The sequence below is a fragment of the Felis catus genome, chromosome D1 (genome assembly GCF_018350175.1).
Source record: "Felis catus isolate Fca126 chromosome D1, F.catus_Fca126_mat1.0, whole genome shotgun sequence".
In the NCBI taxonomy this organism is placed as follows: Eukaryota; Metazoa; Chordata; class Mammalia; order Carnivora; family Felidae; genus Felis; species Felis catus.
The window spans coordinates 39,496,038-39,784,395 of record NC_058377.1 but is presented as its reverse complement, the minus strand read 5'-3'; the positions used below and the strand labels follow the sequence as shown (position 1 = coordinate 39,784,395).

At 43.6% G+C, this 288,358-nt stretch overlaps 4 protein-coding genes, 1 long non-coding RNA gene and 1 pseudogene across 16 annotated transcripts; 3 read left to right on the top strand and 3 right to left on the bottom strand.

Annotated features, from left to right (window-relative positions):
• Nucleotides 1-43,129: 43,129 nt before the first annotated feature.
• On the bottom strand, nt 43,130-43,708 carry LOC101087682 (annotated as a pseudogene).
• Nucleotides 43,709-72,015: 28,307 nt separating this feature from the next.
• On the top strand, nt 72,016-155,208 carry HEPHL1 (hephaestin like 1). 3 transcript variants are annotated; one of them, XR_006586199.1, is made up of 21 exons: nt 72,016-72,224; nt 86,799-87,043; nt 94,122-94,334; nt 95,012-95,191; nt 97,968-98,222; nt 101,745-101,913; nt 104,510-104,649; nt 104,803-104,934; nt 107,027-107,238; nt 113,402-113,552; nt 116,645-116,857; nt 121,473-121,686; nt 126,688-126,827; nt 130,245-130,385; nt 133,998-134,104; nt 145,481-145,703; nt 147,272-147,411; nt 152,178-152,340; nt 153,029-153,091; nt 153,188-154,198; nt 154,288-155,208. XR_006586199.1 is itself a non-coding variant. In XM_003992613.6 (20 exons), the coding sequence occupies exons 1-20, from the start codon at nt 72,055-72,057 to the stop codon at nt 153,388-153,390; spliced, it is 3,474 nt and encodes a 1,157-aa protein (XP_003992662.1). In that variant the 5' UTR covers nt 72,016-72,054; the 3' UTR covers nt 153,391-155,208. The 3 variants fall into 3 exon arrangements, 2 of the variants coding, with proteins under 2 accessions (XP_003992662.1, XP_044894532.1); XM_003992613.6 differs by having other exon boundaries at nt 153,188-155,208; XM_045038597.1 differs by lacking the exon at nt 72,016-72,224 and adding an exon at nt 81,702-81,903 and having other exon boundaries at nt 153,188-155,208.
• Nucleotides 155,209-158,353: 3,145 nt separating this feature from the next.
• Nucleotides 158,354-160,046, bottom strand: LOC123380442 (translation initiation factor IF-2-like). The gene is made up of 2 exons (XM_045038596.1): nt 159,276-160,046; nt 158,354-158,914 (listed from the first exon to the last, which is right to left on the bottom strand). The coding sequence occupies exons 1-2, from the start codon at nt 159,749-159,751 to the stop codon at nt 158,446-158,448; spliced, it is 945 nt and encodes a 314-aa protein (XP_044894531.1). The 5' UTR covers nt 159,752-160,046; the 3' UTR covers nt 158,354-158,445.
• PANX1 (pannexin 1) lies at nt 159,827-207,306 on the top strand. Its single transcript, XM_003992612.5, has 5 exons — nt 159,827-160,241; nt 188,467-188,606; nt 203,533-203,756; nt 204,830-205,488; nt 206,038-207,306. Exons 1-5 carry the CDS (start codon nt 160,061-160,063, stop codon nt 206,115-206,117), a joined length of 1,284 nt encoding a protein of 427 aa, XP_003992661.1. The 5' UTR covers nt 159,827-160,060; the 3' UTR covers nt 206,118-207,306.
• A 1,318-nt stretch (nt 207,307-208,624) lies between these two features.
• On the bottom strand, nt 208,625-272,839 carry LOC109491918. Of its 3 annotated transcripts, none has more exons than XR_006586196.1 (6): nt 272,709-272,839; nt 248,720-248,868; nt 224,697-224,843; nt 220,222-220,516; nt 215,723-215,964; nt 208,625-210,834 (listed from the first exon to the last, which is right to left on the bottom strand). It is a non-coding gene; the product is annotated as an uncharacterized LOC109491918 (long non-coding RNA). The 3 variants fall into 3 exon arrangements; XR_006586197.1 differs by lacking the exon at nt 272,709-272,839 and adding an exon at nt 270,828-271,175; XR_006586198.1 differs by lacking the exon at nt 272,709-272,839 and adding an exon at nt 266,311-266,507.
• Nucleotides 271,237-277,739, top strand: IZUMO1R (IZUMO1 receptor, JUNO). Of its 8 annotated transcripts, none has more exons than XM_045038589.1 (7): nt 271,237-271,414; nt 272,838-272,931; nt 274,206-274,349; nt 275,111-275,299; nt 276,185-276,320; nt 276,462-276,708; nt 277,251-277,681. In XM_045038589.1, exons 3-7 carry the CDS (start codon nt 274,212-274,214, stop codon nt 277,525-277,527), a joined length of 987 nt encoding a protein of 328 aa, XP_044894524.1. In that variant the 5' UTR covers nt 271,237-271,414; nt 272,838-272,931; nt 274,206-274,211; the 3' UTR covers nt 277,528-277,681. The 8 variants fall into 8 exon arrangements, with proteins under 8 accessions (XP_044894524.1, XP_044894529.1, XP_044894528.1 ...); XM_045038592.1 differs by lacking the exon at nt 271,237-271,414 and having other exon boundaries at nt 272,841-272,931; nt 277,251-277,363; nt 277,538-277,697; XM_045038594.1 differs by lacking the exon at nt 274,206-274,349 and having other exon boundaries at nt 271,241-271,414.
• The last annotated feature ends 10,619 nt before the right edge of the window (nt 277,740-288,358 follow it).

Below are 288,358 nucleotides of genomic sequence, written 5' to 3'. Positions count from 1 at the left end.
TAACATACAGTGCAACATTGATTTCAAGAGTAGAATTCAGTGATTCATCACTGACATACAACACCCAGTGCTCATCACAATGAGTGCCCTCCTTAATACCCATCACTCATCTAATTCAAGCATGAACGTCTCATCTTCTCAGCCTCTCTGCTGAAGTTACTAAATAGCTTTCATGTGTGTTTCAAAACTTTATTTTGGTTCCTTTTCTAGCGATCAGTTGAGAGAAATTTGTATTGATCTCTACCATTTGGGGCTTTAATACTTGCAAATATCAGAAAGCACCACAGGGTCTGAGAGGTCAAGTCCTATTCTGGGTACTGTATATCCAGAGAGGGGACCCAGTCCATCAGGTTTCTGGGGGAACTTGAGGGACTCCTTTGTAACTACATATGACCATTAGAGGGCGCCTTGACCTTGTGAGAGTATAAACCACCCGGGAGTAAAGAGGACTGTGTACAAAGAGCTGCAGAGCACAGAATCTCTTATGCACTTTTAAATTTCCCTAATTAAGAAAATATTATGCCTGGAAAGCTGCATGCTTATTTCCTGAGGGCTCGTGGACAAGTTCATTAACCCTACAGGGGTTTTTGTGAATCCAATAAACTTACTACTAGTAGTAATGATTATAAAAGTATTTATGCCGTTTTTGGAAACATTAGTTACAATTAATAAAATATTTGCTAATAATAAGCTCATTATTAGTGGTAACAATACCAGTCATCATTTTCTAGGGGAGCAGAGAAGCCCGTGTAACAGGCTATGTCTGGGGACTCCCAGAGAGGTGGGAAGTACCTTGCAGTGGAGACAAGAGGTGGTCCCACCCAGGAGCTGAGTTCACCCAGGGCTCCATGGGTCTGAGGGAGGGTGGCGACTGGGCTCCAGCCCTCAGCAAAGGCTCTGTACAGACTGCAGATTTGCTTATTTCCACTTTATTCCCTTGAATAAAAAAACCCCACAGGTTTAAAAAAAAATAACCATCCAAGCACCTGCTCCTCTTACTTTCCCCTAAAATCTTATTTCACGCACTCTCCCATTTCTACCTCACAGTGCAACGTTGTTTCTATCTGTTCTAACGCACATATTTCTTATGGACCCAAGTAAGTGATGAAGTACTGATCAATGGGCACCGGTTCTGTCCTTCCTTGAATTCTCCCTGGCATCAAGCATAGGACTGAACACCTAATAGGGGGGCATTAGAAATACTTGCTGATCTGTTTAGTGAATGGTAAGACTCTGCCCACAATAAACTAGGGCTGTCTTTCTCATTTCTGCCCCTCTTCCTCTGCTCTCTGTGACCTACTCCCTTCCTCCTATGGCTCCACTCTTCCTTGGCCCCAGATCACTTAGCCAAAAGACGGAAAAATGAAGCTCATAATTAGGCCCAGTCACAAGTGTCTTCAGAAAGAATCGTCTTCAGGACTTCAAAAAAAGAGGTTAAGGGGCGCCTGGGTGGCGCAGTCGGTTAAGCGTCCGACTTCAGCCAGGTCATGATCTCGCGGTCCATGAGTTCGAGCCCCGCGTGGGCTCTGGGCTGATGGCTCAGAGCCTGGAGCCTGTTTCCGATTCTGTGTCTCCCTCTCTCTCTGCCCCTCCCCCGTTCATGTTCTGTCTCTCTGTCTCAAAAAAATAAATAAACGTTAAAAAAAAAATAAAAAAAAAAGAGGTTAAATCTCCCAGAATCCCTTATAAGGGTCCTGAGGCTCAGTGATCCTCCCCTTAATCCTAAGTGACAGATCCAACCTAGCAGGTTGATCATGAGAGCCCTTGGCCTCAGTTTTCCCATATGTATAATGGGGTTAATAGCACCCGTCTCCTACTTTCACAGGAACACGGCGAGATAATGTTGTAACATGCACTACAGTCCACAGATGAAAGCTACCATATAAATATCAAATGCTATTAAAAGTCCTTGACTTGTGGAAGACCATGGAAGCTTCACTGCTTATGGGGTTCACAGCAAGATGGATGAAAAGACGGGGGGATGTACCCAAGGACTTCTTGACGCTGGGACCTGGCAGCTGTCCATGAGAATTTGAATCTGTACACGAAGCAAGGGCTTACGAGCAATTTGGCAGTGATCCCAAAGGAAGCTTTAGAGTGCTTTAAAATTAAAACAAAAACAAAACAAAAACAAAAACAACCAACCATGAATTTATAAAATAACTGAGCTTGGTTAATAAATAAAATAGTGTAGACCTCTGGCCACTAAAAGGCACAGGTCCTTGCCTCTTCCTTTCCTAACTCCTGTCCTCTTCCCTAGGACGGCCTCTTGTAATCCTTTAACTGGTTCTTTTGGTATTGCTCTTCATATCTCTAAATAAAATGTTTAAATTGTTCAGTTCGGAAATTAGTTACTGAGTTTCCGCCGTTGATCTGCAGTGATTTCACCGTCCTCCACCCCCCTTTTCGCAACCTTTGAATTTAGCTCACTCCCTGTTGCGCTTCTTTCATCAGTTTCCTTGGAAGCGTTGTCACAAACTTACTATCCCAGGTCTCGCTCGGCTCTAGACGCTTGTTGACTCTCGCCTTGCAACACGGGGCTCTTTGCATTTCTGCCCTGCCCTCCGGCTCCCCTTCCTGCCTTCCACCTCCCGGCTTCTCTCAATTGAACATCCTGGTTATCATGATTGATGGTGTATACATTCTGTCCTGACACCGTAACTTACACTGTGATTTGTCTGTGGGCTTAGTTTAAGGCGGAAGATCATTTTAGCTGTTCAGGGCAGTCTGATTTTGTGTGGCGATTATATTTTTTTCTCTTGTAGAGAGTTGGGTGTTTCCTGGAAGTCCTTTCTTTTTCTGGCACTGTTTGCTTTTGCGGCATCCTTAATTTATTTTTTAATGCTCAATCCGAATAGGCATTCTGGGAGATAGCCTGGTCTGTTTCCCCCAGATCCCGCCTCCTGGGCCTCGATCCTCCGACTGACTGCTGTCTACCTGCTGCACTGTCACTCTACTCTGGGACTTCCTCTCTGCTTCCCAGTTTTGGAGCCCATGTCTTCCTTGTTCTTGGTGTACTCTTTTGTTTTGCTAGGGAATATCCTCAGTAGTTTCCCCCCAAAAGCCTATTAAAAGTAAATTTTGAGGGGCGCCTGGGCGGCTCAGACGGTTAAGCATGGGACTCTTGATTTCGGCTTAGGTGGCAATCTCACCGTTTCATGAGTTCAAGCCCCTCATCCGGCTCTGCACTCACAGCGCAGAGCCTGTTTGGGATCCTCTGTCTCCCTCTCTCTCTGCCCCCTCCCCGCTCACGCTCTCTCTGTCTCTCAAAATAAATTATAAAAATAAATAAGTAAATTCTGAGGTTTGAATGCCTAGACATGTTTTTATTCTGCCCTCAACTTAAGTGATAGTTTGTCTGGGTAGAGAATTCAAGGTTGAAAATATCTTTTTCCCAGAACTTTGAAGGCATTGTTCCATTGTCTTATCGTTCCGTTAAAACTGGTGTCCTCATAAGAAGAGGACATTTGGACACACAAAAAGAGACACCGGGGATGCGCACACAGAGGCAAGACCACGTGAGGACACAGCAAGAGGGCCACCATCTGCAAGCCAAGGAGAGAGGCCTCAACAGAAAGAAAATCTGCTGACCCTGTGATCTTGGACTTCTGGCCTCCAGGACCGGAGAAAACACAATTTGGTTGTTTAAGCCACTAGTCTGTGGTGCTTTGCTGTGACAGCCCTACAAGACTAACACACTGGCCGAGTTCAAGCAACAACTATAGGAGAAAACAAACTTTTAATTGGCTCTTTTTAGTAAGGAGGATTTATTGGCCCACACAACTAATAGGTGGGAGGCTGGCTTTGACCACTGCTGATTTCTGGGGGCCAAGCAACATCACTGGATGTGGATTCTTTCATCTCTCGGCTCTGGGTCCGACCCTTCTGCTGAGTCTCACGTTCTGAGCCAGTTACTGAGACCAGGAAGATGAGGTGCTCTGATATCTAGTCCTGTGTCACAGACACACCTCTTGAGCTGGGGGTGTGGGGTCATCTCTGTGCAAACTTCACGAGTGAGAATGGGAACACGTTGATTTTCTCCGCAAAAGTTTCTACGCTGTAGGTTAAGTTCTGATTTTAAGTGTGTCAACAGAAGCATAGACATTCAAATGACATAAATCTAGGGATTTAACAACGGAATAATGGTGAGAAACAGTGAGAATTCGATCAAATTAGGATTCAATGAGCATTTACTGTGTATCTTGAAGGTAAGTGAAGAGGAGGACAAAGCACTTTTTTTTTTTTTTTAACTCCAGTGAGTGTGTGTGGTCAGCGGTTGTTGTAGAGTTTCCGTGGGTGGCCAGACGGGTCATACTAGAGCACTTGTCCATGACCTCTGTCTTTGTGGCAGGTTGGGGAGTTACAGCTCTTCTTATGCCTCAGCACTCTGAAGCTCCACGAGACAGCTCTGGGAAGAGAAATTTATTTCACAGAGCTTATCATCACGAGTCCTCAGATCCTTAAAATTTTGCTTCATCCCTCTTCACCCTCTATACTCAGGGCATGTGCTGCTGTGCCTCTGTCTGACTGATGGCCTCCAGGCTGATGTTAGGGTAGTGAAAATGGAACACTTTCTTGTGAGGAAATCTCCCAAGACTTGAGATCTGAACACCTTTTACCACTATCCTCAGAAAACCCATTTCTGGCTTGGTTCGAGGTTCTATTCTTGACTCACTGGATAGCCTCTGGTCTGTACTTCCATAGTTCGTTGCCTCAGTGTCCCCATTTAAGAACAGGTCTGACCAGACCTGTTTCTTACTCTAAGATGTTGAAATATATAATTGGAGTTTTACTTTTTCTTCTTTCCCAAATTTATGTCTTCCTACAAGCTGTTCTCATTGCCAACTGATCTCAGTTAGAAGGAAGGTGGTAATAATAATAATAATGATAATAGTAATAGTAAACAACAACAACAGTAATAATAGCTTATATCTATTTTGTGGTTTTTATTTTTATTTTTTTTTATATATAATTTATTGCCAAATTGGTTTCCATACAACACCCAGTGTTCATCCCAACAGGTGCCCTCCTCAATGCCTATCACCCACTTACCCCTCTGCCCCACCCCCCATCAACCTTCAGTTTGTTCTCAGTATTTAAGAGTCTCTTATGGTTTAGCTCCTTCCCTCTCTATAATTTTTTTCTCCTCCTCTCCTCCTCTTCTCTTAAGTTTCTCAAGATCCACATATGAGTGAAAACATATGGTATCTGTCTTTCTCTGCCTGACTTATTTCACTTAGCATAACACTCTCCAGTTCCATCCACTATTGTGTGCTTTTTACATATTAAGTCTCTGCTAAGTGATAGCTCTTAATACCCACAACAACACTTTGTGGTCAGTGTTCTCATCATGTTACTGCTACTTAACATGTACAGAAACTGAGGCATAGAGAGGCTAATCTGGAGGCATTGTTCTGAACTGTTATACATCACTACCTTCCTGAACAACATGAAGGCAAAAGGCTTAGGGACCAACAGCCAGCTTCTCTCCTAGGGCTGCCCAAGTTCAGTGGCCAGAGAACCAGAAACACTTGGGGGACCTAGAAAGAAACTTGGTGGTCATAGAGCCTGACAGCCACAGGGTAGGAAATCAAAGTAAATAGATGGAGTGACTTGCTCAAGTCACCTAACAGTACCTCTTTGTCAACAATGATTTCAGAATACCTTTTCAGACCCTAGCAGAACTCACATGGGGAGAATATTTAAGATGGTGGAGGAGTAGGGTGACCTTAAACTTGCCTCATCCCTTGAACACAGCTAATAAATATAAAATCATTTTGAACACCCAATAAATTGATCTGAGAATGGAGAGAACAAAACTGCACGTCTTTATGTAGAAAACAACCACCTCGTGGAAGGTAGGAGCTGTGGAGAGTTGATTTTGGGGAGAAAAGAGCCACAGGTGCTGCAGAGCGAAGGGAACCCTGATCACAGAGAGAAAAGCAAGAGGTAAAGAGAGAAAGAGTGAAAACATGCACAAGGGATTGCACTAGAAAACTCTTGAGTGGGAAAAGCAGAGGGGTTAAATACCACGAGTTTTTTTTTTTTTTATAAGCAGTAGAACGCAAAGTCTGGGGTTTTAGAGGTCTGTGTCATCGACAGCCTCACATCTGGTGCACTTGGCAGTGCTCTGGTGGGGAAGGAAGGCAGAGACCCGGAAGCAGGCATCATGGTCTTAGGATACCCTGGGTTGCTCGGGGAGAAACTCTTCCCCTTCTTGAGTGCATTTGGGAGAGGGGGCACTGCCTCTCAGGAGACAAAAGACCCTGTGGGCACTACTGGCCCATCCAGTTCACCAGTAGAGGAATGGGGATATGGCCTGAACAATGAGTCTTGGTATCAGCTTTCTGCTGTGCTTTACCATAAACTCCAAGCTGCTGTGTGGTCACATGGCCATTTTCTGGGACAAGACTGGCACTGGCCATAGTGCAACAAGACCCTTCCCTAGAGGATCAGTGTGGGTGTGTGTTTCGGGGGTCTCTGAAGTTTGGAGTTTTGAAACCCACAGCTACGCCTGCTATAAAACATAGGAGTGCTGTGCTGGCTGGCAGGTGGGCAGCTTGGACATAGACGGGGTGATGGCAGGGATCTGACAGAAGATGGGGACACAGGAGAAGTGATTGCTCTTCTGTGAGGGCTTCCTGAGGAGTGGCAAGCATAAGCTCACTGTTCCAAAGATGAAAAAGCAGGTGATGCCATCACACGCCCCCATCCTCCCATCTACACTGACCGACTTCAGTGAGCAAAACAGTGCCACCAAGTGGAAGCGGGAGTAGCTTACACCAAACTCCGCCCCCTGTACTTTGCAGGTGCATCTCCAGTAGGGCAAGTCAACCTGAAAATCAGACAGCAGGCCCTATCCCCTGAAGATCAGGACAAACCCCTGCAACACACCAACTCTACTGATCATAGAGTGCTGCAATGCTTAAGGTCTAGGGGAAACAGGATCTAGCTTCCTTTTTTTTTATACACAGAAGAATCAAGTTTTTTATTTTTTATTTTATTATTTTTAAATTTTTTTATTTTTAATCTTTTTAACGTTTTGGATAAAGCTTTTCTTAACAAGCAGACCAAAAACACACTTAGGATCTAGCTTCCTTTTTTCCCCCTCCAAAATGCAAGAGGGAGGAATTCACCCCAAAAGAAAGAACAGGAAGAAGTCTCAGCCAGGGATTTAATCAATACAGATATAAGTAAGATGTTTGAACTAAAATTTAAAACAACAATTATAAGGATACTAACTGGGCTTGAAAAAAAACATAAAAGACACTAGAGAATCCCTTATTGCAGAGATAGAAGAAATAAAACCTAGTCAGGCAAAAATTTAAAATGCGATCACTGAGATGCAAACCCAAATGGATGCCATGAGAGTGAGGATGGACGAAGCATAGAAACGAATCAGTGATATAAAAGATCAAATTATGGAAAATAATGAAGCTGAAAGGAAGAGGGAAAGAAAGGTATTGGATTATGAAGGTAGACTCAGGGAACTCAGTAACTCCTTAAAGTGTAATAACATTCATATTGTATGAGTCCCAGAAGATGAAGAGAGAGAAAGGGGAAGGTTTATTTCAGCAAATTATAGCTGAAAAATTCCCTAATCTGGGAAAGAAAACAGACATTGAAATCCAAGAGGCAAAGAGAACTCCCATTAAATCAACAAAAGCTGGCCATTATGAGACATAGATCATTGTCAAATTCACAAAATACACAGTCAAGGAAAGAATCCTAAAAGCAGCAAGGGGAAAAAAGTCCTAAGACAGATCAGGTTTACAGCAGATCTGTCCATAGAACCTTGGAAGGACAGAAGGGAGAGGCATGATATTCAACATGCTGAATGGAAAAAAATATGCAGCCAAGAATACTTTATCCTACTGTCATTCAGAATAGAAGAAGAGATAAAGAGTTTCCCAGGCAAGCAAAAGCTAAAGGAGTTTATGACCACTAAACCAGCCCTGCAAGACATATTAAAGAGGGGGGCCTGGGTGGCTCAGTCAATTCAGCATCCAACTCTTGATTTTGGCACAGATCATGATCTCACAGTTTGTGAGGTTGAGCCCCAGATCAGGCTCTGCACTGACAGCACCAGAGCCTGCTTGGGATTCTCTCTCATCTCTCTCTCTGCCCGTCCCCTGCTCACACTTGCTGTCTCTCTCTCTGTCTCTCAATAAATAAATAAACCTTTAAAAAAAAGAAATATTAAAGGGGGGGAAAGACCAAAAGAAACAGACCAGAAAGGAATAGAAAACATCACCAGAAACAGCAACTTTACAGGTAGCACAATGGCACTAAATTCATACCTATCAGTAATCATTCTGAACGTAAGTGGACTAAATGCTCCAATCAAAAGACATAGGGTATCAGAATGGGTTAAAAAAATAAGATCCATCTATGCTGCCTACGAGAGACTCATTTTAGACCTAAAGACACCTGCAGATGGAAAGTGAGGGGATGGAAAGCCATCTATCATGCTAATGGATATCAAAAGAAAGCTGGAATAGCCATACTTATCACAAAAAAAAACAGATTTTAAACTAAAGATTGCAAGAAGAGATGAGGAAGGGCATTACATCATAACTAAGGGGTCTATGTATCAAGCAGATATAACAGTTATAAATATTTATGCCCCCAACTTGAGAGAACTCAAATATATAAATCAATTAATAACAAAGAAACTCATTGATAATAATACAATAATAGTAGGAGACTTTAACACCCCACTTACAACAATGATAAGATCATCTAAGCAGAAAATCAACAAGGAAACAGTGGCTTTGAATGACACACTGAACTGGATGGACTTAGATATATTCAGAACATTTCAACTTAAAGTAGCAGAATACACATTCTTTTCTTTTCTTTTTTTTTTAATATGAAGTTTATTGTCAAATTAGTTTCCATACAACATCCAGTGCTCATCCCAACAGGTGCCCTCCTCAATGCCTATCACCCACCCTCCCCCCCTCCCACCCCCCATCAACCCTCAGTTTGTTCTCAGTTTTTAGGGGTCTCTTATGTTTTGGCTCCCTCCCTCACTAACCCTTTTTTTTTCTTTCCTTCCCCTCCCCTATGGTCTTCTGTTAAGTTTCTCAGGATCCACATATGAGTGAAAACATATGGTATCTGTCTTTCTTTGCCTGACTTATTTCACTTAGCATAACACTTTCCAGTTCCATCCATGTTGCTTCAAAAGGACATATTTCATTCTTTCTCATTGCCACGTACTATTCCATTGAGTATATAAACCACAATTTCTTTATCCATTCATCAGTTGATGGACATTTAAGCTCTTTCCATAATTTGACTATTGTTGAAAGTGCTGCTATAAACATTGGTATAAAAGTACCCCTATGTATCAGCACTCCTGTATCCCTTGGGTAAATTCCTAGCAGTGATATTGCTGGGTCTTAGGGTAGATCTAGTTTGTTGTTGTTTTTTTAATTTTTTTTTTTACATTTATTCATTTTTTTAAGAGACAAAGACAGTACACAAGCGGGGGAGGGGCAGAGAGAGAGGGAGACACAGAATCTGAAGCAGGCTCCAGACTCTGAGCCATCAGCACAGAGTCCAAGGCGGGGCTCAAACTCACAAACTGGGGGATCATGACCTGAGCTGAAGTCGGACGCCCAACCGACTAAGCCACCCAGGCGCCTCCTATTTTTAATTTTTTGAGGAACCTCCACACTGTTTTCCAGAGCTGCTGCACCAGTTTGCATTCCCACCATCAGTGCAAGAGGGTTCCCATTTCTCCACATCCTCGCCAACATCTATAGTCTCCTGATTTGTTCATTTTAGCCACTCTGACTGGCATGAGATGATATCTCAGTGTGGTTTTGATTTGTATTTCCCTGATAAGGAGCGACGTTGAGCATCTTTTCATGTGCCTGTTGGCCATCTGGATGTCTTCTTTAGAGAAGTGTCTATTCATGTCTTCTACCCATTTCTTCACTGGATTATTTGTTTTTTGGGTGTGGAGTTTGCTGAGTTCTTTATAGATTTTGGATACAAGTCCTTTATCTGATATGTCATTTGCAAATTATCTTTTCCCATTCCATTGGTTGCTTTTAGTTTTGTTGATTGTCCTTTGCAGTGCAGAAGTTTTTATCTTCATGAGGTCCTAATATTCATTTTTGCTTTTAATTCCCTTGCCTCTGGAGATGTATCAAGTAAGAAATTGCTGCAGCTGAGGTCAGAGAAACTTTTTTCCTGCTTTCTCCTCTAGGGTTTTGATGGTTTCCTGTCTCACATTCAGGTCCTTTACCCATTTTGAGTTTATTTTTGTGTATGGTGTAAGAAAGTGGTCTAGTTTCAATCTTCTGCATGTTGCTGTCCAGTTCTCCCAGCACCATTTGTTAAAGAGACTGTTTTTATTCCATTGGATAGTCTTTCCTGCTTTGTCAAAGATCAGTTGGCCATACATTTGTGGGTCCAATTCTGGGGTCTCTATTCTATTCCATTGGTCTGTGTCTGTTTTTGTGCCCACACCATACTGTCTTGATGATTACAGCTTTGTAGTAGAGGCTAAAGTCTGGGATAGTGATGCCTCCTGCTTTGGTTTTCTTCAATATTGTTTTGGCTATTCGGGGTCTTTTGTGGTTCCATACAAATTTTAGGATTGTTCTGAGAAGAATGCTGGTGCAATTTTGACTGATATTTCACTGAATGTGTGGATAGCTTTGGGTAGTATTGACATTTAACAGTATTTATTCTTCCAATCCATGAGCATGGAATGTTTTTCCATTTCTTGGTATCTTCTTCAATTTCCTTCATAAGCTTTCTATAGTTTTCAGCATACAGATCTTTTACATCTTTGGTTAGGTTTATTCCTAGGTATTTTATGATTCTTGGTGCCATTGTGAACGGGATCAGTTTCTTTATTTGTCTTTCTGTTGCTTCATTATTAGTATATAAGAATGGAACTGATTTCTGTACATTGATTCTGTATCCTGCGACTTTGCTGAATTCATGTATCAGTTCTAGCAGACTTTTGGTGGAATCTATCAGGTTTTCCATGTATAATATCACGTCATCTGCAAAAAGTGAAAGCTTGACTTCATCTTTGCCAATTTTGATGCCTTTGATTTCCTTTTGTTGTCTGATTGCTGATGCTAGAACCTCCAACACTATGTTAAACAACAGTGGTGAGAGTGGGCATCCTTGTTGTGTTACTGATCTCAAGGGGAAAACTCTCAGTTTTTCCCCATTGAGGATGATATTAGTTGTGGGATTTTCATAAATGGCTTTGATGATGTTTAAGTATGTTCCTTCTATCCTGAGTTTCTCGAGGGTTTTTATTAAGAAATGGTGCTGAATTTTGTCAAATGCCTTTTCTGCATCAATTGACAGCATCATATGGTTCTTATCTTTTCTTTTATTAATGTGATGCATTGCATTGATTGATCTGCGAGTGTTGAACCATCCCTGAAGCCCGAGAATGAATCCCACTTGATCATGGTGAATAATTCTTTTTATATGCTGTTGAGTTGAATTCAATTTGCTAGTATCTTATTGAGAATTTTTGCATCTGTATTCATCAGGGATATTGGCCTGTAGTTCTCTTTTTTTGCTGGGTCTCTGTCTGGTTTAGGAAACAAAGTAATGCGGGCTTCATAGAATGAGTCTGGAAGTTTTCCTTACCTTTCCATTTTTTGGAACAGCTTGAGAAATATAAGTATTATCTCTGCTTTAAATGTCTGGTAGAATTCCCCTGGGAAGCCATCTCGTCCTGGACTCTTATTTGTTGGGAGATTTTTGATAACTGATTCAATTTTTTCACTGGTTATGGTCTGTTCAAGTTTTCTATTTCTTCCTGTTTGAGTTTTGGAAGTGTGTGGGTGCTTAGGAATTTTTCCATTTCTTCCAGGTTGTCCAGTTTTTGGCATATAATTTTTCATAGTATTCCCTGATAATTGCTTGTATTTCTGAGGGATTGATTATATTCCATTTTCATTCATGATTTTATCTATTTGGGTCATCTCCCTTTTCTTTTTGAGAAGCATGGCTAGAGGTTTATCAATTTTGTTTATTTTTTCAAAAACCAACTCTTGGTTTCATTGATCTGCTCTACCATTTTTTTAGACTCTATATTGTTTATTTCTGCTCTGATCTTTATTATTTCTCTTCTTCTGGGGTTGGGGTGTCTTTGTGGTTCTGTTTCTATTTCCTTTAGGTGTGCTGTTAGATTTTGTATTTGGGATTTTTCTTGTGTCTTGAGATAGGCCTGGATTGCAATGTATTTTCCTCTCAGCACTGCCTTCGCTGCATCTCAAAGTGTTTGGATTGTTGTATTTTCATTTTCATTTGTTTCCATATATTTTTAAATTTCTTCTCTAATTGCCTGGTTGACCCATTCATTCCTAGTAGGGTGTTCTTTAACCTCCGTGTTTTTGGAGGTTTTCCAGTCTTTTTCCTGTGGTTGATGTCACGTTACATAGCATTGTGGTCTGAAAGTGTGCATGGTATGATCTCAATTCTTTTATAGTTATGAAGGTCTGTTTTGTGACCCACTATGTGATCTATCTTGGAGAATGTTCCATGAGCACTCGAGAAGAAAGTGTATTCTGTTGCTTTGGGATGAAGAGCTCTAAATATATCTGTCAAGTCCATCTGATCCAATGTATGATTCAGGGCCCTTGTTTCTTTATTGATCCTGTGTCTAGATGATTTATCCATTACTGTAAGTGGGGGCTCCTGTATTTAGCACGTAGACATTTATAATTGTTAGCTCTTCCTGGTGGATAGACCCTTAATTATTATATAATGCCCTTCTTCATCTCCTGTTACAGCCTTTAATTTAAAGTCTAGTTTGTCTGATATAAGTATGGCTACTCCAGCTTTCTTTTGACTTCCAGTAGCATGATGGATAGTTCTCCATCCCCTCACTTTCAGTCTGAAGGTGTCCTCAGCTCTAAAATGAGTATTTTGTAGACAGAAAATAGATGGGTCTTGTTTTTTTTATCCATTCTGATACCCTATGTCTTTTGGCTGGGGCATTTAGTCCATTTACATTCAATGTTATTATTGAAAGATATGGGTTTAGAGTCATTTTGATGTCCGTAGGTTTCATGCTTGTAGTGATGTCTCTGGTACTTTGTGGTCCTTGCAACATTTCACTCACAGAGTCCCCCTTAGGATCTCCTATAGGGTTGGTTTAGTGGTGATTAATTTCTTCAGTTTTTGTTTGTTTGGGAAGGCCTTTATCTCTCCTTCTATTCTGAATGACAGACTCGCTGGATAAAGGATTCTCGGCTGCATATTTTTTCTGTTCATCCCATTGAAGATCTCCTGCCATTCCTTTCTGGCCTGCCAAGTTTCAGTAGATAGGTCTGCCACTAGTCTTATGGATCTCCCTTTATAAGTTAGAGCCTGTTCATCTCTAGCTGCTTTCAGAATTTTCTCTTTATCCTTGTATTTTGCCAGTTTCACTAAAATATGTCATGCAGAAGATAGATTCAAGTTACGTCTGAAGGGAGTTCTCTGTGCCTCTTGGATTTCAATGCCTTTTTCCCTCCCCAGATCAGGGAGGTTCTCAGCTATGATTTGTTCAAGTACACCTTCAGCCCCTTTCTCTCTCTCTTCCTCTTCTGGAATTCCTATGATACGGATATTGTTCCATTTGATTGCATCACTTAGTTCTCTAATTCTCCCCTCATACTCCTGAATTTTTTTATCTCTCTTTTTCTTAGCTTCTTCTTTTTCCATAATTTTATCTTCTAATTCACCTATTCTGTCCTCTGCCTCTTCAATCCGAGCTGTGGTCACCTCCATTTTATTCTGCACCTCATTTATAGCATTTTTTAACTCCTCTTGACTGTTTCTTAGTCCCTTGATCTCTGTAGCAATAGAGTCTCTGCTGTCCTCTATACTTTTTTCAAACCCAGCAATTAATTTTATGACTGTTATTTTAAATTCATGTTCTGTTATATTGCTTAAATCGTTTTTGATCAATTCGTTAGCTGTCACTACTCCGGGAGTTTCTTTTGAGGAGAATTCTTCTGTTTCGTCATTTTGGACAGTCCCTGGAGTGGTGAGGAACTGCAGGGCACTTCCCCTGTGCTGTCTGGAGTAACTTGTGTTGGTGGGCGGGCCGCAGTCAGACCTGATGTCTGTCCCCAGCCCACCGCTGGGGCCACAGTCAGACTGGTGTGTACCTTACCTTCCCCTCTCCCAGGGGCAGGACTCACTGTGGAGTGGTGTGGCCTCTGTCTGAGCTAGTTGCACACTGCCAGGCTTGTGGTGCTGCTCTGATGGGATCTGTCATATTAGCCGGGGTGGATCCACAAGGTGCACAGGGGTGGGAGGAGCAGGCTTAGCTCACTTTGCCTTCGGTGGTCCCCTGAGGAAGGGGCCCTGCAGCACCAGGAGGGAGGCAGACCCGTCAGAGGGATGGATCCGCAGAAGCACAGCATTGGGTGTTTGCACGGCACAAGCAAGTTTGGTGCCAGGAACTGGTTCCCTTTGGGATTTCTTCTGGGGGATGGGTGAGGGAGATGGTGCTGGCCAGTCCCTTTGTTCCCCGCCGAGCTGAGCTCTGTCTTCCAGGGCTCAACACCTCTCCCTCCCGGTGTCCTCTTGCCCTCCTGCTCTCTGAGAGCAGAGCTGTTCACTTTTAACATTCCAGATGTTAAGTCCCGCTGGCTGTCAGAACTAACAGAGTCCCGCCCCTCTGCTTTTGCAAGCCAGACTCGGGGGCTCTGCCTTGCTGGGTGGGCTGCCCCTCCACTGCCCCGGCTCCCTCCTGCCAGTCTGTGTAGCACGCATCACCTCTTTGCCCTTCCTACCCTCTTCTGTGGGCCTCTTGTCTACCCTTGGCTCTGGAGAATCCGTTCTGTTAGTCTTCTGGTGGTTTTCTGGGTTATTTAGGCAGATGTGGGTGGAATCTAAGGGGTCAGCAGGATGATGTGAGCTCAGCATCCTCCTACACCGCCATCTGCCCCGCTTCTTCCCACATTCTTTTCAAGTGCACATGGAATATTCTCCAGAATAGATCATGTATGTCACAAATCAGCCCCCAACAAGTACAAAAAGAGTGAAATCATACCATTCATAATTTCAGACCAGAATACCAGGAAACTTGAAGTCAGCCACAAGAAAAAATTTGGAAAGACCACAAATACATGGAGGTTAAAGGATATCCTACTAAAGAATGAATGGTTTAAGACGGAAATTAAAGAATAAATTAAGAAACATATGGACGCAAATGGAAATGAAAACATAATGGTCCAAAACCTGTGGGATGCAGCAAAGTCAGTTCTAAGAAGAAGGAAGTACAGAAAAGTCTCAAATACACAACCTACCCTTGCACCTAAAGAAGCTAGACAAGGAACAGCAAATAAAGCCTAAAGCTATCAGAAGATGGGAAGTAATAATGATTAGAGCAGACATAAACAATATAGAAACAAACAAAAAACAGTAGAACAGATCAACAAAACGAATAGGGAGTTTTTTGAAAGAATTAATAAAACTGACAAATCCTTAGCCAGACTTATCAAAAAGAAAAGAGAAAGGACCCAATAAATAAAATCACAAATGAAAGAAGAGAGATCACAACCAACACCACAGAAATACAAACAGTTATAAGAGAATATTATGAAAAATTGTATGCCAACAAACTGGGAAATTGGGAAGAAATGGACAAATTCCTAGAAACTTACAAACTACAAAAACTGAAACAGAAAGAAATAGAAAATTTGAACAGACCCATAACCAGCAAGGAAATTGAATCAGTAATCAAAAATCTCTGACCAAACCAAAGTCCATGGCCAGGTGGCTTCCCAGGGGAATTCCACCAGACATATAAAGAAGAGTTAATATCTATTCTTCTCAAATTGCTCCAACAAATAGAAATAGAAGGAAAACCTCCAGACTCATTCTGCAAGGCCAGCATTACCTTAATTCCCAAACCAGACAAAGATCCCACTAAAAAGGAGAATTATAGGCCAATATCCCTGAATAACATGGATGCAAAAATTGTCAACAAGATACTAGCAAATCAAAGCCAAGAATACATTAAAAGAATTATTCACCACCATCAAGTGGGATTTATTCCGGGCCTCAGGGCTGGCTTAATATTTGCAAATCAATCAATGTGATAGACCACGTTAATAAAAGAAAGAATAAGAACTATATGATCTTCTCAATAGATGCAGAAAAAGCATTTGACAAAATACAGCATCCATTTTTGATAAAAACCCTCAACAAAGTAGGTGTAGATGGAACATACGTCAACATCATAAAGGCCACATATGAAAGGCCCACAGCTAATATCATCTTCAATGGGCATTGCCATTACATTACATTACATTACATTACATTAATAATACTGGAAGTATTACCATTACATTACCATTACATTAATTACATTACCATTACATTAATAATACTGGAAGTCTTCGCCTCAGCAATCAGACAACAAAAAGAAATAAAAGGCATCCAATTTGGCAAGGAAGAAGTCAAACTTTCACTATTTGCAGATGACATGATACTCTATGTAGAAAACCCTAAAGACTCCACTGAAAAATTGCTAGAATTACTACATGAATTCAGCAAAGTCACAGGATATAAAAGCAACGTGCAGAAATTGGTTGCATTTCTATATACCAATAATGAAGCAGCAGAAAGAGAAATCAAGGAAGTGATCTCATTTACAATTGCACCGAAAACCATAAGATACTTAAGAATAAACCTAACCAAAGAGGTGAAAGATCTGTACTATGAAAAGTATAAAACATTTATAAAAGAAATTGAAGAGGACATAAAAAATGTGGAAAAACATTCCATGCTCATGGATTGGAAGAACAGTGTTAAAATTTCTATACCACCCGAAGTAGTATACACATTTAATGCAATCCCTATCAAAATATCACCAGCATTTTTCACAGAGCTAGAACAAACAATCCTAAAATTTGTATGGAACCACAAAAGATAGCAACAGGCAGAAGAATGAAACGGAACCACTTTCTTACACCATACACAAAAATAAATTCAAAATGGATGAAAGACCTACATGTGAGACAGAAAACCATCAAACTCTTAGAGAAAAACACAGGCAGCCACCTCTTTGACTTTGGCTGTAGCAACTTCTTACTAGACATATCTCGGGCGGCAAGAGAAACAAAAGCAAAAATGAACTATTGGGACTTTATCAAGATAAAATTTCTGCAGAGTGAAGGAAATAATCAACCGAACTAAAAGGCAACTTATGAAATAAGAGAAGGTATTTGCAAATGACATATCAGATAAAGGGTTAGTATCCAAAATCTATAAAGAACTTATCAAACTCAACACCCAAAAAAACAAATAACCCAGTTACGAAATGGGCAGAAGACATGAATAGACACTTTTCCAAAGAAGATATCCGGATGGCTAACAGACACAAGAAAAGATGCTCAACATCACGCATCATCAGGGAAATACAAATCAAAACTACAATGAGATATCACTTCACACCTGTGAGAATGGCTAAAATTAACAACATAAGAAACAACAGGTGTTGGTGAGGATGTGGAGAAAGGGAAACATTCATGCACTGTTGGTGGGGATGCAAACTGGTGCAGCCACTCTGGAAACAAGTATGGAGGTTCCTCAAAAAGTTAAAAATAGAACTACCTTATGACCCATCAATTGTATTACTAGGTATTTACCCCAAGGATACAAAAAGATTAAATTATTATCAACTATTAATATCAACAATAGCCAAACTATGGACAGAGTCCAAGTGTCCATCGAATGATGAATGGATAAAGAAGATGTGGTATATATATATAATGGAATTTTACTCGGTATTCAAAAAGTATGAAATCTTGCCATTTGCAACGATGTGGGTATAGCTAGAGTGTATTATGTTAAGCGAAATAAGTCACTCAGAGAAAGACAAGTACATTATTTCATTCATATGTGGAATTTAAGACACAAAACAGATGAACATAGGGGAAGGGAAGGATAAATAAGATAAAAGCAGAGAGAGAGAAACAAACCATAAGAGACTCTTAAAGATAGAGAACAAACTGAGGGTTGATGGAGGGAGGTGGGTGGGAGGTGGGCTAGATGGGTGATGGGTATTAAGGAGGGCACTTGTTAGGGTGAGCACTGGGTGTTGTATGAAAGTGATGAATCACTGAATTCTCCTCAAACCAATATTGCACTGTATGTTACCTAATTAGAATTTAAATGAAATTAAAAGAACTCACATGTTAACTGTGAATTAACAAAATGTTCCGCTCCTGTAACATTGGTTTTCAGTGATAAATAGAAAAGTTGCAAGCTCGTCCTTCTGATATGGATACTTTCCAATTCAAGAACCGAATCATATTCTTCACATCAGTATATTCATCCAACTCTTAAGCAAAATGTTTGTGAGTATGCATGTGGGCTTGTCACTGTTGTCCCACAGGGGATGCTGTCGATGTCACCTGGTACAGGAATTTTATCATGAGCTCCTGTTTCCTCTTTAAGTATCACATTGTTTCTCCGAACTTTGGGGCTGGTTTTGGAAAAATTTTGGAAATATACGATTTACTCCTGTCGTGAGGAGCACAAATTTGAGCCAGGCTTCTGTAGGTTTTGTCTCTTCCCCAATGACTCAAATGACCAATTTATTTAAAAATAAGCCCACCGGGTTTTGTTTAAACATGAAACAAGAGCATCTAATGGCTTTGTATTTGAGAAGTTCCATAACAGACAGGACACTGGGCACCAGAGATGAGTGGATTTCCCCATCATTAGATCAACTTTTCTGAAAGTAATGGTGGTATTTCAACATAGGTAACTTCCTTGTTCAGCTGCTGTGGAAAATTGTCACATTCAGAGAGTCACTTATCCCAGTACAGAATCACAATTTGTATGTATACTAGCATCGTTTTCACTCTTTATATTTACGATTTTATTCTGAAATGCATTGTTGCTGTTCTTATTTTAATCCTGACTTTTGATACCGCAGGGAATCATATTTGAGGACGTGATCCAATTTCCAAATTGGAAGCATAATATAATACCGTAGTTAGAGTAAAAACGCGAATTTAGCAAACAGGAACAATAATCTGTGAATGATGTAAAGTGTGTAAAACTTAGCTTTGCGAGCATAATTCATTCCGGAAACACGCTTGTAATCCAAAGCACTTGTATATCAAGGTGAATTTCAAGAATCATCGGCTCAGTTGTGATCATGTGACGTTTGCGGTCAGGTATTACTCGTATTGCAAGATATTGCTCATTTATCAAGTTAAAATTTATCAGACATGTTTGCTTGTCTTACGGAACACTCGCAGAGCAAGTTACTCGCAGTCCAAGGTTGTACTGTACTTTAGCTGAGACAAGCCACCTTTTGTGGTGGCTCTAGTCATAGCAATACGGGGTCCTTAACTTATCGAAGGCTGTTCAAGTCCCCATTGCACCCCTGCACTCTTTCTGTTTCCTCTCTTTATGCCTTACCCTTCACGTTCCAGTTTTCCATTTCATACCCGACACTTTCTACTTCACAAGTATAATAATTAAAAAAAAATTTTTTTTACACTTATTTATTTTTGATAGAGAGAGACAGAGCACAAGTGGGGGAGGGGCAGAGAGAGAAGAAGACACAGAATCCGAAGCAGGCTCCAGGCTCCGAGCTGTCAGCCCAGAGCCGACGCAGGGTTCGAACTCACAGACCGCCAGATCATGACCGGAGCCGAAGTTGGACGCTCAACGGACTGAGCCACCCAGGTGCCCCACAAGTAGAATAATTTTTATGACTACATTGCTTTTACCTACTCTCCCTACCCTCCATTTTATTGTTGTCGTGACTTTTGGTTGTATATATTATAAATCTCTCCTTACAATGTTATTAATTGTCACTTTCAAATAGTTTTTAAGGAACGTTCAAGACGAGGAAAAAACCACAGTATTTTACATTTTACCCACAGTTTCTGGCATTCTTCTTTTCTTTCTGTAGCATCGAGTTTTTATCTGGTGGTATTTCCCCCAATCTGAGCAACAAGCTTTAGCATTCGTCAGACAGTCACATTGAAAGGGTAAACTGGGGGCGCCTGGGTGGCGCAGTCGGTTAAGCGTCCGACTTCAGCCAGGTCACGATCTCGCGGTCTGTGAGTTCGAGCCCCGCATCGGGCTCTGGGCTAATGGCTCAGAGCCTGGAGCCTGTTTCCAATTCTGAGTCTCCCTCTCTCTCTGCCCCTCCCCCGTTCATGCTCTGTCTCTCTCTGTCCCAAAAATAAATAAACGTTGAAAGGGTAAACTGTGGTATGGGAAATTCCCTCAGCTAGCTTTCATCTCAAAATGTCTTTATTTTAGCCTCATTTGTGAAGGTGATTTTCACCGTGTGTGCTTCAGAGGTTGGGAAGAATGTTTCTGGACCGGAATTTATGAGCGGCTTTTCTTCTGAGGCTGTATTAGCTCCCCGGTGTACTTCCAATAAAAAGCAAATTACAAAAAGTCCCAACAATGAGAACCGATGAGTTTGTGAGAGCACTTGTAAAGACTGCTTTTGACACGGAGAAATGCTAAGTAATCTTTTAGATAGACTGCTAACAGCTCTGCCTGGACAGATGTCTGCTTTAAAACCAAGGGGCCTTTATTGTAAAATGCTTTGGGCAAAGGAAGGCTTTGATGAAGGTGTGTTCCTTCTACAAATGACATGAAAGATGGCATGCCAGATGTGGTCTCACACCACATCACACGTGAAACAAGTCTGTAGGAAGAAGTATCAATACATGAAAACCCTATTCTCTGTCTATACACCTCTTTCATTAGGGCTCATTAGAAGCCCGGGCTGTTCAGTCCTAAGCATCTACCAGCCGCAGCGGAAAGTGGTGCTGGGCGCAGGCACACAGCTCTTCTGTGGCACGTACTAGCAGCTGGGGACACAAGGCCCGGGCCTGGGGCTGCTTGCACAAGAACTACGGTGCAGAAGTCGGTGGCATCGACGAGAGCGGCAGCTAGACAGGACTTAAGCGTCCAAGGAATTAGGCAAGTGAGGGAAAGTGGGCAGGACTGACATTGCTATGGGAAATCTTTCTGGGAGAGCTGGATTTTGAGACCCATCTCCAAGGGGTAGACGCTGTAGGCCGGAGGAGTGAGGAGATTTAAGGAAGGAGTGCTCGAAAAGGAACAAAAGCATAACAACCCTGATATGAACTTGGAGAGACATTTGTTTGGCTCAAGCGCAGATGGCACAGCAGGAAATGGGTACGAGATTGCAGAGGTACAGGCTGTCGGGAGGCGTGGGCTGCATGGGACTGACCTGTGGCTGGGAGCCGCGGCTACAAACCGAGAGGTTACAATCTGATGTGACAGGTAACCGGGAGGCCCTCAGTGGAAAACTGCCATGTGAAAGACAGAGTTTGAGAAGGGGCTTCCCAGCGCAGAGAGATGATGGAGCAAAACTCGGAACCACGGGGGCGTTGGAGACTGACTAGGACACTGGAATCATTTTAGAGCTGTGCCATCCAGTAGAAATAGAATGCAGGCCACATACGGAATTGTAAATTTCCGACAGTCACGTCGGAAGAGCGGAAGAGAAAAAGTCAAGTTAGTGCAAATAATATGCTTTATCCTGATGGATTGAAAATGTGACGCTTCAACACGTAACCAATATACAGATTATCAATAAACTACGGGACAGCTTTTGCATCCCCAGCCTCTGAATTCCGGCGTGCATCTAGGTTTATGGCACATCTCAATTTAGATCTTAAATTTTCATGGGAAGTGTTTGATCCGTATTTAGATTTTATAAAAGTTACAGCTGAAAAGTTGATGGGCATACTCAAGCTGTTGCAAACACATTTAAGCGTTTCCCAGTAACTGAATTGAGTATCAGTTATGAAATTAAAATGAGTTAAAAGTAAATAAAAGTAAAAAAAAGTTCAGTTCTGCACCAGCCATATTTTTTTCAAGATTTATTTTGAGAGAGAAAGAAAGCATGAGTGGGGGAGGGGCAGAGACAGAGAGAGAGAGAGAGAGAGAGGGAGGGAGGGAGAATCCCAAGCAGGCTCTGCACTGCCAGCATGGAGACTGAGACCGGCTCGAACCCATGAACCATGAGACTATGACCTGAGCAGAAATCAAGAGTCAGACGCTTAACTGACTGACCCACCCAGGCACCCCTGTACCAGCCTTATTTTAAGTGCTCAATAGCCTTATGTGGCTTGTGGCTACCCTACTGGACAGCCGAGGTGGACAGATCAGAGGCCTGATCACTGAGAGAGGACACAGAAGCACATTCCTGCCTGCCTCTCAGGGGCTCTGAGATAGAGAACGTTGAACAGAGATTCAGAAAAGTGAGCTCAACAGAACTTGATCTGAGAACTCTCTCCCTTTTCTTCTTTTCTAGTTCTTCTTCCTTTCCGGCCCCTGTTTTTTTCTTCCCTTATATAAGGATTAATCTCTGAAGTAGGCACAGAAAGTTGTCCCACAGTATTATGAAAGTCGAGATTTCTGACCTTGTGCTATGATTTCTGCAGAGAGCCTTGGTCACTGCTCTGTGAGAGGGCAACGGTCAGATCAAGACCCCACAGAAGGTGCCCCTGACTCTCATCTCGGTGAAGACAGGAGTGAGGGGTGGCCTTGACACCGCTTGCAAGGCCATTCCCATCACTGGTGGGCCCAATTAAATCACTGTGCCACCTGGAGCTTCCCTAACTGGTTTCCAAACAGGCTTCATGTGTGAGATACATTTTTTACACCTCTTTAAAGATCTTTTTTAAAGTACAGTTTCGGGGGATCCCGGGTGGCTCAGTTGGTTAAGCAACTGACTTTGGCTCAGGTCACGTTCTCACAGTTTGTGAGTTCGAGCCCCACACTGGGCTCTGTGCTGACAGCTCAGAGCCTGGAGCCTGCTTCCAGGCCTTTGTCTCTCTCTCTCTCTCTCTCTCTCTCTCTCTCTCTGCCCCTACTCCACTCACACTCTTTCTCTCTCCAAAATAAATAAACACACATACTAAAGTACAGTTTTGGATTTACAAAGAATAATTGAATAGGTAGTACATAGAGTTCCACGCATCCACCTCCCTCACCCTGCCACGCCCCAGCGTAGTTTCCCCTGTTCACATCTTGCGTCAGTGTGGCAAGTTTGTTAAAATTAATAAACCAATATTAATACATTTTTCTTCACGGAAGTCCATAGTTCACATTAGGGTCCTCATGGTGTTGGACACACTATGAGCTTTGACAAATACGTAATGACGCGTAGCCACCATTACGATATCGTACAGAATAGTTTCCCTGCCCTAAAAGTTCCCTGTGCTTCACTTATTTAAGAAATCAAAGGGGCGCCTGGGTGGCTCAGTCGGTTGGGCGTCCGACTTCGGCTCAGGTCACGATCTCGCGGTCCGTGAGTTCGAGCCCCGCGTCGGGCTCTGTGCTGACAACTCAGAGCCTGGAGCCTGTTTCAGATTCTGTGTCTCCCTCTCTCCGACCCTCCCCTGTTCATGCTCTGTCTCTCCCTGTCTCAAAAATAAATAAATGTTAAAAAAAAATAAAAAAAAAAGAAATAAAGAAGACAATAATATTTCACTACATATGAAAACTGTGTGAAACTCAAATAGCAATGCTCATGAGCAAAGTTTTATTGGGAAGCAGGCACACCCATTTGCTTACATATGATCTATGGCTGCATTGGCTCTACAGCAGAGTGGAGTAGTTATGGGGGGGGGGCGCGTGGCCTGCAAAGCTGAAAATATTTACTATCTGGCCCTTTACAAAAAAAGTCTGCTGACCACTAATCTAGACGATAAGTTCTGGAAAGTTTGAATCGTCACCTCTCAGCACTTAGCAAGTGGATGTGAACCTAGTAGCTTTCTGCTCTAACCTGACTTTTTTTAAGACAAAAATGTCCCGTCTGGAATGTTAGCAATTCTTACCACAGTCCATTTTCTCCCTAGAATCCCTTCTGCCATTTTGTTATGGGTCTTTATCACTTACGTCTAGATTTTTTTTTTTTTTAAAGGTGAATCTCTGACAAGAGGTGTGCAGTTGATATGTTCATAAGTCATAAAATTGTGGATCAAAGAATTTATTCATTTGCTCCTGTGGTGTCCTCCGTCCTCCCAACAAACATTCACTTAGTATTTGCTTTCTGTTGTGTGCAGTCCTGCTTCGTCAAGGTTAAAAAAAGGAGCCCCAGTCCTTAGGGAGGTCAGAAATGACTCCGGATAACAGATAAAATAACTCCAACATAGTGTGGTAAGTGCTGTAATAAGCTTCAGACACCAATAACAGAATCATAGGCCCAAGAATCAAAGAACCACCAATCATTTATTTAACAAATGTTTACCAGGTACCTGTTAAATACCAAGTACTGTGCTAGGTGTTGGGAATATTATGGGGGCAAGACATCTTAAAGAGCTCTTAGTCTACCTTATATTTATCATAAATATAGGAGGGATTTTTGAGGCCATGTGATGCAACCCTCTTATCTGATGAAAGAACCCTCGCCATAGCTATCTTGGCAAGTGTCACGGACATTAATGTGGTCTATTCCAGTGATAGGAAACTCATGGACTAATTTATGTCTGATGTTAGACAATTATAAATGTTGGTCATTATGCTTTATTTGAGTGAAACTGTGCCTCGGTAGAAATTGTATGTTTCAGGGCTCAAAAGCACCTGCTGAAAACATCTGTTCTTTTTAAAATATTATTTTATTTTTTCATCATGATAAGTGTACCCTTTAATCCCTTCACCTGTTTCGCCCATCCCCCACTCCCCTCCCCTCTGGTAACCACCAGCTTGTTCTCTATAGCTAAGAGTATTTCAGAGCACCTGGGTGGCTCAGTCGGTTAAGAGTCTGGCTATCGATTTTGGCTCAGATCATGATCTCACGGCTCATGAGTTTGAGCTCCAGGGAGGGCTCTGCGCTGACAGTAGGGAGACAGCTTGGAATTCTCTCTCTCTCTCTGCCCCTTCCCCACTTGTGCACGCCCCCCCCCCCCCCATCTCTCTCAAAATAAAATAAACATTAAAAAAAGGACTGGGTGGCTCAGTTGGTTAAGCTTCCGACTTCGGCTCAGGTCATGATCTCACGGTTTGTGGGTTCAAGCCCTGCATAGGGCTCTGTGCTGACAGTTCATAGCTCGGAACTTGCTTCAGATTCTGTGTCTTTCTCTCTCTCTGCACCTCCCCCACTTGTGCTCTGTCTCTGTCTCTCTCTTTCAAAAACAAATAAACATTAAAAATTTTAGAAAAAGACTGTTTCTTGGTATGCATATGTGTGTCTCTCCTTTTTTTCCTTTGTTTGTTTTGTTTCTTCAAATCCACATATGAGTGAAATCATGGTATTTGTCTTTCTCTGACTGACTTATTTCACTTAGCATTGGACTCTCTAGCTCCATCCATGTCGTTGCAAATAGCAAGATTTCATTCTTTTCATAGAGAGTAATATTCCATTGTGTGTGTGTGTGTGTGTGTGTGTGTATTACATTTTCTTCATCCATTCTTCTGTCGATGGACACTTACACTGCTTCCATACCTTGGCTATTGTAAATAATTCTGTTGTAAACATTGGGGTGCATATATCCCTTTGGATTAGTGTTTTGTACTCTTTGGGTAAATAGTAGTGCAACTGCTGGGTCAAAAAGTAGTTCTATTTTTAACTTTTTGAGAACACTCCATGCTGTTTTCCAGAGTGGCTGCACCAATTTATGTTCTCACCAACAGTGCAGGAGTGTTCTTTTTTCTTCATATACTTGCTAACACCTGTTGTTTCTTATGTTGATTTTCACCATTCTGACAAGTGTGAGGTGGTATCTCATTATGGTCTTGATTTGTATTTCCCCGATAATGAGTGATGTCGAGCATCTTTTTGTGTGTCTGTTAGCTGTCTGATTGTCTTCTTTGGAGAGATGTCTGTTCATGTCTTCTGTCCATTTTTAATTGGATTATTTGGATATGCTCTATCCAACAGATAGAGCATCCGACAGATATGTCTTTCAACAGACGGAATTTAATATAAGGAATTGGTTATGGAAAAGACGAAAGAGCTTAGAAGCCAAACATGAGATGAGACAATCCCATGATTAGTAACAGTAGGATGTTTAGCTCCATCCCTAGGCCGAGCTTGACAACAGAACAAGGTAGCCTTGTCAGAGTGCGATGCTGGAACTGTGTGGCCGGAGTCAGAAGCCAGCCAGAGGTGGGACCACAAGAAGTCACAGAAGCTGGGGCTCAGAGGGGACGACCACTGCCAGAAATGCCACCCAATGCAGACTGGAAAAAGACACCATTATCTTGGTTTCTGCTCTCCTCTGCCAGGGAATCCAACTGGCCTCACCACCCAGAAGCCAGGAGACAGGGGAGTTTGTGAAATGCAGAGAACGGGTCTGAGCAAATCGGGAACTGGCCAGCTCCCTTAGCATTCCTCCTGCATGTTGCATGCTTACAAATGGTGCCGAGGGAGTGCCCCTGGGCTCAGTGGTGCCACACAGCTTGTTCCACATTTGCTTGCGTATTTCCTCAAGGTACCTTTGCCCCTCCTTATCCAGTCACCCTCCTGTGCCAAGAGAGACAAGCCTGTGGAATGCCCGCACACTCTAAAGTCTCCAGAGTACAGGCTGGAATGACAACTGGCCACAGAAGGTGTGAAGAAAGCTTTAGCCCAAGTTTTACCCCTAAGTCTATTAGCTCACCAAGTTATTTAAGCAGCTGATCTACCAGGAGGATAAAAATGAATAAACACTCCCGTCTGCTTGCAGGAAAGCAATGAGATAATCTGTGTAGAGTCTGATACGTGCTCTATGTGCAGGGTATGGTAACTATTATCATTCATTTATTTACACACACACGTAGTGCCTATCATGTGCCAAAGTCTGTTCTAGGGTAGATGCTGCGAATAACATGATAACCAAGAGACAAGATTCGTGCCCTCTTGGAGCTTACGTTTTAGTGAATGTCAATACCTTTTTCTTTCACTCGAAAAAGAAAATGAATTTAGATTCGCTCTTCTCATCTCGCCTTGTTCACACATCGTTCAGTTGAAAGACTTATTGACACCCAGCACAAGGTGATGCCTACTCTCTGGGCGTAGGGAGGAGGGCATATGAATACGTTCTGAACCAACCAGTCAGACCACAAAATGGCCCTCACGTCCCAGAAATTGGTGCCTGGAAGTAGCCACGGGCAGACAGGTAGTAACTGAACATTCTTTCATGGACTCCACAGATGAGGCTGAGAATTTGCCCCCCTACACGTTGGTGTGGTGTACCCTTCGCTGCTCAACGATCCCACCAATCAGAACCATCAGCAAGCTCTGGGAGTTGGTTAGAAATGCAGAATTTCAGGCTCCAGCCTGGCTTTACTGAATCAGAACCTGCAATTTAACAAGATCCCCGGGTGATTTGTATGCACATTAAAGTTTGGGAAGCACTAGTGTAATTCATGAAGTTAAGACTTTGCTCAGCTGGTATCACAGGCTTCTATGTGGGATTTCTGATCGTGAGGCACAATGTGCTGTTTTCTGGCGTCGAGAAATCTTTCTGAGTTCCCATGGAGTGAGCTCATCCTGCTTTACCTCTCAGACAAGCTAAGAAATTGGACAGCTGGCACATGTTCCTGGTACTTCTAACAACAATGGAAGGAGAAAGAAAGAAAAAGAAAGAGAATGAAAGGAAGAAAGAGAGAAAGAAAGAAAGAAAGAGGGAAAGGGAAGAAGAAAGAAAAGAAAGAAAGGGAGAGAGAGAAGCAGGAGGAGGAAGAGGAAGGAGAGGAAGAAGAGGAGGAGGAAGGGTGGAGGTAGGGAGGGAGAAAGAAGGGCCACGTTTACGTAGGAAGAGAGGGCTCTAAGCCAGAAATGCCCACACTGTCCAGGGGTGAATCTTACTGGGTAGCTGCACAGTTCTGACACCAGCCTTTCCTCTAAAGCTAATGCGGGCCCAGGATCCTATGTATAAGCAACTTAAAACTGCCTCTCTCTTGCTGTCAGATTTGGGCAGTGGGCAATGGGTCAACTCTTAACAATCTTTGAAACAGTCAAACTCTGGTTTTAATTCCTTCTTGCCTTCTCTGACGGCATGGAAATTACTATTTATTCCTAAAACTGAGCTTCAGTGCCAACTCTTCTGTGATTCCCTGAATATAAAGCTTACCCGAGGCCTTCAGTACCCTTCTAGACTGACCTTCCAGGGCACGAAGCTATGGTAACTCTTCCCTTGCCAGCCTCCTCTGCTCCCTCTTAAAACTCAGGCTAGCCTCTTATCCCCGCTGCTCTTCCCAAGAAGTAAGGTGCCAACTAGATCATCAGATAAATGGGTCATGCTTCGATGCTGTGGGAGAGAATTAAGGGTGGTTCAGGTGTTTACACAGAGGCCTCCTCGAGTCCTTAATGAAGTCTACTAACTACTTGGAGGAAGGCTTCTGTCCAGGTAGAGAGAAGCAGTAAAAAGAGAAGTAGAGAACTTCCTGTGTATGCTTCTGGACAGCCATGTTGCCTGCACGCAGGGCTTTGTTACAGGCAAAATTAATTTGGCAAAGATGGGTTGTTTCTTAGCCTGGATCTCTGCCAGGCAACACGGGGCAATAATTCATTTAGCCCATAGCTATGTGCATGAAGGGTGAAGAGATCCCTAAAAACTATAGCTTTCAAGCCAGGGATGGGTTGGGTGTTGCAGAGGGGGGCTGTGCACACATGTGGGTGTGTATTTCAAACCTTACGGGATGCACGGAAGGACAAATGGGCTTGTATATTTGGGGAAAGTTTCCTGGGTGTTTCCCAATCATTTGCCCAATGATAACCACCTAAACCAATCAGTTTCTCTCATTCATTGCGTGATTCGTTCATTCATACAGCAAACATATTATGATGCACACATACAGAGGTTAATAAAACAGTCCCTGTCTTCTGAGTGCTTACAGTCCTGCTTGCTTGGACCTCACCCATTTATGAATGAATTCAATTCTTGTCTGTCCTGCCTCCACCGCAGTCCTGCCCTGGGAAGACTCCGCGGTCCCCTTCTCTTGTTTTTAAATTCGTAGACTTTATCTTATTTTTTTTTTTAGCAGTTTTAAGTTTGCAAACAGTTGAGCACAAAGTATAGAGAGGCTCCCTCACGCCCCACCCAGCCGTTCCTATCATTAACATCTTGTGTGCATTTGTTGCAAGGGATGAGCCAACATTGAAACATTATTACCTAAAATCCAGTTTGCATTAGGGTTCATTCCTGGCGCGCATCCTATGGGTTTGGACGAATGTATAATGACATATGTTCCCCATTACAGTATCATATAGAATAGATTCACTACTCTAAAAATCCCATCTGCAGCCCCTTTGCTCACCCATCCTGTTTTCCAGTCTGCCTCCATGCCTCCCCTGCCCACGCAATGATAAGGTAAGATTACACTCACTTGGATTGTAATCAAGGTGCAGAATATATTCAGGTTACCTTGTCCCACCCCTGATTTACCAGCCAGACACCACTGAATCTTCCCCAAACTTGACAGGAAAGATGTGTCCTACCCAGATCTCTGCCTTTCCACCCTGCCTACCCAGTGGAAAGATCCTAAAGGAGATAGGAGGAGGCCGTGTCTCTAGGCACAGAAAGTTACAAAGAATCCAGTCAGCTAACAAGACAATTTAATTTCCTGCTGAGCAGCCTCAGGGAATTTCCCAAGAAATGCCAGGATTTTAGAAATGGCTTTTCTTTAATCTGGATGACTCATTCCTCCGGAGCCAGCCCCAGTCCTTTAATGGTGCATTTTGCAGATGTAATTTTAGTGGCGCTACAACGTGTCTAATGAAGTGATAATTTATGGATGCGCAGAGTATACGAGGCAGCAGTGGGGGGGGGGGGCAGTTTAGCCAGTGCAGAAGGGAAGCCAAGGAATCAGCCCCGCTGAGAAGCTGCCCATGTCCCAGGTCCCACTGGCTTTGCCGCATATTGGGTGCTGGGAAACCTGTGGCTGGGAACGACCCTGACAATGTATTCTATCCTTTATTTTTAGAATCATTGCTCCAGGAAGGCTGCAGGGCAGACCGTGGTCATTCCAGTTTGCAAGATTCTATCTGAATCTGGGGGCAACAGGTTCAGTAGGGTTGGGAACTGTGAAGTTCCTCCTTAGGACACTGATCTTTGGAAAACAATGATAAAGTGACATGCCTCATGGAGGAATGATAAATGATAAGTGGGGTTTCCAGGAGGCCAGGACTGTCCCCAGTTCTCTCCCAAGGGCTCCTATTCCAGATTGCAGTGAACTGCCATCTGATCCTGTCTGGCAACCTGTCACTCCTTACAGCCGGTGGTCCCGCCATCATGGAACTCTTCATAACCCCTTGTCCCTGTCTCCTTACTTGTCCATTAGACCGTATGCTCCCTTTTTACCCACCGAGGTCCGGACAGGCCGCACAACAATGTCAGCAAAGTATACAGGTTACTGGTACCAATGAATGAACGGAATGGTCGTGGTGGCTCTCCATTAATGGCACCTCTGTGCTGTAAAACAGAAGCCCCAGTGCTGTTTGAACTTCTTCCCTTTCCATCATGTGCTCATTCCATTTGGTCACCAAGTCCTCTCAGTGTCAATCCTGAAACATCTCTGGAATCCTCTTTCTTTGTTTCTACTGAAATTAAGACTCAGCATCTCTTGTCAAGGTTGCCAGATTAAATGCAGAATGCCCAGCTACATTTGAATGTTAAAGAAACCATAATTTTTTTTTTTTTAGTGTAAGTATGTCCTAAAAATTGCATATGACATACTTACGTTAACAAATTCATTGTTCATATACATCTCAAATGTAATTGGGTAGTCCTGTATTAAACTCTTTTTTGTTGTGATGAAATACCCATCAAATTTAGCCTTTTTAGCAATTTTCAAGTATACAATTCAGTGACATGAAGTGTATCCACAATGTCGTGCAGCCATCACCACTATGCGTTTCCAGAACTTTTGCATCATCCCGAACAGAAACTGTACCCACTGTAAAAGAACTCCTCACCCCTTTCCATATGCTCTAGTAACATCTACCATATTTTCTGTCTCTTATGAATCTGCCTATTCTAGGTGCCTTATATCAGTGGAGCCATACGATATTTGTCCTTTTGTGTCTGTCTTACTTCACTTAGCATAATGTGTTTCAGGATCAGCCATGTTGTGGCATGTGTCAGAATGTCATTCCTTTTCAAGGCTGAGTAATTCGATTTTATGTACCACATTTTGTTTATCCACTCACCTACTGATGGACATCTGGGGTGTTTCACCTTCTTGTCTATTGTGAACAATGCTGCTGCGAACGTTGGAGTTCATAACTACCTGGAGTAGTCTCAGCTGTAATTGTTTTTGGAATTCACTAGAAGTGGAATTACCCAGTAATTCTATGTTTAACTTTTTGGTGAGCCATCAAACTGTTTCCACAGCAGCCACATTATTTTATATTTCCACCAGCAATACACAAGGATTCCAATTTCTCCACATGCTTGCCAACACTTGTTATTTTCTGTGCTTGAAAAAATTTATTTTTAGAATAGCCATCCTAATGAGCGTGAAGAAATACCCTGTTGTGTTTTTTTTCCATTTTATTTTATTATTATTGTTTAAATTGTAGTAAGAATATTTAACAGGACATCCATTCTCAACATTCTGTAAGTGCATAGGTCAGTATTATTAACAATAGGCACAACGGAGGCGCCTGGGTGGCTCAGTCGGTTAAGTGTCCGACTCTTGATTTTGGCTCAGGTCATGATGTCACATTTCATGAAATCGAGCCCCGCAACAGGCTCTGTGCTGACAGCATGGAGCCTGCTTGGGATTTTCTCTCTACCTCTTCCTCACTTGTACTCTCTTTCTCTCTCTCAAAAATAAACAAATAGGGGCGCCTGGGTGGCGCAGTCGGTTAAGCGTCCGACTTCAGCCAGGTCACAATCTCGCGGTCCGTGAGTTCGAGCCCCGCGTCAGGCTCTGGGCTGATGGCTCAGAGCCTGGAGCCTGTTTCCGAGTCTGTGTCTCCCTCTCTCTCTGCCCCTCCCCCGTTCATGCTCTGTCTCTCTCTGTCCCAAAAATAAATAAACGTTGAAAAAAAAATTAAAAAAAAATAAACAAATAAACTTAAAAAAAAAACCAATAGACACAATGTTGTACAGTGGATCTCTAGAACATATTCATCTTGCATAACTGAAACTTGATATCTGTTGAATACCAACTCCCCATTTCCCCCTCCCACCCCTGGCAACAACCATTCTACTCTCTGCTTCTGTGAGTTTGTTAATTTTAGATAACTCATCTAAGTGGAATCATGAGGTATTAGTCCTTCTGTGACTTATTTCACCTTACATGGTGTCCTCAAGGTTCATCCATATTGTCACATTTCACAGAATTTCCTTCTTTTCAAAAGACTGAATAACATTCCATTGTATGTACATTGCCATATTTTCTTTATCCATCATGGACTTTTAGGTTGTCTTGTCTATTGTGAATAATGCTGCAATGAACATGGGAGTGCCAATATCTCCTCAAGATTCTAATTTCAATTCTTCTGGATAAATATCTAGAAATGGGATTGCTGGATCATATGGTAGTCCTTCCTTCCTTCCATCCCTCCCTCCTTCCTTTCTTCCTTCACTCCCTCCCTCCTTTCCTCCCTCCTTTCCTCCTTCCTTTCTTCTTTCTTTCTTTCTTTCTTTCTTTCTTTCTTTCTTTCTTTCTTTCTTTCTTCTTTCGGAATCCCCATGCTGTTTCTCATAGCAGTGGCACCATTTTATTTTCCCACTAACAGTGTGCAAGGGTTCCATTCTTATATCTTTGCCAATACGCATCTTTTTCTTTTCTTTTTTCTTTTCTTTTCTTTTCTTTTCTTTTCTTTTCTTTTCTTTAATAATGGCCATCCTAACAGATGTGGGGTGATATCTCATTGTAGTTCTTATTTGTATTTCCCTGATGATGAATGGTTTTGAGTATCTTTTCCTGTGTCTGTTGGCTCTTTGTGTGTCTTCCTTGGAGAAATGTCTGTTCAAGTTCTTTGTCCATTTAAAAAATTTTTTTTAATGTTTTTTATTTATTTTTGAGACAGAGAGAGACAGAGCATGAGCAGGGGAGGGGCAGAGAGAGAGGGAGACACAGAATCTGAAGCAGGCTCCAGGCTCTGAGCTGTCAGCACAGAGCCAGATGTGGGGCTCGAACTCACAGACTGTGAGATCATGACCTGAGCTGAAGTCAGACACTTAACTGACTGAGCCACCCAGGCGCCCCTCTTTGTCCATTTTTTCTATTCTGTTATTTCTTTGCTCTTGAATTTTAGGGTTGCCTTATGTACTTTGGATATTAATCCCTTATCAGATATGTGGCTTGTAAATATTTTCTTCCATCATTTCCCCCCATGCTTCATTGTCATTTTGATTTGCATTTTCCAAATAGCTAGTGATGTTGAGCAGCTTTTCATGTGCTTTGAATGTTAGAAAAACAATAAATAAATTTATGGCCATCTATATGCCTTTTGTGGGGAACTTTAAGTCCTTTGCCCATTTTTGAATTTGTTGTTGTTGTTGAGTTGTAGGAATTCTCTGTATACTTTGGAAATTAATCCTTGGTACCGTATATCAGATATATGATCTGCAAATACTTTCTCCCACTTTATGGGTTGCCTTTTCAGGGCTCCTGTATTTTTATTTGCTAAATCTGGCAACTCTGTGTGTGTGAGTCCATCTACCCCAGCGTTTCTCTCCTGGGGGTGATTTTAGCCTCAGGGACAATTGGAAGTGTCTGGAGATATTTTTGAGTGTTGCAGTGGGGGAAGAAGTGCCTCTGGCTGCTAGTGGACAGGGGCCAGGGACGCTGCTGAACATCTCACCATGCGCAGACGGTCCCCAGTAACAAAAAAACTATCCAATCCACAATGTCATGGTGCCGAAGCTGAGAAACTCTGTACGCTTCTGCTTATCAGCTCATCACCGTCCGGGATACTTGGAGTGGCAGCGTCAGTGATGATACTGCTCTCACTGCTTTCCTCAGGGTCCTTTGAGACTTAGTTCTGCTGCTGTGGGTAGGGAAGGAGAAATTGGGACAGCAGAAGGAACCAGATCACCATGAGGAGTGTTTAGAAAAATACCCTGCTCACTTGTTCCGTGGAGATATGATGGCTGTGAAACTTACTTCCTTGACTCTCAAGGACCAGATCAAGTTTTATTTCTGATAGAAAGCATCCCAGACAAAAGAAGTACAGTGCTTTCCCCTAAACACATGGGGGATATGTTCCAAGACCCCCAGTGAATGCCTGAAATCACAAATAGTACTGAACGCTACCTATTCTGTTTTTATATAGATAGATATAGATATGATAAAGTTTAATTTATAAATTAGGCACAGTAAGAGGTTAACAATAGCTAATAATAAAATAGAACAATTATAATAACACGCTGGAATAAAAGTTATGTGAATGTGGTCTCTCGCTCTCTCTCGAAATATCTTATTGTCCCATACTCACCCTTCTTGTGATGATGTGAGGTGATCACATGCCTATGTGATGAGACAGAGCAAGGTGAATGTAGCGTTAGGTGACCTAACACCTGGTGACCTAGCGTTAGGCTACTATGGGCCTTCTGACAATAGTCAGAAGACGGATGGATCATCTCCTTCCAGACCGCGAATGACTGCGGGTAAGTAAAACTGTGGATTACTACTACTGTATTTATTGAGCACCTATTCTCTGCACCAGGTACTGTCCTGGTCACTTTCATAAACAATTATCCAATTTAATTCTCACAATGATCTTGGGAAGTAGATATCTCTTCCCTTTTACATGTGAATAAATTTTTAGGAAGGTTATAACTTTATGTACTTAGATTGGAGTGCATTTTTTCCCACCTTTGTACCCCCCGTGCATAGCTTCTAGATTGGAGAATAGTAGAAACATAATGAACATTTGTGGAATAGGTGAAAGTTACATGGAGGAACAAGGCTTTGCCTTCCCAGTTCAAGTGTAGGCTCTTTGCGAGCTGGGATCATTTGCTGTAATTTTAAAACTAGTTCCTTGACTGTTTCATGTGCTAGTAAGAATATCATGGGTGTATAAATACTTGGTTCTTTGAACTAAAATGAACTGAGTTCATTAGGGGCGCAAGTTCATCTCTTTGGAACCTGAATGTTTGTCTTGTCCTACGGGCTTTCCATGGATTCATAGAATCCCAGAGCTGGAGGATACCTTGGAAGTCATTACAGCAGCCAGCCCGATGGTAGGAGATCCTCTTTAGCAGTGGTTCTCAAAGTGTGGCCCCTGGATTAGCAACACCAGCAGCACCTGGGAGTTTGTTAGAAAAGCCAATTATCTGGCTCTGCCCTGAGCCTGATGAATCAGAAGCTCTGGGATGGAGCTGAGCAATCTTGTGGCTTAAGAAGCTTTCCAGGTGTTTCCGAGGCAGAGGAGCTTTGAGAACTGCTCCATTGCGATCTTGGTGGAGTGGTCTCTTTTTTGGACACGCCCACTAATGAGTTTCACTGTATTATCAGATTGTCATTCCATTTTCGTGTCATTTTATTTATTTATTTATTAAAAAAATTTTTTTTTTCAACGTTTATTTATTTTGGGGACAGAGAGAGACAGAGCATGAACGGGGGAGGGGCAGAGAGAGAGAGAGGGAGACACAGACTCGGAAACAGGCTCCAGGCTCTGAGCCATCAGCCCAGAGCCTGACGCGGGGCTCGAACTCACGGACCGCGAGATCGTGACCTGGCTGAAGTCGGACGCTTAACCGACTGCGCCACCCAGGCGCCCCTCATGTCATTTTAATTGCTAGAAAATTTCTTTTTATTTTGAGCCCAAGTCTGCAGCGGTTCCTACACATTGCCTGCTTCTGTATCCGGGAGCTAAACAGAATGAGGATTAATACACTAAAATTTTCTCTATCCAGATGAAGATAGGTATCATTTATGAAATACAAATCTGGCATTAGAACAATGGGGGTAGGGTGGAAAGCGACAGCCTCAGTTGCAACTCATCATGAGCGATTTGGAAAATGGCCCAATCCCCTAAGGACTGCCTAGGCTCAGATCAAGGCTCCAACAGCTCGGCCAGGATTAAATTACTGGCTTCAAAGCCTTTTCTGTCTTCTCTTCCATTTGATTCAGGTGTCTCTCTCTAACAAAGCAGTTCACGGGGATCTCTCAAGGGGATTTCCCCACCACCTGCCACAAACATGAAGCAACCAACCCTCGACTTTTCATAAACCTGAGCTTCACCTTCAAGCAGCCCAGAGAAACCTGTGTTGATGCGCTTCAACTCTGTCTTGTGTGGAATCTTGTATTCTTGCTGATGGAAAGAATCCTACGGGTCATCTAGTGCATCTTATAAACACAAAAACAGAGGCTCAGATGACCAAACTGACACTTGGTCCTGGGATATCTGGCTCGAATCAGTTTTATTTTCAGGCTACCACTTATGATCATGATTTCCCAAAACAGCCTTACGCAGGAAATAATTCACACACCGGGAGATTCACTCAAAGTGTACTGCTGGGGTTGGATCCACAGCGCGAGCAGAGAGCGGACCCTGGAGAGTCCTGGGCAGACACACAACCAGTGCCGGCCTAGTTCCACTCACGCCCCCGCCCGGGGTGAGCCACAGGGGCCAAAGGCAGCCAGTCAGCTCACAGCCACCTGCCTGCGGTCCCCGCCCCAACCGCCTGTCGCCGCCCAGGGAGCAGCGGCCCAGAAGGGCTCACCCCGAGGCCCCTACCGGGACAAGAAGGTCATTGCAAGGAAGGTTTTGGAAACAGTAAAATGGTTCCATGTAAGAAACAGACAAGGTTTCATCGACAGGAACGACACCAAGGAAGATGGATTGTACCCCAGACGGCCACAAAGAAGAATGACTCCAGGAAGGAACTTCGCAGTGCAGCAATTGCACGGACTGTGGAGTTCGATGTTGTTGAAGAAGGGTGCAGAGGGAGTAAACGCTCCAGGTCCTGGCGGAGCCCCAGGGCCAGGGAGGAAATATGCCAGGGGCGGGCCGCTCGCCACCGCGCGGGGTCCTCCCTACAATTGCCTGCGTAAGTGCCAGAACAGAGAGACAGGGAAAGAAGGCGAGATGGGAGAGTGCTCCCGAAGGCCAGATCCCTCAGCACCCGCCCTTACCTGGGCCACGGTGCCCGCCTGACCTCAAGGAGACCCTATGGGCGGGCGTCAACCGCTGTCCTCACTCCTCCCGTGCAGGGAGAAGGGATGGGGGATGCTGACCTGGGGGGTGCAGGAGAACAAAGTAGAGGGTAAGACAGAGTGTGGACAGGGGTACAGACTGTGATTCCGTAGAAGTCCCCCGCGGCAAGGCCGGCCTAGAGAGGAGGGCAATGAAGAAGGTTATGGAAAATCAAGGACCTGAGACCCAAGCTCAACAGACACCCAACGCTGATAGTACTGCGCCTTCGAATACCAACACAGACACCGAGGACACCCGAAACCACAAGATGGCAAAGAGACCACAAGATGGCAAAGAGACCAAAGCCGTCCATCCACCAGCTGAGAATGCGGCCTGTCCAGAGGGCGAGACTGAATAAATGCCAGCTTACCCTTTCTACTGTCAAGTTTAACCACCCAGCAAGAAGAAATGAATATGAAATCCCAGCAATAATAAATGAAGGAGGGGTGCCTGGGTGGCTCAGTCGGTTGAGTGTCTGACTTTGGCTCGGTCGTGATCTGGCTACTCGTGGGTTCAGCCCCAAGTTGGGCTCTGTGCTGACCAGCTCAGAGCCTGGAGCCTGCTTGGATTCTGTCTCCCTCTCTCTCTGCCCCTCCCCTGCTCATGCTCTGCCTCTCTCTCTCTCTCAAGAATAAATAAACATTTAAAAATTAAAAGAAAAAGAAAGAAATGAACGAAAGATTGAAGTAGAAGACCTTAAATGCTTGCTTTTTACCTGTTGACCAGGTAGCTAGAACAGTCTGCATTATTTATGCAACATGGTTTTTTTTTTTTTTTTTTTTTTTACCTCAAGATGTATCTTTTTGCTAATGATAAATGTGTGGGGTTTTTTTGTATTTGTTTCATTTTAATTTTAATTTAATTTTATTTATTTAAAAAAATTTTTTAATGTTTATTTATTTTTGAGAGAGACAGAAACAGAATGCGAGTAGGTTGGGGGAGAGAGAGAGGGAGACACAGAATCTGAAGCAGGCTCCAGGCTCCCAGCTGTCAGCACAGAGCCTGACGCAGGGCTCGAACTCATGAGCTGTGAGATCATGACCTGAGCTGAAGTCGGATGCTCAACCGACTGAGGCACCCAGGTGCCCCTTAATTTTATTTTTTGTAATGTTTATTTTTGAGAGACAGAGACAGAGTGTGAATGGGGGAGGGGCAGAGAGAGAGAGGGAGACACAGAATCCGAAGCAGGCTCCAGGCTCTGAGCTGTCAGCACAGAGCCCGAAGCGGGCCTGGAACTCACAAACTGTCAGATCATGACCTGAGCCACAAACCTTAAGGTCATGACCTGAGCCTGAGCCGAAGTGGGAGCCACCCAGGCGCCCCAGTTTTGGACTTTAAGCCAGTTTAAAGTCTGGTTTTTCTCAACACACCTTTAAAGGTTTTAGTATTGTTTCATGTCTGGTCGAGTTGAGATTTTAAGAACCCTCATTTTTAAATTTTGTAATAAAAGCTTACAACTTGATTTTTTTTTTCAAAAAAGTCAGCAAACAGCAAGCACCTGTTAATACAGGCCTTAACTAATAAACAAAAAGCCCAAAACTATTCAATGGTTTTTGACATATTACTTTATTATTTTTTAAAAAGTGGTAGTAAATAGACGTAACAAAATTTGCTATTTTAACCATTCAAAAAACATTTTTTTGAGAAAGAGTGAGAGTGTGAGTGGTGGAGGGGCAGAGGAAGAGGGAGAGAGAGAATCCCAAGCAGGCTCCATCCCTGTGTGGAGCCGGGAGCTTGACCCCCAGCTCTTGATCTCACCAGCTGATCATGACCCGAGCTGAAATCAAGAGTCCCACGCTTAACTGACCGAGCCAGGCAGATACCCGTATTTTAACCATTTTAAAGTGTAGAGTTCAGTGGCATTAATTGTATTTACAACGTATGCAACCATAGCCACTCTTTCCAAAGCATTTGCATTACCCCAAACAGAAACTTGTAACCATTAAACGATAACTTCCCGTTCCCCCTCCCTCAAGCTTTGATAACCTTTAGTCTAATTTTTGTTTCTATGAGTTTTCCTATTCTAGATATTTCATATAAATGGATCATACAGTATTTGTCCTTTTGTAACTGGCTTATTTCACTTCGCGTGATAGTTTCAAGGTTTATCCGTGTTACCGTATGTATCAAGACTTCATTTCTTTTAAATATTTCGTTGTCCACACTACCTTTTGTTTATTCATTTATTTGTTGGTGGACACTTGGGTTGTTTATACCTCTTGGCTATTGTGAGTAAAGCTGCAATGAACATTGGTGTACAAGTATCTGTTGGAGTCTGCTTTCAATTCCTTTGGATACAAACCCAGGAATGGAGACTAAAACAAGATTTTAGTGAAACACTTTTATTTTAAATTGGGAAACATTGCAAACATTGAGAAAAGTAGAGAAATGATAGGGATTACCAACACCCTATGAAGATAAAATAGATATTAATAGTCTATCATGTTTGGTTTAAATATTTTTTAAAAGAATCAAAACGTTATAGAAATAGCAAAAGCCCTACCCCCTCATTCATTCCTTTTCCCTAGCATTACCACTTCTCTAACCACTGTCTCAAATTTTCTGTGTATTCTTCCCATGCACTTTTGAAATAATTTGACTATATAAATTTTTGTGTGTAGGTATATAAATATAGAAAACAATATATGTTATAATTTGAGGTATTTAAAAATATGCATAAATGTTATAATGTTGCAATATTGTTTTACGTCTTTTCCCCCCCACTCAACATTGTGTTTGGGGCTTTATCCTTGTTGACACATTTGGTGCATTAATTTTAACTGCTGTATGATATTAAACAATATTTAATTACATTTTAAAATATCCTGGGATTTCCTTGTAACTGCTAAGTTTAACCTTCTCGTGTGTTTATTTTTATTATTGATATATGTAGATTTCTACTATCCTGTTTTGTTCTTTCTAATTTCTGTTTATTTTGAGTTTCTTTTCTGCCCCTTTCTTGTCTCCTATTAGATAAAATTTTCTTTATTTCCACTCCCTCCTCTACTGCTCCTTCTATTTCTTTTATTTTAGCAATTACCCTTAAATTTTTAATATGAATGCTAAACATAAATTCTACAATTGTTCAGTATCTCTTCTTTTGTCTCGAATAACACAAGGACAGTAAGTGGCTTTAACTGATTCCTCCCTCCCATTTTGTTTTATTGTTTGCTACTATTTTAGTGCTATATAAAAAAAAATTACCTCCAAATTACTTTAATTAGTATTATTGTTGTTTTATTATTATTTCATTCAAACAATGCATGTTCAAATTGATCCTTTTTCCTCTTAATTTTGCTTCTTAGATCTCATTCTTTCTACCTGGATTCAGTTTTTCTATTGCTGAAGTGCATATGTTAGTAGTTCTTATTTGCCTGAAAATGTCTTTTTTTAATGTTTTTTTATTTATTTGAGAAAGAGAAAGAGAGAGCATGGAGAAAGGGAGAGAGAGAGAGAGAGGGAGAATCCCAAACAGACTCCACACTACCAGCACAGAGCCTGATGCAGGGCTTGATCTCACGACCTGCTCACATCATTACCTGAGCAGAAATCAAGAGTTGGATACTTAACCAACTGAGCCACCCAGGTAGGTGCCCCTTGTTTAAAAATGTCTTTATCCTTATGTGATAGTTTAGCTGGGGCTAATAGTCTAGGTTAACAGGTATTTTTGTCTCAGTATTTTGGAGACATTTTTCTAGCCTCTGTTGATGTTATTAGGAAGTATGTTGTTAGTCTAATTACCATTTGTGGTGACCTGTCTGTTCTCCCAGGCTACTTTTAGAATCTCCTTTATGTCTTTGATGTTTTATGATTTTGTTACCAGTGGGAGATTCTGTATTGTGTGAATAGAGGTCTTGGTTCTTGGATGCCCTATGCTAGAATAAAGGCATCCAGAAGGAAAGCAGCAAGCCCAAAGCAGTTTCTTTGGGACAGTATATTCTCAAGATGGGAGAGTGGGCAGGAAAAGAGGTGGCAACTTCCCTGAGGCTACAGGGGTCGTGGACAGGGTGGTAGAGGCTAGTGGAGGCTGCCTCCAATCATTTGGAGGGGGGGGGGTGCTCCTCCCACTGACTGGGGAGGAGTTTTTGACCCTACAAGGTTTGTACCAGAACATTATGGCAGCTTTTCCCCCGTGCAGAGAGGGAACTATAATTCAAAAGCATTCTAATGAGCCTAGGGGTTACCCTGGGGCAGAGGTATAAGAGGAGGGTGCTTGTTCTGCACCTGTGGTTCTTGATCTGTCAGCCCCGGGATACTGGAAGCCACAAGGCCAGGATGATGAGAGCCACAAAATCAGGATGTGCCCTGGGGGTTCTAATGTATAACCCATTTATCCCCACCCTTGCCCCCAGCTCTTGTCTGACTGCCTACTCTATTAGTTTCAATACAATTGGCCAGGATATGGACTTCTAAAATTCTGTTTGGAAATGTAATGCTCTTTTTCTGGATTTATGTCTTTCATTAATTGAGGAAAACTTCAGCTATTATAAGTCAAAAGTTTTTATTTCTTTCCTTCTAGAACATCTACTAGATGTATATTAGACCCTATCTTTCTATCCCAACCACTCTTTCATGTTGTTCATTTCGTTATCATTTTGTCCTGAATCTTGTAAAAAATTTTTACTTCCAACTCTCTTATTCCTGTAAAATATTGACAAAAAGACTCTCCGAAGTTTAAAACCTTTTAAAAACATATAACTTCATATTGTTTTTATATCACTTGAGTGGAAGCTCCAGTGTAATGTCAACTGACTCTGCAAGAGACACAGTATAAAGGCGTGGTGTACATCATTGTCTCCCAAACAGCAAAGGGTAATGGACATGCTCTCAAATTCCAATACCTGTGCTAATTGTTATCCCAGTACATACACTGGTAGGCACCCTAGAGTTGGAGGACTTTTCTGAGTGTAAACTTCAAAAGCTTCTATTTTATGTTTCATCTTATTTATTGTTTTCAAAACTTCCTGCATTTTAAATCTCTTTACAACTTTTCTTTATCCATAGCTAAACTTCCTTTTTTCTCTCCTTATCCTAAGCAATTAGATCATTGAACTATCGATGTCCACAAATCTAAAAATCAAACACAGAACTCTTCAGCCAGGTTGCATGAGATATATATTTAAACACACAAAATTCCCTAGTGCTTTGCAACTAATTTAATTTAGTTTAATTTAATTTTTATTTTAGAAAGAGGGAGAGTGCAAGTGAGGGGGAAAATAAACTTTATCATGAGGATATGCAGAACTTCCAGTGTATTTTTAAATACAAGTAGAACTTAGCATAGTATTTTTTTTTATTTTGGGGTTCTTGTTTAATTTACAAAACAACAAGTATTCTAATTATTTTCAATCATTTCAAAATACATTAAAAAGAACACAGAAACTGAAATCATCACCTGTTTTAAGATAGAATTTAGAGGGGCGTCTGGGTGGTTCAGGCGGTTGAGCATACAACTCAAGATTTTGGCTTAGGTCATGATCCCAGGATCGTGGGATTGAGCCCCGTGTCAGGTTCCACGCTGAGCGTGTCAGGCTCTGTGCTGACAGTGTGGAGTCTGTTTGGGATTCTCTCTCTCTCCCTTTCCCCATTGACACAGGGCTCAGTCCCACGATCCTGGGATCATGACTTAAGCCAAAATCAAGAGTTGTATGCTCAACCGCCTGAACCACCCAGGCGCCCCTCTAAATTCTATCTTAAAACAGGTGATGATTTCAGTTTCTGTGTTCTTTTTAATGTATTTTGAAATGATTGATAATAATTAGAATACTTGTTGTTTTGTAAATTAAACAAGAACCCCAAAATAAAAAAATGCTATGCTAAGTTCTACTTGTATTTAAAAATACACCGGAAATTCTGCATATCCTCATGATAAAGCTTATTTTCAATGCACAGTACTTCAATTTTGATGACATGGTTTTTTATGACACGTCTTTTTTCAGGCTGAGCACTCAAATGGGAAATTCCTGTAGATTTCCAAGTGGCCTTGGTGCCAGTGATGCATATTGCTTCCCTCCTAATGTTGATGGATAACTTTCATCGACATTTTTTCACCTGATCAGCATTCGGAGCATAATGCTAGTAACTAAGCTGAGGCAGCTGTGCTGCAAAATATCAAACACCACGTCTGAAGATGAATCCTGTCAGCATAACTGAACAGCAGCGGAGCCAAAGAAACTGCCCAAATCAACCGGGCTGCGATGTTTACTTTGCTGACGAACGTTGGCTTTAATTTAGCAGTGACACAGCAAGGATTGAAAAACTTAGCAACTGTTCTCAGCACTGGAAGAATTCAATAACGGACATAAAAATATTGGTAGCCACCAATATTACATCTGTGACGTTATCATGCAAGCAAGTGAAACTGGAGTAAGACTTGCATAGATCAAGCTAATATATAGGGTGCCATTGGCATTTTACCAGCAAGTGGACCAAGAACGTTTCCCAAATTGACTCACAGTTGTCTCAATTTCAAGCAATAAATCCACCCAACAGATCAGTGAACCCAACAAACGCAAAAACTCCTTGGGCAACACCAAAATCTTCTCCAGTAATCCAAGAGCCCCAAACTGGGGCCAAGTTGATTCTCGTCATTGACAACATACATGGAATTGTCCGTGGGTTTCCTTACAGGCTTGGTGGTGCTTGCCAGGCCCCATCGTCTGCCTGGAGCCTCAGTGGCGGTTATGAGGACCACCTTTCTTGTGCCCAAGCAAAGGCCCCTCCCAGGGGATTAATAACTCTCATCTAATTGACTTGTTTTCTCTGTTTCTCTTGTTTCTCTTCATTAATTAATTTAAATATACTTATGTCCTATCTCTGAGATTTCAATCCCATTATCTCACGTTTTTAGGGCTCAAATCCTGCTATTTACTGTCTGCTGACTTGTGCACGTGGTGATGTTTTCCTCATGTGTTTTGAAAATGTTGATTCTGAGCTCATCACTGATGAGCCTTGCTTGTTTTTCCTAAGAGAAATTCTTGTGGCCTGGCTTGGCCTCCCTCCAGAATTTTCCTCTTAATTTTCTCAGAATTCAGTGAGCTATCACTGGCTTGGGATCAATTATTAGAATTCCTTGGCCTGGAGTTTCTGGGACCATGAGAATAACCAAAAAGAAATACCCAAGAGAAAATCAAGTACAAATCCTCATGAAATAAAGCTCCAGGTTTGCATATTCTTGACTGAAACTATTTTATTTTTTTTCCCTCACTTTGATTCTAGGTGAAAACAGAGATATTCTTTGCTATCATTCAGTGCTGGTGGATGGATTTTGTTTTTCTAGTTCACCTTTTTACTGAGCCTTTTACTTGTAGACGATTCTGGCTGTGTGTACAGGCCTCAGTGCTAACTTCTATTCTTTGCAGGACCAATAGCTCATTTTCAGGGCTCACCAGGTGGCAAAATCTAAGTGACCAAGTTACTGAGTTCTAGCATCTTCCTCAGGAAGCCACAGGCTTTGTTCTCACTACTTACTATTCTCACTACTCTCCTTTATGCCTTTCTCTTGTTACTGACATCTATATATTTCTTCCTTTTTCTTGTGAATTCATCTATGCATTTAAAATGTTATATTTTTGGTCATAAATACATTCACAGTTTCCAGGGTAGAAGAGTGGAGGGTTTTCAGGTAGCTTACCTCTTTCTTCATATTGCCAGACTTGTAAGCCACTAGCAAGCTCTTTAATCCTTTGAACCTCAAGTCCCTCGCCTTTGAAATAGAGATAAAGATACCTATCTCAGCACCTTGCCCTGAGAGGGAGCTAAAACACTCACCTGAATGCCTCATCTAGATTCTGGCACGTGAGAAGTACAAAATGGTCAAGTAAGGTTACTTTGGTTCCTTTAACTCTAACACACTATGGCTACTCTGCACAAGTAACCCAAGGAAAGATCTAGGGTCCTAAATACCAAGACCTCTGGAGGATTTATATTGATTCTGCTGCTGATACAGGAAGTATTTTGAAAAGATGTATTTTTAGTCCATTCTGGCAAGTAACAAATCAGAAGAGTTCTAGAAAGCCATTCTATTAGGCAGAGCTCAATGGTGAGAATAGACCAGGGACTACATCCAAGGGAGAATTTTTTTCTGTTCCTCTTCAAGCATTTCCAGGCTGATTTGTTTCTTGAGCCCTCAAGGCAGAAAGAGGTGTTTCTGGGTACTCTTGATCTTATCTATATACATTCCTTTATTCAAATTCAGCATTTAGGGGAGGGGAGGAAGAGGGTAGGCAATTATTGCCTAATTATGTTAATTGACATCAAAAACATTGTGCCAACATTATTAAAATTATAAATAAAAGAAAGAAGATATTCATACATAATCCCATGGTCCTAAAATATACTTTTAATTTTCCATGATCCTTTCTAATCCTTTTTCATTTGTGTAGATTTTAGATTCTTTTAATTATAGTTTAGATATAATTTTTTTTTTTTTTTTTTTAAATTTTTTTTTCAACGTTTATTTATTTTTGGGACAGAGAGAGACAGAGCATGAACGGGGGAGGGGCAGAGAGAGAGGGAGACACAGAATCGGAAACAGGCTCCAGGCTCTGAGCCATCAGCCCAGAGCCCGACGCGGGGCTCGAACTCGCGGGGCTCGAACTCACGGACCGCGACATCGTGACCTGGCTGAAGTCGGACGCTTAACCGACTGCGCCACCCAGGCGCCCCATAGTTTAGATATAATTTTACATTATGCTTTTTCTATCAGAAATATTTTTTATGTCATTTCTTGCTCCTTATGTTTGCAATTCCTTAAATAATTCTTTTTGTTGTGATAAAATATACATAACATAAAACTTTCCATTTTAACATTTTAAAAAAAATTTTTTTTTCAATGTTTATTTATTTTTGGGACAGAGAGAGACAGAGCATGAACGGGGGAGGGGCAGAGAGAGAGGGAGACACAGAATCGGAAACAGGCTCCAGGCTCCGAGACATCAGCCCAGAGCCTGACGCGGGGCTCGAACTCCGGGACCGCGAGATCGTGACCTGGCTGAAGTCGGACGCTTAACCGACTGCGCCACCCAGGCGCCCCTCCATTTTAACATTTTTAAGTGTACAATTAAGTAGCATTAGGTGTACCCATATTGTTGTACAAACATCACCACTGTCCATTTCCAGAACCTTTTCATCATCCCAAACGGAAACTCTGTAACACCCTGAAATGCATTCCCTTGTCCTCCATTCAAAGTAAAACTGTAGGTCAGGTGGGGTAGCTGGTTTCTGAGGTCTGCTCTCTACCATTACGGCCATCCAAAGTTTGCAGATAGGAAAGAAAGTTAAGGTTCCCTGACCATCCTAGCTCTCATTGTTCTTACTTCTCCACTCCCGAAGGAAGAAATGAGGGCAAAACCATTTTAGATTGATAATAAGTTTCCTATTGTCCTGATAGACTGTACAGCATGTTACAAAAGTAACAGTGATTGGAAATAAACACAATAGAAACTAAAACAACAAAAAAACACATCAATGAAACCAAGATCTGGTCCTTTGAAACCATCAACCAAATAATTAAACCTTAGTCAGACTTCTAAAAAAAAAAAAAAAAAAAAAGGAGACAGAGAGAGAGAGAGAGAGAGAGAGAGGACCCAAATAATAAAATCAGAAATGAAAGAGGAGAAATAGGGGCACCCTGTGGCTCGGTCGGTTAAGCATCTGATGCGGCTCAGGTGATGATCTCCCAGTTTGTGAGTTGAGCCTTGTGTCGGGCTCTGTGCTGACAGCTCAGATCCTGGAGCCTGGTTGGGATTCTGTAACTCCTTCTCTCTCTATCCCTCCCCTATTCACACTCTGTTTCTCTCTCTCTCTCTCAAGAAAATAAATAAAACTTTTTTAAAAAAAGAAAGAGGAGAAATAACAACCAACATCACAGAAATATAAAACATTCTAAGAGAATATTATGAAAAATGATATGCCAACAAATTGGACAACCTAGAAGAAACAGATAAAGTCCTAGAAACATATAACCTCTCAAAACTGAATCGGGAAGAAATAGAAATTTGAACAGACCAATTTTCAGCAGTGAAATTGAATCAGTAGTCAAAAAAACTCCAAGCAAATAAAAGTCCAGGACCGGATGGCTTCACAAGTGAATTCTACCAAACGTTTAAAGAAGAGTTAATACCTATTCTTCTCAAACTGTTCCACAAAGTAGAAAAGGAAGGAAAACTTCCTAATTCATTCTGTGAAGCTAGCATTCTCCCAACACTAAAACCAGGTAAAAGAGAACTACAAAAAAGGAGAACTACAGGTCAATATCTCTGATGAACATATGCAAAAATCCTCAACAAAATATTAGCAAAGCAAATCCAATGATACATTAGAAAAAATCATTCACTATAGTCAACTGGGATTTATCCCTGGGATGCAAGGGTCGTTCCATATTTGCAAGTCAATTAATATGATATATCACATCGACAAAAGAAGGGATAAAAACCATATGATCATTTCAATAGATGCAGACAAAGCATTTGACAAAGTACAACATCTATTCATGATGAAAACCCTCAAAAGAGTAGGTTTAGAGGGAACATACCTCAACATAATAAAGGTCTTATATGGGAAAACCACAGCTAGCATCATACTGAATGGGGGAAACCTGAGGGCATTTACCCAGGGTCAGGAACAAGATATGGATGTCCACTCTCACTACTATTATTTAATGTAACACTGGAAGTCCTAGCCACAGCAATCAAACAAAAGGAAGGAATAAAAGGCATCCAAATCAGTAAAGAAGAAGTAAAACATTCACTATTTGCAGATGGCATGATACACTCTATGGAAAACCCTAAAGACCACCAAAAAACTACTAGAACTGATAAATGAATTCAGTAAGTTGCAGGAAACAAAATCAATGTACAGAAATCCATGGAATCTTTTAAAATATAATTTATTGTCAAATTGGTTTCCATACAACACTCAGTGGTCATCCAAACAAGTGCCCTCCTCAATGCCCATCGCCCACTTTCTCCTACCCCCCATCAACCCTCAATTTGTTCTCAGTATCCAAGAATCTCTTATGGTTTGCCTTCTTCCTTCTCTGTAAATTTTTCCCCCTTCCCCTCCCCCATGGTCTTCTGTTAAGTTTCTCAAGATCCACATATGAGTGAAAACATATGGTATCTGTCTTTCTCTGCCTGACTTATTTCACTTAGCATAACAGTCTCCACTTCCATCCACGTTGCTTCAAATGGCCAGATTTCATTCTTTCTCATTGCCAAGTAGTTGTCCATCGTATATATAAACCACATCTCTTTATACATTCATCAGTTGATGGACATTTAGGCTCTTTCCATAATTTGGCTATTGTTGAAAGTGCTGCTATAAACATTGGGGTACAAGTGCCCCTATGCACCAGTACTCCTGTATCCCTTGGGTAGATTCCTAGCAGTGCTATTTCTGGGTCATAAGGTAATTCTAAGTTTTAATTTTTTGAGGAACCTCCACACTGTTTTCCAGAGCGGCTGCACGAGTTTGCATTCCCACCAACAGTATAAGAGAGTTCCCGTTTCTCCACATCCTCTCCAGCATCTATAGTCTCCTGATCTGCTCATTTTAGCCACTCTGACTGGCGTGAGGTGGTATCTCAGTGTGGTTTTGATTTGTATGTCTCTGATGAGGAGCGACATTGAGCATCTTTTCATATGCCTGTTGGTCATCTGGATGTCTTCTTTAGAAAAGGGTCTATTCATGTCTTCTGCCCATTTCTTCACTGGATTATTTGTTTTTCAGGTGTGGAGTTTGCTGAGTTCTTTATAGATTTTGGATACAAGCCCTTTATCTGATATGTCATTTGCAAATATCTTTTCCCATTCCGTCGGTTGCCTTTTAGTCTTGTTGATTGTTTCCTTTGCAGTGCAAAAGCTTTTTATCTTCATAAGGTCCCAATGGTTCATTTTTGCTTTTAATTTCCTTGCCTCTGGAGATGTGTCAAGTAAGAAATTGTTGCGGCTGAGGTCAAAGAGGTTTTTTCCTGCTTTCTCCCCTAGGGTTTGGATGGTTTCCTGTCTCACATTCAGGTCCTTTATCCATTTTGAGTTTATTTTTGTGTATGGTGTAAGAAAGTGGTGTAGTTTCATTCTTCTGCACGTTGCTGTCCGGTTCTCCCAGCACCATTTGTTTTTTTTTTTTTTCAACGTTTATTTATTTTTGGGACAGAGAGAGACAGAGCATGAACAGGGGGAGGGGCAGAGAGAGAGGGAGACACAGAATCGGAAACAGGCTCCAGGCTCTGAGCCATCAGCCCAGAGCCTGACGCGGGGCTCGAACTCACGGAGCGCGAGATCGTGACCTGGCTGAAGTCAGACGCTCAACCGACTGCGCCACCCAGGTGCCCCAACCAGCACCATTTGTTAAAGAGACTGTCTTTTTTCCATTGGATGTTCTTTCCTGCTCTGTCAAAGATTAGTTGGCCATACATTTGTGGGTCCAATTCTGGGGTCTCTATTCTATTCCATTGGTCTGTGTCTGTTTTTGTGCCCATACCATACTGTCTTGATGATTACAGCTTTGTAGTAGAGGCTAAAGTCTGGGATAGTGATGCCTCCTGCTTTGGTTTTCTTCAATATTGCTTTGGCTATTCGGGGTCTTTTGTGGTTCCATACAAATTTTAGGATTGTTCTAGCTTTGAGAAGAATGCTGGTGCAATTTTGATTGATATTTCACTGAATGTGTGGATAGCTTTGGGTAGTATTGACATTTAACAGTATTTATTCCTCCAATCCATGAGCATGGAATGTTTTTCCATTTCTTTGTATCTTCTTCAATTTCCTTCATAAGCTTTCTATAGTTTTCAGCATACAGATCTTTTACATCTTTGGTTAGGTTTATTCCTAGGTATTTTATGATTCTTGGTGCCATTGTGAATGGCATCAGTTTCTTTATTTCTCTTTCTGTTGCTTTATTATTGGTGTATAAAAATACAACCTATTTCTGTACATTGATTTTGTACCCTGCGACTTTGCTGAATTCATGTGTCAGTTCTAGCAGGCTTCTGGTGGAGTCTGTCGGGTTTTCCATGTAGAGTATCATGTCATCTGCGAAAAGTGAAAGTTTGACTTGATCTTTGATAATTCTGATGCCTTTTATTTCATTTTGTTGTCTGATTGCTGATGCTAGGACTTCCAACACTATGTTAAACAACAGCGGTGAGAGTGGACATCCCTGTCATGTTCCTGATCTCAGGGGGAAACTCTCACTTTTTCCCCATTGAGGATGATATTAGCCGTGGGCCTTTCATAAATGACTTTTATGATGTTTAAGTATGTACCTTCTATCCCGACTTTCTTGAGGGTTTTTATTAAGAAAGGATGCTGAATTTTGTCAAATGCTTTTTCTGCATCGATTGACAGGATCATATGGTTCTTATCTTTTCTTTTATTAATGTGATGTATCACATTGATTGATTTGCGAATATTGAACCTGCCTATAGCCCAGGAATGAATCCCACTTGATCATGGTGAATAATTCTTTTTATATGTTTTGGAATTCGATTTGCTAGTATCTTGTTGAGAATTTTCGCATCCATATGCATAGGGATATTGGCCTGTAGTTCTCTTTTTTTGCTGGGTCTCTGTCTGGTTTGGGAATCAAAGTAATTTGGGCTTCATAGAATTAGTCTGGAAGTTTTCCTTTCATTTCTATTTTTTGGAACAACTTGCAAGGATAGGTATTATCTCTGCTTTAAATATCTGGTAGAATTCCCCAGAGAAGCCATCTGGTCCAGGACTCTTATTTGTTGGGAGATTTTTGATAATGGATTGAATTTCTTCACTAGTTATGGGTCTGTTCAAATTTTCTATTTCTTCTCGTTTGAGTTTTGGTAGTGTATGGGTATTTAGGAATTTGTCCATTTCTTCCAGGTTGTCCAGTTTGTTGGCATATAATTTTTCATAGTATTCCCAGATAATTCTGGGGAACATAATTCCCTTGTATTTCTGAGGGGTTTGTCATAATAAATCAATTCTCATTCATTATTTTATCTATTTGGATCCTCTCTCTTCTTTTTGAGGGGCTTGGCTAGAGGTTTATTAATTTTGTTTATTTTGTCAGAGAACCAACTCTTGATTTCATTGATCTGTTCTACTGTTGTTTTTGGATTCTATATTTTTTATTTCTGCTCTGATCCTTATTGTTTATCTCCTTTGGCTAGGTTTGGGGTGTGTTTGCTGTTCTGCTTTTAGTTCCTTTAGGTGTGCTGTTAGATTTCGTACTTGGGATTTTTCTTGTTTCTTGAAATAGGCCTGAATTACAATGTATTTTCCTCTTAAGACTGCCTTTGCTGCATCCCAAAGGTTTTGGATTGTTGTATTTTCATTTTCATTTGTTTCCATATATTTTTAAATTTCTTCTCTAATTGCCTGGTTGACCCATTCATTCTTTAGTAAGATGTTCTTTAACCTCCATGCTTTTGGAGACTTTCCAGACTTTTTATTGTGGTTTATTTCAAGTTTCATAGCATTGTGATCTGAAAGTGTACATGGTCTGATATCAATTCTTTTATACTTATTGAGGGATGTTTTGTGACCCAGTATGTGATCTGTCTTGGAGAGTATTCCATGTGTACTCGAGAAGAAAGTATATTCTGCTGCTTTGGGATGTAGAGTTCTAAATGTATCTGTCAAGTCCATCTGGTCCAATGTATCATTCAGGGCCATTGTTTCTTTACTGATTCTCTGTCTAGATGATCTGTCCATTGTTGTAAGTGGAGTATTAAAGTCCCCTGCAATTACCACATTCTTATCAATAAGGTTGCTTATGTTTGTCATTCATTGTCTTATATATTTGGAGGCTCTCGTATTCGGCGCATAGACATTTATAATTGTTAGCTCTTCCTGATGGATAGACCCTGAAATTATTATATAATGCCCTTCTTCATCTCCTGTTACAGCCTTTAATTTAAAGTCTAGTTTGTCTGATATAAGTATGGCTACTCCAGCTTTCTTTTGACTTCCAGTAGCATGATGGATATTTCCTCATCCCACTTTCAATCTGAAGGTGTCCTCAGGTCTAAAGTGGGTCTTTTGTAGAGAGCAAATAGATGGGTCTTGTTTTTTTATCCATTCTGATACACTATGTCTTTTGGTTGGAGCATTTAGTCCATTTATATTCAGTGTTATTATTGAAAGATGTGGGTTTACAGTCACTGTGACATCTGTAGTTTTCATGCTTGTAGTGATGTCTCTGGTACTTTGTGGTCCTTGCAACATTTCACTCACAGAGTTCCCTTTAGGATCTCTTCTAGGACTGGTTTAGTTGTGATGAATTCCTTTCAGGTTTTGTTTGGGATAACCTCTATCTCTCCTTCTTTTCTGAATGATAGGCTTGCTGGATAAAGGATTCTTGGCTGCATATTTTTCCCGTTCATCACATTGAAGATTTCCTGCCATTCCTTTCTGACCTGCCAAGTTTCAGTAGATAGGTCTGCTACTATTCTTATGTGTCTACCTTTGTAAGTTAGAGACTGTTTATCCCTAGCTGCTTTCAGAATTTTCTCTTTATCTTTGTATTTTGCCAGTTTATGATATATCATGCAGAAGATCAATTCAAGTTACGTTTGAACGGAGTTCTCTGTGCCTCTTGAATTTCAATGCCTGTTTCCTTCCCCAGGTTGGGGAAGTTCTCAGCTACGATTTGTTCAAGTATACCTTCAGCCCCTTTCTCTCTCTCTTCTTCTTCTGCAATTCCTATGATATGGATATTGTTCTGTTTGATGGAATCACTTAGTTCTCTAATTCTCCCCTCATGATCCTGGATTTTTTTTTCCTCTCTTTTTTCCAGCTTCCTCTTTTTCCATAATTTTAGCTTCTAATTCACCTATTCTCCCTGTGCCTCTTCAATCTGCACTGTGGTCACCTCCATTTTATTTTGCACCTCATTTATAAAATTTTTTAATTCATCATGACTATTTTTTACTCCCTTGATCTCTGCAGCAGTAGATTCTCTCCTGTCTTCTATGCTTTTTTCAAGCCCAGTGATTAATCTTATGACCATTATTCTAAATTCTTGTTTAGTTATGTTGCTTATATCTGGTTTGATCAATTCTTTAGCTGTCACTTCTTTCTGGAATTTCTTTTGAGGAGAATTCTTCCATTTCATTATTTTGGCTAGTTTTCTGTCCCTTATGAGTTCTAAAAGCTTGTTATGTGCTCTGCGTCTATATTAAAAGGGGGGTCATACACTGTCCAGGGCCTGGCCCTTCAGGAGGTGTTTTTTTTTGGAGAATGTTACTTGTTGTCTGTTGTTTTGACTTCAGTTACTGTATCTCCCTACTCATAGTGATGTTTTGGACCCTCCACCAGATGTGCTTTGATTTGTTCCTTGAAGTAGCCCTGGAAAGGAAAACAGACAGACAAACAGGAAACCGAAACATGCAAACACACAAACAAGAAAACAAACAAACAAAGAAAAACAAAAAAACCAAAAAAACTAAAAACAATCCAAAAGCAAAAACCAGAAACACCAGCTACAAGCAAAGAACAAGGTAGAGGCGGTGCTGATGGAAGAGTGGATACAAAGAGAGAAATGACAGGGGTGGGGAAAAGTAAAAAATAAACATTGACCAGGAAGAGAGACTAAAGGCCTAACCCAGAGAGAGGGAAAGGAAAATAAGGAAGGGGGCAGGAAAAAGAAATGAAGATAAAGTTACCCAGACAGAGAAATTATATGGCTTGGTTATTCCAGAGAGAGAAGGGAATGTAAAGAAGGAGGTGTAGAACACGTATCAAGAGAATGGATTAAATATGTCTGTTTAAACAAACCAATAACCAGAGTAAATAGCCTAGAGGAGGGAAGAGATAAGAAGGAGAAATGGAAGGGAGAATATATCCAAATAAGAATTGTCCTACAGTTAATCCAGGCAATGCAACAGTGCTGGAATGGAGAAGGGGTCCATCTGGTTCCACAATGTCTATCCCACTCCAGTAGATATGCAGTTACCCATGGGGAGGGGGGTGGTTTGGTGTAGGCTGGTCCCGCCTCCACTGACCAATCCCTGAGGCCCTGCCTTGGTGGTGGTGGGGAGAAAAATGGCAACCCCCCAGTCTCTTCTCCATGACCCAGTGTCCCAAATCACTCCTTTGGAGCTGTCCTCACTGTGCTGCAGGCACAGATGAGGCTGTGTGTCTCACTCCACTGACTCCCTTGCCCCAGTGCTTGGCTGGGAATTAAACTCCCACTCCATATGCCCCGGTACTGGGGAAGCGCCTCCCAATATGTGGTCCCAGCTGGTTTTGTCCTGTGTTGCAGCACTTCAGGGGAGGGGAACGGTTTCTCCTGCTGTGGACTGTGCCCCTGATCTGCCACTGAACCTGGAGGTGGCTCCCCTCCTCCCCAGGTGCGCGAACAGAGCAGCCGGCCCCAGTCAGAAGATGGGATCTGCAGTTAGAGACCCTCCAACCTGCAGTTAGAGATGAGATCCCTCTCTGTCCTGGTCCAAGGTTTTTTTTCTTGTCCAGATACAGTCCAACACTTCCCCAGCCACTCTGTCTTCCCTTTGTCTCTCTGCGGAAGGGGATCTCTCCCCTTTGTGCCTATGAGGCCTGTTTTATCTCCCCCAGTTTGCAATCACCCACCTATGGCCCCTCAGATTGTCCCAGTTTCTCCCCGGTAGACTAGTCTCTTTTCCTCCCAGACTCTTGGGGTTCAAAGTCCTTTAGCTTCAGTCCTTCTTTGTTTGAGAGACGCGAGAAGTACAGATTCCCCTACTTCTCCCCCATGTTGACTCCAGTCCAATTACATACCAGAAATCTGTGGAATTTTTATGTACTAATAATGAAGCAAGAGAAAGAGAAATTAAGGAAGCAGTCTTGTTTACAATTGCACCAAAGATACTAAACTACCTAGGAATAAACATAACCAAGGAAGTGAAAGACCTGTACCTGAAAATTGTAAAACATTGATGAAAGATATTGACAATGATGCAAACAAGTGGAAAGATATTCCATGATCATGGATGAGAAGAATAAATATTGTTAAAATATCTGTACTAGCCAAAGCAATCTACAGATTCAATGCAATCTCTCTCAAATTGCCAGAACATTTTTCACAGAACTAGAACAAACGATTCTAAAATTTGTAGGGAACCACAGAAGACCCCAAATAGCCAAAAAACAATCTTGAAAAAGAAAAATAAAGCTGGAGGTATCACAATTCCAGATTTCAAGTTATACTACAAAGAGGTAGTAATCAAAACTAACATGGTCCTGACACAAAAATAGGCACATAGATCAATGGGACAGAATAGAAAACCCAGAAATGAACCCACAACTATATGGTCAAGTAATCTTCAACAAAGCAGGAAAGAGTATGCAATGGGAAAAAGACAGTCTCTTCAATAAATGGTGTTGGGAGAACTGGACAGCAACATGCAAAAGAATAAAACTGGACCAATTTCTTACACCATACACAATAAGAAACTCAAAATGGTTAAAGACCTAAATGTGAGTCCTGAAACCATAAAAACCTAGAAGGGAGCATAGGCAGTAATTTCTTTGCCATTGGCTGTAGCAATATTTTTCTAGATATATGTCCTGAGGCAAAGGAAATAAAAGCAAAAATAAGCTATTGGGACTATATCAAAATAAAAAACTTCTTCACAGTGAAGCAAACAACCAAGAAAACCAAAAGATAGCCCACTGAATGGGAGAAGATATTTGCAAATGACATCTCTGATAAAGGATTAGCATCCGAAATATATAAAGAACTGATACAACTCAACACCAAAAAAAACAAATAACCTAATTAACATATGGGCAGAAGACGTGAACAGACATTTCTCCAAAGAAGACATACAGATGGCCAACAGACTCTTGAAAAGATACTTAACATCACTCATCATCAGGGAAATGCAAATCAAAACCACAATGAGATATCACTTCACACCTGTCAGAATGACTAACATCAACAACACAAGAAACCACAGCGGTTAGAGAGGATGTGGAGAAATAGGAACCCTCATACACTGTTGATGAGAATGTAAACTTGTGCAGCTCCTGTGGAAAACAGTATGGAACTTCCTCAAAAATTTAAAAATGAGGACTATCCTATGATCCAGTAATCACACTACTGGGTATTTACCTGAAGAATAAAACAAAACAAAACGAAACACTAATTCAAAGGGATTCATGCACCCTTATGTTTACTGCAATATTATTTACAACTGTCAAGATATGGAAGCAGCCAGTGTTCATCAATTGATGAATGGATAAAGAGGATGTGGTATATATATATATATATATATATATATATATATATATATATATATTCAATGGAATATTATTCAGCCATAAAAAGACTGAAATCTTGTTATTTGCAATGACAGGGTTGGAGGTAAAGAGTATGATGCTAAGTGAAATAAGTCAGTCAGAGATGGACTCATATGTGGAGTTTAAGAAACAACAAATGAGCAAAGGAAAAAAAAAGAGACAAACCAAGAAACAGACTCTTAACTATGGAGAACAAACTGGTGGTTACCAGAGGGTAGGTGGTGGGGGGGATAGGCAAAATAGGTGATGGGGATTAAGGAGTGCACTCTCCATGATGGGCACTAAGCAATGTCTAGAATTGTTGAATCACTATATTATACACCTGCAACTAACATAACACTGTATGTTAATATACTGGAATTAAAATTAAAAACAATAAAAAAGTAACAGTGATTGAGACCATATAGCTTGCAGTTTAAGAGATTCATCAGTGCAATAGAGTAATGGAAAATTCAGAAATTCAAAATTGTATAGAACTTTATAACATAGTAGAAACAGTATGACAGCAGGGAAAAGGATCATTATTCAATATGCTTTGTAGAAACTGGATCTCAGTAAGGAAGAGAATAAACCCAGAGCTATACCATAGAATAGACACTCAATAAGTCAAAGAACAAACTATTTAAAAACAACCTGTCAAAAAAGGAGCTTGAAGTAAAAAATTCACGTAACTGAGTACTATGGAAGACTGTCATGGGACAGCTTGAAGGTCCGTATCACTATGTTGCCTGACTACAGGGGCACCATTCATGTACAAATTTCTGTGATAGCAGAAGATGTTGTAAGTACCCATTGAAAAGAAAAGACACAGGTTGGGGAAATTTTATATCTGAATAAGTGTAAAAATTTTATAGAAATGTATAATGTTCCCATTTGGATACTACTTTGAGTGTAGTAAAAAATGAATAGATGTTTTGTTGCTGATGGAAAAGATGTTGTATCTTATCATGTGATAAAATGTCTATCCATGCTAGTGATTAAAAACAGACAAATAAAAACAACTCAGAGATACTATTATATCCCCATTAAAGTAACAAAACTAGTGATAAAATCCAATGATGACAAGGTTGGAAAGAAATAGTTTCATGAGAAATTGTATATTAGCCCGGTCTCTTTGGAGATCAGTGTGGTGATGCCCCTAAAAGGTTGTAAAGATGTTTATAAGTTTTGACCAGATAATTGCTTGCTGCCACAGGGAAGCACTTATTGTTTAAGGCCAAAGATGCTCATAAGAAAATCGATTATAAAAACATAAAGGATAATGAATAAGCATGTCTATAGCTGTTAAAAATGGCAAAAGCCTAGATGATGTAAAGTGAAAGATGAGAACGTGGACGATTGTTTTCTGCTGGCTACTATCATATAAAGCTATATATGGACATTGATAGATATCAAGAGTTAGTTCAGTTTACAGAGTACTTGCTAGGAGGTTTGCTAGGCTCTCAGAGACAGAGGAAAAAGACAGGCATAGATACCTAGGTAAGTGTGCAGATATTTTCATTGTAGTAAGCGATACCAAAATAAATGTAACAACTAGCATTTAGGGCATAGTTAATACGTCCCAGGTATAATTCTAAGCACTTTACATAAACCTCAAGTAATTATCCTGATAACCCTTGAGGTGGAAACCATTCTTCTTCTTCTTTTACAGAGGAGGAAGCAAAGATAAGAGAGGTCAGGTCCTGTGCCCAAGGTCGTATAGCTCTGAGAGAGGTCAGCCTAAGGTTTTGCCAGAGCTTCAAGGTGGAACGGCTAATCCAAGCTGGGGAAGACCATAAGTGTTTCCAGAGAAGGTGATACGTGCTCTGAGTCCGGCAGGACAGGAAGACAGATGGGGCAAGGGCATTGCCAGCAGAGAAACTGAGTGAATCAAGGCAGAGAGGAGAGGCGGTGTGGCATGGTGCATCCATGGACTGCTGGCAAGGCGTATTGCTGGAACACAAGGTTTCATGGGGAGAGGGGCAGGTATCAGATGTGGGCATGCATCAAATCAGTAGGGCTTTATATGTTGTGATGAAAACTTTGGACTTAATTTTGTCGAATTTGACTTCAATGATGGAAGAGAGAAGTACTAGCATTTATTGCTTACTACCATGTGACAAACCCTCTTTTATGTGTTTGACAAGGGTTATTTCAACACATCACATTCTTTCTACAAAACTTTCTGTATTAATAAGAAACAGAGAGCACAGGTTATTTTCATCAGCCCAAAGGCTCTGTGACAACCTATCCCATTTCATGTTGGCACCATAAGAAAGATACTGCCAGAATTAATGTTACAAAGTACTGTTTTAAATGGGAAAGTGATAAGAATAATGTCCATGTGTTATTTATACTAGATAAAAGCTTCATAAATATTATATTATTAACCTTAAAGTGACAGGAACAATTAACGAGAAACCAACATATCAGAACTACAAATCATCTTTTTTTTTAAAAAAAAAGTTAATTTGTTTTGAGAGAGAGAGAGAGAGAGAGAGAGAGAGAGAGCAAGCAGGGGAGAGGCAGAGAGAGAGGGAGGGAGAGAATACCAAGCAGGTTCCATGCTGTCAGCCTCACTGAGAGACTGGAACCCATGACTGTGAGATCATGACCTGAGCCAAAATCAAGAGTTGGGTGCTCAACCAACTGAGCCACCCAGAAGCCCCACAACTCATCTTTTTTAAAAGTACCTTTTCTATTTTTTAATTAAGTTTTTAATTCTAGCATAGTTAACAAATAGTGTTATATTAGTTTCAGGTATAGATTATATGATGATTCAATAATCTATACATTACTCAGTGCTCATCATGATAAGTGTACTCTTGAATCCCCATCACGTCTTTAGAAACATAAATCATCTTGATCTCACCCTGTGATTCCAGTTTGGACCTTCCACCAGGTGTGTTTTAATTTGTTCATTGAAGTAACCCTGGAAAAAATGAAAAAGGGGGAGGGTGGAAGAAGGCTTACCCCATAGAAAGACAGAAATGACAGGGGCAGAGAAAAAAGACCAGGCAGAGAATCAAGGAAGCCATAGGTCCCACCAAGCTGTCTCCGTACACTCGTGGAGATGTTTCTGTCACTCTGTAGCCTGGATTCTTGGAGTTCCAAGGGTTCTGATCTCAATACTGCTGTGTTCCAGGGACCATGTTAATTCTGGTTCCCCTACTTCTCCGCCATCTTGGTTCTCCCCTCTGTGATTCCACTTTAAGGAGAAATAAGCAAAAGACAAAAAAAAAAGTTGCTTTAGACATATTAAGAGAAAAACCAACTTCTGAGTCAAGTCCTAAGGTCAACGAACATTCATTCTGACTCACTGTCTCTACCCTGCAGTGTGTACAACGAGGCCTGGTGTCCAGAGCAAAGACCACTGACCCTGCAGGATGGCAATTATCAATTCAGTTCATTGTGCTATACTTAATAAAGCAGGGGAATTTAACAGACAGTATAGAATAATTTTTGTATGGGGCCTTTCCAGGAGCTGGAGTTTTCTCCAGAACAAGGGAGTTCTTGAGCTGAGACATGAGATATGGAGTTTGTCAGGTAGACAAACAGGAAGGAAGTGTATTCCAGTTTGGGGGCCCTGAAGCCCCACTGCACATGGTGGGTTTGCAGACATATAAAGAGTTCTCCACAGTGGAGGGTAAAGTTAGCAGGAGGTGTATGAGGTGGTGAGGCTGGTTTGTCCTCAGGGACCAGATTACCAAGGGCCTTGAAGAAGGTTGAACAGGATGGATCAGGATCAGGTTCATGTAATCGAAAGACAACTGCAGAGGCAGAGTGGAGCCACCATGGAGGGGACAAGAAAAGCTCCGAGACCAGTGAAGACATGAGCCATCTCCAAGTATGAGATCACAGCTGTCTCAACTGTGGCTATTGAAGTGAAGAGGAAAGGTAACAGTTGTTTAGGGAGACGGTAGTGGTGAGTGTGGCAGAAAGTGAAAGAAGGGTGTAAGAGGAATCCAGGCTTCTGGCCTAGGTCCCTAAGTGATGGCGGGACTTGTAGCTAATATGGAAGCAGGAGGAGCAGGATTGGGGGTTGACATGTAAATCCTGGTAACACTAGTCCTAATTTCATACTTTAATAACTACAGGGACAGGTTATTCCTCCCAGTCCCTGGTGATGGAACAGCTCAAGTCAGACCAGTCCTTGACAGAACTGAAGGAGTCGTGGGCCTACCACATGGCAAGACACCATTTTCCATTTCTAAGAAGCAAAAATGGATCCCACTCACTTTTTTTCCTTTTTAAAAAATAATTATACAACTTCTATGTGACCATAGGCCTGTTGGAAAAATTCAAGTTTTGTAATTTTCCTTTGCTAGGTTTATCAGAATAAGTCAGCAGTCCTCAAACTTTTGAATTCAGGACTTCTTTATACTCTCAAAAATTATTAAAGACCCAAAAAAGCTACCATTATGTGGATTATATCTATTGATCTTTACACATTAGAAATTAAAACAGAAATTTAAAAACGGTTAATTTATTTTAAATGAATAATAATAAATGTTAACATAATACCTATTAAATGTTAACATAAATAACATATTTTTTAAATGTTTATTTATTTTGAGAGCGAAAGAGCACATGCACATAAGCAGGGTCAGGGCAGGGAGACGGGGAGAGAGAATCTCAAGCAGGCTTTGTGCTAAGAGCACAGAGTCTGATGCAGGGCTCAATCTCATGAATCATGAGATCATGACCAGAGCTGAAATCAAGAGTTGGAGGCTTAACTGACTGAGCCAGCCAGGTGCTCCTAAATAACATATTTTTAAATAAAAATATATTTCACCCCAAAATACTTAGCGAGAACAGAAGCATAGCAATACAGTTAGGCTAACTTGTTCAGAGACAGATTGATATTCTCATATATGCTTCTGCCTTCAATCTGTTGCTGTATCACACATCATGCACCTCCGTAGAACTTCCATACATACCTGATAGGATGAGAGCGACAAAAACATAGTCTCGACCTCACAGATGCCCTGAATGGATCTCAGGGACCCCAGAGGACCCTGGACTACACTTTGAGAATCACTGAACTAAGCACATTAAGGGAGGCATCACAGCTGAAGTGTAGTTAGGTTTCAGCTAAGTGCCTGGCGGTCTCAAGAGAGACATCTACCTTCTGACCACTCAGCTTCTCACTAAATTTAGCTCTGCCTTGGAGCAGCTTTGGGGCATTACATGAGTCATGCAGCTCTCTGTGCCTGGCTTGCACCACCTGTGAGATGAAGTGGTAAGACTAGAACATCTCCAAGGACTCTTCATGCTCAATACGTTTATAGGGATGCCAGTAGCAGGTGTTCAGTACACATATTTTGAATAAATACGTGAAAAGTTGAATAAAGAAAGACTGCATGATGTTGTTGAAAGGACTTTGCATTGGGTGGAAACTTGTACCAGAATTCAAGGGTCACAAACACACACATATTTTCCGGCCAAGTGTCCTGAACAGATGAAGTAAACAGATGCAAGACGGTGAGGAATGGTTAGATCTATGATTAACTGGAGGGCTTGTATCCTACTTAGATGAAATAAAGTTCAGAATTTGTAATAGGCACTATTCTAGACCAGCTACACAGGCTGGGTGTGGCCTGTGGGCTGTGGGTTACAACTTCTGAACCAGATGGTCACTTGGATTCCTTCTGATTTACTGGACCTCTTCCTGGAAGACTAGGTGCCTTGTGCCCCCTCCCTTTTTCCTCCCAATCTAAACCTATTCATGGGAAAGGATCTAATAAACTCATTCATCGAAGGCAACCTCAACCAGTGAGACCAATACCATGAGATATATTTACATGTTTACAGTGTTAGTCTTAAGCCAAAATCTGGAAGCTCTGATGGTGGAGTTGGAGCATCAATGATGAGACCAGAGCAGGGAGTCTTGGCCATGGTCCAGAATCCATGCTGCATGTGCCTACATGCCCCAACTTGGGAGCTGAAGCATTACCTATAAAGATCTTCTCTACAGAATCACTAGGTGCTTTGATCGTCAGAGACATTTCTCCTGGGAATCTATGTCCCAGGGAGGTCTCAGGTGAGGTATGCCCCACCTGGAGCCAGGGCCCTCCTTTCTAGTAGGAATTCACTTCCTGAAGCCACCCACACCCAGACATTTGCTACAGTTAACCAGCATCTTTGATGCCATATACTGGGGCTTCCTGAAGAGGAATCTTCAGGTGGGGTTTTTCAGAAGTGTTGAGATGAGAAGTCTGCTACCTTCTCAGAAAACATGTTGGAAAGTCGATAAACCCCTTTCTGAGTGCCCTTCCCTGCTCCTCTGCATTCCATAGAGCCAGGTCACCAGGGGTATACTAAGGACAGCCCTACTGAACCATTACTGGAAGAACAATAGAAGGGTAGGTGAAGGTAAAGGGGCTTTTCCATCTCCTAAAAATGGGGGAATCTAGAGTCTGGATTGACTTTCAACTGATCAATCCTATATAGCATCTTGATTTGCCAAATGCCTTCACACAGATATCACTCTGAAACCCTCAGGCCTCAGACAAGAGAATGCTAAGTCTCTAAGACTTCTTTGGTCGCTAATGATTAAGGGAGTTGGTGTTTTCTCCACTGGTAAAAATCAAGACCATCACAACCAAGATTATTATAAAACGAGCTTCAAGGCTCAGGGAGGACCCACCTATTTTAAGAGAGTATTGGACACACACAAAAATTCTAGGTCCCTCAAAAGAATCCTGAGACTTTTGTTGCAATGGAATCTGTTACTGACCACTCAGCTAATTGTCAGACCATTGTCTTCTTAGTTTATGAATTGTGCACACACAGGCAGTCTCAAGAACATTTAGAGATTAACTTACAACAGAGCTGGCCATGAGATCTGAGCATGGAGGACAGCAAGGCACAGTCATGATGTCACAGAGATGGTGAAGGATAATCCCTGACATGGAAAGAGACAGGGAGTGGGTCTCTACCAGCTCTTTGCCCTCGGTTTTCTCTTTGAATGAATTACCTTAAAGGGCCTAAAAGTGTCACTGAGATGTTATGAAAAAACCCTAAGTCTAGACCACAACGGCCAGATTGTTCCACTCCACTCCCCGACACACACACACACACACACACACACACACACACACACCTGGAGCTGAGGGAGAACTGAACCCAGTATTTCCTTAGACCTGGCAACAGAATCCCTGCTCTGAGCCCTGGCCCTTAGGAAGTTCCTTGTTTTAGAGAGACTTCCTCCAAGGTGGTTTCCCTCTGGTGTCTGAGACTGTCTGGGCCTAGCAGTGCCACCTGGACAGGGTACCTTGAGCCCAGACAGGAACCTACATAGACTTCGGTCTGTGGTCCCATATCACCCCTTTGGGTGCTCTCCAACCCTCTAGCTTGTGCATGGGGTTGACCAGATGCCACCACGGGCTCTAGGATTTGCTTTTACACAGTTATCCCATGTGGCCTGGTGGGCAGATTGCTCCTGTTGGCAGATGTGACATTTCTTTTGTGGGATTGTGTAAGATTGGCTTCCAGAAGGGTGCTAACACTCCAGGTCTTCATATTGACTTCCTCCCTACCCTGCCACACACACCCGAGGGGCAGCCCTGTGTGAACCCATCCATACATCAAAGAAACATTGGGGGATTGAATCATCTCCTCCATCTGTGTTGGTTTGTGTGAAAAAAGGGGAAGACAGTGGAGTCTGAGGAGAGAGCAAAGGGAAGTCCATTTCCTCTGCTCTTCCTTTGACTGTGTCTGTGATTGAAGGCTGGCTCTCTTGACTCTCTGACAGCAGGGGTTTGCCTCAGGCCTGTGGGAAGTGAGGTATCATCTGGTACTTCCCTAGTGGAGGAACAAATGAGGCCCTGAAAGTGGAAGTTCCCACTGGGCAGGTATGTGGCCCATTAACTTTCCTCCCAGAACTCAACCAAAGTGTCTCTTAGATCTGACGTTGGGTTTTTTATTGTTGTTGTTGTTTTGTTTTTTATGATGGCAGTGGGTGCAGCTTCTAGGGATGGGAGGGACTTCGATATGCTCTGTTCCACCCTATAAAATATAAGCATGCTCCAAGAACAAGCTACTAGGCCACCTCCCCAAGCACCTCACACACCTCCTGGGTGCGGTCCTGATATGCTCCCCACACTATTTGTACTGAATTGAACTTGAACCTCACTGCACTGAACACAATATTTAGTTAATATTTTGAACTAGTATTTTAAAACTTACTTCTTTTTTATATTCTGTCTCCCTCACTAGAGTATAAACTGGTTGAGGGCAACAACCTTGCATGTCTCATTTCTAGTTGACTAGAACAGTTAACAAGGTAGATGCTCAGTAAATAGTTTCAAATGGTTGAATGAATGATGTTATCACTGGACTTTTGTGGGCTAATTGTCCACGTACATTCTATACCCTATTCTGTTTAAATTCTTAGGTGGTGTCTATATATGAAGGAACTTCTCACATATCGCTAATGTTTCTTTCCTTGAAATGGTCTGCTGACCTTGCCTTAACTTTCAGCCCAGTGCAGTCCCACTAACATCTATTGAGTTTGGCTGTCTGGAATGGAAGCTTCTGAAACAGGCAGACTGAGGAGGGTTTGAATCCTGGCTCTGCTATTTTCTCCTTATGTGACCTCGGCCAAGTTATTTGCCTTACCGAACCTTGGTTTCTTCATCTGAAATACAAGGACAAAAATATCTACCTCAGGGAGTATCATGGTATGATACATCTTACTGCTCAGTAAGTGAGCACACTGCCTACCATATTGGAAATACAACAGCTGTTAATACTGTTTTCTCCTCAGTGCCTACTGCTAACCACTGGCCTGTGCTAACCACTGAGGATGCAGAGATGAACAAGATGCCTTTTAAAGCTCCCAACCAGACAAGAAGAGGCCTGAGCAGCAGACCAGGGCATGAGGGTGAGGTAGGACTGGCTTTCAGGCCTCAGAGCTTGGAGCAGAGGCATGAGTGAAAGATAGCACTGTGGGAGGGAGGCAGCAAAGAGAGGGGGAAGGCCAAAACCCCAGCCTAGGTGAGTCAATGGTCCAGAAAGGATGGGCGGGGTGAGACTGTTGGAAGAGTGGATGCAGAGGCTGGGCACCCTGGGCAGGGGGGAGGGGGGCAGGTGGAGGCTGGAGCTAGTCCCTGAGCTGCAGGTTCTTTCCTTGATACCTCATGTGTAGTGTGAGAGAGGTATTAAGGGCTGGTTGGACATTGCTGTCTAGGAGTTTAGAGACTAGTAAGGAAGACCGACACGTAAGCAAACAATATTATAAACAGTGTTATTAAAATATTGTATGCGCGCCGTGTCCAGAGGAAGCACATCGGAGGGAGCGGCTTATGCTGTGGCCTGGGAGGGAAGGCGTGGTGCTTGTGGCAGCAACCAAGGAAGGCTTCAGAGACAAAGAGCTTAGGAGGGTTTGGAGGATGAGAAAGAATTCAGTGGGGGTGAGAAATGGAGTTGCTGGAGGGTCGGGATCTAAGACGGGGGAATGAAGCAGGATGCTGTATGTCTGGGTGTTTTCGATGTTCTGTAACAAATTAGGACTTTACCTGGGCTGTCGGGGGTGCATGGATGGGGCTGGAGGCGCATCTTGGGATCCTTTTCCAATGGACAGGTCGGGCTCGTGTTTCCTGACAGAGAACGGGTCCCACTCGGTATGAAGCAGGCCACCATGATCGCTGGGGCACCCCCCTCCTGTTCTCAGTCTGAGTGAACTGGGTAGGAATACCGGCTTCGGAGTCTCACAGAACTCTGCTGTTCACCAGCTGTGGGGCACTGAGCAAATCACCTCACCTTTCTAACCTTAGAGTTTCCTCATTTGGAAAACAGGGATGAAAATGGTGCACCCTTAATAGGGTTGTTTTAATAATTAGATGAGATGGTGTATGGAGAAGGCTTTGTATGGAAACCACTGCACAATACACCTGGGGTGCATATCGGTAAGCATCCAATCATTCATTCACCCATGCATTGGTTCACCATTTAACAGCAGACACAGGGAACACAAATACGAGCAAGGCCCAGTCCCTGCCCATAAGGAGCCCGTGCTGAGTGTTTGTGTGGGAAGGCAGACGAACAAACAGGTGATTACCATGTGTGTGATAAATGCAATGGCAGAGGCACCCACGGAGTCTTGACAGAAGCACAAATGAAGGGCGCACTCGTTGCCATGATCACGATCATCATCAGAGCATGGATGAAGTGTTGAGGAGAGGTCCCAGTCCCCAGGAGTCAGATCAGGACCAGCCTTGAAAGTCAAGTCAAAGCTGTCAGCCTTATCCTGAAGGCCACAGGAGCAACTGAAAACTCTGAAGCCGTGGGGGGATGTGCTGCTATCTGCATTCAGGAAGGTCACTCTGGCCTCAGACAGAAGGGTTAGGAAGCTATAGAATTCCAGGTGAGAAATAATGAGGTGCCGTCCAGGAACTGAGGGTCCTGGTGAGGCCCGAGAGCCACAACCTGGCAGGGGAGTAAGACTGATGGGAATTTTCAATCTGAGTTTAGGATATCAAGAATCACTTAAGGAATATTTAATGTAGTTCCCAAAACACACACAAAGCCGGAGAAGGACAGATATCATATGTTTTCACTCATATGTGGATCTTGAGAAACTTAACAGAAGACCATGGGGGAAGGGGAGGGGGAAAACTAGTTACAAACAGAGAGGGAGGGAGGGAGGCAAACCATGAGACTCTTAAATACAGAAAACAAACTGAGGGTGGATGGGAGGGTGGGGGAGAGGGGAAATGGGCATTGAGGAGAGCACTTGTTGGGTTGGAATGAGCACTGGGTGTTGTCTGTAAGCCAATTTGACAATAAATTATATTAATAAAAAATACATTTTCCATTGTCATATTGTAACTGGTTTATTTATAGAAATTTATAGAAAAAATATTTATAGGGGCGCCTGGGTGGTGCAGTCGGTTAAGCGTCCGACTTCAGCCAGGTCACGATCTCGCGGTCTGTGAGTTCGAGCCCCGCGTTGGGCTCTGGGCTGATGGCTCAGAGCCTGGAGCCTGTTTCCGATTCTGTGTCTCCCTCTCTCTCTGCCCCTCCCCCGTTCATGCTCTGTCTCTCTCTGTCCCAAAAATAAATAAACGTTGAAAAAATATTTATAGAAAAAAATAAAGAGTGGGATAGCCAACTTCGCCTTTGACCCTTTATTATTTAAAATGACACCTCAGCTAAGGCTAGCTAGAATACTATTTCTCTGAATTGGTTTCTCCCATGAACAGTTTTGTTGTTGGAATATCCTGTACTCTGTTTCAGAGAAATCTGATTTGATGCAAGACTATCTTTCTCTTCTATCAATGCATGCCATCAAATTGGCCGTATCTCAACCTGGTGAGTGTATTGAGGAAATAATGGACTGTCATCTCACACAGTCAATGCTCTATAGACACTGGGTTTCTCTGCTTTATTTATGTATGATTTGTGTCCAAGGGAGTTGAAAATACATGTCAGTGTTATCACTCACAGATTTCCTAATCAAACGCCAGCCACTGCCCACCACGTCTTGTATTTAACTTTGGGTTCTCAGAAATGAGTGTCATAGGGACACTGCATTCACTTACACCAGTTACTTCCCTTTCTTCTAGCTCTTATGCAATTTAGTTCCTTGCTGAGCATCTTCGTTGTCCCAGGGTAAAGAAGAATTTCAGAGTGTTTTCCAGATGCGATTTCACTGCTTTCAGTAAACTGTTTCCCTGTCTCTTTTGCCCCTCAGGAACCACACTCTTAGCTCCAGACAGATTGAACGCCCCAGTCCGCTGCCAGAACTCTGGGGCTTCGGGTCTCTTGTATCCTCTGTCAAGTCTTGGTGTGAATCAGAAGTTAGGTGATGCCTTCCTCAGGGACTCAATCGCATGCATTCAGGGTCCCAGGTAGGAAAGTTAACTCTTTTGTGTCTTCGATCTGTGCCACTTATACCTCTGTTTCTTCTGCCCACCCCCCGACTCCCCCAATTGCAGTGGACTATATCCTAATGAATTTTTTGATGCCACATCAAGCCTGTTTGACCTAAAATAATCTGCTTCTGGGGTGTCTGAGTGGCTCGGTTGGTTGAGCATCTGACTCTTGATTTTGGCTTGGGTTATGATCTCAGGGTTGTGAGAGCGAGTCCTGCATTGGGCTCCGTGCTGGGCATGGAGCCTGCTTGGGGTTCTCTCTCTCCCTCTACCACTTATGTGAAAGAAAGAAGAAAGAAAGAAAGAAAGAAAGAAAGAAAGAAAGAAAGAAAGAAAGAAAGAAAGAAAGAAGAAAAAGGAAGAAAGAAAGAAAGAAAGAAAGAAAGAAAGAAAGAAAGAAAGAAAGAAAGAAAGAAAAATAATCTGCTTCTCTAGGGTATAAACACAAAGCTATTCGGCCCAAGACATATCCAGATTCCAAAAACTCCTGAAGCCCTATTTCTCTTGAGGCCATGCTCCGATTCACCCTGTGAGTCCTTCCTCTGTAGTAGCTATTAGTGACAAACTCACGCAAAGCTTCCAAATGCATATTGAAGAGTAGATTTCAGTTAAAGGGAAATGTGCTATGGCAATTACTCTGTAAGTGTCTTGACGTAAAAACAAATCAATATGGCCAAGATGTTAAGAGCCTGGTTATGAAACAGAATACTCAGCATGTATTTTATCACCTAATATGGATGTTAATTCAAAACTCATGCTGCAGCACATCTCTGAGGTATCTATAATTTAAAGAAAAGGGACTCTCTTACTTGAGGCTTGTGGGAGATATGGTGGATGGGACTCCTGGGAAGAAAGCAGAAGACTGGAGATGGCATTCTGTCATCACAGAGGCTGAGGGAGTCTCTCTTAAGGGGGTGTGGATGGGGAAGAACGAATTGAACATTTATTGCACACCTACTCTATGCTGGAGCCATGATAGGAACTTTGCAGACATCTTTTTTTTTTTTTCAACGTTTATTTATTTTTGGGACAAAGAGAGACAGAGCATGAATGGGGGAGGGGCAGAGAGAGAGGGAGACACAGAATCGGAAACAGGCTCCAGGCTCCGAGCCATCAGCCTGGAGCCTGACGCGGGGCTCGAACTCACGGACCGCGAGATCGTGACCTGGCTGAAGTCGGACGCTTAACCGACTGCGCCACCCAGGCGCCCCTGCAGACATCTTTTTAAATATATATACTTTTTAACATAGATTGTCTTTTTTTAGAGTGGTTGTAGGTTCACAGAAATGTTGAGCAGAAGGTACAGAGCTTTCCCACACATGCTTAGCTTTCCCTAGTATCCACATCCCCCACCATCATGGTTCAGTTGTTATAACTGATGAATCACATTGAGACATCACCCAAAGTCCATAGTTTACATTAGGGTTCACGCTGGGTGTTGTGCTTTCTATGGGTTTAGACAAATGTATAATGACATGGATGTATCATTATAATATCTTATAGAATATTTTCTTATATTCCATAATATTATATATAATATAGTATATAATATAATAATTCTTATATTTTATAATATTCTTATAGAATATTAGCTTGTTTCCTTTTAATGCTGCATAATATTCCAGTGTTGGGATGTGCCATAGTTTATTTACTTACTAACCTACTGAAGGACATCTTGGTTGCTTCCAAGGTTGGACGATTATGAATAAAGCTGTTGTAACCATTCATGTGAAGGTTTTTGTATGGAATAAGTTTTCAAGTCCTTTGGGTAAATACCCAAGAGCATAACTGCTGTGTCATATGGGAAGAGGTTTTGTTTGTTTGTTTGTTTGTTTGTTTTAAATTTTTTTTCAACGTTTATTTATTTTGGGACAGAGAGAGACAAAGCATGAACAGGGGAGGGGCAGAGAGAGAGGGAGACACAGAATCGGAAACAGGTTCCAGGCTCTGAGCCATCAGCCCAGAGCCCGACGCGGGGCTCAAACTCACGGACCGCGAGATCGTGACCTGGCTGAAGTCGGACGCTTAACCGACTGCGCCACCCAGGCGCCCCTTGTTTGTTTGTTTTATTGAGGTATAATTGACAAATAAACCTGTAAGATATTTAATGTGTGCTGTATATTTAGGTTTTTTAAAAAAATCTTTTTGAGTTTCTTGAGATTCGTTTTGTGGCCTATTCACGTACTCAATTCTGGAGAATGTTCCATTCGTATGTTTAGTTCCGTAAGAAAGGGCCAAAATGTCTTCCCAAGTGGCCGTATCATTCTGCATTCCCATCAGCAATGAATGAGTGTTCCTGTTGCTTCACACGCAGCATTTGGTGTAGTCAGTGTTCCAGATTTTGGCCATTCTAATAGTTGCGTAGTGGTATCTCATTGTTGCTTTAATTTGCCTTTCCCCGATAGCATGTGATGTGGAGCATCTTTTCCTATGCTTATTTTCCATCTGTATATCTTCTCTGATGGGGTGTCTCTTGAGACCTTTTACCCATTTTTTAAATCAGCTTGTTTGTTTTCTTGTTGCTGAGTTTTTAAAAGTTTTTGTATATGCTGGATAACAGTCCTTTATCAGATGTCTTTTGGCAAAATATTTCCTAGTCTGGAGTTTCTGTACTCATTCACTTGGCAGCAACTTTCACGGAGCAGGAATTTTTACTTTTTGAGTCTAGCTCAGCAGTTGTTTCTTTCATGCACTATGCCTCTGGTGTTGTATTGAAAAGCTCATCATCAAACCCAAGATCATCTAGATTTGCTGCTCTGTCATCCTTTAAACCTCCTTAACAGTCCCTCCATCCCTGTGTTACAGATCCAGGCTTAGAGAGGGCGAGTGACTCTTCAATGCCACTATGTGGTGGGACTGGATTCAAACACAGGTCTGCCGATCTCAAAGCCAAGCCAGAAGGCTGTCTTCTTATTCCATGGCTGCTGCCTCCAGAGCAACTCTTCATGGCGATCAGATTGGCGCTCCTCCAGGGTTGGACAAGGTCTCTGTCAAGATTCTAGGCCACAGATTAGAGCACACAGAAGAGTAAGTACTCCCTTCGCCTTTTTGACTCAAACACCTGCTACAGAATTTTATCTTCATGTGCCTGAAGGGTCCTCCTCCTGCAGCATTTTCATTCATCCTTACAAAGGCAGCTCACTGAGGGTGATGACCTCTAAAATTTTGGCTGAACTGAGTAATTGAGCTCCTCGTTTTTGCTGGTAAGATTTGAGAGAATTTGGGGGAGATGGTGCATGACCAAATGGAGAATTAGTGAGGTTTTACAATGTTGTTATAAACTTTATGATGTGAGTTGATTGTTTCATGTAGCCTCATAAAACAAGTTGGAGATGGCGGAGGGGGATTACATCACTCCCTCTGCCCTCCCATCAGAGATGAAGCTTTCTTTGGTGCTCAGGAACTTTCCTGATGGTCCACTCAGGCCAGCCCAGTTTCCAGATTTTAATATGTTCCTATAATAGGTGTGGAGAAAAAAACGAGGAAGAAGGGAGGAAACCCATTAGCCCAACTTGTTGCACTCCCATTCCTGGCAAAAATGAATGACTAATGTCACAGCCGTGCACCAAAACTTACAGAAACAGGCCTGTTTGGCTTGGGTGCTAAATAAATAAGCCAGCTACACATTTCTTGGATGGCAGGCAAACGTTTTGTCATCATCGAACTCCCCTCATTGTTCGCGCTACTTACACAAGTTGTCAGTCTCTGTCCCAACCCCAAGCCACCTAAGGGGGAGGAGCTGGGCCTCGCTCATTCCTTATTTATAATTAGCTTCAAGTGAGGGGGAGGGACAGGCCGGGCTGCCTCCTGTGCAGGCTGCCTGCCTGAGTTACATCCACAAATGCCTCGGAAGCAGCAGGCTGACTGCGTCTTTCTCTTCACATTCCTGGGTCTGTCTGGGCTGGTTGGTGCAGTTACCAGAACATACCACATTGGGATTGTGGAAGAATACTGGAACTATGTGCCCCAAGGAAAGAACGTTATTACTGGGGAAAGTTTTTCAGAAGACAAGTGAGTAAAGTTGGGGTTCCCGTAGACTCCTAGGTTTGGCTTTTTTTCTTGCCTTCGCATTTAGGTTATAGTCCTTGGGTGGTTATAATGGGGAGGGGTTGATCTAAACCAAGTGAAGGGGTTTTGTGTTGGTCTGGAGGGCCCTCACAAGGGAGGGTATGTAATGTCGACATTCTTAGCCCTACCTATTTGTTGAGCTGTCTATTCACAGCCTTCTCTGTGAAGCACTCGCTACACAACCAGGTGTTTTCAATAATGGCTCACTCTATAAAAGGAACATTTTCGCTGAGCACTACTAGGGACTTCCAGGGGGTTCTGGGCTCAGTATGTTAAAAAAAAAAATTAACAGCGACCCTTGGGATGAGCATTTGAGAACTTTTACGAATTCTTTACCGTTAAAACACGGTGTTTTCTAAGTTTTTATTTTTGGAATGAGGACTGGAGATAAGTAAAATATGCCATAGGTAGTTCTGTTTTGTTTTTCTTTTGCAACATTTAAAAGAGGGGCTGGGGCGCCTGGGTGGCTCAGTCGGTTAAGCGTCCGACTTCAGCCAGGTCACGATCTCGTGGTCTGGGAGTTCGAGCCCCTCGTCAGGCTCTGGGCTGATGGCTCGGAGCCTGGAGCCTGTTTCCGATTCTGTGTCTCCCTCTCTCTCTGCCCCTCCCCCGTTCATGCTCTGTCTCTCTCTGTCCCCAAAATAAATAAACTTAAAAAAATTTTTTTTTTAAAGAGGGGCAGTTACAATAGATTTGGCTGGTATTTTAAGAGTTTCCCTGAGGCTTTCAGAAATGGCTTTTTCACTGGTGAAAGGTTTGTTACAGCCACCTTAGAGAAATATTCTAGTCCCCAGGCCTGTGGCATAGCTGGGTAAGATGGTATCAGAGTGTTGTGTTTCTCTGATTTTTAATTTTTTTTTTGCAGAAAATAGCCCTCGCCCTTCCTCTCTCTCTCGGGGTCCAGTGTCTTGTATCTCTTATTTGTTTCCCGGAGCTCCCTCTGAAATTAGCTCCCGGCTTTAGAAGCTGTAATTCATACTTTCAACTTCGTGGTTCTCAGAACATCTTATGAGATGTTCTGGCAGCCACTGTTGGATATACAGACATACTGGCTTCTTTCTGCTAGGCAGAGCTCAGTACGCTCAACATCCAAGTTCTACTTTCTAAGGATGAAGTTAGTCGCTAACATTCAGGAATACCATGGGGTCTCCCAACAAGTCTTTAAGGCTTGAGGAAAGACCTCCCAACAAGGCTCCCAAGAAGTCCCCTTGCCTTGAGGAAAGACCAAAGAGCCAGTTGGCTTAGACACACATCTTCCGGGTTTTCTAACAATACAAAGGTGGCCTAGTCATGTTTGGTTAGAGAAGGATAAAACTCATGCCAGCCAGGCTGCCGAGAAAGGATCTTCCTAAAGCCTTGAACCAGGAAACTTAATGTCCAGGGGGCTGTTTCCACAGAGAGCTCTTGACTTCCTTCAATCTCATATCTGCTGACCATTGGTTGTGGTAGTGTTTACTGTGACAAATGGATATGGGAGCGAGAGGTTACCCTAACTGCCAGTAACCTTTCCCAAAATAGAGCTCTGCTGTCCTCAAAAAGAACTCAATAGGAAATCGTCATTGTGAGCGGCTATTGAACATGAGACTGTTCAAGACGTGTACAGTGAGAGTAGTGAATATAGTCTTTAAGCACGATGTGATATTGGATTGCCTTTCCACATGGTTGAGTAAAAAGCTTAGAAGTCTATCTTTCTCCTGAAATATCAGCAGAACTGTTTGTGAGCATTTATTCTGACCGAGGAATTTCACCAGAGACTGACTTTCTTTCTTTCTTTCCTTTCTTTCTTTCTTTCTTTCTTTCTTTCTTTCTTTCTTTCTTTCTCTTTTAATTTATTTTTGAGAGAGAAACAGAGTACTAGTGGCGGAGGGGCAGAGAGAGGGGGACACAGAATCGGAAGCAGGCTCTGGGCTGGCAGCATAGAGCCCAATCCGGAGCTCGAACTCACAAACTGTGAGATCATGACCTGAGACGAAGTCGGACGCTTAACCACCTGAGCCACCCAGGTGCCCCTCACCAGAGACTTTCAATTCATTATTGTTTGCAAATGTTATTATTCCCATTTTACAAACTGAGAACTGAGGTTCCGAGGTTAAGTATTGTTGGAGTTTACAGAGTGAAGGCAGCACCAAACTCAACATTGCTCCAGAGCTCGTATTTTTTTTTTTTTTTTTTTTTTTTTTTACCATACAACCTGCTTCTTGGTAAAGGTAATCCTCTCCTGCTGAATTAAACTCAGCTTTGACGGCAGCCGGGGATTCCAGCAGAAGGAACTTTCTAGAAAGTCCCAATTCTTACCAAAGGTAGGTTTAGTCCCATGGGTTACTCTTCCCAGAGACATACTGTGGCCAAACCGGTTACCTGGGTTCATTCAAAAACCCAAAGTACTTTAAATACCCAAATACTGCAATGCTGTTTCCACTAAAGCGGAGTGCGGGAAGACGTTAGGGACTCTGTTGATCATTTCAGCCAGAAGATGGTGCTTTGAAGAGCATACCACAAAGTGTTTGAAAATAATTATGGTGAAAAAGAAAAAAGATAAGGCATGGCTGAGTCACGGTTCGGTATCAGTTTAGAGTGGGGTGGTTTAACAAATGCTGTGGCCCCCCAGGAGAGGACTCTTGCCCTTCAAGCACAGCTGGCTTTCTAGACGTCATGCCGAAGTCCCCAGATATTTCCTTCTCATGGGTAAAGGGGTGGTGTTTGTGCAGGGCGGCTTCCTGATGCTTAAGGGGGAGCCTGGGTTACACAGTGTATACCGGCTTTTATTAGCAATCGTGTCCAGAGGCCACCGGTGTGACAGGTGGCCCAGGGCAAGCCCCTGAGAGGGAACACTTGGAGTGGGCTGCTGACTCTTGCTTGAAGAACACAGGACACATGTCATGATTCACATGTGTCACAGCTGCCACAGGTGTCACGTGTGAAGATGCCACAATTGTGGGGCATAGGGAGTTCAGTACGTGTATTCTATTTTGTGCCATTTCCCCAGAAGCAAGGAGTCATCTTGGATACTGTGACCATGCCTCTCACTCGGCCTCCTGCACTTCTGAGGACAGTCTGCTGTTGAAGATATTCAGATCCAGACAAATGCCTGATATTTAGGGGTCCAGGAGAGCCAGGGGTCTAGGTCCCACTTTGAGTGGAAGGATTCTGACATAGGAATCAGGAGACCTCACTTCCAGTCCTTGCTCTGCCCCCAACTTGCTGTGAAACCTTGAACATTTCACATCATCTCTCTGAACATCAATTTCCCTAATTTGCATAACCAGGTAGTTGAACTATAATCCCTAAAATCACTTGAGAAGCGTAATTGTAAGGAATCAAAAATAATTTTTGAAACCGAATGAGAAACGTCTTACTTGGCTCACTGGTTCTAGAAAGATTTTCCCAATGGTGAAAGAGAGAAGATTTGCATACATTCAGTCTAGGAATCAGAGTTGGAGAAGGTCTGAGAGTGCGGATGTGTGACAAATTTTGAAATATTCTATATTTTTCTTTCTCTATCGATTTTCCCCCTGTTCTTTAAGAACTATCTCCACTTTTTTATGCAAAAAGATTTCCCTGCAACCCTGGCTTATTCTGATCTGTTTCCTTCCTCACCGTTCACGGAGCTTGGTGTCTTTCTTAAGCCTGGGACACGGCGTTTTCTTCTCCCTGCATTGCTGTGTGGGTGTTTGAGGTACGCTGGTCCCCTCTGCAGCTGAAAGAAAGGGGCCACGATGGCTCAGAGGAAGGCCTAGAGTATATGTAATAATGCCCCTCACCCACACAGAGCTTCGCTGGTGGCAGTGATTTATGGAGGACTGAACACAAGGCTATTCCTTTGGAATCATTAAAGCAAAAACTAACCCCTTTGTCAATTTAGTTATTGGCTTGCTTGATCTTTGATTACGAGGATGGGGAAAATTAGGGGGATAGAATGGTGAGTGCCAAAGTTTCAGTGATGTGAAAAAAGCTTGGAAACCAAAATTAGGCAGCGCCAAGAGCCTAATAAATCCTGATTCATGAGGATAAAATAGGGAATACACTGACATCATTTTTTCCAAGACTCCATAGAAGTCAGATGGTACAATTTCACTTCCCTTCTTGGTACCTCTGCTTAATCATAGAGTTCAGAAATACAACAGAGACTGTAGGCACTAATATTTCCTAGAAAGCACAAAATTTAGGAGTTATATTCTATTTGGAAATATTTTATCCAGATGAATATATTTCCCCTGTTCCCCTTTGGGCCTAATGGGGACACCGGGCTCCTTTGATTTGCCTGGGGATGGTGTCAGCATTTGATCCATTCGTGCCCGTCCTGTTCGGGCTCATAAAGCGCTTAATTAAGGTGTACCTGTGCTTCGGTGGTAAAGCCTTGTCTTTAATGGAACCAGAGTGGGGTCACCTTATTTAAAGCTGCAATTCTCACCAAAGACCTCATTAGGCAACCAACACACATGCAGGATTTTTCTTCCCAGTAACGTGGGGGTTTTCATGGGTGCTAACTCACAGGCAGAACCCATCCTTGGCCATGAATGAGGCTGACCACTGCTCAACCCCCATCCAAGTTAGTTAGCGTATAGTGCAATAATGATTTCAGGAGCAGATTTCAGTGATTCATCCTCTACATATAACACCCAGGGCTCATCCCAACAAGTGTCCTCTTTAATGCCCCTCACCCATTTAGCCCATCCCTCCACCCACAACCCCTCCAGCAACCCTCAGTTGGTTCTGTATATTGAAGAGTCTCTTATGTTTTGCCCCCTGCCTGTTTTTATATTATTTTTGCTTCCCTTGTGTTCATCTGTTTTGTATCTTAAATTCCATGTGAGTGAAGCCATATGGTATTTGTCTCTCTCTGATTGACCGATTTCGCTTAGCATAATACACTTTAGTTCCATCCACGTTGTTGTAAATGGCAAGATTTCATTCTTTTTGATTGCCGAGTAGTACTCCATTGTATATAGATACCACATCTTCTTTATCCATTCATCTGTCGATGGACATTTGTGCTCCTTCCATACTTTGGCTATTGTTGATAATGCTGCTATAAACATTAGAATGCATGTGCCCCTTCGAAACAGCACGCCCGTATCCCTTGGATAAATACCTAGTAGTGTAATTGCTGCATCATAGGGTAGTTCCATTTTCAACTTTCTGAGGAACCTCCATACTGTTTTCCAGAGTGGCTGCACCAGTTTGCATTCCCACCAGCAGTGCAAAAGAGATCCTCTTTCTCCACATCCTCGCCAGCATCTGTTGTTGCCTGAGTTATTAATGTTGGTCATCCTGACAGGTGTGAGGTGGTATCTCATTGTGGTTTTGATTTGTATTTCTCTGATGATGAGTGATGTCGAACATTTTTTCATGCGTCTGTTAGCCATCTGGATAACCCACGATCCTTAGCATGTGACTTGATTCCTTAAGGCAGTTCATGGTCACAGTATGGCTGCTGGAACTCCAGCCCTCATGTCTATGTTCCAGGAAGGAAGAGAGGAAGGGAAAAGGTAAAAAGGGTACAAAATTCCTGCTGTATTATCCTATTAGCCCTTTAAAGGGCTCTCATGGAAACCCCAGACAGTCAGTTCTATGTACATCTCACTGGATACCCAAAGCCACAAAGGGGGCTCATAAATACAGGCTTTTAGTTTTGTGTTTTTCTTTCTGAGTGAAAGCAGACTTTGATTCTGTTACTCAGAAGGAGGGGAGCATAAACATTGCAAGGCAGCAGGCAGTCCCTGCCAACCTTCCCTTACCCCGTTTCTCCCTGTTTCCTTCCCATCCATCACAAACACCCTCTTGGTCCCCCTCTGCCTTTTCCTGCCTCCAGATAGGGGGGGTTCCAAGGCCTGGTTAGTGGGATTTAAGAGAACTCGCAGACAATATAGTTGCTAACCGTCACTGCGCCCTCACTAGGTTCCAGGCATTATCATAAAAGGTTTTTATGCCATGCAGTGGGGTGACAGATGTCCTGTCTCAGGTCAGGGGGACCAGGAGTCCCAGGGTGGGTTTCCCTAGCCAAGTGTAGTCCAGCAGTGGTCTAACAGAGATGCCAAGGCAGCCTGGCTGGCTGGGGAAGTGTGCTCCGGCATCACCTGACAAGCTTACAGTTCTTGTTTCACCAACAGAGTAAGTATCTGAATCTCTCGTTGCCTCAACATGCTCATCAGTAAAATGGGGATAATGATAGCACTTGCTTTGGGGGCATACGAGTTCCCTGTGGCTGCCGTAACAAATTATCACAAACTAGGTGGCTTAAAGCAACAGAAACGTGTTCTATCCTACTTCTGGAGGCAGAAGTCTGAAATAAAGATGTTGGCAGGGACACACTCCCTCTGGAGGCTTAAAAGAGAATCCACTTACTGACTTTTCCAGCTTCTGGTGGGAGCTGCTGGCGATCCTTGGTTGTGCCAAGGTGCCATGGCTCCGGCTTCTGCCTCCCTTTTCCCATCACTTTCTCTATGTGTGTCTCATCTTTCTCCTCATCTCAAAATCCTTAACTTGATCACATCTGCAAAGACTCTTTTTCCGAATAAGGGAATCAGGACTGGGACTCGTCTCTGGAAGCCATTATCAGCCCACTCTGGGGAGGAGGGGATCAGGAGGCTCAGATGACATGGGGTCCGTGAATGTGCTCAGAAGCGGTGCCTGGCACTGTGGGTTTGCGTGCAAGAAATGCTAGCCATCATGGTAGCTCTCCTATCTTGAGGGGTCTCTGGGGAGCAGGAGTTTTGTGGGAAAGAGACTGAAAACGGTCACGTTTCCCTCTTTCTAATTAGAGCTTTGCCATAACTCCCACCGACTGAGCACCCCCCTCTCCCAGATCCTCTGCAGGGGGCTCCATATCGCCTCCTTTTCTCCTCATGATGGCTCTGTCATGGTCACCAGTTTTCAGCCAAGGAAACCGGGGTTCAGAGAAGTTGCTTCCCCAAGATCTCACAGCATCAAGTAGGGACGCTGGGATTCAAGTCTCCTCTCTTTTCCCTTTACCGCAGAAATCTGTTTTTAGCCTAACTGTGTGTGCTCTGAGGGGCTTCTGGGGACATGAAGTGGGAGAAGGAAGAACTCAGGACTTGAGTGGTGCCAGGGGAACCAGGGTGAGAGACTGTGTAGAGGAACGCATTGATTGGATGGCTTAAAATACATTAATTAGGGAGGGCGTGGCTGCACCCAAGTGTGAATGCGCATAGTCACCATCATCACCCTTCTTTTGCCAAGTAGCACTTGCCCCAATCTGGTCCTGTTTTCTCAATGTCCCTTCTCAAGCTCAGGCAACAACTTTGCTCGTCCTTCTTGGGACCATCATGGTCTCTCGCATGTTTGCTCTGACCACACCCCCTGCTGCTGCTCTGACCACACCCCCCCCTTCACCCCATCTCCCCTCCACACACTCACACCTGCAGGGTCTATATGGTGCAGCTGTCAATATAGAAAACTGGGGGTTGCTATTTACTCTCCTGTCTACGTTTTGGCTTCCCAGCCAGATGGTAAACCTCTTGAATGCAGAGACTGACATTCACACATCTTTGCCCCAGTTTCTAGTGTAGTGTCCTATTTAAAACGGAGGTTTATGGGGCGCCTGGGTGGCTCAGTCGGTTGAGCGTCCGACTTCAGCCCGGGTCACGATCTCGCGGTCTGTGAGTTTGAGCCCCGCATCGGGCTCTGGGCTGATGGCTCAGAGCCTGGAGCCTGCTTCCGATTCTGTGTCTCCCTCTCTCTCTGCCCCTCCCCCGTTCATGCTCTGTCTCTCTCTGTCTCAAAAATAAACAAAAAAATAAAATAAAATAAAACGGAGGTTTAACAATTGCTCAGTAGTTGAATGGATGGGGGGAAAAATCTGACTGAAGGATCCAGGTTGTCAGGGACAGAGGTGCTGGTGAGGTGCACATGTGCTGTGAGCTACCAACTCCTCAGAATCTAACCTGGAAGCCCATCTCTGCACCGGTTAGATGGTTCTCGAAGTCAGGTCCCTTCTCACAGTGGCTAATCTCACCTGCTCCTGGAAGGCGTCTCCCTTCACGGTATTACCTGTGGCCTTGGCAATGCCAATGTTCTATATGCTCATTTTGTCTTTCAAGCAGTTGCTCATGAGAAATTTTCCAGCCCGACTGGATTTTTTCGCAGCATAGAATACATACCTCCTCAGTTTGAGTCAAAACGTCAGAATGTTGGTTAGGGATGAGCCTGAGCGGTAGGGATTGCTCAGTCCCTCACAGTAGGGCCATCCTGCGGCTACACTGTAAATCATATAAAGTCCACGAGCACAGACGTTCCAACTAGTGCTCTCTAGCTGTGTCCGAGGCTGCTTTCTGTGGACGGCTTCCTTGAGGTCACCTTCTTTTGTTTCTTGGGCAAGGGTTGCGCCTTCCCAGACTCACGCGTGATGGAGCTTCTGTCCCACTGTTACGAAGGTATAATGCGTTCTTAGCAGCAACTTGCTGCAGAGCCATTAAAAAGACCGATTTCACTGACTTTCATCTCTCCCTATTTTCTCCTCTTTGGCTGGTTCCTATGGTTTCAAACAGTTACTGTGTTCTAGTTTCAAATAGCTGCTATGGTTTTTGTTTTGTACTGAGTACTACGGAGACGTGATTTCCCAACTTGTCTGCACATTCAGAACTGCATGGGTTAGAATGGGACAGGTTGTGCCATAGCAGCAAACAACCCCCAGATCTCAGAGGCACATTTCTCACCCGCTCGGCTTCATACAGGGCCATATGGCTCCAGGACACCTGTCCTCCTGGGACAAGTAATAAGCGGGGCTGCATGGATCTCCAGGCTTCGTTATCTCCACTGTAAGCTTTTCCTACAGCAGAGGAAGTGAGGGGGTATTGCAATGGCAATGAAATGCCCCGGCCCAGAAATGACACATGTCACTTCCACTCACAGCCATTTGCCAAAAGCGCGTGGCCCCACCTATCCGCAGAGGCTCTTTGCTCTCCCCTTCTGCTGGGAGGAAGGAAGAATCAGAATGGGTAAGCACTGGAAAGTTCCGCCCTAAGAATCGTTCGGTGAACTTAGGAAAAATAAAGATGCCACGCCAGAAAGTGTGATTCAGTTGCCCTGAAGTGGGGCCTGGGGGCCCGAGTTTTTGGCAAACGTCCCAAATAATTCTGAGACAGTTGATACATGGCTGGACATCGGGGAACGACTGCTTTAGAAAACCTGATCCTGTCTCGGGGTGACTATCGGCTCCCTATGTGGGAAGACTGACACGTCCAGGAATGTGCAAAGCAAGTCAATACCTACAAGTCAGTGCTAAAATATGCAGCATATGTAATAGGTACTGTGGGAAGTCAACAAACATTCGCCCTCCTTCCGATACGCTTGCCTCTTGTTTGGGTGGCTCCGCCAGACAACTCGCGCCTGCTCGGGAACTCTTGCTCAGCACGCATTTGCGTGTGTGAGAGCGCGCATGCGTGCCCGCGCAGGCTGGGAGCCAAGAGTAGAGAAGCGGGGAGAATCAGACGTCCGTCTTTCCCTGCAGACCCTGGTGGAGAGACAGGGCCCTCCCTATGAACGACCTTTTTATAGCCTTTTCCCCAACAAGCTGAGCCTACAGAGGACGCCAGTGATTCCATATCTAATTCTTCCTCTGTCGTTGCCTTCCTGGGTGGTCCAGTGTCAGCTATAAAGCCAGGTAACTCTCCTACTCTGGGGCCAATCAGCCAGCCTGAGGATGACTCAGTTCTCCCCTGCTTCCTCCTCCTCCTCCTCCTCCTCCTCCTCCTCCTCCTCCTCCTGAACAGCCTATTCCATTAGGACTTGTATTCAGCTGCTGGTTAACAGAAGCCCGAAAAACGCTCAAATGTATTTTTTGGTTTACTCAAGAGAAAGCCAGAGGTTGGCAATCTTCAGGGTCCCAGATGCCTTTGGCTTTTCACTTGCCCTTCTGTAGGGTGTGACCTTCTTCCCCATTCTGTCAAGATGGCTGCCGAAGCTCGGCATCGTATCTTCATTTCAGGCATGAAAAAGGGGAAGGGCAAACAACGGCGAGGGTCTGCGCCAGAGGAGTCCAGAAGAAGTCTCATAGAATGACACATGCGTACATCTCATTGGCTAGAACTGTGTCACATGACCATCCAAGCTGCAAGTGAGGCTGGGAAATCTAAGGGCTTCTAGCCCCAAAGCCCCAGTGTCAGGCGCCCAGACTTTTTATCCTATTCCCCTGCACAGGGAGATAGGCTTCTGCCTCACGGAACAGAAGAGGGTTGAACGCCTGCTTAGGGGCAGACACACACAGGCTCGGTAGATACACAGAAGACCAAGCGTCTACACACGGGGTCTGTGCCCAAGTTCTCGGTCTCGATGCCTGAGCGAGGACTTGTCAAGCCAGAGAGGTTGGGCAGTGACTGCCTTCCCTCCAACTCAGGCTGCAGGCGCTGTGCTCCCTGCTCAGGGCGCCAGTACCCCCCCCCCCCCTAAACCCCCCCAGTGGAGGAGAACTCACTCGAACAACACCCCTTGTGGTGGCAGCTATGTTTTCAGAGGGAGAAGCCACATGAGAAGAGAAGTTTGGCCCCTCAGTTGCCTAACAGCCTGGACCCTCTCTTCTAAATAAGATGTGAGCTTGTTTTTTTTATTAAAGTTTTTTTTTTTAATTTTTCTAATGTTTATTTATTCTTGAGACAGAGACAGAGCGCGAACAGGGGAGGGGCAGAGAGAGAGGGAGACACAGAATCTGAAACAGGCTCCAGGCTCTGAGCTGTCAGCACAGAGCCCGACGTGGGGCTCGAACCCACGAACTGTGAGATCATGACCTGAGCCGAAGTCGGAGGCTCAACCGACTGAGCCACCCAGGCGCTCCGATGTGAGCTTGTTTTTATTATGAAAGTAAATAAAAGGTATAGAGTCAAACACGCCCAAGTACCGAAGAGGGTGAGTAAACTCATTCCTTCCCACTCCTGCCTGTGGCCTCAGCCCGTGGCCCAGCGGTTACACTTTTATGGTTCCCGTGGCCACTTTCCAAATGTTTTCTTTGCATATGTGTAAATGTGTATAGCGTTTAAAAAAAACACAGAAGTGGGATCATACTTTACGTGCTGATCTGCAATTTGCTTTTTTCATGTGGTATCTTGGAGACTGTGCCGTATTGCCCCCTGTAGAACCTCCTCATTCTGCTGTCTGGCCATGTGGTCTGAATATGCCATAGTTTATTTCTCCAGTCACCAGTTGAAGAACATTTTGGTCTTTCCAGGCTTTTGCTACCAAAATCACTGTGGTAATACTCCAATCCTTTTGTCAGGATGCCTACCTTGTTAGTCCCATTATTTAGGTGCTGAACCTGGCAGGTTGGGGACAAAGAGCCTTTGCTGTCTCTGGGAAGACTAGTCCCCTGGTCCCTGGCTCCTTGAAGGGGAGCCTAAATCCATGGGTTTCCCCTCTGTCCTAGGGACTTCCCACCTACTGACTCCACACTAAGGGCAGGGCAGGGTTGACACATGTGGGTGCCTGGCCAGGCTAGTAATCTGGGGCTCTGGGAAAATAAATAATATTGGGGCTCCTTCAGCAGATACTTGCTCAACTCTTATTTGGAGGCGAGGCTGAGTGCCGAGGAGAGAAGAAGGTGGCCTGGTGGTGGCAGTTCATACCATCCCCTTGGTCACCAGAAGAAGGAACCCACTCTGCAGGTCACTGGAGCAATCCTTCTCGGAAGGGATTTCGGTGACCACCCGCTACTACGTGCACACATCCCCGGGGGGCTCCTTCCTTCCACCTCACAAGCCCCATCTGAAGCAGCTAATTCTTTCTGACCATATACAGTACTCACCACCCAGAGAAGTTCTAGAAGTTGCGATTCTCTCCACTTCCAATGTCATTTCCAGTTAATTTTATCCCTCTGGCAATGCCTTCAGCTCTACAGTGAGGTGGCAATGCCCTTTAGAGCTGAGGCCTAGCTGCTCCACCCCTTAATTTGGCTTGGCTGAGAACTCTGGGAAGTTCCCTTCTTCCAAGGCCAAGACCAGTCTCTTTAAAAGGGGCTTTATTGGGGTGCCTGGGTGGTTCAGTCGGTTAATCGTCTGACTTCAGCTCAGGTCATGAACTCACGTTTCATGAGTTCAAGCCCCTTGCCAGACTCTATGCTGACAGCTCAGAGCCTGGAGCCTGCTTTAGATTCTACGCCTCCCTCATTCTCTGTCCTTCCCCTGCTCACACTCTGTCTCTGTCTCTGTCTCTCTCTCTCCAAAGTAAAGATTTTTAAAAATTTTATTAAAAAAACAAAAAGGAGGGCTTTATTGCTGACAGGTGTGACCATGGTCTGTGATCTGGAGTAAGCTGGATGTCCTAGCTGGTTAGAACAAGGAAGTAATGACGCTGTGAAGAAAATGCTATTTATTTACTTATTTACTTATTTGAGTCGGTGGGGTGGGGGCGGGGGAGGAGATGGGCAGAGAGAGAGAGAGAGAGAGAGAGAGAGAGAGAATCCCATGGGGCTCAATCCCATGACCCTAAGATCATGATCTGAACTGAAATCAAGGGTCAGATGCTCAACTGACTGAGCCACCCAGACGCCCCAAGAAATTGCTTTTAATCTGACTGGAAAACCATGCTATGTTCTGTTTAAATGCTTTTGTTTTAAATTTTGTTGTGCTGTAAGGGTCTGATTATACATTACAAAAAAGTAAGATGGTTGTTTGTCAGTAGGTCCTTAGGAGAAAGAAAACAGTCTTTGGAGGACAGGTCAGCAAACCAAATCTTATAAGGTCACAGGTTGGATTTCAGAGATATTCACTGGACATTTTCTGGTGTCCACAAACTCTGCCCTGGACCCAGCCATTATTGGATAGAATGTATTCTGTATTTTGGCTGCAAAGGGACCTGAGAAACAAACAATGAGGAGCTTATTCCCTCACTATTGCTACTACGAGAGAACAACTCGGTGTATGTTCTGCCAGTAGTGATAGAATTCTGTCATCCAGTTGTAGAGAAGGCCACACCCGAAGACCCCAAGGTATCCCGCTACCTGGCAGTCTGTGTAGAGCAAAGAGAGCAACCAAGCATGCCTCCCACCCCACATCCACGGTACACATCCCGAGGGGTTCATTCTTCCGCCTGCTTGAACTCAACCTTGACTTTTTCCCCTAAGCAGTCACTACCAGTCAATCAGATTTGGTGCACAAGTTAAAACCTATCTGCCATCCCTGGCCTGGAGAATACTCAAGGTCAAGAATGGCCACATACCCTTTTCTGCAAATGTAGTTTGCAAAATTATCCCAGTTTTAATCTGCCAATCTGGGGGCAAATTCAAGGCTTTTCTTTTTCTTTATTCCAAAGCCGCTAAGCACCAACGCTTCTTAGGCAATTACTAAGCATTACGATAAAAAAAGGTATTTGATGGATTTTTGTCTTCAATTAGCTCACAAACCAGAGATGTACGTATCTTACTGTGACACGTTTTTGGCAAGTGTGTGATTCGTGCATGAACAGAGCTCTGTGCGTGTCCAGAAGGGGAAAGGAGGAAGAGTTGCAACTGATTTAGAAGGGTGCTTGACAGGTAGAGAGTAGGGAATAACATCCAGACGCGGGGAAAGAATGGGTGCAAGTCTTGGAATGCTGGAAAGGATACAGTGCATTTTGAGGAGGCTGAACGGGAGGCCTGGCAGAAGTGTGAGGTCAGGGGAGGTAGGCAATGAGGAAATGAGGAAATGAGGCCGGGGAAGAAAGCTGGGCTGGATGTACCAAAGAACGCTGCTCCTGCTTTGACTTGAGCCACTGGATCCCTGTCCCCTGCTTGACCCAGACACCCTCTCCTCCCTCTACCTACACCCCTATCTGCTGCTCCATGGTGGGCTGGATGCCTGGCTGCTTGACACGCTGATAGCTGGCCCCGTCATCCTGAAGAGCCTGCGGGGTGGGCAAAGCTACCATTCATACCTGAGACTGCTGGACAGCTTTGTGGTAGGAGCTGCTTGGGAGCTTCGTATCTGAGTCACTGGTTACAAACACTGGGTCATCTCTTTGAGGAAATGAGGACGGAACTCTGAAAATATCTTGTGTCTTTGGCTTTTTGATCTATAGTGCTTTCCCCAACCTTGATGAAGCAAACAAATCCATTAGTCAATACTGAGACTCTCAGACCTGGTGTGACTCCATCAACTCAATTGGTACTTAATCACATACTGCTGTATGCCGCTACCCAATTTTTCCATTAGGTCATACACTCTTTTGTATCCCTCCATAGCACACAGCAAGGTGCTGGGAACATGGTCAATACCTACTTAGTGTTTGTTAAAAGAAAATTGAAGGTGAACGTGTTGAACCCAAAGGGGCAAACGGACAGCGTGATTTTAGAGCATTTTGGTTTAGTTTGGTTGTGAATATTATTTGTGTCTTTTGGCTTGTCACTTACTCTCTTAGCCTCAGTTTCCTCAAAAGTAACTGAAAGATAATCTCACCATCTCTACAGAGTTTAGAGGGTTGTGTCCAACACCATATAAGAAATCATACACTCAAGTACTTTAGAAACTGTTAAAATAAGCTATTAGGATTTCTCTTTTAATGTTAATTATAAAATGTTTTCTTTCTTATTTTTAGACTTGCAACCTTATTTCTCGAAAGAGGGCCCAACAGGATAGGTAGTCTTTACAAAAAGGCTGTCTATAGACATTACACAGATGAGACCTATTCCACGGAGATCCCGAAACCTCCCTGGCTTGGATTCCTGGGCCCTATCTTGAGGGCTGAAGTGGGTGATGTGATTGTCATTCATTTAAAGAACTTTGCTTCCCGACCATACTCTTTGCATCCGCACGGCGTTTTCTACAACAAAGATTCAGAAGGTAAATATCAATCCTGTATCATTGGTGTCTTGTCTGTATTCCGTAAGTAAGGGAACTGTCCATTTCAGTTAAAGGGATCTAAGAGACAATGATCACACGTGTTCATTTGTCTTTTCCCATCTCCTCTCTCCCCATCTCTATCTGTTCCCCCTGATATAGAAGACTTCAACAACACTATCAACCACCTTGACCTAATGGACATCTATAGAACATCTCATCCACTGACTAAAGAATGCATCTTCACAAGAGCACATGGCACACTCCTCAGGGTAGACGATAGACTTAAAAGAAATCTAAATAAGTTTTAAAGAACTGATAGAATGCAAAGTATATTCTCCGATGGAATTAAATTTGACACAATCAATAAAAGAAATTTTGCAAATTCTTACAAATATTTGGAAATAAACAGTATACTTCTAAATGACCCATAGGTCAAAGAATAAATCACAAGATGGATTGTAAAAATATTTTGAAGTGAATAAAAATGGAGATAAACCCTACCAAAATTTATGGTATACAGCCAAAGAAGTATTGAAAAGGAAATTTAGCGATTTAATCACTTATGTCAAGAGAAAAGAAAAGTCTCAAACCAATAACACAAGCTTCCACCTTAAGAAGCTAGAAAAGGAAGAGGAAACAAAACCTAAAGCCAGCAGAAAGAAGGGAATAATAAGGATTGGAGCAGAAATTCATGGAAGAAAAAAAACACAGAAAAATAATATAAAATACATTAAGCCAGAAGTTGGTTCCTTGAAAAAGATTAATACAATTGAGAAAACTTTATCTAGCCTGATGAAGAGAGCACAAATTACCAAAATCAGGAATGAAAGATAGGACATCACTGTGACCTTACAAAAATTAAAAGGATTGTAAAGGAGGATTATAAACAATCCAATGGCAAAATATGAGACAACTTAGATAAAATTGACAACTTCCTAGAAAGACAAAAGTTACCCAAACTGACTTAAGAATAAATTAAAAATTTGAACAGACCTACAAAATGTAAAGAAATGGAATTAGCAATTAAAAAAAAATCTTCCCTCAAAGAAAAACCCAGGCTCAGATGGTTTCATTTCTAAATTCCATCAAATACTGTAATAATAGTAATAATGAGAATCCTTTACAAAATCTTTCAGGAAACAGAAGAATACTTCCAAATTCATCCTATGAGGCAAACATTATCTTGATGCTAAAGCCAGATACATACATCACAAGAAAACTACAGACCAATATTCCTCATGAATGTAGACACAAAAATTCTTAACAAAATTTTAGCAAACTGACATCAACAACATATAAAGAGAATTATACACCATGGTCAAATGGAATTTATCCTGTGATTGCAAGGTTGGTTTAATACTAAAAAATAAATGAGTGTAATACAACATATTAATAGAATAAAGGACAAAAACCATATGATCATCTCAAAAGGTGCAGAAAGGCATTTAACAAAATCTAGTACTTATCAATTAAAAACTTCCAACTAGAAACAGATAGGAACTTCCTCATCCTGTTAAAGGTTATCTAAGAAAAATCCACAGATAAGATCATGGTTAATGGAAGGGATACTGAATGCCTTCTTCATAAGATTGTGAACAAGGTGAGAATGTCTGCTCTCACCACCATTATTAAATATTGTCCTGAAGATTCTAGCAAATGATAGACAGGTCTTCTAGCAACAAACTCAGTCTTTGTTTATCTAGAACATCTTTACTTTCCCTTCCTTTTTTTAAAGGGATGGTTTGCTGGATAGGGTATTCTCAGCTGGCATTTCCCACCCCCTCACCCCAACACTTTGAGTTTGTCTTCCCACTGTCTTCTCATCTCCCAATATTCAGATGGGAAGTCAACTGTTAATCAGGTTGATGCTCCCCTGTATGTGATGAGTCATTTTTCTCTTGTTTTTAACGTTACATCTTTGCCTTTTTTTCCCTAACAATTTGACAACAATGTGTCTGTGTATGGATTCTTTGTATTTATTCTACTTGTGGTTCATTATGCTTCTTTGATGTGAAGATGAATGTTTTTCATCAAATTTGAAAAATTTCAGGCCATTATTTCTTAAGAACAGGTTTTTGTTTGTTTGTTTGTTTTTTGTTTTTTGTTGTTTTGTTTTATTTTTGTTCTGTTTTGTTTTTTTCCTGTCCTCTTTTCTGTCTTTTCTCCTTTGGTGGACTACTACTATGCATATGTTAATACACTTGGTGTTGATCCACAGGCCTCTGAGGTTCTGTTTATTTTCTTCAATCTTTCCCTCCTCCTCTTTTTCAGACAGGATAATTCTGTTGATCTGTCTTCCAGTTCATTGATTCTTTTGCCATCTTGAATCTGTTGTTGAGCCCCTGTTGAGCCCCTCTAGTAAATGTTCTATATCATTTATTGTACTTTTCAATTTTCTATCTCCTTGAGGATGTTTTCCATTTGTTGAATCATTTTGTCCTACTTTTATTTAATTATTTAAATATAGTTTCTTTTAATTGCTTGAACATTTTTATAATAGCTGCTTTAAAGTCCTTATCTGCTAAATTTAACATCTAGAGGCACTTAGAGATAGTTTCTATTGGCTGCTTTTTTTCCCCTGAGAATGAGTCACACTTTCTTGTTTCTTTTATTTTGTTGTTGCTATTGAAAACTGGAATTTTTTGAGAATATATTGAAGCAACTCTGGATTGGGATCCCTCCCTTATCCAAGGTTGTTTTTCCTGTTTGTTTGCTTTATTATTGAGTAACTTATCTGGACTAAATCTGTGATATCTGTCTTCCCTATAGCATGAGGCCACCAAGGTTTCTGCTCTTTCTTTTTTCTTGTATTTGTTTTTAAGGCTGGTTGCTAAGGGTCACCTCTACATCTGCTTAGCTTTGAAGTCAGAAAGTTATTGGACAGAGGTTGTGGTTAAGCATCAGTAAATCTTTAGTTCTCTGCCGTTGAAATTGTGGGTGGATAAAAAACTCATTCAAAGTTGTGATGGTTTTTGTCTGCCTTGGATTTTAGTTTTTGCTGGGCTCTTTGCTTCTCCTCTTTACGAGCACATAGCATTAGAGTCAGCCAGGAATATGTGTATAAACATGTGCAACAATTTTTCAAGTGAAAACATTGCTGGGTGCCTTGATTTGATTTCCAGAGCACTGAAATGGTCATTTTTCTCCATTTCTTTCAACTTTATGATTACTTTTGGGGGAGAGGATCAGCTATCACACTCTCTTCTAATGAATTTTTCTCTTGGCTATAGTTGCACGCCTGCTAGTCTTTTTTTTTTTTCTTTAAGTTTATTTATTATTTTTTTTTGAGAGAGAGAGAAAGACGGAAGAGCAGAGAGAGAGAGGTAAAGAGAGGATCCCAAGCAGACTTTTTTGTTGTCATCATGGAACTTGATGTGGGGCTCCAACTCATGAACTGTGAAATCATAACCAGAGCCAAAATCAAGAGTCAGACATTTAACTGATTGAGCCACCCAGGCGCCCTGCAAGCCTGGTAGTCTTGAAGTCCCTGCTCAGTTCAACTTAGTGTTTACTGTGAACTAGACCCAGTGCTGGATACTGGGGCTGTAAAAATGAGTAAATTACACACTTGTTGCTTCCAAGATATTCATCTGGGGAGAGGTAGAGAATGAACTCAGAAGAAGTAGGTAGGTGGGACTAACATTGATTAAGCAATTACTAATATGCCAATGCCTATGCTAGAGCTCTTACATGCATTATCTCACTTAATAATAGAATTAACTAGTGCTTTCTTGATCTCCATACGAATATAGTTAAGTATCAGGACTATTTGCACAGAAATTTTATTTTTATCTTTTTAATTCAGAGAAGAATAAAGAAGGGGAAAATATCTTACATTCTGATTTCCTACATATCCACTAAAATGAGTTCAAAATAAAAAAATTAAACAAAAAGTAGTATGTGAACATGGTTAGAAAATTTTAAGAGTACAGAGAAGTATGAAAAGTAAAAATTCCTCCTACTTGTCTCTTACCTGAAAAATGATCGCTTTTAAAAATGTCTTGTGGGGCACCTGGGTGGCTCAGTTGGTTAAGTGTCTGACTTGGGCTCAGGTCATGATCTCACGGTTTGTGAGTTTGAGGCCGGCATCAGGCTCTGTGCTGACAGCTCAGAGCCTGGAGCCTGCTTCAGATTCCATGTCTCATTCTCTCTCTGCCCACCCGCACCCCCCCTCCCCGCCCCAGCTTGTGCTCTGTCTCTCTGCCTCTCTCTGTCTCTCAAAAATAAATAAATGTAAAAAAAATTTTTTTAAATTAAAAAAATTAAAATGTCTTATAAATTTATCTTAGAAAATTTTCTCTCTATATATTTGTGTGTGTGTTTATGGTTATGTGTGTATGTGTGTGGTTATGTGTTTATTTGTACAAAAGAGATTATACTATCAGGCTGCTATGTATTTCCTGTTTTTCATTTTTCACTTCATCTTGGAGAGTTTCTCATATCATCACACATAGAAAGACCTCCTTTTAGCACTTGTGCAATATTCCATTGTGTGAATGGACCAGTTTGGTATTGACGATTACTTAGGTTGCTTTCCGTTTGGGGTTGATACCTGCACATTCCCCAATGAATATTTCAGTTCCAGTGTACAATATATTCTAGTGAGTTTTATTTGTTTTTTAATGTTCATTTATTTTTAAGAGAGAGACAGAGCGTGAGCAAGGGAGGGGCAGACAGAGAGGGAGACACAGAATCCAAAGCAGGCTCCAGGCTCTGAGCTGTCAGCACAGAGCCCAACGTAGGGCTTGAGCTCACAAACCAAGAGATCATGACCTGAGCCGAAGTCAGATGCTTAACGAATTGAGCCACCCAGGCACCCCTATTCCAGTGTATTTTCAAAAACATTTTCAGGGATATTTCAGGGGTAAATTCCTAAAAGTAAATTGCTGGTTATACTCATATTCCTTCTTTCCTTCCTTCCTTCCTTCCTTCCTTCCTTCCTTCCTCTTTCTTTCTTTCTTTCTTTCTTTCTTTCTTTCTTTCTTTCTTTCTTCCTCTTGCTCTCTGTCTCTCTTTCTCTCCTTCTTTCTTTCTTTCTATGGGAACTGGCAAGTTGTCCTCCAAAAAATTGCACATTTACACTTCCACCATTTGTTTATGAGCTGGCCTGTTAACTCCTACAACTTCACCAGTCCTCAATATTCTCAAATCTGATGGGTGAAAACTTGTATATAATAATTTCTAAAAACTCACACAGTCTCAAATGCATAAAACCAAATGAATGTTTTAAAAATACTCTTATATTGTTAATGTTACCACTGCTCAAAACCTTTGCCAAATCAAAATCCCTTCCTGGGGATAACCTTCAGAACAACTTAATAAGCTACCCCCTCCCAAATCACTTTTTACTTTATATTCATGGTTTATTTTGCATCCCAAATGATCTTCCTCATCTTGAGTGCTGACACCAAGGATTTGCTTGGGGACTCTAGCCCCTCCTTTCAATAATAGCCATCAACACCTCCCAGTGATAATAAGCAAAAAGAAAGCACGTTAAATAAATTGTGAATATACGAATCTCTGGAAAATTTCTACTGATATTGATTTGTATCATATAATCAAAGCAAAATGGGTGCTCTCAGTTGAAGTTTCTAGACAAGTCCACAACCCTCCCATCCTCCCCCAGCTACTGACCCTCAGTAAATTCAGAAGCTTCCAAGCCATGCATTTTGCTCACAGGGCTTTGGTGTATGGTGTATACTCATGCCACTCATTCATTATTTCATTCAACAGACGTTTGATACTGAGCACCCACTATACCAAGCACTGAGGTACATCTTGCATATAAAATTATGAGCATAAATAAAGTTGGTTTGCATGGAAATTACAGTCTAACATGAGAGACAAGTATCTATCAAACATTACAGGCACAATATTATCCATGTATAATTAAAAACATGGGCAAGTGCTATGAATAAATAATAGCTGCTATTTACTGAACGCTTACTATATATGAGGGGCTGTGATAAATGTTTTGTAGATCTTATGTCATGTAAGCCTCAACAACTCTATGCCATAAGGAGAATTATCATCCTCTTACAAATAAGAAGCTAAGATTCATAGAAGAGAAGGAAATTGCCTAAATCACAGCTAAGAAGTGAGAGAGATAAGATTTGTTTTCAGGCAGTCTAGCTTCAATGGCTGTGAACTTAATCACTGGCTATTCCGCCCTTCTCTTTATGTGAATGCATTTCAGAAAACTGACCTAGTCCAGGGAGTTCAGGATTGCAAGTTTGTTGAACGAATTGGTGAACAGATGAAAGAATGAAGAATGAACTTGGAGTGTGTCCACACCCATGTCCTTCTGGGCCCTTCACCTTCCAGCCTTCTTCTCAGTGCCGTCCAGTTCCTCCCCGTCCTTCCGGGCCCCTACCTGCTATCCAGGTGGTTATCAAACTAGTTTTAGCCGTGGACTTGCCTTCATTGAAACATCTTGTGGCATCTTAGTTTATATAACAGAGGAAGGGAACGCCATGCCCATTTGCCCCTACCCGCTCTGTGGTAGACCCCCACCCCCACCTAGCTGAGCCCAAAATTTCATTCAACACATCACTCTATTTTACTCTCCAGTTGCCCTATATGATAACGATTCCTATTCTGGTCTGCTAAACAGAACCGTAGGCTCTCTGGAGGAAAGATGAATGTCTTACTCTTCCTTCCTATCTTTTATGAGACCCCAAACAAGTGCTGAATCAGTAATAAGTGCCCAAGAATTTCATTATTTCTTCTGCCCTTTCTCCTTTCCTTCTTGCGGTGATGTTAAATGGAGTGGATTCAAATCTTCCTGACTGGTACAAGAGGACCATCAGAAGGGGTCCTTATGAACATTTATTGAGCGTCTGGTTTTGTTTTGTTGCTTTGTATACATTGTGTCATCTAGTTTTCACATTCCTATGCGGTCGATATCCCCATTCTAGCTTTCCTGATAGGAAACCAAGGCACTGAGAATTTAAGTAACTTGCCTCAATCCCACAGGAAATACATTTTAATTCATATGTGTTTGATTCCAAGGCTCCGGCCCCGTCCACTATAGCATGTGATCTCTGTATTTTAAGTACGTTTTATCTTTTCTTGGAAGGAGCTCTATACCCAGATGGAACATCTGGAAGGAATAAGGATGATGATATGGTTCCTCCTGGCAAAAACTACACCTATGTCTGGCCAGTGAGAGAAGAATATGCCCCTGCTCCAGCGGATGCCAACTGCCTGACCTGGGTGTACCATTCGCACATCGACGCTCCTAAGGACATCTGCTCTGGGTTAATTGGCCCACTGCTAGTGTGCAAGGAAGGTAAAGAGAGCCCCCTCCAACACACACACACACACACACACACACACACACACACACAAGCCTATTCCCAGAGGTGTTGAAAAGTGTATCTAAATTTCAGGTCTTGTTTTGCCCACCTGCCTTGCTGCGTATGGAATGTGCTTTTTCTTCCAAGCTTTCTGTAGGATTCGGGAAATTCTTCTAACATAGAAGGTCAATCTGATGCCACAGCAGGGGCAATAATGCAGACTTCAAGCATCATAGCATTCTGAAACTTGCATGCTTTTCTTTTTCAAACAACAGGGATATTCTCTATTGAGAGCCATTCAGGCCACCCTGACCCCACACATAGGCAAGTGAAAAAATGTAGCCCAATGACCACGGGGGCTTTTGTTTTGTTATTTCAGCTGCTTGATCATTTTGTGATTTTGTTCCCTATTGCTGTCAGTAAAGCTGACTCCCTTTAGGAGCAAGATTTTCAAGTCTCTGGTTGTGAAGACTTCTGTTTTATGACTTTTCTCTTCAGCTCTGTCATTTCTATTAAAATCCTTTGCCTGCTTTCATGTTGTGGTTACTCCTGTACATGTAAATCTTGATGAACCTTTACACTTACCTGGTACCATTGGCAAGAAACAAAACTCAGCTTGATCTAATCCACTTTGAACTTTTTTCTCTACTCTTTTAAATGTCCCCGATAGGTATCCTGAATAAATATTCAGGAACAAGGACAGATGTGGACCGAGAGTTCATTATAATGTTTACTCTGGTGGATGAGAACCAAAGCTGGTACCTTGACGAAAATATCAGACATTTCTGCACTGACCCCGATTCAGTTGACAAAAAAGATGCTGTTTTCCAAAGAAGTAACAAAATGCATGGTGCGTATTTCCCGTGTTGTTACATATGTACCAAATGCCTTTTGTGTATCTGATACTATGAGGGATGCAAAAACACAGAAGTGTCTAACCTGGTTTTCTAGGATTTATAGCTCAGGGGTAAGAGTGATTAGAAAGTGATATGAAACACAATACATGTCAGATCCTAAAACAATCTGAGAAGGGAGAAAGCGATAGTTATAAGCTAAATTGGGTATGACAAAGCTATGATATAGAAAATGGAAGGATTAATGTTCTAATTAGGAAAGAATCAGGAGGTGAGCCTAGAGAGGATGGATGGGTTTATACTGATGGGAGAAAGGAGAATGAATCATCATCATATAACAATCCTGTGGTTTGCAACCTTTTGCATTTATCCAGTAACCATTTTCTGAGTGGCTGCCAAGTTCAAGAACTATGCTATGTGCTGTGTTTAAATACACACTGCTGAATCTGTTGTTTCCCAGACATCCTTTCAGTCAACATCTATTGAGCATTCACGATGTGCCAGACCCTGTGTTTGTTGAAAATAATGAATTTCTATAGTTACCCTGTCCATTGAGACAGAACACGTACCCATTTCTGTTTTGCAGAGCAGTGGCTTCATACAGAATTTTAGGACTTGAGGATTATTAAGTAGTCTCATTCTACTGTTTCCCAGAGAGTTCCAGTGAACGGAAAGAACATCTCCAATGTAAACAAACTCTCCATGTCATTCATTGATAAATTTCCTCCATATTTGCTTGTCTGTCTCTCAGAGTCATCCTAACCAAGGCAGCATCAATGTAGTCATAAAATCATAGGAGAGAGGGAAGGAGCTGAAGACCATCTGACCTCCCCCATTTTACAGATGAAGAAACTGAGGTCAAGGGACCATCAATGACTTGCCTGAGGTCAAAGTGGTGATTAGTGCCAGAGTTGCCTGACAGAACCTGAGAGAGAAGTCCCATAGCAAATAAATTTTAGTTTGGTTGTGTTTGATTCCAAAGTGTGGAGAAGTGTGAGTGTCCCTGTTCTGACTGTTTCCACTGCATCACACACCCTCTCTTTTCTTCCTAGTAGTATTTCAGCCACCTTGCGTGATGTGGATGTTGGGCAAATATTTTAGGAAGGAAGAAGTAATGGAGAGAAGGGAGGGAGGCAGTGAAAGAAACGAAGGATGGAATAAACAAAGACTTAAATTCAAATCATTGCTGTGTCCAGTCAACTTGTACCCCTATTCCTTACAAAATGGTAGCGATGATCTCAAATCTTGCTGAAAACTACTAACCATGATGGTTTACGACTCAGCTGTCCACATAATTCTTACTCTTTCAAATGAAAATGTCCAACAAAAGAGAATGAACCACATAAGCAAATACAGACTATATTTAAAATAAAATCCATCCTGTGTGCAGAAGTAGGTGTTTGTAAACAAGCAATCCTTCTTCGAGCTGGTAAAGGAGACCCAATGATAGAAAACAGAAAAATTTAGGGGCGCCTGGGTGGCGCAGTCGGTTGAGCGTCCGACTTCAGCCAGGTCACGATCTCGCGGTCCGTGGGTTCGAGCCCCGCGTCGGGCTCTGGGCTGATGGCTCAGGGCCTGGAGCCTGTTTCCGATTCTGTGTCTCCCTCTTTCTCTGCCCCTCCCCCGTTCATGCTCTGTCTCTCTCTGTCCCAAAAATAAATAAATGTTGGAAAAAAAAATTTCGAAAACAGAAAAATTTAAAAAACAACAAAAAATGCTTAACCAATATAAGATTTATTGAAACATTTATTTAAATTTACTAAAATTATTCAGAATCAATTGTGCTGCCTTAATCATCATTATCTTAGTAACAGCTGCTTCTTAACTCAGTTTGAATTTAGGAAGTGATGTTGTGAGGGACGCCTGGGTGGCTCAGTCGGTTGAGCGTCTGACTCTTGATTGTGACTCAGGTCATGATCTCACAGTTCATGGGGTTCTCTCTCTCTGCCCCTCCCCTGCTTGCTCTCTCTCTCTCTCCCTCACTCTCTTTCTCTCAGAATAAATGAATAAACCCTTAAAAAATAAAAAATTCCTAAAAAAAAAAGAAGAAGAAGAAGAAGAAGTGATGTTATGACTCTTTAAAACCCTGAATCAAGTTTTCTTCCGCTCTTGGTCAAGTCCTTGCTGCCATTCAGATGATTTGAAAGAGTGGATCTTGGACTTCCAGTGTCAGCTCAATCAGTAAGATTCTGCCCCAGCAAGACCTAGTAAAAACACTGGTTTTCTCCCTCATTTTAAAGTAACAAAACTTTAAAGTAACATGTCTTATAGGTCCCTTCTAGTCACCTCCTTTTCTTTTCCTTCTTGTTGCAAGCTTTGGTTACTCAAGTTAAGTAGCTACTAGGTGCCAGCTTTTCTGCCAGGTCCTGACAGCTGTGAAATGAGTAAGGCAGAGTTTCAGGAAACAGAACCCTGTAGGGAAGTCAGGTATGAAAAGGAAGGATCTCGGCAGGAGATGGCGGAGCCATCCTGAAAGTCTGAGCAGCGCTCCGTTTACTCCTGACCTGGGTGCTGTGTTCACATAGCAGCTCCAAGGCTGTTTCCACGTGTGCTCATCTCCACTTTTGCTGAGTGCTTTTCTCTTGAAAAACCTAATACCTTTCATTCCTTTCTGGAACTGTGTGAAAGGAGCCATGCTTTTCTGCACAAAAACCTTGCAACCGATGACCAGTGCTAACTCTTCAGCTGTGCCAGCGCATGTGTTACCATTGTTTCTGGCCCTGCTCGCCTCTACAGGGGAGTCTCTCCCACCAGTGTGCTTCTGTGTTTCAGCCCTCAATGGATACCTCTTTGGAAACTTCCCGGAGCCTGATATGTGTGTTGGTGAATCGGTGTCCTGGCACCTATTCGGGATGGGGAATGAGATCGACATCCATTCCATCTATTTTTATGGTAACACCTTCGTCAGCAGAGGGCATCGGACTGATGTCGTCAACCTGTTCCCAGCCACTTTCCTGACAACGGAAATGATAGTCGAGAATCCTGGGAAGTGGATGATAACCTGCCAAGTTAGTGATCACCTGCAAGGTAAAAAGGACAAGGACCAGCGTGTAGATGCTGAGAGTTGTACAACTGCCCCACACAGTCAATGGTGTTCACTCAGTGCCTGCTGCTAGACAGATTCTTGTATTACATTTAATTCAATATTGAATACATAGGAATGCACGTGCTCATTTATTTGCCATCCTGTCACCAGGTATTTAGTGATCACCTCTCTGTGAGACAGGTGGGAGGTGAATGCAAGAAATGGTAAGACTTTCAAGGAGACTACAGTCTAGTAGCTAGACTTAGACATTTACAAAATGAAAAAATTTTTGAGGGAGAAAAATAAAGGTTCTTTGTGCACAACAGTCAATTCTCTGGAACAATCAGAGAGACTTCCTGAGGAGTTGGCTTCTAGTCTGAGTCTTGAAATATGGGCAGGAATTGAACAGATGAAGAAGGGGAGGAAGGCTTTCCAAGTAGAGGAAGCAACACGAACCAGGAAAATACATGTTCTATATGAGCAACTCTACATAAAATGATAACATTTTACCATTGGAAAGAAGTGTAGAGATAATCTGAACCCGTCCACCATCCAATTCTTGAATTTCTTTTGGGACTTCTCTTTTAAGTAATCGTAGCAGCCCATTTCATCTCTGGGCCACTCTGTTAGAATGTTCTTCCTTATACTGAGACAAGATCCAATGATACTTGCTAAATCCTAGCATAGGTACATGATAGAATATTTTTTTGACTTTAATGCCTGGATAATGACTTAGTCTTGGTCCCTTGGGACCACATAGAGTCGGTCTCTATTCAGCTGGACCACAGGCTTATGCCGGAGGAGTGATAGGAGAGAAGCCCACGGAGGCAGAGCCCAGTGGGAGGAGCTTTGAATGGGAAACTGAAGGAAGCAGGGCTGTGTCTGGAAGGCCACAGTGAGTGCTTCCAGATCCTTGGGCACATCAGTGACATCATCAGTGCAGCAATTTAGGAAGATAAATATGGTACCTGTGCACAGAAAGGATTTGGTGGAGAGATTCTGGCCCCTGGATGTTAGTTAACAAGCATGGTAACAATAGAGTTACGACATAGAAAAGGTCTGGCCTAAGATAGTGAAAACAGAATAGAAAAGAAAAGTGTCAATGGAAGAGACACAGAAGAAATAATGTGTAATTATTGACGAACTATACACAGTCACTAGCAGGTACAGGGATGAGACTCTCCAGGGCAGGCTTTGATGACATATTCTTGTTCCCGTCCACCTTATCTTGCTGCTGTCAGTCTCAAGCAGCTAATCTTAGCATTAGTCAGCTGGATTATTCCAATTCAATTCAATTCAACAAATACAGAATTAATCAGTTAGTATGTGCCAGATACTGTTCTGGGAAGACACAGATTATGAAGACAAGATTGCTATTCTTATATTCTCTCAGTTTCATTGAGGTATAGTTGACACATAGGAGTGGTATATATTTAAGATGTGCAACTTGATGTTTTGATATATGCATACATTGTGAACTGATCACCGTACTCAAGCTAGTTAATATATCCATGACCACGCATAGTTAGCTGTGTGTGTGTGTGTGTGTGTGTGTGTGTGTGTGTGTTAGGAATACTTAAGATCTCAAAGAGTACAAAGTTTCAGTTATGCAAGATGAATGAGTTCTGGAGACCTAATGTACAGCATGGTGACTATGGTCAATACTGTACTCGAAATTTCCTAAGAAGGTAGATATTAAGAGTTCTTACCACAAGATGCCTATTCTCAAATGTTATATCTGGGGAGAAAATAATTTTAAAATCAAGGTATTAGCAGCCATTTGAGACTAAGCTTGGCCAGTGGTTGTGGACATAAGCTGGTGTTTGTACATTACTGAAATATGATATTTTCTAAATTGTCCAAACCCTCAAAAAAAGTTATTGTAAAAAATTAGAAAATGCATTTTTTATTTTATTTTTTACTTATTTAAAAAAATTTTTTTTAACGTTTATTTATTTTTGAGACAGAGAGAGACAGAGCATGAACGGGGGAGGGTCAGAGAGAGGGAGACACAGAATCTGAAACAGGCTCCGGGCATCGAGCTGTCAGCACAGAGCCCAACGCGGGGCTTGAACTCACAGACTGTGAAATCATGACCCGAGCTGAAGTCGGACAGTCAACCGACTGAGCCACCCAGGCGCCCCTACATTTAATTTTTTAAAAGTTTATTTACTTATTTTGATAGAGGGAGAAAGAGAGAAAGAGAAAGGGAGAGAGAGAACAGTGGGGGAGGGGCAGAGAGAGAGGAGAGAGAAAATCCTAAGCAGGAGGCTCCGTGCTGTCTGCACAGAGCCCGAGGCAAGGCTCCATCTCACAAACCAGGAGATCATGACCTGAGCTGAAATCAAGAGTCAAGCATCAACCGACTGAGCCACCCAGGTGCTCCAGAAAATACATTTAATTTTTTTTTTCAATGTTTATTTATTTTTGGGACAGAGAGAGACAGAGCATGAACGGGGAAGGGGCAGAGAGAGAGGGAGACACAGAATCGGAAACAGGCTCCAGGCTCTGAGCCATCAGCCCAGAGCCTGATGCGGGGCTCGAACTCACGGACCGCGAGATCGTGACCTGGCTGAAGTCGGACGCTTAACTGACTGCGCCACCCAGGCGCCCCTACATTTAATTTTTAATAACAGTAATCCTGTCTTAGGATAACGGTATCACATTTTGAGGAATATTCTCCCTATTTTCTAGACTTTTATACATAAATGCATGTTATTTATAAAATGAAATTAATCTATTAACACTGTCCTTTATCTTATTTTTCCCACTTATTAATGTAACAGAAATATATTTCCATGTCAGTCAATAGAGACCTGCTTTATCATTATATATCCTCCCTGTGTCCTTTCAAGGGAGATTACAATTTACCTAACCAATACCCCAATGCTTAACATTTGAATCCCCCCTTTTTTGTTTTTATAAACTATACTAAAAACCAGGAATTTATTGATATATTACACCTTTGTCTGACATATCTTTAGGAAAACTCTTAGACTTAGAATTCTTGGGTCAAAGTGTTTGATTTCTCTCTTAAAGCTATGGGCGGACATGCATTGCCAAATTCTCTTTTATTCTTCACCTTTAGTGTGTGAAGATTCCCCTCCCCCCATTCATCTGCCAACACCGAGAATTATTAGTTTTTCTAATCTTCACCAATCTGATAAATGAACAAGAGTGACACTTGATTACTATTAAGGTTGAACTTTTTTTCATGTGCTTGTAGTTAGATAGTATTTGCAGAGATTTTGTGAATAATATGTTGATGTCCCCGGCCCACTTTCCATTAGGATATTTACTTCTTTCTTTCTCGTTTGTCAAATATATTTACATATTGATCTGTCATCCTACGCATTAAAATATCTCCCAGCCCACCATTTACCCTTTACTTTTAACTTTGTTAAGGTCCTATTTTCTGTACGACAGTTTTAAGTGTTTATGAAGTCAAAGCTATCAGTCTTTTCCTGTCTGATTTCTTATGTGAGCATTTATACCCCGGCTTGTGGTTTTCCTCTGTTCTGCAGCTGGCATGCTGGGGCAGTACAATGTTGGTAACTGCAAAGGTGGTATTTCTCATCCCAGGATGACGGGTCAACAGAGGCGCTACTTTATAGCAGCTGAAAAAATTCTTTGGGATTATGCTCCTCAAGGCTATAACAAATTCAGCGGTCTTCCCCTAAATGCCTCTGGCAGGTAAGCTCTCTTTGCTGGCGTTTCTAAGACTCTCATAAGAGAGGCACCTGTTAGACTTTTCCCTGTGACCTCATTCATATACACAGCCCTTCTCCTATGAGCACATATGCATGGATGGCGTCATGACACCACGTAAGGAGTTCTGAGCCTCGTAATGTACATATTGCTGAGAATTGGCGGAGTATTTATTGTTTCATGATTCGCTGGCTAAATCAAAGCACTAGGTTCATTCATTCATTCATGAAGCATTTCTTGAGCACCTACTGTGTGCAAGCTGCAATGCTAAGTGCCATAAGAAGTACTAAGCTGACAGAGAATAGAATAAGGCCTCTGCACATATGGAAGAGAGAGTTTTGAAGAGAGAAGAAGACAGGACCCTCTCCCACTGGAGGTGAACTGGCCAAGGAAAGTTATCCCTTTTGGTTCAAGGACAGCCTGATAGGTTATGACTTCTCTACCCAGAATGTGCTTGTCCTACCTATCCAGCAAAATGTTACTTTTTCTTCAAATTCTAATGTCACTTCCTAAGTGAAGCCTCCCCTGACTCCTGAGTCATTAGTAATCATTTTCGCTCCCAGAGCATGTAGTATTTTTCACATTGAATCTAACAATTCATTAGGTGGATGTGGACTCCTGTGACTTGTTATTATAGAATTCTGTGTAATGGTGTCTGTGAAAGCATTTAAAATATATGGTATGATACAAGAATGATTTTTATTACCTATGATCTCTTTTATGTTCGAGGGAATGTTTTTAAAATTTTCTTTCTGATTGATAAGACACCCTTTGTTTCTTTCATTGTAAATTTCATTCATTCATTCATTCATTCATTCTTCCACCAAACCAACGCACCTGACCCCAGCCTAAAGAATTTGTGTGAATCATTTATGAACGTGTTTGATATCAAAACTCTCTTTTGACCAGTATTTCTCCATAAACAGAATGAGAATTAGCACTAAGAATTCTGTCTTAGAAGCCTTCCAGAATTCTGAAGCACCTTACAAAATATAAAATATTGAATTATATTTAACTGATATTTAATGTGATATATGAAAGCAGAACATAAAAAGCTATGGGAGAGTTGCAGGGAGGTGCCTAAGACAGTGTTCCCACCCTCAGGTCGGAAAGAAACTGCATGCACAGGAGAAGCGAAGTAACTTTGCAAGTTACAAATAAGATTAAGATGAGTTGTCCAGACAAGTGAGTTCTCTGGGCATTGAGAGAGCACTAAGATAGCCAGGGAACCCTTCACAGAGTCAATGGCACTTAAGCAGGGTCCTAAAGAATAACAGAATTCATGAAAGTGAATAGTAAAGAGAGAAATTTTATTTTATTTTTAATGTTTATTTTTGATAGAGAGAGAGAGAGAGAGAGAGCAAGGGAGGGGCAGAGAGAGAGAGGGAGACACAGAATCCAAAGCAGGCTCTGAGCTGTCAGCATAGAGGCTGACATGGGACCCGAACCCACAAACTGTGAGATCATGACCTGAGCCGAAGTCAGAAGCTTAACTGGCTGAGCCACCCAGGCGCCCTGAAAGAGAGATATTTTAGATGCAGGGGTTGGTTAGATCAAAGTGACCGGAGCGAATATTTGCATAGAGCCATAGGAAGAGAACTGGGTAAACTGGATCTCAACTGCATAGGGCCTATCATCCTTTTGAACTTGATTTGATTGGCATTTGCATGTGAGTGAAGATGCTGGAGCAGGTAAATGACTGTGAATATTACCATCTTGGGGATTAATGTTATAGTAGTGTGTATGTTGAAGGGAAACTCCGAGTGAGCCAATGGAAGAGGGAGGGTGCCAAGAGCACAGTCGGAGCTCCGGGTAATGTTGCCAACACAAGGCGACGAGGGCAGGTACTGGGGTTGCAGCAGTGGGAAGAAAGGAAAGGAAAAGATGCCAAAAGGGCACAGAAAGGAAGGAAGCAGCAAAAGGCTACAAAATAAGGGTGAACAAGATAAGGGGATGAGGCAGAGAAAGAGGACAAAGTCAGCCTGTGTGACTCCAAGAGTGAAGGCACCATTGGCAGAAATAAGGTGTCTAGGGCAGTGCTAGTCAGAATGTACGTTACTGTATTTCACATTCGGAATTTGGCTTTTCGTGTATGTCGTTCGTACGATAACTCCACCAACGAAGCTATTTGATGAACTAGACACTTCATTCCTTGATCATGCCAGATATGAAAGAGCTTACCATATGCAAGACTATTCATACTGACATCGGCAAGAGGTATAGAGGGATACTTACTCTGCAAAGAAACCAGTTAGCTCTTTGCTTTGTAGGAAGGACACCATTCTGGGACTCTGAAGCCGGTAAGTAAGGAGTTCACCTGTGCTCTCTTCGGTTGCTGGACCTCCGGGGAAGAAAGTACAGTGGCTGAGAGAGGAATGAGCTTGACCACCATCCAGCCCCCCGGAGACTTTCAAAGCTGGCTAATTATTCCTGGGAACTTAGTTGAAGACGGTTCCATCTTTCCTGGGGAGATATCTGGGTGGGTGGACGAGCTAAGGACAATCAAAGGGAGCTCCATAATTAAGGCATCTGGTGCATATGTAGAGATGTGCTCTCAGCCAGGTTCCTATTCTTTACACAGTGACTCCGAGCTCTACTTCACACAAGGGGACAACAGAATTGGAGGAAAATATTGGAAGGCTCAGTATATGGAGTATGTTGATGCAACTTTTACTCGAAGAAAGAGACTCTCTGAGGCAGAAGCCCATCTTGGAATTCTTGGTAGAATAAAACCATCTGTCATGTTTTGAATGGGGGGAGATGCTTTAGTGGGGCATATATGTCTACGTGGAATGACTCTTCCTCTCCTGCCTATATTCACTTCTCTCTGCCTCTTTTCATCCTCTTCTCCCTCCTCCTCTTGATATTTTTCAGGCCCCGTCATCAGGGCTGAGGTGGGTGATACCCTGTTAGTGACCTTTGCCAACAAAGCCGACAAAGTCTACAGTATTTTGCCTCATGGCGTCATCTATGACAAGGCCTCTGATGCAGCCCCGAATGTAGATGGTGAGTCTCAGCCTGGCCTCTGGGAGGAAAGAAGATGAGTAAACAGAGGACTTAGAAGTGGGTAGATTTGGTTCAAGTCCTGGTCCCTTTCCTTACCGGCCCTGTGAGCTTGTGCCATCATTTAAACTTTCTGAACTTTATTCTTCTCCCCTACTGAGGCAGGTAGTGACACTCACCTCACAGGGCTTCAGGACGAGCTGGAGAGAATTCAGGGCAGGGTCTGTCCCGCACTAGGCACTTAGGAGATGTTGATGCCTTTCCTTCTCCTTCAGCAATGTAATAAATCTCAACGTGGGCTACGTTCACAGTCACCCCCACTACCCTGAGATGGAGAGATTTTTAGCCACGGGTTGTGGGGGATTCTGTGGGTGAAGGCTGAGGAGAGAATCTGATTTCCAATGTTTGGTTGTCTTCAAAATCTTACACATGGTCTTTGTTCTGTCTCTGTTGACAAATATTTATTAAAACCAGTCTTTTATGCCTACCATCATATATGGCCTCTCCTCATTACAGAGGAGGTAATAGAGACTCTACATATAAGAAAGGCAGTTTCTGCCCAGTGGCTGCAGGAACTATCTTCCACTCATGATATTGCTCTTGGGAAACTCCTGATATCTTTGGAAGCCTTCCCCATTCTGGCAACAGACATCATGAGTTCTGGGATACTTCTTTGTGCCCAATGATGGGGCTAGGCCCAGTCCAGAGCAGGTGTGAGGTGATGGGGAGGGAACAGAGAAGGAAGGAATGGAGGGAGAATTCCCCCTCCTCAGACCCATCATCACTCTCCCCACCTGGAGCATCATCTCTTGTACCTGCACTTCCTTGGTCAAATGGTCACAAACACTGTGTGTGTGTGTGTGTGTGTGTGTGTGTGTGTGTGTGTGTGTGTGTATACCCAGAAAGAACACCGGTGATAGCCCAAATGTCTATATTTTCTATTGTTTAACTTAGCAAACTTATTGGGCACCTTTTTGCAAAACTCTGAACAATATGCAGAGAGTTTCTGACCTCAGTCTAGCTGGAGAGACTCAACGTGTTCATTTAGCAATATAGTATGCAGGTTGAGTGCAAGGTCTTGGGAACCAGACAGTGCTGAGTTTGAATCCCAGATCTGTCACTCATCAGCCTTGTCACCTTGAGTATTCACCTACCTCCTCTATCTTATGATTATGTGGGGTTATTTTCTAGTTCAACCTTCTAGATTTCAAATTCTATTTTTTTAAAGATTTTTTTTTGCATTTCCTTGTTTTAGTGTTTATTTATTTTTGAGAGAGAGAGGCGGGGGGCGGACAGAGAGAGAGAGAGGGAGACAGAATCCCAAGCAATCTCCCTGCTGTCAGCACAGAGCCCTAGGTGCAGCTCCGGCTCACAAAGCTGTGAGATCATGACCTGAGCTGAAATCAAGAGTCAGACGCTTAACCTACTGAGCCACCCAGGCACCTCAAGATTTCCAACAACTTAAAGTTAGGTCTCTTGGGGCGCCTGGGTGGCGCAGTCGGTTAAGCGTCCGACTTCAGCCAGGTCACGATCTCGCGGTCCGTGAGTTCGAGCCCCGCGTCAGGCTCTGGGCTGATGGCTCGGAGCCTGGAGCCTGTTTCCGATTCTGTGTCTCCCTCTCTCTCTGCCCCTTCCCCGTTCATGCTCTGTCTCTCTCTGTCCCAAAAATAAATAAACGTTGAAAAAAAAAATTTAAAGTTAGGTCTCTTACTTAACTTTCTGGGATAGCCTCGTAGTGCCAACTTTAATATATTCCACATACAGAGGCGCTCAATGATATTTTATAGATTTACATTTAATTGTGAAATAGGCAACTGTCACTCTTTTAATATTTGCTAAACCTAGTATTTGAGTAAGAAATAATATCTATGAAGGTACTAAATGTAATCTCTGAAGAAGATCACCCTTTGATCCAAACTTCTGTCTCATAAAACATCGGACCGTGGCAGTGGTCTCCCCGGTAGCATACACACGTGGGAACAACTGTCCTTCCACAAAATACATCATCAGAGAGAGACCCAGGGCTGGAAGACCCAGTCCAACAAGTTTAATGTCGTTGGCTCTGGCTTTGAGTAACTTTCATTTACCTCCTCAGGATTTCTGAAACCAGGGGCACATGTTAAGCCGGGTGAAACCTTCACGTACAAATGGACGGTGCCTGAAAGTGTAAGCCCGACAGCCAGTGATCCCCCCTGTCTGACCTACCTTTACTTCTCAGCGGTTAAGCCAATCCAGGACACCAGCTCTGGCCTTGTGGGGCCCTTGCTAGTCTGTAAAAAGGGCGTTCTCAATGCTGATGGGACACAGGTAGGCCATCAAAGATCACCAAGTTCTTCTCAGGGTTGTATGTGGGAGACACCAGGAATATGGCTAGGGATTAAATAGTAATAAAGGGTCAGGTACGAAAAGCAGTGCTTCCTCCACCCTCTTAATGTCGATTTCTACATAATGAGTAATTTATTTTATTTTTTTGTAAATTTAAGATCTGAATTTACATTTAATGTAATCTTAATGTGAAGTTAAGATCTGAAACTTACAGATGCCCACCCAGAAACCCAGGATTTCTGCTCGTTGCGGATGGGATTCAGTGGGTCCCTTTCCCTGTGCATTGTTTTGATTCTAGAATCTTCGGAGGTCCACATGGAATGTGAATTGGGGCCCTTTCTTCTTGGACGAGGCTTCTCAGACTTGGCCACGTGGGGAACCTTTTAAACATCTTTTATTCAGGCACTCCAGACCAATTAAATCAGAATCTGCAGGGGCTCTCCAATGTGCAACCAAGGCGGAGAACCACTGTATCTCACCGCTGTAAGCCGAAAGTTAATCGTTAGGGTCGAAGGCACAAGAAAGCATGTAGATAAATTCTTACAAGTCCCACCTTTGAGGCTCCCCTGGTTGCACTGACTAGTGTGGCACAGCACAGCACTTCAAGCTATGTCCACATGATATTAAACACACTGATGAGAAGAGGCAAATCTAATCCTGTAACCATTGTGGTTTACTTCATCAATCAGAAATAGCAAGACGATTTATTTAAATGGTATATTATATGATGTTTGGGATTGTAAGCACCCACTTCTGGACTCAACGGGATTTCTAGGTAGAGGACACAGAGTGTCTCGGTCCGCCTCAGACTTGTACTTCCCTGCACAAAGTTCCAACCCTAGAAATGTCTATTAGAGGCTGTGTCCCTGGCCCTCGGAATTGGCCCTCAGTAATGCACGTGCAGTAAGACTGAATACAGTTGCACTGTACAACAGGAATCATACAGGGCAAAGCAGAATGACTATCCCTATTTTTTAACTAAGATGTTTATTTATTTATTTGGAGAGACAGAGAGAGAGCATGCATGCGTGCACAAGCGGGGGAGGGGCAGAGAGAGAGGGAGAGAGCGAATCTCAAGCAGGCTCCGCGTTCAGCACGGAGCCCAAAACAGGGCTTGCTCTCACAACCGTGAGATCATGACCCAAGCCAAAATCAAGAATTGGCAGTTTAACCGACTAAGCCACCCAGTGCCCTAACGATCCCTATTTTAAAGCTGAAGAAACTGAGGCTCAGAGACAGTGAGTGACATCCCAAGAGACACGCCTAGTAAGTAGTGAAACTCGGCAGTAGAACACGGGACTTTGAGCTTCCAACTTTGTTTTTGTTTTTGTTTTTTTTTCCAAGACACCACCCTGCTTCCTCTAGCTCAATACCTGAGCCCAGGAAATTGAGTGCCAAAAAACTTGTGTAAGGAGGCCCTGATTTTCCCCCAACTGCATCTATTTAATGGTGGTTTGAACGCTTGCTAGAAGCACCTTATGGTACATGGGGGGTTGTTGCCTGAGCCAAACACCATTCGCGGCCAGTCCATTTCCACCAAGTTCATGAAAAAATTAACCGTAACCCGAAATACTCCCTACTTGGGATTGGCCGAGCGAGGAATCCATTTGGCCAGACAGAAAGTTATTTTCAACGCAAAAAATACTTAGGAAACACATACTGAACCAGGCCCTCTATAGGTAAAAGCTTACGTCTCTCCTAGGTAGGTAGGTAGAGAACATAAAAGGTGTTTTCATCTCTTTCCAGTAAATTCTCCCAGAGGTGAATGGTTGTCACAGAATCTAACCAGGTGCTATAGGGCCCTTTCTAACATTTATGACCTTCTGCAGCAACCACTTAAACTCCCTATTTGTCTATCCAGCCGTTTATACCGCCCTTATATTTTTTTATTTTGAATAATTCAGTTTCAGATTTATGTAAAAGTTGCAAAGAAAAAAAACCCACAAAGAATTCCCATATATCCTTCGCCCAGATTGCCCAAATGTAAACATTTTATCTCATTTGCTTTCTTAGCCTTCTCTTTATTTTTCTGGGTTTTGTTCCCCTAAACTATTTGAGGTAGGTTATAGACATGACGTCTCTTCAATGTGTTTCCTAAAAGCAAGGTCACTTTCGGACATAAACACAATGTAATTATCCAAGTCAGGAAATTAACCTTGATACTGTACTATTATCAAAGCTGAGTACCCTTTAAAATTTTTCTGTCTTTATCCTTTATAATAAAAGGAAAACATGTTTTTCCTCGACCAGGCTCTGGTCTACATCATGCATCATCTCTTCAAGCCCCTCTTTCTCCTGTGATCGGTTTCATCACAGGGAAGCAAGTGTGACTTTTTTTTTCTTTAAAAAAATTTTTTTTAAATGTTTATTTTTGAGAGAGAGAGAGAGAGAGTTGGGGAGGTGCAGAGAGAGAGGGAGACACAGAACTCAAAGCAGGCCCCAGGCTCCGAACTGTCAGCACAGAGCCTGACATGGGGCTCGAACTCACAGACTCACGGACCGTGCGATCATGACCGGAACCAAAGTCGGTCGCCCAAACGACTGAGCCACCCAGGCGCCCCACAAGTGTGACTTTTCTAAAATGCAAACAAGATCACGTAATATCCATGTTAAACACCCTCCAGTGACTTCCTATCACGCTTGGAATAAAAATCTACATTTCTTAGCCTAGACCTATGTCCCCCGGCCTCCAACTCCTTTGATGTATCTCACACACACCCTCATGCCTACTTATACTCCATCCACATAAGCCTTCCTGTTCCTTGAACAGGCCAAGCTTATCCTTGGCTTAGGGCCTCCTTACTAGGCTCCCTCTGCCTGACATGCCTTCTTCGGACCTTTGCGTGGCTGGCTCTTCCTATCACCTCCTTAGAAAAGTCTTCCCTGATCACCAAGCTAAAGTCATATGCTATTACATGACCTGATTTTAATATCACTTACCACCAGGGGACATTTTCTTTGTTTACTTTTGATGTGTTATAGAACGTTTCTCCTCACAAGAATGTGAGTACCATGGAGCAGGAGACTTGTCTGTCTTATCTTCCTTTCCCAGAACAATGCCTGGTGCATTGTTGACACTCGACCAATATTATGGTTGATGAATGAAATACAGGGTAAGCATTCTTATCTTCAAAGTCATTATTAAGAAGTTTAGTTAACAGAAAGGGCCACATTACACACACACTCAAACACTCCATGTGTAGCCTGCAAATAGATACTAAAAATTCCAGGACAAGCTTATTTGCCAAACTCCCCACATCCACGTTTTAAACACTCAGAGTTGTGTGAAGGACCGTGGTTCAGACATCCCAGCTTCCCTACTGCTGTGGGAACCTAAAACATAGTGATGTTAAGTGCTTTTCACAGAATAGCTTTGTGCTGCAGAAGCTAGCCATCACTCAGGTACATTCCATGCACGAGTGCAGGTTGGATTAATCCAAGTTCTCCAAAGAAACAGAACCATAAGGATGTGTATGCAGACAGAAGCAGACTTATTATAAGGAGTTTGCTCACATGATTATGGGGGTTGACAAGTTCCAGGACCTGCAGGGAGAGTCGGCAAGCAAGAGACCCAGGAGACACAAAAGTCCAGAGGGCTCAAAGCCTTTGGAAGAGCCTCTGTTTGAGTTTGAGTCTGAAGGCAGATAAAAGTCTGCCTGAAGTGAATGTTCCACTTCAAAGACAGGAAGAATTCTCTTTTACTTGTGGGAGGGTCAGATTTTTTTGTTGTATTGAGTCTTTCAACTGATTGGATGTGGCCCACCCACATTGGAGAGGGCGATGTGCTTTGCTCGTCTACCATTTAAATGTTTGCTCATCTACCATTTAAATGTTAATCTCATCCAAATACACCTTCATAGAAACACCCAGAATAATGCTTGGCCTAATATTTGGGCACCTATGGCCCAGTCAGGTTGACACATAAAATGAACCTTCACGTGGGTTATCACCATGTGGTATCACCTACTTTCTAACCTTTTCCTGGGTTAATTTCCCACCCTCATAGACCTAGTTACCTTCCAACTGACTCTCAGGTGATGAGGTTCTTCAACTCAATGCCTTTCAGTCATTCCTTCTTGTCTTATGGACAGTTGCAATTGCAGCTAATAGTCACAATTAACATTGAACACTTAGTATCTGCCAGATGTTGTCTTGAGTGCTTTACCTATATTATCTATTTTAACCTTCACACACACACACACACACACACACACACACACAAAACCCCAGGAAGTGGAGACTACTCTTATTCTCATTTTTCAAATGAAGGAATTAGAGCTTAGAGAGAATAAATCACTTGCCCCAGTTTTCACAATGGATGTGCAGAATAACATTAGCACCCATAGCCCATAATCTTTTAAAATACCTTTGACCTCTTTTTTCTCTCCAATTCTTCATATTTTCCTTTAAACATTGCAAGCCTACATCATTTCTTTTCATATCCCATGATCTTAAACTACTGCCTGCTAAAACACCATGTGATAAAAGCAGTAGGTGCATATAAGATATGGTGTGAGAATAAAGCAAAGGGCACCCACATCTCTGATGATGCATTAGGAAAGCATCACAGAGGTGGGACAGCTAAACTGGCTCTTGAGGTTGGATTGGGGTGGCATACCTTCAAGTTGAAGGGATGCGTGCACGAAGGACAGAGGCCTACCGAACACAGCAAGTTCAGATCGCTGCAAGGGGCTTGGCCTCACTTTGGTCAAAGTGCCAAGAGGGAAGGGCTAAGAGCAGGTAAGCAAGAACGAGATCACTGTGAGTTTAGACTGTATTGTCCAGTTTCAGAAGGAGAGAGATGTGATCTGTGGCAGTTCTGGGGATTCCTCCAGAGCAGGCAGCGGGTTAAAGGGTGAGTTGGAGGGGAGTACATTAGACATAGGAAGATGGTTGAGGGACATAAAATACAGTCACCTCTCTGGTTCAGCTTTAAAGAAAAGCATATTTCGGCAATGCAGGATATTGTGTGTTGCGTGACATGCTCGGACAGATAGATTAGGAATATACACAGTGGGAAGTAATCCATGGTGCCCTCCATTTCAACTTACATTAACGTAATTTAGCAAAGTCTGATGGGTTATGTGAATTCATTATTTCACTCAAAAACATGTAGAGTGCCTGCTTTTCCAGACATTATTTTTATTTTATTTTATTTTATTTTATTTTATTAAGTTTATTTATTTTGAGAGACAGATGATGCGGGGGGGGGGGGGGGCGGGGCAGAGAGAAAGGGAAACAGAGAATCCCAAGCAGGCTGCATGCTGTCAGCACAGAGCCCAACACAGGGCTTGAACTCATGAACCACGAGATCATGCCCCAAGCCAAGACCAAGAGTGGAATGCTTAACCAGCTGAGCCATCCAGGCTTCTCTCTAGGCATTTTTTTTAAAAGCCGGGGACACAGAGAGGAACCCAAAACTTCCCTACTCTCACAAAGCTACAATGCAATGGGACAATACTAAAAAAATGTAAGTTCACAAATGAAATATAATTTCAGGTGGAGTTAAGTACTATAAAGAGGAGTGATTTGGGGGTAAGTGAGGTGAGTTTGCAGGCAGGGTGGATGGTAGGTGACTGTTTTAGACAGGGTGGTCAGGAAAGGGTACTCGAGGAGGTGACATTCGTGCAGAGAACTGAATGGAGTAAGGGAGTGAGCCAGGAAAGACCCGGGAGAACCTTCTAGGCAATGGGAACAGCACATGAAAAGCCCCTGAGGCAGGAGTGAAGTTGGTGTGTTCACAGAAGAGCAAAAGGCCAGGGTGGCTGGAGTAAATGAGGGGTGAGTACAAGGAGATGAAGTCAGAGAGAGAGACAGCCCAGGGCATGGAGGCCCTGGGAAGGAGAATAAGATAGTGGTGACCAGGCTGAAAATAGGAGTCCCATAGTGTAGGGAAGCTTCTGAGCAAGGACCTATTTCCTCTGAGCAGATCTCAGAGGGATAAGGGAGGGATAAGGATATAAACAGAAAGATGAAACGTTAGGGTGTAAAATGAATTGATCAGAATCATGCTCAGAATCCTGATTTACAAAATGACCCAACTCACGTTGGTCCTAATTTATTTGTGTTCACGTTGAAAGTGAAGTAGAGATTAGAATTCCTCCAAGCTGTACTTTTTATACAGTTATGTTCTTCTTCTCTTTAGAGAGGAATCGACAAGGAATTTTATCTACTATTTACAGTCTTTGATGAGAATCTGAGCAGGTATCTTGATGAAAACATTCAGAGGTTTACATGGCGTCCCTTCAGTGTTGACAAAGAAGACAAAGATTTTGTGAAGTCCAACCGAATGCATGGTATGAAAAGTGTCTTTCTCTTCTGTAAGGATTTGAAGTGAAAATATTTGGAATGTTTTAACTACCTTGATTTTGGTTTCTTGGACATTGTTCTTGGTCAAGAGTAAATTGTTTCATGACTTCATCTCACAAGGTCTGGTGAAACCTCCTACCTCCCAGGGACGTTGTGCAACTTAATTAATACTTCTGAAATACTTCATCAGCTTTAGATGAAGCAACACAAAATATGAACCAGCAAAGACTGCAGTACTTTATAAATGTAGAAAATGACTGACAAAATGCCCTCCCTTGGGTTCGTAATAACATCATTGAGGCTCATAATCCAAGTGATAATTGGAGATAATCATTAAACAACAAAGTGTCTCTTATCAAGTTGCATGAAGAACTGTCTAAACTGATAATGTGTAAAATACTAGCGAATTCCCATCCCAGTTCTTATTTAAAAGGAATTACTTAGTTCTCCTTCTCTTTCTTATATCAGTTGTAACAGTGGCAAACCACCTCATAATTGGCGTGACTAACACAGGAGTCTCGTTAGTCTTAGGCACACTACCCTAGATGGCAGAATAGTGAGCGAGAGCCCAATCCCAAATAACTATGAGAGCATGCAGTCAAAAAGGAGCTGAAAGCAAGCATGGTAAGATAACATGTGCTAAATTGCTTGTTTTAGGACCAAGGACAACATCTATTTATTGTTTTCAAAACATTATAGGAGAATAACAAAATAGACCCTAATCTCCTTTCCCCACAAGGAGGTCAAGAAAGTCCAAGGTTCCAAGTGACCCACAGCAACCAGCTCACAGACTCCTATGGTCCTGGATACTCCATGCCAACAGTCTCCTCTTGGACCAATGGAAAGCATAGAGTAACACATTTTCAATACCATTTTCTACAAAATGTTTGTTATAACTGAATCATGAAATTTGTTTCCCACTCTCCTAGCAGCCAAAAAAATAAAAATAAAAAAAAGAAGAAGAAGAAAGTAGAATGAGGAAACATAGCAATTCCTTAGTGGAGAAGCTAAGTCGCAAAAGAAACTTATCCTAAGAGAGGCCCTAAGGATAAAGGATAAAGAGAAAAGATAAAACAACCCAACAGACCACATCACATCCAGCTCCATCCTGATTTGGCAATGTAATATACACTTTCATATTTTCGACATGGAGAGTACGTCATCTTTAAAACAAAATGCAAGGAAAACAATGTATTTTAATTTAAATTTTACATTGATTATGAATTAAATTCCATCTCCAGTCTTGCTTGCATGGAGTATGAGAGAAAATGATGGCAACAATACCAAAGAAAAAGTGCCTCTCGAGTTACCCAGTGCCTTGCATTACACCTATTATGTGGTCTATATGAAAAGATGTGGACCTCCTTTCCTAGAGGGCATCCTCAATGGCTTGTGAGCTATCCTCGGGGGTCTTTTCTGATGAAAAAGAGGCATACCTACAGTAGTTCTTGGGTTAGTCAACAAATATCATCTGGGTTAGGGGACAAGTCTACACGAGAAGGCAGAACAGTATAACTTCTTTACCAGACCTTACCATGGGCTTTGACTACCTTTATCTGACACTATAACCAGCAATGACATCATTCTTTCAATACATTTTTAGAGTACTGTTAAACAAGCAAACAAAGGTGTTTGTTGAATGCATGAATGAATGTTCCAGAAAGAGAGAATTTAAACTAGAGTTCCAAGGCAAGAGAAGATTCTCTATGGGCCAGTCAAGGACTAAATCATTAGTACCCCAATTTACAATATCACTTTAACATTCAATGGGCAGGATTTACATAATTTATTTGCAAAGGTATTATCAAAGATTTTTTTTCAGAAAATGCAATGTTCTCAAAGCATCCTTCTTAGATTTTCTGCTAACAATCTCAGATATTTGAGTAAAATTACCAAGCACCATTGGTTCTGCAGACACAGAAATAAAAAGCAATTTTATCTGGCAATGGGATTATAACAGAAGGTCACTTATGTGTGTGATAGTTGTTCTTTCCTACTATGGGCATTAGTAAGAATGGGAGAGGATAGAATCTTTATCTCTCTACGGGGCATCATGCATAAGACATGTGTAGTCACCCCTCAAACAGTGCTATTCAGTTAGTGCATTCATCCCACACAGAGTGGGGTTCATCCCACACAGATGTGGTTTCTAAATTCCTTTCAAGACACTGCTCCAGGGAGCCACTATCAATGGATTGAGGTTGATATAAAAGAGAAAAACACTTTTCATTTCTGGAGATTCAGAAGGTCTTCATATCTAAGTAACCATTATTCAAATTTCCTTCAGTTATTTTACTGAGGCAGGGAAATAAAACTTACCAAAAGGTGAAATTATTTAATCAAAGGCTAGCCTCTTATAGACTTAGCATCCTTCTCCCTCCCCCCCGCCTCAAAACAATCCCTCTTCACTGACCAGACGTGCAAATACAATGTCAATCAATTGCAAATCTTTCAAATGATGCCAGTCCCATGAAATCAGTAATGAGATGTCTGATAACTTCTGGAATCAAATGTAAATCCATTGGTAAATGAAGATCTGATGAAATTAAGTGAATTAATGACCGAAGAAGAGACACTTAAGGGAGATAACAGAATAAGAACCTCAAAAGAAAGTGATTTTCAAATCAAGAGCTTTGGGGAGAATGGCGAAGTCCATAAATATTTTCACAAGGACGATGCTCTTTATAATCTGCAAAACTAAAATGTGAGATGAAGGATATTGTATTAGGCTGTCAAACAATTTTGTCAGAAAAACTTATGCCAGAAAGCAACCTGATTTGTTCCTTATTGATTCTTAGGGTTTCTGCCCTTGTGTGTACATTGTTATACATAATATTTTCACAATTTTAGTATATTTTCATTATTCATTGTTCCTCTTAGTCTCCATTTTGGATTGAGTCACTGTGTGACTTTTCTCTAGTGTGTTTACTCTCTGGTAGTAAGGATCTTCTGTAAATAGTTTGAACTTGAGCAATTGAACAGACTGCCCCCACACACTGATAATCTTGTACTAAAATGGTGTGTTTTCTGTATCTATAAAATCGTACTGGGCCCTGACTATCTTTTTCCTTTCATTTAGCTATTAATGGCTATATGTATGGCAACCAGCCAGGCCTAAGCATGTGCAAAAAGGATAGAGTTTCCTGGCATATGATTGGAATGGGCACTGACACTGATATGCACGGAGTTTATTTTCAAGGGAACACCATCCACCTACGAGGAACTCATCGTGACACCCTGGCCCTGTTTCCCCATACCTCCACAACGGTGTTCATGCAGCCAGACCACGCAGGTAAACTCGGCAGGGCCACCGCAGGTGACCAAATTACTGTCTTCAGGCATATACCCTTAGCGTCCTCCCCTGGAATAAACTGGTTGAATTTGGGCACTTCAGAGGATGTAGCAAGACATACAGTCTTGGTTACAATCAGATAATCCTAACTATTTTATTCCAAACACACAGTACAAAGGACAGAGGAGAAGCATCTAAAACGACATAAAGCATCTAAAATGACACAAAGAAGAAGTCCCCTAAATGACCTTGCCACACAAATCTTGGGAGAATGCCCTTGATTCATTCCTAGGAATGATTCAGCCCCAAGAAAGAGGGTATTTCTTGTTCTCCTGAAGCACAGACATTTTAGTTGCTGCTCTGAAGCATTTACCAGGTATAGACAGCCCAGTGGATGCTTCCAGGTGATAGACATGACCTTCTTTAGAGACTGGTAAGTTACTTGGAGACTTCTCCATTTTCATTCTGTTGGGCACCGTTAGTTTCCCTGGAGGGTAAGCTGCACTGGGTCAGAAGTCCACCGAGGGCCCATTGAAGGGCCAGTATTCATCCCTTCTCTTAGACATTTCCAAGCTAATTGGATAATTGGGGCATTTTTATAAAAGATTCAGAGCAACACATGGCTCGTTTGAAAAATAAGATAGCCAGTGCCATGGACATTCAAAATGTTTCTCCAACCCAACTTTTTCATTAGTCTTAAAACGAAACCAATATACTACCCAAGATGAGTACTTGTTGGCTCTGTCTTCTTTATGAATTAGTGTCTACTTTGCTTCGCACTAGAAGTACAGTTTAGATGCCTCTCAGTGTCATTGGTTAAACACTTAGGGCTTGTGCTTCAAAACTTTTGCCCAAATACTGCCTGAAATTAGGAGTTCCATAACCCGTGCATTATAGACTTTGAGTATTCTACCTTTCTACATTAGTATAATTGATCAGTTATGAATTACCCAAACCAAGGAATGCCTTGAGCACAATGATTTTTGTTTTTGTTTTTTAAATATGCTCTTCGACACTGAAGATGGGAGAGGAGGGAAACAGCCAGATTTAATCCACAGAAATAGAAACTGGCATTCAAAGCTGCAGTTGGCTGCAATAATTTTAGAGACTTGGTTAATTATTCTAATGCTTTGGTATTACACATGTGCCCTAGGAGCTTCCAAATTGCTTATGACAATGTTTTCCAGTTTATGTTTCGTGGTGAGTATAAATCTGTGACTGCTTAACAGCTTGGTCATTTGGCCAAAATATGAGTAGACCCTAGGCTTCGACTCAAATTTTTTTGTCTTTGTTCTTTTTTCTAAAAACCACTTTATTGAGATATGACTGATACATAAAAAGTTGTTGATATTTAATATATACAAATCAATGAGTTCGTTAGGCGTCTTGTCATGTGTCTGTTGGCCATCTATATGTCTTCTTTGGAGAAATGTCTATTCATGGACATTTTTTAATTGGATCATTTGTTTTTTGAGTATTGAGTTGTATCAGTTCATTATATTTTCTGGATACTAACCCTTTATTGGATATGTCATTTGCAAATATTTCTCTCATTCAATAGGTTGTCTTTTAGTTTTGTTGATTGTGTCTTTCACTGTGCAGAAACTTTTTATTGTAATGTAGTCCCAATAGTTTATTTTTGCTTTTATTTCCCTTCCCTCAGGAGACATATCTAGAAAAATGTTGCTATGGCCGATGTCAGAAAGATTACTGCCTGTGCTCTCTCTCCAAGAATTTTAATGGGTTCAGGTCTCACATTTAAGCCTTTAATCCATTTTGAATTTATTTTTGTGTATGGTGGAAGACAGTGGCCCAGTTTCATTCTTTTGCATGTAGCTGTACCAGTTTTCCCAACACCATCTGTTGAAGAGACTTTTTCCCATTGTATATTAATTCCTCCTTTGTTGAGGATTAATTGACATGATTAATTGTTGAGGATAATTGATATAATTGATATAATTAATATAATTGTGGGTTCATTTCTGGGGTTTTCATTCAATTCCATGATCTATGTGTCTATTTTTATGCCAGTACCATACTGTTTTAATTACTACTGGTTTGTAATACAACTTGAAATCTGGAATTGAGATCCCTCCAGTTTTTTCTTTTTCATGATTGCTTTGGCTTTTTGAGGTCTTTTGCGGTTTCATACAAATTTTAGGATCGTTCGTTCTTGTTTTGTGAAAAATGCTATTGGTATTTTGATGGAGATTACATTAAATGTGTAGATTGCTTTGGGTAGTACAGACATTTTAACAATATTTGTTCTTCCACCCCATGAGCATGGAATGTCTTTTCATCTCTTTGTGTCATCTTGAATTTCTTTCATCACTGTTTTATAGTTTTCAAGTACATGTCTTTCACCTTGTTAGTTAAGTTTAGTTCTAGATAGTTACTGTTTTGGGTGCAATCGTAAATGGGATTGTTTTCTTCATTTCCCTTTCTGCTGCTTCAATATCAGTGTGTAGAAATGCAACAGATTTCTTCACATTGATTTTGTATCCTGTGACTTTACTGAATTCATTTATCAGTTCTGGTAGTTTTTGGGTTTGCAAATTGTTTGCAAATTAAAACCACCATGAGATGTCACTTCACACCTGTCAGAATGGCTAAAATCAAAAACATAACAAACAATAAGTGTTGGTGAATGTATGGAGAAAAAGGAACTCTTGTGCACTGATGGTGGGATGCAAACTGGTGTAGACACTGTGGAAGACAGTCTGGAGGTTCCTCAAAAAATTAAAGCTAGAACTACTGTATGATCCAGGAATTGCAGTACTGGGTGTTTACCGCCCCCCCCCCAAACACACAACTCAACGGGATACATGCACCCTGATGTTTATTGCAGCATTATTTACAACAGCCAAACTATGGGAGCAGCCCAGGTGTTTATGAAAAGATGAATATATAAAGAAGATGTGGTATATATGTACAATGGAATATTAGTCAGCCATAAAAAGAATGAAATCTTATCATCTGTAACAACAAGGATGGAACTAGACAGTATAAGGCTAAGAGAAACAAGTCAGAGAAAGACAAATACCATCTAATTTCACTCATATGTGGAACTTAAAAAACAGAACAAATAAAGGGGTTCTGGCTCGGTTAAACATCTGACTTTGGCTCAGGTCATGATCTCATGGATTGTGAGTTCGAGCCCTGTGTCAGGCTCTGTGCTGACAGCTCAGAGCCTGGAACCTGCTTTGGATTCTGTGTCTCCCTCTCTCTGCCCCTCCCCCTCTTGTGCTCTGTCTCTCACTATCTCTCAAAAATGAATAAATGTAAATAATAATAATAATAATAATAATAAAAGAAAACAAATGAGCAAAGGAAATAAAGAAAAGGAAAAGAGAGAGAGAGAGAGAGAGAGAGGGACAAACCAAGAAACAGATTCTTAACTACAGAGAGCAAATTGATAGTTACCAGAGGGGATGAAAAATAAGTAAAATGATAAAAAAAAATAAAAGAAACATATATTTATGCATTAAAAAAAAACAGATTGATGGGGCGGGAGGTAAGTATATATACATCTGTGAAACCATCGCCACAACCAAGGCCTTGAATTCCTCTTTGTTCTTAGAGAAGATAATTCCTCGGATAGTGAAGAACATAATGAACACATGAATAGCAGGCTGCCTACCAAACAACACGTGCAGAGGGAGCTCTTCCCATGTCTACCTTCAGAGCGTCTTCTGTGTGGTTTCCCAAAGACCCTTCCTCATGAGGTCCTCGTCAGTGCTGGGGGGCTTGAGTACCCACTGAACCAATGGGTTTTGCTCATCCTCAAGGGGTAATTAATGAAACTAATCCCTGATCACTCGCCTCTAAGAACAGTGTCTACCAAAGGAAGGGAAGGTTTATTGATGCAGCAATTCCACTGACAGTTAATATCTTCCAATATTTTGTTTCATATGATTTTATGGTGAATTCAATTAAGATGTATCTACCAATCTAGAAAATTCAGTTTATAAAGTTACATAATTCTCAGACATACTTGTTGGCATCATGTAGGGCAATCTGGCTGATTTTTTTTTTCTTTTCGTCTGGCATAATGTAGACCTGCCATTGGTAATGAGAACCTCCTTTGCTCAAAGGCCTAACGAAGTAATAATACACCTGGCTTTAATAATAGTACCTTACCTGTATATTGCACTGTATATAGTTTATGAAATATTTTAGGGCATAATACATGATTTCAGAAATGTGCCCCTATTTGAACTTTGTTTAGAATATGAATGATACAGGTCATTAGTTCATTTTAAACTGGACCAGGCTAAGATAATCGTACCCATCAGTGATTTTCCAGGGGCAACTATCTTCTAACAGGTGTATACAATAGGGAAGACCCAGAGAAATCATTTCTCGGTAGCAACTTTGCAAGTTTTAATTTTCCATTACCAATGAATTTCAGATGGTATCTTTCCCCTGGTAAGTAAATATATTCAACGTACTTTATTCCCCCTTGGAGTCTGGCTTTAAAATACCATATAACATTGATATTTGAAGAATTCACCTTACCATTTATTTATTTGGGAATAAAATGCTGTAGCTTGTGAGCGAACCGAAATCGAAAGCATGGAGCGCCGCACACGACGCCAAGCGATTTCTGTTTCAGGTATTTTCAGGGTGTTTTGCTCCACCTTGCACCACTTCGTGAGAGGCATGAATCAGATATATGAGGTCAACAGCTGTGGCAACAAGGACCCTTCTGAGCAGCCGTACGGGATGATAAGAACCTTTTACATCGCCGCTGAAGAGGTAGAATGGGATTATGCCCCTAACAAAAACTGGGAGTTCGAAAAGCAGCACTTGGACGCAGGAGGGGAAAGGTACCACGGGCGAAGCCGTCAAGTCTCTTGGGTGGGATTGCACACACTCTGTGGACGTTTAGCAAATGTGAAAACCTGAACACGCCCTGCTTCTGTCTGCACTATTTTGGCAGACAGCGGCTTTTACTAGGGGCACAAAAGAGGAGGGAAGCTGCCAGGGCCTCATCCCGGGAGGGGATCTGAAGGAAGTCATTTGCACCCCCATCCCCACCCCCGCAGGCTCCGCGCATCCCCACCCACGGTGCGGTGCCGGTTGCAAGCGTGGCTGTCCCAAGAATGCATGTGCCTTTGAGAGAGCGCCTAGCGTGAAAGAAGGCCTTAGGGAAAGAGGCAGATCCCAGTGACGTGGGACTGTGAAGATGAAATGGGAGGGAGGGAGGGAGGCAGAGGCGGGTGCGCAGTGGGGTGAGCAGATGGGCTGCTCTAGATTGAGGAGCGTGGGGAAAGAGCATCCATCTGGATGGGGAGTGGGTCGGAGGCATTGCCTTGGCAGAGATCCTGGAACTGGGGGAGGGAAGAGCTGGTCTCTCTACTAGGCCCTGTACCCAGAAGGTCCCCAAGACTGACCCTCTCGTGAGAGCACTGTCTGCCGAAGCTGAACACCAAAGAGTCCGCAAGGCTGTGAGCCCTGGCCCCCCACCCACCCTAAGTATCCTTCACTTCCCACTGGGATGTACTGGGGTAGAGTCATGCAAGATGTAGAGTCATCTGCTGGGCACTGACCTGCAGACTCCACCCCAAAGTTCATACCCTCCACTAAACAACTTGCTGCTTAGGTTATTTATTCCCTGTCCCCATATACAGACCAGGAGACTCAGTGCACAGAGGTAAGACTAACCCCTAGTCATTGACACTGGAATTGAACAAAGACAAATCTGTGTTCTCACCACCAAGCATGTTAATTTCCATGTCTTTGTTCCTCTTTGTTTATTATCAGATCCCCTCCCCCATACTAATTCTCTTTAGTCGTGTCACACACGGACTCCTCTATGCCCAAATGTTCCTAATCTTAACATGTCTTTTTTCTCGTCTTACTTGTTGGCCTGTTTTGAGGGTTTAGACACCCGGAAAAGAGAGTATAACAGCATCACCTCATGGATAAATGAAGAAACAAAATGCCTCTTCCACTTAAAAAAGATTTGCCTCAGGGACAGGGACAGGGCGGTTTAAAATGTATTCCATGACTCACCAACCCACTTATTAAACCAGACACTCCTCTCCTGCAAAGCCAGTGCCGCCAATACAAGCTAAAGACTAATACTAGTGCACTGGAAAATGAAATGAATCATAATTCAGCCTTTTCTAAAGTGATTATTTTTACTAAAAGGCTGCTATAACTGAAGAAATAGTTGTATGATAACTCTGTTGTATGTATATTGCGTGTATATTCTTAGCCCTTATGCTCTTCGTCTTCCATGACTTTCTTGAGACTCCGTGTAATTTGTGTCTTCAGACCCCATCTCTCTGGGCTGGCAGGAAGCTCTAGTCTCAGTCTTCCAGGATTGTCTCCAGGTGACGTAGAGAGATAAAGCATGTCGGGTGTGTCTGTACCCTGCCCTGCCACTCTGGATATTGCCCATAAATCACTAAAAACAAAGCCGATTGAGAGCATGTTCACGTATTCAAAGTACAACAGATCTGTAGATAAAAATTCAGTAGACATTGAAATGACCGGTTCCTGTCGTGGCACATCTGTGGCACCCCTGCGGATCGAAGCCCAGGGAGAAATGTCCTTTCTGCCCCCCAGTTGTTATGCCTCTGCTCGTTGAGCCAAAGCCATGGCATGGAGACACCCAGCTTTCAAACCACCTCTCAGTATGGGTTATCCCCGAGACATTTATCGTCTGGGTTAGCCCAGACCCTCTGCCCCAGGCATCTTTCCCAGAGCTTCCTAAGAACGCACTGAGAAGCCCTCGGGATCCCAGAAAAGCAACCAATGGGACCATCAGCACAATGCCAGGGTTTGTGCAGTGGGAGAGAATTCGAAAACAGAGATTAAGTTGTTATAGAGAAAAAACCTTGTATTCCCAGTACTCGTGAGCTTGTGGACTGATACGCATTTAATTTAACCACCCTGGGACTTGAGATAGTGACTGCCATTTCTTGAGCACCCGCCATGTGCCAGGCATTTGCTAGGGTTTTTACCAACCCTATCTGATAAAGACCCTTAGGGTACACTTGACCCATTTGCTCAGCTTTGGCCCAGCATGTCACATGACTTCCCAGCAAGATGGTGATGATAGAGCATGCGCTTCCCCGGTGCTCAGTATGTGTCTGGCATAGTGCTTTACAGATCCTAACCCATATAATCCTCACAGCAATCTGGGAGACGAATGCCTCATTATCATCCCACTCCGCAGAAGAGGAAAGCCGAGAAACAGTAAAGCTATGGCTCCAGGGGCATTTCTGTCACTACCACGTGTGTTATTAGGACTTCTGGAAAATAAAAGTAGGAGAAAAATTCTCTTGCCTCGGAAAGCAGATGGTCTAGGTCAAAGATATAGGTGCCTTAGTTAAGTACCTGCTGTGTGCTAGGCATTGTACGAAGTACGAGTGAAACAGTGCTGATAAGGGCAGGCCAGGTCCTTCCCCATACAGACTTCATGGTTCGTGGGGCAGACATTAGAACAAGCATCCTGAGTGAGGCAATCACTGTGAGAGGAGAAGTGCAGGGCACAGGGGGAGCTCACGGCAGGCGCACATGGCCCCACCTGGGGGAGAGAGGGAGAGAGGTGGTCAAGGAGGGAGTAGTCTTTGTCCTGGGACTTGAGGAATAGGCCAGTCAAAGAGGTGGCAAGAGTGTTCTTGGCACAGGGAATAACCCGTGGAAGGCCCAGAGGTGGGGAGGGCATGTGGAGCTCAAGAGAGAATGTTTAGGATGACCAGAGCGTAGAGTGCGTGGGTGCCAGTGACGAGAAACGAGGCCTGAGAGGTTGGCAGAGGCAGACAGCAAAGGGGTGTGAGAGCTAATTTGAGGAATTTGGCAGTGGGAAGCCATCATCAGGTTTTCCACAAGGACTCACTTGGTGGAATTTATAGGTTAGGGTCACTCTGCGTGTAGAGTAGAGGATGGAGGGAAGGGGAAAGCGTGGGTGGCAGGGAGAGTGATTAAGAACAAGTCCAGTTAATACGGGTAAGTGACCTAGCGGGCTTAGGTTGGAGTGCAGGTAGTTTAATAGAGGGAAATGGAAGGATGGGAGACATACTCTATTTTGTAGCTAAAACTGATAGATTTTTTTTCTGTCTTTTTGTGATGATGTATCTTGGTGATGGATTAAATATATGGTTGATCCTCATTGTTTGCAGATTCCATATTTGTAAATTTGCCTAGTCACTGAAATTGATTTGTAACACCCAAACCAATTTCTGTGGTGCTGTTGTGGTCCTTCATAGGTATGCATAAAGCAGCAAAGAGTTTGTGTTCTCCCAATGTGCACATTTCCAGCTGAGGTCAAACAAACAAAACATCCCTCTGTCTTCACTGTCTTGTTTCAGCTTTCACACTGTAAACAAGCATCCTCTTTGTGGTCTATTTAGTGCCTGTGTGTGTGTGTGTGTGTGTGTGTGTGTGTGCGCGCTTTTCGTTGGTGACTTAGCTGTTTAAAATGGCCCCAGGGTAAGTGCAAGAAGGCCACGATGTGTCTTACAGAGGAAATACATGTGTTAGATAAGCTGCCTTCAGGTGTGACTTATAGTGCTAGTGGCCATGAGTTCAAAGTTAATGAATCAGCAGTATATATTAAATAAGATGTCTTGAAACAGAAGCACACATAGAACAAGGGTATTTATCAATCTGTTGATGAAAGTATTGGGACCAGAGGTCTGAAGAAGCTTTTTTGCCGGGGAGGTGGATTTTCCTCTACCGTTCAAATTCTTCTGGCTGGCCTAAAAATTAAATTGACATGAGACAGATGAACAGGAGAGAATCAAATTTACTTACATAGGGAGAATCCACATAGACATGAGAGATTCCAAAGACAGTGAGGCCAAAGGAGATATATATGTCATTCTGAAGGAAGGAGAAGGAAGTAGGGGTCCCGGACTTCAAAGAGAAGGAAAGCAATTCATAGGAAGATGAAAAAGAGTACATGTTAGGTAAACAAATGTTGACTGGGCCACTCAGAAACAATGGGACAGAGAGAAGAATTTTAACAGGCTTTGCTAAATTCCTCTCTGTCTCCCACCCCTAGTTCATATTATAAGATAGTTACCTTCTGTAATAGCCCCTTCCGGGAGTGGGTCCTCTACCTAAATTCTTCTGGGCAGTTAGAGGGAAAGTCAGAGCTTTTTCCTGCATCTTTTGGGTCTTGTTTGCTTTCAACTCAACATAATCCACATACCAAAGTGGCACGTCTTGGGGCAATTCATTCTGAACACCTGCAAAACCTAACCTTATGTTTCCCCTAGGGACAATGGTTTAGTGTTCATTATTTCGGTATTCAAGGTGGCTTTCTAGAACATGACTCCTGTGAATACCAAGAATCAACTATGCGTATATTTGTATATGAGTATGTACACAATATACAACCCAGAGTCTTTCTTGAGATCTTTAAGGTGGAAAAGTAGAACAAGGTATGGAATGATATAAATGGAATCTGAAGGAATTCAGGGTAGTAGAGTGTGAGCATGTGCATGTGTGCATACACATGCATGTGTGTGAGCTTAGCTAGTCCCAGGAAAAGGAGTACCACCTCAAGGGGCCCTTAGGAGTCTCCAACTAAGGCTGGCCCCCATTCAGCACCCTTTGGAACAATGGTTCCCAAGAAGTAAGACCTGGGCCAGTGCTGGCCTGCCCCAGTCAGAACCCCCTGCAGTGCTTTCAAATGCAGATTCTTGGCTCCACTCCCAGAGAGCGTGGTGCAAAAGTTGAGCTCCACTGGGAGATTCTGATGGCAGCTAGGTATGGGAAACTGTGCTCCCGAGTACCCCTGAATCACTCAGGAGCACCCAAGGTTTTTCTACCTTCTGACAACTTTAATTTCTGCTGCTTCTGATTTATAGACATGGAGATATATTTATGAACCACACTGAAAACTGGATTGGCTCTCAGTACAAGAAAGTGGTTTACAGAGAATACACCGATGGGGAATTTGTGGAGATCAAGGCCCGGCCGCCACGAGAGAAGCACTTGGAACTGCTGGGTATGACACAGATCGCAGCCATGCGCTGCCAGCCCCAAGGCACGTGAACATGTTACACATACACTGTCACACTTAGACCTGAGAAGGGACAGCAGGGACAGAGTGGCCTGAGTGCATTCACTCAAGTGTGACATCTTCCTGCCCTCCCATTGTCAGGGAGCATGCTCTGTACTCAGCTCATTCAAAGGAGAGTCAACCGGATAACACGCAAACACGAGTCCATATCGTCAACAGTCTAACCAGCATCTGTTGCCTTGAAATTCCTTTCCCATCCTTCTGCTGAGCCAGGACATTTTAATTGGAATAATGTGATGCCTCAGATGAGCAAGCAGAGTATTTGCATAGCTTCTTCAAGGGCCTGGATCATCTATGCACAGGGCCATACGAACACACCATAAAAACAACTCCAGCAAAGGGCGCCTGGGTGGCTCAGTCATTTGAATGTCTGACTCTTGATCTCAGCTCAGGTCATGATCTCATGGTTTGTGGGATCAAACCCTGCGTCAGGCTCTGTGCTGACAGCACGGAGCCTACTTGGGATTCTCTCTCTCCCTCTCTCTTTCTCAAAATAAATAAATAAACATTAAGAAAATAATTCAAGCCAATGAGGAACTCCTTGCATAAGAGGAGTGCTAAGGGTAGAAGGCCTGGTTTGAGCTCAGGGGGCCCTGAATGTGGCCATCTCAGAACCTACTGTGCCTGTCTGATGCCCTGGGCTGCCTGACCTGGGGATCAGATAAGCTCTTCCTTCCTGCTTTCCTTCCCCACTTTCACCTGGGAGTCACCAAACCTGACCCCATCATGAATATGAGATCTTTAGGCAGAAGGCTAATCTAGATGACTTTCTGAAATCCGTTCCCTTTTTTTTTTCTGTTCTCATTTTTATTTTTTTATTTAAAAAAAAAATTTTTTTTTTAATTTTTTTTTTCAATGTTTATTTATTTTTGGGACAGAGAGAGACAGAGCATGAACGGGGGAGGGGCAGAGAGAGAGGGAGACACAGAATCGGAAACAGGCTCCAGGCTCTGAGCCATCAGCCCAGAGCCCGACACGGGGCTCGAACTCACGGACCGCGAGATCGTGACCTGGCTGAAGTCGGACACTTAACCGACTGCGCCACCCAGGCGCCCCTAAAAAATTTTTTAATGTTTATTTTCAAGAGAGAGAGAGAGAGACAGAGCACAAGTGGGGGAGGGGCAGAGAGAGAGGGAGACACAGAATCCGAAGCAGGCTCCAGGCTCCGAGCTGTCAGCACAGGGCCCGACACAGGGCACCTCGAGATCACCACCTGAGCTGAAGTTGGATGCTTAGCCAACTGAGCCACCCAAGCGCCCCTCTGTTCCCATATTTAAATGCACAAGGTGACTTGTATAAATAATATGAGTTTACACAGTGCTTCTTAATATTAAAAAAGGCACCAGGACAGCTAGCTTGATAAATTATTAGATGCCCCATCCACCTTCCCTGCACCCTCCCTGCATTGACATGCAAGCTTATCACACTAAAAGAGTCAACCCAGTGGGAACATTCCTTCTTTTGAGCTGTGTTTGTCATATGAACTCCAGAAAAAAAGGTGCTGGTCCTGCCAAGGGTGGGGTGGTTTGCCCCTCAAAAAGCCCCGGTTTGGGTCTACTCAGTAAAATGACACAAAGGAGGGACTCCGTCAGAGGCAAGCCCAGTGGTACTTCCCCTCAGGAGAGCACAAGGCCCATCCACTCATTTTCTGCATTCTCAGGGACAGGCCTGTGCTCCTGAAGTTCCAAAGGGCACAGGGCAGGCAACAGGCATACCTTTGCTCCTTACCACTCCCTGGGACCTATCAGGCCCCTAATCAGAAGACATTCACCCTTACCAGTACAGCAAAGCAGGTGCAATTGAAGTGGCAATGAGTCACAAATAAGGATTTTAGTACATGCGTGCACGTGCACCTATCTGTAACTATGCCCAAGTATGCTGTTTAAAAACATGCATTCTTTTCTAGCTCTATCATAAAAATAAAAGAGCGTTTTTTCATACACTTCCTGATTCATACTCAGTATTTCCCTCCAAAGATCATAATAGCCCAACAAATTTGATTTAAATTTTTTTTAATGTTTATTTATTTTTGAGAGAGAGAGAGAGAGCGAGGGAGAGTGCATGAATGGGGGAGGGGCAGAGAGAGAGGGAGACACAGAATCTGAAACAGGCTCCAGGCTCCGAGCTGTCAGCAGAGCCCAACGTGCGGCTTGAACCCACAGACCACGAGATTATGAGCTGAGTGGAAGTTGGAGGCTTAACTGACTGAGTCGTCCAGGCACCCCAGTCCAACAAATTTTAGGCTGATTTAACACTTCAGTGGCCTTTGTCAGAAAAGCAATTGTGACCATCAGTAAAGACTGGATGGGTATATTCAGACTCCCTACCATGAATGTGTCTTTCTATGATGTGGACTGCCATGGGCACCCAAGAATGCAAATAAATCCCTCAGGACCATAGGACCAGGTCTAAGGTGACTCCCAAATGGGAGTCTGTTCCATCCTTCTCGAAGCAGTGTCACATGACCCCGGTGTGTCTGGTGCTCTGTCAGGGGGGCGCCTGCACTGAGCAAGCTGCATTTGTGCCACTGTTGAGGCACGGAGAGGTGAGGGGCACCCGGCATGGGCGAGGGCTATCCCACGGTCATGCTGGTCCAGCAGGGTGTGGGCCGATTCCCAGTGGCACACAGGAGGGTTGCTTCTCACAGAAATGTGTGTACGTGAGTGCTGAGGAGCACACGTCTCCTCAAGGTATCCAAACGCTGGGACACGGCACTGGACGTGCATTAATGAAATCACTGTATCGATCATAAATCAGCACGTGGATGTTTTAGTTTTGCTCTTGTCTTTCAAATCCCTTTTATACACAATATTTCTTTGGATCCTCATGATGGTGATGATTATTAATATATCCATTTGCCAGACAATGAGCGATTTCAGACTTACCAACGGTTACATACAACTGGAAAGCCACCATATCATGTGGATATGGCTTTTCCTGGAGATTATGTCTCAGCAGTAGTAAAATTGGCAGCATTTATTTACTGAGTACTTACTGTGTTTCAGTGCACTGAGATAAGCGCTTTACATACATTATCTTATTTAATCCTTACGATAGGTGTTATTAAACCCATTTCGTAGGTGAGGAAATTGAGAGTCAGGCAGGTTACTTGACTTACCCAAGACCTCTCTAATAAGTGAAGGAAGCAGGATTTGAACCCAGGTTAGTCCAATTGCCAAATACTACATGAGTATTTAATGTTACGTATATTGCCCTCCAAAGGAAGTGCGCTAATGAAGAAGGTAACCTTTGTTTTATTTTGCCAAATACCATCTACATTTATATTACATCAGTGTTGAAAAGAACAACGATAATGCACACAGGCCTGTGTTTTGCCTTTAGGCCCGATGGTTCATGCCGAGGTGGGTGACTCCATCCTGGTCATATTTAAGAACAAAGCTAAGCGGCCCTACTCCATCTCAGCCCATGGTATCGAAGACATGGATAGTGGGAAGCAACTCCAAGTGCCCATCACAAAGCCAGGTAAGTTACACCACACATCTGCTCCATGCTGATAAGGACACTGGACTCAACTCTCTTCTGATCTTTGAAGGGCCTTGGAAAGTTCATGTTAGTGTCAATATGTTCCAGCCATCACCTAGTCACTCCCAATATGAGATCATCATTCATCTAATGACCAAGTGGTTATGGTGTTTCTAGGGCTCTATTTGGGACCTAAAAGTGTAGTAAGACATAATAATAGCTAACACGTATTGAATGTTCATCTTTGGCCAGGTGCTGTGCCTTATATATTTTTTAAAAAAACTAATAATCTCATTTTCTAGCAAGGCAGACACTAACATGTGTCATGGACTCTGATACCATTGGTTGTAATATCCATCATTTTTTGATCTGTTACTAAAAAAAAGAAAAAACACACTGCCAATTAAACTTTAACGTGCCACTGATTTGAAGACGCATCTTGATTTCAGTTATGTGAAAATGTGAAAAATGCTCATTCTATAACTGAGGAAATATGCTATTGTCACGTCCACTTAACAGATGACTAAAACACAGAGGGGTGAGCTTGACCAGGTCATATCTTAGTAATGACAGGACCTCAATCTGTTGGATTTCAGAACCTATGCGCTTAACCATATATTTCTTTTGCGATGCTTAAAATGAGTTTGGAAGAAAAACAAGACAAGCAAGATGAATTATTTCAGTAGTAATGCAGACTATACATAATGAAATTCTAACTGGTGGAGAGTTTCAAGAATGTATCTGGGAGTGTTTATAAAAATTTCAGAGAAGGAAAATCCGTGAAGATTGATCGATTGATTCAGAGAAAATAAAGGAGTAATTAGAGAAAGCCTTATAAAATAGGTAGAACTCCAGTTGAGTTTTAAAATATGCATTGAAGGGAGAGAAGATCTCATAATTAAAAGAACCGTACATTTACACAGTTGGAATGTGGTTGTAGTAAATGTTAAGAGCCTCTGTGACCTTCAGTTATGAAATTGAGAGCAATCATAAGTGTAATTACAGGGGAATTATATGCCACTTTACTTATGTATATATATGAATAATACTAAGTACTATAGTAATTACAATAAAAGTCATATAAGCCTTGGAAAAAATTAAAGATGCATAGAAGGAAGAAAAGAAAACACTCTGATGCATCACCAGAAGACGTTAGCAAGATACTCTTACATGGATGGGGTTGGGGGGAGGAAACCTTCACTGGACACAATCCCAAACTCTCCTGCCTCTCCGCACCCCACCCTACTCCCCAGTTCAGGAGCCTGTGTTTTACTGCTTTAAGAAGTCTCTCATGAATGTTCTAAATGTCTGTCTATAGGGAGATACTTAAATTTTGGAATCCCCTTACAGTGAACTGTTACACAGCCATTAAATGGATGTGAAGGTTTTAATGACATGAGAAAAACCTGTGGTATCATATTAAGCAAAATACAAGCATGGAAAAAAGGTTAAAAAGGAAATAAGCCAAAATGTTAATAACGGTTGTACATTTTGGGTAGTATTTTAAGTAATAGTTAGGGTGATACTCTTTTCTATTTCTTCACAGTGTTTGTACTTTCTTCATTTTCTGTAATGGATGTCTTGCTTTTATGAAGAGGGCAATTGTTTTATTTTATTTATTTATTTATTTATTTATTTATTTATTTATTTTAAGTTTATTTATTTTGAGAGAGAGAGAGAAAGTGCGAGTGGGGGAAGGGCAGAGAGCGAGGAGACAGCGATTATCCCAAGCAGTCTCTGAGCTTTCAGCACAGAGCCTGATGGGGCGCTCGAACCCGAGAACTGTGAGATCATGACCTGAGCTAAAGTCAAATGCCAACTGAGCCACCCAAGCACCCCTGAGGGAAATGGTTTTAAATGGGTCAAAAAAGCAGTTAAAATTACTCATTTTTGATGGTTAAAAGCAACTCAGAAGGGAGGAAGAAAAGTGCCAATCAGGCATGGGTAGGCAGTCTGATAGGGCTGTTGGGCCTGCTGGGTGAGCCCTCACAGGCTGCTGTGCCCTAATGGTGAGGACTAGTAAGGGACATAGCTCTTCTGTGCTGACTAGACTTCTAAGCATCCTTGATGGGGTTATGGGGTTAGAGAGAAGAATGCTTAGAACATGGCAGAGAAGCATTTTTCTCACTGAAACTCTGAGGGGAGAATCTCTATAAGGGATCCCTCTCTGATTCTATAAGGGTCTCTGACAAGCCTGAAGATCTTGGGAGAGTCCAGAGATTAGGGGTAGGAGCAAGAAACTAATTTGGTGCACGAAATCCAGGCAAATTGGAGAAGGATGGTTATTCTAGGCATGCCTGAGATAAGGAAAGCAAACTAGTGCCTTAAGTAAGCAGCCCCCTCTCAGATTTCTCCTCCTTCTTCTTCAAGATGCCACTCAACAAACATGCACAGAACATCCTCTTTTGTTTAGAGCTGCACCCCCCACTGGGGCGAACAATGAATCATTCCAACTTTAATAACACCACCCCTTAGCTATTTGCATTTAGGAAGCTAAATATCAGCTGTTTATCTTACAATTAACAATGCAGGGGGGCTATTATGAAAGGTAATGGAAACCAGACCTAAAGTTATATTGCTGACCTACTGGTGTATTTGCAAATATGGAGCAGTTTCATGTAAGCATAATTTTTGTTTAACCTTGTGGCTCACATTCAGCTATAGGTTGTATGTACTGATGGGGTGGGGATGGGACCTAGATAGTTCAAAAGGAGATAATGATTTAAATGTCGTTTTCATTTGAGACGTTTACAATGTGATTATCTTGCTGATTTATGTGAGTTTATTTATTACTTCTCTGCAAGGCTCTGGGTCAGCCACAGGGGATGCATAGATGTAGTCCCTGGCATACGTTTGTTAATAGTATACATACAAATAAACATTTATTAACTGCCTTCAATGTGAGACACCAACCTAGGTATTTAATTTTATTTAAACTTCACAACAATCTGAAAAATGGATGACTAACCCACTTTACAAATAAGGAGACTAAAGGTCAATGAAGTCAAGTAGCTTGTCAAAGGTTAGATAAATAGGAAGTGATAGGGTTGAGACTTGGAACTAAGTCTCTCTGATTCTCTCTGGTTCTAAATAGGTCCTGCTTATCTGCACATTAGAATCACCTGAGAATCTTTAAAAAAAATACTGACACCCTTGTCCTAGGCCCCGGATACTCTAATTTCATTGGTTTGTAATGAGATCTCAGCAGTTAAGAGTTTACAAAGCTCCCTGGTGATTCAATCAGAAATCAAGGCTGAGTCCTACAGAACTCAAGTGTGCTCAAGCATAGCTCTTGTGAGGGAGATATGGAATTTGAGGAGAAAAAACAGTGAAAAATAAAATAAGTCTTTATGCCTTGAAGAAACATCAGTTGATAATATATAGGGCAAATTAGAAAGAAAGCTATAGTCTGAAATGAAAAATCTGCCATTTTGAGAATAGAGAAACTCGAGATGGGAGTTTAATTGGAGCATTTCTAATGCATGAGTAATTCTCCCCAGTAATAAATATTAACCAAAATACATAAAGATCTGTTTGTTATTTCTTTAGGTAAAACATCTGGGACAGAAGTAACACTAGTAAATTCTTTCTATTACTTCTCATTTGTTTCAGGAGAAATAAAAACTTACAGGTGGAATGTCCCTAAAAGGTCTGGTCCAGGACCAAATGACCCAAATTGTATTCCGTGGGTTTACTATTCAACAGCAAACTTTGTGAAGGTAAGATGAAGGGGGCAACCAAAATGCTTAAAGTAATATGACTTTAAACCAATTATTCAAGTTATCACAACTCTGGTGGGTATATGTGTAATGGCCAACAGCAGGGATCTCAAACTATGGCCATGCACATTTGTGAACATTGTCTATGGTTGAGTTGAATAGTATTAAGAAAACAAAATTCAACTGAATAAATTTTAAAGATCAAATTAGCTTTATTCAACAATTCATGGGCAGCGTCCCCTCTAGCAGATAGAAAGGATGTTTGAAGAAGTGTACAAAAATGAGAGACTTTTATAGGCAGAAGGAGCCAAAACAAGGAAGTTGCCGGCAAAAAGGAGATTGTCTGTGGCAAGGTCACCTTCCTTTGAGGAATAGCAGGGGTCTCACTACTGCTAATCAGGTAATTCCAGATTGACTAGTTTAAGATTCTGCTCCTGGGAGAGATTGAAACTTTAGTTAACCTAGGAATTAAGCCTTAGTTTGGTGATGTGGGCTTAGCACAAGTGACTCTATTTTGGACCTGTTGTCTCTCTCTCTCTCTCCCTCTCTCTTTAACAATTCCCCCCTTTTGATCAGACTCTCATCTTAATTGAGAGATGTGATAAAAATTTAAGGCATTAGCACCTCTCCCAGCTACGGCTCTGAAGCTCCCACAATTTTTGTTCATCTTCTGTGTGGTATTCACAGGTCATAATTCTTTCTGTTGAATCTCTGTGGTATTTATAGGACACAACTTTAGGTTCACATTTCTTAAATTGGTCATTTTCTTCATTCTTTTTCTGCGTTCTAGTCTCAGTGAAATCATTTGCCTGTTTAGCAGCTATGAAAATGCATTTCAAGCTTTTGAAAGAATGCAGTGCACCAGGGAGATGACTGTGATTATTATAAGCAGAATAATCCCCCATATCTGGTGTGCACTTTGGAACCATGGTCTCCAAGGCCCAAACCCATCAAAATCAAAGAAGTCAAAGAAAGACCAGGTTGAAGGAGTCATTTTCTAAAGCCAAGTGGCTTGTTCAGTGGTTTCGTGTATCTGAGTTTCAACTTCCCAGAAATGTTATCCAGGTTCAAGTGGTGTTGGCCACAGCAAAGGCACCTCCTTGTTCAGCTAAAAGATAATAAAAGGCTATCATATGATCAAGTACAACTTTGGCCTTGCAAAGATGCATACTTTTAGCGAGATCTTTTTGTGATTGGGGCAGATCTGATTTACATAATCATAAGAATGCAGGGGTGAAAATGTACTATGATTTGCATAGGTATTTGTGTTTAACTGAGCAAAGTACAGTTACAACTGGAGAAAGGTAAAAATGGGATACTGGATATTCTGGCCATAAAAGTTGGACTTTGTAAGTGCACTCCTAACTGGTGGTGGTGGGGAGGTGTCAATTGAGAATAGAAGAAAAATTGGTTGGAGGGAGGATCACAGGGTCTTTAGCATCATGGATTTTGAGGACAAATCTAGCAGTCTGAAAGGTTTCTGTCTCCCCTCCCCCCGCCATTTAGCAAGGGCCTGAGAGATATAGATGATGGTGTTATCTTTCCAGGCCAATGCCAGAGTATAGGAAGGAAAGAGAAGAAGGAAGGGTTTCATGTTTAGTTAAAGCATGCAGCTTTGGTGTGGCATCTTGGATGGAAGCAGTTTATCACCATGTAGGCTATTTCTTTTCCTAGTCAATTTGATTTGGAAATCTCTAGCATTTCTACAGGAACAGATATCAGGTGTTGGAGCCTTTTTCAGCTTTAAGATGTGTATTTGAGATCTAGTTTTACAGAAGTGTCAATGGTCAGGAGCACTTGATAAGGCCTTTTCTATGAGTCTCACTCCTACAAAAATATCAGAGTAAATAATAACTCTCTGTGAATGATAAAAGTCTTCAAAATTTTCCATGGTTAAAGATCTGATGAGAGTTCATTATAATGGAATTCATAAGGAAGTTTGGTTATTTTTGTAATATACATTTTAAAATAATACATGGAATTATGACTGATAAAATTATACTAGGGTATATCAAATTTCTAGGAATTTAATCAATTTCTAGAACATTTATAATATATATCCATATGAATATAATATAAAAAAGGCTTAATATTACTTCTTATTTCACAATGTTTCCCGTGTAATTTAACCTATCAAATACACTCAATTACTTTAACATCTCTCTTTCAATAAGGGGAGAGAACAAATCTTTTGAGATGTCCCAGGACCCTCTTAAAATATCCCCAAAGTTGGTTCAAGGTCAAAAAGGCTTAATTTAGGATTTGATTTTTGGGAGGTTTCTGAAAAATATCAAAAGATTTAAAAACACTTGGTTAAAGAGGATCATAGGTCTCTGTGAAACAATAAATAGTTATCCACTTAACCATAGTGACAAAGATTTCACAAGGTTAAATAGTGAGGGTTAAATACACAAATACAGAAGGTTAAATAGTTCTAAAAATATCTTAGCTCTTCTAGTAGAGAAGACTCAGCTCTTTCAAGGAATTGAAGACTTGATAAAGACAACATGAAATACAGAAAATTATTTTGCTAAGATAGAATCTTTGTTTTCTAGGCAGATTATGTAATCTGGGTAAAAAAAGAAAACTATACACACACCTTTTATTATCTCTTATCAAGAGTATATCAATAATCCAAGAAAATTTTATCACTTTAACAGAGAGGAAACTAAATTCTAACTTTATACCAGTGTACTGTTTTTTAAAAGGATAATGAACATACTATTAGTTTCAGGGGTACAACATACTGATTCAACACTTCTGTATATTACTCAATGCTCACCACAATAAATGTCAGTCACTATCTGTCACCATATAATATTACTACAATATTATTGACAATATTTCCTATGCTGTACTTTTCATCGCCTAGACTTATTTATGTTAGAACTGGGAGTTTGTACTTCATAATTCCCTTTACCTATGTCACCCATCCACCCATCCACCGCCTCTCTGGAAACCACTAGTTTAACTTGGTTTGAAGTTAACTTGGTTTTGTTTGTTCTTTGTTTCTTTATTCATTTTTTTTTTTTTTTTTTGCTTTTTAGATTCTACATATAAATGAAATCATATGGAATTTTAATTTCTTTTGTTGATTACACTCAACGTAATACCCTCTAGGGCCATCCACATTGTCACAAATGGCACAGTCTCACAAATTCTTTTTATAGGCTGAGTCATATTCCGTTGTATTCCTCTTCATTTGCTTCCGTATCTTAACTATTGTGAATACACTGCAATAAATATAAGGATGCAGATATCTTTTTGAATTCATTTGTATTTTCCTTGGGTATTACCTAGATGTGGAATTACTAGATCATATGGTTTGTCTATATTTAAGTTTTTGAGGGACTTCCTTACTGTTTTCCACAGAGGCTATGGAAATTTACATTCCCACCATCAGTGCAAGAGGGTTCCTTTTTCTCCACATCCTCACCAACATTGCTATCTTTTTTATCTTTTTGATTCTAGCCATTCTGACTATTGTAAGGTGTTATCTCATTGTGTGTGTGTTTTTTTAATGTTTATTTTATTTTTGAGAGAGAGAGAGAGAGAGAGAGAGAGAGAGAGACAGTGTGCAAGTGGGGGAGGGGCAGAGAGAGGGAGATACAGAATCCAAAGCAGGCAGGAGGCTCCAAGCTGTCAGCACAGAGCCCGACCTGGGGCTTGAACCCATGAACCATGAGATCATGACCTGAGCAGAAGTCTCAACTGACTGAGCCACCCAGGTGCCCCTCATTGTGGTTTTGATTTGCATTTCCCTGATGACTAGTGATTTTGAGCATTTTTTTATGTGTCTGTAGGCCATCTGTATATATTTTTGGAAAAATGTGTACTCAAATCCTCTGCCCATTTTTAAATTTGGTTACTTGCTTTTTTCGTGTTGGGGTGTATAAGTTCTTTATATATTTGTAATATAACCCCTTATTCAAAAATCATTTGCAAGTATCTTCTCCCATTTAGTGGGTTGCCTTTCCATTTTGTGACTGGTTTCATTCATTGTGTAAAAGCTTTTTATTTTGGTGTGATCTCAGTTGTTTATTTTTTTTGCCTTTGTTCCCCTTGCCTGAGGAGACATATCTAGAAAAAACTTGCTAAGACTGATGTCAAAGAGTTTTCTACTGAGAGGGAGGGAGAGAGAGAGAGAGAGAGAGAGAGAGAGAGAGATTCCAACCCTGTTTTCTTCTAGGGGTTTTATGGTTTCAAGTCTCACATTTAGGTCTTGAATCCATTCCAGTTAATTTTTGGGTATGGTGTAAGAAAGTGGCCCACTTTCATTCTTTGCATGTGGCGGTCCAGTTTTCCCAGCACCAGTTATTGAAGAGACTGCCTTTTCCCCATTGTATATTCTTGCCTCCTTTGATATAGATTAACTGACCATATAATCACGGACTTATGTCAAGTATCTCTATTCTGTTCTATTGATCTCTGTGTCTATTTGTGTGCCATTACCATATTATTTTTATCACTACAGGTTTGTAGCATATCATGAAATCTGGTATTGTTGATACCTACTGTTTTGTTCTTTTTCAACATTGCTTTGACAGTTTGCAGTCTTTCATGGTTACATACAAATTTTAGTGTTATTTATTCTAGTTCTGTAAAAAATGCTGTTGGTATTTTGATAGTGATTGCACTGAATCTGTAGATTGCTTTGGGTAATATGGACATTTTAACAATATTTGTTCCTCCAACCCACGAGCATGGAATATCTTTCCCCTTGTTTGTGTCATATTCAGTTTCTTTTGTCAATGTTTTATAGTTTTCAGAGTACAGATCTTAACTTCCTTAGGTTTATTCTTAAGTATTTTACTCTTTTTGGTGCAATTGCAGATGGAATTGTTTTCTCAATTTCTCTTTCTGCTACTTCATTATTAGTGTAGAAATGCAACAGATTTCTGTATGTTAATTTCATATTCTGCAATTTTGCTGAATTCATTTATCAGTTCTAATAGTTCTTTGGTGGAGTCTTTAAGGTTTCCTATATATAGATTACTCACCTTATTTCTATGGCTAGGATCTGGTACTATGTTGAATAGAAGTGGTTAGAGTGGATATTTTTGTTTTGTTCCTGATCTTAAGTGAAAACTCTCCATTTTTCACTATTAGGGATAATGTTAGCTGTGGGTTTTTCATATATCACCTTTATTATGTTGAGATACGTAAAATCGCTTTGTTGAGAGTTTTTATCAAAAATGAACGTTGTATCTTATCAAATGCTTTTCTCCATCTGTTGAGATGATCGTATGGTTTTTATCCTTTCTCTTGTAATATGATGTATCACATTGATTTCAAATATCGAATTACCCTTGTATCCCTGGAATAAATCCCGCTTGATTGTGGGGAATGATTTTAAGTGTACTGTTGAATTCTGTTTGCTAATATGTTGTTGAGGATTTTGGTATCTATGTTCATCATAGATATTGGCCTGTGGCTTTGGGACTTTGTTTTGTTTTGGTGTGGTTTGGTAGTGTCTTTGTGTGGTTTTGGTATCAGGGTGACATATTGACCTTGCCCACCTGCAAGCCCATGGCAGTCTCAGACAGGCCCCTCAATAGCCTAGGGACCAAACCCTGCCCTGTACATCCACAGCAGGTCATTGCAGCTCACTGCACTGAAAGCAAACATGTCTCTGCCACAATAGGAAGCACACAACTCACATACGAAACATCCCTGTATCACATGGTTCTGGTGACGGGAGGACAACGTGTTACAGGGCATTACGGTACATCTTTTACAGAGGCCACCATTTTCAAGAGCAGGAGATGTGGTTGACCTCTCCATTACATAGAAACACAGAGAGTTAGACAACGTGAAGGGACAGAGGAATAGGTCCCAAATGAAAGAATAAGACACAATCATAGCAAAAGAGCTAAATGAAATGGAGATAAACGACATGCTTAATAAAGAATTCAAACCAATGGTCATAAAGATACTGGGCTTAAGAGTGGATGAACTCAATGAACACTTCAACAAAGAGATAGAAAATACAAAAATGAACCAGTCAGACATGAAAAATTCAATAACTTAAATAAAAAGAAATACACTACAGAGAATCAACAGCAGATTACAAGATGCAGAAGAATGGATTAGTGATCTGGAAGACAGGGTAATGGAAAGCAATCAAGCAGAAAAATAAAATAAATCAAATAGAATAATAAAAAATGAGGATAGGTTAAGGGACCTCGGCGACAACATCAAGCATAATACCATTCACATTTTAGGGATCCCAAAGAAGAAAAAGGGGAGGAGAAAACTTATTGGAAGAAATAATAGCTGAAAACTTCCCTAATCTGGAAAGGAAACAGACATCCTGAACCAGGAAGCACAGAGGGCCTCTGATAAGATTAACCCAAGGAGGTCCACACCAAGACATATAATAATTAAAATGGCAAAAAGTAATGATAGAGAGAGAATTTTAAAAGCAGCAAGAGAAAAGAAAACAGTTACATACCTGGGAAGCCCTATAAGGTTAAACAAATCTTTGAAATGTAGCCATACAAGTTTTTAACAGGAAGTTTATAGCAATACCTCAAGAAATAAGAAATATCTGAAATAATCTAACCTTACACCTAAACGAGCTAGAAAAAGAAGAACAAACAAAGCCCAACACTAGTAGAATAAAGAAAATAATAAAGATCAAAGCAGAAGTAAGTGAGATAAACACACACACACACACACACACACACACACACAAAACAATAGAAAAGATCAATGAAACCTGGAGCTAGTTCTTTGAAAAGATCAACAAGATTGATAAAACTTTAGTCAGACACATTAAGAAGAAAAAAAAGAGAGAGGACTCAAATAAAATCCGAAATGAAAAAGGGGAAATAACACCTAATACCACAGAAATACAAAGGGAGAATACACAGAAATACATAGGGAGAATACCATAAAAAATTATATGCCAACAAATTGGACAACCTAGAAGAAATGGATAAATTCCTAGAAAGACAAAACCTTTCAAAACTGAATCAGGAAAAAATGGAAAAATTTAACAGACCAATTACTAGTAATGAAATTTAATTGGTAATCAAAAAACTCCCAAGTAACAAAAGTCCAGGACCAGATGGCTTCACAGGTGAGTTAAATGATACATTTAAAGATTTAATATGTATTTTTCTTAAACTATTCCAAAAATAGAAGAGGAAGGAAAACTTCCAAGTTCATTCTACAAGGCCAGCATTATCCATATATCAGTATACTTTTGATATTAAAATTTTTTTTACCAAGTTTATTAGTCTTAGCCAGCTTGACTCACATAAAATTTCCTTCCCAAGATTCCGTTTTACAAACCTTCTACAACTTCCTTTTTCAAATCCAAATTTTGTCCTTTGTTTTTTCTCTTCCTTATTTTGAAATAACCAGCCTCGCTTTAGGAAAAAATTAGTTTCCTTTCCCTCAACGAAAATGCATCTCCATTTCTCATATCTTCTTTTACCAAAAGCACACAGCCTAGTTTCCTTGTGAACAGAGTTGTTGCCTTTATTGTTTCTAGTAGCTTACGTATATTGAATTTTTAAACATTAAACACCTTAATTTCTAGTGAAAATAAAAAAGTAAATAATTGTTAGCTTTTACGTTGGTATTTTGTGGTTTGGCAAATTTAAAATACATTTCATACGACACCCAGAAACCAATTTGACAATAAATTTCATATTAAAAAAATAATAAAATAAAATACATTTCATAATTTGTAGCAATATATTCTTCCACATAGTAAATTTGTTAACATGGCATAAAACTTGTTTACTAATAGACCTCAATTTCTGGGCCAGTGTTTTGGTGATGGACCCCTCGGAGGGTATAATGAGGAAGGCCTAGGTATTGTTTTAGATACCTTTTGCATCTTTGTTTTTTCATTGGCCTTTTGCAAGGAAAATTTTTTTAATGTTTTCTTTATTTTTGAGAGAGAGAGAGAGAGAGAGAGAGAGAGAGAGAGAGAGAGAATTCAAAGCAGGTTCCAGGCTCCGAGCTGTCAGCACAGAGCCCAGTGCAGGACTTGAGCTCACAAACCATGAGATCATGATCTGAGCTGAAGTCAGACACTTAAGCAATTGAGCCACCCAGGTGCCCCTTGCAAGGGAAATTTTAATGAAGCTATTTTGGAATCTTAAAGCCTTTTGGAAGCTTTTACACACCAAATAAAATAAGTATCCCTTTCTGTTTGCTTGATTTGGAAACCCTTGTTTTTAAGTGAACTTCTTAAATAAATTATTTTGTCTCATTGGAATGTTCCCCATAATGGCCATTATAATTCTAGGTTGTCTTTAGTTAGATTTTGCCATTTTGTTAATATTTATAGTTTCTGGGAAATAGTTCTAAGACATAAAATAAGCAGGTGTGCCAGAAGGTGGCATGCTCAACTCTTTGGAATTTGAGGACCCCATTTTTTTTAAGCTAAGCTTTTGGGTCTCTTGGAGCCAAACTAATACCTATGGGGGATGCGCCACTGGGTTGGGGATTATGTGGTGTTTTACAGAGTACCTTTGTGCACAGACATTTTCTTAAGTTGGTGAGTGACCTAGTGTCAATCTAACCCATTGCATGACCAACTTATCCTACCACAGGAGTCTTAGAGTTAGGTAACAGATGTTGTAACGGCTTTTATGTGCTCAACCCGTGCCCACCAATTTTGTAGCTTTTGGCTTCCAATTTTCCATTAGTAACAGACTTTACCTACACAAAGCAAGTAAAACAAAATTGTATTTTGGACACTGTGCGGTTTTTAAGTTGGATCCAGTCTGATTCCAGCCAATAACCATCAGCAATTACAAATGTGGAATTTGGGGACTGAACCAAGGGCTGGAGATTCCAATCATATGGGGCACTGTACAAAGCTAATTAGATTGGGAACTTGACACAAAGAGAGTGGAACTCAGAACCACGAAAAACTTTCCTACAGTCCTCAGAAACGGCAATAAAGACAGAATTCAAAGGGTTTGCATGTGTTTCTCATTGTCCCTGATGCCATTAGGAATGTACTTTGGATTCCATCATGGCTACCAATGCTCTTAAAAAACAAAACTCAATTGACTACATTTTAGAGTTCCTATTAGCTTTATTCAGTGTCTCACGAATCAAGCAGCATCCCATCTGGCAGATAGAAGAGAGCGCCAAAGAGCTGCACAAAATAACTTTCATAGGCAGAGGGGGGTGGGATAAAGAGGTTTCTAGTAAAGAGTGGATTGTTTGTGTCAAGGTCACCTTCATTTAGGGGGGATGGCAGAAGTCTATGAGGCAGATTACCTCACTAGTGATGACCATGTCATTCCAGATTAAGATTCCACTCCTGGGAGAGGTTGAAATTGTATGGGCTTAGCACAAGTGATTCCATTTGGAGCCTATTGTCTCTGTTAACAGTGGCTGTGACTGAAACAGTATGGCCAACAAAGTAAAAAGTATTTACCATCTGGTGCTTTACCAAAAAAAGTTTGCCAACCCTTATCTAAAATATAGGTCACACACACACACGCACACACACACACACACACACACACACACGAAATCCCAACGTTTCAGTTGCCAAATTTAGAACTTACAAGGTAGCTGGAAGCAAAAGAGAATATGTAAATAGATAACTATGAAATAAAAATATGTATTAATGGAGTTTATGTCACGGATTTTGATGTGTGAAATCTACCATTTTTAAGGCATTACCATGTTATTATCTGGACTCAGGAAGGAAAGCACACTCCAAACATAATAACCAAAACTATAAACTATTTGAATAATAAATAAAGTAAAGATTCAATATTGAACTCAAGTCAAATATGTATATATAAAACAACTAGTCTCGAACTTTAGGTCGCAAGTCAAAATCCAAACTAAAGGCGTATCTGACATATAATGAAGCATTGCCCATTATTTAAAAAAGGTGAAAGATTATCTAACCTTCCTCTAAAATACTCGATGGCTGCATTAGCATCCTTGAGTTGTACTGGACAGTGCAAGAGTTCAGGAGAGAAATACAAGACATTTTAAAAAATAAAGTTATATATTGGAATTATGGGAATATGGGAATATTATGGGATAATATGGAATTATGGGAATATGGGAAACCCACATTTGTTTATTCCTTTGTGCATCCTGATAAATATTTATTGAGCACTCGTAATGTGCAAATGGACCTACCAAGTTCTGTGAAGGATGCAAATATTCTTATCTTGAAGGAATTTATCATCTTTGGGGAAAATAATACATGTGCACACCCATAATTATAATACAACTCGGAATCTGATGAGTTCAGTAGGAGTACAGAGCTATATAGGAGACATTGGAAAGGGAGTCTAAGAAGAGAGAACATTATGAGCAAAGTTGAAAATAGGAAAATAAAAGGTATGTTTGGAAAATGTTGAGCATCCTATTGGCTATCATGTAAGGTAGGAAAGGAAAGCAGTTTGGGGATTATAAAATAGAAAAATCCATTGGTGGAGCACATGAGGGGCTTACAGCCCTGTCAAGGATTTGTATTTTATGCAGTAGGAATATCATGGGAAAATCACTGATGACTGGTAGATATGGGGGTGATGAGAGGAAGCTGATGGTGCTCAAAAAGATAGGCAGCAGGTGAGGTGAGCCAGAGACCACAGAGGAACTGATTTCTAATCCAGGGTGACGCATTAAGATCCTACACTAGATGGATGGCAGATGGAATGGAAAGAAAGTCACAGAAAGGAGAAGCATTGTGAAGGGAGAAGAAACATAAGATTCGACAGCAAGCGAGATGGGACAACGTGAGAAAGAAGTAAGAATTAAACACTGAAATGAAGTTTTCTGACTTAAATGACAGGAAATAGCATAGTGCTGTCAACAGAAATAGAGAGTTCCAGAGAAGGAAATGGTCTGAGGGAAATAATAAAATCCACCATAAAAATGCTCAGCAGATTGAATTCTTGCAGGAAGTACATCCAGATGGAATATCTAAATAGGAAGTTGGACATGTGGGAGTTTTCGTTCAAAAGAAAGCTTAGGGGCTGAACAATTTGACGTGGAGGTCATCCATGGTCCCATATAATTTTCTAATTATCCTGTTCACTTTTACCCATAGAAAATGGAATATAAGCATCTGCATGTAGTCTCACTTGAAAAGCAAACAAGAAAATAAAAATAAGAATTAATTTATTCAACAAATATTTGAGTATCTTCTATGTACTAGACACCGGACTATACTCTGGAGACTCAGTGATGATGGAAGGACACAGCCTCAGCCCTCAAAGAGGTCACTCTGTAGTTCATCTTTAGGAACACTCAAGGCTTCTTAATACTTATTTTGTGGCCAATAGTCTTTTCACAATGACTCTCGTACAAGCATGCAATCTGTATTATTAAACTATGTAAAGGCTCTTCTAATTCAGTTTATTTTTCTTTCAGGATACGTATAGCGGTTTGATGGGTCCTCTGATTATTTGCAGAGAAGGGGTATTGAATGAAAAGGGAAGAAGAAGCGATGTTGATTATGAATTTGCTCTCCTGTTTTTGGTATTTAATGAGAATGAATCCTGGTATCTGGATGACAATATTAAGAAGTATCTCAATAAAGATCCACGAGATTTTAAGCACACCGACGATTTTGAAGAGAGCAACAAAATGCATGGTACACCAGAGGTTTAAAAAGAAACCCTTGCTGAGATAAACTCATAGAAATTCCTATAACTGTAGGAAGTCCCCAGCCTCCTTCTCTGAACCTTTCCCATTCCCAGGGGCACCTAGACTGAGGAAAGTCCTCCAAAACTTTCCTTCAGAGGGAATGAACTAAGCCATTGGTTGATTGCCAGCAAGGTCCAGTGAGACTCTGGACCAGTTGTTTAGGGAGCTCTGTCTCTGAAGGCTGGACTCCCTAAACTATAAGCCTATAAAGTAATTCTTAAAAAATGAATCATCACTTATTGGTGTATTTCTATAAGAATACACAATGACATCTAGCTAATCAAATTTAAGGGTGTGGTTTAACTGTTGCTGGGACATGAAGCACCATGATCAAGTTTCTGTTTTAAAGTGTCTATGTTATTTATTTAATTCTATGTAATTTAAGGTGTTTTTTTTAATGTTTCTTTCTTTCTTTCTTTCTTTCTTTCTTTCTTTCATTCTTTCTTTCTTTCTTTCTTTCTTTCTTTCTTTCTTTCTTTCTTTCGAGAGAGGGAGGGAGAGGGAGAGGGAGAGGGAGAGAGAAAGAGACAGAACGCAAGTGGAGGAGGGGCAGAGAGAGAGGGAGACAATCTGAAGCAGGTTCCAGGCTCTGAGCTGTCAGCACAGAACTCACGAACTGCAAAATCATGACCTGAGCTGAAGTCAGATGCTTAACCAACTGAGCCACCCAGGTGCCCCAGTAGTTTCGTTGTTTTTTTGTTTGTTTGTTTTTTAAGAGAGTAATATGTTGATACATCCACACTCTCTGTCCAAGATCTACCTCTGACCAAACGTATACAAAAAGAGGGCTGGCCTGAGATCACAAAACCAGTTCATTGATAACATTGATTAGAATATAGTAGGCTGATTTCTGATTCGGCTACTCTTTCTCCTATAGTTTTGCTTCCCTTTCCCCAAAATTTCTTAGTATGCTCTCTATTTTTAATAAATGTAACTCATTTGGTTGTGCCATGGTGCACAGAATAAAAAGTTAGTAGAAAGAGTGAGAGTTTCCATCATGTCAATCCAGCTTGAGTTTGCTTTGGTCATTGTTAGGTCATGGGCTCAGCCCATGTGGAGCTTTCCTTCTTTTGGAAATTCAGGTATTCTTAGGAACTTGCCCTAAACTCGTTCTCAGAAAGCGGAGTATTAAAGAAATGGCTCTTAATTCATTCAATTTTGATTTATATAAACTTGATTCTCTGTGCTTTAGTTCACTCATCTATAGACTAAGTAATGGCTGCCTCACAAATGAGCCTCTAACCCTCTCCATAAAGAGAATATGCCAAACAAACAAGCAACCAAACAGCACACATTGCTACCCAAGACGTAGCTTTTAAAAATTAACTACTACTTCCCTTTTCTGTCTCTCTTCTATAAGGATTTCTTGGTAATCTGAGTTTTGGGTCTAGAATGGTGGGGACATGTTTATCAGGTAGATGAAAATATCGGTAACCTAAAGATCTTGAACCATTTCTAAAACCAGATTAAGTACTGACCACTAATTGAAGGCTATTTTGTTTTTCACCTTCCTAGCTATCAATGGAAAGATTTTTGGGAATCTCCATGGTCTAATCATGAATGAAGATACAATGACAAACTGGTATTTGTTGGGACTAGGAAATGAAGTGGACATACATACCATCCATTATCATGCTGAGAGCTTTCTTTTCAAAGTAAGTATAAGGAATATGCTTTGGGGAAGACTTTTTGAACTAAAAGATTCAATTTTTCACTGTGAACAAAGAGAGTTATTTGGCACTAAGGCTTGTGAGGTTCATATTAGAGATTGGAACAGAATAATGTGAGCCCGTCATTGGGTGAGCTCGAGCCCCACATTGGGTGAGCTCAAGGTAAGCAGGAGTCCTGCTTTGGGTAAGCTTGAGCTTCACTTCCCTTTCTCTCTCTAGCCCCCCACCCAGCAATTTCTCTCTCTCTGCCCCTCATGGGAGTCTCTCTGTCTCTCTGCCCCTTGCTCACGTGTGCCCCCCCACTCTCTCTCAAAAATAAACAAACACACAAATAAATAAATAAGTAAGTTATCCCAAGTGCTTAGTGAAATCTATAAGGAAATAGAATAGAAAAGAATCATCACATCTAATCTGTGGAAGTAACTGCATTGGTCCTTTTCTAGTTATACAGGAAGGAATAAATAGTATATTTAGTAAAACATCTATTTTTCCCCTCTGTATATTTATTTAACATAGTTTAAGATACCCAGTATTAGTCTACAGTGATTACAGTTTTACATCTTAAATGGCTATCCTGCTTTTCAGAATTTGGCTTTTTCAACTCACATGTTAAAAAATGTATGAACATTTATAGAATTCAATAAAATTGTAAAAATTGTAAAAATTCGAAAAAATTGTAAAAATTTACAATAAAATTGTAAAAATTGTAAAAAAATGTAAAAATTATAGAATTCAATAAAATTGCAATTATTTTGTATTATGTCTGTAAACTTTTAAAATTCAGTATAATTTACATTGAGTAAAAGTTCCTGTTTTGGAAAGTACATACAGTAGTGTCATCTTAAAATATAGGACGTCTCCATCACCCCCTAAAATGTTCGTGTTGCATTTTCTGGAGCCAGCTACTTCTGACTGATTTATTTCCATCTCTCTCGTTTTGCCTTCACGGAAATGTCATATAAATACCACCCATAGCACTTTGAATCTGGCCTGTCGCACTTGGCGTAGGCATTTGAACTGCATCTGTCTCATGTGCATCAATACTGTGTTCTAGTTGATTGTCGAGTAGGAGTCCAGTGGATGAATATACTGCGGTTTGCTAATTCGTTTCCCTATTTAGGGACATTTGGGTCTTTCCTGCGTTGGGGTCATTACAAGTAAAGTCATTATAAATATTTGTGTACGTATCTTCCTGTGAACCTAAGGTTTCATTTCCCGTGAGATAATACCTTGGAGTTGGATTGCTAGACCATGTGATATGTGTACACTTAACTTGATGAGAAACTGCCAAAATACTTCCACAGAGGCAGTGCCACTTTGCATTCCCACCAGAAAAGTATGGGAGCATCACCCGTGCCATATCCATGTCTGTACTTGGGGTCTCCCATTTTTATTCATTTTTTTCTTCACCATCCTATTAAGTAAATAGTGGTATCTCATTGTGTTTTATTTACATTTGCCTAATGGCTAATGATATTGAGCATCTTTTCATGGGCTTATTTACCATCTGCCATCCGTAAACCTTCTTTGGTGAAGTGTCCACATTTTATGCCCATTTTTTAATTTCATTGTTTGTTTCCTTATCGTTGAGTTTGAGGGATTTATACGTACACATACTTTACCCACTATGCAATTGCAAATATTTGCTCCCAGTTTGTGGCTTATCTTTTCATTTCCTTAATGTTGTCTTTCAAAGAACATAAATTATTATTTTTTAATGTTTATTTATTTTTGAGAGAGAGAAAGAGAAAGAGAGTGTAAGCAGAGGAGGGGCAGAGAGAGGGAGACAGAATTAGAAGTAGGCTCCCAGTTGTCAGCACAGAGCCCAATGCAGGGCTCGAACTCACAAACCAACAGATCATGACCTGAGCCCAAGTTGGACGCTTAACCGACTGAGCCACCCAGGTGCCCCAAAGAACATAAATTCTTAATTCTGATGAAGTACAATTTATTTTTTTTCTTTTATGCATCATGCTTTTGGTGTCATATCTGGGAAGTCTTTGCTTAACTCAAGGTTATGAGGATTTTCTTCTAGCAGTTTTATAGTTTTAGGCTTTACATTTAGACCTCTGATCCATTTTAACGTTCATATACGGTCAAGGTTTAATTTTTGTATATGGATATCCAGTCATTCCATCACCGTTCATTGAAAAGGCCACTGTGGGGGCGCCTGGGTGGCGCAGTCGGTTAAGCGTCCGACTTCAGCCAGGTCACGATCTCGCGGTCCGTAAGTTCGAGCCCCGCGTCAGGCTCTGGGCTGATGGCTCGGAGCCTGGAGCCTGTTTCCGATTCTGTGTCTCCCTCTCTCTCTGCCCCTCCCCCGTTCATGCTTTGTCTCTCTCTGTCCCAAAAATAAATAAACGTTGAAAAAAAATTATTAAAAAAAAAAAAAGAAAAGGCCACTGTGTCAAACTCATATCGATTGTATATATGTGGGTGTGTTCGGGGACTGTCTATTCTGTTACATTGATCTACGTCTCTGTCCTTTCTTGAATACCACCCTGTCTTCATTACATTAGTATGATAGCCAGTCTTGAAATCAGGTGGTGATTATTTTAGCTATTCTAGATCTTTGCCTTCCCATATAAATTTTAGAAACGGCCTATTGATTTCTATTAAAAATCCCACTGCAATTTTGATTGGAATTGCATTGAAGCTGTACATTGGCTTGAGAATTGATATCTTAACAATATTGAGTCTTCCAATTCGTGAACGTGGCATACCTCTCCATTTATTTAGATCTTCTTTGATTTCTTTCTTCAGTGTTTTGTCGTTTCAGCATACAGATCTTGCACATATTTTGTTGGATTATTGCCTAAGTGATATCATGGGTTTTGGTGATAGTATAAGTGGTATTGTCTTTATTTCAATTTTTCATTGTTCATTGCCAATATACAGAAATATAATTGATTTTTGTATAATCGACTTTGTATCCTACAACTTTGCTAAATAGTTCTAGTAGCTTTTTTGTAGATTTGGGGGTGATGGTTTCCTGCATAAACAATCTTCTTTTCTGTGAATAGAGATGGTTTTATTTCTTTATTTTCCATTTGTATACTTTTTATTTCTTTTCTTCCCTTATTGTACTGGCTAGGACCTCTAGGATAATGTTGCATATGATTAGTGATGGGGGGAAAGGATTCAGTCATTCATCATTAAATATAAAGTTATCTGTAGGTTTTTTTTCCCCAATAGATCCTATTAACAAGTGGAAGAAGTTTCCTTCTAATCTTAGTTTGCTGATGGTTTTTATCATGAACAGATGGTAAATTCTATCAAATGCTTTTTCTGCATCTATTGAGATGGTCACATTTTTTTTCTTTAGTCTGTGAATTCTTTTCTTTAGTGCATTGGTGATTTACATAGATTGATTTTCAAGTTTTGAAACAGTTTTCAATCTCAGGATTGTCATAATGCATTATCCTTTTTATATATTGTTGGATTCGAGTTGCTAGTGTTTTTTTTTTTAAAGGATTTTACATTTATTTTCAACGTTTATTTATTTTTGGGACAGAGAGAGACAGAGCATGAACAGGGGAGGGGCAGAGAGAGAGGGAGACACAGAATGGGAAACAGGCTCCAGGCTCTGAGCCATCAGCCCAGAGCCTGACGCGGGGCTCGAACTCACGGACCGCGAGATCGTGACCTGGCTGAAGTTGGACGCTTAACCGACTGCGCCACCCAGGCGCCCCTACATTTATTTTCATGAAGAATATTGGTTGTAGCTTTCTCTTCTAGTAAAGTATTTGTATGATTTGGGTATCAGCATAATGCTGGCCTCATAAAATTAGTTAGAAGTGATCTATCCTCTTCTATTTTCTGGAAGAGTTTGTTTAGAATTGGTATTATTTCTGCTTTAAATGTTTGGCAGAATTTGCCAATGAAGCCATATGGACCTGGAATTTTAACTTGTTGGAAAGTCTTAATGTAATTTCAGTTTCTTTAACAGATAATCTGAATAGTGACGTGAGGCAGTTTTCATCTTAAGGAATTTGTTCATACCACCTAAGTTGTGGAATCACAGACAGTTATTCATAATATTCCTTTATTATTCTTTTTAATGTCTGTAAGGTCTTAGTGATGTCCCCCTCTTTCATTCCTAGTATTTGTAATCTGTGGGCTTTTTTTTCTTGGTCTGTTTGTCTACGAGTTTGTATTCGTTTTTTATTCCTGTGTAACAAATTACTCCAAAACTTGGTGGCCTAAAACAACAAACACTAACTCACAATTTTTCGGGTCGGAAATCTGGGAATAGTTTAACTAGTTGGTCCTGATTCAGCATTTCTCATGAGGCTGCAATCAAGATGTCGGCTGGAGTTGCAGTCATCAGGTTTGACTGGGACTGGAGAACCCACTTCCAAATTCACTCACAGGGCTGTTGACTGAAGGTTTCAGTTCCTCACCACGTGGGTATGGCACAGGAGCTGACTTCCCCCAGGCTGAGTGATCCAAGAGAAGGGAGCAAGAGAGAGGGTCTAAATCTTTTGGAAGTAGAATGCCATCACTTCTGGCACACACAGCTGGACTCACAGACCGACTCTCACACACCGTAGAAGGGGACTACAAAGGTTATGGATATCAGGACGGAGGGATCATTGGGGGCCGTTGTGGAGGATGGTTACCACAAGGTTTATCACTCTTCCTGACCTGTTCCAAGAACCAGCTTTTGCTTTCTTTGATTTACCTCTATTATTTTTCTATTCTCAATTTTATTGCCCTCTGCTCTTATCTTTATTACCTTCTTTCCACAGATAGATAAATCTTACCGAGAAGATGTGTATGATCTCTTTCCTGGGACATTCCAAACCATCGAGCTGTTTGCAGATCACCCAGGGACGTGGCTGTTACACTGTCATGTGTCTGACCACATCCACGCTGGCATGGAAACAACTTACACGGTCCTTCGGAACATAGGTACTGTTTTCTGTCAGTGATGATGGGTGATAGCACCGGGCTTCCTGTACGCCCTGAAAATAGGGGGCACTAGACCCCCCAAGAGCTCAGAGTCAAGTAAGAGAAACAGACATATAAATAGTAACTACAAGGAGTGCCTGGGTGGTTCAGTCGGTTAAGCATCTGACTTCAGCTCAGGTCATGATCTCACAGATCGTGAGTTCCAGCCCCACCTCGGGCTCTGCACCGACAGCTCAGAGCCTGAAGCCTGCTTCGGATTCTGTGTCTCCTCTCTCTCTGCCCCTCCCCCGTTTGCACTCTGTCTGTCTCTCATAAATAAATGAATAAATAAATAAATAGTAACTATAATAGAATGCGATACATGCCAAAATAGAGTACGGAGGACAGGTTCAGTGGCAGCAGTAGGAGGTAATGGTTTGTAGTTTGGGGGGGGCATGAGCAAACATTCTAGAGGCTGTAATGCTTCAGCTGGGTCTCAATGGGTGGGCAGAAGCTTGAAAGGTAGATGGGGTAAGAACAGCATGTGCACTGGTGTGAAGGAGAAAAGGGAGAACTTCAGAAAGACTTGCGGATACAAATGGGATAAAATCCTCATTGGTACAATGAAATAACTCTTGAAATAACTCACGTCATGGAAAGAATCTACTTCCGTTGTTTATAAAACAATCACCTTGTCTTCTTTGTGCAGACAACAGGATCCCTTACTCCACCAAGTCTCCGTCTGGAGCAGCGTCCACAGTGCCCCCCAACGGTAATGATACCCTCCCCGAATCCTGCATGTGAGTGGTCCGTGTTCACTCCCTGGGGAAAGGCAGAGGACTGACGCCTCACCTCTTCTTGTTCACAGAAGAACCTGGCAAGGAGCAGCTCTATTTCTTTGGCAAGAACCTGGGTCCTAGGGGAGCCAAAGCAGCCTTGGTCATCCTCTTCATCATCGGCCTCCTCCTCCTGGCCTCCACAGTGGTCCTCTCCCTCAGTCTGCACTCTGCAAGGAAGCGGGTTGTGTACCAGGAAGTCCAGTCCTGCGCACTCCCCACGGATGCTCTGTGACCCAGCTGGCCTTCCTCGGCAGGGAAACTGGACAAGATATCGTTCATCGGGAAAGGTTTACGTTATTCCTGGATCAGGCTCTGATCGTCCGGAACACAAAGCAATTTGCTTTTACTTATTTATTTTTTAATGGGCTGTGAATAATCCTCAGGTATGAAACACAGAAAGGAGAATAGGTGTGACCGAGAAAAACACACTCGGCCTGTTCTCTGAATGAATTTGCTGAAGTGGGGAAACCCTCTGAAAGGGATCTTTATTTTCCATTTCTCATAATTCTTAGATTAGACGGTGCTTCCTCAGCTAACCATCCCAAGTTTCCAGAAGGACGACCTTGGGAAAAGAGTTATAAGTCCTCAGACATCTAGCGGGAGTAGCACTGATTTTTCAACACTGTTATGTAAGACGCTTCTCTTAGTCGTTCCAGGGAAAATAACTTTCTGAGGAGTTCACGAAAATGTCTAACTCAGTATCTGCTGATAGAATTTGATCAGATGAAGTTTTGGGGAGGCTTTTTGCCAGCTCTCCTGGCCTTTTCCACTTGAATATAAACAGCCTGTGCAGTTTGCCACAGAAGGCAAAGTTATCAGCATTTTAAAAAATAATTGCTGCTGTTTTTTTTATGCAAACCTATAGAGATGCTTTAATGTTTACACCTCACTTACGTGTTTTTACAATGTTTCCATTGCAACTTTTTTTTTTTCCAAAAATCATCTAGAGAATTTGTACTTATAGTTGAGAATGTGGAGGGCTGGAAGCTGTAAAATCACAGGCTAGGTTCTCCTGTGATGAGACAGAGACTCCCTAAAAGGTGAGTGAGAGACTCTACGAGGGAGGGAAACTTTGCAGAAGGCGAGTCTTGACTTGAGCTCTGAGTCTGACTTTTCATTCGCCTAGCAGGATCTTCCCATGTCTGCATCTTCTAGGAAATAAAAACAGCCTCATCATGTGACAAACACCAGAAAGAATTCATCAGTGCAGCTGACTGGTTGCGAGAAGAGATCTTAAAACATTCTTGATTCCATGCCTCTTAAAGACATAGCCCTTTGTGGGAGGAGAAAACAAAAGAAAGAAAAGAAAAGAAAAGGCTAGAAAAAGAGAATACCAGTGGGAAGTTTTTAATCAGTAAATCAGCTTTGAAGATGTGCATTACAGTTTTCAGAAAGGCTCAAATGTACAATTAAAATATCAGCAGCTAAAGTCAACCCATTCCAAGGCAATCCATACTCTCTGTACGCATGCCTAAACATTAGGTTAAGATTGATAAAAGCAACGTTGCTTATGACTAGACTGAGACATTGCCCTTAGCTCGAGGTGCCCTGCGATGCCAATGTCAATGCCAGATGAGTGATATCAGTATATCTGCTTTAGCAGATCATTTGGATGTCCAGGTGAACGAGCAGGACCTAAAAAAAATTCTCTGGTGGCGGGATATTTCATACTTTCTCATCTTCATCTTGGTGAGGGGAAACGGGTAATTTGATAGAAGCTATAGTCTTATGTCAAACAGGATGCGAATGCTAGTAGCTGTTTGCTCGAATGTCATATCGAACAGCGTACCCAAAGGATTTTGAATTCCAGCCTGCTAACCACTGATAATGTGATTTTGTAGTACGTGCTCTACAGTTTTCATCCGTGTGTAGGCTGTTTACTTTCATAATAATAATTATGATACATGCCTTATTTATAACTCATCTAGACAACAAATTAGTTATTTTTTCCTTTTCTCTTAGTCTATTTTTTTAAATGAAAATGAAACCACAGAGTAGTTTGATCATACATACCATTTCTCTTTTTAATAAAGTTTCCCAGATTATAAAACGGCTATTCGCATTTTTTTTCACTAAATACTACCAATCCCTGGACTTGGCATAGGAGATTGGTTAAAAGAGAACTATCTCTTAGATTTAGCAATTATCTTAGTTGTACATGCTAAAGGAAATGAAACAAAAATAACAATATATCTCCAGGAATAATAGGACTCCCCCCACCAAACATTGTTACCTGAAATGTACCATACTTCTTTCTCTGCGGGGGGGGGGGGGGGGGGGGGGGGGGGGGGGGGGGGGGTCCTTTGAGAAAATCAGTTACATTTAGATACATCTCCTGTTACAATGCAGGACCTGTCCTTGCTCCTGGCAGGGCCCCTCTCTCACTTGGCTCTGGACCTCACCATTCTTACTTGCTCAAGGACTTCACTCCCTCAATATTTTGTTTTCTCTCTGAGAGGAAGTCATCAACGGTACCCACCACTGAAAGTAGAAAACAGAGGGCTGTTGTCCTCAATTTCATAACCTAGAACTTGCTACCTGTAACCACCTCACCTCCTGCTTTCCTCAACTTATTCCTGGGGCTTCCAATCCAGTGTGCCTTGCTCCCACATCCCAATACGCTGTTGTCAAAGCAACAACCATAATGCCATTTCCAGTGGCTTCTTCCCCATCTTTATTGCCCTCCACCTCTCCGCAACAGTCAGTCGACAGCTCCTTCCTTCTTAACACCCTCTGGTCCCTTGGCTTTTCAACATGAACCCCCACCAGCCTTCCTTCTTCAGTTGTTCTTCCTTCTCAGGCTCTTGCTAGTTCCTTCTCTCCCTTATAACTTAAGTGTTAGCATGCCTCAGGGCTGGACACTGGACCCTCTTCTCTCTTTTGCCCTCTAGGGTAAGCTGAATAATGTCCTCAAAGATTTTGTGTCCTAATCCCTGAACCTGTGTTGCCTTGTATGGCAAAAAGGACTTTGCAACTATGAATAAGTTAAGGATTCTGAGACAGACTACCTAGATTGGCCATAAATAGAGTCACAGTGTCCTTCTAAAAGGGAAGCAGAGGGAGATTTGACTGTAGAAGAAGGCAATGTGACAACTGGACCAGGACACTATGCTACTGGCATTGGAGACAGAGGAAGGGGCCACAAACCAACGAATGCTGCTCTAAAACCGGGGAGAGGCAAGGGAACACATTCTCCCCCAGAGCCTCCAGAGGGATCTTGGCCCTGCTGGCAGCTTTTGTTCCAGTGAGCATGAGTCTGGATTTAAGAGCTCCAGAACTCTTAGAGACTAAATGTGAGCCATCAAGTTTGCGGCAATTTGTTATAGCCTTCTCCATACCTTATTTTATGTATCTTCATGAATCTGAGAACCATCTTTATGCTAGAAAATTAAAAATGTGTTTGGGCTGCAGGCCACAAATCCTGCTCAAGCAGGATCACTGCGGCAGTCTCCTAACCAGCCTCTCCACTGTCACTCTTGTCCCTTCCAACCGCTCCAACAGCTGCAGTGGTGTTCTTCCAGATCTGATCGTGTCACTTCCCTGGGGAACACCCTTTGGTGTCTTTCCATTTCACTTTTAATTATATCCAAACTCCTTACCTTGGTCTAAGGCCCAGCCTGATTCGGCCCGTGCCCACCTCTCCAACTTCATCTCCAACTCTTCCCTGATCTTTTATCAGGTCTTGTGCCCTGCTAGTTCTTTCCTGCCTCAGGACCTTTGCACAGGTTGCTTTCGATGCCTGGAATACTCTTCCATTCCCCTCCCTCTCTTTCCTAGCTCATCTGTGAGCTGCCCTGACTGCCCTCTCTAAAGCAGATCTCTCCCCTTGTTATTTCCTATCTCCACTGTTTTCCACTGGAGCAGGGGTGGGGGCAGGGCAGGCAGTGTCATTCAATCCCAAAATGTACCTTACATTTAGAAACAAAGCAATGTCATCAAAACTAAGGAGAGTCTAAGAAACCGTCATAGCTAAGAGGAGCTAAGGAGACAAAGAAACATAATGTGGTATCCTAGATGGGATCCTACAACAGAAAAAGGATCCTAGGTAAACATTAAGGAGATACGAATAAACTAGATTTTCACTAATATTAACACATCATACTAATATGTTCACGGGAGGGGGAAATGGATGCAGGAAGGAGTGGGGGTAGATGGGAACTCCCTGTACCATCTGTTCAATTCTTCTGTAAATCTAACGCTATTCTACAAATTAAAGTCTATTTTTTTATTGAAAAGCAGCGTCACACACACTCGTGTGACACCTTAAACAGTAAATTGATAAATGGTTAAACGAATACTGTTAAACTGTAATTGTGATTATCATTAGAAAGGAAAAATAGGGGTGCCTCGGTAGCTCAGTCGGTTAAGCGTCCGACTTCGGCTCAGGTCATGATCTCATGGTTCGTGAGTTTGAGCTCTGCCTTGGGCTGTGTGCTGACTGCTCGGAGCCTGGAGCCTGCTTTGGATTCTGTGTCTCCCTCTCTCTCTCTCTACCCCTCCCTTGCTCGTGCTCTCTCTCTCAAAAATAAATAAAACATTTAAAACAAAGAAGGAAAAACAGAGGGCACAAATAACAGAATATTCCCATAGCATCCATCAGTCGCCAGGCACTGTTCTTGGCACTTTACATGTGTTAACGCATTTGATTCTTAGCACAATCCAAAGAGGCGTAACACTTTACAGACGAGAAAACGGAGGCACGGGAGGATGGGCTAACTTTCCAAGGCCCACAGCTAGCTACCAGTAGTGTCAGCATAACACGAATATACAACAGAGGGCCTAATTCAGTTAATTTACTCAGGGAAGACTTTCCTAAGGCAATGACATCCAGCTGAGGTGAGGAGGGTGCGTAAGGCCAAGCAAAGAGGCTACAATGGCAGTGTCTGGGGCAGGGAAAGGCTTGGAGGAGGCCAGGGGCTTGGCCAACTTGGAAAACTTTAGGGGAAAGTGTGAAGTTTGGTGAGGCAGGCAATGGCCATGCTAAGAAACAGGGATTTTATCCTAAACCCATTGTACACTTTAAGCAGAGGGGTGGGGGGACGTGGTCAGATTGGGTCTTTTAAAAGTTCCCTCTGGGGGCGCCTGGGTGGCGCAGTCGGTTAAGCGTCCGACTTCAGCCAGGTCACGATCTCGCGGTCCGTGAGTTCGAGCCCCGCGTCAGGCTCTGGGCTGATGTCTCGGAGCCTGGAGCCTGCTTCCGATTCTGTGTCTCCCTCTCTCTCTGCCCCTCCCCCATTCATGCTCTGTCTCTCTCTGTCCCAAAAATAAATAAACATTGAAAAAAAAATTAAAAAAAAATAAAAGTTCCCTCTGGCAGCTGTGGGAGCAAAGTGGCTCCCACACCTAGGGGATATACTCCTGTATGTGGTAAGGAGAGAGGATGGTGGCCTGGATTCCAGTGTTGGAAATGCAGGTGGAGAAAAACCATCAGATTTTCTATATTTAGGAGAGAAGCGCCCGGTGAATTCGGAAATTGGTTATGGCAGCTGGAGAAATGGAAACGTGAGAGATGGTGCTCGAGGTTTCCGGCTCGGTGGTAGGGGTGGATGGTGGGGCATTCCGCCAGATGGGGAAGACGGGGAGTTCCGGTTGAGAGGAAGGGGGGTGGGCTGCACTCCTGGCCGTGAGGAGTCCGAGGTCCTGTGAGCCATCCAAGTGCAGAGTTGCGCAAACTGCTGGATGAGCGCTCAGAGGACAGGCCAGGGTGGAGATCTGCTGGAGGGACCCGAGGGCACACGGAGGAGGCCTGCACGGACCTGCCCAGGAACAAAGGGCAGAGAAGGCAGCCCAGGCTAGCCCAGCCCAGCCCGAGGAGCCCTCTCGCTTAAAGGTCCTGTCAGCTCCTAATGTTGCCCGCTAGAGCATCTCCTCGTGTCTGCTTCTGCTCCTGCTTACTTCCCGTAAGCGGTTCAGGAGCAGCCGTCCCCAGCCCCACACCCGTTCATTTGCGGACAGCCCGAAGCTGGCTCCCATCCCGAGGCTCTGACTGGGAAGGCTGGAGGCAAAGCGCGGACCCGGCAGCAATAAGGGAAGCGGGAGGCTCCGGCTCACCACGGACCTCGCGCCTCCCCTCGCGCCCAGCCCCTGGAAGGGTCCAGAGTCCCCTCTTCTCTACACCTCTTATGGAAGCCGTTGCTCTTTGAAGCCTTTGCGGCTCCTTTTAACCCGATTCCACCGTGTAGGAGTGTTGCGAGTGGGGCGTCAACGGGGACCATCCTGTCTCCAGGGTGAGGGGTCGCTTTCAGAAACGATTTCAAAACTCCCGGTCCGGGAAGAGGGGAAGGACGAGGCCGAGAGGGGCCGAGCATTTCCTGAGGTCCCGCCCCGGGGGAAGACCCCTCGGCAGAGGTGCGTCCCGGGGTCGCGCGCCGGCTGCCCGCGTCACTGCGGTTTCCGGCAACTCCACGCCCCCGGCATCTCTGGCTCCCCGGTAGTTCCGGAAGAGCGCGGCTCAGCGAGCGAGCGAGCGAGCGCGCGAGCCGGCCGGGGGCGGCTTCTGCCTCCGGAGCGGGGCGGAGGGGTCGCGGGAAAGAGGAGAGAGGTTCTCGCGCCTGCGGAGGCGGGGCGGCGCGGGGCGCAGGCGGCGCGCGCATCCCGGCGGCCTGCGCGGGCCGAGCGCTCGGGGGCGGGCCTGCGCCCGAGCGAGCGCGAGAGCCCCTGCGCCCGGGCGCACGGCGCGAGCTGAAGCGGCGGCGCTGTGGCTCGCTGGGAGCCGGGCGCCTGCAGACACAAAGGCTGGTGGGTTGTATGAGCAACCGGGGAGCCGGCAAAAGGGAAAGCGAAAGCCGGGGGCGCGGCAGGTGACGGAGAAGGCGCCGCGCAGTCCTCCGAACCCTCCAGACGTCGGCGGTACCGGCGCCTGCACTCCTGCGCCAGTGGGGCCGAACCCGCGCGCCTCAGCCATGGCTATCGCCCACCTGGCCACCGAGTACGTGTTCTCGGACTTCTTGCTGAAGGAGCCGTCGGAGCCCAAGTTCAAGGGGCTGCGGCTGGAGCTGGCAGTGGATAAAATGGTCACGTGCATCGCGGTGGGGCTGCCGCTGCTGCTCATTTCGCTGGCCTTCGCGCAGGAAATCTCGATCGGTAAGGCCAGAGGGGCGGGGAGGGGCGGGTCGGCCTGGCCGGCGCTCTCCGAGGTGCCGGGGTCTGGTGGGAAGTGATTTTACTGCGCGCCCCTGGCAGTCCTGGAGGCTGCGATGGATTGAACGTTGGGAAGAAAGGTAGCCCCAGTTTTATTCTTTGTCCACGTGGTTCATTTATACCCCTGTGGATCCTGCTTGCTTCCCTACTGCTCAGTTCTTCTCTCTGCTCCCCACTGATCCCGACAGCGGCTTAGTGTTCATGTCCCACACTTAGGACCGGCGCCCTTGCCATCAGATTTGTCGAACGGCCTCCTGTCTCCTTCCCGTACCCCTACATTTGTGCAGTTACCTAAAATTTTGTAGCAGAGAAGTTCCTGAGTGGCTGAATAGAGGATAAGTACTCCATGAAAAGTGTGTGCGCTCTTCATTACCTGACATTTAGTTGATCCTTACTGAGACTTTGGCTCTACAGGGTTGTTGTGAATCATGGGAGAGAACTGCACTTGGCAGATGTCAGAGGGATACCAGAATTCTTCATGGTTTGGGCAGGATTACATGGCCAATAAGAGTCTGGTCTTCCTCAGATGTTCTGACTTACACCATCGAAAAGGATGCTTATGAGTCAACAGGAAGTCAGTGTATGACAGCTAGAGACTGTTCAGTGAGGGAGAAGAGAGACCCGTGGGACTGGGCCTTGGGGAAAGCTTATGTGAGAAATTGTGCTGGTCCTGAGCTCTGGAGCATGGGTGGGAATTGAATAAGCAGAGGTGAGACCTTTGCCAAGATTATGAGATCGCAGAGAATGTTGCATATTCCTGGAAGGAGAGAGGCAGGAAGGTTAGTCACAGTTCTTGGGATATGAGCATGAATATGGGTCCAGGTCAGTTAGAACAGAAGAGTACAGACTTGATGGTTTCAAAAGTGCAAAGTTACTGTTTGAGCAGAGGATGGACCGTTGAAAGCAGTCCTTAAGAAGCCTGATGGTAACATGTAGGGTCTGTGAAGGGAGTTGGAGCTAGGGAGGCCGGATGCCAGAAGCTGGGGCATTGTTTGAGGTCTTGCGCTTGGGTGGGGGCCAGGACTTGAAGGGAAAGGATGGGAAGGGTGACTTAAAAGAGATCAAGGAGCAGTAAGCGGCACTTGGGTACCTAGTTTTTAATGGGCCATGAAGGGAAGAGACGGACCAGAGTTGTTGTAAAGGCTGCAGGCCCGAGTGATTGGAAATAGTGGTTGATTAGGAAAGGGTTGTGGTGATCTTGATTTTGTGATCTACAGCACTAAGTCGTTAAACTTGGCAGGAAATTGCCAAATTCATTGTGGAAAATAAGTGTTCACCTTGTCTTTGGGCAGGCATAGTCATGGGGTATCCTTCCACCTTCCAGATGGCCAGGAGTTGGGGAGTTCCAATAGAAAGGAAAACCAGCAAGTAGCTTGGGTCCTGGAGATAATCTCTCCCTTCAGCAGGTGTTCCTTGAGTACCAGCTGTGGGCTGGACCAAGGACCCAGGAATAAAGGACGCATGGTCCCTGTCATGGAGAAGCAACAGTCTTGGGCATCTATCTGATGCCAGGAGGGAGGAGTCGGTTACCCTCTGTGATCAAACTTAATGTCTACCCCGCATATTAGAGGGATTCTGAAGGCAGCTGCACTGGAAGCACTCTCGACACATCCAAGTCGATGGGCTGCCTGAGAGGCATTTGGTTGGCATTGGAAGTGGGCTTACCCAGCAGGAGCCTGACCTTATGCTATGTGCAGAGCACTGCTGTGTGCTGAGTGGGACATGAAAGGACTTTGAGGCATCGTCTTCTTCCCACCCTGCAAGAGTTTACCGTCCGCCTGGGCGCTAGAACAGACATGCTGACAGGTGCCATTCAGCAGCGTGTGACTCAGTGACAAGACAGTGTCGAGCTCCGAGCACCAAGCAGGTGAAGGCTGGCAGGGACTGGGGTGAAGTTGTGGAGAGACCCCCATTCTTCTCAAGAGCTTCAGGACTTCCAGGGAGAGGACAGGCATGTGGGATGAAGCCAGCAGGACTAGGGAAGACCTGTCAGTACTCATTAGATGAAGCCAGAAAGAAAGACATTAGAGAGGAGAAGAGAGGTAACATAAATTAATGCATGGAGTTCGTACAGCGGGGTCATGTCAGGCAGTATTGATTTTTGGGTAATGTCGGCTTTTGTGTAAAAGCAAAAACAAGCAGAGCAATTAAGGAGAACAATAACAAAGAAAGAGAGTAGTAATTTAACATGTTTATTTTTTACTGTTGAGAGAAAGCGAGCGCATGGGCAGGGGAGGGGCAGAGGGAGACGGAGAGAGAGAATCCCAAGCAGGCTCTGCTCTGTCCCACAAACCATGAAGTCATGACCTGAGCCAAAACCGAGTCAGATGCTCAAGTGACTAAGCCACTCATTCTCTCAAAGAATGAATAAATAAACTTAAAAAAATTTTTTTTAATCCTCTTTTTTTTTTTTTAACATTTTATTTATGTTTGAGAGACAGAGCGTGAGTGGGGGAGGGGCAGAGAGAGAGAGACACACAGAATCCAAAGCAGGCCCCAGGCTCTGAGCTAACAGCACAGAGCCTAACATGGGGCTCGAACCCACAAACCCCAAGATCATGACCTGAGCCGAAGTCGGATGCTTAACCAACTGAGCCACCCAGGTGCCCCCCCACAATCCTCTTAAGCATAAAATAAATTTTATTTTCCAATTTCTGAAAACTAAATTTTCCATTAACTGATTTCTACAAAACAGGATGCAGGTTGTAACTGGGTGACAATTTTTACTTTAAGAAAATATTTTTACTTTAAAGAAAAGATTCTAATAAATCTGAAAATTTGCACAGACTTTTTTGAATTAAAAAAGTGTATGCATATGGAAGCAGAGTGTTGAGGACTGGAGAATGTCCTCGTGATAAAACATATTAGGCTTTGTATTAAAGGCTTCTCCTTAGTCTTTGGCCCATTTTCTCACTCGTTCAGCCCACCGGGCTCCTCTCAGAAAAAAAGGGACAGACCCTGCCCAGGCCACAGGGACCCGCAGGTGGGGCAGCGAACGACCTTTATTTAGGCCCTGCTGGGTGCCGGCACAAGGGCTGTAGACAGAGTCCCCTCCATAGAGATTCTGGCCCCTTCACTTCCCATGGGCCCTGGTGAGGGGCTGCTTGCAGGGATGAGGATTGCTGCAGGGGTGGGGAGCAACAAGGGACCCCACCTTGCTATTTGCCCACAAGGTGTGGGTCATCATAGAAGCGATGAGGTGCAGATGAGCAGAGAGGGGCTGGTGCCCGTGGTCAAGGTAAAGGGAACTCCGGTAGCACCTGTAGCCGCCTGAGGCTGGGACTTCTTACTGATCCTGACTGCCCCGTGATGGAGAGAAGTACAAGCAGAAACATTCTGGAAGGAGTTGCTAGGGGACTTCTTAACCCCTGAGTTGTGGTTGGGAGCATTTTTGAAGGCTTTTGGATAGTGAGCCACTGACTGTTGAACTGATGTAAGAATTAAATAAGTCCTGGTCTGGTTGGGCCCGATGCTTCTACTCCGCTGTCCTGAAACACTCCAGGCCCTGCTCCCCAGAGGGTAAGTTGGGTATGGAGAAGAACAACCACTCAATTTTACATCACCTGGCGTGCAGCAGAAGACGGTCTAAATGTAATTGTGACTGGACTGGGACGATCACGTGGTGGGAGCCCGGATGCTCTGTTTGACCAGCCCTCACTTTTTCTCTCTCCGAGTCTGGCGTCATGTCTTGTACGCCACAGGTGCTCAGTCAGAATGTGGTGAAGGAAATGCTGGAGCACGTTCAAGACACTCTGGGGTCCTCTCTTGGACTGCAGCTGAGCTGAGGGGAAGCAGGGGCATTCCGGGAAAGGGGAAGCATGGAAGAAGGGAAGCCAGGTTCACATGCCAAGGTCAGGCCAGAGGTTGCAGTTGGCAGGTCCTACCCGGTGCCTGGAATTCACCAGCTAGAAGCGTGGGGTCCCTAGAATGGAGAGGGAGATTCCCAGTCGCCGGGATTCCCAGGTCTTTTAAAAATCCAAGTCATGCCTTGTCATGGTTTCCTTTCTGACATCTGCCCCAGATAATAGCATTGACGGATGTGGGTTATCAAGAGACAGAGCCAAGTTGCCTCACTTGACTTAGAAGTCTAGGTTATATTCCAGGTACCTCCAGTTCCCTTCTGCAGTGTTCTGGGGCATGGGGGGAGCTGTGTTTGTAATGTTGAAGGGCTCTACCTCTACTGTGTAGGGCGGATGAATGTCATTCCCTGTGGCCCAGAGAACACACACGTCACCAGTGTGGAAGCTGCAGGGAGACAAAGGTCTGGGCCACAGAAGGCCCCTCATTCTTTTTTTTTTTTTTTTCATTTTCTTAATATAATTTATTGTCAAGTTGGCTAACATACAGAGTATACGGTGTGCTCTTGGTTTTGGGGGTAGATCCCCATGATTCTTTGCTCACATACAACACCCAGTGCTCATCCCAACAAGTGCCCTCCTCAGTGCCTAACACAGCTGTTTTCAGAGAGAGTTTAGGAAGCATATGGGTGACAACTCTGTAGAATACAAACATAAGTAGACTACGTGGCCTTTAAGCTCAGATTCTGAGTATGTATCCAAACTATTGAAGACAAGTGCTACCTTTCAACGTGAATGGGATTGTGTTCTTGGAGTCTTTTGACGGGGTCTGCGGTGCCCTTGGCTTAGGGCTGTTCAGGGCCTGATGCTGAGATAACTCCTCCTCAGGGACCGCTCTGATTCTCTGGTGCGGTGATCTGGCACGTTAGGCAGCCCTGGGAGAGGAGAGCTCCCGTCTGCTGCCAGGATATGCTGCTTGCCCTGAGCCCAGCTGGCTGGAGCAGATGGGCCGCGGGGACAGCCAGCAGGCCCTTGGGAAGGGGTGTTTTGTCTGCCCTTCCCTCCCTGCTGCCCTCCCAGTGAACACCCACGGTTCTGGGCAAAGGGGTTTGGTCTCTCCGGGCTGGCTCCACTCTCTGGCTGTTTCTACAGGGCACTGCTTCCAGTAAGCAGTGGGGAGGCTGCCAACGAGTACAAATTTTTCAGGGTGAATTTTGTCTTAACTGTTGTATTTTAATTGTACGAATAGTACCTAAATATATTCTCACGGTAAATAATGCGTAAACCTCCTCCATCATGTGCCGGAGGTAATCACCACGGACACCTGGTACAGCTGTAAAGCGCTTTCTCTCATTAGTGCAACAGGTGTACGCATTCTTTTAGAAACAAATTGAGTCATATGTAGTGGTTTGCTTTTCCCCACATAGTATGTTTTGGAGAGCATTCCATGTTAGTACATAGGCATTGCCTTACTATTAGTCTTTAACTCAAGTGTAGTTAACTTACAGTGTTAATATTAGTCTCAGGTATATACTGTAATTACTCAACTCTTCCATATGTTACCCAGTGGTCATCATGACAAGTGTCCCCTTTTCCTCTTTACCTGTTTCACCCATTTCCCCCTCTTGAAACCATCAGTTTGTTGTCTGTATTTAAGAGTGTACTTTCGGGGCGCCTGGGTGGCGCAGTCGGTTAAGCGTCCGACTTCAGCCAGGTCACGATCTCGCGGTCCGTGAGTTCGAGCCCCGCGTCAGGCTCTGGGCTGATGGCTCGGAGCCTGGAGCCTATTTCCGATTCTGTGTCTCCCCCTCTCTCTGCCCCTCCCCCGTTCATGCTCTGTCTCTCTCTGTCCTAAAAATAAATAAACGTTAAGAGTGTACTTTGGGGTACCCAGGTGGCTCAGTTGGTTAAGCATCTGGCTCTTGATTTCAGCTCAGGTCATGATCTCATGGTTTATGGGATCAAGTCCTGTATCCTGCTCCGTGCTGACAGCATGGAGCCTGGTTGGGGTTCTCTTCTCTCTAACCCACCCCTGCTTGTGCAAGCACTCTCTCTCAAAATAAATAAATAAGCATTTTTTAAAAAAGTATATTTGTCTCTTTTCTTTATTTCTTAACTTCTACATATGAATGAAATCATAGGGTATTTGTCTTTACCTCCATCCATGTTCTTACAGAGCATAGTATATCCTTATCATAATTCATCTGAGCACTCTCTGAATGATGCACATCTAGGTTCTTTCAAAATTTCTTCTATTAAATTGTTTTTATGTTTATTTGTTTTTGACAGAGAGAGAGACAGAACATGAGCGGGGGGTGGGGAGGTGGGGGGAGAGAGGGAGACACAGAATCTGAAACAGGCTCCAGGCTCTGAGCTGTCAGCACCACAGAGCCTGACGTGGGGCTTGAACTCACAGACCGTGAGATCATGACCTGAGCCGAAGTCAGATGCTCAATCAACTGAGCCACCCAGCTGCCCCAAAATTTCTTCTATTAATTAAACCCAAAGTTTGTTTGTACATAAATCTTTGTAAATACTCCCCTCCTCTCTACATTGAAAGAAGAAACCAGTATCAATTTCCAGGATGAAATAATTTTCCAGGATAGTTGTGCATTCCTGTGTTCTTACTGCAAGTAAGTACAAAACACACAAGAGCCTCCACCACTACCTCCCTCTAAATGTGACTCTATCAGAGGATTGGAAGAGGCGTTTTGATGTGCTTCCAGCTTTAAGAAAGAAAGAGCCTGTTTCAGGAGTAAAATTATAATAGTCAGTGGACTTCCTGATGTGTTCTCACAGCATCTATAAGTTTCCTTCCTAGCACTTAACCACAAATTACAGTTAGGTAATTTGTGTATTTGTTAAATACTGTCTCCCCCTAAGACTGTAAGTTCACTGAGGGCAGGAACCACCTGTCCTCTCTGGTTGACTGCTCCATCCATAGCCTTGAACATAAAACTTGATACATAGCAGGCGTTTAACAGAGTGTGTGAAGGAATAGAATGAGCAGGGATGTCAGAAGGATTGAATCTCTGTAAAAATGGAATTTTATGTATCTTGGAAGAGTCAGTGTTAAAAAATTGTCATAAAAATATTTGAAAACTGTATATTGTCATTGGAACTGACTAGAATAACAATAATAGAGCAAGGAATCGAACTGAGAGATGAAAAGCAAACATTTAGTAATGATGAGATTGGTTTTTAAAACAACTAGAAGTTTCCCAGGCAGCATTTGTTCTGTTTTATTCTATTTATTTATTTATTTATTTATTTATTTATTTATTTATCTTTTGAGTATAGTTGATACACAATATTACATTAGTTTCAGGTGTACAAGCTAGTGATTCAACATCTCTATGTGTTACATTATGCTCATCTCAAGTGTAACTCCCATCTGTCACCATACAGTGCTATCACAGTATTGTTGACTATATTGCATATGCTGTGCCTTCTCTTCCCATGACTTATTCATTCCATAAGTGGTACCCGTATCTCCCACTCCCCTTCACCAATTTGTCCAGTCCCCCCATGCCCCCTTCTCTCTGGCAACCATCAGTTTGTTTTACATATTTGTAGGCATGGTTCTGCTTTTCATGTATTTGTTTTCACTTATTCATTTGTTTTGTTTATTAGATTCTGCACCTGAGTGAAATCATATGGTATTTGTCTTTCTCGGTCCGACTTATTTCACTTGGCATAATACCCTCTACTTCCATCTGTGGATTGTCATAAATGGCAAGATCTCATCCTTTTTTGTGGCTGCATAATATTCTTTGTGTGTGTGTGTGTGTGTGTGTGTGTGTGTGTGTGTACATTTTTATACATTCATCTATTAATGTATACTTAGGTTGCTTCCATATTTTAGCTATTATAAATCATGCTGTGATAAACATAGGGTGCCTTTTTCTTTTCAAATTAGTGTTTTTGTTTTCTTTGGGTAAATACCCAGTAGTGGAATTATTGAATCATATGGTATTTCTATTTTTGGTTTTTTGAAGAGCCTCCTAGTGTTTTCCACAGTGGCTATATCATTTTTACAGTGGGAAAAAGACAGTGTCTTCAATAAATGATGCTGGGAAAACTGGACAGCTACATGCAAAAGAATGAAACTGGCCCACTTTCTCATACCATGCACAAAAATAAGCTCAAATTGGATTAAAGACCTAAATGTGAGACCTGAAGCCATAAAAAACCTTGAAGAGAACATAAGTAGTGATTTTTTTGACGTCAGCCATAGCAACATTTTTCTAGACAGGCCTCCTAAGGCAAGGGAAATGAAAGCAAAAATCAACTGTTGGGATTACATCAGAGTAAAAAGCTTCTGCACAGCCAAGGAAACCACCAACAAAACAAAAGGCAGCCTACTGAGTTGGAGAAGATGGTTGCAAATGATATATCCAATAAGGGGTTATACTACCAAAAGTACATAAAGAACTCATACAACTCAACACCAAAACAAAACAAAAAGACCAGTCTGATTAAAAATAGGCAGAAGACATGAACATTTTTCCAAAGAAAGATGTACTGACAGCCAACAGACACATGAAAAGATGCCCAACATCACTCATCAGGGAAATGCAAATCAAAACTACAATGAGCACCTCACACCGGTCAGAATGGCTAAAATAAAAAAAATAAAAAAATAAAAAAACAAAAACAAGAAATAACAAGTTGGCGAGGATGCAGAGAAAAAGGAACCCTCATCTGCTTTTGGTGGGCAGGCCTTCTTTCTGTTTCTGCTTCAGTTTCAGTGCACAATGTTCCGTGACTTGAAGAGTCCCAGTAAATTAGGTCCATATTTGATTATTTACTGCTCCCTTTCTGTGTCTCCCCATTCCTACCCCAAGAAGAAAAAGGAAGGAAAGAAAATGAAACTTGAGGTGGGGGAAGTCTATTCTTTCGAAATAGATGGAACTCCCATCCCTAGCAAAAACTGAAAATACATCTTGGACCTTTGGCAGATTCCAAGTTTGGATCGGCAGCATCCTTTTTAAAAACCTTTTTAAAAAGCACCACCTTTCCGCTGCAGTTTGCTCCCTTGGATTGCTTTTGTCTCAAACCCCTAATTGAGGCAGTGAGTTTGGTCCAGAGTGGAGAAGGGTAGGCAGTTTGAGGCCCATGCCCACTGGGCCCTGGCTGAGTGAGGAGGGCAGCTTGGGGACATAGGTGGCCAGGGGTGGGGGAGGAGGGATCTACAGAGAACCCATGTGCTACCGAGGCAAGCCTGGCTCTGTGTGGGATACAAGGAGCGTGTTGGGAAAGGGGTTTTCATTCTTATGTATTTTTTATTCATCCTTTCTAAAGCTCGTATTCCTTTATATATGTGTGTGTGTCTGATTGTAAAGATAGGGCTTACTGTAGAAAATACGGGAAGTGCAGAAGAGAAACTGGTAGTAATTCTACCACCAGTGTTAGCCACTGTTACATCTTGGTGTATTTTATGCCTTGGCTTTTTATATATACATAGCTGACAGCTTCTACTTAAAAAAAAAAAACAATCAAACACTAATTCAGAGCCCTTTTGCCATATTCTTTTTTTTTTTTTTAAGTTTATTTATTTTGAGAGAGACCCAACACTTAAGCATGGGAGGGGCAGAGAAAGGGAGAGAGAGAATCCCAAGCAGGCTCTGCGCTGTCAGCACAGAGCCCAAAACGGGGCTCAAATCCATGAACTGTGAGATCAAGACCTGAGCCGGAGTTAAGAGCTAGACACTTAACCACCTGAGCCACCCAGGTGCCCCATTTTGCCATATTCTTAAACTTGATGTTTGGTGGCTACAAAACTGGACGTTGACTAGGAATATCAAAATTTAACCCTTGCACAACATTTTTGCTGATATAAATAGCATTGTGCAGAATACACCTGAACACAAACCTCTTCACTATAAAGATTTCAGTATTTCAACAAATTGTGTACGTCTCATTATGAGGCCAAAGTGTGTGCAGACAGTTTCAGGACTGATTGGCATGGCAGCTTGCCCTCCGGAAGGATGGTCCCTGCCGCTTCCACCAGCAGTGAGGAGAGTACCCTCCTCATCACCGCCAGCAGCATGTAGCGATGGTCCCTGGCAGTTTAGTAGACGGATAAAAGTACACCATTGTTTTAGGTCACATTTATTCAATTACTGTGTTGAACATTTTTCCATAGGTATTTTTACCATTTATATAGTTCTGTGACTCGTTCTTGTCTTTTGTTTATCTTTCAAAGTGGATGTTGGTTTCTTCTTCTTTTTTTTTTTTTTTTTTTGAGATTTATTTATTTTGAGAGAGAGAGTGCATGTGCATGCTGGAGCAAGGGAGGTGTAGAGAGGGAGACAGAGGATCCCAAGCAGACCCAGTGTAGAGCCTGACTCGGAGCTCAATCTCACAAACTGTGAGATCATGACTTGAGCCGAAATCAAGAGTCAGACATTTAACTGAAGGAGCCACGCAGGTGCCCCAGGATGTTGAGGTCTCAATGGATTTTATGAACTCTATGGGTAACATAGTTTCAGATATTTTTTGGCTCTCTTTTATTGCAGGTATCTTCCTTTCAGTTGTCTGTGACCTTTGAATTGTGGCTGTGGTTCATTTTGATGAGCAGCAGTTAAGTTGTCAAACTGCCCATTTTTTTAATTTCTTTAATTCTGTTATGATGAGATTGATATAGCTCCTCCTTACAGCACTTAAATAACCATCTCCTTTTTCTTCATTATCTTCAGTGATCTTATTTATTAACCTTTACCCCTTCAGTCTGTTTTGTTCTTTTGATGGTGGAAGTCAAGACTGTAGCTAATTCCCCCATTTATTCCCCCATGTCATTTTTTGAGGAACCTATTCTTTACTCATTAATCTATGGTGGTTTTCTTACTACAAACTCTTACGTAAGTGAGCCTGTTTTCGGGCTATGTGTATCGTCCCTCTGGTCTATTCTTGTAAAACACCAGACCTTTCTGTTAATTGCTTTCGTACTGGCTTGTTTCTAGGTGCAAGGAGATACGTGTGTCAATTAAGTAACTGCAATCATGGAATATTAGAATCATGAGCTAAGAAACCAGTGCAAAGCTCAGCAGTTGAAGCAACGGACTTGCCTAGGGCAGATCGTTGCATCTTTAGGAGAAAAATTCTTCACACCGTATTAAATATTTAAAATGTTATTGGATTATAGGAAGAGGATCATTATCAGCTGGTCCTTATTGGGAACTTGTCAGGTTATCTCAACTATTGGACATTTTGTTTTGATAGTTGCAAGAACCAGTCTATTGCTACATTTTGGGGTGTCATCAAGGTTACTTTCCATATTTTGATCACTGCTATTCCTCTGTCTTTGGGATGACAGGAAGTTGAAACAGATTATGAATGGGCTTTGAGAAGAATTACGATTTCCAAGTTGATTTGGAAAGTGGTGAATATTCCAGGAGGAAGTATGAATAAGCTGTACATGACCTCGGGCTTCAACTGATGAGACAGGCTGTGGGCATGAGGCTGTCCTGAGATGCTCCCTGCCCCAGTGCCAGTAGGTCTCACCACCTGCTGCTGATAGGATAGTGGAGGGAGTTTCCCAGATATGTCATTCGAATTTGTCACATGTCTGTAAGTATGTGTGTTTGTGTGTGTCTATGTTAAAGTTCAGACAGTAAGAGAAAATTAAAGCCCTGCCCTTGCTCACTCCCCAGAGGTAACTAACTACCGTTACTGCGTACTGTTAGTGTTTTATGCTGCTCTGTGTTCCCGTGGAAAAAACATGATTTTATTTGCATTTCGTTATTATTAAATTTTTAAAGTTTTTTTGAGAGAGAGTGAGGGAGGGAGGGAGGGGCAGAGAAGAGAGAGGGAGACATAGAATCTGAAGCAGGCTCCAGGCTTCGAGCTGTCAGCACAGAGTCTGATGGGGGACTCGAACTCACGGACCATGAGATCGTGACCTGAGCTGAAGTCAGATGCTTAACCGACTGAGCCACCCAGGCGCTGCCGTTATTATTAAATCTTTAAGAAAATGTTATGCCACGTATTAATAGTGTACAATTTGCTCACTTATCTGCAGTGTGTCCCGGAGATATTTTCACGTTGGTGCACATAGATGTATCTGCCTCACTCTTTTTAGATGTGGCATCATTTTCCGTAGTCTGACTACACCCCAGTTCATTCAGCCATTCTGTTAAGGGACATGGAAGTTCATTCTGCATTTTCCTACTATACACGGTGGCTCAGTGAACATCCTTGGATGTGCTTCCGCATGCAAAATGTGTTTCTCTAGATCAGTGGTTAGTGGTTCTCAAACTTTTTGGTCTCATGACATTTCACACTCTTAAGTCTTATTGAAGATTTCAAAGAACTTTTGTCTGTGGGTCGTGTCTGTCAGTATTTAGCATGTTAAAAATTAAAACAAATTGTGAAAACATGAACTTAAAATAATAAGAAGCCCATTATATGTCATATTGTCATATATTTTCATTGAAACGTGTTATTTTTTCACATATGTGTGAAACATATATATTTTCATTTAAAAAACTTCAAAAACAAAAATCTTATAAGAAGAGTAGCATTTTCCATTTTTGCCAAATCTCCTTAATGTCCAGCTTAATGGAAGACCACTGCATTCTCACATCTGCTTTGCATTCATTATGTGGCAATATCCCATGTCCGTAGCCTCTGGAAACTCACTATCTCATTCTTAAAGAATGAGAGTAAGAAGACAAATAAAGCTGATTGTGAAAGCAGGCTTAACATCACAATCTTCTTGAAAGATTCTCAGGTTCCAGACCACACTTTGAGAACCATTGCTCCAGGGTCAGACTTGAGGGTGGAGTTGGAAGTTCTAGGGTCACAAGGTATGCACATTCCAAATATAAAAGCTACTTCCGGTTGCTCTCAGAAATGTTAACTCACACACATCAGGGATGTAGGGGAGCAGCCCCCTTCCCCGCTTCTTTACTGATACTTAATATTTTCGGAGTTTTATATTTGCCATTCTCTTGGAAACGGCATCTCACTGTTTCAGTTAGTAGTTCCCTATTTGCACTGGGATTTCACAGGACGTGGCTCTGGGGTCTGGCTGTGACACTTAGAGGTGTGCTAGGGGCTGCTCATTGTTTCCAGCCACTTACTGTTGCGTTTTGGCCTCAGGTATTTGATCCTAGAGAGACCATCAGGTCTCAGCTCTTTATCATTGCTTTATGAAATCTCCTCCAACCCCAGTCTATCTTGACTATTTTTTTTTTTTTAAGCGAAAGGTTCCCTGCTTAATCTTAGTCAATGAGCAAAACTAGCACATGCCTACTAGGAAATGTAAGGATGTCTTTTGTTTTATTTTATTTTATTTTATTTATTATTTTTTTTAAGTTTTATTTTTTATTTATTTTTAAATTTTTTTTAAATTTTTTATTTTTAACGTGTATTTATTTTTGAGACAGAGAGAGACACAGCATGAACGGGGGAGGGTCAGAGAGAGAGGGAGACACAGAATTTGAAACAGGCTCTGGGCTTTGAGCTGTCAGCACAGAGCCTGACGTGGGGCTCGAACTCATGGACCGCGAGACCATGACCTGAGCTGAAGTCAAACGCTTAACCGACTGAGCCACCCAGGCGCCCCAAATTTTTATTTTTTTAAATATAATGTCAATTTGGCTAACATGCAGTGTGTACAGTGTGCTCTTGGTTTTGGGGGTAGATTACCACGATTCATCACTTACATGCAACACCCAGTGCTCCTTCCAACAGGTGCCTCCTCAATACCCATCACCCATTTTCCCCTCTCCCCGTCCTCCCCCCCCTCCCCCCCCACCTCATCAACCCTCAGTTTGTTCTCAGTATCCAAGAGTCTCTTATGGTTTGCCTCCCTCCCTCTCAGTTTGTAACTATTTTTTCCCCTTCCCTTCCCCCATGGTCTTCTGTTAAGTTGCTCAAGTTCCACATGGGTGAAAACATATAATATCTGTCTTTCTCTGACTTATTTCACTTAGCATAATACCCTCCAGTTCCATCCACAGTGCTGCAAATGGCAGGATTTCATTCTTTCTCATTGCCAAGTAGTATTCCATTGTATATATAAACCACATCTTCTTTATCCATTCATCAGTTGATGGACATTTGGGCTCTTTCCATACTTTGGCTATTGTTGAAAGTGCTCCTATGAATTGGGGTACATGTGCCCCTATGAATCAGCACTCCTGAATCCTTTGGATAAATTCCTCACAGCGCTATTGCTGGGTCATAGAGTAGTTCTCTTTTTAATTTTTTGAGGAACGTCCACACTGTTTTCCAGAGTAGCTGCACCAGTTTGCATTCCTACCAACAGTGCAAGAGGGTTCCCATTTCTCCACATCCTCACAAGTGTCTGTTGTTTCCTGAGTTGTTAATTTTAGCCATTCTGACAGGTGTGAAGTGTTATCTCAGTGTGGTTTTGATTTGTATTTCCCTGATGATGAATGACGTTGAGCATTTTTTCATGTGTGTCGGCCATCTGGATGTCTTCTTTGGAAAAGTGTCTCTTCATGTCTTTTGCCCATTTCTTCACTGGATTATTTGTTTTTCGGGTGTTGAGTTTGGTAAGTTCTTTATAGATTGTGGATACTAACCCTTTATCTGATAGGTCATTTGCAAATTTCTTTTCCCATTCCGTCAGTTGCCTTTTAGTTTTGTTGATTGTTTCCTTTGCAGTGCAGAAGCTTTTTATCTTGATGAGGTCCCAATAGTTCATTTTTACTTTTAATTTTCATGCCTTTGGAGATGTGTGCAGCAAGAAATTGCTGCAGCTGAGGTCAAAGAGGTTGTTGCCTGCTTTCTCCACTAGGGTTTTGATGGTTTCCTGTCTCACATTTAGGTCTTTTATTGTAAGGATGTCTTTTTAAAAAGTCTTTTGGGGGCACCTGGGTGGCTCAGTCGGTTGAGCGTCCAACTTCGGCTCAGGTCATGATCTCATGGTTTGTGGGTTCGAGCCTCGCGTCGGGCTCTGTGCCGACAGCTCAGAGCCTGGAACCTGCTTCCGATTCTGTGTCTCCTTCTCTCTCTCTGCCCCTCCCCTGCTCATGCTCTGTCTCTTTCTGTCTCTCAAAAATAAATGTTAATAAATAAGTCTTTTGCATCTCCTGGGTGGCTCAGTTGGTTGAGCATATGACTCTTAATTTTGGCTTAGGTCATGATCCCAGAGTCATGAGATCAAGCCTGTGTTGGGCTCCACACTGGGCATGGAGCCTGCTTGAGATTCTGTCTCTCCCACTCTGTCCCTCTCCCCTGCTCATGCCCTCTCCTCACACTCTCTTAAAACAAAAAACAAAAAACAACAAAGCTCTTTCTTTTAAGTGTTAACATCTGCTGCACATTTGATGATCATGCATAAGGATTCTTAAAATTTCAAAAAGCACAGAGAGAGATGTTCTGTACCCTTTCTTGGTGAGGTTCCCCTCTTCTTTGACCAGGTTGTGTTTGCAAAACAGAAAATGGTATCTATCAAATGAGAGAATAGATGGAAAGAGTCCTGAAGCATGGTTTGTATTCAGTACGTGCTGGTTGATGCTGAAGCTAGTGTATGTTAAGCTTTTGCAACCTGGGCGTGCTTTGCAGTATTGTGATGAGCCAATACAGCTGAGATGAGAGGCTTTGCTTCTTCCCAGCTCTCCCTCATACTCAGGCACCACTCAGGTGCTGGAGGCTCAACTCCGGATGAGTCTGGGTGACAGTAACTTGCCTCCTTTCCCTTCTCCAGTGTCCCTTACAGGAAGGAGAGTCTGATGATTGTGAAAATCTTCTTCCTAATAAGGCTTCATTCCTTTTAAGTCTCTGTAAACTCTCTAAGCCTTTATGCTTTCAGTTTTCTCTGCTGCACACACCAAAGTGAATAGTGGGACAGAAAACGGATGCTCTGGGGCTGTCTGGGCGGCTCAGTCGGTTAAGTGTCCGACTTCAGCTGAGGTCACGATCTCATGATTTGTGGGTTCGAGCCCTGCATTGGGCTCTGTGCTGACGGCTCAGAGCCTGGAGCCTGCTTCAGATTCTGTGTCTCAGTCTCTCTACCCCTCACTCGCACTCTGTCTCTCTCTCTCAAAAATAAACAAACATGAAAAAAAAAAAGGATGTGCTGTAAAGAACAGAAGGAACACTCTTGTGACACTTAATGCTTCCCAGTGAGGAACAGCTGTGTGGGGCATGTGGGCACAAAAGGCATCTCGCCTTAGAATCTGTTTCAACCCTTGTAACATGAGGACACTGGCTAAAATTAGTTACTGGATGCACACCAGTCCCCTTCTGATTCTGGCCTGCGGTTCCCTCTGTGCCTTACTGTTCTTTTCCACCCCTCGTCTCCATTTGTTCATGTTCTTATTCATTTGGCCCTTCACTGAGCACCGCACTGTGCACTAGGACCTACCAGTGAAGAAGGCCAGGAGCTTGCAGCCTGGCGGGGGAGACAGCTCCCCGGGAATTGCTGTGAGAAGTGTTTTGGAGCAAGGGCCCTGGTGGGGAGCCTCACCCCATCCGGGACACTGGAGATGGCTTTAGGAGGAGCGGTCCATCAGCCTGTGTGAAGCCTCTTAGGGGAGAGCGGACATGGTTTCTTGAGAGAAGCAGAAGAGGGTCAGTGTTACTGGGGCCTGTTGAACAGGGGGAAGAGGTGGGGGGCAAGACCTGGGAGGGGTGGGCAGGGGCCCCATCAAGGAGCGCCTGTGGCATTCAGATTTTAGCTTATCCAGCGCAGAGGGCTCTTAGCTAAACGGGACATAATCACAGCCACGTTTTAAAACCTCACCCGGGTGCGCTGCAAGAATGGATTGCAGTTGTGGAGAGACTAATTAGGGGCTCCTGCAGTGCAGTTCGGGCTGACAATCTCTGTGCACTTTGAGGACAGGGACTGTTACAGGTGTCTTGGAGTCCGCCACAATATTCTGTGTGGGGCGGATACCTTATCACAGTTTCCCAGGAGCCATCGTGGGGAACTCCGTGAGCACATGGGAGCTCTCCTGCCCCTCCTGGGGTGTTGGAGCTGACCTGGGAAGGACCCAAGCCAGTCCCATTGGGCAGCTCTGCTCTGGGGTTTCGTGGTCACTTCCGCAGCCTGGCCTGGCACTGGACGGTGAGGAAGGAGTGGTTCGGGCCTGGTGTGGAAGCCTGATGTCCTGGGTGGGGCTGGCGGTTGGCACTCAGCACCAGGCCGAGCAGGCGGCCCTGTTGTGGGCCTGTGAGAAGCCGCAGCTCTGGAAGGGCCCTGGAGGGGGGCAGCTGAAGGGGCTGGGGTCCTGCAGGGAAATGCCACTTCCCTCTGCACCTGGACAGTTGCTCCCAATGCCTGCCTTCCTCTGCTGTCTTTAGGACCAGTATTAACAGCTACTGAGGTGCATGTATACACACACACACACACACACACACACACACACAAATTTTATGAAGGCTCTACTTTCCTAGAGCATTAAGTTCACAGCAAAACTGAGGGGAGGTACAGAGATTTGCTAAATACTCCCTGCCCCTACACAGGCATGGCCTTCCCCATTATCAACATCCCCCGCAAGAGTCGTACATTCTGTGGGCTGGGAAACCGTGAAAATGACCTGTATCCATCATTATGGTATCATACAGAATATTTTCACTGCCCTAAAAATCCTCTGTGCTCTGCTTATTCGACCCCTACCCCCACACCCCTGGCAACCACTGATCTTTTTACAGTCTTTAGAGTTTGGTCTTTTCCACAGTGTCATAGAGTTGGAACCGTATGGTATGTAGCCTTCTCAGATTGGCTTCTTTCACTTAGTCATACACACAACGTTTCTCCATGACTTTTTGTAGCTTACTGGCTCATTTCTCTTTAAATTTTTTTTTAGATGTTTATTTAGTTTTGAGAGAGAGACAGAGACAGTGTGAGCAGGCAAGGGGTAGAGAGAGAGGGAGACACAGAATCTGAAGCAGGCTCCAGGCTCCGAGCTGTCAGCACAGAGCCCGACACGGGGCTCGAACTCACAAACCACGAGATCATGACCTGAGGCAAAGTCCGACACTCAACTGAGCCACCCAGGCTCCCCAGCTCATTTCTCTTTAGTGTTGAGAATCCCATTGTCTTGAGGCACCACGGTTTATCTGAAGGACATCATGGTTGCTTCCAAATTTTGGCAATTATGAGTAAAGCTGCTGTAAACCTCCATGTGCAGGTTTTTGTGTAGACATGAGTTTTCAAGTCCTTTGGGCAAATACTAAGGAGCAGGATTACTGGATCATGTGGTAAAAGCATATTTATTTTCTTAAGAACCTGCCCGAATGTCTTCCAAAGTGGCTCTACTATATCGCATTCCCAGTCACAACGAATGAGTGTTCCTGTTGCCCCAGGTGTTGTCAGTGTTCCAGATTTTGGCCATTCTAATAGGCACGTACTGGTACCTTGTTTTCATCTGCATTTCTCTGATGACACATGACTCTCTTCATATACTCGTTTCCCATCTGCTTGTCTTCTTTAGTGAGGTGTTTGCTAAGGTCTTTGGCCATTTTTAATTGAGTTGTTTGTTTTCTTATGTTGAGTTTTAAGAGTTCTTTGTATTTTTTGAGTAACAGTTGTCTCTCACCTGAACCCAGCATATACTGACTCCACCTGTGTGTCAGGTCCTTTCAGCGCCGTGTTTTCCCGGCAGCAGTCCTTCCAGACAGTTCCATTTGTTTTTCACTTTTGAGAGACTGTGGGATGGCCATTAAGATGCGAGTTTTGGAGCCGGACCGCCTGGGTTCCGATCCCGGCAGGCGACATACCCACTGTGAGACCTGAGGCAAGTTGCATAATTTCTCTGTCCCAGTTTCCTCATCAGTAAATTGGGTAAGAGTAGAGCCTGTCTCATGGGGTGGTGACAATGAAAGGGACTAGCACAGCGAGCACCAGACCAGGGTCTAGGACAGGGCAGGCACTCTGGAAAGACTGGCTGCCGAGCCGACAGGTGAGGAACTGAGGCGGGCAGAGGTCAGATCACCAGCCCGGGGGCACGCGGAGCGGGCCTGGTAAGCAGCTCCGTCCCGAAGCCTGTGTACTCTGCCCTCCCCCAGTCTTGTGAGCGGGGAGCAGTGCAGACAGAGCAGGCTAGCTCGTGCCCCACACAGAAGCTGCTCGCTTATGCTGGGGCTGGGGTCCCGCCGCTGTGGGATCACCCTCCCCACCGCTTGCACTCTTGCTGGGGAGGCCACTTGCTCTGCTGCAGCCATGACCAGCCCCACCCCAGCCCTGCAGGTCACCAGGGCTGCAACTGTGGGGCTGACGGCCCCAAGGACGTTGAAACCCCCTCCCCCCACCAAGCCCTCCCTGCCAGCACTACAGGATCGAGTCTTCAGGGCTGTCCTTTACGTGATCCCCAGATGGACCCTGTGTCCCGGGTGCAGTGGTCTGCTCCCCTTCATAATGCGCCGCAAACTCTAAAGGCTCCAGGTGTCTGCTTGGGCTGGTTCCCCAACTGGGTCCTCCTCCCTTCAAACAGGAACACCTGCCAGGGCTCAGCCATCACCCTGATGCACTTTGTCTTGTCTGTTATCACTGGTGGCTCTGTTCTTGGCCTCCTCTACTGGACTGTAAGCTCTTCGAGGACAGGGACCATGTCGTCTTTACCTCTGAGCCCCTTGTGTGCCCCATACACCATGTGCGCAGTAGACGCCCAGTGAATCTTTATTGGGTTGAGCTTAGCACCACTGAGTTCTGAGTACCTTCGGGAGAACATCCGTGCTGTGTTGCCCTGTGATAGACACAGGGAGGATAGAGCTCCTGGGGAGGGTAGGTGTCCTTGGCACCTTGGCTGTCTCTGATATGCTGCTGGCACAAAGGCCCTGTGCCATTAAATACCTAGCTCTGATGAACTTGGATGTCTCTTTTCTTTTTTGAGGCTTCTTGAGAGAAGTGTTCGCCGTGTAATCCGCGATGTCTTAGAATGAGTGTCTTTGTATTTGCAAATGAGTCTCGTGACCGGTTATCTGAATAATGGAAACAGTTGTTGTGAGTTGTTTTCATTTTACTGGAGTCACTCACTTTGATTCATTACCAGATTTAGACACTCAAAGCCTTATCCTACACAATAGAGCTCCTTTGTTGCCAGAACTCCAAAAGCTAGCTTTTACGAGCCATCATTGAGGGGGAGATGATGCAAAAGGACTTAACAAAGCTGTCTGGTCTCAGGCTGTGGCCCCATTAAATCTAAGGTCCCAGTTATCCACGGTACGTATGTTCAAGAGTTGTGGGAGATAAGACAAATGTGTAAACCAGTTAATAAAGGTGAAATTCAAATAATTATAAGTGCACTGAAGAAAAGAATACAGGATGTGACCGAGGAGCCCCGTATCCCCATTGCTTACCGTGGAGTCTGATGCATAGAAATAAGACTGACAGCTGCTGCTTATTGAGTTCTTACGGTATGCTGGCACTGTGGCAAGCATTTCTGTGAGGCTTTGCCAATGAGAAAAATCAGGTTCTCAGGGGTTAAGTGACTTGTTAGTAAAAGAGAAAACCCCACGGCTCTTCGATATCGTGAGATCTTTATAAAAGCAATATTCAGGAATAAAGATTCCAGAACCTTCCCCCCCCCCCCCCCCCCCCCCGCTAAAGATTTACCTAACTTTTCCCTTCAGGCTAAAATGCCTTCCCCCTATCCAGTTGGACTTCCATATTCCTTTCCACACAGGTTGGCCTCTGTGTCAGGGACGACTGGCTGGATGGTAATTTTCTTCTAACCTCTTTATACTTAAAAGTGTCTGTTGGGGCGCCTGGGTGGCTCAGTCGGTTAAGCGGCCAACTTCGGCTCAGGTCATGATCTCGCGGTCCGTGAGTTCGAGCCCCGCGTCAGGCTCTGTGCTGACAGCTCAGAGCCTGGAGCCTGTTTCAGATTCTGTGTCTCCCTCTCTCTCTGCCCCTCCCCCCATTCATGCTCTGTCTCTCTGTGTCTCAAAAATAAATAAATGTTAAAAAAAAATGAAAAAAAAAAAGTGTCTGTTAAATTGCCCCTTGGCCTTAAGTGTCTGTTCATCGGACGTTTTTTCTTAAGCTGACTTCATGCCCCTGACCTCCTTGTTTGGACAGCATCCGTTTCTCGTGTTCATTTTGAAATGGTGTTTCCCTGCTGCCCTCTTAGAGTGCAGAAATCAGGCTGCATTTCCTTTCGTGGTTGTGGCAGGTCTGGGACTGCTAAGGAACTTATTCCTGGCTCTCACCTGTCGTATTCCTGCTGGGATGTTTTGATGACACAGTTTATTTGATCTGGCCCTTCCCTTCCATGGGTCCAGCCTCCATCCCTGCTGACTAAACTCCATGCCAGAGATAAAGACTCATATGTGCCACCGACTGAGCCAGCCAGATGGCTGGCACTGTGGGTTTTGATGACACTTTCTTATCAGCTTGGGCCCGGAGCTCAGGACCAGGCTGCTGGGGAGCTGAGGCTCGCCCTTTCCTGCTTCTTCTCGTGTCATTGGCTGGCCTGGCATTGCACAACACCTACCCTTCTGCACTCCACCCTGCCTCCATGCCCTGCCTCCACCTTCTCTCCTCCCTGGTCACTCATTCCCAGGATGTCATCACCCTGGGGGAAGAGCAGGGACTTGGGGTCGTGTCGCATCTGCACCAAGTATTAGCCGTCTGACTTTGGAAGTTACTCTGAGCCCTATTTCTTCATCTGACAAATAGGACCAGATGACACCTAGTCCGTAGGTTCTTTCATTGGATTGAACAAGAGCATCTAATTCCTATTTAATTGTAGTATTTAATAAATGACCCATTTTCCTTTAGTAAGTGATTCTGTGATGGGAAGTAGCTTGTATGTGATCAGTACGTGAGGGAATACCAGTATGGGGGAGTCACATTGGTTTTCATGGCTTGGCGAGTACGTGGTACCCATTCACCCCATGCTCTTCCTCTGGGCTCCGTTTGGTCACGTGCCGTGTTTCAGAAGTGCTGTCGGGCAGTTCTGTCTGGTCTTTCTCTATTTTCCTTTTTCTTCTTGTGCACATAACCCAGCAACCTTCTTCACATACCCTTTCATCGCACTAGTATGTTTTTATCAGGATTGTTGCTGTTTGGTTAGTGCTCTAGGTACAGATCTTGTGTGATTTTCTAGAACGGTACTATTTTTTTTTTAACACGTGAATGGCATTATAGCAGAGATGCTTGTGTTGATTTCTTTGTTCTGCCTTCCATCTGGCCTTTTGCACTGCGCTTCATTTCATGGAACCAGTCCTTTAGGCTGGACCTGGCTAGGACCTACAGGAAATCAAAGACAGTTCAGCCAGGGGCACCTGGATGACTCAGTTGGTTAAGTGTCCGACTTCGGCTCAGGTCCTGATCTCACAGCTTGTGAGTTCGAGCCCTGTGTGGGGCTCTGTGCTGATAGCCGGGAGGCTGGAGCCTGCTTCAGATTCTGGAGCGCGCGCTCTCTCTCTCTCTCTCTCTCTCTCTCTCTGCTCCTTCTCCACTCCCGCTCTGTGTCTCTCGCTCTCAAAAATAAATAAACATTAAAAAAAATTTTTTTTTAAACAAAGACAATGCAAGCAGTTGCGTACTGTGACTGTTTTTTGTTTTTGTTTTGTTTTATTTTGTTTTTTCTTTAGAGAGAGAGAGCTTGAGCAGGGGAGGGGCAGAGAGAGAGGGGGACAGAGAATCCAAAGTGAGCTCTGCGCTGACAGCAGCAAGCCCGAGGAGAGACTTGAACCCACCAATTGTGAGATCATGACCTGAGCTGAAGTCAGATACTCAACCAGCTGAGCCCCCGTGTCTTTTCATGTGTGCCCCTGTGACTGTTTTTTCGTGTTGTTTTCACCTGCACTGTTGTGGTACATTCCTGACTGGTGTCCGCTTCTATTCTTTTTTTTTTTTAATTTTTTTTTTCAACGTTTATTTATTTTTGGGACAGAGAGAGACAGAGCATGAACGGGGGAGGGGCAGAGAGAGAGGGAGACACAGAATCGGAAACAGGCTCCAGGTTCTGAGCCATCAGCCCAGAGCCTGACGCGGGGCTCGAACTCCCAGACCGCGAGATCGTGACCTGGCTGAAGTCGGACGCTTAACCGACTGCGCCACCCAGGCACCCCATGTCCGCTTCTATTCTTGACCCTGGATGCGCAGTTGTTGACATCGCATCTAGAGTAACCCTTTAAAATGAAAATCAGAATATATGTTTGCGTTAAAAATTCTGAAAGTTATTCTGTGTGAATTTTAGGGTTGAGGAAATGAATATGTGGATATATTTGGGATCTAGGGTTCTCACTGTAAGAGAAAATACAGATGTGGACTGGGGGAAGGGCAGTGGTGTTAAATTGGAATTTTCAGTATAAAGTCCGTCTCTCTCTCTCACACACACATGTACACATTGATTTCCTAGCTGTGTCTGCCGGAGGAGGCTAGGAGCAGTGGCATCCCTGAGCAGTGGGCACATCTGGCTTCCATATCCTGGGTTTACAAATTCCATTACCCACTAAAAGGAACTGGGGCTCCCTGAAGAGAGAATTCTTAAACTTATTCCCCACAGGGAGCATGGCAGAAGGACACAGGAGCTAGTTTGAAACATTTTGAGTGTCAAAATAAGTAACAGCAACCAGATCATAAACTATTGAAAAACAAAAGACCATATGAGTCCATATTGATACTAAAAAGCACAAATTGGGGGAAGGGGAAGTTCCTTGCTATTGTAAAATGCTAACTGTTACAAATGCAGAGGGAAGGTAAAGTTGGAAAACGCCATCTGTGAGCCCAGTTGAAGTGTCTGATTCACCCCTGGGTGAAAGTTTGTTGGGGACCAAATACTTACACAGTCAGAGGACACAGACAATTTGTTTCTCAGGAAAAAAAACGCACTTTTACGGCAGAGCCCTGACAGCAGCTTAACCAAGTAACCGTCATATGTGACATCACTTGTTCTGGAGGAAACCGATGTCAGGTGCCTTCCCAGGGTGTCCTGCAAGGGACCCCCAACCCTTCTGTAGGAGACCTGCCTGTAATGCACAGTCTGGGTTGGAGCATGAAAAGACAAACAGATGAACACAAATTAGGGATCATCACACAAAACAGAGGGCCTGCGGTCTTTGCCCCCGTGAGGGTCACAAATAACAGAGGAAGGCTGTGGAACCCTTCCACGACAGGGTGACTGAAGAGACGTGACATCTGGATGCATGCTGTATGGTGCAGGATTGGATCCTGATTGGAGGAGGGGAAAGTTGCTGCATAAGATAGTTTAGAAAATCCAAACATAGATAGCAGTATTGTATTTTTTTAAAAAATGGATAATTGCACTGGGTTCTATAGGAATGTCTTGTTCTTAGAATCACACACTCCTGAGAGGAAAGGGTCATGACCTCTGCAACTTACTCTCAGGTGGTTCGGGAAGAGAAATAAACGTATGTATTATATATACATGTATAGATGGAGAGAGCAGAATGTTAACAATGGTTGAATCCAAATGCCAGAGTATTTGGGATTTCACTGCAATACTCTTTTTTTTTTATGCCGATACTGTATTTCCTGCACGTTTACAGATTTTATGTAATTTTTCCACTCGTATTGTACAGCTCTCTTCAGAGCTGTAACTGACATATAATATTGTGTAAATTTAAGGTACGCAACATAATGATTTGACTTATGTATGTATTGCAAAATGATGACCACAGTAGTTTTAGTTAGCATTCATCACCCCACATAGTCTTTTTTCTTACGATGTGAACTTTTAAGATTTTATTAGCAGCTTTTGAATATATGGGACAGTGTTGTAGTTACTATGCCATGTATTACGTCCTCAAACTTACTTATCTTCAAACTAGAAGTTTGTGCCCTTTGACCACCTTCACCCACTTCCTGTACCTGCCCCCATGTTCCACCTCTGGCAACTACCAAACTCTTCTCTGTTTCCGTGAGTTTGGTTTTGCTAGAGAAAACATAGAAGTAAGATCATACAGTACTTGTCTTTCTCTGACTTCTTTCACTTACCATAATGCCCTCAAGGTCCATCCATGGTGCAAATGGCAGGATTTCCTTCCTTTTTTTTTTTTTTTTTTAAATACTTTATTTGTTTTTGAGAGAGAGAGAGAGAGACAGAGCAGAGTGGTGGAGGGGCAGAGAGAGGGGAAGACATAGAATCTGAAGCAGGCTCCAGGCTCTGAGCTGTCAGCACAGAGCCCGACACGGGGTTCAAACCCAGGAACCGTGAGATCAGAACCTGACCCGAAATCAGAGGCTTAACCAACTGAGCCACCCAGGCACCCAGAGGACTTCCTTCCTTTATAAGACTGAACATTATAACTTCTCCGTAGGTCTGAAAAAAAAAAATCTAAATAAAATGCTTAATTAAAAAAAAAAAAGATGAGGTAAATGCAACAAAATGTCAATATTGTTTTAAACTCCTGGGTGTCTGTTATATTATTCTCTGTAATTTTATGTATGTTTACGTTAATTAATCTCTGATGATAAAAAATTTTTAAAATAAAATATTTAGGTACATTGAGTACTACTTGCCTCTTTACTAGAACACTGAGTTCTTTTTATGCCTTTTTTGCCCCGGTACCCAGGTTATGGGAATTTTTTTTACTCACTGGATAATCGTCAGGTTTATACAAGCTCTTCTTCCCTGTGGTGTAGACTTTCGGGGTTCCCCACCACAGGAAGGAAACCCTTCTCGTTACTCCCACCCTTCTGTCCCAGCTTGGCTCCTGCTGTTCCCTGACTCTTGACTTCCTGTATTTCTCATTTCTGGCCTGGGAATACCCTTCGGGGCTCGATGTGTTTCTTTTCCTGGATTTGTCTTGACCCTTCCCAGAAAGCTCTGCCCCTCTGGTCACTCAGAAGAACCACTTGGCTCAAGTCGCTTCCATTCCAACAGAGCTCTGGCTCCTGGGACCCCTCTAGCATGGCCTGGTCGGAGTGACTGGCCCAGAGAGGAGTGTTTTAAGAGACTGAGAGATTAAAGTTCTGGTGTTACCAGTTACTAGCTTGGATAGAGATTACTTTGAGCTTTTGGTTTTATCTAGGGTAAAATGAAGATAAGATACCGTTTTCTCCCTCCCTCTCTCTTTCTCTCCGATTTGGTCGTGAGGTTTAAATGAGGCAAGGGTTTAAGGACCGCCTGTATCCTGTGAATGTGGGTTGTCTGTTGTCTTTTCTTCTGACCTTCCATTCCAGATGAAAAACATTTTGAGCTCAGCACATCCTCAATTTCCGTCTCTCTAGACTCAGTTACATTTTCTTTCTTCCTCTTTTGCAAAAGCTTTGGTATGAAAAGTTTACTTATTTATGCTCTGGCAGTTTCCACCAGTGTCTTGGGGGAGGTTTTTGAGGTCCCAAGACAGGACCTGAAACACATTATCTTATAGAAAGAATGTTACTACATGCTGGCTATGTGCACTGCCAGGACCATACCTAAGAAATACAAGGAAGGACCAGACAGGTTTTCATGAAATCCTGATAGCACTGTCCTTTTACATGAGAAAGTATCTGGAGAGAGGATACCAAGCAAGCAACGCATCAGAAACCATCCATTTATAACCCGAGATCAGTAAGCCTTGGTGGGTGGGGACTTCCTAGGCAGCGTTTAGCAAAGTCATGCTAATGCAAGAGCTGTGTGACGTTATCCCTACGGCCCAGCGCTGTTCTGACCACTCTGTTTTTATAAAATGCAAGAACTGAAGTTCAGTGGGCTATGAGAATTGAAAGCTCCTTGAAATGCGTGACCCACCCCCAACTCATACCGAAGCCATTCCTAGCTGGCAAGAACATACCCTGTCGTTGGACACTCTGACGGTGTGTGACTTGTCACTGTGATGTCCTCCAAGGACTCTTGCTGAAAAGTCCTTTCTTGATGTCTGTGGGTATAAAAATACCCAATGAAGTGGGGGTGCTCTGACCTCGTTGTACCTCCTCCACCACAAGATTCTGCTCCCCGGACAACATCCCCGTCACTGCCTTCTCCTGCCACAAGCGTAAAGCTCACCCCCTCCCCAGAGGGAGGTGACGCTTTGAGGCTTTTTATGTTTCAGGGACTAGGGAAGTCCACCCCAGTATCTTCCTGCCACCCCTTTCCCCTCTTTCCAGGGTGGGCATGCCCCCACTCTTTAAAGCAACAACAGAACCTGCTAGTTACCTCATACAGAAGAATGCAATACTTCCTGAGTAACTCCTGGGAACCAGGCAGCCTACTGAGAATATAGACATTAATGTCATCGTCTGTTTGGAGAGCCTTGGCTTTGGAAGGTGAAGTGACCTGAGGTCACCCAGCTGTGAGTGGCAGAGTTGGGTTTGAATAGAACAGCATCAGAGCCCAAGCACCTAGCACCTCTCACACCGTGCAAGGTGTGGAGGACAGTGTGCCTGCTCTCGGCTTGAGATACACGCTCCCACATGTGCCAGGTGGGGGCCCGGGAGTAGGACCCAGGTTTCCTGCCACCCCGCCCCACACCCATCCCTCTGTTAGCGGGTTTGCTCTCTCTTCCTTGGGCTGTACTTTTACCTGTGCCTTCTTTCTTCTTGGAGGAGACGGAAAACTGCTGATTTGCCATCCAGTGACCTGTCACCAAAAGTTCCTTCAGCCTTCCCTTCATCAGGGTAGAAGTCCTGGCTTCTCTGTTCTAAAGGACTCCTTTTCTAGTCCAGTTTTCTTTCTTTTTTAAAAAAAATTTTTAATGTTTATTTTTGAGAGAGAGAGCATGAGCAGGGAGGGCAGAGAGAGAGAGAGAGAGAGAGAGAGAGAGAGAGAGAGAGACAGAATCTGAAGCAGGCTTCAGGCTCTGAGCGCTCAGCACAAAGCCCAATGCGAGGCTCAAACTCATGAACCGCGAGATCATGACCTGAGCCGAAGTCAGAAGCTTAACCGGCTGAGCCACCCGGGCACCCCATCTTTTTCTTATTTTTTTTCATGTTTATTTCTTTTTGAGAGACAGTGAGAGCACATGCCTGAGCAGGAGAGGGGCAGAGAGAGAGGGAGACAGAAGAACCAAAGCAGGCTCTGTGCTGTCAGCAGTGAGCCCGACACCGGGCTCGAACTCAAGAACCGGGAGATCATGACCTAAGCCGAAGTCCGACGCTCAGTCAACTGAGCCACCCAGGCACCCTTTTGCCCAGTTTTCTGATAGACCCTCCCCGCTCCCCTGTAACCCCTCCCCTTCACTCAGACCTCACCCAAATTCAGCCAGCCTTGCTATTCTTTTAGCCCTGGTTCTTTTCCTGCCCACTTTTTCTTTTTATGGTGGTTTCACTTTCACGAGCTTTCTCCAGCTGAGCCCAAGCTGCCGTCAGGACCAGCGTCGGCCAAAAATCTCTCAAATACTCAGCTTTAATATGAGTCTAGTTTTGGTTCTGACCTTGTGGCGCATTGCTCTGTGACTGCTACCACTGAGAAGCCTGAGGCTGGGGGGTGGGGGGTGGGTGGTGGTCCAGATACTGCTCACCCATTTATTTAGCGCTGTCTCTTTTTGCTTCTCAGGTACCCAGATAAGCTGTTTCTCCCCAAGTTCCTTCTCCTGGCGTCAGGCTGCCTTCGTGGATTCTTACTGTTGGGCTGCCGTTCAGCAGAAGGACTCCTTGCAGGGCGATTCCGGACACCTTCCACTGTGGCTGCATAAGGTAACTGGGGATGTTTTCTCACCCGATAGCCTTGTAGACGGCGGAACCGAGGCCCGGAGAGGCTGTGCCACGCAGTCACACAGATGCGCATGGCCAGCCAGCAGCCCTGTCACTCGGATCATACAAGCCTAGCACTTTAAATTTGGTCAGAAGAACTCAGAAACCTCAGAGATTACTTGGTTCGGCACCTTCACTAGCAGATGCAGAAACTGAGGCACTTTTTGGATTTTCGCGCCATAACGGCGGGCACCTGTTGTGTCATGTCTCTACCCTTACTGCCCAGTGGCGTCTGATGCAGAGTAGGCTCTCGGTGCCTTTTGAATTGCCTGGGTGAGCGATGTTAGATAGAGGCAGAGCCTGGACTCAAACCTAACCTTGGCCCGCACCTTTTCCACTGCTACCAGGGTCCCTTGGGGAAAGTGGCGGCCAACATACCATTTGGTTGCTGGAGCATCAGGAAGCCTAGTGATGACTCCTTCTGGGGGTGTTGGCTGCAACAGAGCTGCTGGGATCGATTCCTTGGCGTTTTGACGGGTCCACATTCCGCAAGGAAGGGGAGACATACTACATAGGAGACTCCAGTGTCCTACAGAGAAGAGGCCCCGTCAGGAGCTCCCTGGGCAAGGAGTGCTGGAGTTGGGGGGGTAACATGGGGTATGGGCGGTGAGGAACCGGCGCCGGAGTCAGCGGGTTTGTGCAGAACGTTCTTTGTGTCACGACACGGCTCGAGTAGGTCTTCTCCATGCATGTGAAAGTAGGACTGTGTATCAGTCCGTCATCATTTTCAACCACTGGTTCTGCCATCCATCATGAAAACAAAAAGAATGTTTGTGTTTCTTCTGGTGTTCTCCTCCACTGAGGAAAGAGTGCTGCTTTAGTTTCTGAAAAGCCAAAGGCTGAAAAGTTTGACTCTGGCCTTCACCTATTGCTGAACACGCCGCATCCTTTTTTAAAAAAAGAACAATTTAAGTCCTTTGCTATGACTCAGGCCTCATCCCCTCATGTTAATTTATTGTGTGCCACCAGGCAGAGTGATGCCTACAATGGCTGCTTTCTTCTTTGGGGTTGGGCTTTTCTCTTTGACTTTTAGCCTTAGCACTAGCTGGGTCCTCGTCAACACTGTAGGTCTTAGTAGCCAGGCCAGCAAATAATAAAGATATTCGATAGGAATGGGCACAGTTCCAGAAGCTGAACAGCCTTGTCTGCACGTCAGAATCCGTGCTGTTTTAACGTGGGTCTCTGTGTTGTGATGCTCTTAGGGGAAGGGAGGGTGTGCCAGGCTGGGCACTGACAGAGCCACAGAAGAAGAATGTATCATCTGGCGTGTCCAGTGTATGCTAGGGATGTTAGAGACTGTGAAACTTTGAAAGTAGGAAGAAACAAGCATTTTGATGCAGTATAAGGTGAAGGTTACCTAGAGAGACAAGCCGAGGACTCAGGACTAGTTGCTGACCACAGTCAGGTCCCTGGCCATCCACTGCCCTTGCCGTGTAGGAGGGGAAGCCCTGTAGAGTGGTGTGGGCAGCCAAGCCCCCGGTGTCCAGTGTTAGTGAGACACTAAGGAGCTTTCTGGTGGTAGTAGGCTAGCTTGTTTGGATGGAAGTTTGGCTGAGAGATTTTTCCAGATCCACAGGGCTTGGGGCAAAAATTAAGAGTTGACACAGCCAAGTTGAAAGGAGCTTGGTCAACACACCCCAGGCTCGAGAGCCCGTTGCTAGGGAGTAAGGGGTGATCCTAAATTAGACCAGCCCTCATGGGGACCAGCGTCCTGGTTTGAATCACTTTCAGTACTGACTGAATGAGGAGATACAGGGACTGTCAGCATCTCGAGTCTGCCCACCAGCCAGCAGCAAAAAATAAATCTTTTCCAGAAGTAGGTAACTTCATCCAGAGCCTCAAACTCTTGTCTGGTTTTTCACGTGTAGTTTCAGCAGCTGATACACAGGAAAACCAAGAGAAAAATCAGAACTAGAAACAGACCCACAGGATATCCAGTTGATAAATTGATCAGATACCCTATTTATTTATTCATAATTTTTTTATTATGAAATTTATTGTCAAATTGGTTTCCATACAACACCCAGTGCTCATCCCAACAGGTGCCCTCCTCAATGTCCATCACCCACCCTCCCCACTACGTGCCCCATCAACCCTCAGTTTATTCTCAGTTTTTAAGAGTCTCTTATGGTTTGGCTCCCTCCCTAACTTTTTTCTTTCCTTCCCCTCCTCCATGGTCTTCTGTTAAGTTTCTCAGGATCCACATAAGAGCAGATACCCCATTTAAATAATCACTAATACTATAGTATTAGTATTAATACTAATGATATGGAGAATTTCAAGAGAGTGGAAATTCTTTTTTTTAATATGAAAATTTATTGTCAAATTCGTTTCCATACAACACCCAGTGCTCATCCCAAAAGGTGCCCTCCTCAATACCCATCACCCCCTCTTCCCTCCCTCCCATCCCCCATTAACCCTCAGTTTGTTCTCAGTTTTAAGAGTCTCTTATGCTTTGGCTCCCTCCCTCTCTAACCTTTTTTTTTTTTTTCTGCCCCTTCCCCATGGACTTCTGTTAAGTTTCTCAGGATCCACATAAGAGTGAAAACATATAGTATCTGCTTCTCTCTGACTGACTTATTTCACTTAGCATAACACTCTCCAGTTCTACCCACGTTGCTACAAAAGGCCACATTTCGTTCTTTCTCATTGCCAAGTAGTATTCCATTGTATATATAAACCACAACTTCTTTATCCATTCATCAGTTGATGGACATTTAGGCTCTTTCCATAATTTGGCTATTGTTGAAAGTGCTGCTATAAACATTGGGTACAAGTGCCCCTATGCATCAGCACTCCTATATCCCTTGGGTAAATTCCTAGCAGTGCTATTGCTGGGTCATAGGGTAGATCTATTTTTAACTTTTTGAGGAAGCTCCACACTGTTTTCCAGAGCGGCTGCACCAGTTTGCATTCCCACCAACAGTGCAAGAGGGTTCCCGTTTCTCCACATCCTCGCCAGCATCTCTAGTCTCCTGATTTGTTCCTTTTAGCCAGAGAGTGAAAATTCTTGAACTGAAAACAGTAAATGACAATTGATTTTAGCTGACATTCACTGACGTCCTGCCTACCGTATACTAGAATGTATGTGTGGCATCAGAGAGCCACACATGACGCGGCCCCTTCCTCAGGAAGCTCCCTGTTTGGTGGGGAAGACAGATATGTAAGGAAGACACTGAGAAGGAGTAGTCCAGAAGCGCGATGGGAAAAGAAGAGTGTGGTTATCACGGAAGCCTGGGGGAGAGTGTTCTTGGACAGAGCAGTGAACTCTGTTCAGTGTCCTTGCAGAGGGGGCAGTGCAGTAGGAGTGAAACAGGCTTACTGGCGTGGGTGAAATCATTAGTGCCCCCGGCAGAGGTGATTTTAGTGAAGCAGTGGGTGAACGGTGAGGTGAGGAGGTGCAGGTGATGGTGGTAGATAATTCCTTCAGATTTTTTTCCCCCAGAAAATCTCTCTCTCTGGGAAAAGGAGGAGAGAGCAGTAAGCTGGGTGGTAGCTAGAGGGAAGGTTTGGGAGCCTCTGGGAGATTGTGTAATATGAGAGAGTTTGGCACACATTCAGATACCAACGGCAGTAAGAAAGTGGGCTGGCTGCACCAACGGTGCACTGGCTGGGGAGGGCCTGTGGCACCTTCTGGCAGAGGGGAGGGCGCCGGCTTGTCCTGTTGGGGGGCAGCGGGGCCTCGACTGACTCTACAGGGTAAGCCCAGGTTATACGGGACCTTTGAAAACTTAACAGGTGTGTGTAGGCTAAGTGCTGGAAGCAGTGAGAGCCACTGCAGTTCCTTGATCGGGGAATATGGTGTTTCCAGGAGACAATCCTCAGAGATGGAGTGCGGGAGGGAAAGGAGGGAGGGAGGCAGGGAGGGAGCCGCCTGGCAGGCAGACTGAGGCTTTTGATCAGGAGACAGAAAAGAAGGGGAGCTGTTGGCATGAGAAAGGGAAAGAACAATCTAAAAGCAACACAGGTGTTTTGTTGTTGGCTGGAGGACCACAGTGAAGGACAGTCACAGGTGACATCCGTGTTTAGACCAGGGGTCAGCGAGCTTTTCTGTGAAGGGCCACACGGTCCATTTTCTCGTCAAGGCAGGTCTGGCAGTCACTCTGCGGAGATGCAGATGCATCTGTGGCCGCATTGGGCTCGTGGGAGCGTTTTGCTGTCCCGCGGGCTCAGGGGATAGCAGTGGGGGTGGTGGGAAGTACAAAGATTCTGGGCATCTTGGAAGATGTGCCAGTGGGACACAGAGGACAAGGGAAAGGTCAGAGTCATGGACGCGGCACGCCCAAGGATTTAGGCAGTGGGTGAAGAAGGTGAGGCCATTCGCCCCTTTGAAGAAGTCTGGGGAGGGAGAAGGTTTTGGAGGAAAGCCAAACGGTTCTGCACACACGCAGTCAGAGCTGCTCGGTGAGCGGCACGATGTTAGGTGGGCCGTGGGCCGTGGTGTCCCGAGGTCCAAGGCGAGAGGGGTGTGGAGGCGCCCGCGACAGTGTGTCAGAGGGAGGTGGTAGTCAACGCTGGGGTTTCCCAGGGCGTGCGTGCAGACAGGGCAGTGTCTGAGGGGGAGGAGGAGGAGTTGGCCGAGGAGTCCGAGCCGCGGCTGGTGGGGAAAACGTGAAGGCTGTGCACTGCACGAGGGAAAGCCAGGAGGTCCTGTGAGGAAGGCCTGTGTCAACATAGTACCGTGTCAGGTGCTGCCGGGGGATGGAGATGAAGTCTTCATTTGGGGGGGGGGGGTGTGACCTGAATTGTATCCCCTAAAAGGTCTGTTGATGTCCTAACGCCTGTCCCCTCGAATGGGCCCTTTGGTGGAAATAGGCTTGTTGCAGGTGGAATCAGTCGAGGTGAGGCCCTGCCAGAGTAAGGTGGGCCCCTCGTCCAGTATGGCTGGTGTCTTCCTGATTGGGGGACATTTGGGCGCAGACACACACAAAGGGGAGAGATGCGAGACACCGGGGACAAGATGGCGTGTGACGCAGAGGCCTAGCGCAGAGCTATGGTGCCGTGAGCCAAGAACCCTGATTCCACTTTCTGCAAGAGACGGGCACGGGTCATCCCCCAGAGGCTCTGGCGGGAGCAAGACCTGCCAATACTTTGATTTCAGACGTCCGGCTACCCGGACTCTGAGAGACAACGTTGTTGTCTAAACCATCCAGCCCGTGGGACGCGGTTAGGGCAGCCCTAGGGAGCTGGTGCAGGTGGTTAGAGAAATCGGGACTCCGGCCTCATTGGAGGGGAAATAAAAGCTATATCAGATTTGAATGTCCATGGGGCTTTGTTAGCCAAGCCAGATTCTGTGATCGCAGCTGCTTTATTTTCACATTGATTTCATCTTCGGCTTTTTTCTTTTAATTGTGGTCAAATGCACACCACGGAAAATGTACCTTCCTAACCCCTGTTAGGTGTGCAGTTGGGCAGCACAGAGTACGTTCGCCATGTTGTGCAACCATTGCCAAGATCCATCTGAACTTTCTCAGCTTCCCAAACCGGAACCCTGTGCCCCTTCGACACCGACTCCCTGCTTTTCCCTTCCGCCAGCTCCTGGCAACCACCATTCTACCTTCTGAGTCTTATCTCCTCTTCCAGGCACCTCAGATAGCCACGGTCACACAGTCTGTGCGCTTTTACATCTGGATGGTTTCAGTCAGCATGCCTCCAAATTCACTCATATGGTAGCATGATCAGAACTCCCTGCCTTTTTAAGGCTGCATAATATTCCATTGTGTGTGTGTGTGTGTGTGTGTGTGAGTGTGTATGCGCCGTGCTGTGTGTGTCCACACATCCAGCCGTGGGTGCTTACCTTTCTTGCACCTTGTGGCAATTGCGATGAATGCTGCCCTGAACATGGGGTACAGACACCTGTCTGAGTCCCTGCTTGCAGCTCCTGTGAGTATATACCCAGATGTGGAGTTGCCAGATTCTTTCTCAAGTTTAGAACCTCTTTCCTGGTGGCTTTCTCTCGGCTTCTCCACATTTAGCCGACTCCTGATTGCTAAGCCGGCAGGCACCCTGTGAGCCAGGGTCCCCATCTCCTGACGGGCCAGAGCAGTCGATGCCGTGTGCAAGGCCCCATGGCCAGGTGGTGGCAAAGCACAGGTCCGCCTTCAGACTTCAGGTGTTTCTCACATGTGAGAAGGTGAAGGTTTAATTTGTGTGGCTTCAGAGTGTGCACTCTAACCTGGGGGTAGCTACCAGTGGCTGAACTTTGGCTCGACACAGAAAGGGAGTTTCTGGCAGAAGGGCTGTCCGGTAGGGGGCCCACCCGCTGGTGGAACCAAGGAGGTCTTTGGTTCCAGGTGGGCACGAAGGTGTGTGTCTTCTCCCCATGTCTTTATTCCTTACCCCTGCTGCGCTTCCTTCATGTAAAATCCCTCCTGAGCTATTCTTGACACCTGGCTACGTCATTCCCCACCCCCCCCCCATTGCTGTCATCCTCTGTCACCCCCATTCGTTCACGACTGTGGTAGTGGCTCATAGACATTCCTGTCCCAGGAGAACTCTGTCCTCCCTGAAGGTGCATCCAATATCCCATCCACTGTCTAATCTCCAAGGACTCTGACCCCCTCTCCATATGTCCACCTCATCCCGTGGCCGCCTCACTCATTACCTGGAACTAAAGAGGGGACCCCACTCCCTGCCCCCACCTCCTGCCCTCTGAGGTCCTGCCTTTCTGACTCTGTCATTTCCCCAAACAACCTCCCCCCCCCCGAGTCCCTACAAAATGTCTATATTTCTTTCAAAAGACAAACTACTCTGGCTTCCAAGCTTCTCTCTGCCACTGGGCCCTGTGAACCATCCCAGCCTCACTTCTGGGCCCATCCCCACCATCCCTGGGCCCCCGGGACCCTGACTTCCTGTAGCTCTCACCTGTCCTGGCTGTTTCACACGCATCTTCCGTTGACCCCTCCTCCCCTCTAATCTGGCCACCTCCTATTGTATGATTCTGCTCTCAGCTTCCACCGGGAAGTTTCCTCTGGATCTCTAGATGGAGGCTTCTTGCTTTCAGGGCCAGGCGGGTCAATGCGAAGTCTCCAGGAATAAGACCATGAGGCCACTGTGTGGACAGTAGACCGCACACCCTGCCTAAAAGCAGTCAGATCCTAAAAATGGGGTGTTAACCAACAAAACATCGGCTGCACCACACACACCCTGGTCAATACTGTGCACTCCCAAGCAGTCTGTGTTTTTCCTGCAGTCACCATGGGACGCGGCAATTACTTGCCTGAAGTCTACTTAATTGATTCTTCATTTCTTTTTATTTAAAATTATTTTTAACATTTATTTATTACAGAACAGGGGGAGGTGGGTGGAGAGAGGGAGACAGAGGATGCAAAGTGGGTTCCGCGCTGTGAGCACAGAGCCTGATGTGGGACTCGAACCCATGAACTGTGCGATCAGGACCAGAGCCAAAACCAAGAGTGAGTCACTTGACTGATCCACCCAGGTGCCCCTGATCCTTTATTTCTAAGACTGCAGGTTCCATGCACGTAGAGACCATGGCCGTGTCCCTCATCAGTGCACTCTGGGACAGCATAGCCCATAATGGGTGCTCAAATCACATGTGTGGAAGGGAGGAGGAGAGTGAGGCGGTTTCTATGTGCTGTTCAGAACCGGAGTTCATTCTCCAGGAGCATTCTGAGTCCAGGGCGAGAGGCTTAGAGGCACCGGGTTTATGTGAACACTTCTCAATTCAGTTCTGATGCCAGACTTCAAACCAGGAGACCCAAATTCCCCCCAAAGAAATGAGTCAGTGTAATCTTTAAGTGTACATCAGTGTAGTGTGTGGTCCTGGTACTTTCTTTCTCCCGAGCTGTTTATTCCATGTCTCCTTTCCTCTTCCTCCCCCTACTCTCTCCTACTCCATTTCTTTCCCGTGGCCTCCAGTACCTCTGAGGAAATAGATTCGTGGAAATGAGTGTGCTTTCAGGGGGGACCAGCAGGTGGTGCTGTAGGACCTCCAGGACTGTTTGATAACCGGCCTTTTCTTTTTCTTTCTTTATGCTTTCTTTCTTTTTTTTTCTTTCTCTCTTTCTTTCAGTGCTCTTTTGTCTTTGTTCAAGTTCATAATGTAGGCAAACCGTTAGGCAAGATTTTTTCAGAAACAGGAAAGCAGGGTTTTGACTGAAAAAAAAAAAGCAACAGAACAGGAAAATAAAATTAATAGAATGGACAAATCTTTATTTCCTTTAAGTGGATTCACAGAAACTTAGTTTAGAAGGGTCCTCTGAGGCTCCCAGACCAGAGGTTTCCAAGTCTTAGCGTTATCTGGGGTGGGGGGGTAGGGGGTGTGTGAAAATTTAGGATCCTGAGGGCCAGGAATATGGTTTTCATCAGCTTCCCAGGAGATTCAGATACTGCTGGCCCAACTTGGGCTCCCGTGTGGGTACCCCTCATCTAGACCAGTGTTTCCCAATTCTGTGTGTATGAAAATCACCTGCAGAACTTGTTGAAATGTTGACTCAGGTTCAGTAGATCTGACAGGGCCTGCATTTTTCCTTTCTAACAAATTCTCAGGTGATACTGACGTTGCTGGTCTGTGGACCATTCTTTGAGAAGCAAGGATCAGGAGCAAGGGATTGACAAACAATGGCCTAAACGCTCCAGCCAAATCCAGCCCATCGATCACCTGTTTCTGCAAATAGTTTTATTGGAACACAGCCACGCCCATTCCTTTACACATTACCTATGTCTGGTTTCACGTATGCAACAGAGGTCATATAGCTCACAAACATTTACTGTCTGGCCCTTTGCCCGCCCCTAATCTAAAATTCTAAAGCCCTCCCAGATGATTCATTGAAAGGGAACTCCCTGCCTCACAGGACAGTTCATTCCATGTTCATACAGATCTTTAGGAAGGTTTTTCCTTGCTTCCTTGTGACTTGGTATTAATTCTGTTGTCAGGAGTCTCTTTCTACTTCCACGCCTAAGTGCTTTGCTCACCATCCTGTCTTCCCTAGGTCTCTCCTGTGGCCCTTCTAGGCCCTTCCTAGAATGTCATGAATCATGAAGCCCACTGCCTTGGGTGTCTTCCCAAGAGCGCAGAATAGAATGGCGTACCACCTCCTTCTCTGTCCTCTGTAAGCTGCTCATGGAACGCATTGCATTGGCCTTCTGGGTAGACCTTCACTTGTGACTTCCTACATTTGGGATTATCTTTAACATGGGTTTCTCTCTGGGGCGCCTGGGTGGCTCAGTCGGTTAAGCCTCTGACTCTTGATTTCAGCTTCAGTCATGATCACATGGTTCATGGGATCTAGCCCTGCGCTGGGCTCTGTGCTAACAGCACAGGATTGTCTCTCTTCCTCTCTCTCTGCCCCTCCCCTTGTGCGCGCGCTCTCTCTCTCTCTCTCTCTCTCTCTCACATTCTCTCTTTCTCAAAATAATAAACTGAATATCTGAAAAACATGCAAACAAGAGCAGACATCTTTTGTGTCTCTTTTTACATCACTTCCCCAGTGCAATTTGTTCTTGGTTTACCTGCTTCCTACTTTCTGACCATTTCTTCCCATGTCTTCCAGGGTTCTCTTTTTGCCCGACCCTAATGTTAGGATCCCATGTCCCTCTCTTATTCTCTTGTCTCCTTCTACACATTCTCCTTGGATGATCTCGGTCACTCTTGGCTTCAACCATCCATATGCTACAAAATCCTCAATTGTAAGGTTGGCTGGAGTTTTTTCTTTTATTTCCAGTTACTTACTCTCCACTAGGATTAGAGTTCTGGGGTGTGAGTAGCTTATGTTCGTAATTTCTCATCTTCTTGGGTCTGCCTCCCACCTCACTCCCCTCTGCTTGGAATCTGTTCCTTCTTGTTTCTTTATTGCAACTAATGGTACTATCACCCACACCCTTGCATAAGCTAGAAATGTAGAATTAGCCTCTGTTCTTCCCTCTTGCATCCCTCACTTCCAGGTAGGCACTGAAATGTCCGTCTCTTGCTTTTGATAGCGTTTAAATGTCTTCCCCTCTCCCCACGGCTGCTGCCTCAGTTCAGTGCATATCACTTCCCGCCTCTCCGTCGCAGCAACCAACTGCCTTGTCTCTCTCCCCTCCAGTGTGTTCCCTTCTCCACGGCTGAAGCAATCTTTCCAAAATAAATTTTCCTCATGCCCCCCACCAGTGGCTTCCCATTGTGTATGATGTGGGAAGGTGAGGGCCTCGTAATTTAGTTCCTGCTTAGCCTGCATATGAGTCTCCTAGGACCACTGTAACAAATTACCACAAACTCAGTAGCTTGGAACAACGGAACTTCATTCTCTCATATTTCTGGAGACCAGGAGTTGGAAATGAAGGTGTCAGCACGGTGGGGTCCTTCTTGGGGGCTCAGAGGGAGAGTTGTGTGCCTCTCTTCTAGTGGCTGGTGGTGGCCAGCCATCTGTGGCGTTCCTTGGCTTGTAGATGCGTCACTCCAGTCTCCCCTGTGTGTCTCTGTGTCTTAAAATGGTCTTCTTAGAGGGACATCGGTTACTGGATTAGGTCCCACTCTGATATAGTACAGCCTCATTTTAACTAATTAGATCCGCAAAGTCTCTATTTCCAAACAAGGTCACATTCTGAGTTCCAAGTGGACATGAGTTTGGCAGGGAGGGACCCCATTCAACCCTAGTACATTCTTCCAGCCTCAGCTCTTACTGTGTCCTCACCATGGGCTCACTCATTTGCTTTGGTGCCCTCGACGGGTAGGAATTCACTTGGCAGAAAAAGAGAATTCCATGCAGAAGAAGGAGTGTGTCTGAAGGGCCACAAGAAGGTGAAATCTGAGCTGGGTGTTAATATACTTATGGAATTATTTTGGGGGTTGTTGTTGTTGTTGTTATTGCCTCACAGTACTTGAAGACGTAGCTCAGATGTCACCTCTTTCATGAAGCCTTCCCTGAGCTCCCCAAGGACATTTCAAGTTGCTCGCTACTTAGTACCTGTGTATTTAGTGGCCTTCACTTTTATGTTTTGTTTAATCGTTAGCTTGTATTCCCATCTGGCCTATGTGGTCCTGGAGCAGACTCTGTGCATTTTGTCTGTAGGGGCCAAGCTTCCAGCCCAGATGTGGTTTTCCGGAGCGGGAGGTGGTTTGCCTTTTGTTTTTAAAGATTTTATTTCTTTAAGTAATCTCTACACCCAATGTGGGGCTCGAACTCACACCCGAGATCAAGAGTCATGTGCTCCACTGACTGAGCCAGCCGGGTGCCCCCAGCGCAGATGCTTTTGAAAGAAATTACCCATCTGCATTTAATCCCGTAAGAAGCGATCACATACATTTCAGGGGAGGAGATGGTCAGTCCTAACTGGATGCTTCTTTGCCTTAGAGGAGGTCGGGGTGACTTGAATGTGGAAGGAGGCTGTACCAGAGCCTCTCCACACTTCCTTCCATCTGGAGCTTCTGTTGTTCTAACTACAACCCCTTCCAGAAACAACGCAAACTTTTAAGGCACACAGACTGGGCATTGTGCTTCCTTTTGGTGGTTTTGAGAAGCTTCACTGTCACTGGAAGGGCTCGGTGTTAACATGAACCACATTAACGGACCCTCGTGGCCTTGAGAGATGCTCCGTGTCTCGGACCTCACTGGGAGCAGACAAAGCTTATGGACAAAGCCATTCCCACCCAGCAGATGCACTCGTAAAGCTTGGCAGTTTTTCCACGTTCCTTATGTGGACAAAAGGATTTTAAAGACTGTAATTTAATGCTGTTTTGGATTCCTGTTTCTGTTGAATCGATTTTAATACCACCTTGTTACAGAGTCACATTTTCCTTTTTGATGAAAACGAAAAAGAGGTTTCACTGTGGAGAAAAACAAGGAGTGGGCCATTCAACTATGTTCCTTACAGAGGTGATCAAGGTACAGGGATATTGGAAGAGAAAGCAAACACCCTATATGTAAATACCCTTAAACATTCATTTTTTCCAATTACAGTGAGCTATGTTGATCTGTTCATTGGTACTAATTCTTGTACCACCTAGGCGTGTTGGGAAAATTGCCACAGATTGTAAACAGGCACTTTTTAACTCAGAAGAACAGTTTGTGGTAAAATTCTATTAATTCAAATTGCCTAGAAACAAAAGTGACTTATAAAACTACTCCACAGCCCCAAATTAGAGATCATGTTCCCTCTGTAGTTTCCAAAGAAAATGCCAGGTTCTCTTGGTCTTGGGAGCAGCACTGACTCTATATCACACGGTTACATTTTTATCCCATTTTTACCCCCCTTTGGAGTAGGCAAGGATTGAAGGAACAGAGCTTCTCACCGCAGCCAGCTACGAATTATGTAGCCGAAATTCATGGAATCGCAGCCTGTCACGGTTGTCGGCCCTTTGCACATGGGTGAATCATTTTGAGAAACCCCATCCCATGCCCAGTACGGACTGAAGTGCCTGTACTGGTGAAGGGGCTTTGCAGAGTTTCAGAGGCGTTGTGCCATTGCCGTCTTTCCTGTGGGGTGGGAATTCCGAGCGTGGGCTCCAAGTGGTGGCAGGGAATCTGGGAACGAGGGTGGGAAGACACGTCACAGCTTTATTTTTTATGCATCTCTTGACTAAAACTTAACCTCAGAAAACAGGTACCATGGAAGCAATGATCCATCATGGTATTTGTGGACTCTGTGATTCTGTCACAGATCTCTTCACCACTTCAGAGTTGGTGGTACAGCACAGGTTAGTTCCTACTTAATGTGTTAATAAGCACACACAAATTTGTTTAATATTCTGATAACTATATCCGTATCACCCATTTCTTCTGTGAACTTTTAGGTGCTACTTTATGTGTTAGTTTTATTTTATTTTATTATTTTTTTAATTTTTTTTCAACGTTTATTTATTTTTGGGACAGAGAGAGACAGAGCATGAACGGGGGAGGGGCAGAGAGAGACGGAGACACAGAACCGGAAACAGGCTCCAGGCTCTGAGCCATCAGCCCAGAGCCTGACGCGGGGCTCGAACTCACGGACCGCGAGATCGTGACCCGGCTGAAGTCGGACGCTTAACCGACTGCGCCACCCAGGCGCCCCTATGTGTTAGTTTTAAATGAAAAGCATGGAAAACATGAAAAACCAGGAAAGACCTGAGAAATTGTCACAGAATCAAGGAGACGAGGGAGGCATGACACCTCAATGTCACGGATAGACCCCGAACTGGATCTCTGAACAGAAAGAAGACAATAATGGGAACACTGGAGAAATCCAAGTGAAAGTCTGAAATTTGGTCAATGATGGTTTCTTAGTGTTGACAAGTATACCACGGAAATGTAAAGTTGTAACAGCGGGAAAACCAGATGAGCGTTACTTGAGAACGCTCCGTACATCTGGTTTTACAGTGAGAGTCACGCTGTTGGGCCAGCTGCCTGCCCCTAGAGATCTGTGGGGTGGGACTTCTGTGTCATCTCAAGGCCATCACTGTCACAACTCTGAGGCAATTGGAGACCAAGCCAAAGATCGGGAGAAATTTTCCAGAGAAATAAAATAATTTGTAGCATATTCCAGTGGGAAAGGCATGGCCGTGGGTTCACTTTGTCCTCTGTGGCTAGGAGCTGTTCTGGGCTTCGTCTTCCCCTTTGAGAGTAAAGCCATCGATAAAGGCCTTATCAGGGTCCATGCGAGGACTAAAGATCACGTGCCCACCAGGTGGCCCTTCTGTTGGTTTTAGCTGGTGTGCTGTCGTGCATTTTACATGCCAGGCACTACGCTAAACACTTTTCATAATCTGTCTAATTTAGTCTTCATAATACCTGTATCACACAACCATTTCATTCCGAGAGTGAGAGGCTCAGTGACCTCAGTACCCAAGAACGCTTAAGCTGGACTAAATCTCAGGTCCGTGCTAACTGCGGTACATGGTGTTCCTTTATCTTCTCTCAGGGCTAAGCCTTTCCTAAGGCTGGATGGACCTGGTGACCGGGTGCTCTTTGCTTTCTCTGACTCCTGAACCCCTCTGTGTTTGTTTTGCACGTACATCCACATCCAGATGCTCTCCGCATGTCTGTTGCCCGTCGTGGTTGGCTTGTCTGGACTTGAGATTACTCCACTGTAAAATGAGGGTGTTGGGTGGTCCTCAGGAGCGTCCAGCATGGAAGGCCTATTCTGCATTCTGTGAATTTTAACGGCTTATTCCAGCTGTTTTTTTTTTTTTTTTTGGTTATTTATTTTTGGGACAGAGAGAGACAGAGCATGAACGGGGGAGGGGCAGAGAGAGAGGGAGACACAGAATCGGAAGCAGGCTCCAGGCTCTGAGCCATCAGCCCAGAGCCTGACGCGGGGCTTGAACTCACGGACCGTGAGATCGTGACCTGGCTGAAGTCGGACACTTAACCGACTGCGCCACCCAGGCGCCCCAATATTCCAGCTGTTTAATAGGGGTGACTATTGGATCACTGAAGCCACAATTTTTCTAATTCGTATTGGATAAGGTCTGCATTCCTGGGTCATTCTCCCAAATTCTAGAGAGAGGAGAAAGAAAAGAGCTCTAAGATTAGTGACCTCCTAACACCATGGCAATGAAAAACAACCCAAAAACCACCAGAGACCACTGTGACATTTATCCGTTCCTTAATTGGGATTTTACTGAGGGATTACTCTAAAGGACGTGGGAGTAATTTTATTTTTTTGTTCCCTTCCGTGATTAGGGCGGAGGCACCACGCGTCACTGTGTAGTTGCCAGTTATTTCAAATTGAAGTCTTTTGGAGGGGGAAAAAAAGGTAGTTACCGCTGTTAAGTAGCTGGGCAGGTGAATTCAGCCAAAAATGGTTACGAGGTAATGAGTCCTATTTCCGAAATTGACATGCGGGTGCACATTGTCTCAAAGTGAGAAGAGTGAGAGCAGCACTGGTACACTTTGTTTACTTAAGTGGGGCACCTGTTGAACCCATGATTTGCTCTCTTGTTTTCCAGTTTTTCCCCTACATCCTGCTCCTGGTCGCCATCCTCCTGTACCTGCCCTCCCTGTTCTGGCGTTTTGCAGCAGCTCCTCATCTTTGCTCAGATTTGAAGTTTATCATGGAAGAACTCGACAAAGTATACAACCGCTCCATTAAAGCCGCAAAGAGCGTGTGTGATCAGGACATGAGAGACGGTCCCGGCCCCGTTCCAGGTGTTAATGAGAACACAGGACAAAGGTAACTCAGCCCCCGGCTCATTTCTCGTCAGGCTTTGGGGGGTGACGTCTCAGCCCTTCTCCTGCCCCTCTGGGCTTACGGTTCGCACTGTACTAGATGGGGGGGCGGTCATCCACCTACAGACAGGCTGTGGGAGCCTGGAAGGCCCGCCCCCGCAAATCTCACCCCCACCTGCCTGCCTCCGCACCTGTCCTCACATCAGGAGGCTTTCCCTTTTTGCGAGCAATGCCGCCGTCTCGTGGTCTGGAAGGCAGAGATGTAGGTAGGGTAACAGGTTAAGGCGCTACATACTTGCTTGCTTTGACCTGCTCCTCAGTGGAGAAGCACAGAGGATTATGGGGCTGCTGAGCTTGGAGAACCGGGGTGAGAAAAATGGGCAATGAGTAGGCAGTGCATTGCCTGTTGCACAGTCTTCTCTGGTTCTTGTCATCAACAATGGTGATCATATTTATAGCTAATATTCCCGATACCACATTGAGCTCCCCTAATACATTATCTCATTTAACCCTCAGAATGTCATTACAACTAACTGCATTTATTTACTGCCCCCCCCCCCCCCCCCGCCTTTTCCCCAGATAAAAACATTCTCCCATAGCTACCAGTGGGAGAGCTGGGACCTGACCCTGGTCTGTCCGTCTGGAGCCTGACCCCCCTTGCCCTAGGAGCCGGCTGCCTCCTGCCCCTTGCCTGCAGGAGGCGCACATGTTCTGGTTGGGCTGGAAAGTCTTCTTTATTCTGCACACTTGAGAAAATTGTAGGTTTTTTTTTTTTTTAAAGTAGTAGAATCAAACAGTCAACATTTAGCATTTACTGAGTGCCAGGCACTTTAAGGATTTACAATTATAACTCATTTAATGAGCCAGACCTTTAAAACGTTAAGGGGGAGAGCATTTTATTTTATTTTATTTTTTTAAGCAGGATTTTATTCCCTGATACCCCAGCGAAGTTATAGGTAAAGTAGGGAGGGAGGAAAGGTGTTTGAGATTTTTAGTGTGATATTGCTCTGTGTGTACGTCTTTAACATTTGATCTTCATAAGGGTTGAAGTTTTTATTCTCCCCCCACCCCCTTTAGTTTGTGGGAGATATCTGAAAGCCACTTCAAGTACCCAATTGTGGAGCAGTACTTGAAGACGAAGAAACACTGTAACAATTTGATCGTCAAGTACGTCAGCTGCCGGCTGCTGACCCTCAGCATAATACTGTTAGCCTGCATCTACCTGGGCTATTACTTCAGCCTCTCCTCCCTCTCAGATGAGTTTGTCTGCAGCATCAAGTCGGGGATCCTGAAAAATGACACCACCATCCCCGAGCAGTTTCAGTGCAAGCTCATCGCCGTCGGCATCTTCCAGCTGCTCAGCTTTATCAACCTCATGGTGTACATCCTGTTGGCTCCCGTGGTTGTCTACACGCTCTGTGTCCCGTCCCGACAGAAGACGGACATTCTCAAAGTGTACGAAATCCTGCCCACTTTCGAAGTCCTGCGTTTCAAGTCTGAAGGGTACAACGACCTGAGTCTCTACAATCTTTTCCTGGAGGAGAACATAAGTGAGCTCAAGTCCTACAAGTGTCTGAAGGTGCTGGAGAACATCAAAAGCAGCAGCCAGGGTGTCGACCCAATGCTTCTCCTCACGAACCTTGGCCTGATCAAGATGGACGTTGTCGACGGCAGAGGACCCGAGACTGTGGAGATGATGGCACAGGAGGAGGAGGACCCGACAGCAGAGCTCAAAGGTAGGGTTAGCTCTCAGGGCAGAGGCTGAGGAAGCCCACGGAACACCCCGGCGGCCGGCCTCCACGAACCGTCCCGTCTTTACCCCGGCCCGGCGTCCCTAAGCCATTCTCCTGTGTGGTCTTAGGTGAGACCCCTCCCCTAAAGGGTGACGGAGGGAGAGAACTGGTGCTCCCTCAGACCTCCACAGGAAGGTGTGCCTCCTCCAGACTGTTCTCTCCTCCTTTTCCTCCTCACGCTGTCTCCTGCGCTGCCTCTTGCTCAGGCATTCCTGCTTGCTGTCATGCTCGCTCATGCTTGTCCCGTTCTGCTGCCTCTGTCCCTGCACCTCTGAGCCTCTTGCCTGTTGTTCTCCACCTCCTTTCAAAGAGACTGAAAGTTCATTGATTTAGTTGTGGCGCTGACCTAGCTTCACTGTGCTCTGAAATTTGGCTCAGAAGCAAAAGCCTGTAAGGCAAAGAATGCTGAGATTTCTAGAAGGGAAAGTAATTCCTGCTGTGGCTTCCTGCTGTGTGACTTCTGCCATCAATATTTGTTTTCCATTTTGACAGATTTGAGTGCACCCAGTGAAACGAAAGTAAGCAATGGAGGGAAGGATGCTCGGCAGAGGCTTCTGGATTCTTCTTGCTGAAGGTTTTTTTCCTTTGAACTTGAGGTCTGTGAGTTCTGTGAGGTGGGATTTGTAACGGCTGAAGCACTCGGTCGGGTTTCCAGCTGGTTTGCAGCCAGTGCTTCTTGGTAGAGACACTGAGCGTGTCTTATCGAGTCCCTGATGAAAATTACGGTCAACAGAGTGGTGTGGAAGTAAGGTTCATGGACTTCCAACGAGAAGCACCATGGAGATAAGTGAACCACAGCAAGTGTTGATGTGTAAGTCCTCATCGAATGGAAAGTGGAAAGGCCCATCAAAGAGTCATAGCCCTTTGAGTGCCTCAGAGGGACACCTTTCTGTGGATAGTGCAGTGAGACTCAGAGCTACCAGCAAGGACTTTGGGAGGCCTTATTTTTAATTTGTTTTAGGAAAAAACAATAAACATGTCAGGATACAATTTTAATCTGAGTCTCCTCTGTGTTAATGACTGTTGGACAAGAGAAACATCCACCGTCCCATAGGCAGTCCTGCTCCTGGTGGTGTCCTAACCTGGGGACAGTGCTGGCGTCTCTTCACACTGCTGCTCGTCACCCTGGCTAACTGAAATCGCTGACCGTGGTTTGTCGCACTCTGCTGGCAAGGGCTGCGGGCCCATGCACTGCTCTGACGGGAGACTTGGTGAACGAGATGCGTGCAAAGGATACTTCATTGTGACTTCTGTACAGGAAAAGAATGCCGCGCAAAGGGCCCCGTGGGGAAATCTGCACATGCACAGCAACTCAGTTTTCCAAGGGGTTTTCTGCAGGTAATCCTCTGCTGTCAAAAGAATCGAAACAGGATGTTACTTAAATGAGCGGAACACAGAATGCTTAAAACGAGGGACATTTTGCTTATTACGATCAGAACATATAAATGACATCTGCCATACGGCGTGCTCGGAGCCAGAACAACTTAGCGGTTTGTTTTATTTACACTGGAGCATATCTTTTAAAAATTCATTTTAATTTAGAAGTGTATGGTATCAAATTTGAGGCCATTTGGGAAGGACGTTCTGGTTTTGATGGAGAATTATAGACTACATGTTAAAAACGGGTATATAACACCCAAGCGTTATTTCATAAACATTTAAGTCCGATTCAGAATATGTAAAAAAAAACTTTTCCCTTTCTAACCATGTAAGTGGGTCCTAACTATGTTTACATTTTATACAAAATTCTTTAAAACTGTATCTGTGGATCTCCCTGTGTTTGTTCTTAGGATGTTAACACATTTCTAAAGTAATCCTCAGGAACCTAAAGTTTACGTTTGACTCTTAGCGATAGTTGTTTAATATAATTACTGTTTTTTGAAAAACAAAAGTTACATAAGCTGAGAATATTCTGAGAATATTCTAGTCTCTCTCCAGAGTATTCACAGAAGTGGATTTTAGCTGTGCCTCTGTGATGGTTTCTGAGATGGAAAGCTAATAATAAGTATTAAGGATGCAATCAGTGCTTTAAATTATTCTTATTACACGATATTTATTACCATTGAATTACAGTGTGGTTTACAAATGGTAGTAACCTAAATATCCCATTTCCCCTCATTTTTATATCACTGTGTGTGTGTGTTCACTGTTCACAGTTCTCCTCACTGGTTTCTTTTTATACTCGGAAAAGATTTCTGAGAGGTATTTTTCTATCATATCCTTCCCCCGCCCTCACAAAAGCTTCATCTTCTCTATAGGCTGCCCCTTATTTGTATTTTGAAGAAGTAAAAGTGGATCCATTATCTCAGGAAAACAGCAGCTCCGTAAGCCCTGGCACACGTAATCCTTTCATCAGGATTGTGGTTGGAGTCCTTGACCTCTGTTCCTTTTTGCTGTTCCTACCTGCTGAGCTCCAGTGGGGTCTGCGATGTCCCAGGCTAGTCCTGCTAGTCGCTGATTGTGTGGCTGTCATGAATAAGGCACAGCTTTGAGGAGTTCACAGTCTAGTCGAAGGCCGCAAAGGCAGAGGCAGGTACAAAAAAAGAGCAGCCACAATAAAGGCCCTTCCAGAAAACTTCCAGCAAACGCTCTGTGTTCTGGGTGGATGCCATATTGTTTTCCTCTCTGCCGTAGCCTCTGTAGCCGGTGGTTTTAAGAATCTGGTCGCAGTTTTTCCCAGAGCTTCTTTAGCCACAAGTACTCCAGTCTGAAGCTTGGACAAAACGATAAGGTAGCGATTTTGAGTAGTAGGAGCTCCACTGGCCTTTTGCACCTGACCTTGCGGGGGAGGGCAAGCCTGTGGCGGACATGGAGTTGCCCGTGAACGACAGTCGTGGAGCTAAGGGGCTGATGTGGATGCCTGGTCATACATTCTGGCTTGGGAAAAAGTGTTATCAAGAAAGTTAACTCGTTCATCTCCTGTGAGTTGCCGGCTTACAGGACTACTTTTGAGGGTCCCATTTTCTGAGGGTAAGAGTCATTTAAAAGGGGACAGACCGATCCTAAATGTGTACCCCAGGGTCACTGACTTTGTTTCCGGCTCACGTCTTCCTAGTAAAGCACCAGCTGGGCCTCGAACGGATCATTCTGAAAGCAGTATCCAGCCACGTGTTCGCTTTTACCACACGGGAGGCAGAGACTTCCCATCTTAAGACGGGAATGTAGACATTCTTAAGCCTCCAGGAAGTTACAGACCCCTTGCCAATACTTTTAAAGCTACGAACCCTTTCCTCTGGGATGCACACAACACTAAATACACCTTCAGGGGCCATCGTCGTCCACGAAGCTGTGCTCTTGTGGCTGGAGACCAAGATGCACGGCACAGAACGGAGGCCCCTTTGCCCACGTGGAAAGCTGCTGCGTGTTTACTTAGTGAAATCGTGTCTGCGCACTCTTGACCGTGCTCTACCTTTTGAGGAATGGATTTCATTTTGTAGAGTCAGGCTGAAAAAGTCAACTAAGAGAGTGCGTGTGGCTGGCAGTGGCCCGGAGCGACCCCCGTCCGGCTTCTCTATAGAGTGCGGGTGAGGGTGAGCACAGCCCTTGTCAGATGCTTTGTCCTCCTTTGTAGCTGTGCTGTGAAAATGCGAGAACTTCCAGCTGTGCGGCAGGGCTTGCTGCACGTCTGTGTTTCGCTCGTAGAAGCTCCCCGTTCACTGAGCACCCTCTCCTATCCAACACTGAGCGGAGGTGGGCTGGGGGCGCTGCCGGCCTCCGTCCTGTGACAGGGAGTTCTGCTCCTGGGGGTGGATTGCCGCATGCGTTTTAAACTGTGTTCGCGTTGGTTTATTTTGCTTGTTGTCAGTCCCAGTTGACAGAATATCTACAGTGATGGGAGTTGTTATCTAGTGCTGTACCGCAGGCTCCTAACACAGCGACTGGCTGGAGCGTAACGGACATTGTGTAAATATTTGGTGAACACATGAACACACTGTTAGGAGAAGTCCTAGTTTGTTGGCAACTAACTGTGTTGATTTAAAAGGCAAACCGTCCTCGGCAGGAGACGAGAGGGGAGACTCAGCCTCACGGTGGAGAGAGGAATATTTCTGTAAATGACTAGGTCTCTACATGTAAGTAATGACAGTCCTTGGCTTTTTACTGTGAAGTTGTGACCACTTTCCAAGTTCAGTACAAGTTCAGTGTCGCCTTGCAGTGATGAAAAAAATTTTTTTTGAAATTGATGTTTTAAAGCCCCTGACCTCCGTTATTTCCCAGAACGACCTCTTGAAAAGGAACGTTGATTGAAATGCGCAATTGCCAGTAATTGGGGGTTCTTCTGAGGGCGTGGAGATGAAGTGGCTCCTTCTGGGCAATCGTTGGCCTTTTGGTCCTGTTTTTCACAAGTGATGCGAAACCTTTAAAAAAGATTGGCAAAGATGATATTGTGTCGTTTGTGGAACATAATAGATGTTAATTCGTGATGGCTTTGTTCGGCCTGCTGGAAATGAAATGTATTGTTTCAGCGTTCTCTCTTTAGCCGTAAAAATACTGTGTCACTGAAAGCATGTGTTTGATCCGTGATTGTTCTTCAAGTTCTTGAAAGTGACAAGAGTTTCTAATGCCTTGAGTGCTCTCCCCTGCCCACCAGAGGAGGAAAGTCCTTGTAGAATTCGACAGTGTCACCAGCGTTCCCTACAAAGGATGAAGCCATCAATTCCTGTTTACAAGTCGGAGTTTTTTAAAAGCACCATAATTACAGCCTAATGGGGTTCTGTAAAGCGGTGCTCTAGGTGTAATTCACATTCTTTTCAACGACCAAACATCTCCAGAACTTTTAAAGAGAGACACGCATGCTCTCTTTGCTGTATCATTTGGTAAGAATGATCACTTTCTGTCCCACAAGGATCAAAGGATGACAGCGTGTCATGGTTAGAAAACAGTCCTTAAAAAAAGCACAAGAACCTTGAAACTCTCCAGTTTGGTGGCTATCACTGTTACACTTTTGTATTTCCACGTAAGCCGCCTGTCCAAGTTCTGCGTTCTGATCCAGCCGGCCTCCCTTTAGGGAGGGATGAAAGGTGGATCCCTCCCTAAATCAAGGCTGCTGTGTAGGGAAGGGCGAAGCACTGTTTTGGTTCTGCACTGTTATGCCCACCTAAATAAAACTTCGCTCAGCAGTGAAAAATGTGTCTTCCTGCTTCTTGCCTTCTCTTCAAGGAAGACGGGCCCTGAAATGCATGGGGAGGCCCATATTCCTCTCTGCTGGACACATGAGATTCACTAGGTACTCTCCACAAGCCGGCTGGCAGCAACCGAAGAAGAAAGTCCTCGATTAAGGGCCCACGGATCCTGCAATTTCCACAGCAGAAATCACACGCGCTCTGTTGCCTAGAATCGAGTCCCAGGTCCTGCCCACTAAGGGGGAGGAGATTGTACAGGCGTAACCACTGGGAAGAATCATAGGGCCATCTTGGGAGGTTCTCCTAAATCCCAGCCCCTCTGTCTCTGAGCTTGCTGTACAACCTCGACGTCTGTCTGAGGCCTCCCTCCATTCCCAGAGCTATCTTCGAGCCTCTGACCCCCCCCCTTTCCTGAATTTCTCTTATAGTCTTTCCCTGCCTGAGCATCTTCTACATTCCTCTCCAGACTGTTGAGAATACAAATCCGGTCATGCCAGCCCTCCCCACCTCATCCCTACTTCATATCCCCACCTCATCCCCACCATTTTAAATCCCTTGAGAGTCTTCACGGATTTGGGGATAAAGAACAGACTTCTTCTTCAGGCTCATCTCTACCACCGTCCCTCCCGTCTCGGATGCAGCCTCATGGCCTGCTCCTTAAAGGACCCTCTTCTTCCTCAGGCGCTCTTCCCTGTCCCCACCCCCTCTTCCCTTCTGTTCAAAAGTCAGCTCTGTGTCCGGGGGAACGTCAAATGGTGCAGTCACTATGGAAAACAGTATGTCAGGTCCTCAAAAAAACTAAGCATAGAATTACCATCTGATCCAGCCAGCAACCCCACTTCTGGACCTGTAGTAGCTCAGGCTGCCATAACAGAACCCCAGAGGCTGGTGGCTTACACAACAGAATTACTTTCTTATGAGAAGGGACCCTCTTTCTGGAGGCTAGACATCCAAGGTGGAGGTTCCAGCCAATTCAGTGTCTGGTGAGAGCTCTTCCTGGCTCGCACACAGCTGCCTTCTCGCCACGTCCCCACGTGCCTTTCCTTGGTGTATGTGGTGATTGGGGTGGGGCTGGCGTGGAGGGTGGGGACATATGTCTCTTTTCCTCTTCTAAGGCTACTAGTCCTATGGTGTTAGGACCCCACCCTTATGAGCTCATAATTATCTCCTCAAGACCTTATCTCCAAATACAGTAGCACTGGGGGGATAGGGTTTCAACATATGAATGGGTGGGGGTGGGGCCAGAGGGAGAAGAACTGTCCAGTCTGTGCACTGACATGTTAAGGTGACAAAAGGGACTTTGTCATGTCTGTGTGGAAATTAGGAAACCTTGATTTTTATAACCACACTAGATCTTGTGACATGCAATTATACCTTTAGAGAGCTGCCTGTAGGCAGGTATATTCCTTCCCCTTTTTGCACATGATCCCCTGTGAGCTAACAAGCTTTGGAGTTCTTCAGAGCAATCTGGAAAACTGCCTGCTGGGCTACATAGTCCTCGGTAAGACAGGGAACAAAGCCTTTACTAACCTACTTTGAGGCTGACTTTTTGTTTTCAGTCAGCAAGTCCAAAGCAGGGTATATAACTCAGAGAACTGAAATTCGGGTCTTTTTTGAGAGAGAGTGAGAGCACAAACAGTAGAGGGAGTAGGAAGAGAGAATCTTACACAGGCACCAGATTCAGCACACAGCCCAACTCAGAGCTTGATCTCATGACCCTGAGATGATGACCTGAACCCAAGTCAAGAGACGCTTGACTGAGCCACCAAGGTGCCCCTGAAATTGGGCTCTTGAAGAACTATTTGTACATCTATGTTACAGCACCATTATTCACAATAGCCAAAATATGGAAGCAACCAAAATGTCCATCAGTGGATGAACCGATAACGGAATCATTTATATACAGACCCTCCTTAAAAAAGGAAGCAATTTCTGGGGCGCCTGGGTGGCGCAGTCGGTTAAGTGTCCAACTTCAGCCAGGTCACGATCTCGCAGTCCGTGAGTTCGAGCCCCGCGTCAGGCTCTGGACTGATGGCTCAGAGCCTGGAGCCTGTTTCCGATTCTGTGTCTCCCTCTCTCTCTGCCCCTCCCCTGTTCATGCTCTGTCTCTCTCTGTCCCAAAAATAAATAAACGTTGAAAAAAAAATTAAAAAAAAAAAGGAAGCAATTTCTGATACATGGTGCAACATGGATGAACCTTGAAGACATCATACTCAGTGAAACGAGTCAATCACAAAAAGACAACCTCACAGGATTCTACTTCTATGCATTACCGAGAGCAGTGAGATTCACAGAAATAGAGTAGAATGGGGTTTTCCAGGGGCTGGGGAGAGGGGACAAGAGAGTGTTGTTTAAAGGCTACAGAGTTCAGTTTTGCAAAACAGAAAGAGTTCCACAGATTGGAGAGTGGTTATACAACAATGGGAATGTACTTATCACTACTGAAATGTACACTTAAGAGTGGTTAAGGTGTTAAATGTTATGTTACGTGCATTTTACCACAGGAAGAAAAATCCTCCAGCATCCACTGCAGGCATCCCTCTGTTACCCCCCCACTCCTCTTAAACCGCACCGCTCCCCCTGCTGAGCTCAGATCACACATTTTGGCTTAGTGCAAGGCAGGACTGCCTGTCTCCCACTGTTGGAACAGTGCCTTCCTGTCCCTGATTCCTGGCACCTGGCCCGCAGCCTAGGAATTTTTCATACCTTCATATCCCCCATGATGTCTCCTGGGAATGCCCAGTGCAGACAGACGAAAGCATCAAATGAGAAGGGACGCTCCCCTGGCCGATCATTGGTCTCGGCACTGCTCCCTCCAGTTTGCCCAATTCAAGGTGTCCAAGGACAAGGCATCTTCTGTTTCCTTCTCCCGCTTCAGTGACTGAGGGCTTAACTGGGGCCTTTCTGAAACACTTTTTTTTGACATTTACTTTTGAGAGAGAGAGAGAGACAGAGAACAAGCAGGGGAGAGACAGAGAAAAAGAATCCTAAGCAGGCTCTGCACTGTCAGCGCAGAACCTGACTTGAGCTGAAACCAGGGGTCGGATGCTTAACTGACTGAGCCACCCAGGAGCCCCTCTAAGGCACTTTTAAGGAGCTTTCCTGGTTGGTGATTTCACCATCTACACCTATGCCAATTTATGCCATTTCATCTTCCAGGGGTTCTAACATACTTCGCAGGTAAAATTAAATTTCCTTCCAACCTGCAGCCCATTGACACATACTTGAGGTAAACACAGAGTGTAACATTTCTCCAGGAACTCCCTGCTGTCTTAACGTGAATGCTTTGTTGGAGGGAAAAACCACCTTAGCTCCACAATAGCTCTGCCTCCAGTTTCCTGTGAATCTTCTTTAGCATATGACAATCTCTTTGGAAACTTCCTTTTTGCCTTTACCTCCCCAAGTCCACAGTATATAACCAGCCATTCTTCACAACCCCAGTGCAGTTCTTTCTGCCCATGGGTCCTGTCCCCAGGCTTTAATAAAATCACCTCTTTGCACCAAAGACATCTTCAAGAATTCCTTCTTGACCATCAGCTCCAAACCCCACCATCACCCCGAAACCTCATCACAACCACCCCCACCACCCGGGGATGAGGGCAGGGGGATGGGAGAGAGGTTGGGCTGGAGACTGCCGACTTGAGTCAGCAGCTCTGTGCCCTTCCTGCTAAAACTGAATTACAGTGAACAGCAGAAGGGACAATTTGTTGATTCAAATCCCACCCCTCCCCCTTCAAATAACATCAGTGTCCTAGGTTCCCCTTCTTGAAAATGAGATGAAAAAATGAGAAGGAACACGTAAATGCTCCTTTGTGGTCTAGCGACTGCAGACCCCTCAGGGAAAGGAGACGCAAGTCAAATCCAGTGAATGAAAGGACTCTCGCAAGAGTCCTGTTTGATTGTTTCAACGTGGCTTTTCAGATGCGAGGAAAAGGAAAACCAGAGAAACTAAAATGTTGTCAAAAATCATTTCTAAATCCCCAGAACTGTGATTCACATTACCCTCAGGAAGCAGAGTCCCTCAGAACCAGAGCTTCCATGGAAACTTCAGGAATGTAAAAGGGACTGTTCTGATGGTGATTTCAGAGGTAAAGATTTTAACGTTCATCTCTTTTGCTCATTTTGAATGTGAAAACTGCTACCAAGGAAGCACTGTTAAGCAGAGAGGCCCTGGAGGCTCTTTACCATCTTTTAAAGTACTCTATAAATAATATCACCTCTTGAGATAAGGAAGATCATTTAAGAGAAATTACCCAAAACTACGGCTGCTACAAAAGGGAGCAGAAAAAAGAGTCAGCATTAGAATAAGCATGGGCTAGATAGGCTGTCCAATAGAATATGAGAGCCACATAATTTAGAATTTTCTAGTAGCCACATAAAAAAGTAAAAGGAGGGGTGCCTGGGTGGCTCAGTCCGTGAAGCGTCCAACTTCCCTTAGGTCACAGTCTCACGGGTCGTGGGTTCGAGCCCCACGTTGGGCTCTGTGCTGACAGCTCAGAGTCTGGAGCCTGTTTTGGATTCTGTGTCTCCCTCTCTCTCTGTCCCTCCCCTGCTCACGCTCTGTCTCTGTCTCAAAAAAAAAAAAAAAAAAAAAAAAAACACCAAAAAAACCAAAAACAAAACTAAAAGGAGACTGGTGAAATTAATGTTAATAATTATTTTAACCCAATATACCCAAAATATAATTTCAATATATAACCAATATAAAACATAGTGAGACATACATTTTTTTGTACTAAGTCTTAGAACTACCAGCCATGTATTTTACACTTACAGCATATGTCATGTCACACTAGCCTCATTGAAAGTGCTCAGTGGTCACGCGTGGCCAGTGGCCACCATATTGGACAGGGTAGGTCAAAACAGAATGCTGTGCCCACATCTTTGCTCCTACTCAAAGGCTTGTGCTTTAAATTTAATTGTGCCTTTGCCAGTGTCTTTCTTCTGGCCTGCGGTTCTCTCTTCTTGAAGCCTAGCTCCTTTCTGAAAGATTATCTGACCTTCTCAGAAGGGCGCGTGTCCTCTGCTTGAAACTCAACAAGTCAGTGAGTACTCACACCACCTGCTTGCGAAGAGTTGTGCACCAGATACCTCCCTCTGAAGCAGCTTTCATCTGGAGTGAGAGTTGGTGGCTGCTTCCCCAACCGCTCTCGCTCTCTCTTGCCTTGTTTTGTTTGTTGCGACTTGTCCTCGTTCTCCCCAAATGAGCCATAGACCTGTTAAATTCAGGCATCTGGTCTCAGTGTCTCCACGGTACGCCTCCCCACGCCAACCTCCGCGTAGCAAATGCCAAGCACAGCTAGAAGAAACGAGATGGGGAAAGTTAAATCTGTGGGTGAAGAAGTGTTCCGTTCCTCTGAGAGCAAACTGTGGGTGCTCAGGGTCATTCCTTCTCCTTCAACCAAAGCCTTGATGAACCTGGGCCAAGAGATGTAATAAAAGTGCACAGCAGAGGCCCTCCAAAAATGTCTGCCCACCAGTAAGCTAAGGCATAGACTTTCACCACCTAGGTGGAAAAAAACAAATACTGCCTGTGTCCCCTTGGCAGGATCAGGCACTGAAACTCTGAAGAAGGAACTTCGAAGTCAGCGAGTAGAGAACAACTTGGGACTATAATGGGCTGGCTTATGGCGGCTCCCTTTCCACACCCAAAGCCCTTGGTAGACAGAGAAGCTCACAGTTCCGGGGTCAGAGTGTTGTTGAAAACCAACTCTCGTATTTTGCAGCCAAAATGGAACTCCAAGAGAGAATGTGGAATAAAGAGGAGCATTAGCTCTCTTGCTTTGCTGGGCAAAAGAGGCTGCCGCCCGCTGAGGCCTTTAAAAACTGCAGGCTGGGTGGGGAGGAAGGGGCTGGTGGGTTTTATAGGGAAATAACGGGATCTTGCCACTTTCAACAGGAATTGTGTACCTCCTGCCAGCCTCTTTCGTTACATTTTCCAGGTGGTACCGGGTTCCTGAAGCAAAAGGCTAAGAAGGGAGGAGGGGAGTTTTGCAGAAGAGAGGAAAAGATTACTCAGTTGCAGCTTCGTGAAGCATTAGTGCAGCCATATTGATTTTTGTTCAACTCTATGCTTTTAAGCGGTTTCAAGAGAAGTGAATCAAATTTTTACTCTCCTACTAAGAGCTATCTATATGACCTCCAGGAGCTTCAGGTTTCTCTTCTGTAGAATGGGATAATAATATCTCATAGGCTTTCTGAACTTTTATTTGGAAGTACTTATAGACCCACAGGAAGCTGTAAAATTAGAACAGAAAGGTCTCCTTTACCCTTCACCCAGCCTTCCCCAATGGTAACATCTTACAAATTATCATATGATATCAAAACCAGGAAATGGACATTGCTACAATCTACATGCTTTATGCAGATTTCATCAGTTTTACATGCACTCATTTGTGTGTGTGTGTGTGTGTGTGTATGTGTGTGTGTATGTGTGTGTGCCTAGTTGGTACAATTTCTCACCTGCATAGATCTGTGTGACCACAATCAATCAAGATACAGACTGGTTTTTTAAAGTTTATTTATTTTATTTTGAGAGTGAGTGAGAGACAGTAAGTGCATGCAAACAGGGGAGGGGCAGAGAGAGAAGAGGGAGAGAGAATCCCAAGAAGGTTCCTCAATGTCAGCACAGAGCTGACTCCATCTCACAAACCATGAGATCAAGACGCAGACCATGAGATCACAGACGCAAGGCTCCATCTCACAGGCCATGAGATCAAGAGTCAGACACTTAATGGGGTGCCTGGGTGGCGCAGTCGGTTAAGCGTCCGACTTCAGCCAGGTCACGATCTCGCGGTCCGGGAGTTCGAGCCCCGCATGATCTCGCGGTCCGGGAGTTCGAGCCCCGCATCGGGCTCTGGGCTGATGGCTCAGAGCCTGGAGCCTGTTTCCAATTCTGTGTCTCCCTCTCTCTCTGCCCCTCCCCCGTTCATGCTCTGTCTCTCTCTGTCCCAAAAAATAAATAAACGTTGAAAAAAAATTTTTAAGAGTCAGACACTTAACCAACTGAGCCACCCAGGCACCCCAGAACTGTTTTATATCTACAAAAGGATTCCATGCTTCTCCTTTATAGTCAGGCCCCCACCCACACTCCCCCAATCCCTAGCAACCACTAATCTATTCTCTACCTCTATAATTTTGTCATTTCTAGAATGCTTATATAAGTAGAATCATACCGAATATAACCCTTGGAAATGGCGCTTTTTTTTTTTTTTCACTCAGCATCATGCCCTGGAGATCCATTCATGTGGCTGCATGTATCAATAGCTCATTCCTTTTTTACTGTTGAAGAGTTTTCCATACAAGCTAGTTTTGAGGATCCCACAGAACAGCACAAAGGCAAGTCACGAGCACAGTGCTCAGCAAACATTAGGTCTTTCCTGGAAGCTGATTCTGAGCTCTTGCTGAAGATCAACACCAGCCTGGGGCAGTGATTCACCCTGCCCATGAATCTACACTCTCCCTCAGTGTGTTTCCCCATTGTATACAGCCTTGTGGTCAGAGCTCGTCTGGTCCACTCCTTCCTTGCAGGGTGGAGGGTAGTACGGCGCAGAGAGAGAGGAGGCCAAGTACGAGACGCCAGGTCATGCATTCAGGGTTCCTTCCACTGTACTGTGCCTGCTCCCCAGCCCACAGCCTATGGCAGGCGGTTAATCCCGCACTTGGCCGGGGGCAGTCTGTGTACAGCGCGTCAGCTGGGAAACTGGGCTCCTCACCAAGTCAATGAATCACCCCCGAGCACTGATTGAGTTGGGGCAGGGAGCCAAAGATTGTCAGTTTTCCCCTAGACACAAAGCTCCGGGGGGTGGGGGGGTGGGGAGCCTTCAAAACTTCAAATGCAACTTAACTGCAAGATGAGGTTGGCATTCATTCATTCAACAAAGGCTTTTCAAACTCCTACTGTAACAGATGACGGATATAAAGTTGAGCAAACCAGTAGGCTTTGGTCTTCATGGAGTCTCCTGGGAATTTGGGCGGGGGGTGGGGGCATGCCGGGGGAGGCTGACAAAGACGAAGTCTTTGTTTCCATCCATCATTTCACTTCTCCTAGCTGTCTGCTCGGTGTGGGGCTCAGACTAAATAGCCTCTGAAGTCTAACATCTTTGCTTCTGGGATCAATACTGTCACGCTCTAGATCCTTGGAACCCGGACAGAAGAAGAAAGGAATCAGTATTTGTTGAGGACCTGTATGCCAGGCATTTAAAAATATACATTATCTTCACAATCTAGTGAGAATGTTCCCTTAGTTTGGGGATGATAGATGTAATCAAGTGATTTAAGGGAACGGCTGCTTAAGGCAAGCTGCCCGAGTCCTGTCTGACCTCTGTATGACCTTGGCCCCTGACTCCTCTAGTCCTTGGTCTCCTCATCTATAATATCTATATCATCATGGGGTTTCGATGAGGATCAAAGGCATCTAAATAAAGGCACTCAACATTGTGCCGGCACATGGAAAACATTTAATTCTTGTTTAAAAAAAAAAAAAGTCAAGTTCACAAAGTAAACCATATTTGAAAACTAGAAAACCCCCAACTCATGAAAAGGCAGGCAGCCTGGCGCACTGCAAAAGCTCAATTTGAGTTTTGATCAGAAAATCTGGTTCAGTGCCTTAGCTCTAAAATTACAAGAGGGGTCTGGGAAAGTCATTTAAAATGTTCTTCCTTGTACCAAAGTTCACCTTTCAGGACTGTTGTGAAAATTCAAGGACATTATGCACCTGGCACCGAATAGAGCTCAGAAATAATGGCTATTTGTCTTACCTCAAATAGAAACCCACTAATGACAGCTAAGGACAAGGGAAGCCCCTTGAATGTTTTCATAGAACCCAACGGCGGGGCACTTGGCTGGGAAAGTATCTGGAAAGGTCGTTGCTAAGACAGGAAAACCTTCACTCTTTCTAAGAGCAGCTGGATACTTGATCCCGGGGTTTCGTGCCTGGGCCCCACACGAGTGGCAGCAGAGATGGGACTGTGAGGGTGGCTTGGGGATTTTCGGAACTACTCAGGAGTGTCCCTGAGTCAGCGAGCCAGATGGGCCCTGTGGGTGTGAACCTGCCAGCATTTGGAGCAGATGCTGGAGAAGCCTCCCCGGGGACCCCCCAGCCCCCCGCCTTTGTGCTGACAGGCCAGCGTGGGTGTCAGCGCCCCTCTTCCCACGGGAGGGCACTGCGCACCCCTTCCCAGCCTGGAGCAGCGAGGAGTGAGGCCCCAGGCTGGCCGGCCCCTCCTCCCGTTCCTCCCCATTTCTTCCTTTTGTTTCCAGCCCCCCCGCCCAGGGCCTTGCTCTGCCCACTTAATGCTTTTAGGACTGAATCATTCAGGAAGAGGAAGAGTGTCATAATTTTCTGACACGTATTTTTCTAGCAACCTGAAACATTTCAGTCAAGCATTACTGGCTTGGGAGGAATTCTTTTTCAAGTGCATTTAAAGAGGGCTCAGGGGGTGGGCTCTCCAGCTGGCAGGCTGGCTCCCAGTGTGGTTTTGGTGCTTGACTTCAGGGCTCCTCAGCCTCCTGATGATTCCATATTCAGCTGAAAACTGGGGATAGTGTCACCTACCTCAGAAGACCCTTGTGAGGTTCAAACGAGGGAAGACATACAAAGAGCTACGGTGCCTGGCACAAGTGAAGTCCGTTAGCTCTTCTTCCTTGATTTGACTCCCTTTGCTTGCTGTACAATGTAACCCTCCGTCAGCCGGTACTACGTTTTCAGGCTCTTGGTGGTTGCCTCACAATGGGAATCTATCCAGTTTACGGACGCCGAAAGGAGCCTGGTGAATTTAGGCTTCTGATGCTTCTAGAATCCATACTCAAAGAAGTCTTGGCTTATCCTCTCAGATCCTCAGCTTCCTCATCTATAAAATGGGGACCATAATAGAATTGTTGAGAAGACCTATTGAGTAACATAGGTAGAGCACAGAGGCCCCGCGGAAACCCACACCCTATGGCAGAGGTAATTATTCCCAATGTCACGGCTGAATCAGATAACATATACAAAGTGCTTGGGCCAGCGGATGCGCAGGATAGATTAGCCATCGCTCCCATAATCAGTATTACGTCCATCCTTAAGAAACCAACTTTGGATTTGAGTGTGCCCAAATCCCATACCCCGCCAAAAGAATCGTTTTTGCTGTGGATAGCTTCATGTGCATTTTTGCCTTGTACAAGAACTGAAGGTACTCAGGAGAGTGTTTGCCTCACAGCCCATTGTCAATTCCAGAAGATTCTATTTGGACGAACTGCTTGGCTTCAGAAAGACACACGGATTGCAGGCAGGCACCCCATGTGCACAGTTAACGGGGCCTATTAAAACAGTGAACCACTAAAACATAATGCAAAAGGTCTGCTGGGATTCACCCGGACTTGTATAGAGCCTTCAAGTCCGAACTTCCCGTAGAAATCACTGTTGGTGACCCCAACATGACCCATTGGAAGGACGTGATGAAGATAAAATTCAGGCAGTTTTGAACCAGAGCCAGGGGACACTGGGTGCTACAAGCTATTGTCTCAGCTTTTAAAACATATGTTGCCATAAAATGAACATAACATCCAGAAACAATCTTGCCAGAAGTCGGGAATTATCCACAGGGGGAAAAACTTGCAAGTTGTTTGACAAGAGAAGATATCGTAAATCTCTTTCGTTGTCAGAATCGCTGTGCGGCCCTAGGCCAGATCCCAGTTTCTGTAGTGCCAGGGGCAGAGCAGGTAGAAACTGATGGTGGAGGAAACCCTGTATGGACCTGGAGCCAACCTGGGGTCATGTGCGCTCATAATTCAGAGGCTGAGGTTCAGGGTGAGGCATGTAGGCAATAATCAGGGGGACCAAAGCTCTCCAGCGGTGGTCAGAAGCAACCATCCTAAACCAGATGGCATGGCAACTTCTCACCTAGGAATTTTCTAGAGCTGTCCTCTTCCTCTCAATTCACAGAAACATGTGATTGCATCTCAACACGTCCTGGCCTGAGCTGAGCACAGTCTTCCATTTGTAGTAGGAAAGAACAGAGGTCCAGTAGGGTTATTAATTCTCATGATCTGAAAACCAATGAGCTTGTAACCTTCAAAGTTTGTCCCTTTCTCAGTCTCATCAACAGTTTTGCGTTTAACACTGTGAAATAACACAGCCATGTGTCCATTCACTCAACAAATATGTGTTACTACTAAATGCCTTCCTTCTTTAAATGTCACCACCTCGTCTCCATTCCCATGTGGCAACATCCTCCTCTTCCATTCATCTTGTAACTACTTTTTTGGCTGCCCAGGAAATTTACAGCAAGAGCTATGGTATAATTTGCACAATATCTACGATCCGCATGGTGGGCTATGTGGGTTTTTACATCTTCATTTCCTTTTACACGAGGTGATAAACCAGAGAGCTGAATTTGAAGGTTTGGTGATGGCGTGCGGAATACAAATTAACAGCCTGTGTCCAGAGCCTGGAGGTTGGATCCCCATTAGACACTTCAAACCAATATCAGAAACAGGCTGCTCCGTCCACCACCTCCTTTACCCCAGCTATTCTTCCCCACTTCCCAATGGGCATAAACTCTTTTAATTCTCTCTTTATCCCCTTCAATCCCTTGTCTGCCTGGAGTGAGTAAAAAGAACGGGGAAAATGTGGACAGTTGAAGCTGTGGTTCTCAAAGTGTAATCCCCGGATCAGCAGCAGCACCAGGGAGCCAGTAGAAATGCAAACCCCCAATCCCCACACCAGACCTACTGAATCAGAAACTCAGTGGGGGTGGAGGGGCAGCTATCTTAACCAACTATTTTTTTTAATGTTTGTTTATTTTTGAGAGAGAGAGAGAGAGAGAGAGAGAGAGAGAGAGAGAGAGAGAGCGAGCGCACACACACACAGGAGAGGGGCAGAGAGAGACACACACACAGAATCCAAAGCAGGCTCCAGGCTCTGAGCTGTCTGATGCGGGGCTTGAACTCAACAAACCATGAGATCATGACCTGAGCCGACGTCTGAAGCTTAATCGACTGAGCCACCCAGGCGCCCCTTAATCAACTTTTTAAAAAAAGTTTATTTATTTATTTTGGGAGAGAGAGACAGAAAGTGGGAGAGGGGCAGAGAGAGGGCTGGAGGGAGGGGAAGAGAGAGAGAGAGAGAGAGAGAGAGAGAGAGAGAGAGAGAGAGAGAGAATCCCAAGTAGGCTCTGCACCATCAGTGTACAGCCCGATGTGGGGCTTAAATTCACGAATCGTGAGATTATGACCTGAGCCAAAAGCAAGAACTATACTGAACCACCCAGGCGCCCCATAACCAACTATTTTAACAACCATCAAGATGATCCCAAAGCTTGAGAACAACTGATTCAAACCATTGCATAGAATGAAAGGCATCAACTTTTGGTCATAAATTAAGCACCTATATAAAGTATCTGTTTAACCCAGCCTAAGCTGATAAAGATTCCGTGAGAGCACTCCCAGCAGCTTACCACTGCCTTTGTTCTGCCTTCTCGCTTTTCAGGGGCTCCCAGAAAAGGGAATTCCTACAAAGAGAGAATATCAGTCCTGTTGTCCATATTCTCACTCCTCCCCCTTAGCAGTGTCTTTGGAGACACCAAGATCAAGGCTCTCTGTATGTGCCCCTTCAGTGTTTCTACATCTCTGGTGAAATGAAAATGTTTCTTCCCACAAAAAGATTAGGATACATTTCATATTAAGAGTGAAGCCTGTCAGAGGCGCCTGGGTGGCTCAGTCAGTTAAGCACCAACTTCAGCTTGGGTCGTGATCTCACCGTTCCCAAGTTCGAGCCCTGCTTCCAGCTGTGCTGACAGCTCAAAGCCTGCTGTGGATTCTGGGTCTCCCTCTCTTTCTCTGCCCCTTCCCCATTCATGCTCTGTCTCTCTCAAAAACAAAGATTAAAAAAAAATTTTTTTTTAAAGAGTGAAGTTTTAAAAAAATCTGCTTGGAGGGGCACCTGGGTGGCTCAGTCAGTTGAGTGTCCATCTTCAGTTCAGGTCATGATCTTGAGGTTCGTGGGCTCAAACCCCACATGGGGCTCACTGCTGTCAGCATGGAGCCTGCTTCGGATCCTCTGTCCCCCTCTCTCTCTGCCCCTCTCCTGCTCACACTTGATCAAAAATGAGTGAACGTTTAAAAATTTTAAAAAAATATTTAAAAATCTACTTGGAATGGCTACAATTAACAACTCAGGCAATGACAAATATTGGCAAGGATGCAGAGAAAGAGGAATGCTTTTGCACTGCTGGTGGGAATGAAAACTGGTGCAGCCACTCTGGGAAACAGTATGAAGTTTCCTCAAAAAATTCAAAATAAAACTACCCTATGACCCAGTAATTGCACTACTAGGTATTTATCCAAGGGATACAGGTGTGCTGTTTTGAAGGGGAACATGCATCCCAATGTTTATAGCAGCACTATTGACAATAGCCAAAGTATGGAAAGAGCCCAATGTCCATCAATGGATGAATGGATAAAGAAGAAGTGGTGTGTGTGTGTGTGTGTGTGTGTGTGTGTGTGTGTGTGTGTGTGTACACACACACAATGGAGTATCGCTCGGCAATTGAGAAGAATGAAATCTTGCCATTTGCAATGACATGGATGGAACTAGAGTGTATTATGCTAAGCAAAAGTAGTCAGATAAAGACAAATATATGACTTCACTCATATGAGGAATTTAAGATACAAAACAGATGAACATAAGGGAAAGGAAGCAAACACAATAGAAAAAAGGGAGGGGGACAAAACACAAGAGACTCTTAAATATAGAGCACTGAGGGCTGCTGGAGGGGTTGTTGGGGGGGACGGACTAAACGAGCAAGAGGCATTAAGGAGGACACTCACTGGGATGAGTACTGGGTGTTATATGTTGGGGAAGAGTCACTGGCATCTACTCCTGAACTCATTATTATACTATATCCTAACTAACTTGGATGTAAATTAAAAAGTAAATTTAAAAAATCTGCTTGGAGATATTGCATGATCATGTCATGAAAAATTAATTGAGGGGGAAGGAATGAGACACATATAAATACAAGGCAGCTGAATGGTTAAATGTACACCCACCTGTGTCTTTGCCAGGGGTCCACCACATCCTGGGAGATCTCAAAGTTCAGTCCAGGTCAGGCCCTTACATGGCCCCACTTGTCTAACTTTCTTCTCCACATGATTTCAGCAGTTCAGGGGCAGGGCCTGGAGGTTGAGTCTGGCTGCCTGCAACCACCGGAGGGTCAACAGAAGTGAGAATCCAGGAAGTGAGGCAGAGAGCTCTTCAGGCAACAACAAAGCTTGTTCTCAAATACATGCTCAAATAAATTCAACTGCATGAAACCACAGGGGTTGTTTATCTCTTGTTTGTTTGAAACATAGAAATAACCACAAGTTGGGGGGCGCCTGGGTGGCTCTGTCGGTTAAGCATCCGACTTCGGCTCAGGTCATGATTTCACAGCTGGTAAGTTTGAGCCCCGCGTCAGGCTCTGAGCTGTCAGCCCAGAGCCTAGAACCTGCTTCAGATGCTGTGTCTCCCTCTCTCTCTCTGCCCCTCCCCTGCTCGTACTCTGTCTCTTTCTTTCTCTCTCAAAAATAAGTAAACGTGAAAGAATTTGTTTTAATAACCACAATTTTTAAATGTCAAGAGGGAGAGAAACAAATCTATCATTTCAAAAGCCTAACCTAATGGCTACTGTAGGTTTTTGCATGAGATTTTCAGTCTTGGGCCGTTTGCACTCTGTGCTGAAGTATGCCTTGTGTTTCGCGGGTGGTCTTTTCTCTTAATGTCATCGTTAATGCATTTTCTCCAGGTTGTTGCCAGGCAAACACTGCAATCTAACCAGAAGGTTGCCTAGAACCATAGAACATCAGAGCTATATAGGACTCTGGAGGTCGTCTTCTCCAGGAATTCTTAGTTAGTTCTTCATAGATGCTTTGTGCCACACCTGAAATTATTTGCAGAATTTTACCATAAACATGTACACCTTGCTAGGGATAACAATATCTGTTTTTCATCTGATCCTCCAAGTGGCTTAGACCCCCCCCAGATATGATCCATTCTTTCCACAAGGGTCACTGTGTACAGCCCTTCAGGCTGTTCCTTGCACAACTCTGGGTGGGAGATTCACCCACTCAGGGTATAACACCCCGTAGAAATGTGCAGTGCACAATCTGTATGCACATGGATGATGGGCCTGCATTCTATTCTATACTCATTTTATGCTTGGCACCAAAGAGCAGAGACGTGATTTGCCCTTTCGTTCCTTCCATAGCTCCTTGCAGATAATTCCTTCATCACTGAGATTATACTGAAATGACTTCAGGAAGTATGTTTAATTCTAGGATTCAGTATTAAGAAATCCACTGTTGCACCTGTTGTCATGTTTTCCAATGTCAGTTTTATTACTAATAAAACCAACATTTTATTCTACCTGAGCCTGATGCCTTTTTAAAAGAATTTTTTTTAATGTTTATTTATTTTTGAGAGAGAGAGCGAGAGAGAGAGCGAGCGAGCAGGGGAGGGGCAGAGAGAGAGGGAGACACAGAACCCAAAGCGGGCTCCAGGCTCCGATCTGTCAGCACAGACTGATCAGGGCTCGAACTCACCGACTGTGAGATCATGACCTGAGCCGAAGTCAGAGGCTTAACTGACTAAGCCACCCAGGTGCCCTCTGACTCCTTTTTATTTGGCGGTTGTTTCCCAAATTCAGGTAGACAAGAAGGATGCTATTTATTGTCCCCTAAATCTTCTTTTTAAGTCATTTTTTTCTCGTGGAAATAATTCTTTTTTTAAATTTTATTTTAGAGAGTGAGTGAGGAGGGGAGAGGAGCAGAGGGAGAGAATCAAGGAGGCTCCACTTTCAGCCCAGAGCCTGACATGGGGCTTGATCCCATGAACCTGGGATCATGACCTGAGCTCAAATCAAGAGTTGGATGCTCAGCCAACTGAGCCACCCAAGACCCTGTCCCTTAAATCTTAAGCATGTTCATGAAGAGTCAATCAACAATTCATGAATAAAAGAAGTAAAAAAAATAGCTGAACAAGGCAATGAGGACTAAGGACCCAATGAAAAATTAATTCCTTCTGTAATTCTAGCTGCTAGAAATAGTTCCCTTAAGGGTATTTTCATACTTTGCTGTTTCTCTATTTAGAAGCCTCAGTTCCCTCTTCTATTAAATTTTGCAAGGGCTTCTATGAATTTTAACGGTCAATAGCTGATCCTCATGGTTCTCAAAACACAATTACATGAGCTGATGTCTCAACAGGAAGAACAGGTGGCATCTCCATTTTACACAAAGAGAAAAAAATAAGACTGGAGAGACGGTATGACTACACTTTGTGAGTGGCACAGCTGGGCCTCAGCCAAGGTATGTCTGGCTTGGAATTCATCACACTAAGACCCCATTCCAGGCAGTGTGATAGACAACACAAATGATCACCAACATCTAGTTCTCCTCTACTTCTAGGCAAACAGAGGATTGTGCTTCCCTTAGAGTTGGACATGGCTGCTTATATTGGCTAGTTATGACCAGTAATGAGAAAAGGGATTGGTGTCACTTTTGCACCAAAGCATTTAATTCTTGGTGGCCAACTCATCAGCTCTCCTTCTTTCCCTGTTACAACTTCCAAGGCATAGAAGCAAGTTGTTATATGGAGGTGCCATATGATCAAAGCAGCCTAGAATGATAAGACAACAAATGGAAGACATTTGCTCTGGTGAGCCACCTGATCCTGTAGCTGACTTTTCAGGAGCAAGAACTTAACTTGTACTGTGGGGCAGTCAAGAATATTTGGGGATTGTTTGTTATCACAGCATAACCTAGCCTACCCTAATTTATACCAACAGACTCCCTATGGGACTGGTCTTCTCTCCGTTACAGCTCAGGCTGGTGCTCTGAGAGACACGTGAAACCATGCTCAAATGTACTTCCCTCCTCAAATTCAGCAATCTCCTTTGTATCTGGAGCCTTCAGCTACCACATTTTAAACCATGGATATGGCAGAAGATATAGCCCAGAGGAGGAGAGTTGGGAAGGGGCAGATTCCTGCATGGTTGAGGGGAGATATCCCCTCAGGTGTAGTACATGCTGTGGGCTGGGTCGTATATGAGTTTCCCATGATTGATTGTAGTGGCCTAATGAGATGAGGTCAAGATCATCATCCCAAGACCACAAGGAAAGGAAAAGATCAAAGTAGCAAATGAGGGTCAAGTAAGAGAAAAGGGTCAACCTGGCTGGGAGCTGATTCAGCACCACAAACAGATCCCGTGGGCCTATTCTGATTATTTTTCCCAGGCAGCTCAGTCTTCAGTTAGCCCTGCCTTTGAAGTGTCCTTGTAGGTTCCAAATGCCCAGCCCTTCCCAAGTAAGAGCTTGTCATACCCTAGACCAGGGACCATGTCCTTATTCATCCAACACAGTGCTCCCAACTTATTTTTCTCCATTGTATATGATGCATGAGAATATTTACCTGGCATCCTGGGATAAATGCTTGGGGCTGCTTCTGGCTAGAGGTGGCAAACCTGTGAGCTCCAGCCAACCCAAGCCCTGCCTTATGGTATCCTACCACACTTGTAATATCCTCCTGGGAAATTCTGATCCAGTGATCCCTCCTTACCCTCTACTTGTCAGGGACTCAGCTAGGTCTTCTAGGTGACCTTTGGGCCAAGCTAGGTCTGGGTCTTCCATCACTTGATCCTGGCTCCTTTGGACCCTCTTCCCAAATCTTACTATGCTCATAGCCAGGCCAGAGGTCCAGAAGACTAAGGCAAAGCACCTGGGACTCCCCACTCCCTCCTACACTCATTTATTCATTTGGCACATATCAAGCACCTGCCATATATTAGGTTGATAATTACCTCTGAGAATACAGTGGAGAACAAGATGGATATGGTCCTACTCTCCCATAGCTTACAGTCCATTAGGGGAATCTATTAACCAGCACTTATAAGAAAGTCTGATTAGTATTATGATGGGGACATACACAGATGCTATGGATTGCCTAGCTGAGGAAACTAACTTGGAGGATGGGTGAGTTCAGGGAGGACTTTCGACAAGTTTTAGTCCCCTTTTGAACTATTCCTTAATATGTATCTAACTATACGTAACTGTGGGGATCTAATGGGCGGCATGAAGTATGGATTTCCCATGGCTTTAAATTCCGCAAACATTTTCCAGGCACTATGTTGGATGTTCACCCTTGGATTACCTAACAACAACACTGAGGGAAGGGTTTTGTCTTTCTCATTTTCTGTGCAGCCTAAAGAGGCCCCACGGCTAGTTTACAACGGACTCACATGCTGGACTCTTTCCCATGCTACACTGAGCCTATGGGAGCTCCACTTGCCCTCTGTCCTGCTTCTGAGAACACATACCTCAGCATTCTGAGAGCTCAGGTCCTTCTGCCCTTGAAGTCTTCTGTGGAGAAGCAGTATTCAAGTTAGCTACAATTTCCTCAAGGTGTTTGGTTGCTTCAAAGAAGTGTTCACTGCGTGTGTGAGCGGTAATAGGACTGCTCTCGTGGCCCCTTGATGTAAGAAGGTGGCAAATGTCCCTGCAACCCATCACCAAGGATTTCCTTCCACCAGGTGAAAGTGTCCTTGTGGAAACAGAACAGTGATCCTCACATCACTCCAGCCAGAGGCGCAGACAGGAGCAGAGGCAGCATGAAATCCCCGGGACACACCCATGTCCTGTCTTATTGTGAAGGAGATTTGGCTCTTCCTTATTGTGATTTTCACTCCAGACTTGATGGCTCTAGCTGTGTTCCTGCCTGAGTTGCCCATCTTCCTCTACGTTTAAAAATGAGATACCTGGGGCGCCTGGGTGGCTTAGTCGGTTGAGCGTCCGACTTCAGCTCAGGTCACGATCTCGTGGTCCATGAGTTCAAGCCCCATGTCGGGCTCTGGGCTGATGGCTCAGAGCCTGGAGCCTGCTTCCGACTCTGTGTCTCCCTCTCTCTCTGCCCCTCCCCCGTTCATGCTCTGTCTCTGTCTCAAAAATAAATAAACGTTAAAAAAAATAAAAAATAAAAGAAAAATGAGATACCTGTTTACCTCTTTTTTTTTTTTTTATGGGTTACTGTCAGGCAACGATTCTCAAACTCAGGGACCACAAGTGTCCAGAGGAGCACCCACAGATAGACCTCAGCTAGTTCTACTGCATATAATGTGAAAAGGCCTGTGCTTTCATTGAAGGCAGAACTTCAGTTAGTCTTTCTCTTCTCACGTCAAGTGAACATGACCTCACGCCTTTGCTCCCACTATTTTCTCAACCCATGATGTCTTCTCTCTTGCTGACTGCCTGGCCAACAGTAGCATGTTTTCCAAATCTCTGCTCTACCTCCTTTATGAGTCCCTCCTTGACCACGCTCCTCTGCAAGGTAGAACTTATCTTCTTACTCTAGAACTCTACTGTGTGCTGCACACACATCTATTATAGCATCCATGATGTTCTGTCACAACTCATTCTTCATAGGGTGCAGGTTGGCCACCCAGCAAATACTTGTTGGATGAACTCAGGTGTTCCTGTGGAAAGAGCCCTGAAGCCAGAAGGCCTGGACTTTGGTAAGTGTGTGAGTTTGACTAAGTCATCGCACAGCCCTACGTCTCATTTTTATCTTCTCTAAAATGCACAAGTTGGAAAGCTGGAGTAGCCATACTTATATCAGACAAACTAGACTTTAAAGGCTGTAACAAGAGATGAAGAAGGGCATTATATAATAATTACAGGGTCTATCCATCAGGAAGAGCTAACAATTATAAATGTCTATGCACCGAATACCGGAGCCCCCAAATATATAAAACAATTACTCATAAACATAAGCAACCTTATTGATAAGAATGTGGTAATTGCAGGGGACTTTAACACCCCACTTACAGAAATGGATAGATCATCTAGACACACGGTCAATAAAGAAACAAGGGCCCTGAATGATACATTGGATCAGATGGACTTGACAGATCTATTTAGAACTCTGCGTCCCAAAGCAACACAATATACTTTCTTCTCGAGTGCACATGGAACATTCTCCAAGATAGATCATATACTGGGTCACAAAACAGCCCTTCATAAGTTTACAAGAATTGAAATTATACCATGCATACTTTCAGACCACAATGCTATGAAGCTTGAAATCAACCACAGGAAAAAGTCTGGAAAACCTCCAAAAGCATGGAGGTTAAAGAACACCCTACTAACGAATGAGTGGGTCAACCAGGCAATTAGAGAAGAAATTAAAAAATGTATGGAAACAAAAGAAAATGAAAATACAACAATCCAAACGCTTTGGGACACAGTGAAGGCAGTCCTGAGAGGAAAATACATTGCAATCCAGGCCTATCTCAAGAAACAAGAAAAATCCCCAATACAAAATCTAACAGCACACCTAAAGGAACTAGAAGCAGAACAGCAAAGGCAGCCTAAACCCAGCAGAAGAAGAGAAATAATAAAGATCAGAGCAGAAATAAACAATATAGAATCTAAAAAAACTGTGGAGCAGATCAACGAAACCAAGAGTTGGTTTTTTGAAAAAATAAACAAAATTGACAAACCTCTAGCCAGGCTTCTCAAAAAGAAGAGGGAGATGACCCAAATAGATAAAATCATGAATGAAAATGGAATTATTACAACCAATCCCTCAGAGATACAAACAATTATCAGGGAATACTATGAAAAATTATATGCCAACAAATTGGACAACCTGGAAGAAATGGACAAATTCCTAAACACCCACACTCTTCCAAAACTCAATCAGGAGGAAATAGAAAGCTTGAACAGACCCATAACCAGCGAAGAAATTGAATTGGTTATCAAAAATCTCCCAACAAATAAGAGTCCAGGACCAGATAGCTTTCCAGGGGAGTTCTACCAGACGTTTAAAGCAGAGATAATACCTATCCTTCTCAAGCTATTCCAAGAAATAGAAGGGGAAGGGAAACTTCCAGACTCATTCTATGAAGCCAGTATTACTTTGATTCCTAAACCAGACAGAGACCCAGTAAAAAAACAGAACTACAGGCCAATATCCCTGATGAATATGGATGCAAAAATTCTCAGTAAGATACTAGCAAATCGAATTCAACAGCATATAAAAAGAATTATTCACCATGACCAAGCGGGATTCATTCCTGGGATGCAGGGCTGGTTCAACATTCACAAATCAATCAACGTGATACATCACATTAACAAAAAAAAAGAGAAGAACCATATGATCCTGTCAATCGATGCAGAAAAGGCCTTTGACAAAATCCAGCACCCTTTCTTAATAAAAACCCTTGAGAAAGTCGGGATAGAAGGAACGTACTTAAAGATCATAAAAGCCATTTATGAAAAGCCCACAGCTAACATCATCCTCAACGGGGAAAAACTGAGAGCTTTTTCCCTGAGATCAGGAACACGACAGGGATGCCCACTCTCACCGCTGTTGTTTAACATAGTGCTGGAAGTTCTAGCATCAGCAATCAGACAACAAAAGGAAATCAAAGGCATCAAAATTGGCAAAGATGAAGTCAAGCTTTCGCTTTTTAAAATGCACAAGTTGGAGCTGATAAGGTGGAAGGCAACTTCCTGCTCTAAATTTCTATTTAGAAGTAAAAATGGAAAGACCACTATGATGGTCTTTTGCAGGATTGACTTGGCTAGTCTACAGCCCCTACTTACTCAAACACAAATCAAGGTATTGCTGTGATGGTATTTTGGAGATGTGATTAATGTCCATAATCAGTTGATTATCACAGATAATAGGTGGGTCTGGTTCAGTCATTTGAAAGGCCTTAAGAGCAGAGCTGAAGCTCTCTTAAAAAAGTAATTCTGCCTGTGGACTCCAGTATCAGCTCATGCCTGAGAATGCCAGCCTGCCTTTTCTGATGACCTACCCTCCACATTTCTAACTTGCTTATGCAGTCCTCACAGTTGTTTAAGCTAATTCCTTGCAGTAACTCTTACTATGTATCCCTTATTGGTTCTGTTACTCTGGTTGAACTCTGACTGACATAGCTTTATACTCATGGAAACCCCAGTCAAAACCCCAGATCTACTACTTATTAGTTGTGTGATCTTAGGAAAGATGCTAAATGGCTCTGGGCCTCTGCTTTCTTATCTATAAAATGAGAGAAATAACTACTTCATAGTTAATAATAAAAGCTATTCTTATTTATGTGTTTTGGAGCACTACAATGTTTGGTACTTTCAATGTTTCAGCTTCTCTGAGAAGCACTTAACATATATGATCTCATTTAATCATCTATAAACCCTTATATGATTAAATGACATAATGCATGTAAATGATGATAAACACAGCCATACCATATGCATTTAAGATGCTTAATAAGAGTTAATTCTGACTTTTCCTTTCCTTTACAAACATTTTTTTTTTTTTCATTTCAGAGAGCATTCCAGGAGAGGGGGGCAGAGGGACAGAGAGAGAGAATCTTCAGCAGGCTCCACACTCAGCACAGAGCCCAACATGTGGCTCAATCCCACAACCCTGGGATCATGACCTGAGCTGAAATGAAGAGTCAGACACTCAAGTGACTGAGGCACCCAGGCGTCCCTATGTATATAATATTTCTAAGTGGTAAGCTGTCATAAGGTGGATCCATTCTTTGTATCCATTCTCATGAGGCTTTACAGTGATGGGGAAGGGGATGAGAGTGGGAAGACAGATCTGAACTGGGCAATTGGTAAAAATAAATACACTGTAATTGTATGGGATTTTTTTTTTTTACCCCCCTGGTCTGTACCATTAAAAAGTTCTGGAAACAATGGTTTTGACTGTGTATATGACTTAAAGAAAACAAGCTATGGGATTAAAAGACAATTAACTTTGTTGACCCACTCTCATCTCCAGATTGGTTTGCAGATACATCCCTCTGAACATTAAATTGCCCTGGAATTCTAGTACCTTTTGTATGAGGATTTATGAAGATGGTCTATATGCATCAGAGAGGAAGAGGAGATCACCCCTCACTCCATGGAAAAAAGTGAGGTGACCAGAAATGTCATGAAGTCAAATTAGAAAATATCAGCTCTCTGGATTAACCACAGACTTGTTTCACTGTGTAAATCAGATTAAAAAGTATGGTACCTAAAACACTACCTGGATGCACAGGGCTGGATTAGGATTTGTGAAGATATAGGTATATAGACATAGAAGTCCCTGTGTGCCAGAAAGAAGTTTACTCAGTTCTAGGAACCCCATGCCATTTAATACAATCAACCTCACTTATTCATCCTGGCCCAGTCATTGAGCAGATACAGGCCTACCCACCGCCTCATCTTCATGCTCAAGCATAAAGGAAGAGGAAGAAGCAAAGTCGGTAGTAAATGGGGCACTTGTGAGTGGGGTAGAAGGTGCTTAGATACATAGCCTTGGAAGGTAGTGCCTGGAATAAGGGGTGGATTGTTAAGTAGGTGCATGGGAGAAAATGTGTAAGCACAGAAGCGAAGGATTAGACAGTCATCCATGGATGCAAGTTTCCACGCTAAGTCCCAGTTTTCATGTTGCCCTGGCTCTTTCCCCAGGTCTACAACCCCTTATAATCGGCCATACTGATGTCCATTCCACCAGTATGCAGCCTCTGTTGTGCCCTTTTCCCAAGCCAGTCCTGACTGATGTGGGAATATATTTTTTAATTATTTACTACAGAAAACAAACATATATATAGAAGTAGAGAGAATAGTATTATGGATGCACGTACCCACTCCCCAGCTTCCACAATTTTCAATTCATGGCTGATCTTGTTTCATTTATATTCCCACATACTTCTTTCTCATTCCATGAATAATTTTGAAGAAAATTCCAGACGACATATCATTTCATTCACAAATATTTCAGTATGTATCTCTAAAACATAACGACTCTAAAAAATAACTAATATATTTATCACGCCTAAATATTCATCATAATTCCTTAATAACAGTAAGTATTCTGCCAATGAATCATCTTTTTGTTGATTTGGTGTGCTTGAGTCAGATTCCAACTAAGACCCATTTGTTGTTATTTAATTTTATATCTTACAAGTCTCCTTGACTCAGCAATACCCTCCCACCTCCTTTTTCCCTCCACATGCAATTATTTGTTGAAGAGAACAAGCTGCTCATCCTGTAGAGTTTCTCACAGTCTTGATTTTGCTGATTGCATCCGTATGGTGTCATTTACAGAAATGGTATTTACAGACCACAGTCTGAGAACTAGGGTATTCAGTTCCTACTGATGGACATTTGGTCATTCTAGTCTTTTAGTGCAGGAGGGTTCCTCTGCCCTCATGAGTGGCATATAGCATTAGTTCCCCCCCTTAACAAAGCCATGAAACCAATATGGTTTTCCTATTTTTCCTTTTCTGCCACCCATTCACTCTGTGGAAAAATCAGTAACTACCTGATATTTAAGAAGCAAAATAGAATAGCTGTTAAGAACACATATCCTGGAGCCAGCCTTCCTGGTTTTAGATCCTAGCTTTGTTATTTACTAGTTCTCTGGCCTCTCTATACCTCGGTTTTCTAATCCCTAAAAGAGTAATGGCCATAACACAACTTAAATGGCATTATTTTTGAATTAATTAATATACATAAAGCATTTCAATAATGGCAGGTACATACTAAGCATGTATAAACACTTACCATTAATATTTGCAGTGGGCATTGTACATGTGCAAACACAGGTACTTCAGCATGTAACTCAACTCAAACTAACTTAACAAAAAAAATAGGACTTACTGAATTACAAAGCTTGCAGTAGTCATGGGGAAGTGATAGAATAAAGGGGTGAGGTGTAAGAGCTAAGGACTTACTCAGAAACTGGAGTAGAGGACACAAGCCTCCTTACCCTACATATCACTGTTCAATTCTCCTTCTGTCTTGTCCTCACTCTTTTTCCTTCAGATAGGTTGGTATCAGGGAATTAGGCTGCTGCAGCCCAAAATCAATGTTCTTTCAGCTCAGAATCCAAGAAAAAATGGCTACCCTTTCCCTTCCAATCCAGAGAATTTAATGAAGCACTCTGATGGCTGACCTTGAATCATATGTTCATCTTTGGGCTAATCCAGGGCTTTGAAGGAGTATTGAATTATGGTTTGCCCTGTGTGGGTCACATGCCTACCCCTGTGAATGGGGGAAATCATAAGTAAAGCCTACCAGGACCACACAGAGTGAGGAAGAGATCCCCAAAGGAAAAGACACCCCCTTAAGAAGGGAGAAATGAAAGCATACTGGAGACGTAAAAACAATAACCGCCAGAGCTAACTACAAAGAAAATACAATATGGTGCCCACTTTCAAGGAACTTGGATCCTGGTAGGAGAAGAGGCATAACAGATAAATTAATCATGCCATTATTAAGCAACTATTCCATGTCAGGGACCACGTGGTGGCGGTACAGGAAGGAGTTAGAGACACCCTCTTTCTCAGCAGCTGGTCTAATAGAAGTATCTTGCTTTCCCTATTGTGTTCCTGAATGCCTAATGCTCACTCTGGTATTTGAAATGCAGCAAGCAAACTGGGCGCAGAGATTTCATGCCAGACTCCAGAGGAATGAAACACAGGCACTCATTTCTGATTTGGGAAGGAGCTTGTCTGGGCAGTCTTTCTTCTTCTTTTTACAAACCCTTTAATTATATCATAGAAGTCACATTTACTGGGGGGAGGGGCTAGGACTTCCTATCGTTTGGGAGAGACATGCAACTTGTAACAAGCTTCATCTCATGTTCAAGAGATTTGAAGTAACTTACAACAGTGAATGAAAGTGGAATGTCCCACGCATCCCATCAGCTTGATAGCATGAGGAGGTTACGTGCACACCAGCATTAATCTCCTATCTACAACGACAGCCTCTCCCTACCTGATTATGGGCAACTTCCAAAACCAAACCAGACAACAATAAACCTAAGAGCGCTTTCTGAGAGGTTTCCCCAACGGGGAGGAGGACCACGTTCTCACTCTTGAGCCGCATCTTATTGTCTCTGTGGCCGGTGACACCCCGAGAGTACTGGCCACTGGTACACTCCCTGCATTTCTATGGCCAACGCTGTGGTTTGTGGCCATGGAAAGGATTTAGGTCCTTGTCCTCCCACTGGTTGCACCTTTTTACAAAGTTGTCCTGAGCCCATCCCAGCAGCCTGGGGCCCTGCATATTCCCACAGAGGCTTCTATCGAGGCTGGGGCCAGACTACACCACTCCCTCCATGGGTATCATTTCTGACTGTCGTCCTTACACCAGGACACACAGCTCTCTCATCCATTGTTTCCCCTTTCTCCTCCGAACCACACATAACTGCAAAAGCCTTTTCTATCATTTTATGAAATTAGATCCCCAAAGAGCCCAGAACAAATCTGTAAGAGCCTGAACAGACAACTAGACTTTGAACCTGGGGGTGAGCTTACCCTGAAAGCAGGAGCCCAAAAGCATCTGCTTCATATGCAAATCCATCTTTCCAAAATAAATAAAGAAACCCAAGAAAGGGGGAAATAAATATAGATTTATTACAAAAAAAATAAACAGAAGGCCAGAAGAAAAAGATTATACGTAGAAGCACACACTGTACAGTTGTGCAGCTGAGCTTTGCAGTAGCTAAAGTGAAGACAGAAAAAGAATCCGCGAGCAGGTTCAGAATTTCATCGGAAATAAATAAAACCAGTAGTTCAGGAGGAGTATGGCTTGGTCTGGCGGTGTTCTGGAGTCTTTACTTCAGTTAACCTTACGTTTTGGTTTGCTGCTTTGTCCTATCAAGTCCCCTTCCCTTTCCTCTGGGGACACAGTTAGACCACATTCCCCAGCTCTCTTGCTGTCAGGTGTGGCCGTGTGACTGAGCTCCAGCCAAGGAAATATGGCCAGAAGTGCTGTGTGTCATTTCTGGGCAGACTCTGATAAGAAGCAGGTCTACCTCTCCTATAGTTTCTGTCCCCATCTACCAGTTGAACAGGAAAAATTCTGTCCCCCATGAGGAGAGTGGATCACGAGCTGGATAGAGACTGGGTCCCCGAGTGCTGGTGTGGAAGGCTGCTAAGCCATGCCACTCACAGCAGACTGAGCCATAGGGAGAGGTAACACAATCAGTATTAAGCCACTGAGACTGCAGCGTTTATCTGTTAGAGCAGCTGATGTCACCATGCCCAAAATATACGGGCTAACACTGGCCTCCCTTGTCTTAAACTTCTCTTCCACCCACTCTCCCCAATGCCCCAACAAACATTCCAGAATTTCATCTGCAACCTCTCCCAGCACAATAGAAGATATTCTATCAGGGGAGGGCTCAAAGCCACTTAGATTGACTCTGAGCCCTCGGATGATCTTTCTTCTCCTGGATCTCTATGCCCTCTAGCTAATATCACCCTGTCCCTTGCAATCTGACAACTGTCCATTCTTCATACCAGAAGAGACCAAAGGAGGTGGGATTTGGGAAATTCTGCATTCTCTCCGCACTGGCCACACTGCAACATCTGAGAGTTGTTGTTCCCTGTGACGACAAAACACCAAGCATGCGTCCCTCCTGCTGAGTCGCAGAACAGGCCATGTGGCACACTGTCCAGAACTGCAGGTCTCCACAGCCCTTTTAGAAGAGCCAGGGGGCATGAAGGGTGGAGAGGGGCCAACCCCAGCCAGTCAGGTCTTTCAGTAAGTTAGGCATTGGCCTGGAAGGAGGTCCACAGGCATGCTGATACAGCTGATGGAGTCCTGTCACACCATTAGTACTCTGAAGGACTCAGGTACTATCGTTTTCTGGGAGGTCATGTTGACATAACATTCCCATGGTAATTGGCCTTGCAAAATTCACTGGTCAAAATGTTCATTTCCTGAGCAGAGATTGCAATTAGTAGCCAATCAGTGAAGCCAATCAGTCAGCACATCTACGTCAAAATTTGAGTTCTGAGTAGCTCCGTCACTTGGGCACTTGCTAAAATCTAGAAGAAATATTGGTCTGGACGACATAATGCCTGGGTTTCAACTGATCCAACAATAGCCACCACTTACGGGGTACTTGCTGCGTCCCAGATCATTCTGGGCACTCTGCATGCAGCATTTCAAACATCTCCTTTGAAACAGGGTATCATTTGCATGCCCATGTATTTGAGAGATAACCTCATTTCACAGAAAAAGACAACTGTCGACTGTACACACAACTGTAGGCTAGTCCCTCCTGGAAATAGATCAGGACTTTGATTTTGAGTTTAAAATCTCTTTGTGGAAGTGAAATTTTTCAGAAATAATTCGAGAATCCTATAAAATAGCATACACAGCTAGCCTTTTTTTCTGCTCAAAGCTAGATGGGGACTGAAGGTTCTGTAGAGAAAAAGGGGTGTGTGGGGGGCGGGGAGAGTCATGTCAGCCTGAGACATAAGGCCAGGGTTGCAGGGTAAAACCAGCTCCGTTACCAGGGGTCTGGATGGACAAACACGAGTTGCTGAGGGGGAGGACAGCCAGCACTGAGGTGCGGGTGGGGAGGTAGAGTAGACAGCACCTTGGGAGAGAAGAGACAAGGTGCTCAAGAAGAAGCTGAAGACGGCCTGTTTTCATTCTGTTGGGCAGCTGCCCCAGAGATGCCCTCAGAGCAGTGACTCTGACCCACAAACCGTGGCAATCAGCCTGGGAAGCCAAACCATCAGCTAGCAACCAGTCAATGAAATCAAATCACAACCTCTGTAGCAATAGGCCCCGATCAGATTTGATCAGTAACTGATGGCTTCGCTAAGTTTTGCCCTCACTTCCGACTCAGGATCACCCAGACATGGCCAGGTATGTTCCCCTCACCAATTACGCAGGACGCTCAGCTCTGGTTATCCCACCTCCTGCTTCCCCATGCAAACTGCCTCCGATAGGCGCACACCTGACGCTTGCCCTTTTTTCTCACTATAAAGCTTTTTCACTCCCTCGCTGCCTTTGAGTCTCTGCCCAAATGCAAGTGATGGGGGCTGACTCTACCGTTAGAGCAAGTCCTGAATAAATAGCCTTTACCTGTCCTCATGTGGGTGGTCTTTGTTTATTTCCACACAACCAAGCAAGGAGGAAAGAACAGGAATTAAAAATCAGACTGAATGACAAAGTCCACCAGCAGAAAAATGAATCCATGGTGATGGAAATAAGAAAGCGGTTGTCAGGATGTGTGTGTGGGGGGGGGGGGGGGGAAGGAATGGCAGGAGTGGGGTGAATTCACTAAAAAGGGTCATTAGACGCTTTCTAAGATGATGGAAATGGTCTGTCTTATTTTGAGTGATGGTTACATGGTGTATTAAGTTGTCAAAACTCATTGACTTAAATCCTTAAGATTTAAAGTGCATTAAACTGTACTAACATTATTACTTGTGGCAGGCTGCCTTTAGGAGAGTCCTCAATTCCTGGTATTCACACCCTTGTGCAGTGCCCTCCCCTGGTGTGTGGGCCAGACCTAATGACCAACTTCCCACAAACAGGTACAGCACAAGTGACAGTTTATCACTTCTGAGGTTGGGTTATGAGAAACTGTGGCTTTCAGGATACTCTGTCTTTCTATTGCTCTCACTCTGGGAGAGGCTGGCTGGTCTGTTGTGAACTTACCCTAAGGAGAGGGCAACATGGCAAGGAACTTCGCTTCCGACCCACAGCCAGTAAGGACCCCGGGGCCTGGCAACAGCCAATAAACTTGAAGCAGATCCTTCTCTGGTAAGCCTTGCTGTTATCTTGATTGCAGCCTTGGAAAAGACCCTGAATCAGAACCACCCATCTACACTGTGCCTGGATTCCTTGGCCACAGAAACTGTGAGATCATAAATATTTATAATTTTAAACTACTAAGTTTTGGGGTAATTTGTTATGCAATAATAGACAATGAATACAAAGATGGAATCTGTTCTATATCAATTAAAAAAAAACCAACCACTTGTTAAAAAGGAAGGGAATGGGGGCGCCTGGGTGGCTCAGTCGGTTGAGCATCCGACTTTGGCTCAAGTCATGATCTCGTGATTCGTGGGTTCAAGCCCCACATCAGGTTCTGTGCTGACAGATCAGAGCCTGGAGCCTGCTTCAGATTCTGTGTCTCCCTCTTTCTCTATGCCCATCCCTCGCTCGTGCTGTCTCAAAAACAAATAAACATTAAAAAAAATTTAAAAGGAAGGGAAGCACAGTACCTGGTAATACATGCCTCTGTTCTTTTCCTAGCTCAGGGACTCTGCTCTGTCCACCATGATCTACCCAAGTCTTTCCCGGAAAGCGTTCTTCCAGAAGAGAAGTTTCCTCAGTATAAAAACAAGTAGGACATACAGACACATCCATGGAAGATCTCCTCTAAGGCACAGGGAGAGAGATTCTCCACATGCTGTTACAGGAACATTCCTAGCTCTGAGGTGCACATGGAATTCAAACATGCTGATACCCAGACAGGTTCATGGAGGGAGGGAGGTGGCAGAAGGGGCTATCTCTTCACTCAGATGCATGGTCTTCACCTCCTCACATCTTCCCCTCTCTTAGCCCAGAAGGCAGGGGAGAGCCTCCCTGGTCAGGACCACCTCTGTCAGGGGGATAGCAGAGAGAGCATGGGCTCTGACAGCACACAGATCTGGACTCAGGTCCAGCCCCATGAGCGGGGCGGGGGGGGGGGAGCTTTAGTGCACTGAGGAAGCTCAGGACGTGCCACTTGGTATAGTGATTATTTTGAGCTCAAAGCACTTGAAAAATAATACGTGCAGAGAGATACTTTTCTCTGTACACCCTTATCTGCCTAAAGACAGAGCCTCCAACAGGAACTCAACTGTTATAAATCCCCTCCCCTGGGGTTCCATCAACCAGAGGAGATGGACCCCTTTCACAGGAAAGGAGACTAGAAGTAGATGCCACATTCAGGCCAACTTTGTCACAAACCATCATATCTCCCCCACCTATTTTGCTTGGGGCCCATTCATCTTCCCTAAAAACCACTCACTCACCTCCTACTTCCCTTATTCAGATGGCATGTCAATTCTGAAATCTCACCACGTCTGGGGGCATTCACTTTTCTGTGTATGACATCTCTCTGCACATAATATTGAAAATGAATAATTGTATATTCCTTTTCTCCCAGACCTAGATGAGGACAGTAGAGGGAAAGTCTTTCCTTCCCTGCAACACCATGACTCCTTTCTGGCCTCAAGAACCTCATCTATAAAATTAAGATAACTCCTACCTTGAGGAATGATCGTAAAAATTAGCAACAGACACCAATATGGATGAACCTCAAATGTACTGGCCTGAGAGAAAACAGCCAGATTCAAAGGCTACATAATATGACATGCTGGAAAGCACAAAACCATAAGGGCAGAAAACAGATCAGAGGTGAGAGGGTGGGAGGAGGGGAGGGCCACAAAGTGGCACCAGAGAATTGAAGGGGGGTGGTGACACCACTGTTCTATATCTCGATTATACTGATGGCTGCATGACTGTATGTGTCAAAATGCACAGAACTGCACATAAAATTGATGAATTTTATTGTACGTAAATTGTACCTCAATACACCTGCTTTGAAAAATAGGGGCAAAGTAAAAGGCACAGACACAATAATTCTCTCGTTCTAACCCACTGCCCAGGCTGGAGTCACAGCCTCTAAGACTGCCCACTGACTCCTCTCTGCCTTGGGGAGTTTGTCATTTGGGGGCACACAGACTTAGCCCTGGGAAGAGTGGTATCAGGACCATTCAAAGATGGCACCCTGTCCTGTTCCATCAGCTAACAGAAGAACATTAAGAGTCAGCCATTTTCATCTATCATTAGCCTCTATACAAATTCATGTATGTTTTTTACTCCAAACCAGCAAACAGGATGTTGACACAACCATAGAGCAGTGCCTACAAATCAGACATATATGTTATATGTAAGCTGCTAACAAACTATTGAATTCACCCACCCTCCTTTGCACCAGCAAGGTAAAGAGCAGAAATGTGAGTTTTTAATCAAATCAGAAAATGAGAACCAAAATATGGCAATGGTGCCTGTTAATCTCCTCTGTTTCCACAAGGATGGGCCCAGCCAGAAGCCTTCATTTCAATGGAAGATACAAATGGTTAGTTTGGATGAAAGAAAATGAAACCAGGGCAGGGAAGGGAGTGGCTACATCCTGAGCAAGACTGAATTCCGAGGTTGGTCAGTCGAAGGGCAGCTTGAGAGCTCGGAAGGCAAAGCCTTGGGTTACCAAGCCCTAGCAAAAGGATCTTACAGCCTGGAGGGCTGGTAAGAAACCTGGATGTCCAACTTCTTTAGGCCTTGGGGATTCCAGAGAAATCCAGCGAGACTCGTGTGGGTGGGCCAAGACAAAAGCACAGGCAGGAGAAAATAGGGAGGGGATTCTGCGCCCAGCAGGAAGTGGTTCCTGACACCCCGGAAGTACACTCTCCTCTGCAGGCATCTGTCTCCACTGTACCACAGATCAGGCTATAGTAATAGGCCGCTTACTTGCTGTCTCCACCACTGGATTCCTTGTTAAGAGGAAGGGTGTATGGAACTCATCATTGTATTAACAGCTTCTAGCTCTGTGCCCAGCCCTTCTGGCAGCAAGTACAACAGGAACAGCTAACTCTCATATAATAACAACTAACACACGTTGCACTCCGAGTGTGTCATGTGTACTCTAAATTCTTCACATCTATTAACTTAATTTTTTTTTAATGTTTATTTGTTTTTGAGAGAGACAGAGACAGAGACTGAGTGGGGGAAGGGCAGAGAGAAAGGGGGATACAGAATCTGAAGCAGGCTCCAGGCTCCAAGCTGTCAGCACAGAGTCCAATGTGGGGCTTGAACCCCTGAACCGCGAGATCATGACCTGAGTCAAAGTTGGACGCTTAACCAACTGAGCCACCCAGGCACCCCACATCTATTCACTTTTAAAATTCTCAGTGTTGGAGAAACTTAACAGAAGACCATGGGGGAGGGGAAGGGTGAAAAAAAGTTACAGAGAGGGAAGGAGGCAAACCATAAGAGACTCTTAAAAACTGAGAATAAACTGAGGGTTGATGGGGGGTGGGAGGGAGGGGAAAGTGGGTGATGAGCATTGAGGAGGGCACCTGCTGAGATGAGCACTGGGTGTTGTATGGAAACCAATTTGACAATAAATTTCATGTTAAAAAAAAAAGAAGGAACATAACAAATGACACAAGAGAAAAAAAATTCTCAGTGTTAATATTATATTTTATAGATAAGGAAACTAAGGCACAGAGAGTTCAAGATGCTTGTCCTAGGGTATAACACTAGTATATGGCAGAGCTGGGCTGTCTACTCCAGAGTGTATTTTTGGCCTTCTAATAATGTACTTGGTAAAGATCTGCTGACTGAACAGGCCAAGGCTTTGTCCTTGCCCTCTTCTCTCAGACTCTTTCTCCGTGGCCTCATCTACCTCTTCAGTTCCTAATATTACATCTCTGCAGCCTAATCTCTCTCTTCAGCCTACTTCCCAACACTAAAGACATCTCTGCCTTTAAATGTTTATGGTTTAGTCAAGAGACAGATACATAATCAATACCAGAAAATCATTCACCTACCGGTACCACCCTACCTCTCTATCTCCTCTCTCTCTCTTTTTACATGTGCACATACATGAATCCCCAAAGTCCATCCCTTACTGCCTTCTCCTCGGTAGGATATAACTGACCAGAAGGGGTATGTCTTACAGTTAACCTACTGAATAGCTGAGTCGGTTACTCAACACCAGTTCTCTGTTTCTACTACCAGCCCCTCAGCACACAGAACAATGGGTAGGTAGCAGCATTTTCCCCCAGCGTGAAACCTGAGACCTGCTCTACAAGGAAGAGTCTGCATGGAGAGGCCAGGGCTCTTGGGCGGGAGTCTGCTGCCCACCTCAGGGTAAATCTCTCTTCATTTGTCTGCAAAGATGGAGATGGGGGTGAGGGGCGACACTGCCTGTCTGCTTCCAACAAACATAGTAATTCACTCAATGTACTCTACACAAGTACACAGAGCTCACAGCCAACCCTTTTCACTTGGGAACATATGCATTGGAGAAATGGCAGAGGAAGCCTCTCTTTCCTAAATACAAAAGGAAACCCAGGATCGTAAGCTTTATGAAAAAAATCAATAGGTTAAAAGCAGAGAGTAGATAAAACAAGAAACTCGTTCAAAACAAATTCTAAAAAAGAAAAAATTGGACTTTAGAGGAAACAGAATACTCAAGAAAAGAGGGAAAATGTAAAAGTTTTTATTAATATGATCAGATATTTGAGAAGCTATTACATCAATGGAACATGAATAGGCTGCTAATACAGAGGACATTGAGAAAATAATTGATTGGAAATTAAAAATGTGATTTCTGCAATAAAAATTTAAAAGTAGGGGCTCAATGATAAAATTAAGGAAACTGTCAAGAACATGGAACAACAGGGACACCTGGGTGGCTCATTTGTTGGGCATCTGACTCTTGATTTCGGCTCAGGTCATATCTCAAAGTTCATGAGTTTGATTCCCATGTCTGGCTGTGCACTGACGGTGCAGAATCTGCTTGGGATTCTTTCTCTCTCCCCCCCCCCCCGCCCCCCTTCTCTCTCTTTCTAAATAAACAAACAAACATAAAAAAGACATGGAATGAAAGAAAAAGGATACAAAACATGAGAGAAAAGACACAAAGCATCAAACCAGGCATCCAGGTGTCCAACATCCATCCCAGAAAAACTGAATCCAGTACATGAAAGAGGACATAACTGAGAAATAAAAAAATATATAAATTTTCCAGAGTCCCCCCAAAACTTCACACCTTCAGAATGAAATGTGTTCCCCCAAAGCTAGAAGAAGAATGAAAAAAGATATGTACACAAATACATCAGTATAAAATTTCACTAAGAATAGATACTCTTAAAAGCCACCACTAAAAAAAAGTAAAGCACACATAAAGTTGGTCAACTCCAAAGGGACAAAAATTAGATTGACTGCCAACATTGTAGCATTGATATTGGAAATTACAATATGATCTAGCAGCACCTGGGAAATATTGAGAAGATGACACTATGCCCACTGGCTTGGCTGTCCCAAAGGATGGATGGAGAGAGGCAAGAGACACAGGCAGACATCCGGATCCTTCCGTGTAGTTAGAAGGTACAATTACAGCCATACAGAGCACAGAGCAGCAGCACACCCAGTCAGAGTGCAAACCCTCTGGCTTTCACATCTCCCTGAAGGCTCACAGCCGCTGCTGTCCTACCTGGCTCAGGTAAGCATTCCATTCAAGAAGCTGTTTGGGGTGTGTGTGTGTGTGTGTGTGTGTGTGTGTTTAATGTTTATTTATTTATTTTTGAGAGAGAAAGAGAGAGAGAGGGAGACAGAAAATCTGAAGGACAGAGCCCATTATGGGGTTTGAACTCATGAACCATGAGAACCTGAGCCGAAACTGAGAGTCAGACGCTTAACCAACTGGTCCACCCAGCTGCCCCCGGTGTGTTTTTGTATCGAATCCTTATCCACACTCTGCCAGCCCAATAGGGGCAAGTAACTGATTACAACTCCAGCCTGTTCCAGAACGTTCACCGCGAGACAGGATGAATCCGAGGTTAGTCTCCCAAAGTCAGTCTCCTAGGCATCCTGCCCTCCAGCAGATCTACATGTGAGGGTCCCTTGAAGCCATTTCCTGCTGCAGTCAGTCACCATGGGGACCAAATTCATTTCAGAACTACAAGAGGTCAAAGAGTTTATCTCCCATAGTCTTGCTGAAAAAATAATGACTTGGGAATTTATTCGGAAATTGAAAAATGAAACTAAAAAAAGAAGAATTTAAGAACAATGTGGATTGGAGGATTGTCTACAATAACAACAGAAAGATTTATTCCATGGAAACAACGAAAAGGCGAATCAGATGACAATTGTACAGGGAGTTTATATAAACCAATTGGCCCAAATTAGAAACTGAAGTCAAAGGACTTAAGATGAATATCTCCAAGAAAAAAAAAAAAAAAGGATTTCGCTCATCAGATAGTATTAAAAACCTAGAAATATCCAGGAATTAAAAAGGCATTTACTTCTCTCAACAAGAAACAAGGAAACAATTAGAAACTCCAAGGAAAGCAAACAAGCAAATGTGAGAAAAACCCCAGTGCAAAGACAGAGAACAAACTAAAATGGCATGGTTTTGAGCAAGGCTGGAACGTGAGAGAATTTAATTGCTCCATGGGCTCGAATATTCTTTGAACCGAGCAGGATTAGTGACATAGGATTTCACTGTATTTGGTTCTACAGTAAGTGAAAAATATATAACTATCATACAGGTGGTGATGTTTTATTTTTTAGAGTCAATCTGTAGACAAAACATGAGATGTAATTATAGGCACACAAAAGAATTCAAACAGCTGAACTTTGCAAAAATGGTAGTCTGCAACTGACAAGGAAAAAATGGAAGATGTTGCATCAGCTCTGACTGCTCCTCCAGCAGGGACCATCTCAAGTTTACTGAACTGAAATTTGAGTATATTGTGTAGTTCACTCTACAGTGACTTACCACACACCCTCCACACGCTACACATTGCCCTGGGTCTTGAGAGACGATGCTGAGCATGTCTACAGTGCTGACAGGCAGGTTTCCTGCCCTTGGGGAGCAGGTCATGGGACACTGTGGAGGGAGAGTGCAAGTGACAGAAAGTCGCCATATTTGATGGCAGGCAAAGAATGTAAGACTCCTTGACAATTATGGTAAAAGCCAAACAAAAAATAAAGTTAGAAATGGTTAAAAGCACTTGCCTCTAGAAAGTAAGACTGGTTGGTGGGGCAGTGGAGTTTAAGAAATGAGTTTTTTTTACTTGACTCAATTTGCACTACTTTGAACCTTGCCTTATAAGTATAAGGTTTATTTTAATCATAATTTTAAAAAAAAACTGTAATAATGCTACTTCTAACCGGCACGGTCAGAGTGGCTCACACTAAGTGCAAATGTTGCATAAAAGACCTGATGTCAGGGCTTCGGGATCCTGAATTTTGTGCAAAGAGTGTGAAATGGTGCAGCTGGGAGCCATTTTCTTCAATATACACTGAGAAGATTTTGGTCCTATAATTGTGCATCTGGATATTTTAATAGTGGTATGATATAAAATAAGCCTCTAGAAATATACTGTGTTGCCCTTTCTGCTTTTTTTATTGCTGTAAGTTGACTTTTAATTTTTTAAGTAGTATATAAATATTTTAGAAGGTGCTGTGAAAAAGTGCTTAAGAAAGTACATACTTGGGGCACCTAGGTGGCTCCATTGGTTAAACAACCAGCTTTGGCTCAGGTCACGATCTCGTAGTTCATGAGTTTAAGCCCTGCATGGCCTCTCTGTTATCAGCTCAAAGCCCACCTCTGATCCTGTCTCCCCCTTCTCTCTCTGCCCCTGCCCCACTTGCTCTCCCTCTCTCTGAAAATAAACATTAAAAAAAAAAGTGCATACTTGTCTATACACAAAAAACATGTTTGAGTGGTTCAACCCCTCTTATAGCCCATATCTAATAGTATGTTGGGATCTAACCATCGTGGGCAACAATGATCCCTGAAAAGATGCGTCCAGAGGTCTGTTTTGCCTGATCCCTTCCAATCTCTTTCGTCATTCTCTCCCAGACTACCTGAAGCTGCCTCTCCATAGCTCTAGAACTCTGGGAGCAGGAACAGTCATGGGGAAAGACGGAGGGTGGAAGGGAGTCCACTTCAGAATGGGGTGGGGTGAGAAAGAACGAGGGGCACTGTGAAAGATCAGCTCTGATCTGGGAGGGACTCTGAGGAGGCATTAGGTTAGAGGTGAGCAGTGAGGGGCAGAGAAGAACGGATCTGCCTGTAAGGCAGGAGAGGGTGTGGGAGCAGTAGGAGAGCTGGTGTGGAGTTTAGGGCAGTGAACAGAGTGGCTCCAAATGGACTGGAAGGAAGGCCTGCAAGGCAGGGATGTGGTGAAGGAAAAATGAGGGCAACACAGCCAAGCCCTTGTGGTGAGAAATGAACTGCCGTAGACATTGCTCAGGAAAGGTGGGCATCCCAGGGCCTGCCTGGGAAGGACACGTGGTCTATCTTAGGTGCTTTGGCCGTGTGGTCTTGGGTCCAAGCCCACCCAGGGACTCGGTGACACAGAATGGAGAATTTGTTTAATGAACCCAGAGCCATAAAGAATCTGATCAACAAAGCATAAAAATCACTCAGGGACTACCCCTACCTCAGTTGTGTCCAGTTGGGGGTCTGTTCTGTGGCCTACTTCCCATCAACCTCTGCTCTCATCCTTAGAGCAGGTGTCCGTGAGCACTCATTTCTGCCTCCACCTCCAGTCTGTCCTGGGACGCGGGTCTGGGTCACAGCTCCTGGACACTGAAGAAACACAGAGGGAGAATGTGTCTGTACTTGACCATCTGAATCAGAGCCCCGTGCTCTCAGAAAAAGGCGGTGCCTCCCCCTGACCTACATTTTCAGGACTCGCGTTCTTAACCCCACCATCGAGGGTGGTGACAGCTGCCAAGCACTGTTAATTCTAGACCTGTCACCAATCCTCTTCCCTGCAGGGCTCGAACACAAAGAACCATGAGCCATTATTGCCTTCTTTCTGCTGTGTAGGAAGAAACTACGACTGATTCCTTTCACCCTGAGCTTCCTGAGAGTCGGAGTCACATGCCATGGGCTTTGGAAACACCGACCTAGGCTTGAGTTCCAACATCACCATTTTCTAGCTGTGCAGCTTGCAAATTTTCTTAACTCGTCTGAGCTATAATTTTTTTCAATTAACAACTCGATACTAATAATTACCTCATTGTATTATATGGAGAATTAAGTGAAATAATATGCATAAAGTACCTAATTCAGAGTCTGGCACGTTGTACTCATCTTTGTTCTCCCATGTCTAGACATAGGTGGTGTTGAAAGTATTCTTGCCCTCATTTCCTGGCAAAAAAAAGTGGGACCGCAGGACCCAGCTGTCTCCCATACCCCCTGAGTCAGGTCCACACCCCGTTGTCACTGCCTACACGGTCTCAGATATGGTTTTCAGGCAGATCCTCCCTTCTTTCTGTTTATATATCATATAAGCATGCTGCAAACAAGAGGCTGTCTCTGGTTCTTGTCACATCCGTGTTGAGTTGCCATGCTCCCCGACTCTGTGCAGAGGGTGTAGCTGGCTGTCCAATGCCCACTAAGTCAGCGTTAAGGCTGGGTCTCAGTCCAGTCCCTGGGCTAGCTTCCCAGGGCTACTCCAGGCATCCAACCCGGCAGAGCTTGCACACCAAAACCTCAATCCCAGCTTCTCCTTCTCTGAGTTCATCCCATGTGGGCACCTGTCTCCTTCAGCTGTGGGAAAAACTCCCAGATACTAGAACAAATGAGTCTGCAGGGTCATTCTGGCCTCTTACTGGATACCAGCAGCCCAGATTCAGAAAGACCAGGGCTTTCCCAGCAAAGGTTCTGGGAAGCCTGCTTTTTCCTCTTTTCTTCTCTTTTCTTGTGTTACTCTATTTTTTAGAGATCCTAGCTGTTGAAAAACATACTTTCTATCAACCACGCTGACAATTTCAACACAAGATAGTGGTTGAGAAGACAGGCTTTAAATTTGGATAGAACTAGATGTGAATTTCATACCACAATTTATGAGCTGTGTGACCTTGAGCTAGTTACTTTAATCTATCTTCTCATCCCAAACTGAAAATGATAGTATCTATAGCATGTATTTCATCATTTGGTTGCAAGTGAAGAAATCTGACTCAGTGGTTTAAACAAAAAGGAATAGTTTCTCTCACCTAGCAAGAGCCCTGGAAGTGGTGACTGTGTAGTTTCAGCACCTCAATAACATCTCCCAGATTCTTTTTTATCTCATCCTTATTGCCTCATGTTTATAAAATGGCTGTTGTGGCTCCAGATATCACATTTATATCAAGGTACCTATATCTTTCCTTTTAACAGGAAAATAGAAGCCTTTGCAGTAGTCTTCGTTCTGGACTTTTTCTTTAGATCCTATTAGCCAGAACTGGGAGATATGGCAATTCATAGCAAGGGAACTGGGAAATTGGAGAATATTATTGGCTTAGACCAAACAGAATTCATATCTTGGAGCTGGGCACATTGCAGCTCAGGGAGAAAAAAGTCAGGGTTTAGTTACCTAATGTGATACTGTGATTTATTATAAGAAATACATATTTGGTCTTTGTCCCCATTTCTGGCACACAACTCAAAACCCTTGGAATTTCCTGTGTTGAGAGTTTATCACACTTTGTTATGTTAATGAGGCAACTTTTGGAAAACACCTCAGGATGGGGGCTGGTTGTCAATGGAGCCTATCTTGCCATGGTTGCTCCATGGTTGCCAATGGGGCCTGATTTTGATTAAAGGGTTAGAACTTTCACTCCTCACCCCCCTCCCAGTCCCCACCTCCCTGCCCCCCACCCTGACCTCAGGGGAGGGGAGACAGGCTGGAGGTGGAATCAATCGCAATGGCCAATAATTTAATCAGCCATGCCTATGTAATGAAGCCTCCACAAAAACCCAAGAGTACAGGGTTCAGAGACTTTCAGGGTTGATGAACATGAGGACATCAGGAGACACCAGGAGAATGGTGTGCCTGGGGAGGACACGGGAGTTCTGCACTCTGCTCACACACCTTGGTCTATGCATCTCTCCCACCTGGCTTTTCCGGAGTTATATCCTTTCATAATAAAGTGGTAACACAGTGAATAAAATGTTTCTCTGAGTTCTGTTAGCCAATCTGGCAAATCAACCAAACCCAAGAAGAGAGTCCTAGGAATCACTGATTTATAGCCAGTTGGTCAGAAGCACAGGTAACCTGGCCATGTAACTGGCATCTGAAGGGGGGGGGGGGGTTAGTGGGAGAGGGGACTCATGGTGAGGGGGGAGCTCATGGTGAGGGGTAGTCGTATGGGACTGAACACTTAACCTGTGAGATCCAATACTATCTCCAGGCAGATGGTGATAGAACTGAGTTGAATTGTTGGATGCCCAGTTGGTGTCCCCAGAGAAGTGCGGGTGCAGGTAACCCACATTGGAATGGAGTCTCAGAACCATTTTCCCAAGCAAGAGGTAGGTATGGCTAAAGGGCAAGTAACCAGAGAAGTCTGACTTGACACAGGCTTGTGGTATTAAATTTAAGAATATTTGTAGGGTCGCCTGGGTGGCTTAGTCATTTGAGCGTCTGACTCTTGGTTTCAACTCAAGTCATGATCTAACAGTTCATGGGTTCGAGCCCCGTGTTGGGCTCCATGCCAACAGTGTGGAGCCTGCTTGGAATTCTGTCCCTCTCTGACTCTCCCCCACTTGTGTGTGCATGCGCGCGCGCGCGCTCTCTCTCTCTCTCTCTCTCTCTCTCTCAAAATAAATAAACTTAAAAAATTGTTTAAAAAAAAAGAATATTTATAAAGTGCTTGGTGCAGTGTCAGACTTATAAGTAGTGTTTAATACATTATACCCATCATTATCAATAAAATATAAATTGTTGGGGGGCCTGGGTGGCTCAGTCAGTTGAGCATCCAACTCTTGGTTTCAGCTCAGGTCATGGATCTCAAGGTTCATGAGTTTGAGTCCTGAATCAGACTCTGTGCTGACAGTGCAGAGGCTGCTTGGGATTCTCTCTCTCTCTCTCTCTCTCTCTCTCTCTCTCTCTCTCTCTCTCTCCCCCTCTTTCTCTGCCCCCCCTCCAGCTTGTTCTCACTCTCTTAAAATAAATCAATAAAAACTTAAAATATATATATATATATATATATATATATATATATATATGTCAACCAACTTTGGCAATATATATATATATATATATATTTATATTTATATATATATTTATATTTATATTTATATATATATATAAATTGCCAAAGTTGGTTGATCATGCCCTATAGATAATTAAATATAGTAGTTAGAAAGTGATAAAATTGATAGCACAACTCAGCTGTACTGATTTCTGAGTGTCCCCCACCCCCACCAGCGTAGGACTTACTCTCATTCATTCTTTCAGGCACAAATATCAAGTACCAACTTTGCATCAGGTGCAAGGCCAGGTACAGGCAATAATCCCTCTCCCTGACTCCCTAGGCCTCAGAAATTTAGTTCCCATACCTTTTGTGCTCATGTTCTCTGGCTGGAACCCCAGGTCCAAGCTCCTGCAGACCCCCGGATCTTCCCTTTCCCCGCCAAAGTCAGAAACCACAAGAATGGTTTCAACTTAAGGGCAGCACAGTAATTCGTGCCACATCCACACCTTCCTTTTTGGATTTTGAGATTCCCCAGAACATAAATGCGAATGAAGCAGACACCCAAAGAGCTAGCAGGGAACTCTTCACAAAGCGCGCACTTTTCACGAGCACCAAACCGGGAGCTTCCCCAGATTCTGTCGACTCCTTATGACTGAATTCAAACGTTTGTCCAGCAAGGGCTGTTCATAAGCAGACCTTCTGTGCTGGACCCCAAGAACACGTTCCAGAGCACATCCTCAGTTTCACCAGCAGTGAGGTCCTCAAAGCGAGCCTCATCCTCCATTAATAATGGTGTTAGAACCCATAACGCGGCTGTTCACAGTGCCAGGTCCTGTTCTAGGCACTCTATATACATTCTCTCATTTAATCTTCCTGCACTGCCAGATGGGTACTATTATCTCTAGTTTACAGTTGAGCACACTGAGGCCCAGAAAGAGTAATTTACCTGAGGTCACACAGCGAGTTGATGGCAAAGCCACAGCTGAAACCCGAGCCTCCAATATCTAATCCCAAATACTGCCTCTGGGGCTATGTGGCCCCTCATTACATGCATTCTCTGGAATAATGTTCCTGCTTCGAACCTTTTTTTTGCCGTCGGAGTGGAAGTTTTCTAGAGAAAGATAGTATTCCTTAAGCTAGGAGTGTGGATTTCGGCCCCCTGTATTTTCTATAATCGCATTTCTAGAAGTGACCAAATTGCTTTTTCTTTCCCTCCCTGTACCTCACCACCAGCACCACCATTTTGCTCTCCTTTTTTGCCACAGAAGCAGCTATGGGAGGTAGCGTTAGAATGAACTTGACGACGGAATTGCAAAGAATCACTGAAGTGCTGTCCACCCCATCTAAACCGTCTCTACAGGAAGAGACCCTGCCAGTACCAAGGACGCATCTGGGAGAGTATTGTGGAGAGAGAGGTAAGAATAAGGATGGGAATTGCCAATAGGCTGAAAAACGACCTATTTAAATCTGGTAAATATTGGCAGGAAGAGAAATGAAACACATCCTGAAATAGAGATGGGGCAGACCCCCGTTTCCCTTTACTTCGTTCCTGATGCAGAGATTACACAACAGCAGCATGACCTCGCTTGGAGCCTGGGCCAGTGCCACGTGGAGAGAGGGAGGGGAACCAATTCACTGTGTCCTATGCTCAGCTGAACCGTTGCTACCTACTTGGTCTGACCAAACTTCAAGCACAGCCTCCTTTCCCTTCCAGTGCACTAGGAAACTGAAGGGAAGCCCCTATACCAGGTGACTCCTGAAAGATTTCTGAAATTGTACCCTGCATGCCGTCTCATCCCGTTGTGCTTTACGTCAAATGCCGTGTCAGAAAATCAGGGCTCACCTCAGGGTCAACACAGAACAGAAATACCCAGCAGATATGCTAACACTCTCTAGCCTCACGCAGAAGTTCGCTCTATCATGAAATTTGAATGCAAGAGTTCTTGCAAGAAAATTTGGCCCTGCTGCTCCTGCAGGTCCCAGTGTTCCTGTGACTGTCCTCCAGTCTTTCTGGAAATCAGGGCCATCGTTGTTTCTTATCAGGACATTGCCAGAACCTGCTGGTGTAACATCAGTTTTCTCTAAGACAGACAGATGGGTTCCTGCTCTTCCCTCCTGGAGAAGGGAAGTGAAGGGGCAGATCTATGAAGTGCAGCGTACTTTGGACAGAATCACAAAGCCCAAAAAGCACAGTCACAAGTGGAGAATTCTCTTTCTGGTGGGTGGAGGAGGGAGGAGGGGGCAGTGTACAATGACTGCCCATATTCTTCATTTGGAAGAGACTAAAATAAGTAGACATAGGTGTTCGGGTGAAGTAGGATAAACTGAGTGCCAAAGACAGAAAACATGACTGGTTCATTCCATTATCAATGATTCACTTATACAGTCATTCACTTCTCATCCATTCATGTATTCATTTCACATTCATGATTATGTACTGGACATAGCCCTAGAGAGAAGGCAGAGAAAGACCCAAGGATGTAATCCCCCTGCTTTGTGGTAAGGGCTAAAGGAGTCCACGAAGGGTTCACCATTGAGTTGCTCTTTCCTCTTTTTCTCTTACTCACATCCTGCAAAGGTTTGATTTTTGATAATTTGCCTGAGCTTTACTGATCCACTCTCCAGAGCTCTAGAAACACTATCTAGAGTACCATTGAAACAAAAATGATGAAAATGATAATAGACAACACTTACTGAGTACTTTTTGTATGTGAAGTAATGTTCTAAACATTTTAAGTAGATTACCTTATTTATACATTATGAGAGTATGACAAGCTGGGTACTATTAATATGCTTGTTTTCCAGATAAGAAAGCTGAGGTATAAAGAAATTCATCAACTTGTCAATGCCACACCACAAATAAGAGGAAGATTTGGGATTTGGATGAAGGCGGTCTAGCTCCAAAGCTTCCCTTTTAGCCATTACTCTATCTGTATAATGGATGAAGTGTTTGACCTCAGAGAAAATTTCAAGTATATGTAGTTTTCTTTGCTGACTTGAATCATATAATTTTAAACATCCAATAGTGGTTGCTACTGGAAACTATTGGAAGCCTGTTCAGTACTAAACCCAGTCATTAGCCACTCTGGAAGCCAGGCTGTGTTTAGCCCTCCCCCAGCAGGGAAGAAACAAATTTTACTGAGAAGGTGTCAAAGTCACACAGCTAGTGAACCATGGGGCCAAGGTTCAAGCCTGTTCCTAGCACATGGCCTTCAACAAATATTTGTTGAGCAATGAATAAATGAATGCATAAAGAAAATGAAAACGTGAGCAAGCAAGCAGGCATGCAGGCAGGCAGGGCTGTGTAGCCCAAAAGTTCATGCTCCATCCTTTGTACTGGTGGTTTTAAATTGTGTGCCACAAAGGCCTCAGGTAATGTGAGGAGGGGTAGTGTGGAATAGCTAGCTACCTGTGAGACTGGAGCCCCAGGCCTCCTATCCCTGCTCCAATCAGAGAATCTCTGCCTCTATATGTGTTAGGTACTGGAGGACAGGTGTCACCAAAAATAGTAGGGAGACCCAAGTATCTATCCCTCCACTGAAGAAAACATTAAGCTGGCAAAAATAATCAGAATGAGGAATGTAATTTAAAAAAAACAGATTTGCGAAAACCAGGGAAGTGCTTAATGAAGCAGCTGCTGCTAATTTTAGTAAAAGCATGTGGCATTTTTCTTACCCACCTACGATCCCCCCCATTCCCTAGCTTGGCCCATGGCCATGTTGATGGTTAACTCCCATTCCTGGTGGTTCGGTTTGCTGATGCCAGAGGGGCAATTCAAACTTTGTTATCAAAGAACTGTAGTTGTGCATTTTGACCTGTCTGTCGGTTCCCTGACTCACTTGCTCAGAGGCTGCCTTTGTTTTGACCCTCTCGGAATTTTCTCAGGGATGGAATGGCCTTCTGGGCAGCATTCGTTGAAAGGATGTAAAGCCATCTTACTACGGACAGTCACCTGGGGCAAAGGATGGAGAACGGGACAAGCATCTGACAGACCAAAAATTTGGGAAAGAGAAGCCTGAGGAGGAAGATAACTGAAGGTATAAGGGCTTGGAAGGGTTTCCAGGTATGCCAGGGAATCTGGAGGGCCATATGCATGCCCAAGTCTGAATATATATACTCAAAAAAAGTGAGGTGATCTGATCTTTGGGTTCTTTGTGAGAGTTAAGACAGTTGTAGATGGTCTGGCTAAGCACTGAAGGACAGTAGTTCACAAACAATCTGCAAAGATTGCAAATACCACAAAGTCTTTTCTGTTTTGTTTTCTTTTTGGTTCCAAACACTTAAGGAAATATCTCTCAGGTTCCTGGATGAATGCTGAGATAATGGAAGCGAGACTTGCATGACCACAGATGACAAGAAATGTTTGCAAAATCATTTGGAAAAGTCACTAAATAAGTAGATGATTGTAACTCACAATAAGAAACAATAGCACATCATGGGAAGGGGAAAGAATATGATTTCTGGAGTTATCACTTTATAATACTCAAAATGTCAAGTTTTCAACAAAAATTTAGCAGCATGCCAAGAAACAGGAAACTATGGTGCATTCACAGGAAAAAGAAAATAAAGTGACAGAAATGGTCTCTGAGGAAGCCCAGACAGACAGATTATCTTGAAGATGCTCAAGTCAACTATCTTGAAGATGTTCAAAGAACTAAAGGAAACCAGGAGAATGATGTCTCAACAAACAGAGAATATCAATCAATAATAAAATGAACCAAATAAAAATTCTGGAGCTTGAAAGTACAATAGCTAAAATGAAAAATTCACTAGAGATGTTCAGCAGAAGATCTGACAGGAAGGAGAATCGGGTAACTTGGAGATTGGTCCATTAAAATTATCCAGTCTGAAAAGCATAAAGAAAAAAGAAAGAAGAAAAGTGAACAGACCTAAAGGGATATGTGGGACATCATCAAAAGTACCAACATGCACACTATGGGAATCTCAGACAGGAGAGGAAAGAGAGAAAGAGGCAAAAAAAAAAAAAAAAAAAATTGAAGAATTAATGTCCCAAGAGTCCCAAACTGATGAAAAACATGAATCTACACCTCCAAAACGTTCAATGAGGCTCAGGTAGGATAAAGTCAAAGGCATCCACACTGATATACATTGTTAATCCAATTGTCAAAAGACAAATATAGTCTTGAAAGCAGCAACAGAGAAGCAACTAGTCATGTGCAAAGGATCCTCAATATAATAACAGCTGGTTTCTCATCGGAAACCACAGAGGCCAGAGGACAATGGAGTAACATATTTAAAGTAGTGAGAAAAAGAAAAAGAAACCCTCTCACCCAATAATTCTATACCTGGCAAAAGTATCCTCCAAAAGTGAAAGAGAAATTAAGATATTCACAGATGAACAAAAACTGAGGGAGTTTATTGCTAGTTGACCTGCCTTAGAGGGTATACCAAAGGGAGTCTTTCAGAATGAAATGAAAGGACACTAGACAGTAACTCAAAACCATATGAAGAAATGAAGAACATCAGCAAAGGTAACTACATAGGCAAATATGAAAAACAGTATTACTGTATTTTTTGGTTTGTAATTCCTCTTTCCTTTCCTATATGATTTAAAATACAAATGCTGTGGATATTATTTCATTTTATGGAATCACTAAGTTCTTTGTCTCCCCTCATTGTCTAATAATTTCCTCTCCCCCTTTTTTTTAAGCTTCATTATTTTCCACAATTTTATGTTCCATATCACCTATTCTCTCTTCTTCTTCAATTCCCATTGTGACTGTATCCAGTCAGTATTACATCTTAGTTATAGCATTTTTTTAATTTCAGCCTATTTTAGGTCTTTGACCTCTGAAGCAATGTTTCTCTGGTGTCTTCTATACTTTTTTCAAGGCCAGCTATTAGTCTTATGACTGCTGTTCTAAATTCTTGTTCATATATATTGCTTATAACTGTTTTGATCAAGTCCCTTGGCTGTGATTTCTTCTTGACCTTTCTTTTGGGAAGAATTCCTCGGTCTTGTCATATTGGCTAAGTTTCTGTCCTTTATGTGTTTTAAAATCTTGTTATGTTTCCTGCATCTGAGAGTACTACTATATTAAAAAGGGCCATACACTGTCCAGGGCTGGCACTTTAGGAAGTGTTTCTGGTGTGTGCTGTGTGCACTCTGCTGTTGAGTTTTGAATATTCTTTCTCACTGGTCAGTCCTCTGCAGAGCTCCTCTTGCAGTGGGGAGTGTTTAGACCTTTAACTAACCAGATATAAATAACATAACTGATCAAGAATTTAGAATAATAGTCATAAAATTAATCACTGGGCCTGGAAAAAGCATAGAAGACAGCAGAGAATCTATTGCTACAGAGATCAAGGGACTAAACAATAGTCGTGATGAATTAAAAAATGTTATAAATGAAGTGCAAAATAAAATGGAGGTGACCACAGTGCAGATTGAAGAGGCAGAGGGGAGATTAGGTCAATTAGAAGATAAAATTATGGAAAAAGAGAAAGCTGAAAAAAATAGAGATAAAACAATCCATGATCACGAGGGGGAGAATTAGAGAACTAAGTGATTCAAACAGAACACTATCTGTTATCATAGGAATTCCAGAAGAAGAAGAGAGAGAGAGAGAGAAAGGGGCTGAAGTTGTTCTTGAACAAATCATAGCTGAGAAAACTTCCCTGATCTGGGGAAGGAAACAGGCATTGAAATCCAAGAGGCACAGAGAACTCCCTTCAGACGTAACTTGAATCGATCTTCTGCATGACATATCAGAGAAACTGGCAAAATACAAGGATAAAGAGAGAATTCTGGAAGCAGCTAGGGATAAACAAGCCTTAACATACAAAGGTAGACACATAAGGATAGTAGCAGACCTATCTACTGAAACTTGGCACGACAAAAAGGAATGGCAGGAAATCTTCAATGTGATGAAGAGAAAAAATATGCAGCCGAGAATCCTTTAACCAGCAAGCCTGTCATTCAGAATAGGAGAGATAAAGATTTTCCAAAGAAACAAAAACTGAAGGAATTCATCAGCACTAAACCAGCCCTACAAAAGATCCTAAGGGGGATTCTGTGAGTGAAATGTTGCAAGGACCACAAAATACCAGAGACATCACTACAAGCATGAAACCTACAGACAACACAATGACTCTAAACCCATATCTTTCAATAATAACACTGAATGTAAATGGACTAAATGCTCCAACCAAAAGACATAGGGTATCAGAATGGATTAAAAAAAAAAAAACAAGACACATCTATTTGCTGTCTATAAGAGACTCATTTTAGACCTGAGGACACCTTCAGATGGAAAGTGAGGGGATGGAGAACTATCTATCATGCTACTGGAAGTCAAAAGAAAGCTGGAGTAGCCATACTTATATCAGACAAACTAGACTTTAAATTAAAGGCTGTAACAAGAGATGAAGGAGGGCATTATATAATAATTACAGGGTCTATCCATCAGGAAGAGCTAACAATTATAAATGTCTATGCACCGAATATAGGAGCCCCCAAATATATAAAACAATGAATCACAAACATAAGCAACCTTATTGATAAGAATGTGGTAATTGCAGGGGACTTTAATATTCCACTTACAACAATGGATAGATCATCTAGACAGAGAATCAGTAAAGAAACAATGGCCCTGAATGATACATTGGATCAGATGGACTTGACACATATATTTAGAACTCTTCATCCCAAAGCAACAGAAAACACTTTCTTCTCAAGTGTGCATGGAACATTCTCCAAGATAGATCACATACTGGGTCACAAAACAGCCCTTAATAAGTATAAAAGAATTGATATCATACCATGTACACTTTCAAATAACAATGCTATGAAACTTGAAAGCAACCACAGGAAAAAGTCTGGAAAATCTCCAAAAGCATGGAGGTTAAAGAACATCTTACTAAAGAATTAATGGGTCAATGAGGCAATTACAGAAGACATTAAAAAATATATAGCAACAAATGAAAATGAAAATACAACAGTCCAAACACTTTGGGATGCAGTGAAGGCAGTCCTGAGAGGAAAATACATTGCAATCCAGGCCTATCTCAAGAAACAAGAAAAATCCCAAATACAAAATCTAACAGCACACCTAAAGGAACTAGAAGCAGAACAGCAAAGACATCCCAAACCCGGGAGAAGAAGAAAGAGAAATAATAAAAATCAGAGCAGAAATAAACAATATAGTATCCAAAAAACAGTAGAGCGTATCAATGAAACCAAGAGTTGGTTTTTTGAAAAAAAAAAAAAACAAAACTGATAAACCTCTAGCCAGGCTTCTCAAAAAGAAAAGGGAGACGACCCAAATAGATAAAATCATGAATGAAAATGGAATTATTACAACCAATCCCTTAGAAATATAAGCAATTATCAGGGAATACTATGAAAAATTATATGCCAACAAACTGGACAACCTGGAAGAAATGGAAAAATTCCTAAGCACCCACACACTTCCAAAACTCAAACAGGAAGAAATAGAAAACTTGAACAGACCATAACCAGTGAAGAAATTGAGTCAGTTATCAAAAATCTTCCAACAAATAAGAGTCCAGGACCAGATGGCTTCCCTGGGGAATTCTACCAGACATTTAAAGCAGAGCTAATACCTATATTTCTCAAGCTGTTCCAAAAAATAGAAAGGGAAGGAAAACTTCCAGACTCATTCTATGAAGCCAGAATTACTTTGATTCCCAAACCAGACAGAGACCCAGCAAAAAAAGAGAACTACAGGCCAATATCCCTGATGAATATGGAGGCAAAAATTTTCAACAAGATATTAGCAAATCAAATTTAACAGCATATAAAAAGAATTATTCACCATGATCAAGTGGGATTCATTCCTGTGCTTCAGGACTGGCTCAAGATTCACAAATCAATCAATGTGATACATCACATTAATAAAAGAAGAGATAAGAACCATATGATCCTGTCAATAGATACAGAAAAAACTTTTGACAAAACTCAGCATCCTTTCTTAATCAAAACCCTCAAGAAAGTCGGGATAGAAGGAAAATACTTAAACAGCATAAAAGCCATTTATGAAAAGCCCACAGCTGGGGCACCTGGGTGGCTTAGTCGGTTGAGCGTCTAACTTTGGCTCAGGTCATGATCTCATGATTCGTGAGTTTGAGCCCCACATCAGACTCTGTGCTGTCAGCTCAGAGCCTGGAACCTGCTTTAGATTCTGTGTCTCCCTCTCTCTCTGCCTCTGCTCTGCTCACACTCTGTCTCTGTCTCTCAAAAAAAGTGAATAAACATTTAAAAAATATTTTTAAAAAAGCCCATAACTAATATCATCCTCAATGGGGAAAAACTGAGAGCTTTCCCCTGAGATCAGGAACACAACAGGGATGCCCACTCTCAGCACTGTTGTTTACCATAGTGTTGGAAGTACTAGCATCAGCAATCAGACAACAAAAGGAAATCAAAGGCATCAAAATTGGCAAAGATGAAGTCACACTTTCACTTTTCGCAGACAATACGATATTCTACATGGAAAACCAGACAGACTCCACCAAAAGTCTGCTAGAGCTGATACATGAATTCAGCAAATTTGCAGGGTACAAAATTAATGTACAGAAATTGGTTGCATTTTTATACACCAATAATGAAACAACAGAAAGAAAAATAAAGAAACTAATCCCATTCACAATTGCACCAAGAATCACAAAATACCTAGGAATAAACCTAACCAAAGATGTAAAAGATCTTTATGCTGAAAACTATATAAAGCTTATGAAGGAAATTGAAGAAGATACAAAGAAATGGAAAAACATTCCATGCTCATGGATTGGAAGAATAAATATTGTTAAAATGTCAATACTACCCAAGGCAATCTACACATTCAATGCAATCCCAATCAAAATTGCACCAGCATTCTTCTCAAAGCTAGAACAAATAATCCTAAAATTTGTATGGAACCACAAAAGACCCTGAATAGCCAAAGTAATATTGAAGAAGAAAACCAAAGCGGGAAGCATCACAATCCCAGACTTTAGCCTTTACTACAAAGCTGTAATCATCAAGACAGTATGGTATTAGCACAAAAACAGACACATAGGCCAATGAAATAGAAGAGACTCCAGAATTGAACCCACAAATGTATGGCCAACTAATCTTTGACAAAGCAGGAAAGAGTATCCAATGGAAAAAAGACAGTCTCTTTAACAAATGGTGCTGGGAGAACTGGACAGCAACATGCAGAAGAATGAAACTAGACTACTTTCTTACACCATACACAAAAATAAACTCAAAATGGATAAAGGACCTGAATGTGAGACAGGAAACCATCCAAACCCTAGAGGAGAAGCAGGCAAAGACCTCTTTGACCTCAGTTGCAGCAATTTCTTACTTGACACATCTCCAAAGGCAAGGGAATTAAAAGCAAAAATGAACTATTGGGACCTCATCAAGATAAAAAGCTTCTGCATTGCAAAGGAAACAATCAACAAAACTAAAAGGCAACCGATGGATTGGCAAAGTTATTTGCAAATGACATATTGGATAAAGGGCTAGTATGCAACATCTATAAAGAACTCACCAAACTCCACACCCGAAAAACAAATAATCCAGTGAAGAAATGGGAAGAAGACATGAATAGACACTTTTCTAAAGAAGATATCCAGATGACCAACAGGCACATGAAAAGATGCTCAATGTCACTCCTCATCAGGGAAATACAAATCAAAACCACACTGAGATGCCACCTCATGCCAGTCAGAGTAGCTAAAATGAACAAATCAGGAGACTATAGATGGCTGGCGAGGATATGGAGAAATGGGAACCCTCTTGCACTGTTGGTGGGAATGCAAACTGGTGCAGCTGCTCTGGAAAACAGTGTGGAGCTTCCTCAAAAAATTAAAAATAGATCTACCCTATGACCCAGCAATAGCACTGCTAGGAATTCACCCAAGAGATACAGGAGTGCATAGGGGCACATGTACCCCAATGTTTATAGCAGCACTCTCAACAATAGCCAAATTATGGAAAGAGCCTAAATGTCCATCAACTGACAAATGGATAAAGAAGGTGTGGTTTATATATACAATGGAATACTACTCGGCAATGAGAAAGAATGAAATCTGGCCATTTGTAGCAATGTGGGTGGAACTGGAGGGTATTACGCTAAGTGAAATAAGTCAGGCAGAGAAAGACAGATACCATATGTTTTCACTCATATGTGGATCCTGAGAAACTTAACAGAAGACCATGGGGGAGGGGAAAGGGGGAAAAAAGAGAGAGAGGCAGGGAGGCAAACCGTAAGAGACTCTTAAATACTGAGAACTGAGGATTGGTGGGGGTGGGGGAGAGGAGAAAGTGGGAGATGGGCATTGAGGAGGGCACTTGTTGGGATGAGCACTGGGTGTTGTATGGAAACCAATTTGACAATAAATTACATTTAATATAAAAAAAAAGAAATGAGAGGAAATCAAAATGGCACACAAGAGAAAAAACGAAAGAAGAATTTAGAGGTTCTCTGGCTCATCCTGCCAAAAGAAGCAAAGATTATCTTTCACTGGACCTGAAATGTAGCCCAGGGCAAAATGAGGCTACTCCAAACAGAAATTCAGCCCATATAAGGCTTTTACCCAAAATATAATATAAATGTGAAGCATTATCTAAGTAATAGGTATGACCCAGGAGCTTGATATGGTCTGAGCACCTTCCCCACTATTGATACTGTGAAACTGATGCCTGTTGCCACATAGCAGCCCAGGACTTCCCTATGTGTGATCAGCAAAGCACTCACGCCATGATGTTTGTGGTCATAACACACACAAGGACTGCTGTGGTCAAATATGTTTAGAAATACTGGGTTAAGAGGAGTTCAAGAAATGTCTTTATTGCAGGACACCTTATTGTTATATATCATGCATATAGACTGAGTCCTCAGGAGGTGGTGATAGCATGAATACTTCCCCAATTTTTTATGAAAGAATCTGTTATTTGGGAGATGGGGGCTTCAGGGAACATCCTTTAGGAAAGAGTTAAACATAGTACGGAGGTTTTCTATACCTCACGTTCTTCATGACCACAGATGGGGTGATGGCATTTAGGGTTGCTGTGTAATAACCTGAGTGACATACCTGGCCCAGTGCCCGAGCAAGCACTTAATACTTTGCAGATTTGATTAGAAGATCTAAGTGCCAAGGAATAATTCAATAGACTTTTTTGTCCTGTTTAATGTCAAACAGGAGAACACAGATTTTGAAGCTAGATAGACCTAGGCTCAAATCCTTATTTCTCACCGCTAATTATGGATTTTAATAAGTTCTACAAAACACCTGCACAGCCACATCTAGGTTAGTGTTACTGAATAACAGGGGATACTAACCCAGACAAGATGACATATAGAACTATCACAGTTTTCTCTTGTCAGCTTGGCACCCACACACATCTTAAACCATACTTAATCTCCAAGTAAAGACAATAAAGTCATACTACCATATGATACAGTTATCCCCAATACAACCAGTAAAGTGCTAATCCATTCCAAGGAGAGTTAAGATCCTTGGGTGATATTTACTCTTCTCCTTTGATATCCTATAATTTGAATACTGTGATATAAAATTAACTATTACAGGGCACCTGGGTGGCTCAGTCGGTTAAGTGTCTGACTTCGGCTCAGGTCATAAGCTTGCTGTTTGGGAGTTTGAGCCCCACATCGGTCTCTCTGCTGTCAGCACACAGCCTGCTTTGGATCCTCTGTGCCCCTCTATCTCTGCCCCTCCCCTGCTTGTGCTGTCTCTCCAAAAATAAATAAACTTTAAATAAATAAAATTAACTATTACTAATATATCTTAGGTTAGATGATAAGGAGATAAGAGCTTAAACAACTTGTATAACCTGTCTGAGGTCATCTGTAAAATGGGTTTATAATACCTATGCAGGGTTATTTGCTCATTCATTCAGCAATCATTTGGACTAATCAGTACAAACTGTGTAGTATACAGTATTGAACTACACATGGTTTTTGCCCCTGACTAGCACATAAGACAATGAGATAAGGTCTATCAAGAGTTTGGGCCTAGACCAGAGTAATACTTGAGAAACTTTAGCTGACTTCCCCTTTCTCCAGGAATGGGAAAGGCACAGTTCTCAGAATAACCAATGGTAGATGGTGTCTCCTCACTCCACCTAAAGGGACCATTCATCCTGCAGTAGAAAACCCAGGAAACTTCTTCTGAATCCAAAGAAATCACCATGCCAGGGAATTTGGAGGAGATCGAGAGTTTCCACATTTCTGTGGATATGCGCAGTGCTCTGTGTTTAAGGATAATGCACTAAGATGACTCAGTAGTTCCTCTTAAGCCCCAGTGTCCATAGCAACCAGACATTCCACAGGCTTTGATTAAAAACGAAAACAAACAAAAAAACAGAATCATCAACTCAGGTATGAGGAGACGTTTAGCAATTAAAATCTAGTTTCGTAAACTATTTGAATATTTACAATCATTAACATTTTTCCAGAGTATTAAGTCTTCAGTAAACATCATACATTTAAGAGCTCCTCATGTTATATCATAATGCTTTAGAATAGAGGTCATGGGAGAATCAGAAAATTCACTTTTCTAGAAATGCCAACTGCTTCATCATTGTTTTACCGGAAGGCAATTTACCCACAGTCTCTTGCAAAATTGATTTTTCCCATCTCTACCTTGTCATTTGTAGGCACAAGGGCATGAGGAGTCAAATATTTGCCAACTTCAAATGATCCACTTTCTACCACTTTCTTTCCAATAAACAACAGAACACATGATGGACCTTCCAATCCTTCTGTGCATTTTCTCAGACATTTTCAATGTAAGACCAAGACATACAGACCAAAACAAACCTAGAATATTTATATTTGTTTGTGTATTTCCTTTAGTCTGTGAAATATAAGCTGATCCAATTCCATTCTTTGAACTTGAAATTATGTACATGCCTTAGAGAAAAACAATTCACCAGCCACAATAGCCAACGCTTATGGTTAACAGAGCTGTGGGGAGTCAAGAAGATGAGTAAGACAAGACCAAAACAATTTAAAAAAAAGATGGACATCCACAAGCTTGTACACCACATACACATAACTCTTATAACTCTTACCACAAAAATTCTGAGGCTTCCTAGAATTTGTCTGGGTATACTTCTCAGTAAAAATGAATCATGGAAGAGAATCCTTCTTACCAAAAAGAATTACTTGTTCATTCAATAAACACCTAGTGAGTGTCTACTCTGTACCAGGCACTCAGTTACAGCTGTGAAACTGACAGACACAGTCCCCACTGGTCTAGGAGCTTTCAGGCCACTAGGGAACATGTAAGTGGGCAGGCGATTCTGGGATAGTTGTGGTGTCATAAGAGAGGTCACCCACAGGTTGTGAGAGCACCAGGAGGGACACCTAATTTAGACTTGGACTTCCCTGAATGTGGACCGCTCCAATCTGAGACCTAAAAAATAAGGTGTCTGATAAGAGAAGTACTAAGAGTGTTGAGGACAGGGGCAAGGTCCCAAGTAAAAGGGGACAGCATGTGTAAGACCTGAGAAAGAGTGACCACAGAATGTTGAAAGTATTAAAGATAGTTCAGTTTAGCTGGGGCTTGGGACCCCTGTCTCTTTTAAGGCTAACACCAGCATTGGCTCACGTCCCATTGCTTGGCGGGGGGGGTGGGTGGGGGGGAGTTGGAGGGAGAGTACAGTGGTGCTAAGAGTCATGATCTAAGCAGCCATGCCTGGACAGGACCTCAAAACCATCTAAACCATACGTATTATAACCATGTGAATTTGTCCCAATCTAAACGAACATATTTAGGAATGTTTCAAGATCCTCTGAGAGGAGCTACACATAAGTCTGTGCTTTCCCAGACAAATTTTCAATTTTAAATACAGTAGGCAGGTGGGATGAAACATCCAAGGGACGGGTGCTGGAAATTGGACCTGAGGAAACAGCACTGTCCACAGGCTCAAAAAGACTGGGTTCTACATACAAGTTCAGGCCCCTGTGGATCGTCAGATGTGGCACATACCACTCACTCATTTATTCAAACATTTGGAGGCTCTTACATACACCATAAACTGTGCTGGAGGCTAGTAGCCGAAGGAAGAGACAAAGTCCTCACCCTCAGAGAACTCCAAATCTACATAGGGAGGCAAGCAATGCAGAAGATTATGCTACCTTGTAATAAACTCAATACTAAAAAAATAGTATGGAAACCTATGGGAGTCCACAGAAGGGACCCTAACCTAGGAAGAGGCAAAGGCAGGCTTCCTAGAGGTGATGCTGCTTGAGTGGAGCCCTAAGAGAAGAGTACTTGGGTGAAGAAGCCGGGAAAGGTCATTCCTGGCAGATGGAGCTGTAGGTGCTAAGGTACAGGGCAGGGGCAAATTCAGATAAAGGATTTCAGCATGGCAAGTGTGTCCGGTGAGGATGGGATTGGGAGGAAGAGGAACTTCCGCAGTAGCCAATTGCCAGGCCATGAAGAATTCTGTGTGTCATGTTAAAGGATTCGCATGAGGTGGGAGAGGAAAAAGAGTCCAGGATAACTCCAGGACCATGACCTGGATGACCAGAGGGAGAGGGTCCCAGTAACCAAGAGAGAAGAGCAGATTGAATGAAGAGCTGAGAACAACCAGGTCATATTGAGTATAAGGCGCCTGTTGGAAATCCAAGTAAAATACTCCTGGAGATAGATCAGTAGACACCCTCACATATCTGCCATTCTACAGGTCAGGACTGGAGAGAGATTTAAGAGTCGCCTGCAGAGAGGAGACAGATCACTGAAGCTACACCGGGGGTAAGGTTGCACAGAGAGAGTATGGACAGTAGAAAGAAAAGAGGCCCAAGGAGAGCGTTCAAAAAAAAACCCACTTAAATGGCAGATGGAGGAAATAGAGCCTGCCAAGGAGACGGAGAAGGGACAAGTTGAGATGTTGGAGGGAAACCAGGACACAGAGGAGCCCTGGGAATCAAGGAGGAGATGAGTTTTAAGAAGGTAGGAGGGACTCTGTTGGCCAAAGGCAGCTGAGAGGTCAACTAGGATACAACAATTTGGAGGTTAGTGAAGTTGGCAAGAGTGGATGCCATGGGATGGCAAGCAGAAGCTGAACACCAATGGTTCATAAATGAATGTGAGGTGACCACAAAGAAGCCACAATGAACACACACAGGTGTGTTTTTAGGAAGCAAGCCTGGGAAGAGAGAGAGAGAGAGAGGTTTGTAGCTGGGGTGAAACTTCAGGTCAAGAGATATTTGCGGGGAGGGATGCCAGGAGGATTGAGAGAGACAATGTATTGATTTCAGCTGCACATTTTAAACTGCAAACCTTAGTTATTTCTTAAAACCTATCTCCCAGCTGCCCGGCAGCAGCCTGGTTTGGATGTCACAGTGAGACGCTGGCACTGGGGAAACCGTGTTGAAGGGAAAAGAATCCAGCAGCCTGAGAAGAGAAATAAGTAGGCGAGTGAAGACATTTGTTCTTTGTGACATACCTTTCTCCCAACTCCGGTTTTCAGCTAATCACTTTCTGGTGGGACTTTGATGTTTTTCTGTTTCAACCTACTTGGACTCTCCTCAACACTGACAGGCTTCACACTCATTTCCTTTTGTGGTGGCTAGACCTAGAAAGTGGTCTCCTCACATGGTGATGAAAGGGCACTGACGCACTGAGACCTCACAGAACTCACCAGAAACTGTAGATGTTCCCAGGTGGAAGTCAGAGGGGGAGGGAGGCCAGAAGGGGGAGAGAAGGGAGAGAAAGAGGATGGTGAGGAGAGAAGACAGGGAACAGAAAATGAGAGGTCATTTTAAACTCCAGGTGAGGATGGAATAAAGGAAGGGAGGGAAGACGGAAGGGCAAGGAGAGAGGATAGGTCAGGTTAACCTAGGGAAGCGCGTGGATAGTTTTATTCTATGCAGGTATTTTCTGCCCATTTCCTCAGCAAACATGTATTGACTAGTCACTCTGGGCCAGGCACTGTGTTTGGTATTGTGAGTACTCCTGTGGTAGATTCCACGTCGGTGATAAGCATAAGACCCCAAGAGAACAATTCGCCAATCCTGGGGGGAACCACACAAGTTCCCTGAGTAGCCATCTGTCCTCTGAGCTAAAGGGCCACTAGGAGTTACCAGTCACAGAGAGTGAGCTCTGAGAGAGCAGCCAGGCAAAGGAGAGTGATGGGAAGTTAGGGATGTTGAGGGGTGAGGATTGCCTGCAAGGCAGGTGAGAGAAAGGACCACAGGTTAGCATGGAAAACTAAATAGGGACCAAATTAAACAGGGTTCTTGTCACATGTTAAGGTTGGGACTTACTTTAAGCCTAGAAGGGTTTTAAACATGGGAGTAGCTTAATCTTTACCTTCTTTTAAAAAAAAAAGTTTATTTATTTAGTGTGTGTGTGTGTGTGTGTGTGTGTGTGAGAGAGAGAGAGAGAGAGAGAGAGAGAGAGAGAGAGAGAGAGAGCGCACCAGCAAGAGAGGGAAAAAGAATCCCAAGTAGGCTCCGAGGTATCAGCACAGAGCTGGACACAGGGCTCGAACTCACAAACCCAGATGACCTGAACCTAAGAGTCAGACACTTAACCAACTGAACCAACCAGGTGCCCCTAATCATCTTTACATTAAAAAAAAAATAATTTGAAGCGAAAAAAACCTGCAGGCAAATACTGAACTCCGGTTAATGATAAGGATGCACAAATTATTTAGGAGGATGTTGGTGACCAAAAGGAAGACTGATGGATGACCAGAAGGCTAGCTAGATGTGGGACAAATATAGCAAAAGGGTAATGACAAAATCAAAGTCGTGGTTATATGGGGGTTCACTGTAAAATTCTCTCAACTGTCCTTATGTTTGAAAACTTTCATAGTAAAATACTGGGAAATTAGATCACTCTGGCCGCTGCTTGGATAAAGGTTTTGGAAAGGGGCAAGGGAGCCAGTTAGTAATTGAGGCAAGGCGTGGTCGCAGCCCAGGAATTGGGAAGAACCAGGGATAAAAGAATTTGAATTGAAGAGATCCTTTGGGAGGGGGGCGCTTGGGTGGCTCCGTCGGTTAAGTGTTCAACTCTTGATTTTGACTCAGGTCATGATCTCACGGTTCGTGGGATGGAGCCCATGTGTTGGGCTCTGCGCTGATATCACAGAGCCTGCTTAGCATCCTCTCTCTCTCTTTGTCTCTCTGTCCTTCCCCTGCTCATGCTCTCCCTTTCTCTCTCTCTCTCTCTCTCTCTCTCTCTCTCTCTCTCTCTCTCTCTCTCTCTCTGTGTTTTAATTAAAGAAAACTTTTTTAAGATACTCTGGAAGCTAAATCAACAGTTTGGTGATGGAAAGGATGTGGAGGGAAGGAGGACTAGAGATAAACAAACCTGCCTTAGCCACACACCAATTAAGGGTCGAGTCAAAGATGGCCAATAGATTTTGGGGTGAAAAGAAGAACTCATGAGGCCCATTAAGAACTCTGAATCACCAATGTCCCCTTCAGCTGGCCTCTGACTTCAGATTCTCACCAGGAGATTCCTGACATGAAGTCTTGCCTTCTTAGTCTGCTCTCAGAACTCAGTGGGGCTGGGCACCTTGGGCGACCTCACAAGCGGGGGGGGGGGGGGGGGGACCCGGAGAGGGGCTCCTACCGTGCATGTGTGGTGGCCTGCTCGGGGCTGGGCCGTCCTGCCCAGCTCTCCCTCCCGTCAGACGTCTCTGAGAGCTGCTTTCTGAGAGCTGCTCTGCTCTCATCAATTTAAGTGTTCTGTTTTGTTTCTTTAGAGCAAAATTGTTTGGGGTCAGCAGCTTTCAATGGCTTCATCCACAGCCAGCTTTAATTTATCAGCTTTCAGTTACAAAACAGATTTCTCTGGAAGACTCAATCATAATAGAGCAAAAATGAGTTTTCTTCAAGGGCTGCTAACTGCCTCTTTGCTGCAGCAGATGTTGGCCTGATGGTTCTCCGAGAGGCAGCCTCCATAATCCCTCCCTCCCCCGGAACCCGCACAGACTGTAATTTTAGCTCATTTCCTACAGCCTTGTCCTAGAGACTGTCAGCGAGCCCCTCCTCGTCCTCCTTCCCTCCACGTGAAGAATGTTTATCAGAGGACCTGTTTTACATTTCAGTAATTACTCCTGCGCTTCATTTCTGGATTCTTGTCCCTGGCACGTCCACAGTTTACAGCCGACTCAATGTTAAACCCCAACGCTCTTTCCTCCTCAAGGCTTACTGCCCGTGAGTGTTTGTCAGGACTTGAACAGGACAGGCCTGTCTGCTCTGCCCCTGCTGAGTGGACGCTGGTGGAAAGAGACCCAGGCTTCAGAAATGCAGTTACTATTTGGTATCGGACCCTGAAAGGGGGACTCCTAACTCTGCTTAAGGCAGGGATTCCGGAGGCTGGGCCGCTAACCATCACTGTTCCCAAATAAAGCTGGCACAGGTCTCCCAACACACAATCTGATGGTGCCATTTGACTCTTTAAAACACAGACTTCGTGGGGCGCCTGGGTGGCTCAGTCGGTTGAGCGTCCGACTTCGCTCAGGTCACGATCTCACGGTCCATGAGTTCAAGCCCCGCATCGGGCTCTGCGCTGACAGCTCAGAGCCTGGAGCCTGCTTCAGATTCTGTGTCTCCCTCTCTCTCTGGCCCTCCCCCCATTCATGCTCTGTCTCTCTCTGTCTCAAAAATAAATAAATGTTAAAAAAAAAATTTAAAAAAAAAATAAATAAATAAATAAATAAAAAATAAAACACAGACTTCGCTTGAGACCTGGATGGCACCTACCCTACCCCTTCAGTCTTGGAGGCTGCCCCCGTCAGCTGGTCCTTAGGCATCAGATATGGGGTATTGACCTGAGTTCAGATCCTAGCTCTCCCACTCCCCAGCTGAGCCTCAGCCTCCCCACAGTTAAATCAAGGAGGGCATTCAGCTTAGGGGTCGTTTCTAGGGGTTTTGTTTCCCTCAAATATAAAAACGCTTTTATTCTCATTTCCTATGTGTTGGTAACATGTCAGTCACTTTGGCTGCTTGTCCCTTGGAGAGGGGACTGGGTTCAAGAAAGAGGCAAGGAGAGGGGCTCCTTTACCAGCATTTTCATTACCTTTGAGACTCTCCCAAGAGTCCTGTCCCAGTTTCCCAGCCTCTCCTTGTTAAGAAGGACTTCCTTGTGTGCATCATCACTGCTGAGGACACTTGCAGAATATTTCACAGGACAGGGTCTCTGCATGCTAGGGGAGACAGTTCTGTGGGCTGTGGAGGGACTTTTTTGGTTTTGTTGGTTTGGGCTTTGGTCACACCTTTAAATTCTTGGGTCTCCAAGGCCCCACTTTATCTCTGGGTCACTGTGCTGCCGTGCCTGTTCCCTGGCAGGAGCCTTAGCTCCTGTGGGCTGACAGAGGTCACTGTTACTCAGGCCACCAGAGGGTGCATCCCAGGTACCTGAGCTGACAAAGGGGCAGGTAGAGCTGCGGAACGGGGCGAGAAACACTGCACAGGAGAAAGGAAAAGAATTAAAGCCGCTAAGACTTACTCTGTGCCAGGCACGATGCCAAGTCCGTATGGTGTATTTTCTCTTTCACTGCGTTCCCCCAGCAATCTCTGTTATAAAACGGCCCTCTAGACAGATAGGAAAACTTAGAGAGTTTGGCATTTCCTCCAGGTCATCCAGCTGGCAAGGAGCAGAGCCAAGAGCGGAAGTCAGTAGCCTACCAGAGCCCGGGATCCTACCCACTACCTGGTCTCTGCTTCTCTGAGTAAGTGAAAGCCTCAGGCTCCAACCACAGAAGACCCCTTCACCTCGGTGAGATGGATGTGTTTAACCGGAGCCACCTGGAGCTCTGTATTTGCACCTGGGCTGGTAGGAAGTGGCGTGGGTGATAAATGAGCAAGATGGCAGCCTCCAGCCTCTGGAGGTGGGAGGGAGCGGCTCCTGCTATGAAAGTAAGTATGAAGAAAGCAGCGGAAGGAGGAGCATCTTTCCTCTAATTCCCCTGATGCACCAGAGTCTTTAAAGATACGGGATGGCTGCAGCTATGCCTGAGACTGGAGGGGGGCAGCCGCAGATTGGGACTTGAGGGTAGGCTTGGAAGGCGGGACGGGGTCTCCATCCCCAGCCTGCTTGATGCTCTAAACTCAGGTGAGGCCAGAGGTTTTCAATTTCACTCTGATGGGTCCGTGGTCCCTCTTGCAAGGCCTGGGGGACTGTGGGAGCCAAGGGGTCCTGGGTGGGTGAAGGCTGAGGGAGCCCTGTTTCCCAAAGTGTTGGGCACTTGAGACACGGTGCTCTCCTGCCTTTCTTCTTTTTGTCTCCCGTTTCCTTCCCTCACATTACCAGCACGGCCCAGAACAGAGTGGGAAACACAGTGCTCAGCAAACATCAAGGGAAAAGTCAGCCTTCTCACTCCTGTGGTGAGGACCTGACTTTGGGTGCACAAGGCCGGCACATCTGACTGCCTGGGCATGCTCCCTGGCTCTGGGTGCCCAGGCTCCTGCTCAGGAGGGTTGGTGATGGGTTGGAGCTGGTGGAGGCAGAGGGGCTGCCATCACGGCTGGCTCTCGATGGTGTAAGGATTGCACTTGTCACACTACCATGTCCCACCATGCCCTCTGTCCCCTGTAGAATCTGGTGATTTGCTCTGTTCCTCACCCAGAATTAAAGCTCTGAATTCCAGCCCGTATGTCATGGAGCTGGAAAGTCTGCATTGGAAGGGGAGGGACCAAGAAAAGCTCCCCAGAGCAGGCTGGAGCCATTTCACCAGACCCTCCCTTACCTCAGGGCTGGCCTCTTCCTGGGATTTCACTCACGTGTCTGTGCATCCGTTGGGGGTGGGCATCAGAACTCTCAGGTTTGTTTCATCTGCCCTGACGTTTTATGATGCTGCGTCAGATAGAGGTCCTAGGGGCAGCCAGAGTGTCATAATCACTTGAGGGAGGGAGCCTTGAAACCCATACTCACTCCCTGGGAGAGTAGAGAGAATGGAGCGGGCGTCCTGTCTATCACACAAGCAGGTGGGTCTCCTCTCTGCAGTAGGCCATGGGACGGTGGTGGCAGCTCGTGTTACGGCTGTGGACAGTCGTGCCCATCTGGGCTGGGGACGAGCTGCTCAATGTCTGCATGAACACCAAACACCACAAGCGAGAGCCTGGCCCAGAAGACCAGCTCTACGATGAGGTACAAAGGCCAGACCTTGCCTGGGGACGGGAGTGAGGCTGCTGTGGCAGATCAGGGAAGGGACACAAATGCCAAGATGGCTTCTGAACCATCACCAACCCTCACTCATTTGGTTCCTTATGTTGGGATTTGGGCAAAGACCACTGCAGGGACACTTTGGCCTTTTGAGATCATAACTGTTGAGTGTTTCCACGTCCCCATACCTGAGCTGCCTGGCCATTTGGGGGACAGGGGCAGGGGCAGATAGTGATCCAAGAGGTCCGTCACTGGTTCAGCATACATTCAAACAAACCAGGTCCCCCTTCTTTAGCCTTCCTACCCATAGGCACCGGGGAGACCTATGACTCAGGTGACTCCTCCCCAGACCCCTAGAGGCAACTGACAGGGACACGGGAGGAGTCGTGGAGCTGACTTTTACCTATAAGTTCTTCTCAACTCTGGTGCCCTCCCATCCAGTGCAGCCCCACACTCCTCTGGGTCTTGTGGGGTTCCTCTGCTGCCTTTAGGAGCTGAGATCCTGGAAACCCTGTTTCTAGGGAATGGCAGCAGCCTGTGGCAGGGAGATTGGTGTGCAGGAGCCCTTTGGCTACAAATATTGACATAGTATCACCATTCCTTCTAGATGGGCATTGCTGGCCTGAAGTCCTCCCATTTGCCCAGGCCCTCTTCTAGGGGACATTTTTACCTCTCTGCCCTGGACACTCCTCCGTCTCTTGCCTCTTATCCAACCCCCTGCCTTTTGCTTCTTCCTCCACCTTCAGTGCACCCCCTGGAAAGACAATGCCTGCTGCACGGCCAGCACAAGCTGGGAAGCCCACCTCGATGTGTCCCTGCTTTACAACTTCAGCTTGATTCACTGTGGGTTGATGATGCCAGGCTGTGAGAAGCACTTCATCCAGGCTATCTGCTTCTATGAGTGCTCCCCAAACCTGGGACCTTGGATCCGGAAGGTCAGAAGGCTGGGCTGGGGAGGCAGGAGGCACATCCACACAGTGCCCTGTTACTAAGAGCCTGAGGTCCACGATGCTAGCAGGAGCAGGACACGCTGTCCCCCTACGGACCAGAGCAGAGTCAGAAGCCGGGTTGGGGAAAAAAGTGGAGAGAAAGCCACCTCTGGCCACGAAGAGCAGCATAGGGGAGCACAAATGAGAACATTAGGATAAGGGACGACACTAAAACCTTGGCTTGCGAGCATAATTCATTCTGGAAACTTGCTTGCCATCCAAAGCACTGGTATATCAAAGTGAATTTCAAGAACCACTGGCTCAGCTGTGATCATGTGACATTCCGTGTCATGTACTACTCATCTTGCAAGGCATCACTCGTTTATCAAGTTAAAATTTATTAGAAACGTTTCCTTGTCTTGCGGAACACTCGCAGAACAAGTTACTCTCAATCCAAGGTTTTGCTGCCTTTGAATCCCATCTCCTGTATGTAGGAAGCTGTGTAGCTGGGGCCAAACCATTCAGCCTCCTTAGCCTCGTTCTCATTGGTTTTCTTTTTTTTTTTTTTAAGTTTATTTATTTATTTAGAGGTGGGGGGAGGGGCAGAGAGAAGCCCAAGCAGGCTCCGTGCTGTCAGTGCAGAGCCCGATGCAGGGCTCTCTCCCATGAACCGTGAGATCATGACCCGAGCCAAAATCATGAGTTGGACGCTTAAACGACAGAGCCACCCAGGCGCCCCTCATTGTGCTCATTTGTAAAGGAATGCTTACAGACTTCCTAGGAGTCTGTACCGTATCTTCCAACGGTAACCGGCAGAGTACCATTGTAGCTACTGGTCATCTCTGGATCCTGGCTATTAGCATTCTTGTCTCTTGCTATGCCTGCACCCAGATGGACTTGGCTGGGCCAGGAGAGCGAATCCTGGATGTGCCACTCTGCCAGGAGGACTGCGAGCAGTGGTGGGAAGACTGTCGCACATCTTACACGTGCAAGTCCAACTGGCACGGCGACTGGGACTGGAGTCGGGGTGAGTGGCGCTTGACAGGGCCCCCACCTGGCAGCAAGCGCGAGCTCCCTATGCTCCCCTAGGGCAAAGGATGGGGACGTGAGGGTGGGAGTCTTGGGAGGTAACTTTGTGCCTCGATCGCCCTGCCCCGCCCCCTCCCAGGGAAGAACCGCTGCCCTGCGAGGGCCGTCTGCCACCCCTTCCCCCATTACTTCCCCACCCCCGCTGACCTGTGCGAGAAGATTTGGAGCAACTCATTCAAGGCAAGCCCTGAAGGCAGGAACAGTGGGCGGTGCCTGCAGAAGTGGTTTGAGCCCACCCAGGACAACCCCAATGTGGCCGTGGCCCGCCTCTTTGCCAGCACTGCCCCACCCTGGGAAGTCTCCTACAGTCTCCTGGCCTTCTCTCTGTACCTGTCATTCCTATCCTAAAAGCCCCTTCTCCCTCCCACACTCCTATGCGCGCGCCCCCCCCCCCCCCCCCCGGGCTATGGGTCAGGCCAGCCATGGCAGCCTCCTCCCTTGGGTCCTTCCTTTAATGGAGCAGAGCAGGCCAGGGGTTTGGTAGGGACGCTGAGGCTGCCGGAGCCAGTGCCCAAGCCGTGAACACTCGGAGCTAGGCGCCCCCTCCACCTCTCTGTTCTGCTTTCTGTGCCTGGAAGGCAGCCAGGGGCTGGGAGAGTCAATGTGACCTGCCCCCATCCTGCCTTTATGGCTGGCTGGAGTCGGGGTCTCTGAGGTGGGACTCCAGGCCTCTCTCCTCCAGTGCATGCCCACCCCCTTCCCTGGCAGAACTAATGGTGCTCCCAATAGAACAGCAGCTGCCCTTTCTCTCTGTGGGACCCACTCTCTCCTAGCTCTACGGTCAGGGAGTCAATGTCCAAAGAGGGAGTCTGTTTGCCTCCTGCACTGAAGTCTCAACGTTGGTTGCTACTTAACTAATAACCATTAGCTGCTTGACATGTGCTTGGCCTTCTCCTATCCTCGCAACACCTCCTGGGGAGGAAGACTCACAACCTCTTTTGCTTTTGGAGCAGTACAGCCTACAAAAGACCCAAAGCCAGGGTAAGGACTACCCAGACCATCGTCTTTACCGTGGATGCAAGGCTGAAGCCACTGCCTCCATTGCTTTAGGCGTCTCCTGTCCTGATGAACCCCAGAATCACAACACGCTGCTCTGGAAATTCAGAAGCCAGAGCTCTAATCCAGTTCTACCACTTTCTGTGTGACTTTTGGCAGGTCCTTTGGCCTTTATTTAAGACTGTCTCTGCTTCCCTCTCCCCTGAGACGAATGAGGGAGTTGGACCCTCTTGATTTTAACTTACAAAAAGAAAGAGGAAAAAGCCAATGCCGGGGTGCCTGGGTGGCCTAGTCGGTTAAGTGGCAGACTCTGGATTGCAGCTCAGGTCCTGATCTCACGGTTCGTGGGATCAAGCCCCGTGTCAGGCCCTGCAATGACCGTGCAGAGCCTGCTTGGATTTCTCCCTCTCCATCTCTCTCTGCCCCTCCCCTGCTTGCTTGCCATCTCTCAAAATAAATTAAAAAAAAAAAAAAAAGCCAGTGCCATTGTTTGTGGGGATCTAGTCTGTGCCTCTCGGGCAGTGCCAGCCCCTAAAGAAAAAGAGTCAGAACTGAACTCAAGAAGGGGCACCGGGGCAGCCTTCATGTCCTCTCTGGAAGTGGACTGGCGGCTAACCTGCCCACTTAGCACCTTCTGGAGGCTGAAGCCCAGCAGCTTCTCAGCACAGATGGTGCCTTCCCCACAACCTTTTCTTTGACAAAGAAGGTTTCTAATAGGTCTGCATCTGAGGTAGTTGATTTTGCTGACGATTACTCATTCTCACCACACACCAGCAAGCCCTGCTGGTCCATTAAACTCTACCCCCATTCCTCCCACGCCTCCCCTGACTGTGCTCCTTCACTGAGCAGAACCTCTTACAGGCAGGGCACTCGTGTTCTAACACCAATGAGGACGGTCCTCCTACGTGAGGTGCTCAGAGTCTGGAGTAGGAGACTGATGCTAGCAATGGAGACCAAGCAAGAACAGGGCCTGGGCTGGGGGTCCTCACGAAGGGGGTGCTGTCTGAGCCCCAGTGAAAAGGGTCACTTCGTTAAGAACAGGAAATAAAAGGGGCGCCTGGGTGGCTCAGTCCATTGAGCCTCTGACTCTGGCTCAGGTCATGGTCTTGCTGTTCATTGGTTCAAACCCCATTCGGGCTCTACGCTGACAGCTCAGAGCCTGGAGCCTGCTTCCGATTCTGTTTCCCTCTCTCTCTGCCCCTCCCCCATTTGTGCTCTCTCTCTCTCTCTCTCTCTCTCTCTCTGACTCTCTCAAAAATAAATAAGCATTAAAAAGAAAAAAACCTAGGAAAAAATTGCTGAATGAAAATCAGGCGGTCCCTAAAGCACTTAACTATCTGAAGCAGGAATTTCACTTGCTCTGAAATGAGTCAATAAACTGTGGCTTCAAAAACACATCTGGGGGGGCGCCTGGGTGGCTCAGTCGGTTGAGCGTCCGACTTCGGCTCAGGTCATGATCTCGCGGTCCGTGAGTTCGAGCCCCGCGTCAGGCTCTGGGCTGATGGCTCAGAGCCTGGAGCCTGCTTCCGATTCTGTGTCTCCCTCTCTCTCTGCCCCTCCCCTGTTCATGCTCTGTCTCTCTCTGTCTCAAAAATAAATAAATGTTAAAAAAAATTTTAAAAAACACACACACACACACATCTAGGTAAAGTTTCTTAAGAACTGAGGACTGGGGGCACCTGGGTGGCTCCATCGGTTAAGCGTCCAACTTTGCCTCATGTCATCTCATGGTTTGTGAGTTCGAGCCTGCATCAGGGTCTCTGCTGTCAGCATGGAGCCTGCTTCGGATCCTCTGCTCCCCTCTCTCTGCCCCTCCCTTGCTCACTCTCTCAAAAATGAATAAACATCTAAAGAAAAACCCAAGGACTGAATGAAGTGTCTGAGGGTATGTGTGTGGTAATAAAGCTGAGAGTTTAATGACTTTTTATTTTTAACATTTATTCATTTCTGAGAGACAGAGATAGAGCGCAAGCAGGGGAGGGGCAGAGAGAGAGGGAGACACAGAATCTGAAGTGGGCTCCAGGCTCCGAGCTGTCAGCACAGAGCACAATGCAGGTTCGAACCCACAAACTGTGAGATCATGACCTGAGCCAAAGTTGGACACTTAACCAACTTAGTCACCCAGGTACCCCAAGTTTAATGACTTCTTAAAAAGGAGTTTTAGGTAAAAATATAAAAATAAAGTAGGGTTAAAACTGAGACAGCCAAAACAAGACTAGTCCTGGGAACCCTAATAACTGTTAGTATATATTGATCACTTACTCTGTGCCTGGGGCTCTGTTAAGCTACTAACATGTATTAGCTGATCTGATGGCTCCAAAAACTTTGAGAGCCACACTCGTACGCATCTTTCTTTCCTTTTGTTAAATGTTTATTTATTTTTGAGAGAGGGAGACACAGAATATGAGCAGGGGAGGGGCTGAGAGTGAGGGAAACACAGAATCCAAAGCAGGCTCCAGGTTCTGAGCTGTCAGCACAGAGCCTGTCTCAGGGCTTGAACCCATGAATCATGAGATCATGACCCTGCTGAAATCGAATGCTCAACAGACTGAGCCACCCAGGTGCCCCCCATCTTTCAAGTTAGGTCAGACATACGTGGGTTTGAAACTAGGTAAGTCTGACGCCACAATCTCAGCTCATGAGGCTTATACAGAATACCCTGGCAAGTGGGGCTGGAGCAAATGTGGGGAATGGAGGGAGAGGGGAAGGGCACAGGCTATGGCAGGTTATGAGCAGGAAATGGGGACTAAGCTTTCTCCCCATAAGTGGTTAGAAGAGTAATAGTTTTCAGTAGTGGAATGGAATGATCAGATTTGCAGTTAACTGATTTGCTTTAATCAGAGTGATCTATGCATGTGGCTAAAACACAGGTCAAAGGATCTCTAACACAGAACCACACAGCCCCAGCCAGCCAGTCCCTTGGTACCCACTTTGGAATCATTTCTGGATTTAAGCCTATGAAGAAGTTCCAAATGTGGCTTATCTTTTCTGCCACACAGGCTACCTTTTTGCTCTCTGTGTGGTTAGTTTCTTAATCCTCCAATCTTTTTAATTTTGGAAATTCACTTTTAATTTCCAGGAGATTTTTTTTTTTATTCCCTTGTTCTTCATAGCCTGCTGTTTTTGGTTTTATGGATGTAATATCTTCTCAACTCTCACTGAAGATCTAATCAGAATTTTTGTTAAGTCTTTTTTTTTTTTTTTTTTCCCTAGTGTCTGAATGACCTATTTCCTCCAAGGGCAATCTGTTCTGTTTATCTTAATCTTCCCCTGTGTGCTGCTGGTTCTCTCTGTGTCTGGTGACCTTGGCTGTGTATCCATATTTAAGAATGACAGGCTGGGTTCATTTTTCTAGCTAGCTGGTATAGGTGTCCTGTGGTTGTATCTGTGCCTCTTCTTGCCCCTGAAGAGCAAAGCTGATGGGGAGTTCTGGGTATATGGGGGAAGGCTTATTGGCTAGCAGGCACCTTCTGAATATGGAAGTAAATGAGAACAAGCAAATCTATTTGGTCAGAGCTTGCTGTAACGAGGCGGTCAGTCACCATCACTTGAGTTCTGGCAGACACCCAAAAGCTTTGAAGGGGAAAACTTCAGGTATGCCCTAATGGAGGCTGTTGGCATGGGGAAGCTGTAGGCAGGCTAACGGGAAGCGGGGCATCCTAGGTGGTTGGTTAATAATGTGCATTTGGCTTTCTCTGGTTGATCCTCCATTGGAAACAGGGATAAAAAGTAGGAAAACTGTCACTCATTAATCAAGTCCTGCCTGTTGGGGCCAATTGTTAATTGGGTAATTGGCTGGCTTCCTGGGCTGGTTGTTAAAATAGCGGCCTAACTTCCTGTAAGTTTAATTTAGATAGCAGGTTGGCTTCCTGAGCTGCTTACTGCAGATAATGGGTTGAAACTCTATATACACCCAACCGTTGTCCATTTATATATGTACGCTATCAAGATTGAGTTGGCAGGAGCCATATTGGAGTGCAGACCCCTCAAATACTGGGATAAAGATGGTTCTCTTTGGGATGTCAACACCATGTATTTCATGATACATGAAATCTCAGCATTATCCAGAATTTAACTTTTCAGGGAAGACTCCCTCCAGGGGTTAAAGTTGGGTTCTCTTAGCTCCAGAACTGAGCAGAAGACAGAAGGCTTTTTCTCACTGCCCCCTATGCCTGCCAACTCTGTCCATAAGAGCTCATCTTCCTTCCAGAAATGAGCTCCTCTTTCCACTTCAGCTGCCTCTTCCATTTCTTCTGGCCACCACTGTGCCCTTTGTGTGTTTCCATATGCTCTCTAGCTTCTAAATATTTATTTATTTATAAAAATGTATTTGAGAGGGAGATTGAGAGAGAGAGAGAGAGAGAGCACTAGCAGGGGAGAGGGACAGAGGGAGAAAGAGAGAGTCTTAAGCAAGCTCCATACTCAGCATCCCATGATGCTGGGATCATGACCTGAGCCAAAATCAAGAGCCGAACACTCAACCGACTGAACCACCAGGTGCCTCTATCTTCTAAACATTTTTTGAAATCTCTTCTTCACTGATGGTCTTCTTCACACTCTTTAGCAAAGGAACACTTAGAAAGAAATATCTTTGTGAGATCCTAATAATTCATTCTACCTTCTGTAATGAGAAACTGCAGATTAAAAAAAGATCTCATTATATAAAGAGAAGATTAAAAGGGGGCCAAACTGGAGACAAAGAGGCTGAGGACAACATATAGGATGAAATTTATAGGAGGGGAATGACATAAGAAATGCATATGATAGGAACTTAATTGTGAGTAGAGCTCTAGGAGGCATTAAGTCAGGCTATAGGAGAGACCAGTGAATCAGAATATGGCAGATGCGGAAACAATTAGGAAAATAGAACCTATGGAAATTTGGATCACACTTTTGTATACAGTGCCACAAAATACATAAAAGATGAAGGGTGGGGGAGAGAGAACTATCACAAAGGAAGCAACAGCCTTTGAAAACTCAACTCTGATGCTCCCATTTGTAAGAGGTACTTTCCCTAGTCTAGATTATACCAGGTCTTGGGGTGGAGGACATTCCTTCTACCGGATGCAACCCATTCACTTTTCCACATGGGAACATTAAATCTTGTTCAAGTCCTTTCTCAGAGAATGCTGGGAAGTTCTGGGTAGCCAGTGAAAAACAAAAACATGTATGCTTCCCTTACTTTAAGATTCCTTTTTGAATTACTTTCCTGAATAGAACTTCATACAGAAATGTGGAATACACAGCAGCCTGACATGAATACACTGGGATCAGACCACCTCTGCTGCCAATAAAAGAATGCTGAGCACCCCTTCTGTTCCTCTTCAACCATGTCCTTGTCCACTCCTTTTCCCACCCCATCCTCACTGACACCCTCCACAAAAATTACTGTTTTCTTAGGTATTTCCCACTGTCCCATTGCGTTTTTTGTGGGGAAAGCAGGAGGATACAGATTTGGAGATTATTCTGGTGTCCAAGGCAGGTGTCTCTCACATTGGATCACATTCCCCAGCTCCAGCCCATGAGACAGCTTGAGTGTCCAGTCTCTTCTTGCACCTCAGAGGGGCAGTATTCCTGCCAACAAAACCAATCACTTGTTTGCATTTTCCACCTTTCCTTCTGTTCTGCTCACATCCATCCTCAGATTTATCCTCCCACAGAACCAGAAAGCACTTTTAGTAGTGCTTTTGCTACAAACAGACCAAACAGAAAACTCTGGAGGAAGAGAGAGGCCTTCCCAGATGGGAGAGGCTGATGATAGGCTTGAAGATGCTGGTGAGATGTCAGCATAGAGCTGTTTATCAGACAATGACTTGGGGTACATAAGAGACGTCAGAGCTAGAGATAAGAATTTTGGAATCACTTCTCTGGAAGTGTTATTTGACACTTTGGAAGTAGACATGTTTTCTAAGAAAAAAATGTAGACAAAAAAACCAAAAAGCTTGCAGAGAATCTCTAACTTACCTACAGTTTGGAGGTGAATTGGAAAATGGAGCTAGTCAAGTTGCAGGAAAGCAGAAACTAGGGGTAGAAGAGAAATGAAAAGAACTATATCTCAAAGGGGCAATATCAAATTCTGAGTTGCCATCCACATGCAAATTAATTCATAAAAAACTATTGAGTTATTACTCTATGCTGGACACTGTGCTGGTCCTGGGGACTGAGGGACTGAGTAACAATGAATAATAACTAGACTATAAATATAGGGTTCTGCCCCATAACCTGTAACAATCAGCCCAGGAAGCCAGCTACTTCCTGCAGGAACCAGTCAAGGAAGTCAAACTACTATCCATAACAACCAGTCCAGGAAGCCAAATAATAACCCCTCTAATAATCATCCCCAAATGGCCAGGACTTAATTAATTACTGACAACTTCTCTATTTTTACTCCCCATTTCCAACTTAGGACCAGTTGGAGAAAGCCAAATGTGTATTCCTAACCAATCTCATGCAATGGCTCATTTCTGCTTGGCCACTTAAGCTTCCCCATGCCAATAGCATCAAATCAGGACATACCCAAATCCTTTTCTTTTTTCCATTCTTCTGCCTGTCTTTGAGTCTGTCTTTGAGTTTGTCTTTGTCTTCTGCCAAAATCCAACTGATGGTGACTGACACTCTTGCAAGTTTGAATAAATAGTCTGTGCTTGTACTCATTTGGTTGGTCTTCATTGATTTTCATGGATAAAATAATGAGTGAGGAAAACATGATTCCTGTCCTCATGGAAATGATATAGTAGTGAGGAATACAGTAAAAATATGAGTAAACAATAATTAAATACAAATGAGATAATCATTTGGAAGGAACCATACAAGGGACTCAGAGAGGATTGGTTGAGGTGGCTAATTTGGATAAGGTAACTATTTTATTTTTATTATTTTTTTCATGTGTTAACTTATTTAACTTTAATTAATTAAGAGATAGCTACGATTATTATCCAGAATTTACATATGAATAAATGGAGGCAAGGAGAGATCAAGAAACTTGTCCAAGTTTACACAGTCAGTGACAGGTGCAAATCCAGGCAGTTTACTTCCAGAATCCATGCATTAATCATTAAATTCCATTGACAATGTATAAGACAGATAAGATAGCTATTTTAAAGGAGTAGGCAGCTTAAGGAACATTTTAAGGATTGAGGTGCATGTTTGTAGAATAAATGAAAAGTGTTATGGGTGGTAAAGTTAAAAGAGAGCTGAAGAGCTGAGGGAATGAGTTCAAAGATGGGTGGGTGATCCATGGCATAAACGCAAAGGTTGACCTTGGCAAGGAGTTGAGATACTTTTTTCATTGAGACAGAAAAAGGGAGAAAATATGAAAAAGTGACTTCAGAATTAAAATATTTCAAATATAAACCACTGACTCAATTAACATTAAGACTTTGCCATCTGTTGGGAGTTTAGAAACCCAGACTACTGGGCTAGTGGGAGCATTCTGGCCAAAGCATGGAGCCTGGGCAGCTGCTCCTTACAGCCAGCTTTCCAAATTCACAGCCCAGGCAGTTTGTCTATCTTAGCCATATGGTTATTGTAAATTTTCCAGAGGATTAATATCTCCCCAAGGGTGATATTCAAAAAACTGAAACAGGATTATTTTCAGGGTGAGGACATTTTATGAATAAAGTGACTAAGAGTTAGTACCAGCAATGAAAAATCAAAAAAATTTAATTCATCCTGGCCTTTTCTGAGCTCTACATTGCGTCTGCAGAGACAGAAGCTGTTTCTGATCCCAGAACAGTCTCTGATTGTGAAGCTACTGGTCTCGGGTCCTTTGTTTCCCGCTTCACAGAGGAGAACTCTAGAACTTAACGGGCTCTGATTACTTTGAATTAAAGGTGAGCTTTAAAAGGAAGGAGTATTTTTCCCTGGGGTGGATCCTGGTGCCTTAGCAGAGAACCCCCAAAAGCTGGATCATAGGGGTCCCTAGGTGGCTCAGTTGGTTAAGTGTCTGATTTCGGCTCAGGTCATGATCTCAGTTTGTGAGTTCAAGCCCCACATCAGGTTCTTTGTGACAGTGCAGAGCCCCCTTGGGATTCTCTCTCTCTCCCTCTCTCTCTGCCCCTTCCTCATGCTCTCTTCTTCTAAATAAATAAACTTAAAATCTGGATCATAGATGAGAACAAAAGAAGGCAATGAGAAGGGGACCATTTCTCCCCAATGGTTAGGTTTAGAGTTTAACCTCCATGAACACCAGCCAAATGTGGTTTTTGGCCCTCTAAGATCATCAAAATAGCCATAGCAAGACATTAAATAATATATGTTGCTATGTTTCATTATTAAGTAAAAGGTATAATATCACCCAGTTCTTAATCCATTGGTCTTAGTCTCTCCAGGGAGACTCAGAGGTGGGGTAGAAATATTTGTCTTACACATTACTTAATTTTAAAAACTAATGGAAAAATTGATGATGTGTGAAAGTAATGAGTGAGATGGAAATATGGGTGAATATTTTTATAATTTTGGTAGAAGAACTTTCTCAAGCCTAGAGCTATGAAAGATTAATAATAGAGTTACTATAATTTTTTAGAAGGCACAATAGGAAGGAAAGGGAAAGGGATTTTTAAAACACTATAAACAAAGGTAAAAGACAAATGAAAAATAGAGGGAAACATCTACAAGACACATATGTATAGATGTTAATAATTTTAATACAATAATAGTTTTAAAAAATCAATATAAAAATATGACTACTCCAATTGAAATATAGGCAAATTATTTGTATAAGCAATTCACATTTAGAATAAAATCTCAACTCCTTACAGGACTTTACAGGCCTCCTTTGGCCTTATAGGTTCCATGGATCTGTCACTGCCTACCTCTCTGACCTCAGCTCCTGACTTTCTCTCCTACTTATTATTCTCTAGCCACATGGGATTTCTTCGAGTCTTGAAATAGACTAAACTCCTTCCTGCCTCAGAATATTTGCACTTATTGTTTCCTATTCCTCTTATGAGTTTGCCCCATATCTTTGCATACCTAAATCTTTCTCATAATTGGGTATTCAAATATCACATCTTCAGAGAAGCCTTCCGCAATGACCCAGTATATACTGCATCACATCATCTTATTTTTGTATAGCTTGTATCACCATCTGAAGTTGCATGTGTGTGCTGTCTTCTCCAACTCCCATTTGAAGGCAAGCTCCCTGAGAGGAGAGCCCCCTGTCTCTTGTTTGTTGCACTATCCCTAGCATATAGAATGCTCCCTGGTGCATAGCAGGTGCTATGTATAGCAGGAGCTAAAATGACTAACACAATTAAGAAAAATAAGAACACATGATCCATTAACATGAACAAAGGCTTGATTCCATAGGTAATCAAATAAATGCAAATGAAAACAATAGGAACTTTCATAACCATTTAGATTGACAATAATCAAAAAGAATATGCTACTGTCTGCTGATGGAAATGTAAATTGGTAGGCATTTTGTGGAAGGTAAATTGGTAAAATCCAATAAGTTTACATTTTGAAATCTTTTGAGCCACAATTCTATGAAGAGTCCTAGGAAAAGATCACTTCTGCTTCAGACCCAAATGATAAAACCTTGAATCTAAGATGCTCATTGAACCTCCAGCACAAGAAACATGAAGATAGCACCAAAACAAATAATACTAAAATTGCTCAAAACTTGGATAAAGAGAAAATCTTAAAACAGCCAGAGAAATAAAAGAGTAAATATATTCAGAGTAACAAAATGAAAGATGACAGAATATTTCTTATGGTAAACAATGCAAGTGAGGTGATAATGGAGAACATCTTCAAAGTGCTGAAAGAAACTGTCAACCTATAATTCTATACCTGGAAAAAGTATCTGTTTGGGGCTGAACTGTGCCCACCTCCAAATTTGTATGTTGAAATCCTAACTTCCCAGTAGCTCAGAATGTCACTGTATTTGGAGATAGGACTTTTAAGAGGTAATTAAAATAAAATAAAGTCGTATGTGTGGGCCCTAATCCAGTATGACTGGCATCCTTGTAATACCTTATAATAAGAGATTAAGGGGGTGCCTGGGTGGCTCAGTTTGTAAAGTGTCCAACACTTGATCTCAGCTCAGGTCACGATCTCTCAGTTTGTGAGACTGAGCCTTGCTTGGTATTCTCTCTCCCTTGCTCTGACACTCCCCCACTCACACATTCTCTCTCTCTCTCTCTCTCTCTCTCTCTCTCTCTCTCTCTCTCAAAATAAAAAAAATAAACTTAAAAAAAATAAGAGAATAGGATCCAGATGCAGTTTGAGAGCTAACAATGTGAAGACATAGAAGGCAGCCATCCACAAGCCAAACAGAGAGGCTTCAGAAGAAACCTAACCTGTGAATACCCTGATCTTTAATTTTTGGCCTCCAGAACTCAGGGGAAATACATTTCTGTTGTTTAAGAAACCCAGTCTGGGTATTTTGTTATGGCAACCCTAGAAAGCTAATATATCTTTTAAAAATGAAGACAAAATACTTTTACAAAATATTTTTTAGAAAAATCTGGAAGAATTCATTACTAGCAGACCCATACAATAAGAAATGTTAAATAAGCAGAAGAAAATGAGGATAGATCAAAATATAGATCTTCACAAAGGAGTGAGGAACACTGGAAAGATTTACTACATGAGTTGATATGTAAGAGCCTTAAAAATTATTTAAATCTCCTTAAAATATTATGTAGTGGGGGAGAAATGGCAGTGTGTTACTGTAAGGTTCTTATACCACAGTAAAGTGGTATAATAGGACTTTAATGTTTCTGAACCCAATTTCAATGTGTTTGTGTGGAGTTTTCCCCATATCACTAACAAATTCTACAACACCAGCTGGATGTTCTATAATCAACTCGATTCTGACACTATCTACCTGGAGATAGTCCTACAAGACTGCCCCCAACATACATACATTTGAGATGCCATTCACAAGCCCAGGTTATCACCTACACTTCTGTTCAGCTGGTCATAGATTGGAGGTTCCAATGACTCCCTTCTTCAGTTCAATTAATTTGCTAT

Coding starts and splice junctions, on each gene's coding strand:
- HEPHL1 (XM_003992613.6), top strand. CDS start 72,055: ATGCCTCGGAAGCAGCAGGCTGACTGCGTCTTTCTCTTCACATTCCTG. Junction 101,914..104,509: donor CCCCTAAATGCCTCTGGCAG/GTAAGCTCTCTT, acceptor TTCTTTACACAG/TGACTCCGAGCTCTACTTCA. Junction 152,341..153,028: donor CACGGTCCTTCGGAACATAG/GTACTGTTTTCT, acceptor TTCTTTGTGCAG/ACAACAGGATCCCTTACTCC.
- LOC123380442 (XM_045038596.1), bottom strand. CDS start 159,751: ATGCGCGCGCCGCCTGCGCCCCGCGCCGCCCCGCCTCCGCAGGCGCGA. Junction 158,915..159,275: donor AGCAACGGCTTCCATAAGAG/GTGTAGAGAAGA, acceptor GTTCCTGGGCAG/GTCCGTGCAGGCCTCCTCCG.
- PANX1 (XM_003992612.5), top strand. CDS start 160,061: ATGGCTATCGCCCACCTGGCCACCGAGTACGTGTTCTCGGACTTCTTG. Junction 160,242..188,466: donor CGCGCAGGAAATCTCGATCG/GTAAGGCCAGAG, acceptor TTTGCTTCTCAG/GTACCCAGATAAGCTGTTTC. Junction 188,607..203,532: donor TTCCACTGTGGCTGCATAAG/GTAACTGGGGAT, acceptor CTTGTTTTCCAG/TTTTTCCCCTACATCCTGCT.
- IZUMO1R (XM_045038589.1), top strand. CDS start 274,212: ATGGGACGGTGGTGGCAGCTCGTGTTACGGCTGTGGACAGTCGTGCCC. Junction 275,300..276,184: donor TGGGACCTTGGATCCGGAAG/GTCAGAAGGCTG, acceptor GCCTGCACCCAG/ATGGACTTGGCTGGGCCAGG. Junction 276,709..277,250: donor AGTCTCCTGGCCTTCTCTCT/GTACCTGTCATT, acceptor AATAACCATTAG/CTGCTTGACATGTGCTTGGC.